The sequence below is a fragment of the Cherax quadricarinatus genome, chromosome 54 (assembly GCF_038502225.1).
Source record: "Cherax quadricarinatus isolate ZL_2023a chromosome 54, ASM3850222v1, whole genome shotgun sequence".
In the NCBI taxonomy this organism is placed as follows: domain Eukaryota; kingdom Metazoa; phylum Arthropoda; class Malacostraca; order Decapoda; family Parastacidae; genus Cherax; species Cherax quadricarinatus.
The window spans coordinates 25,559,743-25,809,409 of NC_091345.1; the positions used below are offsets into that span (position 1 = coordinate 25,559,743).

The 249,667-nt window shown below is 42.7% G+C and overlaps 1 protein-coding gene across 1 annotated transcript; it reads left to right on the top strand.

Moving 5' to 3' along the window:
* Nucleotides 1–15,818: 15,818 nt before the first annotated feature.
* LOC128699067 (hemicentin-1-like) lies at nt 15,819–191,633 on the top strand. Its single transcript, XM_070096530.1, has 9 exons — nt 15,819–16,100; nt 36,908–37,045; nt 44,152–44,338; nt 45,799–45,932; nt 78,599–78,676; nt 93,799–93,928; nt 152,361–152,464; nt 172,090–172,285; nt 191,146–191,633. The coding sequence occupies exons 1-9, from the start codon at nt 15,819–15,821 to the stop codon at nt 191,304–191,306; spliced, it is 1,410 nt and encodes a 469-aa protein (XP_069952631.1). The 3' UTR covers nt 191,307–191,633.
* The last annotated feature ends 58,034 nt before the right edge of the window (nt 191,634–249,667 follow it).

Genomic DNA, 249,667 nt, shown 5'->3' on the forward strand with positions numbered 1-249,667 from the left:
CAAGGGGCAACCCTGTCGCAAACCCATCCCCATCTGCACTGGCAACCCTAACTTCCCATTAACCTGAACCCTGACCGTTGCAGGCGTATACAAAGTAGTCGCCCAGCGCACAATCTCATCACCAAAACCCTGTTTTTTTAAAATACACCACAACATATGTCTATCTACACTGTCATAAGCCTGCTTCCAATCAATCCCCAAGATCCCCCCCCATTGTCTACCCTCCACAAAATCCTTAATTCTTCCATGCCCCTCATGCATACTTCGACCTGGAATCCCACACTGTCCTCTATGTAGGACTCGGTCAAGCACCTTTTTCATACGGTTACCTAAAACCTTCGCAAAAACTTTATAATCTGCACACATGAGGGAGATCGCCCTAAAATCACCCAAGGTCTTCCCCCCCCCCTCCCTTATAGACCAAAACTACTACCCCCGTGCCCTGCGATTCCCCCAACACTCCCCTTTCCTTCATACAGTTAAACAACCGGACCAGACATTCCTTCATACAATCCCAATGTGTAATATAGAAATCATTAGGAATTCCATCAATGCCCGGCGCTTTTCCCCTACTCAAGCCCATTATCGCCTCCTCCACCTCCTCCTCACTGATCCTACCCTCTATTACCACACTCTCCTCCTCCCCTAAAATACCTCGAATTCCTTCTCCCAGAATCTCTCCCTCCCTCTCTCCTCCCTCCCTCTGCTTAAAATTCTCCCTAAACCAATAATCAGCATAATTGCTCATTCCATCGGTGGTACTAAGTACCTGCCCCACCCTATATCCCCCCACCCCTTTACACACCTCTAATCCCATAATCGTGGTCATCTGTTGCCTATTCCTAAATCTCCTCAAAACACATCCTGACGGTTTGTCACCCCATAGAACCTCCTCTAAACCTTCCCTCACACGTATCGCATCAAAACGAGAATTTTGTATATCCCTCAATCTTCCCCTTAAAACCTCTATTTCTCCATGTCTAGCCCCCCCTCCCCCTTCATAACAATCATTTAGCTGCCCCTCTAAATATTTCTGTAAACCATACCTCCACCTCGCCTCATCCCTTCCTCTATGCTGGTAATACTCCCTAATCTGCAATTTAGCGTGCTTCTCCCACCATTCCAAGACATCCTCCTCTTCGTTGCGAGCCTCCCATAGTTGCTTCCACCATTCCCTAAAAAACAACCCCTCCCCCTCTCCCTGAAGTAGCCTCACATTCATTTTCCAATAACCCACATACCTACGAACCATCCCTTCCCATGCCATCTCTGCCAAAACGGCACGATGGTCCGAAAAACCTAAATCTATCGTCATTACACGTTCTACTGTTATATCTCGAGTTATATATATACGATCCAACCTGGCAGCATAACCCGTCCGCATAAACGTGTGCTCTACTTTCCACCCATCGCCCCTGACTATGTCATAAACCCCTGCATCCCTCAACAAATCCCTCAATACCCCAAGCACACACCCTGCCCCTCTCGGTCCCACATCCTTATTCCTGATTACACAATTCCAATCCCCACCTATTATAGAAACCATTGGTAAACCCCGCATGTAGAAAATCAAAACCTCCCTTACAAAATTCACCTTTACCCGTATGTTACTATCTGCCGGCATATATATCCCCAGAAAACATACTCTAATCTCGCCCCATATCCCTTCCACCCTCACCACCCTCCCCTCCCCTCCCTCTTCCCACTTGAGCATGTGGAATGGGCTGGACTCCCTCACTGCCACTGCCACCCCACCCTTTAATTTCCCTGAACTACCAACATACATCCTAAAACCGTTCAGCCTCAACTCTCTGCCATACTTGAAATTGTGTTCTTGAATAAAACACACATCAATGTTAAAACGCCGCAAAACATCCTCCAACCATACTCGTTTACCGTCAGCTCTAAGGCCATTCACGTTTATCGTTAGACACTTAAAGATTCAGAAAGGGTGGCTTTCCTCTATGTCTCTGTGTCCTGTCTGTTCCACTTTTTGCTGCTTCTGTCTTTTCTCGTGCACTCTTTCCCGCCTGTACCCCTTCCCCCCCCTGTGCACTACCCCGCCCTTTCTTAATCACTCCTGCCCACGTCTTCTTCCCTGTACGCTGAGCTGGTGTTATAACCTCCTCATCTGACGAGCCTCCAGCCCTCTTTCTAGATGTGCCCTCAATTTCCATATCAGTATTTCCATTGCCCTTGTGCACCTCAGCTTCCACCTGTAGCAACTGCAACATGCCAGGCTCTGACCCCAGAGGCTCTGGAATCTGCTCAATCAAGTCCTTCTCAACCGTCAGAATTCTCCTGTCTGTAGCTGGGTTCTCCTCTGCAGGCACGTCCAGGAAAGACTTAATCATCTCCTGTAGGGGCGTAGATAACTCCTGTGGATCACCGGTCTCTCTCACCCCCACAGGCTGCTGCTCAACTCCCGGGCCCGTTTGCGGGGGAGTATCCGAAGCCACTGGTAGTGTCACACAATTCTCTAACACGCCCTCCACTTCGTCCGCCCAATTACCTTTGCCTGCTGCACTCAAATTCTTCGGCAGAGGTTCCGCCTGAGACTCCGTGGCTACTTGCCGCTCCCAAGGCCGCGGCGCTGCTGCTCTACCACATCCGGCCGCCATGTGGTCAAAAGCGCCGCACAGGCGACACGTCTTTCGTTGTCCCGCGTAGGTCACGTACAGCTGTGTCCTAAAATCCTCCAGGACAACATACGATGGAATAGGTCTTCTTAAAGACATCTTGACGGTGTAAGATCCAGCCGGCAACCCTTCATAGATTCCCTCCGTCCATCGAACTAAAGTTATATCATGCACCTCACCATATCTTTGAAATGTCTCTCTGATATCTACATCGTCTGCCTCGAAAGGAACGTTGCGGATCCTCACCCAGGTGTAGTATTTTGAGGCATCCCGCAGGCGTACCTCCAGACCAGATGATACGGTGATGTTCTTCTCCTGGTACTGAGTCACCGTCCTTTCATATGCCTCCACTGTGTAGAACTTTATGAAGATTCGTGATGATCCATTAAGTGCTATTCCGTGTAAGTCTTCAACTTCAATGCCAAACGTGTCCCGTATAATCGTTGGTAATAAAACAGAGGCATTCGTAGGGTAAATTGCCCCTTTAACAAGGTCAACACACACGGTGTTGCTCCTCCTGCGGTAGCTGGCAGCCATCTTGGTGAAAACAGGAAGTTGCGCACCAGAGAAAGCAAGAGCTGTTTGCGCAGTGCGTCCACTCAGCCCGAAAGCGAAGAGGACAATGAGCATATTTTAAGTTGCTCCACAACTGACCACCCATACCTTTCTCCCAAACCCCTCCCCCCCACCCACGTACCCACCTCCAATAATTTTGATTTTGCTCTGTTGACACACATACTAGTTGCTGCCCCAAAAAATTCAACAACCCTGCCTACGATCTGCAAGTCTTCCTCCCCTTTTAACAAAATCGTGGTGTCATCCACGCTATACAGAAGAGAAATGGCGCGAGAGGATTCCCTTGCTGGACACCCTCTGATGTGATTTTATGCTCCCCAAACAGGAGCATTGATTCCTTGCTATATCCAGCTGAAATAAAAGGGAAGAGATCAGGGGAATGTTTTTGTACAGCTGCTAATACCATGTCTCTTTATAGGAGATTAAATTCATCTCACACTATGTAAAAATGCAATGCATATAAAAGGCCCAAAAATCTGGAATTCGTTACCTGTGAATATAAAAGAAATACTGTCTGTTTATCAATTCAAGACTCTTCTTAAAAACCACTTACTCAACCACAACTAAATAAATACTGATTAACTGTATCTCATAAATGTATAACCTGAGACCCTATCAAACTTTTTTTTTTGTTCTTTTCTTTTTTTTTTTGTAATTACATTACCTAATTGAATACTCCATTCTCTTGAAAGCACAGTAACTCTTGAAATGACGATATGACCTGTTTCTGCACTACAAATCATGGATTTTACTCGATTTGACTAGATTTATATTAGAATTTTTTTTATATTTTATTTAAAAATATACAGTATACATGTATGTCACACATAATTGACGTAATCACAATACATGAAACCACTTATAAGAAAACAACATCCTTATAACTAACGGATGAGAACCTACCCCTGAACATACGTAACAAAATTGCTACTAGCCAATCCTGACATTTCTATTCATATCTTGTATGAAAACTGTATATACAAAAGTTTTTATATAAACTAATGCTTTGGCCTCTTAATTTACATTGTAATATTAGCATTTTATGTACCTAAACATTCTGTAGTTATTCATCCCCTAATTTTGTATGTTTTATTTAGAGCACACAGTATACAATATACATGTATATCATACATGATTGACTTAAATCACAAAACATGAAGCCATTTATAAGAAATACACCATCCTTATAACTAAACGATTTACTACCCACACCTGAACATACGTAACAAAAATGCTACAAAACTTGCATGTATAAACTCTGTATATATAACTGTAAACCATGAAAAACTTGCATCAAGAATATAGCACTTAACAGAAAAACAGTACCAGGGTTGTGACCTAAATTAATATAAACTTTAAAGGAAACAAACCCAAACATATATAAATTTTTACATAAAACAAAAATGACATATAACAATAAGTTGATATATGCCTCCTCTCACCACACAAAGGGTACACAGTATGAACAGTTTGAAAAATAACCCCTTAATCCGTATGTGTGTATATAATCCTACCTCATGAACCTCCAATCAGAGATGAGCACTTAATAGGGCAACGTTCAATGCCGTCTCCTATAACACAAAACATTCTATTACACCCCCCCCCCTCTTCCCCCTCATTTAGGCAACCACCACTGTCTCTCGGCAGTATACATTACCCTGTCCCTCAGTCTCCCAGCTGTATATGAGCATATAAGCCTGTCACATCGCAACAGTATCTCAATCAAAACAAACCACACCCAAGCGTTCTTACTGCATACATGCGTACAATACCTCTAAACAATAATATATGCCTCAACCCTCTTACATAGGTGTGATGGTAAGTGACCAAGCATAGCAAGGCGTTATATACACAGAGGGTAATACAGTCATCATTCCGTGAGACAAGCATGCAAAAATATAAACCTAAAATCCCCACTATCAAACTGGATCACACACTTAATCCAGCTAGCATCACACGTACACTGTGTATGTTAGGCCCATACTGGAGTATGCAGCACCAGTCTGGAACCCACACCTGGTCAAGCACGTCAAGAAGCTAGAGAAAGTGCAAAGGTTTGCAACAAGGCTAGTCCCAGAGCTCAAGGGAATGTCGTACGAGGAAAGGTTAAGGGAAATCGGACTGACGACACTGGAGGACAGAAGGGTCAGGGGAGACATGATAACGACATACAAGATACTGCGGGGAATAGACAAGGTGGACAGAGATAGGATGTTCCAGAGAGGGGACACAGGGACAAGGGGTCACAACTGGAAGCTGAAGACTCAGACGAGTCACAGGGACGTTAGGAAGTATTTCTTCAGTCATAGAGTTGTCAGCAAGTGGAATAGCCTAGCAAGTGAAGTAGTGGAGGCAGGAACCATACATAGTTTTAAGAAGAGGTATGACAAAGCTCAGGAAGCAGAGAGAGGACCCAGTAGCGATCAGTGAAGAGGCGGGGCCAGGAGCTGAGTCTCGACCCCTGCAACCACAATTAGGTGAGTACAATTAAGTGAGTACACACACTCCCGACGGCTAGCCCATTGGAACCCCTGATGACATTCTCAATCCTTGCCCCAGCCATGACAACCCCCCCCCCCCTCACTACAAAGCGAGTAAGTTCCCAATAGTTAAACCACGATAACCTACGGGGAAGGCTCCCTCCCACCACGATCCATATATTTCCCTATTCCTGCAAACCTTAAATATAAAAAGTAGCTGCCATTACCTGTTTCCTCGCAACCCAATCCCCATTCCCACGCATACCCCACGACATGTACACAAAATCTACCATTAAATATGCCAATGCTCGTTGTGTACTCTCTGGCACCCCTCCCACATCCAAAACGAGCGCTCTCAACACCGGTATGCCCCCCCCCCTCCCACTAGCTTCACTATCCTACTCATCCAATCCCTAACATTCCCCAAACATTCGCAAAAATACACCGCATGATATGCCATATCCTCGCCACCACACACTCCACACTCACTCTCCTCTACTATTCGCCTTGCCTGCAGGACCCCTCCTGATGGCAAAATGCTATGCAGAAAACGGAACATAACCTCCCGCACCCGAGGTCTGAGCTTCAACTTACGAAAACGACACCAAATATCTCCCCATCCATAGATGGGGGCATATTCCCTCCACCGGCACCACCACCCGGCTCCCAATTACTCTCGCCAAAACCCCTATGCGAATCTTGCCAGGCTCCCATAGGACCATGAGGGTATGCAGCACCTCCTCACATTCCCTCAACTCTGCACCCACATACCACCTCTGCACTCCCTCATACAGAAGCTTTAACCCCCCCACACCCGACTCGTACATACTCCCTTCGTAAGAAAACACATTTTACCCAACGCCGTAGATCCAATAACCCTAACCCCCCCCTGACGTACTGGCAGCATTACCACCTCTCTCCTCAGCCAATCACACCCAGAACCCCATATAAACCTAAACACCTGCTTTAAGATTCTCATAATTCCTTGTCCCGTTAAGAGGTAAACTGCTGCCATGTGCCAAACTTTACTGTATAGTAACGTGTTTGCCACGATGGCCCTCTGCAACAATGTCAAATGATATGGGCGCAAACTCCCCAATCTATGCTGCACCCGTTCCACAATACACTCTGAGTTCACCTCTCTCGACCGCACTTGATTCTCCATAAACACTATTCCACATATCTTTAAGCTATCCACCACCCTCCACTCCCCACCAGCATCCCAATCCCCCTGCCAGTTCCAATATCCCAACTTTAATAAGCAAGATTTCTCCACATTAACCCTCATCCCCGTAGCCTCCCCAAATGTACGAATGACCTCTCCCACCTCTCTCAAACTATTTCCCTCCCTCACAAGTACCGTCGTGTCGTCGACGTATCCTACGATCCCTGGGCCACACCCCACCTCCCCTGTCCCCACCCCCCCCCACAGATACGTGCCTCAATGAGTCTGTAAAATGGGTCTTGAACACAGGCAAACAGGATTTGAGATAGTGGACATCCTTGCCTGAGGCCCCGCCCCATACACACTGTTTGAGGGAAAAGTTCAATAGATAGGAGTAGCGAGGGAGTATATAGCCAGGGTCGGATTAAGAAGTCTCCAGGCCCTAGGCTATTCAGATTGGCGGGGCCCCTTTGAGTTACGGGTAAGTGAAGCGACCCCTTCCAGCTTGGGGGTGGGGGGGGGTCGGTGTTAGCCTGTTTAAGGTCTAATTAAATACATTCTGGCTATTTAGATTAAATTTAATAGGGAAAGTACATCAAGACAACCAAAACCATTTACCAACAGCCATTATAACTATCTTGTTAAATCATGCATTTTAAAGAGAATAAACTCAAGACAACATAGTATTACTAGATTAGGCTAATAAAGTAGTGACATCATGTACCTATTATATTCAGCATAACCACTACAGCACTATTATTCCCTTTATATATCACTGACCATTATTGTTATCATTGCATCATGCATAAGACTATCAAATCATATAAACTCAAGAAAGTAAAGAATTGTTTATATTCTCAGGCACTTCTTAAATAAACTTTTTTCTGGATTTCGTATTGGCAAAATCATCAGTTATATTCTGAAAATCAATATTTCTTGTTAGATCGGACTCAATGGTCAACAAGGCTAGGTTACACAATTTGTCTTGGCTCATTTATTTTTGTTTTGATTAATTTTTAAAAATCAATTTTACTCTCCAAACACTTGAACTTTTTAGGTAGGGACCCCTTTGCACTTGCACAATGTGCACAGTCTTGGATGAGCCCCTGAACCCCTTGGACCGTGGGACCCCCAAATGCACGGGGCCCTAGGCAAATGCCTAGTTTGCCTATGCAGTAATCCGGCCCTGTATATAGTAACAATAGTTTCATTGCTGGTTACATGTTAAGGTAGGGTAAGTCAAGCTCCCGCTATTCCCACCTTTTTTCCCCCTCCCCGAAAGTGATAGTTTCATTGCCGGCTACTTGTTAAGGTAGGGTAAGTCAAGCTCCTGCTATTCTCGCCTTTTTTCCCCCACCCCGAAAGTGATGGTTTGACTGCTGGCTGCTTGTTAAGGTAGGGTCAGTCTACCTCCCGCTATCATTTCCCCTCCTTCTTCCTCCCCCCCGAAAGGTGACGTGTGGGGCTCCGGTCCAAACAGTAATCACTAGACTCACAGCTCCCAGCACTACTGTAAGTACATGCCTGCCTTGTATTCTAGTGGATTTATTGGTTGAATGCTTCAATTTTGACCAATAATAAACTTAGTCCTTTCAGTCTTGCTCTAAGTTGACTGTTGTAATAATCACCACATCTTTTAGGTATTGTACATATCATGGAGAGTGATTTCTTAAGCAGTGGGTAACCTGTCTATCTTTCCAGCTTGAATGACAGAGAGGGTCACCTGCCAATCAACGAGTAGAACTGATGGAGATGGACTAACGTCCTGAGACTTCCCCTTTTTGGATTTAATTACCTGTGCACCTATATGAAATTGCAGGACATAACCCCTCATCATTGCAGCGGTAAAGAACCTGCTTTCCTGTCATCGGGATATAATACTCACGGCTATACTGTGAAGAACGAACCGGTGGGTTGTAACCAACACCTGCGACCCCCCCCCCCATCATCAGCAACGGCTACGATTTCAACAACACAGTGTCACCAACACCAGACACCCAAGTTTTAAATTAGCGTTGACTTCAGTTATCATTTATATTTTTCATTTTTCATTTTCTTTAATGTAGGATTAATATTTCATATTTAAGTGTTTTATATTTTATATTTTCTATATAATAAAGTGTTTGTTTGTTATTATTTCTTTTTCTATTCATTAATTTTCCTGAGGAGGAGCCAGCCTTGGTAATACTGTCTGAAGTTATTACAGGGCTGAGTAAGCCTTCACACACTGCTTCTCCTATGTGACCATTAATTTGCACATGCACCCGCGCCCCTCGATACAATGTCTCCACCCATTCCACAACTTCTTCCACAAATCCCTGCTTTAGAAGGATCTTCCGCAATGCCTCCCATCCCACACGGTCATATGCTCCCTACCAATCCAATGCAAGTAAGCACCCCCCTTTCCCCCCAGACCCTCTACAAACCCCTTAAGACGTCTGTGGCTCTCAACCATAGATCTGCCAGGCAACCCATATTGCCCTCCAGATACGACACGCCCCACAACACATTTCAGGCGATTTCCCAGTATTTTAGCAAGCAATTTATAATCTACACAAAGTAAAGATATAGCCCAATAATCCTTGAGGGTATTCTGGACCTCTCCCTTTGGGACCAGAACAACCACTGCTGTGGCTTGTAACTCCCCCAACACCCCCTTCTCCTTCATGATATTCATCAACTCCACCAGGAATCCACGCATTAACTTCCAATTCTGCAGGTAAAATTCACAGGGTAATCCATCAATCCCCGGAGCCTTTCCTGTACGCATACTCACTAATGCCCGCCAAACCTCGCCCTCATCTATCTTCTCACCCAGCGCTACTTGATCACTACGCCTCAATGAACATGGCACTAGCTCGCAGACGCTTTGCAATGCTGCACCTCCCACTGCACTACGTCCCAAATACTGCTCATACCATGCATCCGCATAACCACTCATCCCCTCAGTCGCCCTCAACGCTTGCCCCTCACGATAACCCCCCACATCAGAGTGGACGATTAACCTACCAACCTCAGTGGCCGTCCAACATCGCTGCTGACCCCGTAAAACACACGCCGATGGTCGATCGCCCCATAACGCCTCCTCAACCCCCCCTGCACATGCACCACATTAAACCATTCATTTTGCAGCTCATGAATCTTTCCCTTCAACGTTTCTATCTCCTCCACAGGATATACTCCCCTGTGTCCACCTCTCCCATAGCAATCCCTCAACCTACCCTCTAGGTACTGAAGGAGCCCATATGATTGTTTCATTATGCGTTTCCCCTCCCTCACATAAAACTTACGTATTCGTCCCTTAGCCACCCCATCCCACCACCCCAGTAAATTCTCTATGCCCCACCTTTCCTCACTGAGTTCTGCCCACAACGTCTCAAATCTTCCCTGCCCCTCCTCATCACCCAGGATCCTCGTGTTTAGTTTCCAATAACTCTTACTGCTCCTGGCCAGCCCATCCCATCCCAGGTCTACCACAATTGACCTGTGATCAGAATATTCCACCTCCACTGTACGCAAGGACTCCACTCTTACCCACTTTGTGATGTACACCTGATCTAGCCTCGCCGCATATCCATGTCTAACAAAAGTGAGCTCCACCTCCCAAGCCCCACCCCCAAATACGTCATGTAGACACACATCTCAGATCACCTAGGATAGTTGAAAAATGCCCTTCCCCATGCAGCTCAACGTCTGCCCTGCGAATAACACAATTCCAATCCCCTCCCACAATAGCAACAGGTGGTAATGAACGGAAATAATAAACGAGCTCATCCCTTACAAAATCCGCTTTCAGACGTGCATCACTCTCTGCGGGTGCGTACACACACACTAACGCCACTCGCTCGCCCATCCACCATCCATCCACTCTGATAATACGCCCCTCGCCCCCCCTTCACTTCTACTAACCACAAATGGGCTCGCCTCCCAGAGTACGACTCCCACCCCTCCCTTCAAGCATCCCGTCTGCATCACAAAAGCCCTATATCCATTCACCTCCAATACACACCCTACCTTGATATTGTGCTCTTGCACAAATACAACATCCATTCTATGCCGGCACAAGAAACTTGCAAACCATGCATGCTTCACATCCTGACACAAACCATTAATGCTAACTGTCATACACCTTATGCCAGCAGTGTTTTCTTCCCCCTGTGCTTTGACACCTTCCTCACAATGCCACCATGTACTTTCGGACCTCCTTTATGCATGTCTCTACTGGCAGCCTTAACCCCTCCCCGGTCCAGCTCCGGGTCCAAAGTCCCCGAGGGACCACCACCATTCTCCTCCACCACCACCACCTTGACGGTCCTCTGTGCTGGAGTCAAGACATCTTCTGAATCCAATGTCACACCCTCACGCTTGCACGTGACTCCACCTGTTTCCATCCTCACCTCCTGTGATACCTCACGGTGAACCTCCACCTCCACCACATATCCAACCTTCCCACCATCTGGGCACATTGCCCCGTGAGACACTACCAAGTCGATGGGCTCATTTTGCTGTCCACACAGTTCTGCAGCATTCCTCACATCAGCCCTCGTCACCGACTCGCCCTCCCTATCGGATTGGGGAAACAGCGAGGTGAGCACAGTCTCTAGGACCTCGTTGATGGCTTCCTCTGCCGAACCATGCTGTCCCCCACCATCAGGCAAAATGGGTCCCACAGGGCCCCCAGCCACAGGGGCCAGCAGGTCCGCACCCACCACTGCCTCCACTTGCTCCACCTCCTCACTCCACAGACGACCAGGCTCATGGCCTTCCTGTAGCTCCAGAGCACGTCCATCTTGCCCAGATTCCCCTGCGGCAGTACATTCTAAACCATGAAGTCGAGTCTGTGGTTCACAATGTGCGGCAATGTGATCATAACCACCACAACGCCTGCAGGTTCTGCGTTGCCCAGCATAGGACACCATGAGCTGAGTCCTGAAGGCCTCCAATATAACATATGACGGTATGGGGTGCCGTATCGTCATTTTCAGTGAAAACGTGCCCTCTGGGTATCCCACGTATGCACCTTCTACTCACTTGCCGGGCTGTTCTAGGTGAACGGTCCTGTAGTCCTTGAAAACACTGCGTATGTCCGTTTCATCAGCCTCAAATGGTACATTTCACACTCTAACCCATGTATAATGTCTGGAGACTTCATGAAGGCGGACACTCACCAAAGAATTGACGTCCACTGGCACATCCTGGTATTTCTCTACCAGCCGCTCATAGACGCCGGTGTTCAACAACTTAACAAACACCCTGTATGCGCCATTAAGTGCTACACCATACAATTCTTCATCCTGTATACCATCGTATCCCGGATGATTAATGGCAACAGCACAGGAGCAGCTTGCGGTGAAATCGCCCCGCGAACCAGCTGGATACCCACGGTATTTACCCTCCTCCTTACACTCTGCGCCATATTGGAAAAAAACAGGAAGTCTTCCAATCGCCGAGAGAGGGCAGCAGGCGTACGTCTGCTCACACCAACAGACGAGCAGAGAATGTTTATATTAGAAATTGTGCTACAAATTTGTACAACTATAAAGCTTCTTATTTGAAATACTCATTTGTACTTCATGTTGTAATTTGTTTACTGTAATTTTTACCACTGAATATATCATTGCTTAGTTAATCTTAAGCTAATTTTAAGCCTGCCCACAATGATCTGCATACAAGGGACTTTTGGCATGTACACTCAACCACTGTATTTCTTTTGTACAACTATGTATCATGTGCAAATAATAATAAATAAATAAATAAATAAAATTCTTGATCTAATTTTACCACTGCATTGTCCTTAGGCAGGTTGTTGATATACGACCTTGCTGCATGAACCACTGCTTCACTTCCTTGAGACAGCCAAAAGCCAAGCTGGTTTGGTTGAAACATTTTGGCCGCCTGTGAATACTTTAGACAGCAGCTTTGGAAACGAGGTGGTGTAAAGTGTTACCCACTGCAATTGGCCTAATTCCTCCATCATTCGCGACCTAGCTGCCAGGGAGTGTGGACGTGCCTCGCACCTCTCTACTGACAGTCTAGCAAGCTATCCAGTGACGTCATGGCATTTAGCGTGAGGAGGCAGGTGAATACCGTTGGTATAGAGCTTATTCGGGGGGTGATTATGCCTGAGACTGCACAGGTATTGCTACCCAAGATTATCCGTGACACTTATGGTATTGAGGACAAGGATTTGTATGGTGTGACTTTAAATGGAGTCTACTAGATATTTGTGAAACTACTCAAGGGGCCAGTGTATGAGGAGCTGGTTGAGCAATTTCAAGATATCTGCGTAGATGTGTCCCCTGCAGTGCGTGTGCGTATGGTGGATGTCTCACGACAATACACGTGGTTACCCACGTGTATTGCGCAATGTGCCCTTCGAGCCAGCACAGTGGATCTCAGCTGTGTTTTCAGAAGATACGGAGTGGTACACATGGCAAAACAAGGTAAGTGGGTGGCTGGGGTGTATGCTGGTCTACCCGAAGGTACATTTACCCTTAAGATGTCTCTACGACAGGCCATACCGTCGTATGTGTACCTTCATGACTTCTGCACACAGGTCATGGTGTCGTATGCTGGACAACGACGGACATGCCGCCTCTGCGGCGAATATGATCATATGGTGGCAGTGTGTGGGCAGCAATGGCAGGCCAGGAGGCCGGCCGGTGGAGCAACAAATGACGATGGGCAGGTGGCTTCCATACATAGACGACAAGGAGATGGTGGGTGTGGTCGCCTTTGGAGTAAGGAGACTGAGGAGCCTGTGGTGGAGTCGAAATATGAGATGACGTCTCCCGAGTTGCCTACATTGCCGGTGTTACAGCAGGCTTTTGGGGAGGACCAGGTGACGGCAGAAGTGGAGGAGTTGGATGCGACATTAGCGTCGGTTTTGCATACCATGTTCTCATCTATGGATGTGGTCTCCCCGGAGCTCATGTCCATGGCGGTCGAGCAGCAACAGGAGGTGGTTGTTGGTGCTGGTGAGACTGGCGGGGACATGATGACTCCTGGTCAGAAGGCATCGACGAAGGTGGTGGTAGAGGTTCATCGTGTGGACAACCCGGTCACAAACATGGAGGAGGAAGCTGGGATGAGGAAGAGGGCGGCAGCAATGTTGGACTCCGACGACGTCCTGATGCCGGCTCAGTGTACCGGGAAGAAGGCATCGGTAGACGGGGGGGGGGGCAGTGTGCTAATGGAGGTGAGCAGCGACAGCAGGTGGTGCCAGGTGGCATGGGTGTCGTGCATGGAGAGCATGGCAAATGGGGTCCCCAGGGCCCAGGTGGGCATGCAATAGTAGTAGTGGGGCAGCGAGGGAGGAAACCTTAGCCAGGTGAGAGCGGGGTTTAGGTAGGGGCGGGACACGTCGTGGCAGGTGTGGTGAGGTCTGCTGCATGATGGCAGTGCCAGTTAATGGAGTGCGTGTCTTGGGGTGCCAGTTAGTGTGTGCCTTATGGGTGGGACATGTGCCCAGTGTTAGGATGAAAGTGGCTTGATATGTGTTGTTCAGATGTATCTGCAAATTGTGGAGCACGAGGTGTGTTAGGTCCTGTTAAGAGGTGTTGCTGCCTGTGCCTGTGTGCGCCAAAGGTATGCTGGTGTGGTTGAGGGTGGCGTGTGCTGCTGGTGTGTGTATGAATTTTGGACTATTATGTTACGTTGTATAATATTATGGGGTGGGGTCTGTGTGGTTTGAGTGTGGAAGGTAGTGTGGTAGTTGTGTGTTGTATGTAGTAGGGTTGCTTGGTGGAGGTTTGAGGAGCGTCTTTATGTTCTATAGAATATTGTCAAGTATTGTGTATGTATATTATTCCTGTGTATTCACACTGTATAAAAACAGTGTTAGTTGTGAGGGGCTGCTGTTATGTGGCTTCTTGTATGCACATGTACACAACCTTTGTAATAAGGCTGTGTCCCAATGTTCATTTTAGTATCCTTGTTATTACTTGAGGATGCTGCGAAATGGGCTATTTTATATACATGTACTGTATCAATGCGATAAGCTGTTGTATTCATTTTCTTTATTGTATTATTTGTATGTTTGGTTGAGAATAGGTTTGGGTGAGAAACGCAAGGGGAGGGGAGCGGCAAGGCTTCCCACAAGGTTGGGCTGGGGAGAATTTAGGAATAGGTGTCATTACCTACAGTGAATTCCTGATGTGTGGTAAATGTATTTCATGTTATGGTAATGTATTGATGTGATATATACCTAAACCAAGACTGTTGTTAATACATTGTTCAAGCAGTCTTGTGGTCGTGTAATACACTTTGTGGACTAGCATGAAAACTGTAATATTTATGTATATATGTCAACATGTCTAAGATTAATGCAGGTTGCTGTGGTAAACCTGTTTGATTTAGATTCGGAGGGGGATAAGGGGAGGGTGTTGGAAATTCACACAGGGTTGTGTGTGTGGTGAATTATTAGGTGTAGACTCATCATTCGCTGCCTGGATGAGGTAGAGTGCGGTAGTGCTTTGCACCCCTCTACTGTTTTCCCAGACGAGCTACTCAGTCAACAACATGGCGCCAGGTGTGCGCAGGAGAGTGAATACTGTGGGCATTGAACTCATTAGTGGGGCTTTAACGCCTACGTCAGTCGATGTGTTATTGCCCAAAATTATATGAGAGACATACGGCATCAGAGACAAGGATTTGTATGGAGTAGCACTGAATGGTGTTTATAGAATATTCGTGAAGGTGCTAACTGCTCAAGTATACGAGGCGTTGGTGGATCGTTACCAATATGTCAGCATTAACGTAACACCGGCAGTGAGGGTCAAGTTGACGGATGTATCACGACATTATTCGTGGGTCAAACTCCGCAACGTGCCTTTTGAGGCTGATGAAGTAGATATTCGAAATGTTTTCGAACGTTATGGAACTGTACATCTAGCCCAACCTGGCAAATGGGTAAAAGGAGCTTACACAGGATTTCCTGAGGGTTCTTTCAATCTCAAGATGACGCTAAGGCATCCTATACCCTCGTATGTATATCTCAAGGAGTTTAGAACTCAGGTAATGGTAGTGTATGTGGGTCAGAGGCGTACATGCCGACTGTGTGGCGAATATGACCATATGGTGGCAGACTGTGGCAAGCGGAATATGGCTCTTGGGCCGGCAAGGGGCGGAGCACCTATGCATGAGAAACCGATGCCTGAGGAAGAACAGGGGCAAGGTGGAGGGCGTGGTCGCATGTGGAGTGAAGAGGTGGTGGCTCCTCCTGTGGAATCGGAAGAAGTTGTGATCCATGAATCACCTGGCCCATCAACAGTACAGTTGTCAAGTGAGGAGGTGCAGGTGGGCGCAGCAGTGAAAGCTATTGAGGAGAAGTTGGAGACGGTGATACAGGCTATGTTACAGTCTAAGGAGGTGGAGAGTCACAGCGAGCAGGAACCTGGGATGAAAGCAGAAGGTGTGTGTGGGAGGGGCAAGAATCAGGTGGCACCTGTGATGGACAGTGCGAGTGTCATGGAAGGACATGGAGGCGGATTAAGGGTGGTAGAGGTGGAAGTTCATTGTGCTGGCTCCCAGGACTCAGATATGGAAACTGAGGGAGCTACAAGGAAAATGGCAGCAGCATCAGATTCGGACGATGTTCTGACGCCGGCGCAAAGGACAGGGAAAAAGACATGGGGTTATGGTACCCAGAGTGACTCTATGAGAGGGCCACAACAGAAGGGGGGGGGATGGTTGGGAAGGAGGGTGGAGTATGTGGCAAAGACAAAGCCCAGGGGAATGGTCTGAAAGGGAAGAGTCTTGACATGAGGCGGGGAGGGAAACCTTAAACCGGCCTCAGGTGTGTAACAATAAATATTAATGGTCCGTGTGATGATGTTAAACGTGAGTGCATCAGGATGTTTTTGAATAGGTACAAGGTTGATGTAGCTTTTGTGCAGGAGCACAATTTTAAGCTTGGTCGTGAATTAGTGGTGCCTGGGTATCAGGCTTATGTGTTGCTGTCTGAGCGTTTAAAAGGAGGAGTGGGTGCGTTGATCAGGGAGGCGAGCCCGTTTGTATTGCACAGGAAAGAGGGGGGAGGGGGGAGAGTATTACGTGTGGAAGGATGGTGGATGGGAGAGAGAGTGGCGTTTGTGTGTGTATGCCCCAGCAGAAAGTGACGTGAAAGTAGAGATGGATTTTGTGTGGGAGGAGCTTGTGTACTACCTACGCACATTACCGTCTGTGCGATTGTGGGGGGGGGGGGGAATTGGAATTGTGTAGTTAAGAGGGCAGACGTGGAACCCAGAGGAGCAGGATATTTTTCCTCAGTCTTGGGGGGCCTGCTTAGAGATCTTCAGTTATGTGATGCTTTCGGGGGAGGTCTGTGGGAGGTGGAACATACATTTATAAGATTGGGATATGCGGCTCGTTTGGACAGGTTATATTTATCTCAGAGGGTTTTGGAAGAGTCTTTTAAAACTATTGAGATGGTGTCTTCCGATCATAGGGCAGTATTAGTGGAGGTGGGGTGGGATGCTTTGGCTCATAGGCAGGGAAGTTTTTAGAAACTGAACACGATGGTTTTGGGGGATAGGGAGGGAGTGGAAGGTTTTGCAGTATTTTGGGAACAGCTCTGTGCAGACAGAAGGACTGAGGAGGATGTGGTAGGATGGTGGGATAGTGTGGCTAAGGTAAGAATACGTCAATTTTAAGTGAGGGAGGGCAAACGCATTAATCAATTGCGGTATCGTTTGTCAAATTATTTAGAATCTAGATTACAGGAATGTTACAAGGGGGGAAGGGTGTCCGGGATGTACCCAGTGGAGGATATACACATGTTGAAGGACAGGATAAGGGATTTGCAAGAAGAACGTTTTGCCGCGGTACGGGTACAGGCGGGGTTGGACGAAGTACTCAGAGGCGACAAGCCATCAGCTTGTGTGCTGCGAACGACTACAATACCGGGATTGCAAGTCATTTCTTCGGTGGGGGGTTTTAGAGAGGGTCAGGTATTACAGGAAACCACGGGGATGAGTGCATATGCAGATAGATGGTTAGAGGAATACGGGAAAAGTAGTGGGGTGGATGGCGAGGTTCTTGGGCAGGTATGTGAGTATGTGCCGTGTAAACTGGGTAGGAGTGATCGGGAGGCACTGGGTGGGGTCATTGAGGAGGAGGAAATATGGAGAGCCCTTATGGACATGAGGAAGGGAAAGGCACCTGGGATCGATGGCTTACCAAGCTAATTTTATGTACAGCACTAGGGTCTGCTTAGGGGTTTCCTAGTAGGGTTAATGAATGCCATGAAAGAAGGAGGTAAGATGGGAGAATTGCAGGCAACGGCGGTGGTGGTGTTGGTCCCGAAGGGTAAACAGCAGAGTACCCTTCAGGATTACCAAGCCATTTCACTGCTTTGTGCTGATTATAAATTGTTCGCGAAAATTCTTGGGAATTGGCTTAAATGTGTTGTGGGGAGGGTCGTGTTTGAGTCTCAGTTTGGGTTGCCTGGTAGGTCAATGGGTGAGGGCCACGGGATCATAAAGGGGTTCCTGGAGGACATGGAAAGGGGAAGAGGAGCGTTGGTGGCATTGGATTGGCAAGGGGCTTATGACAGGGTAGAAAGAAAGGCTTTGAGGGATATTCTCCTACGACAGGGGTTTGGCGAAGAAATAGGGGGTGGGTGGATACGTTGTACTCAAACGCGAAGGTAAGGGTGCAAATCAATGGTTGTGTGGGGGAGGGAGTCAACATGGAGTGGGGTCTTCGGCAGGGATGTCCATTATCACAACTATTGTTTGCATGTGTTCAGGATCCCTTTTATAGGATGGTGGAGGATCGCCTAAGGACAGGGATGGGATGGTGAGCAGATGCCTTGGCCTGGTTTGGTGGGCTATGTTGATGATACAACTATTTTGGTGAGTGAGGAGACACGGTTAGGACTTTTGGGGGAAGTTGTACACAATTTTGGGAGAGCTACTGGGATGAAGGTAAATCTGGAAAAGTCAATGATAATGGGGCTGGGAGAGTGGGCAGGGAGATTAGAATGGGGATGTGATGTTGTGCAGCGTATTGGTGTTCTGAAATACGTGTTTGGAGGTCCCTTGATGTTTCGCCCACGTATAACTTGTTGCAGTCATTACAAGGGATTATGTATACCCCTGCAGAGGATGGAGGGTTGTCCTGTCTACTACTGGTGATGTCCTTGATGGTCGTGGTTGTGGAGGTAGATACTTGGAATGATGTTTTGGCAAAGATGTTGGAAACATGTTTGGCAATGGAGTTGGTGGGAAGGACTATGTATCTCTTCTCGGCAGTGTCTTCTCTGGGTGTGTTGAAGATGTTTAATGCTCGCCGTCTGCAGTCTGCAACAAGTTATACGTGGGCGAAACATCAAGGGACCTCCAAACACGTATTTCAGAACACCAATACGCAAGCAGGTCTGACGACACAAGGAATGCCTGCGTACAACACCGTAATTCACACTACCACTTGATAAACTACAGAAACTCAAGACTTATCGCCACAGAAGACAACACTCAATACCGAAGAATCCTGGAATCATCACTTATTTCTATATCCGACAACTTCAACCAGAATAGTGGCTTCTATAACATAGCTGAACCACTTGCCAAGAAACTTCTTCATCGCTATCCCACATAAGAACACTGTAGAAGGTCTGCTCACAAACTTTTCCAATCTCCTTTCCAAGCTACCCAAGTTTTTATACTCTATAACCCCACTCGGTACATCATCAGATGCAGCATTCTTCACCTGACCTCAGCATTCTGAACCGGACTATAAATACTCGCGTTCCTTCCACCCCAGGTAGTTCTGTTTGTGACTTGAAAAAGCCCACTGTGTGGGCGAAACGTAGTCAATAAAGGATCACATTATACTGCATTTGTGTTTATATTTCCATCTACAACTCTGTTAGAAAACCAGTACTTACCTATGTCCTTTCTAAATCTAAATTTATCCAACTTAAATCCATCATTCCTGGTTCTTACCTGGTTCGACACCCTCAGTACTTTATTAATGTCTCCCTTGTTTATGCCCGTCATCCACTTATACACTTCAATGATATCTCCCCTCATTCTACGCCTCTCCAGAGAGTGGAGATTTAAGGCTTTAAGTCTATCTTCATACGGGAGGTTCCTTACACAGTAAATCATTTTAGTCATTCTTCTCTGTATGTTCTCTAATGAGTCTATGTCCATCCTGTAGTAAAGGGACCAAAACTGAGCAGCATAATCTAAATGAGGCCTCACTAGTGATGTATAGAACTGTAAAATAACTTTTGGTCTTCTGTTACTTATAATTCTTGAGATAAATCCAAGTAATCTGTTGGCCTTGTTGCGCACATTAAGGCACTGCTGTCTTGGCTTTAGATTTCTGCTTACCATGACTCCCAAGTCTTTTTCACATTCTGTATGACCAAGCTCTACTTCACCTAGATTATAGCTTCGAGGGTTATTTTCATTACCAAGGGCAAGTACCTTACACTTATCCACATTAAACTTCATCTGCCATTTTTCAGACCAAGTCATTAATTTGTTCAAATCGTCCTGGAGTTCATTAATAGAAGCAGAAGATACTTGAAGACGATGTAATCAGTCCATCACCCTTAAAGTTTTGAGGTGGTCAGTCCCTCAGTCTGGAGAAGAGCATTGTTCCATAGTATGAAACAATATGGAGATGAAGTGACAGGATGGAGCCTTATATAGCGCCAAGAGGTGAGACGTAGGTCACTAGAAGAGGTAAGAACTCAGATGTTGGGAGGTCAGGTCCCTCTCAAATCCAGCCGTTCTCACTAGTAGAGGTTGTCGAAGTTGATTGTAGGTCTGTACCAAGATACCCTTGTGTTGCAGTGTCTGACAGATTGAACATTAAAATGGTATAAAATACCGACAGGTTGTTAGGTAAGACACATATGCAACAGTTAGGTATCTTTATTTCGAAACGTTTCGCCTACACAGTAGGCTTCTTCAGTCGAGTACAGAAAAGTTGATAGAAGCAGAAGATACTTGAAGACGATGTAATCAGTCCATCACCCTTAAAGTTTTGAGGTGGTCAGTCCCTCAGTCTGGAGAAGAGCATTGTTCCATAGTATGAAACAATATGGAGATGAAGTATGTATGTATGTATAATGTTCGCCAAGACCGTAGTCCTGGCACGGGTCTCAATCTTGCGATGACCCGTCTCTGGCTCCCGAGGGAGAAAGGTTTCTACAATGATGCGACATATGCTGTTCAAGCACTCTTCTGGTCAGTTCAACTGGTGCATCTCATAAGCGACAACACCGTATGTACTCCTAACTGTGGACACTAGCGAGGAGGAGGATATGTCGTTATCACAGGTAACAGCTTGTCTGGTTCGTTGAATCCATGGTACACTAGTGTGGCCGCAGTCATCTCTGGGTCCTCTTCGGGAGGGAATATCACTCCTAGTTGCCTGCGGAGCGTCTCAGTAACTTCGCACTCCAGAAGATAGTGTGTTAGGGGCCGCTGGACAACGTGCTGACAGTACTGGCACATCTCCTCCTCAGCCTTGTCTACCATCATCTTGGCTGTGGGAAAGCCCAAACGAAGCCGATGGATGGCGGTACACTGCGCTCTGGACCAGGTTACAAAGCATGGCTTGCTTCTGCAGTGTTTTAAAAACTGAGGTTGGAGAGTTGAAGGAGGAGGTCTTGCTTCTCCAGGAGGAGATTAGGAGGCTGAAGGTCCACCTCAATGGGCCTGGGAGAGAGTGTGAGGTGGTTGGAGATGTGGGGAATGAGGCTTCTAGCAGTGAGGTGCAGTCTGTCTCTCACTGTGAGGAGGCTGTAGGTGGGGAGGTAGCAACGGCTACCAGCAGTGAGGTGCAGCCCAGCACCTGCTACAAGTGGCGAGTTGTTCACAGTAATGGGAGGCGCATCAGAGTAAGGAAAGTTAAGAGTGAAGATCTGAAGGTAGGAAATCGCTTCTCTGTTCTCCAGGATGAATGTACTTCAGTGGCCAGTGAAGGTAAGGGTACTACTGCCCCTGCTAATGAAGGTAAGCGCATTCTTGTGGTTGGTGACTCTCAGGTAAGATATGTTGACCGTGCTTTTTGTAATAGGAATAAGAAGATGAGAGATAGAGTGTGCTTCCCTGGAGCTGGTGTTGGGGACATTGTCAACAGGCTGGATAATATCATGTCAGGTAATGGAAACAAGCCCATTATCTGTCTCAGTGCTGGTGGAAATGATATTGGGAAGGGTAGGAGAGAAGAGCTGCTAGATAAGTACAGGTCAGCTATAGATTTCATTAAGTCTAAGGGAGGGATCCCAATCATATGTAGCATCTTGCCTAGAAGGGGAGTAGGAAATGAATGGTTGTCTAGGGCAATTGGTGTAAATTGCTGGCTAGACAGATACTGCAAGGAACTTGCAATCCCATTCATTGACAACTGGAACAACTTTTATGGCAAACATGATATGTATGCAAGGGATGGGGTACATCTCTATGGGGCAGGGGTGGTAGCACTTGCAGACTCGATTGAGAAGGCCATTGGTGAAATGCCTATGATTTTAAACTGATGGAAGATAGAGGTATGGGTGTGTGTGGGAAACAAGCAGGTTGCAACACTAGGGTTGGAAACAGTAAATGTATAAAAGGCATTCAGCATGAAGTTATAAATAAAGACAATAGAACAGGTCAGCAAACAAAGGGGGACAGCAGAGGGCAGCAAGGGACTAGCTCCCTTAAGGTTTACTATACTAATAGCAGGAGTGTTAGAAATAAGATAGATGAGCTAAGATTAATTGCAAGTGCAGGAAACATAGATATTATTGCTATAACAGAGACCTGGCTCAATCTGAAAGATAGAGAGATGCCCTCTGAATGTCACATACAAGGCTATAAATTATTCCACACTGACAGGGTCAACAGGAAAGGTGGTGGAGTAGCGATGTATGTCAGAGACAATTTAAATTGTTGTGTTAGACAAGACATTAAATTAGAAGCGTCAGCCACTGAATCTGTTTGGTTACAGCTTCTCGAGGGCCGAGAAAAACTAATTTTGGGTGTGATTTACAGGGCCCCAAATCTTGATAGGGAGTGCAGTAAACTTCTATGGGACGAAATTCGTAAGGCATCTACATACGAAAATGTTGTGCTAATGGGAGATTTCAACTATAGACAGATTGACTGGAGCAATTTGACAGGAAATTTAGAGTCGGGTGACTTTCTTGATACGATCCAGGATTGTTTTTTAAAACAGTTTGTGACAGAGCCAACTAGGGGAAATAACCTCCTTGACTTGGTTCTTGCCAGTAGGGAAACACTAATTAATAATCTTGAGGTTAATGATGAGCTTGGGGAGAGTGATCACAAATCACTCAGTTTTAACATATCATGGAATTCCCCTAATAATGGCAATCAAGTCTCCGTCCCTGACTTTCGCTTGGCTGATTTCATAGGACTGAAAAATTACTTAGGTGGGCTGAACTGGAATGACCTGACTAGGGGTCAGGTAGGTGGTGATGGTTGCCGATATGATGCTTTCCAGGGCATAGTTCTAGCTGCTCAGTCAAATTATGTTCCAAATAGGGAAATCAGATCAAACAAAAATGATCCTAAATGGATGAACAATAGATTAAAATATCTGATTGGTCAAAAGAGAGGCATATATAGGCAAATCAAAAGAGGAGAGGGGCAATTAAGAAATCGATATATTCAGTTAAAGAGAGAAATAAAAAAGGGAATTAGAAAAGCAAATAGAGATTATGAGGTTAAAGTTGCAAGAGAATCGAAGACTAACCCAAAAGGATTCTTTCAGGTATACAGAAGTAAGATCAGGGACAAGATAGGCCCACTCAAAAGTTCCTCGGGTCAGCTCACTGACAGTGATAAGGAAATGTGTAGAATTTTTAACACATACTTCCTCTCAGTTTTTACACAGGAGGATACCAGCGATATTCCAGTAATGATAAATTATGTAGAACAGGACGATAATAAACTGTGCACTATTAGGGTCACAAGTGACATGGTCCTTAGGCAAATAGATAAATTAAAACCTAACAAATCCCCAGGCCCTGATGAACTGTATGCAAGGGTTCTAAAGGAATGTAAAGAGGAGCTTAGCACACCTTTGGCTAATCTTTTCAACATATCACTACAAACTGGCATGGTGCCAGATAAGTGGAAAATGGCAAATGTGATACCTATTTTCAAAACAGGTGACAGGTCCTTAGCTTCGAACTATAGACCAATAAGCCTAACCTCCATAGTGGGAAAATTTATGGAATCAATAATTGCCGAGGCAGTTCGTAGCCACCTTGAAAAGCATAAATTAATCAACGAATCTCAGCATGGTTTTACAAAGGGGCGTTCCTGCCTTACGAATTTATTAACTTTTTTCACTAAGGTATTTGAGGAGGTAGATCATGGTAATGAATATGATATTGTGTATATGGACTTCAGTAAGGCTTTTGACAGGGTCCCACATCAGAGACTATTGAGGAAAATTAAAGCACATGGAATAGGAGGAGAAATTTTTTCCTGGATAGAGGCATGGTTGACAAATAGGCAGCAGAGAGTTTGCATAAATGGGGAGAAATCAGAGTGGGGAAGCGTCACGAGCGGTGTTCCACAGGGGTCAGTGTTGGGCCCCCTGCTGTTCACAATCTACATAAACGACATAGATGAGGGCATAAAGAGCGACATCGGCAAGTTTGCCGATGACACCAAAATAGGCCGTCGAATTCATTCTGACGAGGACATTCGAGCACTCCAGGAAGATTTGAATAGACTGATGCAGTGGTCGGAGAAGTGGCAGATGCAGTTTAATATAGACAAATGCAAAGTTCTAAATGTTGGACAGGACAATAACCATGCCACATATAAACTAAATAATGTAGATCTTAATATTACGGATTGCGAAAAAGATTTAGGAGTTCTGGTTAGCAGTAATCTGAAACCAAGACAACAGTGCATAAGTGTTCGCAATAAAGCTAATAGAATCCTTGGCTTCATATCAAGAAGCATAAATAATAGGAGTCCTCAGGTTGTTCTTCAACTCTATACATCCTTGGTTAGGCCTCATTTAGATTATGCTGCACAGTTTTGGTCACCGTATTACAGAATGGATATAAATTCTCTGGAAAATGTACAAAGGAGGATGACAAAGATGATCCCATGTATCAGAAACCTTCCCTATGAGGATAGACTAAGGGCCCTGAAACTGCACTCTCTAGAAAGACGTAGAATTAGGGGGGATATGATTGAGGTGTATAAGTGGAAGACAGGAATAAATAAAGGGGATGTAAATAGTGTGCTGAAAATATTTAGCCTAGACAGGACTCGCAGCAATGGTTTTAAGTTGGAAAAATTCAGATTCAGGAGGGATATAGGAAAGTACTGGTTTGGTAATAGAGTTGTGGATGAGTGGAACAAACTCCCAAGTACCGTTATAGAGGCCAGAACGTTGTGTAGCTTTAAAAATAGGTTGGATAATTACATGAGTAGATGTGGGTGGGTGTGAGTTAGACCTGATAGCTTGTGCTAACAGGTCGGTTGCCGTGTTCCTCCCTTAAGTCAATGTGACCTGACCTGACTAGGTTGGGTGCATTGGCTTAAGCCGGTAGGAGACTTGGACCTGCCTCGCATGGGCCAGTAGGCCTTCTGCAGTGTTCCTACATTCTTATGTTCTTATATGGAGGGGGTTCTCCCTGAGTCGCTGCTCGGTACCACTGTTGAGATGGGGTATCACCTAAGACCTCCCCCATAAGTTTCATGGCTCTGGCAGCCACCAGTTTGGTCTGTCGTAGGCTGATTGGGACAGTAATCCCAACATGTGGATAGTCTGTTGCTGCCTTGGCTGCATCATCTGCCGCCTCATTTCCACGGATGCCAGCATGGCTGGGGATCCAGTTCAATGTCGATCTGTTACCCTGAACTTCTAAGGCTGTCATTATGCTCAGGATCGATGTGATGAGGTGAACATTGTCCTGTGGTTGAGGATGGGAGAGGGCATTGATTGCAGAGGTGGAATAAACATGTATGACAGGTCGGAGTCGATGTCGTAGGGCATGTGACAATGCCTGCTGAATCGCCACCAACTCAGCTTGAAGGATCGTGCAGTGGTCAGGGAGTCGCCAGCCTTGTGTGTGACCATTGTGGTACAGTCCAGCTGCTGCTCTCTTCCTGTCAGGGTCGACAGAACCATCTGTGAAATACACTGCACATGTGCCTCCCTCTGCCAGTGCCATGCTTGTCTCAGCATGATTGCTGAGAGTGTCTTGACTGCAGAGACGCTTAGAGATGGGTAGCTGCATGATGCAAACATCGGCTGGATCTGAGCGCCAGGGAGGTGGTGGATGGTACCCAGCAACAGGAAGGTCACAACTCTTCTCAAGGAGTAGTTGTATAGGCAGCAGCTTCCGCCCAGCAGCACAAAACGAACGAATCCAGGAGTAGTCCGTGAAGAGTGTAGGATCTTGTGACATGGTTGTCAATATCCGTCTCCTTAGTGGGGTACCTTGCTGCCTGTGCAGAATCGTGGCCACTTTGCAGGCGTTTATGTATCTTACTCTGTCAGCCAAGGAAGGAAGCCGGGCCTCAGATCTGAGACATACTGTGTTGGTCCAGATGGGGGCCCCAAGCATAGTTCTTATCGCCTGATTTTGTACGACCTCCACTCTTTGCCTGCTCTGCGGGAAGAGATGAGCTAAAGCCGGTGCACCGTAGTCAATGAGCGAGCGTATAGCTTGTATATAGTACAAGCGAAGTACATCTTTGCTTGCCCCTGCACGGTGCCTCGTCATGGCTCTCATGGCGTTGAGTCTGAGTAGAGCACGTGACCTGACATACTCGGCCTGTTTCTGAAAGGTCAGCTTTTTATCAATGAAGATTCCCAAGTACAGGTAGGAGCCTGTCCACTCAAGTTCTATATCCTGAATACGTAATCTATTCACAGGATCTGGTCCCTTGAACATCATTGCAAGAGATTTCTCGGCCGAGATCTTGAGGCCTAGTTCCTTGCAAGACTGCGTAATTAGGTCCAAAGCTCTCTGAGCCTGTCGTTCTAAATTGTCTTTCCCATTCACTACGAGTGCAAGATCATCAGCATAGCTGACACAGGCCTGCCTGCCCCTAAGGTAGGACTCTATCCAGGCCAGGAGGCGTCCTTTGATTCCCTTCCGAGCTAGTATTGCCAGAATTGCTGTGGGGCTGGCTAGCTCAAATGCCTTTTCAAGGTCGAGGTAGACGACAATACTAGGTTTTTTGTTACTGTCAGCAATCTGGCTTAGTAGAGTGGTTATGCACTCTGCTGTACCCACTCCTTTGGTGAAGCCAAATATGTGATGATGAGAGGGTCCAAGTTTCCATAGGAGGCGGTTTAACACCATCCTCTCAGCAGTCTTGGCTAAGCAGCTGGTCAGCGATATGGGTCTCATACTGCCTGGGTCCTTGGGCTTTGGAATTGGTACGATTGTAGCTTTCTTCCAAGCTGCTGGGAGTGTCCTGGCCCTCCACGACTTGTTAATGACGTCTAGTATGGCCTCCCATCCACTCTGCCCAGCCCGTGCAATCATGGAGTACGTCACACCATCGATGCCCGGGGCAGTGTCACCTGTGTTCTTAATGGCACGTCGGAGTTCCAAGTCCGTGAGGTCTACATCAGTCACATCTTCCGACTCACATGCAGCTTGTATCGTTAGCTGGCGCTGTGGCAGAAGATCCGTCTGTATATTCCGGATTTCCTGTGGGAGCTGAGTGGAGGCTCCCCTGGAAGTGAAAAGCTCCACTAGTTTCTCTGCTTCCTGGGATGGGTTCGGGTGTGCTGGTGGCCTCGGCTTGCTCTTGCCAGTTGCTATGTTGAGCTTGCCCCATATCTCAGATAAGGTGGTGTGATGCCCGAATGTTGAGCACCACTCCAGCCATTTCTCAGTTTTTACTCTGAGAGAGATTCTGCGGGCATGCTGCACAATGGCTCTCAGAGTATTCCTGTTCTCTGCCGTAGGGTTACGCCTGTATAGCTTCCTAAAAGAGTTGATGCGGTGGTTCTGCTCCCGCACCTCGTCGTTGTAGAACCACCAGTCTCTTTTGTGAGTGCGTCCTGCAGACTTCTTTGGAATTGCGCACTCTGCTACCTGGATGAGAACAGTGATTAGCTCCTGTTCAGCCGTATCACAGTCTTCAGATAGAGAGTATGTGGACCACCAGTCATGAAGATAATCCTGGAACACCTTCCAGTTGGCCCTCTTTACGTCCCATCTAGGAGGCAGCACAACTGTGGGAGGCCTGTTGATGTTGAAGGTGGTGATCACTGCAAAGTGGTCACTGACAAGGTGAGGATGGGTTTCCCATGTGGCTCCTGCTGCAAGTTGTCTTGACCCAAAGGTAAGGTCGAGGCAGCCACCCAACAGGTGTGTGGGGTCTCCATTGTTTAGCAACTTTATCTCTGGAATATCGTGTAGGAGCATTGCTATGTGTCTGCCAGCAGCATTGGTTGCTGAGTGAGAGTGCAGCATTGGATGATGTGCGTTGAAATCTCCACCCACAATGATACACTCAGTACGTGCTAGTGCGAGGAGCTCTGCAATGTCGAGGGTGTGTCTTGGGTTCTTGTAGATGTTATAGATGGTAATGGGCGCCCCAGGTATGTGCACAAGGATGGCCTGTACCTCGACATCCTCCCCACAGTCCACAGGGTTGGCAATAACCTCGTGAGGTATTGTATTGGATACAAATACAGCTGTGCCTCTGCAGTGAATGCCCGGGTCCATGTGCCGAAAATACCCAGCAAAACCGGGTAGTCTTGGGCACATAGTCGGGACAGTCAGAGTTTCTTGTAGCAAGACGATGTCAACCCGATCCCGAATTACTGCCTCCAGCAAGAGGTGCTGCTTGCCCCTCAGGCCCTGAATGTTCCATTGTAGGACCTTGAGGGTGTGATTTGGTACCGAGGTTATTCCATCGCTGTTGTTTCCTGAGCTGGAGACTGAGTCCTGCCCGCTCTGAGAACCTGCAAATTCATGGCATCCACTGTCTCCTCTTCGGTCAGAAAGCACACTCTCAGGAGAGTACTGACCATCTGCCGGAATGCGCTCTGTTGTTCCGTGGAGTTGATTGTGTTGCAAATAAGATCCGTGAACACCTTGATGAGTGCTACGAGATCCTCCCTGGTGAGGGCCTGCTTTGGAGATGGGTTCGAAACAGTGGATATTATCTGGGCTGCTGTGGTCTGTAGGGACTGCTGAGGGTTGGATTTCTTTATTGTATGCACCGTGGTCTGTTGCTGTATACCAGGTTGAGTAGCCGGGATCTGCTGGTGAGGTGCCAGTTGAGTCTGCAAAGCGCCTGTGCCGGGTAAGGAGTGCCTGCGTTTTCGTGCTATGGTCGGTGGGGGCTCGTTTAGTGCAGCCTGCTGATCGCATTGACCCGATGCACCCTGTTGACGCCTCCTGTTCCTCTTGTTTCTGTTTCTTCGTTGAGGTAGGGGTGCAGGAGGTTCTTGACCTTGACGCCTGGTTGAGGCTTCTAGGGTTGGAAATTCCTGGGCATTGACTTGGTTTAGCTGCTGAGAGACCTGCGGTATGGCAGGGTTCTCTGCATCCATCGGTTGATGATCCGTCATAGCCTGTTGCCGAGTTTTTGGCGTCTTCCAGACTTCTTGAACTCTGGCGAGCCTCTCGGGGCATCAAGGATTCCAGGCATGGTGTTTCTGCCTGCAGTTCGGGCATTGTGGAGTGGGTGGCGATGCATTTTTCAGCTTGGTGATGCATTCCTCGGTAGGGTGGTGCTGGCTGCAGACACCGCAGATTACTCTGTTCGGACAGAGTGCACCCAGGTGTCCATAACGCTGACACTTGAAACAGCGAACTGGTTCTGCTGTGAAGGTCCTGACATCGTACCTGCCCCAAGAACCGAGGTCCAGCTGGGATGGCAGTGGTCCTACATGCTGAATGAGAACCTGTCGGGTTGGTGCGTTGCCTGCCGTCTTTGCCTTGAGACGTTGAGCTGACACCACACTGGGGTGAGCTGCTACTGCCTCGATGGGCATCATCAGCGGGTATCGCATCACTACACCCTTGGTGATCTTCTGCCGAGAGTCCAGTTCCTCCAGGGTGAATGAGCGATCTGTCTCCATGACTCTCTTCAAGGTGGTATACATTTCCTTGTTGAGAGGAGTCAATATTGGTTCTCCCCTCAAGTTGAACCATATCTTGAACTTCAGGTTGTGTCGTGATTCCAGGTATGAAACAACCCCATAGTGGGTTCTGTGGTCCCCATAAGACTTCACCTTGAATTTGCCAGGTCGGTTGAGCTGGTTTGCCTGCTCCTTGGACGGACGGTGCTTCTTCTTCTCCACAGTGTTCCATCCCTCTTGGTTTTCGGGGGTTGCGGTGTTTATTTCCGCACCTGTTTCTATTGTCGCTGGCTCCATGGTTGGGACTGTCAGATCTGCTACAATGTGAGCAGGATCTTCCTCTTCCTCTCGCAACTTCTTCGCTAGAATTTCGCCCCACATTTCCATGTGCCTATCTTGTGATAAGGTAGTGAACTCCGTGAACTGAGAGTGTGTCCTACAGTGATGGAGATGAAGTGACAGGATGGAGCCTTATATAGCGCCAAGAGGTGAGACGTAGGTCACTAGAAGAGGTAAGAACTCAGATGTTGGGAGGTCAGGTCGAAATAAAGATTCATAAGAACATAAGAACATAAGAAAGGAGGAACACTGCAGCAGGCCTGTTGGCCCATACTAGGCAGGTCCTTTACAATTCATCCCACTAACAAACATTTGACCAACCCAATTTTCAATGCCACCCAAGAAACAAGCTCCGATGTGCAAGTCCCACTCAAATCCAACCCCTCCCACTCATGCACTTATCCAACCTAAACTTGAAACTACCCAAAGTCCTAGCCTCAATAACCCAACTAGGTAGACTGTTCCACTCATCAACTACCCTATTTCCAAACCAATACTTTCCTATGTCCTTTCTAAATCTAAACTTATCTAATTTAAATCCATTACTGCGGGTTCTCTCTTGGAGAGATATCCTCAAGACCTTGTTAATATCCCCCTTATTAATACCTATCTTCCACTTATACACTTCGATCAGGTCTCCCCTCATTCTTCGTCTAACAAGTGAATGTAACTTAAGAGTCTTCAATCTTTCTTCATAAGGATGATTTCTAGTGCTATGTATTAATTTAGTCATCCTACGCTGAATGTTTTCTAACGAATTTATGTCCATTCTGTAATATGGAGACCAGAATTGAGCTGCATAATCTAGGTGAGGCCTTACTAATGATGTATAAAGCTGCAGTATGACCTCTGGACTTCTGTTGCTTACACTTCTTGATATAAATCCCAGTAATCTATTTGCCTTATTACGTACGCTTAGGCATTGCTGTCTTGGTTTAAGGTTGCTGCTTACCATAACCCCCAAGTCCTTTTCGCAATCTGTATGGCTAAGTTCTACATTATTTAACTTATAAGTGCTAGGGTTATGGACACTCCCGAGCTTCAGAACCTTGCATTTATCTACATTGAACTGCATCTGCCACTTTTCTGACCAAGAGTAGAGTTTGTCTAAATCCTCCTGAAGTTCCCTAACATCTACGTTTGAATCAATTATCCTACCTATCTTCGTGTCATCGGCGAATTTGCTCATATCACTAGTAATTCCTTCATCAAGATCATTGACATATATTATAAACAACAACGGGCCCAAGACTGATCCCTGAGGAACGCCACTTGTTACTGATCCCCACTCGGATTTAACCCCATTTATGGACACTCTCTGCTTCCTGTCTGTGAGCCATGATTCGATCCACGAGAGCACTCTTCCCCCAATGCCATGAGCTGCTACTTTCTTCAACAGTCTTTGTTGCGGAACTCTATCAAATGCCTTACTAAAATCTAAGTAAATAATATCAAATTCTTTATCGTGGTCAACAGCCTCAAAAGCTTTACTGAAGAAAGTTAATAAATTAGTTAGGCAAGACCGGCCTCTTGTGAATCCATGCTGAGTATCATTAATCAAGCTATGCTTATCGAGATGGCTTCTTATAATCTCAGCTATAATTGACTCTAGTAATTTGCCTACAATTGAGGTCAGGCTTATTGGGCGGTAATTTGACGGTAACGACTTGTCCCCTGTTTTAAAAATAGGAATTACATTAGCAATCTTCCACATATCAGACACTACACCTGTTTGAAGAGATAAATTAAAAATATTAGTTAATGGTTCACAGACTTCCATTTTGCATTCCTTTAGAACCCTTGAAAAAACCTCATCAGGACCCGGTGACTTATTTTGCTTCAGTTGGTCTATCTGCTTCACAACCATTTCACTAGTGACAGTGATGTTACATAATTTATCTTCTTCTGGCCCACTATAAAAATTAATTACCGGAATATTATTAGTGTCTTCCTGTGTAAAAACCGAGAGAAAATAATTATTTAAAATCGAGCACATTTCATTCTCTTTGGCAGTAAGATGCCCATAGTTATTTTTAAGGGGACCTATCTTATCTCTGACTTTTGTTCAATATACCTGGAAAAAACTTTTTGGGTTAGTTTTAGAATCCCTAGCAACTTTAATTTCATAGTCCCTTTTAGCTTTTCTTATCCCCTTTTTAATGTCCCTCTTAATGTCAATATACTGATTCATAAGATGACCCTCGCCTCTTTTGATACGCCTATAAATTCCTTTCTTATGCCCTAGTAGATATTTCAGCCTATTATTCATCCATTTTGGGTCATTTCTATTTGATCTAATTTCTTTATAAGGGATAAACGTTCTTTGAGCAGCATGTATTGTGTTCAGAAAACTGTCATATTGATAGCTCTCTTCGTTACCCCAGTCAACAGATGATAAGTGTTCTCTAAGCCCATCGTAATCTGCTAAGCGAAAATCTGGGAATGTTACTGAGTTATCCCTACTATCATGCTTCCATTCAATTCTAAATGTAATTGATTTGTGGTCGCTAGCACCCAGTTCCTCTGAAACTTCTAAATTATTAACAAGGGATTCATTGTTTGCCAGAACTAAGTCAAGCAGGTTATTACCCCTTATAGGTTCTGTCACAAACTGCTTCAAAAAACAATCCTGAACTACTTCTAAGAAGTCGTATGATTCTAAATTCCCAGTCAAGAAATTCCAATCAATATGACTAAAGTTAAAGTCTCCTAGAATTACTACATTATCGTGCCTTGTGGCCCTAACAATTTCCTCCCATAGTAGTCTCCCCTGGTCCCTATCTAAATTTGGGGGACAGTATATCACACCTAAAGTTAATTTTTCATGCCCCTCTGAAAATTCTATCCAAACAGACTCTGTATGTGTTACTTCAGACTTAATACCCGTTTTTATGCAACAGTTCAAGCGATCTCGGATATACAATGCCACCCCACCCCCCTTCCCGATACTTCTATCTACTTGGAACAATTTAATGGCAAATACATCTATGTTACCTGCACTAGCAACTAGTCTCAACTCGTCCATCTTATTCCTAGCACTGCGACTATTTGTGTAATAAATATTTAAAGACCTCCTCTCTCTTTACCCTTCCTGCTCCTTTCTGTTATTCCACTAAAGCTATTACTGTCCTTGTCAATTAGTGCCACTGGCTTTCCAATATCCACCTCATTTTGCCTATTACTAGTTCTCCTAGTACTCATATTACTACCCTGAGACTTCACAGTTTTCCCGCAAAAACCCATACCACTAACTATTCCTAGTTTAAAGACCTAACAGCTCCCTCCACTGCGTTGGCCAGTGCTCCCACCCCACACCTAGATAAGTGAACCCCATCCCTGGCATACATGTCATTTCTGCCATAGAAGAGGTCCCAGTTGTCAATGAATGTTACCGCATTTTCCTTACAGTATTTGTCCAGCAAGCAATTGACACCAATTGCTCTGGACAACCATTCATTTCCAACTCCTCTCCTTGGCAAAATGCCACAAATGACAGGTTTCCCACCCTTCCTCCTAATTATCTCTATTGCTGACCTATACCTGCTAATCAGGTCCTCACTCCTACGTCTGCCAACATCGTTGCCTCCAGCACTGAGACAGATAATAGGATTGCTCCCATTACCTCTCATGATGTCATCCAGACGGCTAACAATATCCTTCATCCCAGCCCCAGGAAAACACATTCTCTGCCTCCTACTCCTGTCCTTCAAGCAGAATGCCCTGTCCATGTACCTAATCTGGCTATCCCCAACAACAACAATGTTTTTACCTTCCTTGGCGTCGTCCGTCGTGATGCTCCGAGTAGTTGACTCACATTCGCCAGGTAGCATTACACCACTTGTAGAATTCGTCAAGACGTTCTCGATGGTCTTCGTTGGGGTTTCTAGGGATGTCTCACTCACGTCTGCCAATGCTTCTTTGGTGCTCGTTGTGGCATTCCCAGTAGAACACTCACATTCGTCGGGTAGCACCGACGTAGTCTTCTGGTTTCTCGTTGTTTCTGCCTCTCCAACCGTTTTCTTGATCTTCAGCTTGGTTCCATGTTGCCCGGCCACTGACCAAGCTCCCCTCTTAACCTGGGGACTCACAACAGGAGGATTACTACGAATCCTCTTGTTCTCCTCCGTTAATCGCCGTATCTCCATCTTAGCAACTCTGAGCTCTTCTCTCAGCTGCTGGTAAAGTTGCTCAAGAGAGGGCATCCTGGCCATCGAAATAAAGATACCTAACTGTTGCATATGTGTCTTACCCACTAGGCAGACTGTTCCATTCATCAACTACCCCTATTACCAATGTTCATTTACACATTTTATTAGTGCCCTAGAGTCCTTATGGAGGGGGATTCCCCTTCCAAATAACCTCTCTTCCCTCTCTCCTCCTCCCTGTCTTCCATTCATCAACAACAGCCTTCAATAAAGGTAACTGTCATGTTGAATGTTCATTCTTTTGTGCATGTAAATCTATCTTTTAGGTAAAAAAAAAATTGTTGTTGATACTTCTGGGTGTCTGGAACGAATTAATTGGATTTACATTATTTCTTATGGGGAAAATTGATTCGAAAATCGTCCATTTCGATAATAGTCCCACTTCCAGGAACGGATTATGGACGATTATTGAGGGACCACTGTATATATATATATATATATATATATATATATATATATATATATATATATATATATATATATATATATATATATATATATATATATATATATATATATATATATATATATATATATATATATTTGTATGTAATACTAGTTAAGCACGTGCTAGAAGGCACAGCGAGAGTATAGTCTTGTGGGAATGTGTGTTTCGTTTTGGTAAGTTTGTATGTGGCGTGTTAGATTTTTATAAGGAGTTTGGTGTTGTTATACTTACTAAAATCATGATGAACCATTTGGATAATACTTATTCATGTCCTAGTCTTGGGTTCTTTAAAATATTTACATAGCCTAGTATTGTACCGCTAATTTAGCATGTGGTATATTATCTTGCATTTTGAGCGTGAACTTCATGTTATGCAATGTTGTTTTGAAAGTTTGTATTTCATGGTTGATAAATTAGACACATGTGCAACTCTTGGGTATCTTTATTGAGGAAACGTTTCGCCACACAGTGGCTTCATCAGTCCATACAAAGGAGAATCTTGAAGAACAGGAGGAGAATGAGGTAATCAGTCCCTCAACCTTGATGTTATGTAAGACACATATGCAACAGTTAGGTATCTTTATTTCGAAACGTTTCGCCTACACAGTAGGCTTCTTCAGTCGAGTACAGAAAAGTTTATAGAAGCAGAAGATACTTGAAGACGATGTAATCAGTCCATCACCCTTAAAGTTTTGAGGTGGTCAGTCCCTCAGTCTGGAGAGAAGCATTGTTCCATAGTATGAAACAATATTGTTTCATACTATGGAACAATGCTTGGGAATTCTTCGCTTGCCTAATTCTTGGGCACGACCTACTTCAACATTGAACAAATGTTACACGACCTATGACTTCTGCACCTCTCCTGCCAACGGTTTATAAGCTCCTTCTCAGCACGTATGCCGCATTCTATTCAAGATTGATGGACTGACCACATCGACTCAAGGTTGAGGGACTGATTACCTCATTCTCCTCCTGTTCTTCAAGATTCTCCTTTGTATGGACTGATGAAGCCACTGTGTGGCGAAACGTTTCCTCAATATACCCAAGAGCTACACATGTGTCTAATTTATCAACATGTCGGTTCTCTGAACCATTCATCTATTTCATGGTTGTTAACATTAATAATTGATATTATATTGGTGGTGTATATTCTTCTACTTATTACGGTGTATGTGTATAGGAATGTATGTTTCATATCTGTTTTAGTTGTAAATTTATGTTTTTGTGTCTTGTTGTTCATGCACTACCAACTCTTGGTAAATACTCATTAAGGTTTTGATGAGGTCAGGGTATGACCATTAATTAGGATAATTAATGTATGTTATTTAGAATGGGGACTGTACATATGTTAAGGGGTGAGAAGTGTCAGCTGTGTTTCTGCACTGGCAATAATGATTATTGTAAAGGAGGGTTTGTAGGATGTGTTGTGGGTTATGTATATGGTTGTAATATGGCCATTATCTATGGTGTTTATTTTCTGTACTGGGATTGTGTACTAGAGTTTTTGTAATATCTAGTATGGTTTTTAATTTTATACTCTTATACATTATTGTATTTGTTCTATGTTTTAAATAAAAATATAAAAATTATTAGGCAATGGAAGGTTATTACATCTGTTGCCGGATAGGTCCTGTATTTTATTTATTTGCTATTATGTACTGTTTTAAATAAATTATAAAAGAAAAAATTCCTCCATCCTTCTTTTTAAGGGCACAGAGTGATGTTCCAAAAAAAGAAAGATTTAATTTCGTCAGGAATCAAACCAGCCAAGGAATTGTTGGTGAACCTTGTGATCTCTGAAATCAGTGTCTCTGTAATCTCCCCGATAACTGGATTAACCATTTCTTTTAAATGCTGTGGCCTTATTCCAGTGTAACCCCCAGCAGAGATGGATGGAAACGACATTATTGCTTTGTAAATGTCCAAGTCTTGCACAATCAATGGTTCCACAGTGGGGACAGAGGTGTTGGAACTGTTGGTGCCTCTGGTTTCCATGGCAGGGTGCTAAGTCCTTCAGCACTGTCAGCAGTCCTGGGGACACCTACATCTTCACTGGTGATAATTCTGATTGCCCCCACTGTGTTGTCCTCTTCAATTTTCTTGCTCACCTGGACTCTGATCTTTTTGCTGCCAGTGGAGTGAGTGGTGGTTCTGCCTCTCCTGTTTTTGTATTGATGGGGAAGGCGAATGTGGTTATCAGCTCTAAGAAAGTCTCTTAAGGATTAAAAGATCACTGTGGCTAGCCTCTTTCCCCTTTTTTCTGGCACAGCTAAGCATAAATTGCCAAAAAGTAGCAAGTTTTGCCATGCCTTGATGGTTGGTGGAGCATGTAAGATAGCGGAACCATCGTTTACGTTTTTTTAAGAGGTTTGCGAGTTTCCCAGCTGCGTGTGGATGGGCTGCTTTAGGAAAAAGTGCGAGTGTCCTTGTACTTGTTCCTTTAATTGCTTCCAAGATATTATCTGATGAGCTGAGATCTGTTGGAGTGGGTTCAGGTGCCTGAAGTGGTTCTTGGTTATAACTTTCCACAGGTGGACATCCTGAGCCAGGGCAGCTACCGTGTTTGTGGAGGAAACTATTAGAGTTCAGACAACGAAGCTGTAAACACGACCGACACTTGCCCCTTCTGGTATTGCCAGCCGTACCATTTCCATGGCTGCTCGCTTCCTCCTAATTGGCGTTCATCTCGCTATCTAGACTGTAGTAGTGGAGTACAACATGCTGAGTGGGTGTATGTATATATATATATATATATATATATATATATATATATATATATATATATATATATATATATATATATATATATATATATATATATATATATATATATATATATATATATATATATATATGTATGTATATGCGCAATAAGATCACAGTAAACAGGTGATATCAGAATATTCAAACAACCACTGTGAAAGAATAGTTAAATGCCAAGCATTTTCGTGACTTCTCACATTATCAAGAAACTATTGTTCCTTGATTATGTGAGAAGTCACGAATGAGCTTGATATTTCACTATTCTTTCACAGTGGTTGTTTTGCATATATATATATATATATATATATATATATATATATATATATATATATATATATATATATATATATATATATATATATATATATATATATATATACATATATATATATATATATATATATTATACACCTTCAGTTGTATACTTTTAAGATTAATTATATACGTATTATACGTGTTCGAATCTTGTATACATATCTGCTAACACAACATCAGTCATAATCTTCAAGATCGATCTCTGAAGATAGTAATAATAGAGTAACCTAAATACCACAGTACACGTTTTTCCATAAGATTGAATGTCTGTTTTAATCTTAACCTCACCCCAAAATTTTATTGTGTGAGAACGACTTCACTCTTAACATCTTATGCAAAAACGATGATGCTTACAGTACTTAAACAATATTTCCCAACATACTGCTGTATCTGCCTTGATGTTAAGTCCCTGTTACAAATGTATAGGTAATAGACCTCTTCAAAGGGGGCTCCTTGGCGTGGTGAAGAGGCTCTTGGCCTGAGGAATTAGACCTGTCGGTCTCCTTCCTCAGACCGAACCTAATTACCCCCCAATCCCCCCTTCCCTATCCCATCCTCCCCCTCCCCACCCCTCCCTTTTGCCCTTCCTCTTTTTGGTCTTTGGGATTTTTCCCACAGGTGCGCTAGTTCCCAGGTAGGGGAAAGGGTACCAGGGTCCATCCCATTCCGTTGAGGTTCTTGGCGGTGGCGTAGTTTGCCGTGGAATCTGGATCGCCTGTTGATGTCCCAATCCCTCTCCAGTATCCCGGAGAGTGGCTTTGGGTGTCTTTTGGGCGACGGTTGTATCTCTGGAAGCCACGTTTCAGATTCCGGGGGTGGTGGCTGAAGGAGGTATGCTTTGTGGCGGATATCCGGCTGCCCTCTCTTTTGTCCACCGAGGTAGCTCGGCAGATGTGAGGTTGCTATCCCGGATTGCTAGTTTACTGGCATGATGGGTAGGGTATGGCACGGGTTCCATGCTGCATCTGCGCTACTTGCGGTGCTGAGGTCCTCTTGGGCGCGGAGGGAGATTTCTGGCCCTTTCATTCCTCCTAGGAACTATCCCTCCCTGGTCCCCCCTTTTTTTATTCTTTTTTTTTTATTTTTATTTTCTTTTCTTCTTTCTTTTTTTTTCTTAAAAACAAAAAGAAAGAAGTAACCTAACCATGGCAGCCCCAGTCCATGAACCTGCTACCCCCGGGCCCTTTCTTGATACCGCACCCTGTTCTGACCCTGCCTCATCTTTGGACCACTCTTCGGACACTCCTCATGCCTCTGTACCTCTTGCTGGTGCTGTTTCCTCACCCGCTTCAGGTACTGAGGTCTCGACTGACTCCTTTGATTTATCTGACCTCCACTCTCCTTTGACTATGCTTCCGGCCTCTCCCTCTACGGCACGGCAATTTTCGAATCGCCGGCCCGTTCCGCGTCGGACCAATTCTGGTCCCACGCCTAAATGCCAATGACAGTTACCTGCTGATGATACTTCTCCACCTTCTCGTTCTTCTCAGAAAAGATCGACACGTGCTGCACTCCCTTTCCACACTCAGTTTCAGACTGCACGATGGACTAAATTCTTCACTTTACGACTGACTTCATCTACCACCTATCTTTCCGACCACAGTATTGGCAAGACACTCCTACGCCATGTTGGTAAAAATATTTCTTTTCATGCTCTTAAGAGCAGTACGTGCATCATCACTGTTCAGAATGCTACCCAAGCTCATGATCTTTCTCTTCTTTCCCATATAGATACTGTTCCTGTCACTATTGAAAAACATCATTCCCTCAATTCTTGTAGTGGTACCATCATTCTGCCCCATACCATAGTTCAACAAAATTTCCAGACATGTGGCAATGACATTCTTGAACAGCTGGAACTCCAAGATCTCCCAATCCTCAAGGTAGACACATATGTTCTTCCTGCCCGTGGGTGGAGACGATACCCTAGCAATGTGGCTCATTTAACTTTTGACAGCCGTGAACTCCCATCCTCAGTTTATGTGGCAAGACATCGGTTACAAGTTCGAAAGGTGATCCCTACACCGTAGCAGTGTAGAAATTGCTGGTGATTTGGCATCCAGCTAAATATTGCAGTTCCATAGCCGAATGCCCAGTCTGTGGTGCAATCGACCTCCCTCTTGCCTTAATTGTCATGAGGCTCACCCTTTGTACTCTCGCCGTTGCCAAGTCTACTTAAATGAGCGGGAAATCCGTTACCTCAAAGAGGCAGAAGGTCTCCCTTATGCCATGGCAGTTTCTCATCTCCGCCTCCGAGGGAGACTACCTCGTATTTTTTATTCCCGTGTTTCAAAACGTCCCCCCACTTCTGGGGTCCCATCTTCTGCAGCCTCCTCTGTGGTTACCTCTCCCATAGTCACTCCTGTATCTAATTCTTTTGCTGTCCTAGGCTCAGACGTCCCTACTTCAATGCCTCAGTCTGTTCACGCTTCTTCATGTTCTCCCTCACAAGCCTCAGTATCGACGAGACCTCGTACGACACCTCCTCCCAATCGCCCCTCTACTTCTCAGAAGTCAAAAAAGGTCCTTTAACCCCTCCTTCCCTACTTCCACCTCCTCATTTTACCTTCCCTGTCTCTGTACCGGGTTCTTTCCCTCTCACTGGCTCTGTTACAAGTGTAGAGGTTCACCCTCCTCCTCGTACTATACCTACCTCCCCTGTTCCCTCCCAGGTTTCTTCCTCTTCTGCCACCTCCCAGGTTTCTGCCTCTTCTGCCCCCTTCCATGCTTCTTCTCCAGTTCCCTCCACCCTTTCGCCCCCCCTACCTTGGTACAGTCCATTACCGTTCCAATCTTTACTCATCCTCCCCCTACCATCTCCAATATTGTCTCCCATACGACGTCTCTGAATTCCGAAACACTTGAAGCAATCTCTGAATATATTGCAGAGACCAAACCATCAATGGACACTGATCCACCCTCTGTTCCTTCTCTCTCCTCTAATCCATCTGCGCAACTCTTTTCTTCACAGCGCACCGTTCCTTCGCTGCTTGAACGTTTTCCGCTGCCTCCGCATGTGGACTTTTCTAACCCCTTTAGTCCGTAGGAACCCTTACCTGCGGATTTCAAGTGTCTTTATCATTGCCAATCATGGCCTATTTACAGTGGAATATACGCGGCCTCAGGGGTAATTGGGGTGAGCTTCAGATGTTACTCTCCCAATTTTCCCCTGTTGGTGTTTGCTTACAGGAACCAAAATTACACTCTGCTGTTATCTCTCCCATCTCAGGCTATAATTTATTGTATTCGTCAGATCCTTTTCCTGATGGGACCTTTAATGAAAGTGCCCGTCTTGTACGCACTGATATTCTGTACCATCTGCTATTTGTTCATACTTCTCTGCATTACACAGCAGCCCATATCCACTTGCATAGGTGGTATACGCTCTGTTCTTCATATCTCTCTCCTTCTCGGGCATTATCTATTCTGGATATTGACTTTCTTGTTTCGTCATTACTGCCACCAATTCTGTTACTTGGCGATTTTAATGTCAATCATTTCCTCTGGGGGGTCTCACTGTGATTCCCGTGGCATTCAGTTAGAGGCTTCTCTTGTCACCCACTCCCTCCATGTTTTAAATACAGGTACTCACACCCATTTTGATCCTCGGACTCACACTCTCTCTTGCATCGATCTCTCAGTCTGCTCTTCCTCCTCCACATTAGACTTCACTTGGTCTGTTCTCCCGGACTTTCATGACAGCGATCATTTCCCAATCATTCTTACTTCCCCTTCATATTCACCACCTCTTCGCATCCCACGCTGGAAATTTGATCAGGCAAATTGGAACCTTTACTCACACCTAACTGTTTTTAGAGAGGTTCCTTCTTCGTCCTCCATTGATGAGCTTTTACACCTCTTCTCGTCCTCCGTTTTAACCGCCGCTTCTAATTGTATACCCCAAACTTCGGGCAGGCATTCTCAGAAATGCGTGCCTTGGTGGTCTCCTGCTTGTGCTCGTGCAGTACGTTTGAAACGCGCTGCATGGGGCAGGTACTGGTACAATAGAACCACGGAGAGACTTCCTGATTTTAAGCAGAAGCGGGCGATCGCTCGCCATGTCATCTGTGATGCTAAACGCACTTGCTGGCGAGATTATGTCTCCACCATCACCTCTGCTTCCTCTATGAGTGCAGTCTGGAAAAAAGTACGAAAACTGAGTGGTAAATATTCTCCTGACCCGGCTCCTGTTCTGCGGGTTGACGGTGTTGATATAGCAAACCCACTAGATGTTGCCAATGAAATTGGCAATCATCTGGTCCGTATTTTTCAGGGACTCCATCTATGCCCCTCGTTTCTTTCCTCATAGTCTGCCAGAGAGTTAGCACCCTTGGTCTTTTCTTCTCTCAGAGAAGAACAGTATAATGTGCCTTTTACACTTTAAGAACTGGAGTCAACACTCTCAGCTTGCCAATCATCAGCAGCTGGGCCCAACGACATTCACATTCGTATGCTACAACATTTACATCAGTCAGCCCTTGCAGTCCTATTACGCCTTTACAATCTTATTTGGTCACAAGGAGTTCTTCCACAGCTGTGGAAATCTGCCATTGTTCTCCCTTTCCGCAAACCAGGCACTACGGAACATGAAGCCTCCCACTATCGTCCCATTGCTCTTACCAGTGCAGTTTGCAAAGTGATGGAACGCCTGGTAAATAGACGTTTAGTGTGGTATTTAGAGACACACAACAGTCTCTCCACTCGTCAATATGGCTTTCGTAAGGGACGTTCTAACATAGACCCCTTACTACACTTGGATACGTATGTTCATAATGCCTTTGCAAATAACCACTCAGTTATTGTCATATTTTTTTACCTTGAGAAGGCATATGACACAACGTGGAGGCATAATATTTTAGCCCAAGCCCACTCCTTAGGCCTTCGAGGCAATCTACCATCCTTCCTTAAGAACTTTTTAACTGACAGGCATTTCCGTGTTCGGGTTAATAATGTGCTCTCCCCGGACTTTATCCAAGCTGAAGATGTCCCCCAGGGATGTGTTCTGAGCACAACACTTTTTCTCCTTGCTATTAATGATTTGGCCTCTAGTCTTCCATCACATATTTGGTCATCACTCTATGTTGATGACTTCGCTATTGCCTGTGCAGGCGCTGACTGTCACCTCATTACAGTTTCTCTCCAGCATGCAGTTGACCGTGTTTCCAATTGGGCCACCGCACATGGGTTTAAATTTTCCAGCACTAAAACCCATCAAATTACTTTCACTAGACGCTCTGTCATCTCCGATCATCCTTTGTACCTCTATGGCTCCCGTATCCCTGAACGTGATATAGTCAAGTTTCTGGGCCTCCTCTTTGACCGTAGGTTATCCTGGAAACCTCACATTGCCTCTCTGAAGGCAACTTGTCACAGCCGGCTGAACCTTCTTAAAACCCTTGCTCATCTTTCATGGGGAGCTGATCGTCGTACCCTCCTTCGGCTACATTCCACCCTCATTTTATCGAAACTTGATTGTGGTGACCAGATCTACTCAGCGGCCTCTCCTGCTACTCTCTCTAGCCTTAACCCCATTCATCACCAAGGATTACGTTTATGCCTTGGTGCTTTTCGCTCTTCTCCTGTCGAGAGCCTCTATGCAGAAGCGAACGTTCCATCCTTATCCTATCGCCGTGATGCCCATTGCCTTCGCTGCTATGTACGCTCTCATGATCTCCGCAATCCTTCCATTTATAGAATGGTCACTGATATTAGTAGACATTCTTTATTTGTTCTCCGCCCCTGTTTACTCCGACCCTTCTCTCTTCGCCTTCATTCGCTCTTGTCTTCTCTTCAATTACCACCTTTCTATGTTCATGTAGCATCTCACTTTTCCCTACCTCCCTGGGAAGTTCCAGCTGTTCGAGTCTGTTCTTTCTCTCTCCCTTGCTCGAAAGCCCAACTGTCTATGGTCGCTTCCCGCTCTCTTTTTCTTGACCACTTCCACTCTCATTCTCATGCCATTGCTGTGTACACAGATGGCTCTAAGTCTTCTGACGGCGTAGGATCAGCAGCAGTGTTTCCGGACATCATCATACGAGGGCATTTACTATCTTCGGCTAGTATTTTTACTGCTGAATTGTATGCCATCCTTGCAGCACTTATCCGTATTGCATCTATGCCTGTGTCATCATTTGTGGTTGTCTCAGACTCCCTTATTGCTTTACAGGCTATACAGAAATTTGATACACCTCACCCCTTAGTCCTCCGTATCGAACTTTGGCTACGTCGCATCTTTACCAAGCATAAAGATATTGTTTTTTGTTGGGTCCCTGCTCATGTTGATCTACAGGGCAATGAACAGGCAGACACTGCTGCGCAGTCAGCAGTACATGACCTACCAATTTCATATAGAGGTATTCCATGTATGGACTATTTTGCTGCAATATCTTCCCACCTTCACACCCATTGGCAACAACGTGGGTCTACTATGCTTGGCAACAAACTTCAATCTATTAAACCGAGTATAGGTTACTGGCCGTCTTGTTATCACCAGTGTCGAGGTTGGGAGACTACTCTCTCCCGTCTTTGCATTGGCTGTACTTGTCTTACTCATGGATATCTCATGGAGAGGCACCCTGCTCCTCTCTGTGACAATTGCCAAGCTCCATTATCAGTCAGCCACATTCTGTTGGACTGCCCACTTTATCAACGAGCTCACAGAATTTACCTCCATCGTCGTCTTCGCTCCGCTGCTCTCTCTTTACCTTCCCTTCTCGCTGATGGACCCACCTTTCATCCGGACTCTCTCATTGACTTTTTGACAACAACTGACTTACTTCACAAATTCTGATACCTTCAGCCCTTTCTACTTCAATCTCTTGCTACCCTCTACCCCCGTACTATCCCCTGCCCCGCTGTTTTCTGCAACCTACTGATCATCCCTCCTCCCTTCTGCCACACAATAACCTCACTTCCTTCCCTACCCTGCAGCGCTGTATAGCCCTTGTGGCTTAGTGCTTCTTTTTGATTATAATAATAATAATAATAATAGGTAATAGAGACGATAGATATACGTATAGATGCTTAATTTAAATATAATGATCACATTCAAATTTTAAATAAACAACTTCATAAATTGTTATAATTAGCAACCACTCGTTCTGTACATTAATAAGTCTTAGTGGATGAGGGTTGCCATATTCACCTAGATGCCGGATTTGTCATGTAAGCTTCAGTCTTCGGACTATCCTTGCTCAGAGATTCTCTTATCGCGTCTTGGTGCATCTTTCTCCATCAGGTGAGATTATCTAGCTGGTAAATATTAATTCATTATACCTGTTGTTTTCAATAACAAAAATGGAAGTCGTGACACTCTTAATGCAAGATAAAGTAGAAAGTCTGTTTAGTGACTTCACACTATTATATATTTCACATTTTGCAGTTTATTACAGCAAAAGGTAATTCTAATCATGAAGTTAAGGTGTCATGCGAAAGATTTATTCCTATGAAATAAATTTCATCATGGGTCGAACAGCGCTTCAGGAATAGAAAGTAATTGGATCAGACCCGACTACTTCCTGTTTTCCAGGCACTGTTATGACCTTTAATGTTTAGCGCTTTTTCATACATATAAAAATATCCAAGTCATCCATAATGAGAGCTGTCTAAAAGGTATCACACACTCCTTTGATTCCTTAACAGTAAATATATTTTCTTCAAAACGTCTAAAAAATTAAGGTGCAAAACAAGTGCTGCTTATTATCTCACGTCTTATGTGACGATGTCGTGTTTGACATCTTACGAATAATTCCATAAGTGTTGTGAGCAACAGCACTGAGACACACTCTGAGGGCTCACTTTCTCTTCCGTACAGGCAACAAGAACAAGAAGGTGTCCGTTAGCTGGAACCCGCCTGAGTTTGACGAGAGGCTGCCGAGCAATATTACTGTGATGGAGGGGGAACCTGCTGCCTTGCCTTGCGTCGTCACCAAGCTCAAGGGCAGATCTGTACGTATTGCCTTTGTTAGATATTCAGATATTACACTCACTGTCGATAATCACCACGTTACACCGACTTTCACATATATATTTTTTACCTTGTTCAATTTACTGGCTACGATCTGTTATCCTAAAACGATTATTTCAAAGCCCACTAGTATAACACTAACACACAGGGAGATATTTAGTGCGGGGCGAACAGTGACAATGTTGGTAGTGTAATTTGCCAGAGCAGAATGCGAGCATGTATAGCAAGTGGAAATGATTATAATAGTAAGAACACTGGCAAGAAAATAAACAGAGTTTTATATACGTGCAGTTTTTGGTAACATGCTAACTGTTTACTTTCCTGCCTACCTACCTTTCATTGACCTCTTCGCTTTCGGGCCGGGAGGTTGTGCTGCACCTTAGCTCTTGCAGTCGTCACACACCCTTGGTGGAGCGCGGACATTGGCTGTTGTGCTTCTGTCTGTTGGTAGCACTGCGAGATTTTCTCAAGATGGCACAGGCTATCTGGAGACGTGTCAATACTGTGTGCATAGAAGTGCTGAAAGGTGCGGTGTATAACACAAATGCATCTGTTCTACTGCCTGCTATCTTACGAGATACATATGGAATCAACAATGAAGATCTGAATATTCGTGAAATTTGTGACGACTGTGACGTATGACAAAATGGTGGATCAGTACCAGGATGTGTGTATGACAGTTAACCCTGGTTTGGAAGTGAGGATGAGGGACGTGTCCAAGTACAGTGGACCCCCGGTATTCGATATTAATCCGTTCCTGAGAGCTCATCGAATACCGATAATATCGAAAACCGAATCAATTTTCCTCATAAGAAATAATGAATATCAAATTAATCCGTGCAAGACACCCAAAAGTATGAAAAAAAAAATTTACTACATGAAATATTAAGTTTAATGCAATAGAATAATTACAATAACAATAAAATAATTGACACTTACCTTTAATGAAGATCTGGTGATGATTGATGGGATGGAAGGAGGGGAGAGGTGTTAGCGTTTAGAAAGGGAATCCCCTTCCATTAGGACTTGAGGTAGCAAGTTCTTTTCCAGGGTTACTTCCTTTCTTCTTTTAATGCCACTAGGACCATCTTCAGAGTCACTGGACCTCTGTCGCACAACAAATCTGTCCATAGAGCTCTGTACCTCCCGTTCCTTTATGATTTGTCTAAAATGGGCCACAACATTGTCATTGTAATAGCTGTGTTAGGGTGATTTTCATCCATAAAGGTTTGCACTTCAACCCACTGTGCACACATTTCCTTAATTTTTGAAGTAGGCACAATGTATTCCACAACTGGTATAGGCTTCTCAGGGTTAGCCCCAAACCCTTCAAAATCTTTCTTAATTTCCATACTAATTCTCACCCTTTTTACCACAGGGTTGGCACTAGAAGCTTTCTTGGGGCCCATGGTGACTTATTTTGCAGAAACAAGCACCAAACACAGTGATAATATGGATAATATGGAATGTACCGAATGTATCCTTAGCCTGGAGTTTACCTGGAGAGAGTTTCGGGGGTCAACGCCCCCGCGGCCCGGTCTGTGACCAGGCCTCCTGGTGGATCAGCGCCTGATCAACCAGGCTGTTGCTGCTGGCTGCACGCAAACCAACGTACGAGCCACAGCCCGGCTGATCAGGAACTGACTTTAGGTGCTTGTCCAGTGCCAGCTTGAAGACTGCCAGGGGTCTGTTGGTAATCTCCCTTATGTGTGCTGGGAGGCAGTTGAACAGTCTCGGGCCCCTGACACTTATTGTATGGTCTCTTAACGTGCTAGTGACACCCCTGCTTTTCATTGGGGGGATGGTGCATCGTCTGCCAAGTCTTTTGCTTTCGTAGTGAGTGATTTTCGTGTGCAAGTTCGGTACTAGTCCCTCTAGGATTTTCCAGGTGTATATAATCATGTATCTCTCCCTCCTGCGTTCCAGGGAATACAGGTTTAGAAACCTCAAGCGCTCCCAATAATTGAGGTGTTTTATCTCCGTTATGCGCGCCGTGAAAGTTCTCTGTACATTTTCTAGGTCGGCAATTTCACCTGCCTTGAAAGGTGCTGTTAGAGTGCAGCAATATTCCAGCCTAGATAGAACAAGTGACCTGAAGAGTGTCATCATGGGCTTGGCCTCCCTAGTTTTGAAGGTTCTCATTATCCATCCTGTCATTTTTCTAGCAGATGCGATTGATACAATGTTATGGTCCTTGAAGGTGAGATCCTCCGACATAATCACTCCCAGGTCTTTGACGTTGGTGTTTCGCTCTATTTCGTGGCCAGAATTTGTTTTGTACTCTGATGAAGATTTAATTTCCTCATGTTTACCATATCTGAGTAATTGAAATTTCTCATCATTGAACTTCATATTGTTTTCTGCAGCCCACTGAAAGATTTGGTTGATGTCCGCCTGGAGCCTTGCAGTGTCTGCAATGGAAGACACTGTCATGCAGATTCGGGTGTCATCTGCAAAGGAAGACACGGTGCTGTGGCTGACATCCTTGTCTATGTCGGATATGAGGATGAGGAACAAGATGGGAGCTAGTACTGTGCCTTGTGGAACAGAGCTTTTCACCGTAGCTGCCTCGGACTTTACTCTGTTGACGACTACTCTCTGTGTTCTGTTAGTGAGGAAATTATAGATCCATCGACCGACTTTTCCTGTTATTCCTTTAGCGCGCATTTTGTGCGCTATTACGCCATGGTCACACTTGTCGAAGGCTTTTGCAAAGTCTGTATATATTACATCTGCATTCTTTTTGTCTTCTAGTGCATTTAGGACCTTGTCGTAGTGATCCAGTAGCTGAGACAGACAGGAGCGACCTGTTCTAAACCCATGTTGCCCTGGGTTGTGTAACTGATGGGTTTCTAGATGGGTGGTGATCTTGCTTCTTAGGACCCTTTCAAAGATTTTTATGATATGGGATGTTAGTGCTATTGGTCTGTAGTTCTTTGCTGTTGCTTTACTGCCCCCTTTGTGGAGTGGGGCTATGTCTGTTGTTTTTAGTAACTGAGGGACGACCCCCGTGTCCATGCTCCCTCTCCATAGGATGGAAAAGGCTCGTGATAGGGGCTTCTTGCAGTTCTTGATGAACACAGAGTTCCATGAGTCTGGCCCTGGGGCAGAGTGCATGGGCATGTCATTTATCGCCTGTTCGAAGTCATTTGGCGTCAGGATAACATCGGATAGGCTTGTGTTAATCAAATTTTGTGGCTCTCTCATAAAAAAATCATTTTGATCTTCGACTCTCAGTCTGGTTAGCGGCTTGCTAAAAACTGAGTCATATTGGGACTTGAGTAGCTCACTCATTTCCTTGCTGTCATCTGTGTAGGACCCATCTTGTTTAAGTAGGGGCCCAATACTGGGCGTTGTTCTCGATTTTGATTTGGCATAGGAGAAGAAATACTTTGGGTTTCTTTCGATTTCATTTATAGCTTTTAGTTCTTCCCGCGATTCCTGACTCCTAAAGGATTCTTTTAGCTTAAGTTCGATGCTTGCTATTTCTCTGACCAGTGTCTCCCTGCGCATTTCAGATAGATTGACCTCTTTTAGCCGCTCTGTTATTCTTTTCCGTCGCCTGTAAAGGGAGCGCCTGTCTCTTTCTATTTTACATCTACTCCTCCTTTTTCTTAGAGGAATAAGCCTTGTGCATACATCGAGTGCCACCGAGTTAATCTGTTCTAGGCATAAGTTTGGGTCTGTGTTGCTTAGTATATCTTCCCAGCTTATATCGGTTAGGACTTGGTTTACTTGGTCCCACTTTATGTTTTTGTTATTGAAGTTGAATTTGGTGAATGCTCCCTCGTGACTAGTCTCATTTTGTCGGTCTGGGGCTCCTCGCATACATGTCTGAACCTCAATTATGTTGTGATCTGAGTATATTGTTTTTGATATGGTGACATTTCTTATCAGATCATCATTGTTAGTGAATATGAGGTCTAGTGTATTCTCCAGTCTAGTAGGCTCTATTATTTGCTGGTTTAAATTGAATTTTGTGCAGAGATTTAAAAGCTCGTGTGAGTGTGAGTTTTCATCAGAGCTGCCTCCTGGTGTTATTACTGCAACAATATTATTTGCTATATTCCTCCATTTTAGGTGCCTTAAGTTGAAATCCCCCAGGAGCAAGATGTTGGGTGCAGGAGCTGGAAGATTTTCCAGACAGTGGTCAATTTTTAACAGCTGTTCCTGGAATTGCTGGGATGTTGCATCCGGAGGCTTGTAGACTACCACAATGACTAGGTTTTGGTTCTCGACCTTTACTGCTAAAACTTCCACTACGTCATTTGAGGCATTAAGCAGTTCTGTGCAAACAAGTGACTCTGCAATGTACAGGCCAACCCCCCCCCCCCTTTTGCCTGTTCACTCTGTCACATCTGTATAGGTTGTAACCTGGGATCCATATTTCATTGTCCAAGTGATCCTTTATGTGGGTCTCAGTGAAAGCCGCGAACATTGCCTTTGCCTCTGCAAGCAGTCCACGGATGAAAGGTATTTTGTTGTTTGTTGCTGGCTTTAGACCCTGTATATTTGCAAAGAAGAATGTTATCGGACTGGTGGTATTGTTGGTACTGGGGGGGGATTTTTTTTCCGGCATTAGTATCTGTATCTGTTGGTTTGGAGTGGAGGCCATCGACTGTGGTTCCACTCCAGGAATGACTGGATTTGGTGTACGATTTCTGCCATTTCCTGCCAGTTTTTTTTCCTTCCTGGCACTAAAAAACCTCTCCCTCTTGAGTGGCTGTGGCTACCCAGGTTTTCCCATGGCCTGGATGTTTTGTATCTTTTTGTCCCCTTTAGATGGTATGCCTGGCAATTTAAGTTATAGCACAGTCTTTCCTGTACTGAAGAGGTACACATTTCAGGGTGAAAAAGCTTACAGGAAGGGAGTTTGCATTAGATGTGCGCACACTGGCTGGCTTGTAAACACTGGCACACAAGGGGCAGTTCAGGCCACATGTGGACAGGTCTCGTATGAATCGTATCGAATACTGGGTTTTCAATCGAATACCGAGGAAAAATTTTTGCGATATAATGCATCGAATACCGGATTTATCGAATACCGATGCCATCGAATACCGGGGTCCACTGTACTATACTTGGGTAAAAATACGGAATGTCCCCTTTGAGGCGGATGAAGAAGACATTAAAGCGTCGTTTGAGGAATATGGAGTAATACATCAAGCTACGATTGGACGATGGTCAGATGGTATGTATGCGGGACTGTGTGAGGGATCTTTCACTCTCAAAATGTCCTTGTGACGATCCATACCTTTATTTGTGGCTTTGAGTGATTTTAAAACTCAGGTTTATGTCACATATGCCAGGCAAAGGAGAACCTGTCGATTGCGTGGTGCATTTGAACATGTGGCTGCACAGTGTCCACGACGCTCGTCGACCGGGACACAGGGAGCAGGGACAGGAGGGGAAAAGGAAAGAGAGGTGATGTCCCAGTCTACAGGAGAACATATTCGGGAATGTAGGTTGTAAAGTGAGATTGTGGATGACAGTCCAGAGGAGTGTGCTACGTTACCGGATGTAACACAGGACGTTGAAAAAATATGTATGGAGGAAGAGGTCGAACAAGTGGATTTGGGTAGTAAAGTGTCGGCTGCCATAAATAATGTTATAAAGGAATTTTTGGTTGATCACCATGAAGATAGTATGCTGAATATAGGCTTGCATGAGCAACATATGAATCAGGGAGGAGTACATGAGGGAGGCAATGTGAGTAGGAGGGATGGGCAAACACAAGGGCTCTGTGAAACTGTAGTTGAAATACACAAGGAAGGCAGTCCGAAAGAAATGATCACTGTTGCGGCTTCACGTAAGAGGGAGGCAGTTGCCTCGGACAGTGATGATATTCCTACGCTTGCACAACGTTCGGGTAAAAAACAAACAGTGGATGTGGCTAGGAAAGTCAGGGGGGGGAGGGGTAAGGGGAAGGAGAAAGACGTGGCTAGGATCAGGCATAGTGAAAAGAATACTGATCAAAATCGTAAAGAAACACATGGTAAGAGATCGATTGGTAAGCCCCCGTTAGCATTTTTAAGTGTTTAATGTTGAATATAAATGGTCTCAGGGCTGAAGTGAAAAGGAGGATGTTCAGTGCCTTTTTAAGGCAATATGGGGTTCATGTTATCCTTTTACAAGAACATAATTTTAAGTTTGGTCGGGATTTATTAGTTGACGGGTACAAAGTTTATGCTGGGTATACAGGTAAACTCAAGGGAGGTGCTGCAGTTTTAATAGTGGAGACCAGTCCATTTCAAATGTTACACTGGGAAGAAGGGGGATGGGAGACTAGTAAGGGTGGATGGTACATGGGGTGGAGTTTGTGTGTGTTTAGTAAGTGTTTATATGCCTGCTGATAGCAATAGGCATGTAAAGGAAGATTTTGTGAGGGACGTTCTTATTTATCATATGCGAGGGCTTCCTATATATACATTATTTGGGGGGGATTGGAATTGTGTAATCCGTAGGAAGGATGTGGAGCCTAGAGGAGCTGGGTGTGTGTGTTGGGGGTTCTACAGGATGCTTTAGGGGGAGCAGGCTTAGCGGATGTAGTGAGGGGTGAGGGGTGGAACGTGGAGCATACTTATGTAAGGAGAGGATACGCGGCACTATTAGACCGTATTTATGCTTCTCCCGGGTTACAGGTTGCTAATACAGAAACTATAAACGTTGTGTTTTCAGATCATAGAGGAGTGGTCGTGGATGTGGGATGGGGAGGTTTACCAAAGCGTTACATGAGTTATTGGAAACTTAATGTGAGATTGTTAGATGAGCAGGACGACGGTGTTAGTTTTGTTGAGTGGTGGACAAATGAGTGGACCAAGGGGAGAAAGGGAGGTGATATACTACGATGGTGGGAGGAATATGCTAATCTAGGAATCAAGAATTTTTATATGAGGAAAGGAAAGGAGGTAAGTCATTGGAAATATGGCTTACAGAGATATTTAGAAGGGCAGTTGAAACAGTGCTATGAAGGTTTCAGTGGGGTTTATCCAGTACAAGAGATTGAGGGCATCAAAGCGCAATTGATGGAAATGCAGAATGCAAGATTGATGGCGAGAGATTGAGAGGTGGATTGGAAGACGTTTTATGGGGAGATAAGTCATCTGCCTATGTATTGCGGCGTTAAAGACACGACAGAGGATAATAACTATGATGAAGTTGGACGTACATACTGATGTGGGAGGGTATACGATGGGATAGAGGTTAGTAACTACGGAAAGTATGAGTGTTTATTCTGATAAGTGGTTTGAGATATATATGAGAGGGGGAAACAGAAAGATAGGAGATCTGAAGATTTTAGAGAAGGGGATACAGAGAAACCTAGAGTCAGAAGAGAGAGCGATGATAGAAGGGCCTATAGATGAAGAGGAAGTGTGGACGGCTTTAAAAGGGATGAGTGTCAGGAAAGCACCTGGGATAGATGGAATCCCAAATGAATTTTATTTGAGCAACTGGGATGTCATGAAGGATTTCTTGGTGCAGTTGGTGAATGAGATGAAGGATATGGGAAGCATGAGTCTAACACAAAGGACAGGTGTAGTAGTTATGGTTCCAAAGGGGGAAGTACAGAATAACATCTTAGATTATAGAGGTTTATCATTAATGTGTGGGGATTATAAATGGTTTGCCAAGGTTTTAAATAATAGGTTGTGTAAAGTAATTGGGAAGGTTATAGATATGGGACAGATGGGTGTGCCAGGGCGAACAATGTTTAGTGGGCATGGGAGGATAAAGGATTATATAGAGGAGCGCAGGATGGACGGTGGAGGTGTTCTTGCTTTGGATTGGAAGGCGGCTTATGATTGTGTAGAGAGAGAGACATTATGGATGATTATGAGAAGGATGGGTTTCGGTGAGAAAATTGTGAAGTGGGCAGAAACTTTATATAGAGGTGCAGAAATACGAGTGCAAATAAATGGGTAGGGGGCTGAGGCAGGGATGCCCCATGTCTCAAATCCTATTTGCATGTCTGCAAGACCCATTATATAGGTTGATAAATGTAGGAGTAAGTGAGGGGGGGGTAAGACTTACCGGTGCTACGGGTATAGTTGGTTATGTTGATGACACGACGGTCTTAGTGGTGGGAGAGAAGGGGTTAAAGAATGTAATCAGAATTGTTGAAATATTTAGTGGAGCAACAGGTATGAGTGTTAATAATGAAAATTCGAAATTACTGGAGGTTGGGTCATGGGTGGGAGGGGAACTGGGAAATAAGTATGGATGGCAGGTTGTAGAGCAGATAAAAATTTGTGGAGTATTGTACAGAGGGGAAGCACAGGGGGCTAGAGAGGTAAATTCTAAAAGGGTAGTGCAACGGGTCTTGCTTAGGTTAGGGGGAATAAGAACGAGTGATTTGGCTATACAACAGAGAGTCATTGTGGTTAATACACTCATTTATCCTAAATTGTGGCACGTTGCTGTGGTGTACCCCTTGATGGCGAAAGATGAGCGGCAAGTGCAAAGGAAAGTACTGAATTTTATATGGGGGATATGGTTGCCATTGGCTGAGGCAAACGGTTGTAATGACACCGCTGGCGAAAGGGGGTTTAGGTTTAATTCCTTTGGGTCACAATTGGAAGTTGAAGACTCAGATGCGTCACAGAGATGTTAGGAAGTATTTCTTCAGTCACAAAGTTGTCAGGAAGTGAAATAGTTTGAGAAGTGAGGTGATGGAGGCAGGATCCATACATAGCCGGCCCTACGATCACTGGTAGCTGGCTGTCACAAACTCTGCTCCAGAGGGCATAGTAAGGACTATAAACACACACACACACACACACACACACACACACACACACACACACACACAGTACAGTGTTCAGGCTTGTTGAAGCTGAGTATTGGCATTATTAGTATAGCATTGGTTTTATTAGTATTAATAGTATTACTATTAGTACGTTGTTAGAATATTAAGACATACAAGGGTGAGGCGCAGACTATTCTGGGCACACGAGCATAAAACGGTGTCTCCAATAATAGTCTCCACCCCCCCCCCTTCAAGCTTTGCCCTAATCCCTTCTCTGGTACACAAGAGGCCCCCACCCCATCCACTCGCAACCCCGACCCACCTATCGACACTCTACTCTACCTCTCTCTCTCTCTCCCGCTTTTTTTTCACAGGGTTTCACAAGGTTAGGTTAAGGATCCCTAGCTTTATTGACAAGCTATTTACAGGTTAAGGATTTCTAACTTTATTGGCAAGCTAAGAGCTGTTACCTACATCAGCTCATTTGAAAGCATTTTTATTGTTATGAGACATACAAGTAGGGAACAGGATGAAATTGGAGCCATCTATGGGCCAGCATTTTCATTTGATCAACTGACTTTATCTCGTTGACATCATTATGCTGTACGAATGTGTTCCATACTCGAATCATCCTGAGGATAAATGATCTCAGAGTAAGTGATGTTCTGGAGAAGGGTACAGCCAGAGTGAAGTTGCTGCTTTCTGCCCGTCATGTGGTATAGAAGCTTGCTTCACACTGTCCTCGAAGTGGATCCAAGTGTGGTACTTTGACAATATTGGCCTTGTACATAACAGTAAGGCCACCCACATCCCTCCTGTGTTGAAGGCTCTCCTGAAATGACAGATCTATCCAGTGTTGAGAATTTTTGGCCTTACCTGCTGTGTTTATTATAACTATATATAATGAACACTTAGCTGATAAATGACAGCAAATCGTCTACACAGCCGCCCCTGCAGACGAGGTCTAGAAGCTGTCGAAACCATCACAACAGTGGGCTGTCAAGAGATACAATTTGTAAGTATAAATTACCCCTAGGGGGTGTTATGTCAGCATATTTCATTCGATGATGGCTGACGAAATACTTACTTGTTTGGACTCAAAAGTCCACACCTTACTGCCGATTATAGGTTGATTACAAACTCCTTGTGACTCAAGAATTGCGCAATCCCCCGATCTACAAGAAATTCGTAACATACCTTGCTCTTTGTAACGTGAGCTATGGTGTTCTCAACACCTTCGACAGATATCGGTGACTTGATAGAAGCTGAAGTGTCCTTGGATGTCCACGTCTTCCATTGTCTAGGAAACGCACACTGGTACACTATGTTCCACAAGATTTGTCTTTATTGTTCACAATGTATCACAAGAGAAGCTGATCACACTTCTCTTATGTTTATCGTGTTTTGTGAGACACTTTGTCCACACTAACGCACAGATCAGTGTTCTTTGTTGGTTATCCTGGCGTCAGTGTCACTCGTAGTAGAGTCAAAGATAGTCTGCCAGACGCTACAGCGCTCCATCCCATCACTGCCCCCAGCACAAAAAAAAAAACGCTGACCTAGTACCTTGCATCCTTGTCACCTCCTCGATGAAGCAAAGCAGAATGTTTGTTTCTTGCTGTCTTAATCATAGACAACAATGTACACTATTTTTACTATGGTAATAAAGTGGGAGCAGGATTTTCCTTAATTGTCCTGCTAAGTAAGAGATGTACTGTCTCTTATAAAAATACACGTTGCAACACCGCTGCAAGGAGCAGAGGTCATTTGACTACGTGGCATAGCATCTGTGATCAATTACTCACTCTAGCAGTAAACAAGACGCTCGCCCCTTCTGAGTGGCCCCTCAGGGCTGAGAGGCTTGGCCCCTCAGGGCTGAAAGGGCTGAAGGGGGCTGATACCCCCCTCCTGGAGAAAATTTCTCCACACTGGGGGGCGGCGGAGGTTCGCTGCAGGTGAACTATTCATCACTTAACATTAATTTAATTTTCTCACTCGCCACCACTGCTGCTTGTCTTTTCTGAACAGCTTTAGTCTGTGTGGTTTCTGGAGAATCACTAATTTTGTTTTCAACACTGTGTAATTCTAACGGCACTAGTTTATTTATTGTCCGCTTATTCACTACACCTTTGCTCAAAACATCAACTGTCCTGATGATTCCATTTGCATCAGGATATATGGTCACAATTTTTCCAAGTGGCCATTGGGACCTCGGACCATCATTGTCGATAATCACTATGTCACCAGGTCTTAAGGACTTATGATTTTCAGGAACACCAGCTCCATAGAAGTGTTCTCTCAATGAGGTGAGATAGTCTTCTCGCCAAATTTTCTCCCAACGTTCAATCACTTTATTAAGGTGTTTGAATTTACGTCTGAGTTGCTCAGGTTCGAAATAAGTAGGATCCTCTATGATTTCTTTATCATTCATGGGAGGAACAGGTTCGAGCCTTCTGCCATGGAGTAAATGAGATGGACTTAACACTTCTAAATTGTCCAGATCATCGGTAACATAAGTTAGAGGTCTGTTGTTGACTCTATTTTCTATTTCAGTCACAACTGTACGGAATTCTTCTAAGTCTATTCTCTGACGATGAAGAGTCTTCCTTAAACAACGTTTTACAATGCCGATCATTCTTTCATAAAATCCGCCGTGCCATGGAGATTTAGGAGGAATGTATCTCCAACGACATCTGCGTTGATTCAGCATCTGTTGTACTTCTGGTTGATCAAAGATCTTGCTTATATAAGCAGCACCAGCAACAAAGTTCGTTGCATTATCTGAAATCATCAGTCTGGGACATGCCCTTCTGGCTGCAAACCTTCTGAATAATTTGATAAAGGTTTCAGCAGACATGTCAGTGGCTACTTCTAGATGTACTGCTCTAGTTGTAGCACAAGTGAACAAACAGATGTACACCTTGATGGGAACTTTGTCAACTGTTTTGGTTAAAATTATTGGTCCAGTATAATCTACACCTGTCACCTCAAATGGAGTGATATGACAAACTCTTTCAGAGGGATATGGAGGTGGACCTGGATACTGACATACTCGCATATCGTAGTGACGACAAGTAATACAGTCCTTTATTTGTTTTTTCACACTTTGTCGACCTTGAGGTATCCAGTAGGATTGTCGTATATGACAAAGTGTGTCAGCTACCCCACCATGTAACACGTTACTGTGGGCGTTTTGCACAATCAGTTTTGTTAGCCAATGATTCTTGGGGATCAATATTGGATGTATGGCTTCTTTAGGTAGTGAAGAATTATGAATTCTTCCTCGACATCTTATAATCTTTTCTGAGTCGAGATAAAGTCCTAAAGAATTAATCATGACAGGTTTCTTTGGGGATTTATCTTGTGTTTCTAGAAATTTATATTCTGTAGAGAAAACATCTTTCTGTATTAGTTTCACCCAGTATTTAATGGGTTCAAGACATTCATAATCAGGTTTTATTCCTTTAATGAATTTAAAGACAAGAGCTGTAACTCTTAAGAGTTTACCCAAAGATGAGTAATTAGATCCATCAATGACTATTTCTGTTGTGTCTGCAGTATTTACACAACTTATTTCTGCTGTGTTCAAGCAGACTGTTTCTTCTGGCATAATGTGAGCTTTTTGCTGAGGCCAGTTATTTTCATTAGAGAGCCAGTTCGGTCCGTGGAGCCATAATTTATTATCCACAAATTTCTTGAGTGGGACACCACGTGACAACATGTCAGCTGGATTCTCTTGGGTAGAGACGTGAAGAAAGAGATAATCTCTCTGCATCTCTTTTATTTCTGCTACTCTGTTCTGTACATAGACCAACTTACTCTTATTATTTCTTAACCACTGGAGAACTGCCTCATTATCACTCCAGATCACGGTTTTCTCAATAGTGAGATGATCAAGTACTTTGTTGAGATAGACAGCTAATTTTGTACCTACATAGAGTGCTGTCAGTTCCAATTGTGGTACTGTTCTGACCTTCAAGGGTGCTACCCTGGCCTTTGAAGTAATTAGTGTACTTCCTTCAGCATTACTCATGTAAGCTACAGCGCCATAACCTCTGGTTGACGCATCACAGAACACATGTAATGTGTACTTGTTTCCCTCTTGACCTATTTGTCTGGGAAATTTAATTTGATGAAGTTGTTTAAACTCCTTGGATATTTCATCCCATGCTTGACTCATTTCTAGAGGCAAGTTCTCATCCCATCCAATTTTGAGTTTCCATGCATCTTGCATAAGCATTTTACCTTTTATGGTAATTGGTGAGACGAGTCCTAGAGGATCAAAACATTGTGATACCTCTGACAGTAAACTACGTTTAGTGAGTGTACTGCATGATTTATTGTTTATCTTTTTGAGACTCAAAGTATCTTCCTGTGTGTTCCAATTAAGTCCCAGCATATTGTTGCAATCAGGAATTTCAGTTTCAGGGAAATCTTCTTTGATAAGTTCCCTTAATTGCTTTGAATTTGTATTCCACATCCTTAGAGGCATATTTGCTTCTTTCATCTCCTTGTTAGCTTCTCTGTATAAGGATTTCAAATCCTCCTCTTTATTCACAGTACCTTGAAGATTGTCCACATAGAAACTTTTCTTTAAGACTTCTTTGAAGGGACTTTCAGATTTCTTCAAATGTGTATTTAGAGTAGCTTCTAGTAAGAATGGAGAGGATGTTGCACCAAATAATACTGATTTGAAACGATAAGTTTTCACAGGACTTTGAGGATCATGTGGATTTTCAGGCCACAAGAATCGAGTATAATCTCTATCTATTTCTTGTAGTCCTACTCTTAAGAAAGCTTTGGAAATATCAGCCGTGTAGGCATATGGGTTTGTGCGAAATTTCATAAGCACGTCTCCAAGCTTCTCAGTTAGTGAGGGTCCGGTCATCAGACAGTCATTAAGACTTGCTACATCTTTATTTGCACGTGCGCTGCAATTATATACAACACGTAGTGGAGTGGTTTCAGAATCTTTTCTGACTCCATGGTGCGGGAGATAATGAGCGTTTGTCTTCAACTTATCTTCGACTATTTCCTCAATGAATTTATTGTCCAACTGTTCTTGTATGATATTATCATAGACAGTCAGTAGCTCTGGATTCTTCCTGAGCTCATGTATTTGTGCTTTCATCTGTCCGAAAGCCATGCGATAATTGCTAGGCAGATGTGGTGGATTTAATTTCCATGGTAACCTAACCCAATACTGTCCATCTTTATATTTGACAGTGTCCAAATATTGGTTATAAGTCTGAGACTCTTGTGGGCTTGGTTTATTTACATCAATACCTATCGCATCTAAATCCCACAACTTATCAACTGGTTCATTCATTTCTTCCAGTAATGATAATTTTTGCTGTGGTACATGATCAGCGGTTATTCTCGTAACTAGTACATTTTCCACTGAATCAATATCAGCTTCTTTCCCACTTTGAGAGGGAATGGGACCACATATCATGTGGCCTCCTGCTGTTTTCAGCAAGTGAACATCATGTTTACTTACTATATTTTGCACAAAACAGTGATAATAATCACTTCCAATGATTAAATCAATTGGACTAATTGTGTCCGTCTGTATGTCAGGACAGGCTAACTTGACCTTAGCTGCTTTCAGTGCTGCAACTGTTTCTTTTAATCCCTGGATCTGCACAGACTTAGGCAAATCATCTACTACCACAGCTTCTACTGTCTTTTTCCTGTTTCCTAGACCAACAGTGATTTTGGCTAGGTCATATGTCTGTTTACCAGAATTGTGGAAAAAACCAGCTATATCTAACTGTATTTTGGCATAGGGTTGTTTATTCAGTTTCTGCAACACTGTTCTTCTTATGAAGGACCTTTGTGAGCCTTGATCAAATAGTGTTAGCACATTGGTTTTGTGTAATTTATTAGATAACTCAACTCGAGCTATCGGGAGAGCAGTTGCTTTAAACTTATCTCTCACATTTAATGCTGTTGCTTGTTGACTTCCTGATTCTGTGGAAGTCTGCTGCTGTTCAGCAAAAGTATTTGGGCATAATGCTGTATGATGCATACCCTTGCATTTAAAACACTTCTTCAGTGAGCATTTTCCTCCCTTGTGTTCACCTAAACACTTGATGCATCTTTTCAGCTGATGAACACGTTGTTTACGTGCCTCCATTGATGTGTATTGAATACAATACTGTGCCCAATGTGTTCCATCACAAAGTACACATTTTGGAGTACGTTTATGTGTGACAGTTTGTTTACTGTCTGTTGTATTCACAGCTTGATAAATGCCTATATGGGATTTCCCATTATGTGGTTTAGTGGGAGTAGTTATACTCTTTTTATACTGAGTTGAAGGTTTATTATCCACTGGATTTGTGGATTTTTCATCTTGTCTCGTTGCTTGCATGCATGAAACTATTGTTTGTAAACCATTGCTAATTTCCTCACAAGTGAAATAGCGTTTATTGAACATAATATTTAATCGTTCAATAGTTTGTGGTGACAACTTATCTTGTACAATACCACTGATAAACCAATCACATTGTCTTAGGTCATATTTAGCATCTAGAGATCTGAGACTATTGTCTAATGTGATTCTAAATGCCTGTAAGTCTGAATAACAATGTTTGGGTGGCTTCAAGCTTGATATTAAGACTGCATGTCTAACTCTAGCCTTGTCAGCATCGAAGTAATTGTCTGCTAAGACACGTAAGGCTATTTGATAATTACCTTTAACCACCGGAAATGACTTAATCAGTTCATAGGGTTCTCCCTTCACAAGACATTTAAGGTAATTGAACTTAGCAATCTCATCTATGTCAGTTCGTGAATTTACTATGGATTGAAAACCACTAATGAATTCTTCATAATTATGACCTTGGAAAATAGGTAATGACAATGTAGGTAAGCTTGGTAATGGGACACTTGTTGTTGTTACAGGTGTAACAGGTGTTTGACCACTAGTTATAGTAGGTCTCTGTGACAGAGTTTTACGGCAGATAGCCTGTACTCCTGTCCACCTTAATTGTTGATCACTAAAAGTATCCAAAACATTTTTAATTTCATCCTCAGATGGATCTGATTCAAGAAATTTATTTTCATAATGTGTATAGTCTGAATTAATTATTTCCATACGTTGTGTAAATAATCCAAACTTGACCTCAAGATCATCAAAATCTATGTTTGTATCTTGAGTTAATCCTAGACAGACTGAAATTAGATTTTCTAATTGTGTAATCTTAGTCTGTAAAGACTGAAACTGAGTTTTCAAACAAGCCATTTTAATGGTATACTGAAAATTCTAGCACCACACTTAGAGTGTTTATAAAACACTGTACTGCTATAGACAGCTGAGTTTTTGTTATGCTTAAGTCAGCAATAATCGAGTCAGACACTACTGACCCACTAAGCTTAACCTCAGGGTCAATGACCATGAAGGGTACACCGTACATGTGGCTGGTGTTTATGGCTTGTTTGCTGTGTCAGCCTGACCATGATGATTAATCGTAAATAACGATGTTATACACTTCATTCACTATACACTATAAATGTCACTGTATAACTGTAAATCACACGTGAATATTACTTACACATATATAAATTTCACTGTTAATATATATTTGAAAGCTTACACTTTATATATAAGTTCCTTTAATATAACAGGTAAATCTATAAGAAACAAACTTTAACACAATCTTGTCTCTTAATTTCTGTCTATAAACATTATAAACACTGTGTATATATACACTCAGACAAACAACATCACTTGGTGGTGTTGTATTAATCAGCGATTTCTCCAGATTGGAGCAGTTGATGGAGGGTGCAGGATACCATCCCCCGTCTTCTTGTTGGGTGAGTCACCCAGCTCCCGTTTTCGTTGGGTGAACGCTGGGTGAGCGCCCGTTTTCTTTTGGCTGCCCATTCTCTGTGATTGAGTCTGGAGGGACTCATTTATACTGATTTATATTGTAAAACACTAGTTTTACAGCTTTTTTCGAAGGACCTTGGCTCATAGGTTATTTGTACACTGTAGTACAACATATTTGGACCACAGTGTGGTCTTTATCCGGTTCGAAGGACCAAAACTCTGTTGAGAATTTTTGGCCTTACCTGCTGTGTTTATTATAACTATATATAATGAACACTTAGCTGATAAATGACAGCAAATCGTCTACACAGCCGCCCCTGCAGACGAGGTCTAGAAGCTGTCGAAACCATCACAACAGTGGGCTGTCAAGAGATACAATTTGTAAGTATAAATTACCCCTAGGGGGTGTTATGTCAGCATATTTCATTCGATGATGGCTGACGAAATACTTACTTGTTTGGACTCAAAAGTCCACACCTTACTGCCGATTATAGGTTGATTACAAACTCCTTGTGACTCAAGAATTGCGCAATCCCCCGATCTACAAGAAATTCGTAACATACCTTGCTCTTTGTAACGTGAGCTATGGTGTTCTCAACACCTTCGACAGATATCGGTGACTTGATAGAAGCTGAAGTGTCCTTGGATGTCCACGTCTTCCATTGTCTAGGAAACGCACACTGGTACACTATGTTCCACAAGATTTGTCTTTATTGTTCACAATGTATCACAAGAGAAGCTGATCACACTTCTCTCTTATGTTTATTGTGTTTTGTGAGACACTTTGTTCACACCAACGCACAGATCAGTATCTTTGCTAGTTATCCTGGCGTCAGTGTCACTCGTAGTAGAGTCAAAGATAGTCTGCCAGACGCTACAGCGCTCCATGCCGTCACTGCCCCCAGCATAAAAAAAAAAACGCTGACCTAGTACCTTGCATCCTTGTCACCTCCTCGATGAAGCAAAGCAGAATGTTTGTTTCTTGCTGTCTTAAGCATAGACAACAATGTACACTATTTTTACTATGGTAATAAAGTGGGAGCAGGATTTTCCTTAATTGTCCTGCTAAGTAAGAGATGTACTGTCTCTTATAAAAATACACGTTGCAACACCGCTGCAAGGAGCAGAGGTCATTTGACTACGTGGCATAGCATCTGTGATCAATTACTCACTCTAGCAGTAAACAAGACGCTCGCCCCCTTCTGAGTGGCCCCTCAGATACCCCCCTCCTGGAGAAAATTTCTCCACACCCCAATAGGGCTGGCCCCTCAGGGCTGAAAGGGGCTGAAGGGGGCTGATACCCCCCTCCTGGAGAAAATTTCTCCACAGGATGGTAACGATATATTGCCAGACTGTGATGATGGGAGATGGAGCCCAGCCTTGCCTTGTCCTAGCCTGTGTCAAACGCCGACTGAGGAGGAGGCAGAGGTATGAACATACACATGCGCATCCCGTGACGTCACACAGTCACTTGGCCTAAGGGGTCTTCTATATAAACACATGGATGATACTATAATGCTTAGCTAATCTATACAACACAGGGATCAGCAACTATGCTGACAGCTCGGTCATGTTACGTATGTCGTCTCGACATACACTACTATCTATAGGCTGAACAGGCAGGTGGTTCTGGGCTGATTCTATACCTGGAGTTTACCTGGAGAGAGTTCCGGGGGTCAACGCCCCCGCGGCCCGGTCTGTGACCAGGCCTCCTGGTGGATCAGAGCCTGATCAACCAGACTGTTGCTGCTGGCTGCACGCAAACCAACGTACGAGCCACAACCCGGCTGGTCAGGAACCGACTTTAGGTGTTTGTCCAGTGCCAGCTTGAAGACTGCCAGGGGTCTGTTGGTAATCCCCCTTATGTATGCTGGGAGGCAGTTGAACAGTCTTGGGCCCCTGACACTTATTGTATGGTCTCTTAACGTGCTAGTGACACCCCTGCTTTTCATTGGGGGGATGTTGCATCGTCTGCCAAGTCTTTTGCTTTCGTAGTGAGTGATTTTCGTGTGCAAGTTCGGTACTAGTCCCTCTAGGATTTTCCAGGTGTATATAATCATGTATCTCCCCCGCCTGCATTCCAGGGAATACAGGTTTAGGAACCTCAAGCGCTCCCAGTAATTGAGGTGTTTTATCTCCGTTATGCGCGCCGTGAGGGTTCTCTGTACATTTTCTAGGTCAGCAATTTCACCTGCCTTGAAAGGTGCTTTTAGTGTGCAGCAATATTCCAGCCTAGATAGAACAAGTGACCTGAAGAGTGTCATCATGGGCTTGGCCTCCCTAGTTTTGAAGGTTCTCATTATCCATCCTGTCATTTTTCTAGCAGATGCGATTGATACAATGTTATGGTCCTTGAAGGTGAGATCCTCCGACATGATCACTCCCAGGTCTTTGACGTTGGTGTTTCGCTCTATTTTGTGGCCAGAATTTGTTTTGTACTCTGATGAAGATTTAATTTTCTCGTGTTTACCATATCTGAGTAATTGAAATTTCTCATCGTTGAACTTCATATTGTTTTCTGCAGCCCACTGAAAGATTTGGTTGATGTCTGCCTGGAGCCTTGCAGTGTCTGCAATGGAAGACACTGTCATGCAGATTCGGGTGTCATCTGCAAAGGAAGACACGGTGCTGTGTCTGACATTCTTGTCTATGTCGGATATGAGGATGAGGAACAAGATGGGAGCGAGTACTGTGCCTTGTGGAACAGAGCTTTTCACCGTAGCTGCCTCGGACTTTACTCTGTTGACGACTACAATAGCAAACTATACAAACTATACAATAACAAATTCATATATAACTTAGAATTAATGGATGGTATCATAATGGATGTTAACAAAATGAGTTTTACATAATGGGTGTTAACGTAATCACTTTTAACGTAATGATTTTTAACGTAATGCATTACCAACTATAAGAACAAATCATTGTACGATATGAATGGAATTGATCGATCGATCTGTATTCATGCACTCTACGGATTCTGAGGAAGAATAAATATATATATACAAGGTGAAATTAACAGCAAAGGTATCTGGTGCACTCAGACTATTACTGTCAAATTCTCAGAATACGGAGGGAACGTGAATACGAAAAAAAAAAATTCTAAGAAAAAACTAATCAGTTAATAACAAACAGTTGACAATTTACTTCATCTCGGACATCTAGTTATACAGACTAAGTACATTTAAGCCCAATTCTGCGAGGGTGAGGTTTACATATGCAGAATGGTTATCATCTCTGGGAGGATCGAATTCCTCTGCAATGGCTAACACATGCCTTGACTGAGGGAGATCTGAACGAGTATCTACAAAAGATACTTGTGGGTTTCTCATTACTTGTCGAGTACGAAAGGAGTAACGACATTCAGGTTGATTATCTGACTGAGTATCTGAGGTAGAGGGTACAGAGTCAAGAGGATTTTCAGCATCTGTCACATTAGTCTGGGTAGCAATATCATCAACTTCGCATACTAATTTCATATGATCTAAATGCGATTCTTTGTACTTACCAGTACTAATTTCTCTAACCTTATGCTTATTACCAGAGATATGTTCTACAACTCGATAAGGTCCGACAAACTTTTGATCGAGCTTAGGCATTGTGGATGTTTTGTTGAAATTTGTCAGCATTACTCTCGAACCTACTTTGACTTTTGATGGCTTAGCACGGCTATTAGTTACTCTAGTAAATTCTGCTGTTGATTTGTGAAGTGTTTCACGGATTCTTCTAAAAACACTTTGAGCCATGCTGGTACGAGTTGCTACGAAATCATCAGGGTTGTAATTAGGTTTAGGAGTGGAATATAACAACACATAGGGTAAATGCTTGTCTACACCATACAATGCATAATGTGGAGTATCACCTATGGAAGCATTGTAAGCAGAATTTATGGCACATTGAACATCTGGTATGACTTCATCCCAAGTTTCACTATTGGGGTTGATAGTGGCTCTCAGGACATCAAGTACTTTCTTATTGGTTCGTTCGGCTAACCCATTGTTGGCAGGATGATGAGGAACAATGGTGGATTTAGAGATCTTGTATAAAGTACACAAATTTTCAAGAATCTCATTACAGAATTCACCTCCATTATCTGTTACTAAGGACTTCAGGGTGGTATGCCTGCAGATAATGCGTTCTTTAAACGCCTTAGCTACTGTCTCTGTAGTCTTATCTGCAATAGGAACTAATTCACAATATCTGGTGAAATGGTCTACCATAACACACAGATGTTTGTTGCCTTGGAGGGAACATTTAAAATTGGTTAACAAGTCAAGGGCAACTCTTTTCCATGGTTCGCTAGTGGTTGGGTACAGTTGGATTGGATTAGGGCCATTGACATTTCCTTTATGTTGCATACAAACACTACATTTCTTAACATACTCTGAAATGTCAGTTGCCATATGTGGCCAAAAGTATTTCATTCTGGCTTGTTTCACAGAACGATCCATACCAGGGTGTGCAACACCTGGTGCATCATGAACTAGCTGTAGAGCTACGTTCACTAGTGACTGTGGAATTACTAACTGGCACACTCTTCTGTTTGGAGTACCCAACTCGGCTGTTCGATACAGTAATTCTTGGCTCATTACAAAGTCACTAATGGGTGCTGGTGGCTTCACAGTAAGAATAAGATCTTCCTGGAGAAGGAATCGAATCACACCAGACCACATGGGATCTGTTCTTTGGGCATTTTTGACATCCTCGACAGTAAATGGAGGATCTGCAGTAACTACACTAACGTGTCGCAATAAAGCATCTGCGACTACATTTGACTTGCCAGGTAAATGTTCAAAAGTGGGATTGAACTCTTGGATAGTCAAAGTCCATCTGGCTAACCTTCCAGTAGGCTGTTTGTTCTGGAATAAAGGTATCAGTGGTGCATGGTCTGTCAAGACATGAACAGGGTACTGGTAAATAATATCTCAGAAGTGCTTTAAAGACCATACTATTGCTAAAGCTTCTTGCTCCATTACTGTATAATTACGTTCAGCCTTCGTAAGGACTCGGCTAGCAAATGCAACTGCGTTGTACTTGCCATCAGTCTTCTGAGCTAGTACGGCACCTATGCCAATTGAACTAGCATCAGTTGTCAGATAAAAGGGCTTAGAAAAATCTGGAAATTTCAAAATTGGAGCAGATGTTAGCTTTTCTTTTAGAGTTTGGAATGCTCTTTCTTGACGGAAGGTCCAAACGAAAGGAGCACCTTTCTTAAGCAATTCAGTTAGCGGAGCTGCTATTGAAGAAAAATTTGCAATGAAAGATCTGTAGAAACCTGCTAAGCCCACAAAGGATCTTACGGCATCAGCAGTTTTGGGAGTTGGAAAATTTAGTACTGCAGTTACTTTACTTTGATCAGTTGTAACCCCTCTAGGAGTGACTATGTGACCAAGAAACTTAATTTCTGATCTGAAAAATTGACATTTGAACAGTTTGATCTTTAAATTGGCTTCTTCAAGCTTGCCAAGTACTATATCAAGTCTTTTCAGATGTGTATCCACATCTTCGGACATGACGATTACGTCGTCTAAGTACACCATAAGTGCTTTACCTATAAGACCTCTAAAGATGTTGGTCATGAGTCTAGAGAACGTGATAGGTGAGGATCGTAATCCAAAAGCCATTCATAGGAAGTGATAATGACCTGTGGGAGTGGAGAATACAGTTAACTCTTGGCTGTCCTCGTGAAGAGGGACTTGCCAAAACCCTTGTAACAAGTCCAGGGTCGAGAAGACTTTGTCATCTCTGATATTGCATAAAAGGTCACCTAGTACAGGAAGTGGGAAGCGATCTGGAATAGTTTTCGCATTTAACTTCCTAAAGTCAATCACCAGGCGCCAAGTGCCGTCCTTCTTAGGCACTAGGATCAAGGGTGCATTCCAGGGTAAATTGCTATGTGCAATAACTCCATCATTGAGCATCTGATTGATCAGTTCTTCTGCAACAGCAACTTGGGAATGAGGCATTCTGTACACAGGTATATAAATAGGTCTAGTACCAGGTTAAAGTGGAATGCAATGGGACAATAAGTTCGTTATACCCATCTTCTCACCTGGTATGGCAATGGCTTTACGACGGGTGTTCAACAGCGTCAACAAGCACTGGACTTCGTCTGGGAAATCAGTGGGAGCTAAGTCTTTCTCCTCAACTGGTGGGATGGATTGATCCAGTGGAGTGGATGAGGTCTCCCCTGTTGAAATAGCACCAACCCACTGGTCAGGAAACACGTTATCCTGTACTTGAACAGGGTAAGGATAGTGAACTAGGTCACCGAGATTAGTATTTGCTCTGAGACGAACACTGTGACCCGAAGTGTTAGCAAGGAATAAATGGATCTTACTGTCTCTTACAACGTGTAAGGAATCACTGTCAACTAGGACGTTATCACCATCTGGAACATTACGAACAACAACAGACACTGTAGTGAGAGCACTAGCCGCAACAGAGACGTCTTTCTGCAGACGGCATGTGACATCAACAAGAGATGGCATTACTAGTTTCAAGTAATCGTTTTCTGACAAGGCGTCCCCTGTGGAGAAACTACTACTTGGACTAGCAGACATTGCAGGGATAGGCAGAGCACTCAAAGCAGTCTGAGCATCCTCGGACACTTGAGGCAATACACTATCTTGCATATCTGAAGGTGTAGGTGGAACACAGATGGCAGTGACAGTGCCTGACCACTTGGGTATGCTACTGGAGAATGCATTGGCTTGTAAGGACTTAATCCATACATCATAATCTGCAGCAGTATGACAGATTTCTGATCCAAGCTGGTAACCCCGAAATGGAACGATCAAGTCATCAATTTGGGCATGCCATCGGTACAGGTCGAGCACAATGCGTAAGTCTCGCATGGAAGCAAATCCCATTAGAAGGTCACCAGGGAAAGTAATCTGGTCGACAACAAGAAAAGCAGCAGTAAAGTCTCTTCCTTGGATAGTAAAGGTGAGCGAAGTCTGCCCTTGGACTCGCAGAAGAGAACCACCTACTCCACTAAGGGAGGTTACAGTAGTTGGTTCAACGAGGAGGACACGTCATAACTGCTTCTCTTTAAACAAGCTAGACCTAATGATATTAACTTGCGCACCAGAGTCCATGAACACATGAACGGGCGCATTATGGACAGAAGCTTGTACTAAAGGACCAATCATTTCGTTAGGAGTTATATGCAAACAGAAAGGTGGGTTGTCATCGGAGAAGGCATTTTCTACTTCATCCCCAAATTCCTCTACGTCAGAGACGTGTGAAGCAACATCAACAGCAGGGTTGTCAGTCTCAAGGCTGGCTAAGGCTTCATAGAAATTTTGAACTGGGATGATGTACTCGTTATCATCTACTGTCACGACTGGACGAGTAGACTGGGGTGCTCGGATTCCCCTGAATTGGAAGAATGAGCCTGGTTCTGATTAGTTTGTGAACCATGAAGACTGTTTCCTCTCCTGGCTCTGCAGTTGGAATGGCCATGGAAAGATCTAGAGTACTGCAGGTTGTAGAGAGCATTGCACTCAGATGTGTCATGTCCATGAATTCTATGATAACTACAGTAGGGAAGATCTGACTGGTACTCATCATCAGTACGATGCTTCTTAGGGTGACTATCATGACAATTAATAGCAATATGGCCACGGTAACCACAATTGTAGCAAGTTCTTTGACTGTGGGTACTGTACATACTACGGGTGCTATGGGAATGATGGCTCTTAACACTAGCTTTGGATGATGGACGCGAGTGATTAAGGTTGGGAGTTTTGGTAGTAGCACATACTAGAGGAGGTACAGGAGTAGACAAAGTGGTTGGCATAGACTTACGATAAGGGAAGGTTCCCTCGGGACACAAATTTCATACATGGATGAGAGCTGCAAGCAGTCCCATAGTAGCATCTAGCGGACTTGAATTGTACACATACATAGATGTCGGTGGCATTAGTTGTTTGATAACTCCGAATGTGGCTAATTTGGCAAACCCATCAAGAGCTGGTTTATCACTATCTTTAAGGTACTTGGAATTTTGACCTGCTTTAACGAATGAGGACATTAGGTTATTAAGACGAAGGGCAAACTCATCTAATGACTCTTCTGGTCTCGGAGCTGTGCAAACTAATTCTTTGAGAATGACAAATGGATCGGTTTCTCGCACCGGTTCAAGATAGTTGTGAATTAACTGTTCATAATCTTGCCACCTGGTTAGATCTTGGAAGTCCTTCATACGAATTAAGTTGAATATATGTGAGGCTGCTGGAGAACGGGCTAGACTCTCCTTCCCGATACTGATTAAACAACTCTCAGATGGAAGACCATCAACTGAAGCATCAGCTCTGGCTCAAACAGCTGTAAACCAACCTTCAAGGTTGTCTGGGTTACCATTGAACAATGGCATAGCATCATACGGATCACTACTAAAATTACACAGGCTAGAGTCTGAGTATGTCTATCGTTTGATAAGGAGTTACTCGAATTTTGGGCTGACGCATTAATAGTTGTACTAGCAGCATGTGCTGAGGCATCGCTTGAGAAAACTTGAGACATGTTTGCAAAATGTAAAACAAGAATTTAGAGAAACTAAAGAAAACGTAACTGAGGAACACACAACACAGTGAACTTAAATGGGAATGAAATGCTTAACTATTCTGCATAAGTAATTAAAAATTGACAGGTCACACAGTAAGCAAAGAACTCACACAAGAAAAATACGCAACTGAATGAACAACACTTTGAAAATCAAGAGAACTTATACTTTACTCAAATCTAATTTGCTCAACTTTTACTTTAAATTGAATGAATGGCACAGTGAGTTGTCTTTACTTTCAATGCAATAGGGAAACACACAATAAAATGATAAAATGGACTCAATAAAGCTTGTGCAAAAAATAAAACAAACTGGGACACAATTCACTGAAATAAAATAAAATGGAACAGAAAGAATAAAATATTATGCACAGAACAGAGCATATGAAACTGCACTGAAATAAACTGTAGCAATGTTGCAAATAACAATTGCTAATCAAAAAGTATTGCACAACACTGCATAAAATCTCTGCAAGAAAAACTTTAATGGCAAAACAATATTTGCACAAGAATTATTGCAAAATGAGTCAATGTGCAATAATAAAAAAATATTACACACACAAGAAAAGAAATATATCAAGGAATGAACTGGGGGAACACTTTGACTCTTAACTGCACTCAAGCAACACTTAACAAGCAAAAGAACAATTTACTCTAAAAGGAGAACTTAAAAATTGCACTAAGAGTGAATTTGTTCAATGAAACATGAAAAATAATAGGTGCTAAAAACACAGAACAAAAAAAGTTTGAACACTTACAGTGATGCAGAACACAACACATCAACATAAACACAATGCTAGAATTTTCTTGCAATGAAACTTGATGTGTGAAAAATTTTGATAATAATGATTTCTTGCTTGCACAAAATAATAGCACTATTGTCTGTGGAAATTAGACAAATTAGGCACTGGCTAAATGAAAGAATATGAACACAAGAATGTTCAACACACAGGGAACAAAACAAGAATATACAAATGCTGGGATGAAAAAATTATATATAACTGAGACAACACTGAGTTGTGATGCAGAATATAAGGTGAAAAATTACTGAAATACTTCACTGGAATACTGAGAACACTAGGTGATTCTGAAGTGTAAACACAAGTTATATACTGCTCATATGTTGCACACACAACAAAGGAAAAACACTAAGTACTTACTTCAAGTGTATAAAAAGACACACAACACAACAGACATAAGATAATGCACGAAAATTAACACTAAATTAAGGAGATTATCAAATTATTGCAAACAAACACTGAGTCTGATCAAGAGTCACTGAATGTCACTAAGAAAAAAATCACTGGAAACACAAAAAGAAATGTCTCAACACTCGCAAATGTCTCTATGAAAAATATTATTGCTGTAACGACTTGGTGTAGGATGAGGTAGATGGTGGAAGGTTGGAGGATTGTTTATGTCGTCTTGCTGCTGTCCTCTGCACACGTGATCGTAGAATTGCGCTTACATCGATGATAGACTTCACACAGGAGGCTTTTAATGGTGGCGCCACTGTCGACGACACACTCTAGCTCTTGACCCCCTATGTGGTCCTTAAAATATGGTGCTATAACCCTTAGTAGTGTATGAAACACTGGTAGAGGTTGGGTGAGTACCAAAACACAGTGGGAGTGGTTGGGTTAGTGGGTTAATGGCTGGGTGAGGCGTCTGAGGCTGCGTGGTGAATGGGTGGGTGGATTTGTGGGCATAACAGGGCTAAGACTGGGGGTGGTGAGACACACGTGGTCGTGGGCCTATGGGATGAACGGCGGAAGCCTCACTGAAGACACCCACACTGCCGCGAAGATAATTCTAAGCCGGCTGGCTTAAAATACACCCACGAAATACCACAACACCACAGGGATGAAAAACGCACTCAGAATGGCTTGGAGCTTGAATCACAAGCGATGAAGACTACTCACGTGGCTTACTTGAGTACTGGGGGTAAGACACCTGGGTTAGTTGCTAGCTGGCTTATCTTAACCCTTCACACTGAATGGCTTGATAACTTCTCATGATGAGCACAGCAGGGGTGGAAGCTGGCTTGGCAGGCAAAAGAACTGGATGGAGTAGACTAGGCTAGACTGGACTCGGTTGTTCTGACTCCCCCACCACAGACTGGAAGCTGGCTTATTTTGCAAACTCGGGTCAACCCCTCGGGAGTGATGCAAATAAGCAGATAAACACTAATACAAAGAGACTGACCAGTGAATGGTGTAGAAGCTGGTAGGAGCTTGGGTGGGAGGAACTGGGTGAGGTAGCTGGCTGGCATTAACCTTCTCGGCAGGCCTACTCACAAGATGGCAGCCGGCTCGGTCGAAATTTATCTCCAGAAATCGCTGTAATCGTCAGAATTACAGGCCCTCCGTTGCCACCATTTATCGTAGGGGTTCTTAAAAGGAGATATCGAGGGTTGAAGGTAGACACACTTGTTGGATGGTAACGATATATTGTCAGACTGTGATGATGGGAGATGGAGCCCAGCCTTGCCTTGTCCTAGCCTGTGTCAAATGCCGACTGAGGAGGAGGCAGAGGTACGAACGTACACATGCGCATCCCGTGACGTCACTCGGCCTAAGGGGTCTTCTATATAAACACATGGATGATACTATAATGCTCAGCTAATCTATACAACACAGGGATCAGCAACTATGCTGACACACCAAGTGCAAAGTCGTGAAGATTGAGGAAGGGCAAAGAAGACTACAGACGGAGTACAGTCTACGAGGGCCAGAGCCTACAAACCTCACTCAAGGAAAGGGATTTTGGTGCGAGTATAACACCAGGAACATCTCCTGAGGTGCACATCGACCAAATAACTGCTACAGCATACGGACGCCTGACAAACCTAAGAACAGCATTCCCACATCTAAATAAGGAGTCATTCAGGACCCTGTACACTGTGTATGTTAGGCCCACACTGGCATATGCAGAGCCAGTTTGGAACCTAGCCAAGCATGTAAGGAAACTAGAGAAAGTGCAGAGGCTTGCAACAAGACTGGTCCTGGAGCTAAGGGATATGTCCTACTAGGAGAGATTAAGGGAAATAGACCTGACGACACTGGAAGATAGGAGAGTTAGGGGGATATGATAATGACATAAAATACTGAGAGTTATAGACAATGTGGACAGAGACAGAATGTTCCAGAGATGGGACACAGCAACGAGGGGTCATAATTGGAAACTGAAGACTCGGATGAACCACACGGATGTTAGGAAGTATTTCTTGAGACACAGAGTTGTCAGGAAGTGGAATAGCCTGGGTAGTGACGTAGTGGAGGCAGGATCCATACATAGCTTTAAGAAAAGGTATGATAAAACTCACGGAGCGGGAAGAATGACCAGGTAGCGGTCAGGTGAAGAGGCGGGGCCAGGAGCTGTGAATCGACCCCCGGAACCACAACTAGGTGAGTACCACTTGGTGAGTACACACACACACACACAGTGAAGAAGCGGGGCCAAGAGCTATGACTCTACCCCTGCAACCACAATTAGGTTAGTACACACAAATTCACATACAATTTTGCATTCTCTTGTTAATCTTCGTGTAATATCCAACACTTAGCATTATTCTTTAAGATTAGAATACAGGTAAAAACGAAAGACGAAAATGATAACGATCTCTTATACCAGGATCATAGAGAGAGAAGAGAGGGAATGGAAGTAGTGTAAGGCAGTGCTTTTGTAATCATGGACGTGACAAGTTATAACCTTCTTGAAAGATTTAAAAAATTGTACATGAGTAAGACATCTTATATCTGATGTTTTTATAGAACTTGTGTATTCAATTAAGAGAGTGGGAAGAGGTAAACTGAATAGTGAGAAGTATGAGAAAGTAGTGAGGTGGATGAAGACAGAAGAAGAGGTGGAGGGTATTGTAAAAGAAATAGTGAAATAACGGTTGATGTTGATGTAGTAATATAAAATGTTTTTTCATAAGTATAATTATATACGAGCGTGGAAATAACTTGTGAAAATGGATGATGAAATAAATGATCCAAGTTCAGGTGACTATAGTTCTTATTTTAATTTGTGTCGAATTTTCATTCGTATTGCACTTTATTTTGTATTTAATCAATGAATGGTAGCTCATAGTTTTGGTGTTGGAGAACTCTTTGTATGAGAGATTTAATCTAATATGAGCGTGTATCAGAGTTGTGAGTGAAAAAATATTGGGAAATTTTGTGATTTGTCATTGGTTATTGATCTTTGGCAAACCATTTTGTGATGTACAAAACATCTTCTGAGTGAGGATGAGTAACAGAATTGTCAAAAAATAAAAAAAATTAATTGCAAAATAAATCTTTACCTGAATGATAAATCACATGAGAAAGAAAAAAAAGGCACAATACTGTGACTGGAACAATACACAAATAACCCGTATATAGAAAAGAGAAGCTTACGACGACGTTTTGGTTCATCTTGGACTATTTACATTTACAAAGTTACAAAGTGTGACTTTGTAAATGGTTCAAGACGGACCGATTTTGAGTCACGAATAAGAACTGTGGAATAACCAGATGGAAAACACACATGAAAACTTTATTAGTAAATTGTTTAATCGTCAATAACATCTGTGTATTTTGCATAGATGGTACAACACATAGTGATAGATATTACCTTCCACAGCATTTTTCACGAACATTGATCAGTTCATTAAGTACTTTCAGCCTAATTCGTAAGAAAGTAATTTGATGTAGAAAGCATCACGAGTGAATAATGAAACGTCTGAGGGAATTGAGAATAGATGGATTAATATTTTGGGGATAATTAAATCACTAGTGGATAAATATTTAATGTCTTTAGAACAGGTGCTATGTGTTCATCACTACTTTTTTGGGCTAATATAATTTTATTGAAAATGAATTTTGGTATTTTCTTCTAGTTCCAGGTTAGGAGATTCTTTACAAGTTTAAATACAAGCTAGTGAACCTCCCTTGAAGGAGATTTGAGACTTTTAAGTTATAATGAAATTCTTATGACGGGTGAAAACGTTTGTGCATTTGATACAAAGACTTGTGTGCGTATTGGAGAATGTTCGTCTGAAGTGCGTACTGGAGAATGTTCATCTGAAGTGCGTACTGGAGAATGTTCATCTGGAGTGCATACTGGAGAATGTTCATCTGGAGTTCGTACTGGAGAATGTTCATCTGGAGTGCGTACTGGAGAATGTTCATCTGAAGTGCGTACTGGAGAATGTTCATCTGGAGTGCATACTGGAGAATGTTCATCTGGAGTGCATACTGGAGAATGTTCATCTGGAGTGCATACTGGAGAATGTTCATCTGGAGTGCATACTGGAGAATGTTCATCTGGAGTGCGTACTGGAGAATGTTCATCTGGAGTGCGTACTGGAGAATGTTCATCTGGAGTGCATACTGGAGAATGTTCATCTGGAGTGCATACTGGAGAATGTTCATCTGGAGTGCGTACTGGAGAATGTTCATCTGAAGTGCATACTGGAGAATGTTGCAGAGATTCAGAGAAAGTCTTCAGAATAACTGCCACAGACAGCAATAAAGGTGACATGATGGAAATAAATGGTATAAAATACCGACACAATGGAAATATAAACACATATGCAGTATAATGTGATCCTTTATTGACAACGTTTCGCCCACACAGTGGACTTTTTCAAGTCACAAACAGAACTGTTCTGTTCTGTTTGTGACTTGAAAAAGCCCACTGTGTGGGCGAAACGTAGTCAATAAAGGATCACATTATACTGCATATGTGTTTATATTTCCAAAGGTGACATGAGCTGTAAAGATCTTCGATGAAGATTAATTGAAACAAAGAACATTTACTAAATGTAAATTAATGACTTATGGATCTATGATGATTTATTGAAACAAAAAAATTTACTAAATAAAAGATTAAGGATTTTTATTTAATTCTATCTTTGTAGAATGGAAAATTTTGTGTTTGATGTAGAAACAAAGTGTTCTATTAAAACTTATACGTGTTTTAAACACAAATTGTACTTGTATAGTGATATACATTTATTCTAGGATCTTGTTTATTTTTGGTTTCCTCATTCAAATGCTTAAGTTAAACTTCTAGTCATTTTCCTGGGAAAAATATAGATTACCAAGTGAAAAAGGGAATGTAAATGAAAAAGTTGTGAGAGTAACACAAGAAATCGAAAATTTTACGTAGATTCCCTCTGCAAAATTACCTTATATTGCAGTTCTTACATTTAATTCTACCTCTCGTAAATACCTCCTTTGACTTGGTTTTAATTCTATTCATTCAATGAAGGAATTAGCATCTAGGGGAAGTGAGTGATAATGTATGATTAATTTTAAAGGTATACCGCAGGAGAGGGAAATCTGGTGTATCAACACCCACACTTACCTTTATATTGTATGCTTTTGTGAAACATTGTTATTGCAGTTCTAATCTTGAATATAACATTGAGTGTAGGATATTTCCCGAGAATTAACCCAAGAATGAAAGTCGTTTGTTTTCGTGTGTGTGTAGTCTCCTATTCGTGGTTGCAGGGGTCGACTTACAGCTCCTGGCCTATCCAGGAGCTATGTGTGTGTGTGTTCGTGCTTTTACGAGAGGGATATATCCTCAGGCTAAGATTTAATGATCTTACATAGTTCTGGTGATGGAGGTGTGAAGATGTAAGCCTCAGATATGTTAGTAGTTTTTAGTTTAATATCTTTATTATGCACCTCATAGCCATCCTGTGGGAGGTAGTCAAAAGATTACAGAGGTACATAATGAGTCCAGAGACTGGACCTCAAAGTTTTGATAGATGAGCAAGTTACGAAGGTAATGAACTCACAATTTACTCAGATATGTAGTGAGTGAAGTGACGATGTGAAGAACATGATTCATCTTTTATGATTGCTTACCTTTGATATGTTTCACTATCGTACAATTACAGTCAAACTGAATATAGTCTTAACTAAGATTACAACAATATAAATATAGCAATAGAATTAGACAAGAGTCTAATACTGTTTCTTCATGTGTGCAGCATGGCGCTTATATACTGAAAATAGGGAAGAATGTTATGAATACACCATACCACGGGTTGAGTTAGAACCCGCGATAAAAGTCTCAAAACTCCAGACCGTCACGTTAGCCACTGGGCTAACGTGACGGAGTTTTGAGACTCTGATAGCTGGTTCCAACCCCACCCGTGGTATGGTTTGTTTACAATCGTGTCATTACGATTTCGTGAGTAATGTTAAGAATCGCTGGGTTAGTGTTCGACCCAAATTTTGTAGTCGTCCTGCGCAATAGCGCTGATGTTTAAGTTTAATAATAAATCAACTGTCATTATCCTATATCTAAAATAATTATCATATTTCAAAATATTTAATGCAGTTTCTATTCTTAAGGACATATTTATGTTTGAATCGACGATTGTTGTTGTATTACTTCGCAGTCTTCTAAAGAAATGATTATATAAAATATAATTCTATCCGATACGTAGTTATGTTACTGGCAATAAAACATAATTTTCACATTAATTTCAGGTATCGTGGATACGTCAGCGCGACCTGCACGTAATATCTGCGAACGAGCTGACCTTCACATCAGATGACAGGTTTAAGGTGATTATACATTCATTCATACATACATACATACATACATACATACATACATACATACATACATACATACATAAGAACATAAGAAAGAAGGAACACTGCAACAGGCCTACTGACCCATGCGGAGCAGGTCCATGTACCCCCCGGATAAGCCAAATGACCCCACCCCGGATTAACCCAATGACCCCCCCCCCCGGATTAGCCCAATGACCCACCCAGTCTGGTCACCTCTACTCAAGGATGGAGCACGACACCAGACCCAGCAGCACAAGCCAGTCAGGTCCAGCTCACACCCACCCACACCCACTCATGTATTTATCTAACCTATTTTTAAAACTACATAACGTTTTAGCCTGAATAACTGCACTCGGGAGTTTGTTCCACTCATCCACAACTCTATTACCAAACCAGTGCTTTCCTACATCCTTCCTGAATCTGAATTTTTCCAATTTGAAACTATTGCTGCGAGTCCTGTCTTGGCTGGAAATTTTCAGCACGCTATTTACATCCCCTTTATTTATTCCTGTTTTCCATTTATACACCTCGATCATATCCCCCCTAATTCTACGCCTTTCTAGAGAGTGCAGATTCAGGGCCCTCAGTCTATCCTCATAGGGAAGATTTCTGATACATGGGATCATCTTTGTCATCCTCCTCTGTACGTTTTCCAGAGCATTTATATCCATTCTGTAATACGGTGACCAGAACTGAGCAGCATAGTCTAAATGAGGCCTAACCAAGGATATATAGAGTTGAAGAACAACCTGAGGACTTCTATTATTTATACTTCTAGATATGAAGCCAAGAATTCTGTTAGCTTTATTGCGAACACTAATGCACTGTTGTCTTGGTTTTAGATTACTGCTAACCAGAACTCCTAAACCCTTTTCGTAATCAGTATTATTAAGATCTACATTATTTAGTTTATATGTGGCATGGTTATTTAACTGTCCAACATTTAGAACTTTGCATTTGTCAATATTAAACTGCATCTGCCACTTCTCCCACCATTGCATCAGTCTATTCAAATCATCCTGGAATGCTCTAGTGTCCTCATTAGAATGAATTGGACGGCCTATTTTGGTGTCATAAGCAAATTTGCTTATGTCGCTATTTATTCCCTCATCTATGTTGTTTATGTAAATTGTGAACAACACCGGGCCCAACACTGACCCCTGAGGAACACCGCTTGTGACGTGCCCCGTTCTGATTTCTTCCCATTTATGCAAAGTCTCTGCTGCCTATTTGTCAGCCATGCCTCTGCCCAGGAAAAAATTTCTCCTCCTATTCCGTGTGCCTTAAGTTTCCTCAATAGCCTCTAATGTGGAACTTTATCGAAAACCTTACTGAAGTCCACATACACAGTATCATATTCATTACCATGATCTGAACCGTATCAAGAAAGTCACTAGACTCAAGATTTCCTGTCATATTGTTCCAATCAATTTGTCTAAGGTTAAAATCTCCCATTATCACAACATTTTCATATCTAGATGCCTCATGAATTTCATCCCATAACAGCTTACTGCACTCCCTATTAATGTTTGGAGGCCTATAAATCACACCCAAAATTAATTTGTCACGTCCCTCGAGAAGCTGTAGCCAAACAGATTCTATCTAAGACAACAATTTAAATTTTCTCTGACATACATCGCCACTCCACCATCCTTCCTGCTGACCCTATCAGTGTGGAATAGTTTATAACGCTGTATGTTGCATACAGAACGCATTTCTCTATCTTTCAGGTTGAACCAGGTCTCTGTTATATCATATTATATTATTAACACACTGGCCGATTCCCACCAAGGCAGGGTGGCCCAAAAAAGAAAAACTTTCACCATCATTCACTCCATCACTGTCTTGCTAGAAGGGTGCTTTACATTACAGTTTTTAAACTGCAACATTAACACCCCTCCTTCAGAGTGCAGGCACTGTACTTTCCATCTCCAAGACTCAAGTCTGGCCTGCCGGTTTCCCTGAATCCCTTCATAAATGTTACTTTGCTCACACTCCAACAGCACATCAAGTATTAAAAACCATTTCTCTCCATTCACTCCTATCAAACACGCTCACGCATGCCCGCTGGAAGTCCAAGCCCCTCGCACACAAAACCTCCTTTACCCCCTCCCTCCAACCTTTCCTAGGCCGACCCCTACCCCGCCTTCCTTCCACTACAGACTGATACACTCTTGAAGTCATTCTGTTTCACTCCATTCTCTCTACATGTCCGAACCACCTCAACAACCCTTCCTCAGCCCTCTGGACAACAGTTTTGGTAATCCCGCACCTCCTCCTAACTTCCAAACTACGAATTCTCTGCATTATATTCACACCACACATTGCCCTCAGACATGACATCTCCACTGCCTCCAGCCTTCTCCTCGCTGCAACATTCATCACCCATGCTTCACACCCATATAAGAGCATTGGTAAAAATATACTGTCATACATTCCCCTCTTTGCCTTCAAGAACAAAGTTCTTTGTCTCCACAGACTCCTAAGTGCACCACTGTGAAGGCTTACTCAGCCCTGTAATAACTTCAGACAGTATTACCAGGGCTGGCTCCTCCTCAGGAAAATTTATGAATAGAAAAAGAAATAATAACAGACAAACATAAACACTTTATTATATAGAAAATATAAAATATAAAACACTTAAATATGAAATATTAATCCTACATTAAAGAAAATGAAAAATGAAAAATATAAATGATAACTGAATTCAACGCTAATTTAAAACTTGGGTGTCTGGTGTTGGTGACACTGTGTTGTTGAAATCGTAGCCGTTGCTGATTATAGGGGGATGGGGATCGCAGGTGTTGGTTACAACCCACCGGTTCGTTCTTCACAGTATAGCCGTGAGTATTATATCCCGATGACAGGAAAGCAGGTTCTTTACCGCTGCAATGATGAGGGGTTACGTCCTTCAATTTCATACAGGTGCACAGGTAATTAAATCCAAAAAGGGGAAGTCTCAGGACGCAAGTCCATCTCCATCAGTTCTACTCGTTGATTGGCAGGTGACCCTCTCTGTCATCCAAGCTGGAAAGATAGACAGGTTACCCACTGCTTAAGAAATCACTCTCCATGATAAGTACAATACCTAAAAGATGTGGTGATTATTACAACAGTCAACTTAGAGCAAGACTGAAAGGACTAAGTTTATTATTGGTCAAAAGTGAAGCTTTCAACCAATAAATCCACTAGAATACAAGGCAGGCATGTACTTACAGTAGTGCTGGGAGCTGTGAGTCTAGTGATTACTGTTTGGACCGGAGCCCCACACGTCACCTTTCGGGGGGGGGAAGAAGGAGGGGAAGGGATAGCGGGAGGTAGACTGACCCTACCTTAACAAGCAGCTGGCAGTCAAACTATCACTTTCGGGGTGGGGGAAAAAAGGCGAGAATAGCAGGAGCTTGACTTACCCTACCTTAACAAGTAGCCGGCAATGAAACTATCACTTTCGGGGAGGGGGAAAAAAGGTGGGAATGGCGGGAATCTTGACTTACCCTACCTTAACAAGTAGCCGGCAATGAAACTATTGTTACTATTTACTCCCTCGTTACTCCTATCTATTGAACTTTTCCCTCACACTCCCCCATACCAAGACTTATAGTCAAGGAGTATAAGAAGAATAGGCGAGGAAAAAGTTCTAACATATGGAAGTCGCGTAAGGCAAGAAATCTTCTACTGACTGTCACGACTTAACCAGTCAGAGAAATAATTGGATAAACCATTGATATACACAATATGGAACTTAAAAGCCTGGAGTGCCAATGTCCACCTCAAGAGGCGACTGTTGGTTCCCTTAAAAGTTTCTAGGTATATCAAAGGTTTGTGGTCCGCTTCTAAAATGAATTCTTTTCCCAGCAAATAAAATTTAAGTTTGGAGATACCAAACACAATGGCCAAACATTCCTTTTCTATGGTGGAGTATCTCGTTTCTGTGGGAAGGAGTTTCCGGCTTAGGAAGCATACAGGGAAGGGAGTACCATCATGGTATTGTAGTAACACCGCACCTAAGCCAGTATTGGAGGCATCAGTTCTTAAATAAAATGTTTTATTAATATCTGGAATCTTAAGTATAGGGTCTTTCGAGAAGATATTTCTAATCTCATTAAACTTTTCCCGAGCTACGTTGGAAAGTTCAAGAGGTTCCTTCACAGACTTTTTAAGGAAGTCGGATAAGATGCCTGTAAGATCAGTAAGGTTCGGGATAAACCATGCATAAAAATTTACAGAACCAAGAAAGCTATGCATGAGCTTCTTGATTTTGGGGAATTTAAATTCTAATAAAGCTTTGATCTTACTGGGGAGAGGCTGCAGAGAGTTATTAGAAAGTATCAGTCCAAGATATCTAATCTTGTTATACCCAAGGAAGCATTTCTTCGGCTTGGCAGTGAGGCCATGTGAGCGTAACCTACGCAAAACTGATGTTAATGTTTGGATATGTTCGTCCCACGTAGATGTCATTACGTAAATGTTATCAAAATAAACTGAAATATTTGGCATATTACCCAAGACCTTTCTCATCAGTCTAACGTAGGTAGCACAGGCAGTTACCAAACCGAAGGGCATAGTTCTATATTGCATCAGTCCTTGGTGTGTAGGAAAAGCGGTGTACTGCTTAGAAGGAGGATCTAACATTACTTGATGATATGCCTGCGCAATATCAATCTCTGAAAAGAAGGAAGAGTCATAAAATTTGTGTAGATTGCTATCTATTAAGGGCATAGGCTCAGCATCCCACCAAGTTATAGCATTAAAGCCTCTGAATTATATGAATTATCCTTCTTCTTAACCATGACTACTGGTGAACAATATGAAGATATTGAAGGTTCAATGATCTTTAGTTTTAATAATTTGTCTACCTCTCGGTCAAATGCATCCCTAAGGTGAACTGGAACTGGGTATAATTTTCGTTTGATAGGATTGTCCGTCACTAAGTCAATCTTATGGACTACCGTGGAGGTAACACCTGGAATATCAGTAAAGACGTCTGAAAAGTTACTCACACATTGAAGTAGTTCATGTCTCTTATGGTCATCCAAAGATTCATTAATATTAATGTTGGTTGCGCCCGAGTGGTCAAGAGTCACCAAGTCATGTAGTTCTTCATCATAGTCTAAGTTAGAGGTGTCAATTACGCACACCTTACATTCTTCAGTTGTCGTATCAAGTTCGTGTGGAAAAACTAAATCAAAGTTATTAAGGCAGTTAACCGAATTTCTTCGGTAATATTTCTTAAGGATGTTGATATGATAAAGCTTAGGTTTCCCCTTGACTTCTATGAGATAGTCAACTTTCCCACAAATTTTTAATACTTTATATGGACCTTTCCATGCTACTAATAATTTATTTGACTTGATAGGCAAAAGTACAAGAACTTCATCCCCTACTTTAAAACTTCTCCTCTGACTTTTGGAATCACAATAGGTTTTGTACTGGTCCATTGACAAGCTTAGGTTTTTCGAAACTATGTCAGAGGTCTCCTCAAGTTTGGATCTAAGGTCAAGGAGAAACTGGTAAGAAGACTGAACCTCAGCATTTGCCTCCTCATTAGTCCATAAGTCATGAAGGATGGACAATGGACCGCTGGCCTGTCTACCATAGAGAAGTTCAAAAGGTGAAAACCCCAAAGAGTCACTGGGAACTTCCCTCATGGCAAACAAAGCACAGGGTAGGTAACGATGCCACTCCTTAGGTTTAAAGGAGCAAAGTTTCCTTAAAATTGACTTTAGAATCGAATGCTGGCGCTCAATCCTCCCATTACAGCTGGGATGATAGGGTGTGGTGAAGAGAGGCTTCACTCCCAGAAGTTGGTAGAGATGTTGCATTAAGTCAGATGTGAATTGTGTCCCACGGTCAGACAAAATTTCTCTAGGCATGCCCACTCTGGAGAAGATGGACAAAAGGGCTTCAGCCACCTCTGTAGTGGTTATGGTCTTTAAGGGTATGGCTTCAGGGAAACTCGAAGCATAATCAACTAATGTTAATATATATCTATGTCCCCCAGATGAAAGTGGAGATAAAGGACCAACGATGTCAATAGCTACTCTTTCAAAGGGTACCGTAAAGACTGGCATTTTGACCATAGGTACTCGCCTGGTACCTCGGGAGGATGACAGTTGGCAAACTTTACACGATCTACAATAGGTAGTGACATCTGAGGACATTTTTGGCCAAAAATAGGTTTCCCTAATTTTATTTAAGGTTTTACGATGCGAGAAATGTCCGGCCACTGGCAGGTCATGAGCCATTTTAAGAACAGTCTCTCTGCATTGACTTGGAATAACTAAGATGGAATAGTCTATCTCATCTGAATTTAATTTGAATACTGACTTGTACAAGATACCTTTTATATATTCAAATTTATATGAAAAGTTTTTCCATTGGATAACTTGATTTTGTTTAGCGGCATTATGACAATTCTGAAGAGAAGGGCAATTACGTTGTAAATTGACAAAGGAGTCCTTCGATATATGTAAAGGCTTAAAGTCAGGGAAAATCAAAGGAGAAGCCTGGGCTTTGGTCTGAGCCCTAGTCAAGACATTTATGGTATCGGAGATGATATCTTCACTTTCATCTAACAAGTGAACCGGTGATCCTACTTCCTCGCTTTCGAGAGTAGCATCACTGGTTTTTAATCCCACATGAATCTCGTGAGACATTGTCTCATCTGAACTTTCGAGGGGCTTCTCTGACTCTACAGGAAGAGGATCTGAAAAGCTTATGTCCACCTTTGGTCATGAAAGGTCAACCTCAGAAGGAAGAATGGCACCTTTTACATTACCTATTAGTACGGAGCAAGAAGTGATGGGAGCTAGTACGGCTTCAGACCAACCTGTGAACCATTTAGACCTAATGTAACAACGAATCATGCCTTTGTTCGGCATATCAATCCCTCTCAGTACTTTATAAGTCGTTATCATGTGTTCCCTATCCCTCCTGTCGATTTTCCTAACCTTTCTTCGTAGGACATTTACCTTAGCTCTGGGACTAGTCTTGTTGCAAACCTTTCCTCTTTCCTTAATTTCTTTACGTGTTTGACCTGGTGTAGGTTCCAAACTGGTGCTACATACTCTAACATGGGTCTGACGTACACGGTGTACAGAGTCTTGAACGATTCCTTACTAAGGCATCGGAATGCTAATCTTAGGTTTGCCAGATGTCCATATGCCACAGCAGTTATGTGGTTGATGTGCGTCTCAGGAGATGTGCTCGGTATTATACTCACCCCAAGATCGTTTTCCTTGAGTGAGGTTTGCAGTCTTTGGCCACCTAGTCTATAGTCTGTTTATTGTCTTCTTAGCCCTTCTCAGATCTTCATGATTTTGGATTTGGCGAGGTTAAATTCGAGGAGCCAGTTGTTGGACCAGGCTTGTAGCCTGTCCAGATCCGCTGTAGTACTGCCTGATCTTCATCCAATTTAATTTTCCTCATTAGCTTCATGTCATCTGCAAACAGGGACACTTCTGAGACTATCCCTTCTGTCATGTCATTCATATATACCATAAACAGCACTAGTCCTATGACTGACCCCTGCAGAACCCCGCTCATCACAGGCGCCCACTCTAACACCTCGTCAGACACCATGACTCGTTACCTCCCTGTCAGTTATTCTCTGATCCACTGCATGCCTGATCCTCTAGGTTTTGCACTATTCTCTTATAAGGAACTGTGTTGAAGGCCCTCTTGCAGTCCAAGAAAATGCAGTCTACCCACTTCTCTCTCTCGTGTCGTACTTCTGTTACCTTGTCAACAAGCTCCAGTAGGTTTGTGACACAGGATTTCCCTTCAATGAAACCGTGATGGTTGTCGTTTATTAGCTTGTTCCATTCTAGGTGCTCCACCACTTTCCGCCTGATAATCTTCTCCATGACTTTGCATACATGCCAGTGAGACTGGTCTATAGTTTAATGCCTCGTGTCTATCTCCTTTCTTAAAACTGGGAATACATTTCCCGTCTTCCATACCTCAGACAGTTTTCCAGTATCAATGAATGTGTTGAAGATTGTTGTTAGTGGCACACACAACGTCTCTCCTCCCTCTGTAAGGACCCATGGAGAGATGTTCGGTCCCACCGCCTTGGAAATATCAAGTACACTTAGCAGCTTCTTCACCTCCTCCTCGGTTGTGTGTATTTCATCCAGCACCTGTTGGTATATCCCTTGTTGGTGTACGCCCTTATTCTGACTTCCCGGAGTCCTTTCTGTCTCTACTGTAAATGTCGAGTTCCTCATATACCTCTTTGTCGTTTCTTGTGAGCTCCCCACCTTCCTTCTTCAACCTGATTACCTGGCCCCTGACTGTTGCTTTCCTCCTGGTGTGATATACAACATCTTTGGGTCAGACTTGACTTTCAGTGCTATGTCGTTTTCACACTGTCGCTGGGTTTCCCTCTTTATCTGTGCATACTCATTTCTGACTCTTTGACTAATTTCTTTATTTTCTTGGGTCCTTTGTCTTCAGTACTTTTTCCATTCTCTAGCACACTTAGTTTTTGCCCCCCTGCACCTATGGGTGAACCAAGGGCTCGTTCTGGTCTTCCCTTTATTTCTGTTGCCCTTGGGAAGAAACCTCTCCTCTGCCTCCTTCCATTTTGTTTTCACATAGTCAATCATTTCATTTACTGATTTTCCTACCAGTTCTCTTTCCCACTAAACCTCTTGCAGGAAGTTCCTTATGCCTGTGTAGTCCCCCCTTTTGTAGTTTGGCTTTTACCATCCTACTCCTGTTACCCTTTCCACTTGTAACTCTACAATGTATTCTAAGCTCAGAACCTCATGATCACTAGCTCCGAAGAGCCTTTCATATATGATATCCTCGATGTCCAAGCTACTCAGGGAGAATATGAGGACCAGTGTTGCTGGTTCATCTTCACCTCTCTCTCTGATAGTGTCTTTAAAATGTTGATGCATGAGGTTTTCCAGTACCACATCCATCATCTTGGTTCTCCATGTTTTGGAACCCCCCCCCCCATGTGGCTCCAGGTTTTCCCAGTCAATCTCCTTGTGACTGAAATCACCAATAACTAATAGCTTTGCTCTACCCATGTGAGCTCTTCTCACCATTTCAGCTAGTATGTCCACCATTGCTCTGTTGCTTTCTTCATAGTCTGTACTTGGCCTCCTGCAGTTCTATGGTGGGTTGTACATTACTGCAATTACCACCTTAGGTCCCTCAAACTTAATTGTTCCTACTGTGCAGTCTCTTTCGCCCGTTCTGCCTATTCCTTCCATTTCCTCAAATCCCTATTTGTTTTTTAATGAGCAGTGCAACTCAGCTACCCCTCTACTCCCTCTACCTTTCCTGAGGATCTCATATCTGGGTGGGAAGATTGTGTATGTTATCAACCTGGTAAGTTTCGTTTCTGTGAGTTCTATGATGTCTGGGGATGTCTCCTTTATTCTCTCATGCTACTCCTCACATTTATTTGTTATTCCATATGCATTCTTATACCATACCTTCAACTTGTCTTCTAAAACTGTGCTCTGGGGAGTACATTGGGGTTAGGGGAGCAGGATACATTGTAGGGAACTAGGGAAGGTTGCTCTGAGGGTGGGGCTTGTTATGAGGGGGTTGTTCCCATTACCTGACATAGTATTATCCAACCTGCTGACTATGTCGCCAACACCAGCTCCAGGAAGACACACTCTCTGTCTGAACTTTCTGTCTCTGTTACAAAATGCACGATCCATATATCTTACCTGAGAATCGCCTACTATTAAAATATTCTTACCTTGATTAGCAGTGGAATCAGTGGTACCTTCAACCTCACTAACCACTGAAGTACACTCGTCTTGGAGAACAGAGAATCGATTTCCTACCTTCACATTTTCTCTATTAACTCTCCTCATCTTCCTTCTTCCTGAACTGTGAACCACTTGCCACTTAAAGTGGCTGCCACTCTCAATGCTGGTGACCCTTCCTACCTTACACAATGGGTGTGCGGGATCACAAATGCCCCCAGCAGAGAGCAGCCTACAGCCTTCACAGGCAGATGACAGTTCCAATGGCAACCTCCTCACTTGCCATAACCTTCTGTTGGCATTCAAATCCACTGCTAGCAGTACACTATCCCACATCCCTAAAGCAGCTCGCCCATATGCAGCAGGGAAATTCACAGACCTTCTTAAGCAGGTGAATGGAGGTTCCACCAATTTAGAAGCCCGAGGCACCATCCAAGCATTGTGCAATCTACTCCTGTTTGGCAATGTCTGTCTTGCAGTTCCTGAGAGACGAGGCAAACTGCTAACCACGTCAGTTATCAAGGCAGTGCGCAACTACCCAAGAATGGATAATTATGTCCCTCTGCCCCATCATCACAGGAATCACAAAGGTAGACCCAAGAAAAGTCCCACTGAAAACGAGAAAATCTGCGCAGAGGTTAGCAAAAAAATCAAAGAAGGTAACACAGTGGGAGCAGTCCGAATAATTACAAGTGACGACACTGTAGCCCCCAAAGATGAGACTGCACCCCAAGCTCTAAGAGACAAGCATCCAACCAGGGACACCATAGCCATCAGCAACAACCCTGAGGAAGACCCCTTCACTGAACAATTAATTTTGCCAGAATCGGAAGTCTATAAGGCGATTGTGTCATTTCCAGCAGGATCTGCAGGAGGTTACACTGGAATTCGATCTCAGCACCTCAAAGAGATGGTAAATCCAGTACTCGGTGCATTCCCATCAATTCTTCTCACCGAATTAACAGCTTTCGTCAACAACTGCCTGGCTGGGCGAGTCCCAGAAGAAATTAAACCTTTCTTTTTTGGAGCCTCACTATGTGCGTTGAAGAAGAAGGATGGGGCAATCAGACCCATTGCGGTTGGAAACACTCTTCGCCATCTCGTTGCCAAAGCAGCAGTAAGAAACATTCGCCTAGAAGCTGCCACTTTACTCCAGCCACACCAACTGGGCTTTGGAGTCTCTCAAGGCAGTGAAGCTGCAGCTCATGCAGCAAGGGCCTACATCTGGGACCTACCAGAAGACAAGGCCATAGTCAAACTTGATTTTAGAAATGCCTTTAATAAGGTAAAGAGAGATGTTGTCTTGCCAGCTGTTCGGGATTGGTTCCCCAGTCTTTTTTCCTTCATTTCAGCTGGCTACAGCAAACCCTCAATTCTTTTGTTTGGAGAACATGAAATTCTCTCATCAGAAGGTGTTCAGCAGGATGACCCACTAGCTCCACTTCTCTTCTGCTTGGCAGTAAGAGAACTAACTTCCAGCCTATGCAGCGAGCTCAACATCTGGTACCTGGATGATGGCACTCTGGCAGGTACTGAAGAGTCCCTGGTAGGGGACCTACAACTGGTGAAAACACAGGGAGAAAACTTGGGACTCATCCTCAATCCCTCGAAGTGTGAAATCATCACGGCAAACCAGGAAATAATCAATACTGTGCGAAGAATCCTCTCAGAAGTCTCTACTACCACTCCGTCCAACAGTACCCTCTTGGGAGCACCGCTGGGTCACCAAGCCATCGACACAGTCTTCAAGGACAAATTGAATGACCTGATGAGAATGGAGGAGAGAATAAGCAATCTTGATGCCCATGATGCTCTGTATCTCCTCACAAGGTGCCTTACTATTCCAAGACTCACTTCCTGAGGTGTGCATCCTCTTTTGACAACCCAACACTCGACGAATATGACGCACACCTGAGGTCAACCTTTAAGAAGGCACTGAACCTGTCACTAGAGGATCAGCAATGGGATCAGGCAACCCTCCCAGTGCGACTGGGAGGTATAGGGGTGCGCAAAGCAATGCATGTTGCTTTACCTGCTTTTCTGTCTTTGTGTTTGGCTTCCAGTGCATTAGTCAAGAAGATTGTTCCCGAACGCTTGAGAGACGTGGTAGGAGCTCAAGACCCCAGGTTTATTGAAGCAGCAATTCGGAGGGACACCCTTACAGATTCCTCCAGTAGACCAGCTCCTCCCAAAGAACACAAACAGTCCCACTGGGACAAACTGATCATGGAAAAAATTGCCAACACAATGCTCCCCAACGCCTCAGGAAAGGACAAAGCTCGTCTCCTGGCAGTGAAGGCACCACACTCAGGAGATTCCCTGTTAGCTGTTCCATATTCCTCCTTGGGCACTCGACTAGACCCACAGGCCATTCGGATTGGTGTTGCTCTTCGCCTAGCCGCCCCCATCCTCACTGAACATAGGTGTATTTGCGGCAGGGCGACAGCTGATCAATTCGGACTTCATGGTCTCGTGTGTCACACAGCTGAAGAAAAGTATGTCAGCCATGAGGAGGTCAATGACATTATAAAGAGAAGCCTCGCCACAGCCCATTGCCCAGCTCAACGGGAACCCCAAGTGCAGAGGTCTGACGGAAGTCAAAAGCGTCCTGATGGAGCCACTATGCTACCTTGGAAGGATGCAAAAGCAGATTGCCTGGGACTACACCTGTGCTGCCACATTGGCAGACACCTACTTGCCATACTCCGTAGTGGAAGGGGGTGGAGCTGCCAGCCACAGGGAGACCCAGAATATCCGCAAATATGAAGACCTTCCCCCTTGCTATAACTTCATCCCAATAGGGTTGGAGACCCTTGGAGCATGGGGCAAGTGTGCTCTTAAGTTCCTCAAAGAGCTGGGTGAAAAGCTCATCATAGAAACCAAGGATCACAGGGCGACCAGCTTCCTCTTTCAAAGACTCAGTGTTGCAATCCAGAGAGGAAATGCCTGCAGCATTCTGGGCACGCGGCCCACTGCCGGGGAGCTGGACAAAGAATTCGAGATGTAGCTCTGAGTTACCTATGCTGTTTTACTTTCTATTGTATCTTTGTGAATGTTTTGTCAATGTATTTTGTCTTTAAATAAAATAAATATTAATTAAATATAGGGGGTGGTAGGAGAAAATTCTCAAACAGCTTCAGGGAGAACCTTGAGTTTTCCCTGAAGCAAGTTTATTCTTTTCTCTGAGGATGAGGGTCCCTAGAATAGTTCTAGAGGTATATATACATACATATATATATATATATATATATATATATATATATATATATATATATATATATATATATATATATATATATATATATATATATATATGCATATATATATATATATATATATATATATATATATATATATATATATATATATATATATATATATATATATATATAACTGGTCAGTTAGCAAGAACTCATTTAAAATTAAGTCCTTTCTAAAATTTTCTCTTATACGTTTAAAGATATATTTTTTTAATTAATGTTAATGTAAAAAAATTTAATTTTTCACCAAAGGAATCTTAGAAAACTTACCTAACCTTATTATAACAAGAACAATTTATTTTAGCCTAACCCAACTAAATATATTTTAGATTTGTTTACAATAATTTAAAACTAAACAAACACAGTGAAATATATTTTTTTCGTTATGTTCAGAATGATTTTGGCGAAATTATTGCATACACAAATTTTCACTTGTCCTATATGGCAAGAAGAGCATTGCTATTTAAGCCAAGATCGCAAGTTCTGCCTATTCGGCACGACATATATATATATATATATATATATATATATATATATATATATATATATATATATATATATATATATATATATATATATATATATATATATATATATATATATATACACATTTGACTGACTGCAGTCTTTCTCTTGAACTTCACCAACACATTAAAATTCACATTTTTTTCATTTAAGTAGACACTCGAGTCTCAGATTAAATACTTTCAAAAGGAAGCTTGAGTTAAGCTTAAAATATTTAAGACATTTGTGGTGTAATATTTTTGTTAGTAAACCATACCACGGGTGGGGTTAGAACCCTCGATCAAAGTGTCATAAAACTCTAGACGCAACGGTCTTGAGTTTTGTGACTCTGATCGCGGGTTCTAACCCCACCCGTGGTATGGTTTGTTTGCAATTGTGTCATTACGATTTCGTGAGTCATGTTTTCGTTAATATCGTAAGTATTGTTTCGTGAAAATGTTTAAATTTATGGCCATAAGACCGAATGATATAATATTTACATTTCCAGTTTAAAAAATTGTGTATTTAATATTTATTATTCTTATGCAAGGCATCAAAATAATTTTTTAATCAATATATTTGAAATGTATGAAGCAAATTTAAAAAAATCTGGTAATTCGTTGAAAGCATTCGTTGTCTTATAAAAAAAATAATTGCAAGACTAGAAATAATTATCTTACATAATTTATATTAACCTTGACAAATTTAAGACAGACTTGCTTATCTTTAAGTTGTCTCCTGTTGACAAATATCTCTTTATTTTATACAAAATCTGTGAGACCATAGTGTATAAAAATTAAGAAATAAAGAGTGAATGTTGTGAAACATACTGAAACACTTCTCAACACCGTTTTAAATTGAAGATTATATTTTTATTCTTTACATTCTTATAATACATTATAAGTGATATACCAGACGTTTATAACTAAATAATCAAATTAGCAAAACTTCCAAAAGTTATGTATTCTTGTTTGAGTTCAGATTACCAAGAACAACAAGTGTGTGACATAAAACAAAGGTGCAGCGAGGTTGGCTTACATCTAGAAACTGTTTAACGCTCTGAAAGGTAAATATGATAACCCACAAATTACTGATTCTAAAACTGTGATATCCCGTGTCAAGCTGCGATTAACATTCCCCATCTTTGCTTTATTATGATAAAAAATCTGATGTTTAAGGTCGATTTAAAGAGGCATTCTGAAGCAAGTGCAGTGATTCAGATGTAATAATGCCAACAGATGTCAGGAAAATTAAATGTTGCAAGAAAATGGTTAGCTCTGTATAGAACATTAAACAGAGCGACACGTTGTTCCAATAAACTTTCTTACTGCAATGTTCCATTTTTATTGTCACACGGAAAAAAAAACGCAGTGACTGAGATAGATAACCAGTTAATAGATATAATTTTTGAAATTTAAAAGAAATATATACACACACTGATACATGGGTAGAAACATTTCTCTCCAAATTCTTTCAATAAATCTTTATGGTATACTTTCCAAGCTTATCTGCTTAGCCGACCTTCCAAGGAAAGATTCCAAACTCGTCTGTCTGATTGGTCTGCCTGGTTCCCCTACGAGGAATCTTACCAGACGGTCGTCTCCTACAGGTGAACATCGAGAACAGCACGTCATTCACGCTGGAGATGGCAGCCGCTTTCCGAAACGATTCTGGAGTCTACGAATGCCAGGTGAACACTCGACCAAAGCTCTCCCGTGCTATCTACCTCACAGTGCAAGGTGAGTCTTGTATCCTACGTTTTCGTTGTGCAAGTTGGGTCCTGTGTCAAACAGTGTGAGTGGAAGAAGAGCACGGTAAGTCCCTTTTGTCCGAAGTGAGTTCTAATTGTCCAAGATGATCTATTACTGTTAAAATTGAGAACTCTCTGTTCAATGAGAGTCTTTAAATTTCAAGGTGAATTTTCGTTGAAAACGACACTGTATTGCAGGAGAAACATTTATTACTGCTACAGCATTTCTTCCATGGTTGAAATTAATCAGGTATTCCGAAAATTCAAAGATACACAACACACACACACACACACACACACACACACACAAACACACACACACACACACACACACACACACACACACACACACACACACACACACACACACACACACACACACATATATATATATATATATATATATATATATATATATATATATATATATATATATATATATATATGTGTGTGTGTGTGTGTGTGTGTGTGTGTATAGGTAGGTAGTAGGTTGGTAGACAGCAACCACCCAGGGAAGTACTACCGTCCTGCCAGATGACTGTGAAACAGAAACCTGTAACTGTTTTGCATGATGGTAGGATTGCTGGTTTCTTTTTCTGTCTCATAAACACGCTAGATAACAGGGATATCTTGCTACTCCTACTTACACTTTGGTCACACTTCACAGACACGCACATGCATATATATATATACATACATCTAGGTTTTTTCTCCTTTTTCTAAATATCTCTTGTTCTTCTTTATTTCTTCTATTGTCCATGGGGAAGTGGAAAAGAATCTTTCCTCCGTAAGCCATGCGTGTCGTATGAGGCGACTAAAATGCCGGGAGCAATGGGCTAGTAACCCCCTTCTCCTGTAAACACTTACTAAAAAAGAGAAGAAGAAAAACTTTATAAAACTGGGATGCTTAAATGTGCGTGGATGTAGTGCGGATGACAAGAAACAGATGATTGCTGATGTTATGAATGAAAAGAAGTTGGATGTCCTGGCCCTAAGCGAAACAAAGCTGAAGGGGGTAGGAGAGTTTCAGTGGGGGGAAATAAATGGGATTAAATCTGGAGTATCTGAGAGAGTTAGAGCAAAGGAAGGGGTAGCAGTAATGTTAAATGATCAGTTATGGAAGGAGAAAAGAGAATATGAATGTGTAAATTCAAGAATTATGTGGATTAAAGTAAAGGTTGGATGCGAGAAGTGGGTCATAATAAGCGTGTATGCACCTGGAGAAGAGAGGAATGCAGAGGAGAGAGAGAGATTTTGGGAGATGTTAAGTGAATGTATAGGAGCCTTTGAACCAAGTGAGAGAGTAATTGTGGTAGGGGACCTGAATGCTAAAGTAGGAGAAACTTTTAGAGAGGGTGTGGTAGGTAAGTTTGGCGTGCCAGGTGTAAATGATAATGGGAACCCTTTGATTGAACTTTGTATAGAAAGGGGTTTAGTTATAGGTAATACATATTTTAAGAAAAAGAGGATAAATAAGTATACAAGATATGATGTAGGGCGAAATGACAGTAGTTTGTTGGATTATGTATTGGTAGATAAAAGACTGTTGAGTAGACTTCAGGATGTACATGTTTATAGAGGGGCCACAGATATATCAGATCACTTTCTAGTTGTAGCTACACTGAGAGTAAAAGGTAGATGGGATACAAGGAGAATAGAAGCATCAGGGAAGAGAGAGGTGAAGGTTTATAAACTAAAAGAGGAGGCAGTTAGGGTAAGATATAAACAGCTATTGGAGGATAGATGGGCTAATGAGAGCATAGGCAATGGGGTCGAAGAGGTATGGGGTAAGTTTAAAAATGTAGTGTTAGAGTGTTCAGCAGAAGTTTGTGGTTACAGGAAAGTGGGTGCGGGAGGGAAGAGGAGCGATTGGTGGAATGATGATGTAAAGAGAGTAGTAAGGGAGAAAAAGTTAGCATATGAGAAGTTTTTACAAAGTAGAAGTGATGCAAGGAGGGAAGAGTATATGGAGAAAAAGAGAGAGGTTAAGAGAGTGGTGAAGCAATGTAAAAAGAGAGCAAATGAGAGAGTGGGTGAGATGTTATCAACAAATTTTGTTGAAAATAAGAAAAAGTTTTGGAGTGAGATTAACAAGTTAAGAAAGCCTAGAGAACAAATGGATTTGTCAGTTAAAAATAGGAGAGGAGAGTTATTAAATGGAGAGTTAGAGGTATTTAAGAAGATGGAGGGAATATTTTGAGGAATTGTTAAATGTTGATGAAGATAGGGAAGCTGTGATTTCGTGTATAGGGCAAGGAGGAATAACATCTTGTAGGAGTGAGGAAGAGCCAGTTGTGAGTGTGGGGGAAGTTCGTGAGGCAGTAGGTAAAATGAAAGGGGGTAAGGCAGCCGGGATTGATGGGATAAAGATAGAAATGTTAAAAGCAGGTGGGGATATAGTTTTGGAGTGGTTGGTGCAATTATTTAATAAATGTATGGAAGAGGGTAAGGTACCTAGGGATTGGCAGAGAGCATGCATAGTTCCTTTGTATAAAGGCAAAGGGGATAAAAGAGAGTGCAAAAATTATAGGGGGATAAGTCTGCTGAGTATACCTGGTAAAGTGTATGGTAGAGTTATTATTGAAAGAATTAAGAGTAAGACGGAGAATAGGATAGCAGATGAACAAGGAGGCTTTAGGAAAGGTAGGGGGTGTGTGGACCAGGTGTTTACAGTGAAACATAAGTGAACAGTATTTAGATAAGGCTAAAGAGGTCTTTGTGGCATTTATGGATTTGGAAAAGGCGTATGACAGGGTGGATAGGGGGGCAATGTGGCAGATGTTGCAAGTGTATGGTGTAGGAGGTAGGTTACTGAAAGCAGTGAAGAGTTTTTACGAGGATAGTGAGGCTCAAGTTAGAGTATGTAGGAAAGAGGGAAATTATTTCCCAGTAAAAGTAGGCCTTAGACAAGGATGTGTGATGTCACCGTGGTTGTTTAATATATTTATAGATGGGGTTGTAAGAGAAGTAAATGCGAGGGTCTTGACAAGAGGCGTGGAGTTAAAAGATAAAGAATCACACACAAAGTGGGAGTTGTCACAGCTGCTCTTTGCTGATGACACTGTGCTCTTGGGAGATTCTGAAGAGAAGTTGCAGAGATTGGTGGATGAATTTGGTAGGGTGTGCAAAAGAAGAAAATTAAAGGTGAATACAGGAAAGAGTAAGGTTATGAGGATAACAAAAAGATTAGGTGATGAAAGATTGAATATCAGATTGGAGGGAGAGAGTATGGAGGAGGTGAATGTATTCAGATATTTGGGAGTGGACGTGTCAGCGGATGAGTCTATGAAAGATGAGGTGAATCATAGAATTGATGAGGGAAAAAGAGTGAGTGGTGCACTTAGGAGTCTGTGGAGACAAAGAACTTTGTCCTTGGAGGCAAAGAGGGGAATGTATGAGAGTATAGTTTTACCAACGCTCTTATATGGGTGTGAAGCATGGGTGATGAATGTTGCAGCGAGGAGAAGGCTGGAGCCAGTGGAGATGTCATGTCTGAGGGCAATGTGTGGTGTGAATATAATGCAGAGAATTCGTAGTTTGGAAGTTAGGAGGAGGTGCGGGATTACCAAAACTGTTGTCCAGAGGGCTGAGGAAGGGTTGTTGAGGTGGTTCGGACATGTAGAGAGAATGGAACGAAACAGAATGACTTCAAGAGTGTATCAGTCTGTAGTGGAAGGAAGGCGGGGTAGGGGTCGGCCTAGGAAAGGTTGGAGAGAGGGGGTAAAGGAGGTTTTGTGTGCGAGGGGCTTGGACTTCCAGCAGGTATGCATGAGCGTGTTTGATAGGAGTGAATGGAGACAAATGGTTTTTAATACTTGACGTGCTGTTGGAGTGTGAGCAAAGTAACATTTATGAAGGGGTTCAGGGAAACCGGCAGGCCGGACTTGAGTCCTGGAGATGGGAAGTACAGTGCCTGCACTCTGAAGGAGGGGTGTTAATGTTGCAGTTTAAAAACTGTAGTGTAAAGCACCCTTCTGGCAAGACAATGATGGAGTGAATGATGGTGAAAGTTTTTCTTTTTCGGGCCACCCTGCCTTGGTGGGAATCGGCCAGTGTGATAATAAAAAAAAATTATATATATAATAATAATAATAATAATAATAATCCGGCTATTTCCCACCGAGACAGTGTGACCCAAAAAGAAGAAACAAGTATTTCTTCTTATAACATTTAGTAATTTACTAGCACCTTGCTCCTGGCATTTTAGTCGCGTCTTACGACACTCACGGCGGAGGACGATTTTTTCTCCACTTCCCATCGCCATATATACCGAGAAGTTTACTTTGATCACTAAATTTGCTTCTAACAACTTGAACATTAAAATGGTATAAAATACCGACAGATTGTTAGGTAGCAGTGTCTGACAGAATGAACATTAAAATGGTATAAAATACCTAACAATCTGTCGGTATTTTATACCATTTTAATGTTCATTCTGTTCTAACAACTTGTTTCTACTCGTCTGTAAATGGAAGTTGTCCCACAGTTAATCTCAGGAATTAACTCATTTTAAAAATGTTTAGTTTCAATTATCTTTATCACTTTGCTATTACCTGAAAATATAATTTTCAAAATTTTAACAGCCCACCATTTCTCCAAGATTTTTCCAACAAAAAAATTAATTTCTTCACTCACTGATCACTTTTGTCAAATGTTTTGATCATTTAATTGGAATCTTAATCAGGTTTATATTATTAGATTTTCTCTCACTCTTGCTTATTAAATTATTATTATCATTATTATTATTTATTTTTCATTATTTTATTTTTATTAACATTTTTATTGTTTCATATTTTGTATTAGTATTATTTTTATTAATATATTTGTAATTTTTATTATAGTTATTATTATTATTATTATTATTATTATTATTATTATTATTATTATTTGAATTTTTACAATACACATAAAAAATTCGGTAAACCAGTAGGGCTCACCAACGGCTTGTGAATAATAGACAATCAGGTTTGACACCAGGAAGGGAATGGTTATTCCAGTTCTTTGAATCAATAACTTCTCCAACTTTAAGCTCTCCTCCTCTTCCTCTTCCTCTTCCTCCTCCTCCTCTTCCTCCTCCTCCTCCTCCTCCTCCTCCTCCTCCTCCTCCTCCTCTTCCTCCTCTTCCTCCTCTTCTTCCTCCTCCTGGGTCTGAGAAACCATAGTTCATCTTTGGAGTGCCTATACTGAAAGTGAAGAACTTTTCCTATCTGAGGATATTGGTCAATACATTCCCTTCCGTCTAGCTGCCAGCACCATGAAACTCTTCTTGCCTTGGTTACATTCTTTCCTCTCTTCCCTATCCGTATTTAGGTTATCTCTTCTCTTTTTTTACTTCTAGCTAAGGCTGTATCTCTTCCTTTTTCTTCTTATTGTATTTTAATTATCACTCAAGACATACAGGGGGTCTCTGTTATTGTATAAGTCCTGTGCTCATGTACCGCCTTACAGTTGTATTACTGTATCTTCAATCATGAAGTGTTTCTAAACTCCACTGTACCAATTAATTGTTCTTATATACAGAAACCGTACATAGGAGACTGAAATTGATGACGGCGTCTTGATCCGACTTGGACTGGTGGCTTGGTGGCTAAAGTTCTCGCTTCACACACGGAGGGCCCAGGTTCGATTCCCGGCGGAGTGGAAACATTTCGACGTGTTTCCTTACACCTGTTGTCATGCTCACCTAGCAGCATATAGGTACCTGGGTGTTAGTCGACTGGTGTGGGTCGCATCCTGGGGGACAAGATTGAGGACCCCAGTGGAAATAAGACAGACAGTCCTTCATGACGCACTGACTTTTCTGGGTTATTCTGGGTGGCTAACCCTCCGGGGTTAAAAGTCCGAAGAAAATCTTATCTTGTCACTTATATACAATGGGGAGGTGGGGAACGGGCGAGATAGAACGCGAAGAGTGATTATTAATATTGTAGTATTACTACTGGGAGTTAGTACTAGTAATTGTAGAAGTAGCGCAGCAGTGATATAAGTAGCAATAAGAAGATAATAGTGGTAGTGAAGAAAAGGGCAGAGTAGAGTGCTAACGTAAAAATAGTTGTATAGTAATAGAGGAGGTAATCTTAGAAACAAGAGAGCAGAGAAGCACTGCAGGAGAGCTACTGATCAACGGGAGTACGAAAAAATCCCTGTGGGACAAAACCCCAACAGGGCAGAACCCACCTAGGCAGAAGACACCGGCAGGCAATGAAAATATAATGATGATGAAGAGGTATACCTGGAGAATATCTGGAGGGTGTTCAGGGGTTAACGCCCCCGCGGCCCGGTCCATGACCAGGCTTTGCGGTGGATCAGGATTTGATTAACCAGCTGTTACTACTGGACGCACATAAACCGACATGCGAACCACAACCCAGCTGGTCAGGATTAACTTTAGGTGTCTGTCCAGCTCCGTCTATTGCTAATCCCCCATATGTATTCTAGTAGGCAGTTGAACAGTCTTGGGCCACTGACACTTATTGTGTTGTCTCGTGGCTCCCCTGCTTTTCACTGGGGGATGTTACACCGCCTGCCAAGTCTTTTGCTTTTGTAGGGAGTGATTTTTCCATGTACAGATTTGGGACTATTCCCTCTAGGATTTTCCAAGTGTATATTATATATAAGATAAACATTTTTATTAATCATTAAATTATAAAGAATTTAAAATACTCAAACATGAAATAGATCCTACTTTAAGCTAAAATGAAATATATGAATAATTAATTCAAAGCTAATATGTACACAGTGGCATAAATCTGTGCAGTGCCGATGTTCTGGGTAAGTAGCTGTGAACAGTTGTTGAATGCCGAGCCGGTGTTGATAATGGGGGGAGAGGGGTGGGGGGGGGCGGTTACAGATGACCGTGACTGTAGACAGAAGACAGTGTCTCCAACAGACTTATATATTTTGCTGAGGAGAGGTTGACTGATCTTGGGAACGCCATAACAGTTTTTTTTTTTTATTCCGGTACTTTATTACAACTGCCTCACAAACTTCAATCTTAATACATTCTAAATTTACCAGTTTTAACCTTCTTTATCGCATTATTTCTTTTATACTGACTGAATAACTGTTGACAGCAGAGTCAGCCAGGATGATAGCAGAGTTAGTAAGGCTGACAGCAGAGTTAGTTAGGCTGACAGCTGAGTCAGTCAGGCTGACAGCAGAGTCAGCCAGACCGACAGCAGAGTCAGCTAGAATGACAGGAGAGTCAGCCAGGCCGACAGCAGAGTCAGCCAGCATGAAAGCAGAGTCAGCCAGGCTGACAGCAGAGTTTTTTTATTTTATTTTATTGAGAGCATATCTTGTACTGACAGACATAATACATATATATAGTATAACACTGTAGAGAACAGTAAGTACATACATAATTATCACACACACACACGTTGTTGGACACAGGAGAAGCAACCCATCACAGACAAAACAAACAAGAAAGAGCATGAATCACACTATACATCACTTAAGCCACCTATCAGTATATACAGTGGTCCCTCGTTTTTCGTAATTAATCCGTTCCTGGAGGAGCTACTATAAACGAAATTTACGATTTGCGAATCAATTTTCCCCATAAGAAATAATGTAAATACAATTAATCCGTTTCTGACACTCAGAAGTATTAAAACAAAAAATTTTTTTACATGAAATATACATGAAATATACATGAAATCTACAATACAATGGTAAATGATGAATGAAACATTAACAGCATAACACTTACCTTTATTGGAGATTCTTCTTAGTGTATGGGAGACTGGAGGAGGAGAGAGATTGGATTGTTTACAGTTTGGAAGGGGAATCCCCTTCCAGCAACACCTCAGGTACCAATTGCTTCTCTGGGGTTGCTTCTCTTCTCTGTTTCTTAATGCCACTAGGACCACCTTGAGAGTCACTTTAGTCCTGTCTCGCAAAGTAACTGTGGAGAGAGCTCTGTTTCTGGCATCTCTTTAACACTTCCCTAAAATGGTACAAGACTTTGTCACTATACATATTTCTCACCTTCTTTACCACAGGCTTGGCACTAGGAGCTTTCTTTGGAGTCATGGTAGCTTATTTAGTACTTGCAAGCACTAAAATGAGTGGAATATTATGAAATATTTCGTAGGAGCACTTGAGGGGACCTTCACTCACTGGTAAACAATGCCAGACTTGCTGGGTAGGGAGGCCTCCCCGGCTCACACCGTGCGTAAGCGTCCTGGATGAACTACTATTTGCGAGTCAACCTATGAAAAGCGAGTCCATGTTTATACGAAAATACCCCTATGATTGGCGAAATTTACGATTGCCGAGAACTACGAAAAGCGAGGGACCACTGTATAAGAAAAACACTGGAAATTATCACCTCTCACTTCTACATAAGTGTAACTTACAGCTGACAAAAAACAAACATACTCATGTAGGTGTAAGTACAAAAAACATCACACATATATATTATTGTAAAAGAAACGCACATTCCTAATAAATACCCCTTTCTTGGGAGTAAGTCATGCAGAAGTATGTATATCCGCCTGAGGTACACACACCTCCACCTGAGGTACACACACCTCCGCCTGAGGTACACACACCTCCGCCTGAGGTACACACACCTCTGCCTGAGGTACACACACCTCTGCCTGAGGTACACACACCTCCGCCTGAGGTACACACACCTCCGCCTGAGGTACACACACCTCCACCAGATACACTGGCCACAATTACTAAATTATTATATCGTAGTACACATACATTGATATATCGTCATGTAAAGTAAAGGCCGTCAACAAAATCAAGTTCACAGCACTGGCTTCCATAACCTAATGCGAACACATAAATAAAAACTACTCTATCACGACCTATTCACTGCACTAAAGTCAATGTGCAAAACAAAGGTGTATATAAGAGACACTATCGAGTTGCAAATTCAGTTTGTCCGACACTCCTTACCCCCCTCTTCCCCCCCATTTGGGCAACCGCCCACTTTCTCTCGTCATTACACATGACCCTGTCACACATTCTTCTAGCCAAACATGAGCATATAACTTGTCACAGCGCGACAGTTTCACAATCACTACGAACCTCACCCAAGCATCCTTACAGCATACATGCATACATTACATCTAAAAAAATATATACCTCCATCCTCTAACATAGGTGTAATGGTAAGTGATCAAGCATATGCAAGGCTATATATACATAGAGAGTAATGCAGTCATCATCCCTTGGGACACGTACGCGAAAGCATAAACTGAAAACCCCCACAATCAAACTGGATCGCACTTTTAATCCACCTGTCATCACACTTACATCCTAACACCTACCAACCACACTGAACCATCCCTCGTTTACGTCTAAGCCATACGCCCATACCACACACACACACACACATACACACACTCCCGACGTCGAGCCCATTGGAACCCCAGATAACATCCTCAATCCTTGCCCCAGCCATGACAACCCCCCCCCCCACTACAAAGCTAGTAAGATCCCAACAGTTAAACTACGATAACCTGCGGGGAAGGCTCCCTTCCACCGTGATTCATATATTTCCCTATTCCTGCAAACCGTCCTAGAGAAAGTAGCTGCATTACCTGTGTCCACGCTAACCAATCCCCATTCCCACGCATACCCCACGGCACGTGTTGAGAAATGGTTTACCAGCTAAGTTTATAGTTTAAATATAGTGAATACTTAGCTGATAAAAGACAGCAAATCGTCTACACAGCCGCCCCTGCAGACAAGGTCTTGAATTGTTGTCTTCCACTTCTTAATGCACTGAAAAAGATTATATTATGTAAGAATAAATTACCCCTAGGGGGTGTTATATCAGCATATTTCATTCACTGATGGCTGACTTACGTACTTGTGTGGACTCAAAAGTTCGCACCTCACTGCCGACTATAGGTTGATTACAAACTCCTTGTGACTCAAGAACTGTGCAGTCCACAGTACTACAAGAAATCTATAACCCACCTTGCTCTTGTAGCATGAGCTATGGTGTTTTTCACACCTTAGACAGGTATCGGTGACTTGATAGAAGCTGAAGTGTCCTTGGATGTCCACATCTTCCATAGTCTAGGAATATGCACACTGGTACACTATGTTCCACAAGATTTGTCTTTATTGTTCACAATCTTATCACTAAAGAAGCTGATCACACTTCTCTGTAAGTGTTTATTGTGTTTTGTGAGACACTTTGTTCACACTAACGCATGGATCAATGTTCTTTGTAGGTTATCCTGGCGTCAGTGTGACTCTCAGTAGAGTCAAAAGTAATCTGAAGACGCCACAGCCTCCTACACCGTCACTACCAGTAGCACATAAAGGAAAAAGCTGACCTAGTACTTTTGCTTCCTTGCCACTTCCTCCATGAAGCAAAGTAGAATGCTTGAATCTTGCTGTCTTAAGCATAGACAACAGTGTACACTATCTTTACCATGGTAATAAAGTGGGAGCAGGATTTTCCTTAATTGTCCTGCTAAGGTAAGAGATGGACTGTCTTTTATTAAATTGCACTTTGCAACACTGGAGTCTTGCACAGAGCAGCGGTCGCTTGACCACGTCGCATACTGGTACTGCATCTGGGATCAATTACTTGCTGTAGCAGTAAACAAGATGATTGCCCTTCTGAGAGGGCTGGGCCTCTCAGGGCTGAAAGGGGCTGAACGGGGCTAAAGGGGGCTGAAGTGGGCTGAAAGGGGCTGAAGGAGGCTGAAGGGGGCTGATACCCCCCTCCTGGAGAAAATTTCTCCACACTGGGGGGCGGCGGAGGTTCGCTGCAGGTAAACTATTCATCACTTAACATTAATTTGATTTTCTCACTCGCCACCACTGCTGCTTGTCTTTTCTGAACAGCTTTAGTCTGTGTGGTTTCTGGAGAATCACTAATTTTATTTTCAACACTGTAATTCTAATGGCACCAGTTTATTTATTGTCCGCTTATTCACTACACCTTTGCTTAAAACATCAACTGTCCTGATGATTCCATTTGCATCAGGATATATGGTCACAATTTTTCCAAGTGGCCATTGAGACCTCGGACAATCATTGTCAATAATCACTCTGTCATCAGTTCTTAAGGACTTATGAATTTCTGGAACACCAGCTCCATAGAAGTGTTCTTTCTATAAGGTGAGATAGTCTTCTCGCCAAATTTTCTCCCAACGTTCAATCACTTTATTAAGGTGTTTGAATTACGTCTGAGTTGCTCAGGTTCGAAATAAGTAGAATTCTTCTGCCATGGAGTAAATGAGATGGACTTAACACTTCTAAATTGTCCAGATCATCGGTAACATTGGTTAGAGGTCTATTGTTGACTCTATTTTCTATTTCAGTCACAACTGTACAGAATTCTTCTAAGTCTATTTTCTGACGATGAAGAGTCTTCCTTAAACAACGTTTCACAATGCCGATCATTCGTTCATAAAATCCGCCGTGCCATGGAGATTTAGGAGGAATGTATCTCCAACGACAACTGCGTTGATTCAGCATCTGTTGTACTTCTGGTTGATCAAAGATCTTGCTTATATAGCAGCACCAGCAACAAAGTTCGTTGCATTATCTGAAATTATCAGCCTGGGACACGCCCTTCTGGCTACAAACCTTCTGAATAATTTGATAAAGGTTTCAGCAGACATGTTAGTGGCTAATTCTAGATGTACTGCTCTAGTCGTAGCACAAGTGAGCAAACAGATGTACACCTTGATGGGAACTTTGTCAACTGTTTTGGTTAAAATTATTGGTCCAGTGTAATCTACACCTGTCACCTCAAATGGAATGACATGACAAACTCTTTCAGAGGGATATGGAGGTGGACCTGGATACTGACATACTCGCATATCGTAGTGACGACAAGTAATACAGTCCCTTATTTGTTTTTTCACACTTTGTCGACCTTGAGGTATCCAGTAATATTGTCGTATACGGCAAAGTGTGTCAGCTACCCCACCATGTAACACGTTACTGTGGGCGTTTTGAACAATCAGTTTTGTTAGCCAATGATTCTTGGGGATCAATATTGGATGTATGGCTTCTTTAGATAGTGAAGAGTTATGAATTCTTCCTCGACATCTTATAATCTTTTCTGAGTCGAGATAAAGTCCTAAAGAATTAATCATGACAGGTTTCTTTGGGGATTTATCTTGTGTTTCCAGAAATTTATATTCTGTAGAGAAAACATCTTTCTGTATTAGTTTCACCCAGTATTTAATGGGTTCAAGATATTCATAATCAGGTTTTATTCCTTTAATGAATTTAAAGACAAGAGCTGTAACTCTTAAGAGTTTACCCAAAGATGAGTATGTAGATCCATCCATGAATATTTCTGTTGTGACTGCAGTATTTACACAACTTATTTCTGCGGTGTTCAAGCAAACTGTTTCTTCTGGCATAATGTGAGCTTTTTGCTGAGGCCAGTTATTTTCATTAGAGAGCCAGTTCGGTCCGTGGAGCCATAATTTATTATCCACAAATTTCTTGAGTGGGACACCACGTGACAACATGTCAGCTGGATTCTCTTGGGTAGAGACGTGGAGAAAGAGATAATCTCTCTGCATCTCTTTTATTTCTGCTACTCTGTTCTGTACATAGACCAACTTACTCTTAACCACTGGAGAACTGCTTCATTATCACTCCAGATCACTGTTTTCTCAATAATGAGATGATCAAGTACTTTGAGATAGCCAGCTAATTTTGTACCTACATAGAGTGCTGTCAGTTCCAATTGTGGTACTGTTCTGACCTTCAAGGGTGCGACCCAGACCTTTGAATTAGTGTACTTCCTTCAGCATTACTCATGTAAGCTACAGCGTCATAACCTCTGGTTGACGCATCACAGAACACATGTAATGCGTACTTGTTTCCCTCTTGACCTATTTGTCTGGGAAATTTAATTTGATGAAGTTGTTTAAACTCCTTGGATATTTCATCCCATGTTTGACTCATTTCTAGAGGCAACTTCTCATCCCATCCAATTTTGAGCTTCCATGCATCTTGCATAAGTATTTTACCTTTTATGGTAATTGGTGAGACGAGTCCTAGAGGATCAAAACATTGTGATACCTCTGACAGTAAACTACGTTTAGTGAGTGTACTGCATGATTTATTGTTTATCCTTTTGAGACTCAAAGTATCTTCCTGTGTGTTCCAATTAAGTCCCAGCATATTGTTGCAATCAGGAATTTCAGTTTCAGGGAAATCTTCTTTGATAAGTTCCCTTAATTGCATTGAATTTGTATTTCACATCCTTAGAGGCATATTTGCTTCTTTCATCTCCTTGTTAGCTTCTCTGTATAAGGATTTCAAATCCTCCTCTTTATTCACAGTACCTTGAAGATCATGTGGATTTTCAGGCCACAAGAATCGAGTATAATCTCTGTCTATTTCTTGTAGTCCTACTCTTAAGAAAGCTTTGGAAATATCAGCCGTGTAGGCATATGGGTTTGTGCGAAATTTCATAAGCACGTCTCCAAGCTTCTCAGTTAGTGAGGGTCCGGTCATCAGACAATCATTAAGACTTGCTACATCTTTATTTGCACGTGCACTGCAATTATATACAACACGCAGTGGAGTGGTTTCAGAATCTTTTCTGACTCCATGGTGAGGGAGATAATGAGCTTCTGTCTTCAACTTATCTTCGACTATTTCCTCAATGAATTTATTGTCCAACTGTTCTTGTATGATATTATCATAAACAGTCAGCAGCTCTGGATTCTTCCTGAGCTCATGTATTTGTGCTTTCATCTGTCCGAAAGCCATGCGATAATTGCCAGGCAGATGTGGTGGATTTAATTTCCATGGTAACCTAACCCAATACTGTCCATCTTTATATTTGACAGTGTCCAAATATTGGTTATAAGTCTGAGACTCTTGTGGGCTTGGTTTATTTACATCAATACCTATCGCATCTAAATCCCACAACTTATCAACTGGTTCATTCATTTCTTCCAGTAATGATAATTTTTGCTGTGGTACATGATCAGCGGTTATTCTCGTAACTAGTACATTTTCCACTGAATCAATATGAGCTTCTTTCCCACTTTGAGAGGGAATGGGACCACATATCATGTGGCCTCCTGCTGTTTTCAGCAAGTGAACATCATGTTTACTTACTATATTTTGCACAAAACAGTGATAATAATCACTTCCAATGATTAAATCAATTGGACTAATTGTGTCCGTCTGTATGTCAGGACAGGCTAACTTGACCTTAGCTGCTTTCAGTGCTGCAACTGTTTCTTTTAATCCCTGGATCTGCACAGACTTAGGCAAATCATCTACTACCACAGCTTCTACTGTCTTTTTCCTGTTTCCTAGACCAACAGTGATTCTGGCTAGGTCATATGTCTGTTTACCAGAATTGTGGAAAAACCAGCTATATCTAACTGTACTTTGGCATAGGGTTGTTTATTCATTTTCTGCAACACTGTTCTTCTTATGAAGGACCTTTGTGAGCCTTGATCAAATAATGTTACCACATTGGTTATGTGTAATTTATTAGATAACTCAACTCGAGCTATCGGGAGAGCAGTTGCTTTAAACTTATCTCTCACATTTAATGCTGTTGTTTGTTGGCTTCCTGATTCTGTGGAAGTTTTCTGCTGTTCAGCAAAAGTATTTGTGCATAATGCTGTATGGTGCATACCCTTGCATTTAAAACATTTCTTCAGTGAGCATTTTCCTCCCATGTGTTCACCTAAACACTTGATGCACCTTTTCAGCTGATGAACACGTTGTTTACGTGCCTCCATTGTTGTGTATTGACTACAATTCTGTGCCCAATGTGTTCCATCACAAAGTACACATTTTGGAATACGTTTATGTGTGACAGGTTGTTTACTGTTTGCTGTGTTCACAGCTTGATAAATGCCTATATGGGATTTCCCATTCTGTGGTTTAGTGGGAGTAGGTATACTCTTTTTATACTGAGTTGAAGGTTTGTTGTCCACGGGATTTGTGGATTTTTCATCTTGTCTCGTTGCTTGCATGCATGAAACTATTGTTTGTAAACCATTGCTAATTTCTTCACAAGTGAAATAGCGTTTATTGAACATAATATTTAATCGTTCAATAGTTTGTGGTGACAACTTATCCTGTACAATACCACTGATAAACCAATCACATTGTCTTAGGTCATATTTAGCATCTAGAGATCTGAGACTATTGTCTAATGTGATTCTAAATGCCTGTAAGTCTGAAAAACAATGTTTGGGTGGCTTCAAGCTTGATATTAAGACTGCATGTCTAACTCTGGCCTTGTCAGCATCAAAGTAATTGTCTGCTAAGACACGTAAGGCTATTTGATAATTGCCTTTAACCACCGGAAATGGCTTAATCAGTTCATAGGGTTCTCCCTTCACAAGACATTTAAGATAATTAAACTTAGCAATCTCATCTCTGTCAGTTCGTGAATTTACTATGGACTGAAAACCACTAATGAATTCTTCATAATTATGACCTTGGAAATTAGGTAATGACAAGGTAGGCAAACATGGTAATGGGACACTTGTTGTTGTTACATGTGTAACAGGTGTTTGACCACTAGTTACAGTAGGTCTCTGTGACAGAGTTTTGCCGTAAATTGCCTGTACTCCTGTCCACCTTAATTGTTGATTACTAAAAGTATCCAAAACATTTTTAATTTCATCCTCAGATGGATCTGGTTCAAGAAAATCCTTTTCATAATGTGTATAGTCTGAATTAATTATTTCCAGACGTTGTGTAAGTAATTCAAATTTTACCTCAAGATCATCAAAATCTATGTTTGTATCTTGAGTTAATCCTATACAGACTGAAATTAGATTATCTAATTGTGTAATCTTAGTCTGTAAAGACTGAAACTGAGTTTTCAAACAAGCCATTTTAATGGTATACTGAAAATTCTAGCACCACACTTAGAGTGTTAAAAAACACTGTACTGCTATAAACAGCTGAGTTTTTGTTATGCTTAAGTCAGCAATAATCGAGTCAGACACTACTGACCCACTAAGCTTAACCTCAGGGTCAATGACCATGAAGGGTGGCCCGGTGGCCTGGTGGCTAAAGCTCCCGCTACATACACGGAGGGCCCGGGTTCGATTCCCGGCGGGTGGAAACATTTCGACACATTTCCTTACACCTGTTGTCCTGTTCACCTAGCAGCAAATAGGTACCTGGGTGTGGGTCGCATCCTGGGGGACAAGATTAAGGACCCCAATGGAAATAAGTTAGACAGTCCTCGATGACGCACTGACTTTCTTGGGTTATCCTGGGTGGCTAACCCTCCGGGGTTAAAAATCCGAACGAAATCTTATCTTATCTTATCTTAAGGGTACACAGTACATATGGCTGGTGTTTATGGCTTGAGTTTTCTGTGTCAGCCTGACCACGATGATTAATCGTAAATAACGATGTTATACACTTCATTCACTATACACTATAAATGTCACTGTATAATTGTAAATCACACGTGAATATTACTTACACATATTTAAATGTCACTGTTAATATATATGAAAGCTTAAATTTTATATATAGTTTCCTTTAATAAAACAGTTATATCTATAAGAAACTTAAACACAATCTCATCTCTTAATCTCTGTCTATAAACATGATAAACACTATGTGTATATACATTCAGACAAATAGAACATCAGTTGGGTTGTTGCTGTAGTCAGGTTTTCTGAGAGCTGGAGCTGTAGATGCCGGGTACCATCACCCGTTTCCTTGTTGGGTGAGTCACCTAGCTCCCGTTTTCTTTGGGTGAATGCTGGGTGAGCGCCCGTTTTCTTTGGGCTGCCCATTCTCTGTGGCTGAGTCTGGAGGGACTCATTTATACTGATTATATTGTAAAACACTAGCTTTACAGCTTTTATCGAAGGACTTTCGCTCGTAGGTTATTTGTACACTGTAGTACAACATATTTGGACCACAGTGTGGCCTTTATCCGGTTCGAGCACGACCAAAATGGTCGAGGAATGGTTTACCAGCTAAGTTTATAGTTTAAATATAGTGAATACTTAGCTGATAAAAGACAGCAAATCGTCTACACAGCTGCCCCTGCAGACGAGGTCTTGAATTGTTGTCTTCCACTTCTTAATGCACTGAAAAAGATTATATTTTGTAAGAATAAATTACCCCTAGGGGGTGTTATGTTAGCAAATTTCATTCACTGATGGCTGACTTATGTACTTGTGTGGACTCAAAAGTCCGCACCTCACTGCCGACTATAGGTTGATTATAAACTCCTTGCAACTCAAGAACTGCACAGTCCCCCGTACTACAAGAAATCTATAACCCACCTTGCTCTTGTAGCATGAGCTATGGTGTTTTTCACACCTTAGACAGGTATCGGTGACTTGATAGAAGCTGAAGTGTCCTTGGATGTCCACGTCTTCTATAGTCTAGGAATACGCACACTGGTACACTATGTTCCACAAGATTTGTCTTTATTGTTCACAATCTTATCACTAAAGAAGCTGATCACACTTCTCTGTAAGTGTTTATTGTGTTTTGTGAGACACTTTGTTCACACTAACACACGGATCAATGTTCTTTGTTGGTTATCCTGGCATCAGTGTGACTCTCATTAGAGTCAAAAGTAATCTGAAGACTCCACAGCCTCCTACACCGTCACTACCCGTAGCACATAAAGGAAAAGCTGACCTAGTACTTTTGCTTCCTTGCCACTTCCTCCATGAAGCAAAGTAGAATGCTTGAATCTTGCTGTCTTAAGCATAGACAACAATGTACACTATCTTTACCATGGTAATAAAGTGGGAGCAGGATTTTCCTTAATTGTCCTGCTAAGGTAAGAGATGGACTGTCTTTTATTAAATTACACTTTGCAACACTGGAGTCTTGCACAGAGTGGTGGTTGCTTGACCACGTCACATACTGGTACTGCACCTGGGATCAATTACTTGCTGTAGCAGTAAACAAGATGCTTGCCCCTTCTGAGAGGGCTGGGCCCCTCAGGGCTGAAAGGGGCTGAAGGGGGCTAAAAGGGGCTGATACCCCACTCCTGGAGAAAATTTCTCCACAGCATGTACACAAAACCTACCATTAAATATGCCAATGCTCATTGTGTACTCTCTGGCACCCCTCCCACATCCAAAACGAGTACAGCACCGGTATGCTTCCCCCTCCAACTCGCCTCACTATCCTACCCATCCAATCCCAAACATTCCCCAAACATTCACAAAAATACACAGCATGATATGCCTTATACTCTCCACCACACACCCCACACCCACTCTCCTCCACTACTCATCTCGCTCATTGAACCACTCGTGAAGGCAAAATGCCATGCAGGAAACGGAACATAACCTCCCGCACCCGAGGCCTGAGCTTCAACTAACGAAAACGACACCTAATGTCTCCCCATCCATCGGCACCACCACCCGGCTCCCAATCACTCTCGCCAACACTCCCACACGGATCTTGCCAGGCTCCCATAGGACCATGAGGGTATGAAGCACCACCTCACATTCCCTCAACTCTGCACCAAAATGCCACCTCTTCACTCCCTCATACAGAAGCTTTAACCCCCACACCCCCCGATTCGTACATACTCCCTTCGTAAGTAAACACATTTTACACAACACCGCAGATCCAATAACCCTAAACCCCCTGATGTTCCGGCAGCATTACCACCTCCCTCCTCAGCCAATCACACCCAGAACCCCATATAAACTTAAACACCCTCTTTAAGATTCTCGTAATTCCTTGCCCCGTTATGGGGTAAACTGCTGCCACATGCCAAACCTTACTGTATAGTAACGCGTTTACCTTGATGGCCCTCTGCAACAATGTCAAACGGTATGGTAGCAAACTCCCCAATCTATGCTGCACCCATTCCACAATATGCTCAGAGTTCACCTCTCTTGACCGCACTTGATCCTCCATATACACTATTCCACATATCTTTTAGCTATCCACCACCCTCCACTCCACACCAGCAACCCAATCTCCCTGCCAGTTCCAATTTCCCAGCATTAATAAGCATGATTTCTCCACATTAACCCTCTTCCCCATAGCTGAACACAGGCAAACAGGATTTGGGAAAGTGGACATCCTTGCCTGAGGCCCCACCCCATACACACTGCATCCTCTATGCGACCATTGATTTGCACACACAAGCACGCCCCTCAATACAATGTCTCCACCCACTCTGCAACTTCCTCCCCAAATCCCTGCTTTAGAAGGATCTGCTGCAATGCCTCCCATTCCAGACGGTCATATGCTCCCTGCCAATCCAAAACAAGTAAGCCCCCCTTTTCCCCCAAACCCTCCACAAACCCCTCAAGACGTCCATGGCCCTCAACCATAGATCTGCCAGGCAACTTTTATTGCCCTCCCGATACGACACGCCCCACGATGCATTTCAGGCAATTTCCCAGTATTTTTGCAAGCAATTTATAATCCACGCATAGTAAAGATATTTCCCGATAATCCTTTAGGGTATTCTAGACCTCTCCCTTCAGGACCAGAACAACCACCACTGTGGCTTGTAACTCCCCCAACACCCCCTTCTCCTTCATGATATTCATTAACTCCACCAGGAATCCATGCATTAACTTCCAATTCTGCAGGTAAAATTCACAGGGCAATCCATCTATCCCCGGAGCCTTTTCTGTATGCATACTCACCAATGCCCGCCAAACCTCGCCCTCATCTATCTCCCCACCCAGCATTACTCGATCACTACACCCCAATGAACATGGCACTAGCTCGCAGACACTATGCAAAGCCTCAACTCCCACTGCACTACTCCCCAAATACTGCTCATACCATGCATCCGTATAACCACTCATCCCCTCTGTCATCTGCAACACTTGCCCCTCACGATAACCCCCCACCTCAGAGTGGACAACTAACACACCAACCTCAGTGGCATTTCGACGTGCTGCTGACCCCGTAAAACAAACGCCGATGGTCGATCGCCCCACAACACCTCCTCAGCCCCCACCCCCCTGCACATGCACCACATTAAAACGTTCATTTTGCAGCTCACAAATCCTTCCCTTAAGCGTTTCTATCTCCTCCACAGGATATACTCCCCTGTGTCCACTTCTTCCATAGCAATCCCTCAACCTACCCTCTAGGTACCAAAGGAGCCCATACCATTGTTGCATTATGCGTTTCCCCTCACTCACATAAAACTGACATATTCGTCCCTTAGCCACCCTGTCCCACCACCCCAGCAAATCTTTTACACCCCGCCTTTCCTCACTGAGCTCTGCCCACAATGTCTCAAATCCTCCCTGCCCCTCCTCATCACCCAGGATCCTCATATTTAGTTACCAATAGCTCTTACATCTCCTGGCCAGCCCATCCCACCCCAGGTCGATCATAACTGCCCTATGATCAGAATATTCCACCTCCACCATACGCAAGGACTCCACTCTTACCTGCTTCATGATGTACACCTGATCTATCCTCGCCACATATCCATGTCTAACAAAAGTGTGCTTCACCGCCCAAGCCCCACCCCCAAATACGTCACGTAGACACATCTCTTAGAAGATCACCTAGGATAGTTGAAAAATGCCCCACCCCCCATGGCTCAACGTCTGCCCTGTGAATAACGCAATTCCAATCCCCTCCCACGATAGCAACAGGTGGTAAAGAACGGAAATAATACACGAGCTCATCCCTCACGAAATTCACTTTCAGATGTGCATCACTCTCTGCAGGTGCATACACACACACACTAACACCACTCACTCGCCCATCAACCATCCATCCACTCTTATAATACGCCCCTCCCCCCCTTCACTTCTACTGACCACAAATGGGCTCGCCTCCCGGAGTAGGACTCCCACCCCTCCTTTCAAGTGACCCGTCTGCATCACAAAAGCCCTATGTGAAAATTTGTGTGGACTGCCTCCAAGTGAGTCGCCTACCCTGGCAAACTCTGTTGACACCAAGCTCTGAGGTGGGTACCTCAGCCTCACAAGTGGCTTATAGGACAGATTTTCACAAATGATTGGTATTGCAAGAAACCTCGCCTGCATGCACGTATAAAGGACTAACTTACTTGGTGTTGCAGCATATATCCTGATCTTCAACTTCCTAAGCCTAGCTTTAGCCCCCTTGGACTTCCCCTTGGGAACCACGTGCAACCGGGAGCATTAATTCCTGCAATATTCAATCGTTATTAGTGTCCTGCCTGCACCTCAGAAATTCCTATATCCAAGAGGGTATGTATCCCCTAGTATAACTATGCAGACTCAGACGCTAGCTTCAGACGACTCTGAGACGCTGGTACTTACTGGGCATACTCTCTCTGTAGCACGCCGAGCCCTCAGTTAACTCAACCCACAATCTCCTAAGTCACTGGCCAGATCCTACGGGAAAAGGTGAATATCTCGTCTTACTGTATGGGCTGATGGAGGAGATCATCTACGGTACATCGAGGTGTCTCTACCAGATTTCCCCAGGTCTCAGATGTGAAGACACGTGGGGGCGCCGCCTGATGTTCACGGCACGTCTTGTCCAGTCGAAGTCTATCGTAAGAAGGACGCTATTCTGTCTTTGTGACCTGCGCCCCGCCATTCAAGCTAGGGTTGCCAGTTCTCCCTAGCTAACTTATCCTAGTGTTTGCCTACATTATCGGCCTATTACTACCTATGTTAAGGTCTTAGGTCTACTCTATCATTATCTACAGATGCCTTAGTAAACCTAATATTAGTGTATTACCAGTAAACCTACCTACTCCTTCCCTGAAGAGTAAATCTATAAATTAAATAAGCTTACCAACCGCCAACCAGAGAATGCCTTGCTTGTTTGGGAGGGTTTAAGGGTCGTCCGGCTCAGACGGCCAGACGCCCATGCTGGATCTGAGCTGTGGAACCATTTGGACCAAATAAGTTTCCACATCCTCCCGCCGGCAAAGGTAGGCGCTAAGTCTAGATCAAGTCTGCCTCCCGCAGGCCCCCCCAGTGGGCCCTGGACTCGAGCGCCGTTCGACGGGTCGTCCGACCGCTCAGCTCGCTCAACCTCTGGTCTGATTTCTCATGTCCCGGTCCCACCGTGTGGACCTCGAGAGGCAAAAGCCTGTTGATGGGTCTTATAGTCTCGACACCGTTCATTCTCACTTTCACCATTCTCAACCGCCCAGCCTTGTCTGGGTGGGTTGACACTACCAGGCCAAGAGGCCAGTATGCCCTCGGCGCCTCGGATTCTACCAGCACCAGGTCCCCTTCACTTAGCATCATCTTATTCGCCTCGGGGTCGGCACCATAGAAATGTTCCCGCAAGGTTGTCAAGTAATCCCTGCGCCACACCTGGTTCCATTTGTCCAGGATGTTCACCAGTCTGTTGTGACTCCTGTGCAGTTCTTCATTGATGGGGGGACCATCTGGCCCATAATAATCCAGCTCCTTGGAAGACTGACTCAAAATTGCGGGGAAGGGCTCAATCCTTCTTCCAAACAGCATGTGATTGGGGGTGAGAGCTTCTTGCTCGTCAATCCCATTTTGTACGTAGGTCAGAGGCCTGTTATTAACTCTTGCCTCTATCTCAACTAACACTGTCCTCAGTTCTTCACAGCTCACCCTCCTGCCATGCAAGACCTTCCGGATGCACCTTTTGACTGTGCCCACCATGCGTTCATAGAATCCCCCTTGCCAGGGTGCCCTGGGAGCTATGAACCTCCACTCGCACTCTATTCTCTTCAGGTGTTCTCGTACTTCTCCGTTGTCCCTAAGATTCCTGAAAACTTTATCGGCCGCCCTAAAGCTTGTGCCATTGTCCGAGATAATCAATCGCGGGCACGAGAATCTGGCAGTAAACCTCCTGAACAACTTCACGAAAGTCTCTGTCGTCATATCTTCTGCCAACTCCAAATGCACCGCTCGAGTAGTGGCACAGGTAAACAGGCAGACATATACTTTCTGAGGGCCCTCCTTAACGTCTCCTGGGTTCTTCAATGTGATAGCCCCAGTATAGTCTATTCCTACAGTCTCAAAGGGCCTGTCACTATGTACCCGCTCCTGAGGCAGCGGTGGTGGACCTGGGTAGGGTAGGGTCCTCCCATCGTACCGCCGGCAGACCGTGCAACTCTTTAGCACCCTTTTGACGGCAGCTCGACCCTTCAGTACCCAGTAATTCTGACGTAGGCAGGTGAGGGTATCTCCAAACCCCCCATGTAAGGTCCTCTGATGGGCATCTTGTATCAATAGCTCTGTCGCCCATCCCTCCTTTCCCAGCAGCACGGGATGTTTGGCCCCATAGCTGAGCTCAGAGTTTTGTATTCTTCCCCTGCATCTTATTAGCCCCGCATGATCTAGGAACAATCCCAATGAGTGAACCAATTTGCTGTTCCCTGAGTCGTCATCGTTGGACACGCGTCCTGACGCCATAACCTGCTGCCGGGTCGCAAGTACTTCCAGCACTCCTGGAAACCTCCCCCTTTGGTACTGCCTTATCCAATATTCTCTGGGACCCACTAGAGACAACTGTCGACCCTGGCTTACCTTGTCATGCAGCTTCCTCACGAATCGAAATACCATTTCCGTGACTCCTATAAGTTTTCTCCACGAGGAGTAGCGCCTGGGGTCAAATAATTCAGTGTCGTGTTCCCCCGCAAAATGTACTATGCTGCTGATTGTCTCCACGAATTTCTGCTCCGGCCAGCAATCCCTTGCCGGTAACCAGTCTGGGCCTTTGAACCAAAGCTCGCTTTTACTCAACTTTCTGTGTGTCACCCCTCGGCTTATCAGGTCGGCTGGGTTTTGATCTGTAGGCACATACAGAATTGTTGACGTTGACTGTAGTTCCCGTATCTCCTTTACCCGATTCCTGACATAGGGGAGCTTAGACCTGTCATTCTGGACCCACTGTAAGGCCACCTCCGAGTCTGTCCATACATAGGTGTGTGTCACCCTCAGATTACTTAACACCTCCTCTACGTACTTACCCAGTCTTGCTCCCAGCAACATCGCCGTGAGCTCTAGCTTTGGGATCGAGCAATCCTTCAGGGGTGTCACCCGCGCACGACTGGTGACCAGATTGACTTGGTCCCCGGCCACCAAATACGCTACTGCCCCATAGGCCCTGGAGGAGGCATCACAAAAGACGTGCAAGTCATAATCCCGCCCGGTGCACCCGATGGACCTGGGGAATGTGAACTCGTGCAATTCCGCTAGGTCTTTGTTAACCAGATCCCACTCCTGGCAGACTGTTTCTGGCAGTGGGTCGTCCCAACCTAGGTTCAGCTCCCAGGTCTGTTGTACTAGCATCCTCCCTCGAATGGTGATGGGTGTCAACAAACCCAAAGGATCGAAGGCAGTCTGCACTTTGCTCAGCAAAGACCTCCTGGTCAGCTTCCCTTCCCCATCAGGCTTCCTCTTTAGCCTAAGTCTGTCTTCCTTGATTTCCCACTCCAATCCCAACACCGATGTTACCTCAGGCACTGAGTAGCCAGTATAGTCACGTTCCACCATGCCCCGCAACGTTGGATTGTTTGTCACCCATTCTCTCAATGGCATGTTAGCCGAGAGCATCTCCTGATTAGACTCTCGGTAAATATCCATCAACAGCCTTTCATCTGAGGTGGTACCCTGCATGTTGTCTACATAAAATAGGGTCTTCAGTAATTCTTTAAGCGGGCTGTTACAGTTCACAAGGTGGTAGTCTATGGTAGCCTGTAATAGGAATGGTGAACTAGTGGCACCAAACAACACTGCCCTGAATCTATAGGTATCATACCCTTGCTTGGGCACCTCCCTGTTAGCCAACCACAAGAACCTTGTGTAGTCCCTATCCTGTGGCTGCAACCCAATACGTAGGAAGGCTTTGCTAATGTCTGCCGCATAGGCGTACTGTTCCGTCCTGAATCTCAACAACACATCTGCTAATTTCTGCGTCAGGGAGGGCCCTGTGAGCAGACAGTCGTTCAACGATGGCTCTCGGGGACTCGCCTGCGAGCTGCAGTTGAAGACTACTCTGATGGGAGTGGTTACCGACTCCTTGGTGACTGCCATGTGTGGAAGATAATGGGTGTTTTCCCCAGGGCTGGCATTGGGCACTTTCTCGATGAACCCAAGGGCCAGCTGTTCCTTAATAATATCATCATATTTCCCCACCAGACCCTTCTTGGTCAGGCTGTTCACCAATGAATTCAACTGACCACGTGCCCTCTTGAAATTAGTGGGCAGCGTTGGGTGGCCCGGTTTCCATGGGAGTCGCACCCAATACTGCCCGTCCCTGAACTGCACATGGTTCAAGTAATCTCGATACGTCTCTTCGTGTTCGGGGGACGGCTGGTCACCTTTAATACCTACTACATCCAGGTCCCATAGTTTATGGACCGGCTCACTGTCGGATATGCCAACTTGCGCCTCTGACAGGCCTTCGTGCACACCAATCCGCATCACCAGTACAGCCTCAGTCGCTGTAATACCAGAGCCCTCCTTTCCCGGGGTCGCAGGGAAGTGAGCTGGTATTCTGCCTCCTACGATGTACCCCGCTGGAGTCCTGTACAGGCCCACACCCTCCTTGATAACCCTTCTCGTAGACACGAACTCGTCTAGGTAATCCCCTCCTACCAAGATGCCTACATTACTAACATTGTCTGTAGCAATGTCTGGTTCTGCTAGCTTCACACCCAACTCCCTCAAACGTTTGACTGTTGCAGCCAGTCCCCTAGTGGTAATGATATTGGGCAGCCTCTTCACCATCAAGGCTGAAATTTCCCGTCGATGCCCGGCTAACCTGACCGTCACATTGACTACTGGATAAGACCTGCGTGGGACTTCCCCACCAAACCCTTCCACCTTCATGTCAACTTTACCAACTGTCTCCAGCTTCAACCTAGTGGCTAGACTCTCCGCTATGAAGGATCTCTGTGCCCCACTGTCGAAGAACAAACGGGTTGTTTCAGACTTCTTCCCGTTCGCGACCACCGCCATTATGGTGGGCAAGGCCACCGAGCCTTGAAATTGCTCACCAGAACAAATTCTCGGTGCCGTACTCACCACACTCATCGTTACTTCTGACTTGTTCTTGCTCTCCGCCCTTTCTTGCGGTTTGCTCTCCTTAACTTGTGCTAATCCGGCATCATTAGGACACAGTGCACTGTGGTGCTTTCCCTTCCGGCAGCCCCGACACTCCCTGAGCATGGTGTTACAGTCCCTGGCAAAATGTTCTCCACAACACTTGAAACAAAGTCTCAACTCTCTTAGCCGTTGAACCCTTTGGTTATAGGTGGTGTAGCTTGAACACCCTGAACTAGCGTGTTCTTCATCACAAAACACGCACCGTCTCATACTGGCCGCTTTAGTGGCTTCTCCCTTGGCCCTGGGGGTGGAGGGTTCGCCCTGGGCATAATACATGCCTACTTTAGTGGGAGGTGGTTTAGGTCTATCTCTCGAATGTCTGGGGAAGTCGACCGACTTCTCCTTGGTAGGTAATTTCTCCCCCTGACCTACGCTCAGGTGAGATACGAGATCCCCTAACCCTTCAACAATTTGGTTTATCGTGAACCTATTCGTCCGATGTTTTAAGTGTAACTCATGCACTGTCGTGCTAGCCAGTTTCCTCTGAATCACCTGGCTAAGGATCCATTTTGAATCATTCTCATCATGCAAATCTCTGAAACTATTGGTCAAGCTCATAACCTCAATACGGAACTTCTCTAGACTTTGACGGTCATGTCGGCAAGCCTCTAGATCCAACAACCGATAAAGTATAGCTACCTTTATCTCCTCAGTGTTGCCAAACATGTCTTCTAATTGGTCTTTGGCATGTTGGTAATTAGTGTCAGTAATCGGGTAGTGCCGGACCAGATCTAAGGCTTTACCCTTGAGCTGCGACCGCAAATACTGCAACTTGACGGCATCTGACAAATCATTTCTGTCATCTATCTGGGCTCTAAACTGATCCCAGAAAGCAATGTACTCTGTTAAGGTTCCGTCAAACGTTGGTAAATTCAACTGGGGCAATCTGGGCAACACATTAACAGGCGTGCTGTTGTTCGTGTTCTTTGAAACATTTGCTGCCCCTGCTGTACCGGCCTTCAAAGTCTTTATTAACTAAACCATACCCCCGGCCGGGATTGAACCCGCGGTCATAGAGTCTCAAAACTCCAGCCCGTCGCGCTAGCCACTAGACCAGCTAGCCACAATAAGATTCATCCAACTAGGTATATTTCTACACCATAGGAAAGTTAGCACAGGCACCTCTGTGACCACAAATGCAAGTTTTTACAGACGAATCTCCAGCTAGCGTGGCCGTGACGAACTCTAGCTCAAGTCCCTTCACTGCCGTCAACATGACTTAAGAAATCGTAATGACACGATTGCAAATAAACCATACCCCCGGCCGGGATTGAACCCGCGGTCATAGAGTCTCAAAACTCCAGCCCGTCACGCTAGCCACTAGACCAGCTAGCCACAATAAGATTCATCCAACTAGGTATATTTCTACACCATAGGAAAGTTAGCACAGGCACCTCTGTGACCACAAATGCAAGTTTTTACAGACGAATCTCCAGCTAGCGTGGCCGTGACGAACTCTAGCTCAAGTCCCTTCACTGCCGTCAACATGACTTAAGAAATCGTAATGACACGATTGCAAATAAACCATACCCCCGGCCGGGATTGAACCCGCGGTCATAGAGTCTCAAAACTCCAGCCCGTCGTGCTAACTTTCCTATGGTGTAGAAATATACCTAGTTGGATGAATCTTATTGTGGCTAGCTGGTCTAGTGGCTAGCGCGACGGGCTGGAGTTTTGAGACTCTATGACCGCGGGTTCAATCCCGGCCGGGGGTATGGTTTATTTGCAATCGTGTCATTACGATTTCTTAAGTCATGTTGACGGCAGTGAAGGGACTTGAGCTAGAGTTCGTCACGGCCACGCTAGCTGGAGATTCGTCTGTAAAAACTTGCATTTGTGGTCACAGAGGTGCCTGTGCTAACTTTCCTATGGTGTAGAAATATACCTAGTTGGATGAATCTTATTGTGGCTAGCTGGTCTAGTGGCTAGCGCGACGGGCTGGAGTTTTGAGACTCTATGACCGTGGGTTCAATCCCGGCCGGGGGTATGGTTTATTTGCAATCGTGTCATTACGATTTCTTAAGTCATGTTGACGGCAGTGAAGGGACTTGAGCTAGAGTTCGTCACGGCCACGCTAGCTGGAGATTCGTCTGTAAAAACTTGCATTTGTGGTCACAGAGGTGCCTGTGCTAACTTTCCTATGGTGTAGAAATATACCTAGTTGGATGAATCTTATTGTGGCTAGCTGGTCTAGTGGCTAGCGCGACGGGCTGGAGTTTTGAGACTCTATGACCGCGGGTTCAATCCCGGCCGGGGGTATGGTTTATTTGCAATCGTGTCATTACGATTTCTTAAGTCATCTTTATTAACTGCCTGCAGAGTCTCATCTCTGCTTTACACTCTGCCCTTCGTTCGTCATAGTCTGTCCGTGCTACTTCGACCGTATATTCAGACTCACCTGTAGTATAGGCCTCTGTCTCATAAAGGATAAATGATCTCTCAAAGGCCTCCAGTCTTTGCTCCAAAGGTTTCAGGCAACTCTCTAGTGTATTGTGTAACTCTCTAGTTCCTCCCAGTCTACGTCCTGATCTTGCCTGGCCATACGACACTCCTCACATGCTTTGCTCAGGCGCCCCTTATAGGCTCCCATAGACCGCTTTAATTGACTTAGAGCTGGGACAGCTGGTACTGCATCTTCACCTACCATAGTTGCGGTTTAGTTAAGATCATGGTGCTAATTTGTATTTCAATTAGCCCACCCCACAGCACAAACGGTATTAGGTGAGAATGAACGAGTCTCAAGGCTTCTCAACAAGCTTAACAATTCCCTTTATTATATTGACTCTACTCTGAATCAAAAATGTACACTGTTAGCTCTCAAATCCCAATCAAAAATGTGTATCGATGTGAAAGCTTAATCTAGCACTCAACTGTACAATGCCAGCAAATAATTACAGGACTTAACCTAGTCTCAGGTGTAATTCACAAATCCCACATTAACATGAATCAAAGATGATGAAAATCACAATAAAGTGCAGTATACAAATTAAAATCACTTGGTTAACACTAAGTAAATTCAACAATTCAACTTGTGAAACAGTAAATAAATAATGTATGTAAATAGCTTGGCCTAACTGAGCCCAGCTTACTCTGTTTAGCGTGGATGGTTGGATAAGGTAAATCCTAACCTAGCTAGTGTGCTATAACTTAAACCTGGCTTTATAACTCCCTGTAAATAATAACTAGGTTAAATCTGTCCTAGCTACTATAACCTTTTGTAAATATTGCACAAGCCTAGCCTAACTGTGGCTACCTTGCAAATCCACTGTAAGTAATTAACACACAAGTCTCCTACTCTGGATTACTTGTAATCACTGTAAATAATTAAATTCACAAGCTTCTCTAGCCTACCTGGCCTGCCTGTAAATTACTGCAAATAACAACTTCTGTGTATAGTCAGCTTGGCCTAGCCTCTGAGTAACTTTGACCTAGGTGTGCTAACTTAAACCTAACTTTTTAAACTGGTTCCTAACTGTGGCCTAGCTATGATAGCTTAACCTAACTCTGTTAAACTGGTTCCTAACTGTGGCCTAGCTATGATAGCTTAACCTAACTGTGGCCTAGCTATGATAGCTTAACCTAACTCTGTAAAACTGGTTCCTAACTGTGGCCTAGCTATGATAGCTTAACCTAGCTATTCCACATCCGGTTTTCGAAGGACCACTTTTGTGAAAATTTGTGTGGACTGCCTCCAAGTGAGTCGCCTACCCTGGCAAACTCTGTTGACACCGAGCTCTGAGATGGGTACCTCAGCCTCACAAGTGGCTTATAGGACAGATTTTCACAAATGATTGGTATTGCAAGAAACCTCGCCTGCATGCACGTATAAAGGACTAACTTACTTGGTGTTACAGCATATATCCTGATCTTCAACTTCCTAAGCTTAGCTTTAGCCCCCTTGGACTTCCCCTTGGGAACCACGTGCAACCGGGAGCATTAATTCCTGCAATATTCAATCGTTATTAGTGTCCTGCCTGCACCTCAGAAATTCCTATATCCAAGAGGGTATGTATCCCCTAGTATAACTATGCAGACTCAGACGCTAGCTTCAGACGACTCTGAGACGCTGGTACTTACTGGGCATACTCTCTCTGTAGCACGCCGAGCCCTCAGTTAACTCAACCCACAATCTCCTAAGTCACTGGCCAGATCCTACGGGAAAAGGTGAATATCTCGTCTTACTGTATGGGCTGATGGAGGAGATCATCTACGGTACATCGAGGTGTCTCTACCAGATTTCCCCAGGTCTCAGATGTGAAGACACGTGGGGGCGCCGCCTGATGTTCACGGCACGTCTTGTCCAGTCGAAGTCTATCGTAAGAAGGACGCTATTCTGTCTTTGTGACCTGCGCCCCGCCATTCAAGCTAGGGCTGCCAGTTCTCCCTAGCTAACTTATCCTAGTGTTTGCCTACATTATCGGCCTATTACTACCTATGTTAAGGTCTTAGGTCTACTCTATCATTATCTACAGATGCCTTAGTAAACCTAATATTAGTGTATTACCAGTAAACCTACCTACTCCTTCCCTGAAGAGTAAATCTATAAATTAAATAAGCTTACCAACCGCCAACCAGAGAATGCCTTGCTTGTTTGGGAGGGTTTAAGGGTCGTCCGGCTCAGACGGCCAGACGGCCAGACGCCCATGCTGGATCTGAGCTGTGGAACCATTTGGACCAAATAAGTTTCCACACCCTATATCCATCCACCTCCAATACATGCCTCACCTTGATATTGTGCTCTTCCACAAATACAACATCCACTCTATGCCAGAACAAGAAACTTGCAAACTACGCATGCTTAACATCCTGACACAAACCATTAATGTTAAACATCATACACCTTAGGCCAGCGGTGGTTTCTTCTCCCTGTGCTTTGACACCTTCTTCACAACACCACCATGTCCTTTCCGACCTCCTTTATGCATGTATCTACTGGCAGCCCTTCCCGGTCCAGCTCCAGGTTCGAAGTCCCCGAGGGACCGCCACCATCTTCTTCCACCGCCACTACCTTGCCGGTCCTCTGTGCTGGGGTCAGGACATCATCCGAATCCAATGTCACAGCCTCACGCTTGCACGTGACTCCAGCCGCCTCCATCTCCACCTCCTGTGATACCTCACTGTGAACCTCCACCTCCACCACATGTCCAACCTTCCCACCATCTGGGCACATTGCCCCGTGAGACACCACTAAGTCAATGGGCTCATCTTGCTGCCCACACAGGTCTGCAGCATTCCTCACACCAACCCTCGTCGCCGAATCGCCCTCCCCATCTGACTGGGGAAACTGCAGGAGACAGGTCCTTAGCTTCGAACTATAGACCAATAAGCCTTTCCTCCATAGTGGGAAAATTTATGGAATCAATAATTGCCGAGGCAATTCATAACCATCTTGAAATGCACAAACTGATTAATGAATCTCAGTACGGTTTTACAAAGGGGCGTTCCTGCCTTACGAATTTACTAACTTTTTTCACTAAGGTGTTTGAAGAAGTAGATAATGGTAATGAATATGATATTGTGTATATGGACTTCAGAGAGGCTTTCGACAGAGTTCCACAGCAGAGGCTTTTGAAGAAACTTAAGTCACATGGAATTGGTGGAAGAATTTTTCTTGTGAAGAGGCATGGTTGACAAAAAGACAGCAGAGAGTTTGCATAAATGGGGAGAAATCAGAATGGGGACACGTCACAAGCGGTGTTCCACAGGGGTCAGTGTTGGGCCCCTTGTTGTTCACAATTTACATAAACAATATAGACGAAGGAATAAATAGTGACATAAACAAAATTGCTGGTGACACCAAAACAGGCCGTCCAATTCATTATAATGAGGACATTAGAGCACTCCAGGATGATTTGAATAGACTGATGCAGTGGTCGGAGAAGTGGCAGATGAAGTTTAATATAGACAAATGAAAAATTATAAATGTTGGAAAGGAAAATAGCCATGCCACATATAAACTAAATAATGTAGATTTTAATATTACTGATTGCGAAAAGGATTTAGAAGTTCTGGTTAGCAGTAACCTAAAACCAAGACAACAGTGCATAAGTGTTCACAATAAAGCTAACAGAATCCTTGGCTTCATATCAAGAAGTATAAATAAAAGAAGTCTTTAGGCTGTTCTTCAACTTTATGTATCCTTGGTTAGGCCTCATCTGGATTATGCTGCACAGTTCTGGTCACTGTATCACGGAATAATTATAAATGCACTGGAAAACTTACGGATGATGATGACAAAACTGATCCCTTGTATCAGAAATCTTCCCTATCAGGACAGACTGAGGGCCCTAAATCTGCACTCTTTAATGCAGTAGAATTAGGGGAGATATGATTCAGGTTCATCTGGAATGTAGAATTACGCGGCTAAATTAAACTGAGCATTGGAAAATGTTTCTTTAATGCTGGTACAAATATTATATATTTCTGTTCCAGCTTTGAGACATTATGGCTAGTCACGGCTTCAGTCGTTTTTGGCTTGGTGGAATTTCTCTCTCTCTTTTTTTTTTTTTTTTTTTTTTTACACAAGGTTTGACAAGGTTAAGGATCCCTAGCTTTATTGACAAGCTATTTACAGGTTAAGGATTCCTAACTTTATTGGCAAGCTAAGAGCTGTTACCTACATCAGCTCATTTGAAAGCATTTTTATTGTTATGAGACATACAAGTAAGGAGCAGGATGAAGTTGGAGCCATCTGTGGGCCAGCATTTTCATTTGATCAACTGACTTTATCTCGTTGACATCATTATGCTGTACGAATGTGTTCCATACTCGAGTCATCCTGGGTATGTATGATCTCAGATGGAGTGATGTTCTGGAGAAGGGTACAGCCAGAGTAAAGTTGCTGCTTTCTGCCCGTCTTGTGGCATAAAAGCTTGTTTCACGCTGTCCTCGAAGTGGACCCAAGTGTGGTATTTTGACAATATTGGCCTTGTACATAACAGTAAGGCCACCCACATCCCTCCTATGTTGAAGGCTCTGCTGAAATGACAGATCTATCCAGGATGGGTCCAGGCGAGAGATGAGACGTCTTGCTCTGTTCTCTACTCTGTCAAGCAGTCGCAGATGAGAGGGGGGGGGGCAGGCAAACCAAGAAAGTGGAGCATACTCAAGGTGTGAGCGTACTTGTGCCTCGTACAGGATCTTGCAACCCCTACTGTCAATCTCTCTCTCTCTCTCTCTCTCTCTCTCTCTCTCTCTCTCTCTCTCTCTCTCTCTCTCTCTCTCTCTCTCTCTCTCTCTTTCATTTTCGTTGTCATCAGGGTTTTACAAGATCAGGTTAAGGATTCCTAACTTTATTTACAATTTAAGAGCTGTTACCTACATCAGCTCATTTGAAAGTTTTTATTATTACGAAACATACAAATAAGGAACAGGATGAAGTTGGAGCTACCTGTGAGCCAGCAATTCCGTTTGATCAACCGACTTTATTTCACTGACATCATTATGCTGTACGAACATGTTCCAGACTCGAGTCATCCTGGAAATATATGATCTCAGATGAAGTTATGTTCTGGAGAAGGGTACAGCCTGAGTGAAGTTGCTGCTTGCTGCCCGTCTTGTTGTGTAGAAGGTCAATTCTCGCTATCCTCAGAGTGGAGCCAAGAGTGGTACTTAACAATATTGGCCTTGTACAGAACAGTAAGGCCGCCCATATCCCTCCTGGGTTGAAGGCTTTGCTGAAATGACAGATCTATCCAGGCTGAGTCAATGCAAGAGAAAACTGGTCTTCCTCTGTTCTCTATTCTGTCAAGAAGTTGCAGATGAGATGGTGGGCAGTTAGTCCATGAAAGTGGAGCATACTCAAGGTGTGAGCATACGTGTGCCCTATACAGTATCTTGCAACCTCTACTGTCGAGCAGATGCAAGATACGTCGAAATGCTGTAACCTTCCTGGCCGCTTTGTTTGCAACATTTATATTGCGGTTCCACATAGTCAGTTTGGAGTCAGATTTCAACCAAAGGATATCAACTTCTTCCCCAGGTACCAACACCCTCCCATTCATACTTACTACTGCACCGGCATTACCATCATGGTGCCTAAAGACCATCATTTGTGTTTTCTCAGGTGCAAATGTTACTTGCCATCTGTTTCCCCAAGCTGATGTAGCTGTTAACTGGTGATTGATATAGCTTAGAGCAGCTGGCATTTCTTCTCTTGAATAAGTGAATGCCAGTGTACATTCGTCTGCAAATGCATGGGATTCTGGGATGAGATGAAGATCATTGAAGTAGACATTCCATAACAATTATCCTAGAACGCTTCCTTGTGGAACACTTGCCCCAATTGGATGTCTTTCTGATTCCGTTCCATTGAGAACTACACTTAGAGATTTACCATAAAGGTAATCACTGAGGAGACATAGCGTAGAACCTGCAACTCATATTACTTGCAGTTTTGCTAAGAGGCCTTGGTGTCACACCCGATCGAAAGCACCAGCAATGTCCAGTGCTACCACACAGCTGACTTTGGATTTATCCAGTGACTGGTGCCATTTAGTGGAGAGGTTTAACAACAAACCAGCAGCAGAGTAACCTTTCCTGAAGCCATATTAATGGTCACAAAGTAGTGAGTGGTAGTCAAAAAACTCTCATTTGTCTTGAGATTATTGTCTTAAGGATCTTGCCAGTGATTGACAGGAGTGATACTTGTCTGTAGTTGCTGACTTCTGCTCTGCTCTTCTTTTTGTCAACAGAGACTACATTTGCCTCTTTCCATAGAGAAGGCCATTTACACTGTACTAGGCAGTGCTAAAAGATGCGAGTTAAAGATGCTGCTAGCTGGTCTGCACATCTCAGCAATCTTGGGCCCAACTTGTCTGGGCCCACAGCCTTTTCTTGGTCAAGCGATTTAAGAAGGAAATACACCCCCTCCTGCCTTATTGTCACCACTGACAGTTTTGACACAGTTCTTGCAGCTAGCTAAGGAGGGTCCCTTGCTGGATCAGGAATTTGCATTTTGGTGACAAAGTGTTTGGCAAAGAGGTCCGCTTTCTCTTGACTACTAGTAGAGGTGGTCCCATCCTGTCGATTTAGAGGTGGAATGAGTTCATCAGGCAGATAACCTTGTCTGTCTTCGACCAGAGACCACCAGGTCTTGGAGCCTACTCAACCTGATGTTAGCTTTCTTTTTGTGTTTACCTCCCATTTAGCGATGATCCACTTTTGAACTTCACCCATATGCCTACAGGTTTGTCTTTGCAAGTTCCTGTTACATGTGGCAGGATGTCTCTTATACCTTCGTCATGCCTTGTACTTAGCGGTAGCAGTCTCTCTACACCGGAAGCCAAACAAAGGCTGATTTGTAGCCTTCATCACAAATTGCCTGTGAGGAATGTGTTCTCGTTGTAGATTAACGGTGTGTCCAGTGAAGGCTTTTACTTGGTTGTCAACATCCCCTTGGAGAAGAGCATTCCAATCGGTGGTGGCGAGCTCAGAGCAAAACGTTGTCCAATTACCTCTTTCCCTTAGCCAGGTTGTGCTTGTGGACTCCTCACCTTGTTCTTTTGGGATCTTAAGTGTCGTAAAAACAGCCTTGTGGTCAGATGATCCAACGTAGCCGAGGGGTTGACAAGTGACTATACCTTCTGCTAGATCGCTCACTACAGGGTCAAGGGAGGAGCCAGAGACATGAGTAGGAAAATCAACAAAGTTCCTCATATCAAATACCGCAAGAAAGTCATCAAAGTCCCTTTTTATAAGATTTTGGTTAAGGTCACCAACAATTATGATATATTGACAGTTGTGTTGTAGCAGAAGGGAGTCCACATTTTCCATTAGAAAGTTGATGGGGTCTGCATGTTGCCACTGAGGTCTGTACATTGCACATGCTAGTACAGAGGTACTAGTGTTTATGCATAGCTTGAAGAACATCATTTCAAGATGAGTCGAGATGGCAACATCAATGTACTGGGCATGTACACTTTTAGAGAAGCACACAGCAACACCTCCTCCTTGCCCTTGCCTGTCCCTTCTCATCCATGAGGTGTAGCCAACAATTCTTGCATAATTTTCTGGAGTCCTGTCGTCCAAAAATGTTTCAACAACAGCTATCATGTCGGGAAGTCTAGTGTTCACAAAACTGTGTGTGAGCTCTCCTCTAATGTTGACCGACAGGATGCTGATAGACTGGCTCCTCATGATGTATTCAGCTTGAGATGGTGGGTGTGTAAGGTGTGTAAGGTGCCTGCTCTTGAGAGGGGTAGGGCACCGAGGAAGCTGCACGGATGTAGGTCTGTTTTCTTGTATAAGGCACAATACCACCTGCTGGGCTGAGATAGGAGTAGCTGAGTGGGTGACGTGTGAGTGTGTTCACCAATTCAGAGATCTTGTTGGTTTGTTCCGAGAACAGGTCTCTAAACAGGTGGTCCTGTCTGTCAAGTTAATTTTTCTTCCTACACTGGTCCTCCTGATGTCCTTTCTTGTGGCAGTAATTGCACCTGGTATCTCGCAGACAGTTGTTATTGGTGTACCCCCTCCGGTGACAGCGAGAGCACTGCCTAGGTGCCTGGGAGGGTGGACTCCTATTTGTTGCACCTCCTGTGTTTCGTTGTTGATTTGTCAGCTGGTTCTGCCGCTGGGACTGTGTTGGTGGAAGGTGAGACAGCTAATGTCTTCCTCCTCCATGTCCTCCTCCACGTTTTCTACCACGTCTTCTACCACGCCCCTGTACAGTTCTGACAGATGTGTCCCTGCTGTTCGTATTTTGGCGCAGCAGGTGTTCAGGTGCAGTGATAGTTCCCTGGTTATTAACTGCACCAGTCTCTGATGGAGAAAATCCTGACTCAATACTTGCCGATGAAGCACTGATGCCATATTTTGGAACAGTGTCGGCAGGTGTGCTGACAGGTGTAGGATCAGAGATAGTATGGGCACTGTCTAGTGTACTGGCAGGTGCTGAAGCAGAGATGTCAGGTGTAGGAGAATTAACAGATTCAAGGCTTGCTTCGTTGCAGGAAAGAGGATCTGTTCCCATTTGAGCTCTATCTAACTGGGAAGCCTTATTTACGACAGAATTCCACCAGTTATTTATCTCTGAGTTAAGCTCAGTGTGGGACTTCCAGTCTTTGTCAATAGTGTCACCAACAGCTGAGCAGCTTATGTCACTTGATGTAGGCTTCACTGGCCTTCTAAAATAGCTTGAAGGGTATCTAATGATTTGGGAAGCTCATGAAGTGCTTCCCTTTGATGGATTATCTTAGATGCGACTTTACAACACAGCCAATGAGGGCAGTCTTGATCTTTGGAGAGGAGTCCCTGAGGTAGTACTTCTGAACCTTCATTCTGTAGTTCCAAGCATGTTTCTACATATACCACAGGATTATGGATATCCTTCAATTTTCTGAAATTTTTAACCTGGCTGCAACAAAATTCTTCTTCTGGAATGCAATCTGTGTGGTAGTAGTTGAATCAAGTAGGTTTCTCTCTCTCTCTCTCTCTCTCTCTCTCTCTCTCTCTCTCTCTCTCTCTCTCTCTCTCTCTCTCTCTCTCTCTCTCTCTCTCTCCTTCTCTCTCTCTCTCTCTCTCTCTTTCTCTCTCTCTCTCTCTCTCTCTCTCTCTCTCTCTCTCTCTCTCTCTCTCTCTCTCTCTCTCTCTCTCTCTCTCTCTCTCTCTCTCTCTCTCTCTCTGTCTCTCTCTCAAAGAGGTGGGGGATAGCGTGGTTTGTGCCTAGGACAGGGATCATTTCTCTCTTTTCTCCTCTCCAGAGAATAAATGTCAAGAGCTTTGAGGTGTTCCCATTAGTAATATCTTTTCCACCTTTGTTATCTACTCCTTAAGAGTAGCTGTTATTTCCTAATAATAATCGAAATGTTAGAGCATAAGTGATTTGAGAAACATTACCGTGTCACCACTGGAATTATTGTTTTTTAAAGTTTTCATCATCCACCCAGTCATTTTTCTGTCATTCTCTGCATATGCCCTATTGTGTTTTCTAAATTATAGGTTATCTGTCCTTATTATATTGAAGCCTTTTTCATTTTCCTATCGTTCTGTGATATTATCCAATATATTAGGTATTACTGATTCTCTTTGAGTCCTTCATTCTGTCCATATCTGAACAATTGGAATTTGTCTCCGGTAAACATCAGGTTACTTTCTATTGCTTACTGGAAGACTTATTTCATATCTCCTGGAAAATTTTTTGTCTTCTACCAAAATGACTTTGAAGCTAATTTTGGTGTTGTCCACAAAGGATGATACGATGCTGTGTCTTGTGTTGTCTTAGCTATGTCTGCCATGAAGAAGAGTAACAGCAGTCGCTAGCGTTTTTTTAAATCTTTCTGCTTCGAAGAAGAGGAAAGGCAATGATGCCAAAACTTTTGGTACTCAACATTTCACTCTGCTGAAGCTCAGTTGTTCACTACTACTCACTCTTTTCTATTTTTGAAAAATACTGAATATCATTTTCTTACTTTTCCTAATATACCTATTGACCTAATTTAATGTCCTCTCACTCCACGATTGTATTTACCTTAAGGAAGTCCGTGTAGACCACATCTGCGATTTCATTTTCTTTCAAATCATGATCTTCCATTCTTCAAGTTTCTTGAGTTGCGTAGGTCATGCTTTCCCATTATTATTGCTGTTATAATAATAATAATAATAATAATAATAATAATATTATTATTATTATTATTATTATTATTATTATTATTATTATTATTATTATTATTATTATTATTATTATTAATATTATTATTATTATTTTATTTTATTATTATTATTATTATTATTATTATTATTATTATTATTATTATTATTATTATTATTATTATTATTATTATTATTAAAATCAAAACTAAGTGCTAAACCCGCTAGGGCCATTTTGTCATGTAGGGGGGTGATGATTAGGGGAATATGGGGGTAAGCGGGGGGAGTCAGTAGGTAGCGGACAGGCGAGGTGGTAGGAGTGAGGTAGGTAGATAATGTAAGGTCACTGGTGACTACAACTTCACCTCTCATTACTCTACCCACCACACTACACTCCCTCTCACTACATGAAATAAAATAATGAATAAAATAGAATAACGGGGACCGTGAATATTACTATTCTACTCAAACACAGTTTATTATTAAGTCCTTGTACAATAATATATTTGGGAACAGGAGTACATCATTGGTTTAGATAAATGGGATGGTATGTATAAGCAGTGAGACAGGGAACACAATCAACTTGACCAAAATGAATATAACTTACAATATAGCACAGAGGACAGTTCACTACAGGAACTAAGCCCCAGGTCCCAAGACCTACACAGCACGAGTACTGCGCCAAGCCAGTACTCTGCCCATTGCCTCCAACAGTCTCCTCCAGAGACTTCAGCAGCCTTCTCCCGAGCCCTGCACCCCAGCAGCAGCTCCGCTCGAAGTCTCTGCTCAGGAGCTCTGCACCCCAGCAGCAGCTCCACATGAATCTCCTGATCATGCTTTTCCTTGGGCTTCTATGGTGGTCCAAGCACCCTCCACAACCACGTGTACGACCTGACGCCTAGGTCTGATGCCATCAAGAACAAAAGACCTCAGACGTGGGTGTGGCTGACAGACGTTTGTCAAGGCAAGGTGTGACCATATAATTGGTTAAATTAGGTCTCCCCAGAGACCTCACAAGCCCAGTTGAACTACATCACATCCCCCTTTCTCCCCCAATTTAAAATATCTGAGAACTAGGACAATTTGTCCTAGTTATTAGACTATTTTAATCCTAACCCCTTAATTCTATTACAATACAAAGACAAAATTATACATAATACAAAATTATTCAATTACATATATTTCCCTCAACCTCCTCAACTACCACAAGGCAGTATAATCAGTACACCTGGCAGTTGGCCAGCATAATAGTCGCTCTCTGGTGCAAAGCCTCCTTACCCGTCATTTCTCCTTAAACCTAAATATCGGGCTCTAGTGCCTTCCCTACTTCTACTAGAAATGCACTAGCCAATGCTAGTCACCCTCGCACGTTAACCATTGGGCCAAACCTCTCTAGGCTTCTATGGCATGGAAAACTGCTCCAACGGGTTGCATTCTTTCAAGTAACTGCAACTGAACCACTTCACGACCACCAAGGTCGCATTTTCGGCACACTTCGCATGCACACTACAACATCTGAAAATCGAGACAGGGCAGGCATCGCAGCTAAGACCCTCCATTATCCTATGCCACTACTAGGATTCACTGGCCTCATAAAACAAGGCGGCCATAATCACTGGACCGTATTCAAGGTCACCTTATTTCACACAGGTAACATTAACACTTCTGGCAAGTCAAAGTAGGCTGGGGACATCTCACACTCTCAATTGTCTCTCATGGCTGGCAGGGCATCCCTGCATACCGGTCGTACAAGTCGACCAGCAAGGCAGGATACGCCTCCATACCGCCCTTGAAAGCAGGCTGGTCCCAACAGCTGGAGTCCATCTCCGCGGCTCACTTCCTTCCACATCTCCGAGGATGGCAACTCCTTCATAGTAGATTCTCCTGTCCTGGCACATCACCTCTCATTACTCTACCCACCACACTACACTCCCTCTCACTACATGAAATAAAATAATGAATAAAATAGCAAATAACGGGGACCGTGAATATTACTATTCTACTCAAACACAGTTTATTATTAAGTCCTTGTACAATAATATATTCGGGAACAGGAGTACATCATTGGTTTAGATAAATGGGATGGTATGTATAAGCAGTGAGACAGGGAACACAATCAACTTGACCAAAATGAATATAACTTACAATATAGCACAGAGGACAGTTCACTACAGGAACTAAGCCCCAGGTCCCAAGACCTACACAGCACGAGTACTGCACCAAGCCAGTACTCTGCCCACTGCCTCCAACAGTCTCCTCCAGAGACTTCAGCAGCCTTCTCCCGAGCCCTGCACCCCAGCAGCAGCTCCGCTCGAAGTCTCTGCTCAGGAGCTCTGCACCCCAGCAGCAGCTCCGCACGAATCTCCTGATCATGCTCTTCCTTGGGCTTTTATGGTGGTCCAAGCACCCTCCACAACCACGTGTACGACCTGACGCCTAGGTCTGATGCTGTCAAGAACAAAAGACCTCAGACGTGGGCGTGGCTGACAGACGTTTGCCAAGGCAAGGTGTGACCATATAATTGGTTAAATTAGGTCTCCCCAGAGACCTCACAAGCCCAGCTGAACTACATCACAATTTAGCCCTGCAGGTTAGGATGTGCTAAAAGTGTAATATGCAAGATCAGAGACCAGCGAGACTGAAGAGTGCACCAGAGACAGAGTAAGGGCGGTGAGGAGTTATAAATCTGTCGCTGACAAAAAAAAGTCAAAAAGGAAATCTTTGTCAAAAGTGAGTGGCTGTCAGCGAGGAGGTCAGATAAAGTAAGGGCGTTAGAGTGATTATCATGCCGAAGCGAGTACGTACATACTCGCTGGTAGACAAGACAGTCTATAGCAAACTGAAAATTCTCATTGAGTGGGGCTGGGCACTTCTCCATGAGATACCCATGAGTGAGACGTGTGTCCAATTCGGGGAAGGGGGAGTGTAGTCTCCCAAACACGACATTGATGATAAAACGTAGATTAGAAACCTAAGCAATGTTTGAGAGAATGTAATTTGTTATGAATCAACTCAGTACATCGTTGCTACCAATGGTTCTGAAGGTCTCTAGAAGTGTCTAAGAATGGAATACCTCTATATGAAACGAGGAAATCATGAACAGATGACCGTGCAGCAGAGTCCGCCTACTCATTGCCCTGGACATCTACATACATGTCCAGAAAGCGATCTCTTTGTTTTACTAAAAATTCGGCGCAACCAAAGTTATATACGAAGAACTAGAGGATGAGGAGAATCAAACTCTATGATAGCCCTCGAAACACTAAAGGAATCTGAATCTGTTACGAATGTTGAGGAAGACAGGAAAGTAGTATATATAACAGAGAAGAGAACTGCATATAGCTCAGCTGTGAAAATGCTAGATGAGTCCAATAAATGACCTCATAAACACTGTCCGGAAACACTGCTGCAATCCCGCACACTCAGAGGATTTAGAACCATCAATGTAAACTGCAACGACACGATAAGGAGATAAGAAGTGGCTAAGAAAAAGGGAGAGAGAAGCTACTGTGGATAACTGAGCCTTCTCACATTGCAGTGGAGAGGAATTGACACGAATCCTTGGAATTTCCCAAGGGGGAAGAGAAAGGTAAGATGCTGGCTGAGCATATAAAGGGGGTAAATGAAGAGAAATCAAGAGAATATGAAGAGAAAAGGGTCGGGGTAAACAGGGGCAGCGAGCAAATAAAGGACCTCTACTAACGTCCGTTACCATCTTTTACGTTGAAGGCTAATGAAGGTTATGAGAGCGGACAAAATATCGAAGACAATGAACATCACAGCGATCGAGCAAAGATGGAACATTCGCTTCTGACCGTAGGCTCTCGTGCCCTACCTTACCTTTCATCCCAGTAAAATGGCAATCCAGAATAGCAACCTCTTATCCACCTAGCTACCTCGGCAGACAAAAGAGAGGGTGATCGGAAGTCTGCCACATCCCAGAACCTACGGGAGCGATGCACCCGTCATCCCAAGGACACCGAAAACTGCCCTCCAAGACTCCTGGAGTTTTACCTGGAGAGAGTTCCGGGGGTCAACGCCCCCGCGGCCCGGTCTGTGACCAGGCCTCCTGGTGGATCAGAGCCTGATCAACCAGGCTGTTGCTGCTGGCTGCACGCAAACCAACGTACGAGCCACAGCCCGGCTGATCAGGAACTGACTTTAGGTTCTTGTCCAGTGCCAGCTTGAAGACTGCCAGGGGTCTGTTGGTAATCCCCCTTATGTGTGCTGGGAGGCAGTTGAACAGTCTCGGGCCCCTGACACTTATTGTATAGTCTCTTAACGTGCTAGTGACACCCCTGCTTTTCATTGGGGGGATGGTGCATCGTCTGCCAAGTCTTTTGCTTTCGTAGTGAGTGATTTTCGTGTGCAAGTTCGGTACTAGTCCCTCTAGGATTTTCCAGGTGTATATAATCATGTATCTCTCCCTCCTGCGTTCCAGGGAATACAGGTTTAGGAACCTCAAGCGCTCCCAATAATTGAGGTGTTTTATCTCCGTTATGCGCGCCGTGAAAGTTCTCTGTACATTTTCTAGGTCGGCAATTTCACCTGCCTTGAAAGGTGCTGTTAGTGTGCAGCAATATTCCAGCCTAGATAGAACAAGTGACCTGAAGAGTGTCATCATGGGCTTGGCCTCCCTAGTTTTGAAGGTTCTCATTATCCATCCTGTCATTTTTCTAGCAGATGCGATTGATACAATGTTATGGTCCTTGAAGGTGAGATCCTCCGACATGATCACTCCCAGGGGGTGGATCAGCACATCCCCAGATGATTCAGATTTCATGGCTAACAACATTACCACCGAGGGCCTCAACGGAATGAGCAGATAACAATAACCTTTCCCCAACCTAGGAGCTAGAATTCCGGAGGGGAAATCCCCAAATGCCGAAAGCAGGAGAGGAAGGAGAGAGAGGGGGATGGAGAAAAGAGGTGGGATGGGGAAGGGGGGACGGGAATGATAGGGGCAGGAAAGGGGGGAGCGGGTGGCAGTTAGGTATGGTTTGAGGAAGAAGACTAAAAGGTCCAGGTCCTCAAACCAAGAACCTCTTCACCAAGGCCTGGAAACTCTCATGACCTAAACCCAATTGAGAATCTATTAGCACTAACCAAACACAAGATTGTAAAACAGGACTGCAGGTGAGGACGTTAGTGTACTCTCCTTGGATTGAACCAAGATGCCCTCCATCGAGCAACTTTACCAGCAGCTTAAGGAAGAATTGAGGGTAGCAAAGATGGAGATATGGCGATTGACTGAGGAGAACAAGAGGATTCGTAGCAGTCCCCCTGTTCTGAGTCCTCAGGTCAAGAAGGGAAACTGGACAGTGGCTGGACAGCATGGAACGAAGTTAACGATCAAGAAGACGAATGGAAAGGTAGAAACGATGAAGAAGAAAGAGACTGCTGTGGAAACTGTTGTGGAAACATCTAATGCATTCTCTGTGCTACCCGATGAATGTGAGTCGACTACTGGAAACGTCACGACGAACGACACAAGGAAGGTAAGAATATTGTTGTTGGGGATAGCCAGGTTAGGTACATGGATAGGGCGTTCTGCTTGAAGGACAGGAGTAGGAGACAGAGGGTTTGCTTTCCTGGAGCTGGGATGGAGGATATTGTTAGCCGGCTTGACAACATCATGAATGGTAATGGGATCAATCCTATTATCTGCCTCAGTGCTGGAGGTAACGATGTAGGTAAGCATAGAAGTGAGGATTTAGTTAGAAGGTTCAGGACAGCAATAGACATAATTAGGAAGATGGGGGCACCCTGTTATATGTGGCATTTTGCCAAGAAGGAGTGTTGGAAATGAATGGTTTTCCAGAGCTATTGGTATTAATTGTTGGCTGGATAAACACTGTAAGGGTAATACAATACCATTCATTGACAACTGGGACAACTTCCGAAATTACATGTATGCCAGGGATGGGGTTCACTTATCCAGGGCAAGTGTGGGCTTTCTTGCTAGCTCAGTTGAGGTTGTTGTTAGGGCTTTAAACTAGGATTGGTTAGAGGTATGGGTTTAGAAATGATAAATAATGAGTATGGATATATTGCCTTATGCTCTGATATTAAGAATCTTAATAGTAACTGTCATGGAGTAACTCTGGGCAGTGATGATTTCAGAAATTGTGCAAAAACAAAGATAAATAGGAAAAATGTGCAGAAGAAAAAACATATGACGGTATTTTATGCTAACAGTCGAAGTACAAGAAATAAGATTAATGAACTACATTTGGTAGCGTGTGCTGGGAATTTTTATGTTATTGCATTAACTGAAACCTGGTATGATTTAAAGAGTCGGGATATGATTGCCAAGTGTAATATTCAAGGGTTTAAGCTCTTCCATGTGGATAGATGTAATGGGAAAGGGGGAGGAGCTGCATTATATGTTCGAGAAAATATTAATTGTTGCATAAAAACAGATATAAAAATAGATGGAACAGTAACAGAATCTGTTTGGGTAGAGTTTGTAGAAGGTCAAGAAAAACTAATTCTAGGTGTAATATATCGACCTCCAGGCTTGGATCACGATAGAGGGAGACTTCTTTGGGACGAAATTGTTAGGGCTTCTAGACACAATAACATAATGATAGTAGGGGACTTTAACTTTAGCCAAATTGACTGGAATTCTTTGACCGGTAATCTAGAGTCCAGTGACTTTATGGAAACAGTTCAGGACTGTTTTCTGAAGCAGTGTGTAACAGAGCCTACCAGGGGTAATAATTTGCTTGACCTAGTCTTGTCAAATAAGGAAACACTCGAAAATAATCTGGAGATCACTGAAGAGCTTGGCACAAATGATCACAAATCCATCACTTTTAGCATTAACTGGGAATACAAGAATAATGATAATACAGTAAAGAATCCCTGATTTTCGTTCTGCCGATTATAGTGGACTTAGGGAACACCTGTCAGCTCTCTATTTCAACACTATAACTCACCTGGCCCTATTACAGGCTCTGATCACATCCCAGTCATTTTACACATCTCCAACCCTATCCTCATCCCAGATGCACCTTCCTTCTACAAGAACGCTGACTGGGATGCTTTCAAACAACACATAGACAATACTAATCTCACCTATGACTACAACAACAAACCTATCTCTGACATCGATACTCAACTTGATCTCATCCAGGACACCATTACACAAGCAGCGAACACCGCAATACCAAAGAAAACTCACACCACTCGTTATTCCTTCAAACCGTCACTCAGAACAAGAAGACTAATTATCTGCTACCACAACCGCTTCCTCTATAACACACATAGATTTAATCGAATCCGATTAGATCTTACTTACCTTAGAAACATTTTACACAGCCAAGACCAAGACCACAACAATCACTGGTCACAACTCATACAACAAGCGGACAAACAGCGTATTAAAAACACTAAAGCCTTGTGGAACTTTATCAAGAAAATCAGAGGCACAACTCCCACCAACAAATTCAAACACATCACCCACAACAACATACACATATGTAAAGTAAAAGGACACAAGTGTGACATTTTATTGTGGCAACGTTTCGCTCTCCAGGAGGTTTATCAAGCCATTACAAACAATACATGTATGTATGTATAATGTTCGCCAAGACCGAAGTCCTGGCACGGGTCTCAATCTTGCGATGACCCGTCTCTGACTCCCGAGGGAGAAAGGTTTCTACAAAGATGCGACGTATGCTGCTCAAACACTCTTCTGGTCAGTTCAACTGGTGCATCTCATAAGCGACAAGACCATATGTACTCCTAACTATGGACACTAGCGAGGAGGAGGATATGTCGTTATCACAGGTAACAGCTTGTCTGGTTCGTTGACTCCATGGTACACTAGTGTGGCCGCAGTCATCTCTGGGTCCTCTTCGGGAGGGAATATCACTCCTAGTTGCCTGCGGAGTGTCTCAGTAACTTCGCACTCCAGAAGATAGTGTGTTAGGGGCCGCTGGACAACGTGCTGACAGTACTGGCACATCTCCTCCTCAGCCTTGTCTACCATCATCTTGTCTGTGGGAAAGCCCAAACGAAGCCGATGGATGCCGGTACACTGCGCTCTGGACCAGCTTCTATCATATGGAGGGTGTTCTCCCTGAGTCGCTGCTCGGTACCACTGTTGAGATGGGGTATCACCTAAGACCTCCCCCATAAGTTTCATGGCTCTGGCAGCCACCAGTTTGGTCTGTCATAGGCTGATTGGGACAGTAATCCCAACATGTGGATAATCTGTTGCTGCCTTGGCTGCATCATCTGCCGCCTCATTTCCCCGGATGCCAGCATGGCTGGGGATCCAGTTCAATGTCGATCTGTTACCCTGAACTTCTAAGGCTGTCATTATGCTCAGGATCGATGTGATGAGGTGAACATTGTCCTGTGGTTGAGGATGGGAGAGGGCATTGATTGCAGAGGTGGAATAAACATGTATGACAGGTCGGAGTCGATGTCGTAGGGCATGTGACAATGCCTGCTGAATCGCCACCAGCTCAGCTTGAAGGATCGTGCAGTGGTCAGGGAGTCGCCAGCCTTGTGTGTGACCATTGTGGTACAGTCCAGCTGCTGCTCTCTTCCTGTCAGGGTCGACAGAACCATCTGTGAAATACACTGCACATGTGCCTCCCTCTGCCAGTGCCATGCTTGTCTCAGCATGATTGCTGAGGGTGTCTTGACTGCAGAGACGCTTAGAGATGGGTAGCTGCATGATGCAAACATCGGCTGGATCTGGGCGCCAGGGAGGTGGTGGATGGTACCCAGCAACAGGAAGGTCACAACTCTTCTCAAGGAGTAGTTGTATAGGCAGCAGCTTCGGCCCAGCAGCACAAAACGAACGAATCCAGGAGTAGTCCGTGAAGAGTGTGGGATACTGTGCCATGGTTGTCAATATCCATCTTCTTAGTGGGGTACCTTGCTGCCGGTGCAGAATCGTGGCCACTTTGCAGGCGTTTATGTATCTTACTCTGTCAGCCAAGGAAGGAAGCCGAGCCTCAGATCTGATACATACTGTGTTGGTCCAGATGGGGGCCCCAAGCATAGTTCTTATCGCCTGATTTTGTACGACCTCCACCCTTTGCCTGCTCCGCGGGAAGAGATGAGCTAACGCCGGTGCACCATAGTCAATGAGCGAGCGTATAGCTTGTATATAGTACAAGCAAAGTACATCTTTGCTTGCCCCTGCATGGTGCCTCGTCATGGCTCTCATGGCGTTGAGTCTGAGTAGAGCACGTGACCTGACATACTCGGCCTGTTTCTGAAAGGTCAGCTTTTTATCAATGAAGATTCCCAAGTACAGGTAGGAGCCTGTCCACTCAAGTTCTATATCCTGAATACGTAATCTATTCACAGGATCTGGTCCCTTGAACATCATTGCAAGAGATTTCTCGGCCGAGATCTTGAGGCCTAGTTCCTTGCAAGACTGCGTAATTAGGTCCAAAGCTCTCTGAGCCTGTCGTTCTAAATTGCCTTTCCCATTCACTACGAGTGCAAGATCATCAGCATAGCTGAGGAGCTTTGTACCACTATCAAAGGGAAGGCTCACAAGTTCCTGCATAAGGATGTTAAACAGGGTAGGACTGAGCACACCTCCTTGTGGCGTACCATTTTCCAGGGATTTAAAGGAAGAGTAGTGTCCCTGAAAGCTGACACAGGCCTGCCTGCCCCGAAGGTAGGACTCTATCTAGGCCAGGAGGCGTCCTTTGATTCCCTTCCGAGCTAGTATTGCCAGAATTGCTGTGGGGCTGGCTAGCTCAAATGCCTTTTCAAGGTCGAGGTATACGACAATACTAGGTTTTTTGTTACTATCAGCAATCTGGCTTAGTAGAGTGGTTATGCACTCTGCTGTACCCACTCCTTTGGTGAAGCCAAATATGTGATGATGAGAGGGTCCAAGTTTCCATAGGAGGTGGTTTAACACCATCCTCTCAGCAGTCTTGGCTAAGCAGTTGGTCAGTGATATGGGTCTCATACTGCCTGGGTCCTTGAGCTTTGGAATTGGTACCATGGTAGCTTTCTTCCAAGCTGCTGGGAGTGTCCTGGCCCTCCACGACTTGTTAATGACTTCTAGTATGGCCTCCCATCCACTCTGCCCAGCCCGTGCAATCATGGAGTATGTAACACCATCGATGCTCGGGGCAGTGTCACCTGTGTTCTTAATGGCACGTCGGAGTTCCAAGTCCGTGAGGTCTTCATCAGTCACATCTTCCGACTCACATGCAGCGTGTATCGTTAGCTGGCGCTGTGGCAGAAGATCTGTCTGTATATTCCGGATGTCCTGTGGGAGCTGAGTGGAGGCTCCCCTGGAAGTGAAAAGCTCCACTAGTTTCTCAGCTTCCTGGGTTCGGGTGTGCTGGTGGCCTCGGCTTGCTCTTGCCAATTGCTATGTTGAGCTTGCCCCATATCTCAGATAAAGTGGTGTGATGCCCGAATGTTGAGCACCACTCCAGCCATTTCTCAGTTTTTACTCTGAGAGAGACTCTGCGGGCATGCTGCACAATGGCTCTCAGAGTATTCCTGTTCTCTGCCGTAGGGTTACGCCTGTATAGCTTCCTAAAAGAGTTGATGCGGTGGTTCTGCTCCCGCACCTCGTCGTTGCAGAACCACCAGTCACTTTTGTGAGTGCGTCCTGCGTACTTCTTTGGAATTGCGCGCTCTGCTGCCTGGGTGAGAACAGTGATTAGCTCCTGTTCAGCCGTATCACAGTCTTCAGATAGAGAGTATGTGGACCACCAGTCATGAAGATAATCCTGGAACACCTTCCAGTTGGCCCTCTTTACGTCCCATCTAGGAGGCAGCACAACTGTGGGAGGCCTGTTGATGTTGAAGGTGATGATCACTGCAAAGTGGTCACTGACAAGGTGAGGATGAGTTTCCCATGTGGGTCCTGCTGCGAGTTGTCTTGACCCGAAGGTAAGGTCGAGGCAGCAACCCAACAGGTGTGTGGGGTCTCCATTGTTTAGCAACTTTACCTCTGGAATATTGTGTAGGAGCATTGCTATGTGTCTGCCAGCAGCATTGGTTGCTGAGTGAAAGTGCAGCATTGGGTGATGTGCGTTGAAATCTCCACCCACAATAATACACTCAGTGCGTGCTAGTGCGAGGAGCTCTGCGATGTCGAGGGTGTGTCTTGGGTTCTTGTAGATGTTATAGATGGTAATGGGCGCCCCAGGTATGTGTGCAAGGATGGCCTGTACCTCGACATCCTCCCCACAGTCCACATGGTTGGCTATAACCTCGTGAGGTATTGTATTGGATACAAATACAGCTGTGCCTCTGCAGTGAACGCCCGGGTCCATGTGCCGAAAATACCCAGCAAAACTGGGTAGTCTTGGGCACATAGTCGGGACAGTCAGAGTTTCTTGTAGCAAGACGATGTCAACCCGATCCCGAATTAATGCTTCCAGCAAGAGATGCTGTTTGCCCCTCAGGCCCTGAAAGTTCCATTGTAGGACCTTGAGGGTGTGATTTGGTACCGAGGTTATTCCATCACTGTTGTTTCCTGAGCTGGAGACTGAGTCCTGCCCGCTCTGAGAACCTGCAAATTCATGGCATCCACTGTCTCCTCTTCGGTCAGAAAGCACACTCTCAGGAGCGTATTGACCATCTGCCGGAATGCGCTCTGTTGTTCCGTGGAGTTGATTGTGTTGCAAATAAGATCCGTGAACACCTTGATGAGTGCTACGAGATCCTCCCTGGTGAGGGCCTGTTTTGGGGTTCGGCTCGAAACAGTGGATATTATCTGGGCTGTTGTGGTCTGTAGGGACTGCTGAGGGTTGGATTTCTTTATTGTATGCATCATGGTCTGTTGCTGTATACCAGGTTGGGTAGCCGGGATCTGCTGGTGAGGTGCCAGTTGAGTCTGCAGAGTGCCTGTGCCGGGTAAGGAGTGCCTGCGTTGTCGTGCTATGGCCGGTGGGGGCTCGTTTAGTGCCGCCTGCTGATTGCATTGACCAGATGCACCCTGTTGACGCCTCCTGTTCCTCTTGTTTCTGTTTCTTCGTTGAGGTAGGGGTGCAGGAAGTTCTTGACCTTGACGCCTGGTTGAGGCTTCGAGGGTTGGGAATTCCTGGGCATTGACTTGGGTTAGCTGCTGAGAGATCTGCGGTATGGCAGGGTTCTCTGCACCCATCGTTTGCTGAGACTGACGATCCGTCGTAGCCTGTTGCCGAGATTTTGGCGTCTTCCAGACTTCTTGAATTCTGGCGAGCCTCTCGGGGCATCGAGGATTTCAGGCATGGTGTTTCTGCCTGCAGTTCGGGCATTGTGGAGTGGGTGGCGATGCATTTTTCAGCTTGGTGATGCATTCCTCGGTAGGGTGCTGCTGGCTGCAGACACCGCAGATTACTCTGTTCGGACAGAGTGCACCCAGGTGTCCATAATGCTGACACTTGAAACAGCGTACTGGTTCTGCTGTGAAGGTCCTGACATCGTACCTGCCCCAAGAACCGAGGTCCAGCTGGGATGGCAGTGGTCCTACATGCTGAATGAGGACCTGTCGGGTTGGTGCATTGCCTGCTGTCTTTGCCTTGAGACGTTGAGCTGACACCACACTGGGGTGAGCTGCTACTGCCTCGATGGGCATCATCAGCGGGTATCGCATCACTACACCCTTGGTGATTTTCTGCCGAGAGTCCAGTTCCTCCAGGGTGAATGAGCGATCTGTCTCCATGACTCTCTTCAAGGTGGTATACATTTCCTTGTTGAGAGGAGTCAATATTGGTTCTCCCCTCAAGTTGAACCATATCTTGAACTTCAGGTTGTGTCGTGATTCCAGGTATGAAACAACGCCGTAGTGGGTTCTGTGGTCCCCGTAAGACTTCACCTTGAATTTGACAGGTCGGTTGAGCTGGTTTGCCTGCTCCTTGGACGGACGGCGCTCCTTCTTGTTGTCCACAGTGTTCCATCCCTCCTGGTTTTCGGCGGGTGGGGTGTTTATTTCCTCCCCTGTTTCTATTGTCGCTGGTTCCATGGTTGGGACTGTCAGATCTGCTACAATGTGAGCAGGATCTTCCTCTTCCTCTCGCAACTTCTTCGCAAAAAATTTCGCCCCGTATTTCCGAATCTGAGTCCTCCGTCGTGTTCATGGAGCATCGTGGCCTCTTCTTTTCGGCAGAAGCCATGTGCCTATCTTGTGATAAGGTAGTGAACTCCGTGAACTGAGTGTGTGTCAGCTGAGTGGTTGTAGAGATTCTGCAAGCAGAAATGATGACCGCAAAAACGCATGTGTTCAACATAGAGACGATGTTGGCCCCCTCATGAAATTCAATGAAGCTAAACTAGTTATTAAAGAAGACGACTTAAGACGGAGAAAATGCATTATAGCTGCACTAATTTCTGTCAGTAACACTATAAAGCAAAAATCCGGTAGTTACAGTATTTCAAAAATACTAAGCAAGAGGATATTACCCATCCTGGGAACTGGTGTTACTTGATGCCAGCAGGTCCCTCTCTAGCCTCACCTCCTTAGTTCCGTTACTACTACTACTACTACTACTACCACCTCTACCCACGCGTCACCTCACCTAACTCCTGCCACTATATATATATATATTTTCTTAGTTTTCTCTGTATTAGGACTGAAGAAGCCACTCGTGGCGAAACGTTTCCTTTAATAAATGTCCTGAACTGTACATAAGTGAGAACATTAAAATGGTAAAATGTACATAAGTGTCTTTTTCCACATACCCAGATGTTGCACATGTGTCTTAATTTCATCTTGTCGGTATTATATGCCATTCTTGCACATCACAGGAGACTCTTGAAAAAAGTGGCAGCTCATGGTATAGGAGGTAAAGTTCTAGCATGGACTGAGGCATGGCTTACCAATAGAAAGCAGAGAGTTGCCATTAATGGGGTGAAATCTGAATGGGGAATAGTCACTAGTGGCGTTCCACAAGGATCAGTTTTAGGCCCTCTCTTGTTCATAATTTACATTAATGACCTTGATGAAGGGATTACGAGTGACATGAGTACATTTGCTGATGATACAAAGATAGGCCGTATAATTCACTCTGAGGAGGATAGCAATGAACTCCAGGAGGATTTGGACAAATTAATGTCCTGGTCTGAAAAGTGGCAGATGAAGTTCAATGTCGATAAGTGTAAGGTACTAGCCCTTGGTAATGAAAATAACCCTCGAAGCTATAATCTAGGTGAAGTAGAGCTTGATCATACAGAATGTGAAAAGGACTTGAGAGTCATGGTGAGCAGAAATCTAAAGCCAAGACAGCAGTGCCTTAGTGTGCGCAACAAGGCCAACAGATTACTTGGATTTATACACAAATAACCCGCACATAAAAGAGAGAAGCTTACGACGACGTTTCGGTTCGACTTGGACCATTGACAAAGTCACACTAACAGAGGTACGAACGAACGAACGAAAGTTCAGGTGGTAAGATCCCAAATGGGATGAGCGGTGAAGACGGGACAGACGAAGAATAGTGCTGGAGGGGAGTGTTCTTAGTCGTAGAAAATGAGCCCAGCAGCGAAGGCGATCGTGGGACAGATATTGAGAAGAGAAATTCAGGCTCTTCTGTTAGGACTCCAGTGGGGTGAGCGAGGAGGAAGGGACATGCGACGTCTAGGGCTAGAGAGGAGTGTAGAACTGGGCCATGTCTTTACCCAAAAATGCTAAGGCAAACGTGGGTCAGAGAATGGTACCTGTCATAGAAGGTACCTGTCAGCGGATCCAAGGTTATTTGTAAGTAGGGTTAGGAGCAGTATCATGCAAGGAGTAGAAAAGGTTGTGTTGGTTTGTGGGTCTGCGAATGTCTTCGTCAAGGAGAGAGGTCCAGTAGTCATGTCGTGTCTCAAGTTTGTCTATCTGTCTGTCACTGAGCCTCTTCCAGTACAGATTCAGCGCAGGGATGTCTAACTGGGCATGGAGAGACTCGCTTGTGGCGAACTCCTCCCATCTGACATCAAGCACCCAGCGCAGCGCCTTGTTCTGGACACGCTGCAGTTTAAGTAAGTTTGTTTTTGCTGCAAGAGAGAGGGCTAGAGGAGAGTAAGTTATCAGAGGACGTATTAGGGATTTGTAGAGGTGTAGTTTGGTGCGTTGAGAGGCATGTTTCAGCTTGTAGAGGCCCGCAAGGGCCTTACTAGCTATTGCATGCCTTGAGTGAATGTGTCCGTGTAAACGAAGAAGGTAGTCAAGATTAACGCCAAGGACAGTGACAGATTGTGTGATAGGGAAGTAAGTGCGGGTGTCAGCTGTTCTGAGTTCGACAGGTAATGGAGGATCACGTTTCCTGTAGTTAAAACCTGTAATGCTGGAGTTAGCTGCATTGGTTTTGATCCTCCATTTTTGTTCCCAGATGGCTATCCTGTCGACCTCATTTTGTGTTTTGTGTGTGAGTGTATCTATACTGGCATGAGTGATAAGTTGTGTAATGTCGTCTGCATAGGCTAGTGTGATGGAGTTGTGGTATACAGGTGTTGGAACGTCATTAGTGTATAAAATGTAGAGGGTAGGGGAGAGGACAGATCCCTGGGGTACTCCGGCTTTTAGTGTGAAGTAGTCAGAGTAACAGCCTTGGAATTTGATTCTCATGGTACGGCCGTCTAGGAAGTTGCAGAGGAGTTTACGAGTAGTGAGAGGCAGGTTGAAGTTAGTGCAGAGTTTGTACTTGAGCCCTTCGTGCCAGACAGTGTCAAAGGCCTTTTCAACGTCTTTTGCAACCAGGGCTGTCCTGTTTCTTTGTTTTGTGTTGATGTGGATGTAGTTGAGAATGATGTTAATGGCATCCTGTGTGGATCTGTGTGTTCTGAAGCCAAACTGGCCATCAGAAAGTAGAGAATTGTGTTCCAGGTATCTGCGAAGGCGATGATTGATGAGTTTTTCAAAGAGTTTTCCTAAAGTTTCGAGGAGGCTGATAGGGCGATAGTTTCTAGGGTCAGAGTGGTCTTTATTGGGTTTAGGAAGGAGGATAGCAGTAGCAGCTTTGAAGAGGGAAGGGAAGTATCCAGAGGCAAGGGAGGCATTGAGGAGGTTTGTGTAGGCAGTAATGATAGAGTCAGGAAGGTGTTTCAGGATAATATGGTTTAGGCCAGAAGCACCAGGAGCCTTGGGAGGAAGGTGTCTGAGGAGAGTTTTAATGTCTGTGTTGGTGAAAGGAGTGTCGAGTTCTTGGGAGGAGGTAAGAGAGTCTAGATGTATGTGGCTGTCTGGTGTTGTTTCTTGTGTGTGTGCAGTGTTCCAGTGTTCTATGTTCTGATTTTCGAAAGAGAAACACGTAAAGCCAACACATAGTTCAACAAGGTCGATGAAATCGCTGGCTGGAATGGGAAGATCAAGTGAATCGTCAATTTTCCTGCGCAAGAGATCGATGGCTTGTGTAGTAGGTACTTTGGTGAATAGGGAAGTCACGTCAAGGCTGGAAAGTTTCTTGTTCCTGATGTTGATGTTGCGAATGCGATTGAGAAGATCACCCACATCGCAACATCAACATCAGGAACAAGAAACTTTCCAGCCTTGACGTGACTTCCCTATTCACCAAAGTACCTACTACACAAGCCATCGATCTCTTGCGCAGGAAAATTGACGATTCACTTGATCTTCCCATTCCAGCCAGCGATTTCATCGACCTTGTTGAACTATGTGTTGGCTTTACGTGTTTCTCTTTCGAAAATCACCTCTTTCAGCAGACTTTTGGACTACCCATGGGTTCGCCACTCAGTGCGGTCCTGGCGAACCTATACATGGAACATCTAGAAGCCGAACGTTTCTCCACCATTATTCCTTCGTCTGTCACCTGGCTCCGTTATGTTGACGACATTCTCCTCATAACTCCTAAATGCTTCAACGTTCAAGCTCTCCAAGACAAGCTCAACCAGGTCGAGCCTTCAATCCAGTTCACACTTGAAGAAGAAGTCGACAACACTCTTCCTTTCCTTGATGTTCTGCTCTGCAAAGCTGACCACGAACTTCGTTTTAAAGTCTATCGAAAACCCACCAACCAAAACGATCTTCTCCACTTCTACTCTCACCACGACACCAAAACCAAACGTGGTGTAGTTATAGGCTTCTTCCTGCGTGCACTCAGAATCTGCAGCAATGAGTTCCTTGAGGAAGAATGCACTATAATTGAACAAGTATTTTCTAAACTCCACTATCCTCGTCACTTCATCAGAGACTGCAGACGGCGGGCATTAAACATCTTCAACACACCCAGAGAAGACACTGCCGAGAAGAGATACATAGTCCTCCCCACCAACTCCATTGCCAAACATGTTTCCAACATCTTTTCCAATACATCATTCCAAGTATCTACCTCCACAACCACGACCATCAAGGACATCACCAGTAGTAGACAGGACAAGCCTCCATCCTCTGCAGGGGTATACATAATCCCTTGTAATGACTGCAACAAATTATATGTGGGCGAAACATCAAGAGACCTCCAAACACGTATTTCAGAACACCAATATGCAAGCAGGACTGACGATACAAGGAATGCCTGTGTACAACATCGCAATTCACACAACCATTTATTTAACTACAGAAACTCAAGACTTATCGCCACAGAAGACAACACTCAATACCGAAGAATCCTGGAATCATCGCTTATCTCTATAACCAACAATTTCAACCAGAACAACGGCTTCTATAACATAGCTGAACCACTCGCCAAGAAACTTCTTCATCGCTATCCCACATAAGAACATAAAACACTACAGAAGGTCTACTCACAACTTGTCTAATACCCCTGCCAAGCTACCCAAGACTCTATAACCCCACCCGGTAGATCATCAGACGCAGCATTCTCCACCTGACCTCAACATTCTGAACATGACTGTAAATACTCCCGTACCTTCCACCCCAGGTAGATCTGTGTGTGACTTGAAAAAGCCCACTGTGTGGGTGAAACGTTGTCAATAAAGGATCACATTATACTGCATATGTGTTTATATTTCCATTGTGTCGGTATTTTATACCATTTATTTCCAATCTGATTAATGATACTCAGCATGGATTTAAGAGAGGCCGTTCTTGTCTAACTAATTTATTAACTTTCTTCAGTAAAGCTTTTGAGGCTGTTGATCACGATAAAGAATTTGATATTATTTACTTAGATTTTAGTAAGGCTTTTGATAGAGTTCTGCACCAAAGACTGTTAAAGAAAGTGGCAGCTCATAGCATTCAGTGAAAAGTGCTCTCATGGATCGAGTCATGGCTCACAGACAGGAAGCAGAGAGTGTCCATAAATGGGGTTAAATCCGAGTGGGGATCTGTAACAAGTGGCGTTCCACAGGGATCAGTCTTGGGCCCGGTGTTGTTTATAATATATATCAATGACCTTGATGAGGGTATTACTAGTGATATGAGCAAATTCGCCGATGACACAAAGATAGGTAGGATAATTGATTCAAACGTAGATGTTAGGGAACTTCAGGAGGATTTAGACAATCTCTATTCTTGGTCAGAAAAGTGGCAGATGCAGTTCAATGTAGATAAATGCAAGGTTCTGAAGCTCAGGGGTGTCCATAATGTAGAACTTAGCCATACAGATTGCGAAAAGGACTTGGTGGTTATGGTGAGCAGCAACCTTAAACCAAGACAGCAGTGCCTAAGCGTACGTAATAAAGCAAATAGATTATTGGGATTTATATCAAGAAGTGTAAGCAACAGAAGTCCAGAGGTCATACTGCAGCTTTATACATCATTAGTAAGGCCTCACCTAGATTATGCAGCTCAGTTCTGGTCTCCATATTACTATGGACATAAATTTGTTAGAAAACATTCAGCGTAGAATGACTAAATTAATACATAGCATTAGAAATCTTCCTTATGAAGAAAGATTGAAGACTCTTAAGTTACATTCACTTGTTAGACGAAGAATGAGGGGAGACCTGATCGAAGTGTATAAGTGGAAGATGGGTATTAATAAAGGGGATATTAATAAGGTCTCGAGGATATCAAAACTGAACGTGGTGTAATTATAGGCTTCTTCCTGCGCGCACTCAGAATCTGCAGCAATGAGTTACTCGAGGAAGAATGCACTGTAATTGAACAAGTATTTTCTAAACTCCACTATCCTCGTCACTTTATCAGAGACTGCAGACGACGGGCATTAAACATCTTCAACACACCCAGAAGAGATACACAGTCCTCCCCACCAACTCCATTGCCAAACACATTTCCAACATCTTTTCCATTACCTCATTCCAAGTATCTACCTCCACAGCCACGACCATCAAGGACATTACCAGTAATAGACAGGACAAGCTTCCATCCTCTGCAGGGGTATACATAATCCCTTGTAATGACTGCAGCAAATATATGTGGGCGAAACATCAAGAGACCTCCAAACACGTATTTCAGAACACCAATACGCAAGCAGGTCTAACGATACAAGGAATGCCTGTGTACAACACCGTAATTCACACAACCATTTAATAAACTACCGAAACTCAAGACTTATCGCCAGAGAAGACAACATATATATATATATATATATATATATATATATACATATATATATATATATATATATATATATATATATATATATATATATATATATATATATATATATATATATATATTTTTATTTATTTATTTACTTATTTATTTATTTATACATAGTTTGTCACGGCTTGATAAAGCTCCTGAAAAACGATAGGTTGCCCCCCCCCAAAAAAATGTCTCATTAGTGGCTCATGTTTCCTTTTAACTAACATTATTATTATTATTAGTAGTAGCAGTATTATGATTATTATTATTTTTGTTATTGTTTTTAGTATTATTGTTGTTGTTGTTATTATTATTATTATTATTATTATTATTATTATTATTGATGTTATTATTATTACCATTATTAATCTGTCCCGATGCAGTTGCAGCAGCTAGCATCGCAGGCCCCAGCGAGCTCTTCATCAAGAGTGGCTCCACCCTTGTGCTGAGCTGCATCGCCCTCCTCCACCCTGACGCCGTCAGCAAGGTGAGTGTGCACCCTTGTATTGGATACAAATACAGCTGTGCCTCTGCAGTGAACGCCCGCGTCCATGTGCCGAAAATACCCAGCAAAACCGGGTAGTCTTGGGCACAGAGTCGGGACAGTCAGAGTTTCTTGTAGCAAGACGATGTCAACCCGATCCCGAATTACTGCCTCCAGCAAGAGGTGCTGTTTGCCCCTCAGGCCCTGAATGTTCCACTGTAGGACCTTGAGGGTGTGATTTGGTACCGAGGTTATTCCATCGCTGTTGTTTCCTGAGCTGGAGACTGAGTCCTGCCCGCTCTGAGAACCTGCAAATTCATGGCATCCACTGTCTCCTCCTCGGTCAGTAAGCACACTCTCAGGAGCATACTGACCATCTGCCGGAATGCGCTCTGTTGTTCCGTGGAGTTGATTGTGTTGCAAATAAGATCCGTGAACACCCTGATGAGTGCTACCAGATCCTCCCTGGTGAGGGCCTGCTTTGGCGTTGGGTTCGAAACAGTGGATATTACCTGGGCTGTTGTGGTCTGTAGGGACTGCTGAGGGTTGGATTTCTTTATTGTATGCACCGTGGTCTGTTGTTGTATACCAGGTTGGGTAGCCGGGATCTGCTGGTGAGGTGCCAGTTGAGCCTGCAAAGCGGCTGTGCCGGGTAAGGAGTGCCTGCGTTGTCGTGCTATGGCCGGTGGGGGCTCGTTTAGTGCCGCCTGCTGATCGTGTTGACGAGATGTTCCCTGTTGACGCCACCTATTCCTCTTGTTTCTGTTTCTTCGTTGAGGTAGGGGTGCAGGAGGTTCTTGACCATGACGCCTGGTTGAGGCTTCGAGGGTTGGGAATTCCTGGGCATTGAGTTGGGTTAGCTGATGAGAGATCTGCGGTGTGGCATTGTTCTCTGTACCCATCGTCTGCTGAGGGTGATGATCTGTCGTAGCCTGCTGCCGAGTTTTTGGCGTCTTCCAGACTCCTTGAATTCTGGCGAGCCTCTCGGGACATCGAGGATTCCAGGCATGGTGTTTCAGACTGCAGTTTGGGCATTGTGGAGTGGGTGGAGATGCACTTTTCAGCTTGGTGATGCATTCCTCGGTAGGGTGGCGCTGGCTGCAGACACCGCAGATTACTCTGTTCGGATAGAGTGCACCCAGGTGTCCGTAACGGTGACACTTGAAACAGCGAACTGGTTCTGCCGTGAAGGTCCTGACATCGTACCTGCCCCAAGAACCGAGGTCCAGCTGGGATGGCAGTGGTCCTATATACTGTATGAGAACCTGTCGGGTTGGTGCATTGCCTGCTGTCTTTGCCTTGAGACGTTGAGCTGACACCACACTGGGTTGAGCTGCTACTGCCTCGATGGGCATCATCAGCGGGTATCGCATCACTACTCCCTTGGTGATCTTCTGCTGAGAGTCCAGTTCCTCCAGGGTGAATGAGCGATCTGCCTCCATGACTCTCTTCAAGGTGGTATACATTTCCTTGTTGAGAGGAGTCAATATTGGTTCTTCCCTCAAGTTGAACCATATCTTGAACTTCAGGTTGTGTCGTGATTCCAGGTATGAAACAACGCCGTAGTGGGTTCTGTGGTCCCCGTAAGACTTAACCTTGAATTTGCCAATTCGGTTGATGGATGGATGGATCACTGTGGACAACAGTGATCCATCCATGAAGGATGGATCACTGTTGTTCACAGTGATCCATCCATCTTATTTCTCGGGGGGTGGGGTGTTTATTTCCTCCCCTGTTTTCGTATTCACTGGCTCCATGGTTGGAGCTGTCAGATTTGCTATAATGTAAACAGGATCTCCCTCTTCCTCTGATGACACGGAGTGGTCTAGCAACTTCTTCGCTAGAATTGCTCCCCACATTTCCAAATCCGAGTCCTCCGTCGTGTTCGTTGAGCATCGTGGCCTCTTCTTTTCGGCAGAAGCCATGTGCCTATCTAGTGATAAGGTAGTGTACTCCGTGAACTGAGTGTGTGTAACTCTCTGAATGTGTCGGAGATCTCGTTGGATTCAGCTGAAAGGTACACGAGTATTTATAGGATGGAGTCAGGTGGAGAATGTTGATTAGGATGGATCTGAACCTGCATGTGACAATCATCCGAGTAGGGTAATAGAGGCTTTATTGATTAAATGGTTGTGTGAATTTCGGTGTTAAACAGGCATTCCTTGGATCGTCAGATCTGCCTGCGTACTAGTGTTCTGAAATACATCTTTGGATGTCTCTGGACGTTTAGTTCACGTATATTTTTTTAATTATTCTCAGTTTCTAGTTTCCGCCCTTTTGAGGCAGGAAGATGTAATTTCATTCAGGTGAATCTTATTTGGTATGTTGAATTGGAGTTCCACACTCCTCATTCGTATCATGCCTGCTTTTTCCATCACTCATTCCATTTCCTGGCTCTGTATGACTTATGTAAGTTTAATGCTTTCCATGAATATAAAAATAGTAATTATCTTTTCCAATCTTGAGATAACGAACTGTGATCGTATGTAAGTCAGCGAATGTTTTCACTCTTCGTGAACTAAATTTATACAAAAGAAATTAATCTTTTATTCTTAATAAATATTCTTAATAAATATTCACATGCTGAAACTCGCTGCTGCTTTCCAGGAATATTACATTATCTGTTTTCAATCCTATCTTTTGACCTTTACCCGAGGATCAGGTAATATAGTTACGTGCTTGCAACAAGCTGGCATCTCATAGTTCTTATAGAGATCGAGTCTCAGCTCCAACACGAACCAAGCTGTGCTCTCATAGATGTATTTGTGGAGTCGACATTCTTGTTTTGCAACAAGTTCTAATCTTAGAGTAGTGTTTCTGGACTCGAGATTCTCGTCATGTAACAAGTTGTTATCTTAAAGTAATTATGTGTGAAGTCGACATTCTCGTCTTGCAAGAAGTTATTTTCTTAGAGTAGTGTTTGAGGAGTCGACATTCTCGTCTTGCAAGAAATTGTTATCTTAGAGTAGTGTTTATGGAGACTTGCAGCAAGTTGTTATCTTAGATTAGTGTTTGTGGATTCGAGATTTTCGTCTTGCAACAAGTTGTTATCTTAAAGTAATGTTGATGGGAGATCAAACCTTAGCGTTTACTTAGCAGTTCACTATTTTATTAGTGTCTAGAAAACTGGGACAAACACTTTTACGTTTGTTGTGATGCATATGTTTTATTTCACTGTTTCCTCATTCATCTTGAGTGTGTGTGTGTGTGTGTGTGTGTGTGTGTGTGTGTGTGTGTGTGTGTGTGTGTGTGTGTGTGTGTGTGTGTACTCATCTAATTCACCTAATTGTGGTTGCAAAGATCGAGACTCAGCTCCTGGCCCTGCCTCTTCACTGATCGTACTAGATCTTCTCTCTCCCTGCTCCATGAGCATTACAATACCTCGTCTTAAAATTATGTAAAGTTCCTGCCTCCACTACCTCACTTGCTAGACTATTCCGCTTCCTAACAACTGATGACGTAGTCGTCATACATAGGCCGTCTATCACTATTTTGATGTTTATAAACATATATGCTCCTACATCCCGCGTCCCTCAAGTGATTTCACTTTTCACTTATGATAGACTACACTTCACATTCGGTGTTACACTTTATATGTATGTCACACAACTGTTGTGACGTCACTGCTTCAGCAGGCCTACTGCCACCTTCCCTTGTTATATATTTTATTTTTCCTTTCTACTTTTGCTTGTTAACTTTTTCACTCTCACTGTATGCTGCCTCACATTTCACTTGTTATTCAATCTCTCGAAATTCTTGAACACCCGCTTCTACACTCACTTGGATCTTTGTATATTTGAATCTGTGTGGCATCAGGAGCCTACTAGCCCCCTAACGGTTTGGCACTTTGAAATATTAATGATTTCAGGCTTCCTTTCGACTTTTTTTTAACTAATACCTTTGGTTATCACTCGTAGTATTGTTCACTGACGTTGTCACTACCACTGATTACTGTTAGCAGTTACTGCACGCCTGAAAAACACTAAAGTTCTCGGAGCCTTGTGCCCCCACGTCTGCTGACTGACTGTGTGTGTGTGTGTGTGTTTGTTTGTGTGTGTGTGTGTATGTGTGTGCGTGTGTATGTGTGTGTGTGTGTGTGTGTGTGTGTGTGTGTGTGTGTGTGTGCGTGAGTGTGTGTGTGTGTGTGTGTGTGTGTGTGTGTGTGTGTGTGTGTGTGTGTATATGCATGTGTATATGTGTGTGTGTGTTTGTGTGTGTGTGCGTGTGTGCGTGTGTGTGTGTGTGTGTGTGTGTGCGTGTGTGTGTGTGTGTGTTTGTGTGTATGTGTGTACTCACCTAGTTGTACTCACCTAGTTGAGGTTGCAGGGGTCGAGTCCAAGCTCCTGGCCCCACCTCTTCACTGGTCGTTACTAGGTCACTCTCCCTGAACCGTGAGATTTATCATACCTCTGCTTAAAGCTATGTATGGATCCTGCCTCCACTACATCGCTTCCCAAACTATTCCACTTCCTGACTACTCTGTGGCTGAAGAAGTAATTCCTAACACCCCTGTGATTCATCTGTGTCTTCAACTTCCAACTCCCTTGTTCCTGTATCCCATCTCTGGAACATCCTGTCTTTGTCAACCTTGTCAATTCCTCTCAGTATTTTGTGTCATTATCATGTCCCCCCTATCTCTCCTGTCCTCCAGTGTCGTCAGGTTGATTTCCCTTAACCTCTCCTCGTAGGACATACCCTTAGCTCTGGAACTAGTCTTGTTGCAAACCTTTGCACTTTCTCTAGTTTCTTTACGTGCTTGGCTAGGTGTGGGTTCCAAATTGGTGCCGCATACTCCAATATGGGCCTAAAGTACACGGTGTACAGGGTCCTGAACGATTCCTTATTAAGATGTCGGAATGCTGTTCTGAGGTTTGCTAGGCGCCCATATGCTGCAGCAGTTATTTGGTTGATGTGCGCTTCAGGAGATTTGCCTGGTGTTATACTCACCCCAAGATCTATTTCCTTGAGTGAGGTTTGTAGTCACTGGCCCCCTAGACTGTATTCTGTCCGTGGTGTTCTTTGCCCTTCCTCAATCTTCATGACTTTGCACTTGGTGGGGTTGAACTCCAGGAGCCAATTGCTGGACCAGGTCTGCAGCCTGGTCTTCGATCGAATGAATTCTTCTCATCAACTTCACATCATCTGCAAACAAGGACACTTCGGAGTCTATTCCTTCCGTCATGTCCTTCACAAATACAAGAAACAGCACTGGTCCTAGGACTGACCCCTGTGGGACCCCGCTGGTTACAGGTGCCCATTGTACCGCCTTCCCTGTTATCCTTGCTTGGTCCTCCAGTTTTTGCACTAATCCTTTGTGTGGAACTGTGTCAAATGCCTTCTTGCAGTCCAAGAGAATGCAATCCACCCACCCCTCTCTCTCTTGTCTTACTGCTGTCACCATGTCATAGAACTCCAGTAGGTTTGTGACACAGGAATTCCCATCCCTGAAACCATGTTGGCTGCTGTTGATGAGATCATTCTTTTCTAGGTGTTCCACCACTCTTCTCCTGATAATCTTCTCCATGACTTTGCATACTATACATGTCAGTGACACTGGTCTGTAGCTTAATGCTTCATGTCTGTCTCCTTTTTTAAAGATTGGGACTACATTTGCTGTCTTCCATGCCTCAGGCAACCTCCCTGTTTTGATAGATGTATTGAATATTATTGATAGGGGTACACATAGCGCCTCTGCTCCCTCTCTCAGGGCCCATGGAGAGATGTTATCCGGCTCCATTGCCTTTGAGGTATCTAGCTCACTCAGAAGCCTCTTCACTTCTTCCTCGGTTGTGTGTACTGTGTCCAGCACTTGGTGGTGTACCCCACCTCTCCGTCTTTCTGGAGCCCCATCTGTCTTCTCTGTGAACACTTCTTTGAATCTCTTGTTGAGTTCCTCACATACTTCATGGTCATTTCTTGTTGTCTCTCCTCCTTCCTTCCTTAGCCTGATTACCTGGTCCTTGACTGTTGTTTTCCTCCTGATGTGGTTGTATAACAGCTTCGGGTCAGATTTGGCTTTCCCTGCTATATCGTTTTCATATTGTCGTTGGGCCTCCCTTCTTACCTGTGCATATTCATTTCTGGCTCTAAGACAGCTCTCCTTATTCTCCTGGGTCCTTTGTCTTCTATATTTTGCCTCCCTGCACCTTTGGGTGAACCATGGGCTCATCCTGGCTTTTTCATTATTCCTGTTACCCTTGCGTATAAACCTCTCCTCAGCCTCCTTGCACATGGTTGTTACATATTCCATCACCTCATTAACTGGCTTCCCTGCCAGTTCTCTGTCCCACTGAACCCCATTCATGAAGTTCCTCATTCCAATATAGTCCCCTTTCTTGCAGTTTGGCTTCATTTGCCCTGGCCATCCTGCTTCCCCCTCCACTTGTAGCTCTACTGTGTATTCGAAGCTTAAAACCACATGATCGCTGGCCCCAAGGGGTCTTTCGTATGTGATGTCCTCAATATCTGCACTACTCAAGGTGAATACTAGGTCCATTCTTGCTGGTTCATCTTCTCCTCTCTCTCTTTTGTAGTGTCCCTTACATGTTGGTACACAAAGTTTTCTAGTACCACCTCTATCATCTTATCCCTCCATGTATCTTGGCCCCCATGTGGCTCCAAGTTCTCCCAATCGATTTCCTTGTGGTTAAAGTCACCCATGATCAGGAGCTTTGCCCTGCATGCATGAGCTCTTCTGGCCACTGCAGCCAGTGTGTCAACCATCACTCTATTGCTCTCATCATACTCTTGCCTTGGCCTCCTGCTGTTCTGTGGTGGGTTATACATCACTGCAATTACCACTTTAGGACCTCCAGAGTGAAGCGTTCCTGCTGTGCAATTGCTTGCTTCTCCGCTGTCTTCTCTCTCTAGCTCATCAAAATTCCGTCAGTTTTTGATCAGCAGTGCCACTCCTCCATCCCCACTGTTCCCTCTGTCTTTCCTCAGGATCTGGTATCCCGTTGGAAAGATGGCATCTGTTATCATACCTGTAAGCTTGGTTTCTGTGAGAGCTATGATGTTCGGTGATGCCTCTTTGACTCTTTCGTGCCACTCCTCCCACTTATTTGTTATTCCATCAGCGTTTGTGTACCATACCTTCAGTTTCTTCTCCAACACTGTGGTTTGGGGGGCTTGTGAGGGTGGGAGACCTGGTAGCATACTGTGGGATTCTATAGCTGGGTGTTGGGTGGAAGCTGTGAGTATGGAATGTAGATTGTAATGTTGGGATGGTGTGATATGTTGTGGGGTTCTGAGGATGGTTCTGTGTGTGCTTGCCCTTGCTGCTCTGTCCTGCTCTGATTGACCTCTGCTGGTTCCTTCCGTGTCTCCTTTCCTATCTCCTTTCGCTTTTTTGTCCTCTCCCTCAGCTGCTGTCGTTCTGTTTGTGTTCTGTCTCTGTCTAGGAACACCCTCTTGTACTCTTCTGAGTACTTCAACCAAGATTTCCCTTGGAGGATTCTGTTCTGCACTGTTTCTGTCCTGAGAATCAGTCGTTTTCTCCCCTTCAAGTACCCCCCTATTCTCTGAAAATTTACAATCTTGTCCATGTCTTCTTCACCTATTTCTGAGATGATGTTCTCAATCTCCTTTCTTTCTACCTGCCGTCTTTCAGTGTGTGTCCTTTCCTCTCTCTCCTGAAGCCCATGGATAAACACTGATTTCGTCCTTTCCTCCTCCCATTGCCTCTCCCTCTGTGACTCTGGTTCTTGTCTGTACATGGTCATTTTTCTCCTTTGTTTTTTCCAGTGGCTCTTGGTAGCATGGATGTGCCTCTGCATTTGACCTATCACCCTCTCTATCTACACCCAGCTGCTTTCTCCTTTGAATCCTTGGCCCTTCTTGGCAGGCTGATATGACCTTAGCATAATTCATATCTCCTTCCTTCCTGTTCGGCGTCTCAGCTTCATATACTGTGTCCAATGACCCACCCAGTCTGGTCATCCCCACTCAAGGATGCAGCACTGTACCAGACCCAGCAGCACAAGCTAGTCAGGTCCAACTCACACCCACCCACACCCACTCATGTATTTATCTAACCTATTTTTAAAACTACACAACGTTTTAGTCTCAATAACTGTACTTGGGAGCTTGTTCCACTCATCCAAAACTCTATTACCAAACTAGTGCTTTCCTATATCCTTCCTAAATCTGAATTTTTCCAACTTGAAACCAATGCTGTGAGTCCTGTCTTGGCTGGAAATTTTCAGCACACTATTTACATCCCCTTTATTTATTCCTGCTTTCCATTTATACACCTCGATCATATCTCCCCTAATTCTACGCCTTTCGAGAGAGTGCAGATTCAGGGCCCTCAATCTATCCTCATAGGGAAGATTTCTGATACATGGAATCATCTTTGTCATCCTCCTTTGTACGTTTTCCAGAGCATTTATATCCATTCTGTAATACGGTGACCAGAACTGAGCAGCATAGTCTAAATGAGGCCTAACCAAGGATATATAGAGCTGAAGAACAACCTGAGGACTTCTATTATTTATACTTCTAGATATGAAGCCAAGAATTCTGTTAGCTTTATTGCTAATGCACTGTTGCACTGTTGCCTTGGTTTTAGGTTACTGCTAACCAGAACTCCTAAATCCTTTTCGCAATCGGTAGTATTAAGATCTACATTATTTAGTTTATATGTGGCATGGTTATTTAACTGTCCAACATTTCGAACTTTGCATTTGTCAATATTAAACTGCATCTGCCACTTCTCCGACCATTGCATTAGTCTATTCAAATCATCCTGGAGTGCTCTAATGTCCTCATTAGAATGAATTGGACTGCCTATTTTGGTGTCATCAGCAAATTTGCTTATGTTGCTATTTATTCCCTCATCTTTGTCGTTTATGTAAATTGTGAACAACAACGGGCCCAACACTGACCCCTGAGGAACACCGCTTGTGACGCTGCCCCCATTCGGATTTCTCCCCATTTATGCAAACTCTCTGCTGTCTATTTGTTAGCCATGCCTCTACCCAGGAAAAAAATTCTCCTCCTATTCCGTGTGCCCTAAGTTTCCTCAATAGCCTCTGGTGTTTAACTCTATCGAAAGCCTTACTGAAGTCCATTTACACAATATCATATTCATTACCATGATCTACCTCCTCAAACACCTTAGTGAAAAAAGTTAGTAAATTCGTAAGACAGGAACGCCCCTTTGTAAAACCGTGATGAGTATCATTAATCAATCTGTGCCTGTCAAGATGGCTACGAATTGCTTCAGCAATTATTGATTCCATAAATTTTCCCACTATGGAGGTAAGGCTTATTGGTCTATAGTTCGAAGCAAAGGGCCTGTCACCTGCCTTGTAAATAGGTATTACATTTGCCATTTTCCACTTATCAGGCACTATGCCAGTTTGTAGTGATATGTTAAAAAGATTAGCCAAAGGTATGCTAAGTTTCTCTTTACATTCCTTTAACACCCTTGCAAACAGTTCATCAGGACCTGGGGATTTGTTAGGTTTTAGTTTCTCTATTTGTCTGAGGATCATGTCACTAGTTACAGCAATTGTACATAGTTTATTATCATCCTGTTCTACTTAATCTATTATTTCAGGAATATCGCTAGTATTTTCGTGGGAGAAAAATGAGAGGAAGTAGGTATTTAGAATTTCACACATATCCTTATCACTGTCATTGATATGTCCAGAGTTACTCTTAAGTGGGCCAATCTTGTCCCTAATCTTACTTCTGTATACCTAAAATAACCCTTTTGGGTTAGTCCTTGAATCCCTTGCGACCTTAGCCTCATAATCCCTTTTTGCTTTTCTTATTCCTTTCTTTATTTCTCTCTTTAATTGAATATATTGATTTCTTAACTGCCCATCCCCTCTTTTGATACGAAAGGTAGAAGGAGAGAGGGGGGAGAGGATCCCTAGCTTTATTGACAAGCTATTTACAGGTTAAGGATTCCTAACTCTATTGGCAAGCTAAGAGCTGTTACCTACATCAGCTCATTTGAAAGCATTTTTATTGTTATGATACATACAAGTAGGGAACAGGATGAAGTTGGAGCCATCTGTGGGCCAGCATTTTCATTTGATCAACTGACTTTATCTCGTTGACATCATTATGCTGTACGAATGTGTTCCATACTCGAGTCATCCTGGGTATATATGATCTCAGATGGAGTGATGTGCTGTACCCTTCTCCAGAACATCACTCCATCTGAGATCATATATACCCAGGATGACTCGAGTATGGAACACATTCGTACAGCATAATGATGTCAACGAGATAAAGTCAGTTGATCAAATGAAAATGCTGGCCCACAGATGGCTCCAACTTCATCCTGTTCCCTACTTGTATATCTCATAACAATAAAAATGCTTTCAAATGAGCTGATGTAGGTAACAGTTCTTAGCTTGCCAATAAAGTTAGGAATCCTTAACCTGTAAATAGCTTGTCAATAAAGCTAGAGATCCTTAACCTTGTCAAACCCTGTGTAAAAAAAAGAAGAGAGGGGGAGAGAGGGAAAAGAGGAGGCAAAGAGAGGGGAGAGGGGGAGAGACAGGGGAGAGGGGGAGAGAGGGGGAGATGGAAGAGAGGGGAGGGGGAGAGAGAGGGGAGGGGAGAGAGAGGGGAGAGAGAGATGGGAAATGGGAGAGGGGAGAGATAATGAGAGGGGGAGAGATGTTAGAGGCGGAGAAATGTTAGAGAGGGAGAGATGTTAGAGGGGAGGGATGTTTGAGGGGAGAGATGGGAGAGGGGAGAGAGAGATATGAGATAGGTAAAGAGAAATAGGTAGAGAGAGATAGGTAGAGAGAGAGATAGGTAGAGAGATAGGTAGTGAGAGAGAGAGAGATAGGTAGTTATAGAGAGAGATAGGGAGATGGAGAGAGATAGGTAGAGAGAGAGAGTTAGGTAGAGAGAGTTAGGTAGAGAGAGAGATAGGTATTGAGAGAGAGAGATAGGTATTGAGAGAGAGAGAGAGAGAGAGAGAGAGAGAGAAAGAGAGGGGGATAGCGGATAGTGAAATGTTAGAGTGAGGGTTATCAGGTCAGTTTACAGGAAGGTGTGAAATTCTGTATATGTGTGTGTGTGTGTGTGTGTGTACTACAGCTTTTACAAGTGCCTGACCGCTTGTTCTTGTGTGTGTGTGTGTGTGTGTGTGTGTGTGTGTGTGTGTGTGTGTGTGTGTGTGTGTGTGTGTTTGTGTGTGTGTGTGTGTGTGTGTGTGTGTGTGCATGTGTGTGTGTGTGTGTGTGTGTGTGTTTGTGTGTGTGTGTGTGTGTGTGTGTGGGCGCATGTGTGTGTGTGTGTGTGTGTGTGTGTGTGTGTGTGTGTGTGTGTGTGTGTGTGTGTGTGTGTGTGTGTGTGTGTTTGTGTGTGTGTGTGTGTGTGTGTGTGTGTGTGCATGTGTGTGTGTGTGTGTGTGTGTGTGTGTGTGTGTGTGTGTGTGTGTGTGTGTGTTTGTGTGTGTGTGTGTGTGTGTGTGTGTGTGTGTGTGCATGTGTGTGTGTGTGTGTGTACTACAGCTTTTACAAGTGCCTGACCGCTTGTTCTTGTGTGTGTGTGTGTGTGTGTGTGTGTGTGTGTGTGTGTGTGTGTGTGTGTGTGTGTGTGTGTGTGTGTGTTTGTGTGTGTGTGTGTGTGTGTGTGTGTGTGTGCATGTGTGTGTGTGTGCCTCCACTTCTAAGTATTCATACTGCTAATAAATACCAGTAGTAATACCAGTAATTCTAAAACTTACCAATGGTAATTCTAACACTTATCAATTCTACTTATAAAATGCAGAAAGTAGCTAGGTTGTAAAATTTAGCTTGTCTCAACTTCAACAAGTGTCTGACGTTATCCCTCGCTAGACCACTTTACTCCTCACACTCTCCTCAATCCTATCTTCACATTATCTACGCTATTTCTACTCTAATTCTGGTAATAGCTTGCAGGAGTGAGTGACCAGTATCTAACAGTGGTGCAGAGACCAAAATCTGACAACATGCAACCTCAATAGGTGAGCAATACTTGCGAGGTTGCCAGATGCTGATGACATAGTCGTCGTACATAGGCCTTCTATCACTATTTTGAAAATCCTTCACCCGTGATGTTTATAACCATATATCCTCATACATCCTGTGTTCCTCAAGTGATTTCACTTTTCACTTATGATAGAATACACTTCACATTGCAGTGGTTACACTTTATATGTATAATGGCACCCAACTGTTGTGACATCACTGCTGCAGCAGGCCTACCCCTGCTGCCTTCTCTTGTAATATATTTTATTTTTCCTTTCCCTTTTGCTTATTAACTTTTTCACTCTCACTGTATGCTGCCTCACATTTCACTTGTTAACCAATCTCTCGGAATTCTTGAACACCCGCTTCCACACTCACTTGGATCTTTGTATATTTGAATGTGTGTGGCATCAGGAGCCTACTAGCCCCCTAACGGTTTGGTACTTTGAAATATTAATGATTTCAGGCTTTCTCTCGACTTCTTATAACTAATAACTTTGGTTATCACTCGTAGTATTGTTCACTGATGTTGTCACTACCACTGATTACTGCTAGCATTTACTGCGCACCTTAAAAACACTAAGGTTCTCGGAGCCATGTGTGTGAATGTGTGTGTGTTTGTGTGTGTGTGTGTGTGTGTGTGTGTGTGTGTGTGTGTGTGTGTGTGTGTGTGTGTGCATGTGTGTGTGAGTGTGTGCAGGCATGCACACGTGTGTGCACGTGTGTGTGTGTGTGTGTGTGTGTGTGTTTGTGTGTACTCACCTAGTTGTACTCACCTAGTTGAGGTTGCAGTTGCCGAGTCCAAGCTCCTGGCCCTGCCTCTTCACTGGTCGCTACTAGGTCACTCTCCCTGAACCATTAGCTTTATCATACCTCTGCTTAAAGCTATGTATGGATCCTGCCTCCATTACATCGCTTCCCAAACTATTCCACTTCTGTAGACAGCCTGTACTGTCTGCACAGACAGCTTATGGTGTCTGCCAGCTTAGTTCATATTTTGCGCCACTCAGGTGCTGCCCTCTGGGCCTGCCCAGGTCTGTGGGATGCTGGGCCCACACTCTCTCACACAGCAGGCTGGCAGGAAGACACAAGGCCTACTAGTAGCTCTCTCTCGTGGGATGGCCTTCCTGGGCCATGGGCACAACACACAAACCTGTGTACCCACCACGACATTACAAATAAACAAGAAGCCTCCGAAGACGTTCATAATACACACCCCGCTTTCAGTTCACCAAATAATCATGTTATAATTGGTGGGAAGCAGTGATTGCAGCAGTTGTGTTTGCCCGGAGAGAGGAAGGAAGAGGGATGAAGTCATCTTCACTTTATCACCCTATACAAGAAGCATCTGTCTCTCAACGAGTTATCCTGATGTTGTGTCTGCACGTTTGAGCATCCAGACACAGGTACAAGTAGGATCTAGCCGAAATTTGCCGAATTTCTTCGAGAATTGTAAGTGGCATCCTAGTGACCCCACGCTACAGCGTCCCACGCTGTTTCTCAAGTCACGTGTTCAGCGTCACTTGTATGTTCTGCTGTTGTTGTTCAGCTCAGCACAGCTACTTCAGCAAGCCACGTGCATCAGCAAGCCACGTGGATCAGCAAGCCATGTGGATCGGCATGCCATGTAGCTCACTCGAAGCCATGTGGATCAGCAAGCCACGTGGATCAGCAAGCCATGTGGATCAGCAAGCCATGTGGATCAGCAAGCCATGTGGATCAGCAAGCCATGTGGATCAGCATGCCACGTAGATCACGACACCACATGGATCCCGACGCCACGTTGGGTGTGGGGTATGTCACATGGATCTACAAGCCACGTGGGTTACCAAGCCAGATGTCCCAGGCCTCATGCTGTGGTCTGCTGCCCGCATCACATTGACGTCACCAACGATGCTGCCCGACTTCATGACGTCACGATGTCTGCTGATGTCACAGTGCTGCTGACGTCATCTCATGACATCACACCTGACATCACATGATGTCACATTGAGTGTTTCAGTAAATATTTCAGTACTGTCGAGAAAATTGAGAGAAGATATATGTCATGTGTTAAATAATTCCTCTCATTCAGTGTTCTCACATGTTAGTATATAGCTTAGTGTCAGGTTTGTGCACAGAAAAGCATCTTTTGCTAGTTTAAGCCATGTTGTACCGCATGTACCACGGGTGTGTGTAAAGCTTTCTATGAGTCCAGTGTCAGACCTTGTGTAGCACCACTGTGCTAAGTCACCCAGTGTGACCAGTGCATTTGACAGCTGTTATCAGTCAGCCCCTGAGCATATGAGCCCCCTTGTACAAAAAGGTCTTATGCTCGTCACTCATAGATGTTCTGCAGAATCGTACCTGCTACGATTCCCATCGAGATTTGTTTCACTTCACCTCCAGACCTTCAGAATGCAGTTATATGTAGAGAAACAAGTCGGGGGATGCTTAGACTAACCTCTGCTATAACTCCAACTGCCGAGAGAATGACACTCGTCAAGCCGCAGTTAGCCCTGTCAGCAGGTGCTGTGTCAGCCTCATGTCACAAGCTTCAGTGAGCAGCCTGCACAAAGATGATGTCACTTTGACTGCTAGCTCGCTCACTGCAGTCTGGTGTATGATGTTACAACTCCCAGATGTTTCGCCCAGCCATCTCTGCCATGACTCGCTCCACAACTCACTCCACGCTCGCCGGCAGTGACAGCCCAGTGACAGTACCAGTCGAGAAGTGTCCTCCTGAGTCGCTTGCCAGAAGTCCTGCCCAGTTGCCGAGTTTTGTCGATGCCTCACTCGAGGGCACCAGCATGTCATGCCCCAGGTTGAGTGAAACCTGTAGCGACTCCTACGATGACTGCTTCACCATTCCAGAGGAGACCGTACCCTGTTACGTCACAGCTCAGCTGCAGCAATGTCTCCTGTGTTGCAGTATCTGTCCAGACGCAGGAAGGTGTGCAGTGATGCCCTTCGATGCTCACTGCCTATGACCACGATGTTTAGCACACCTCACATGTTTTTTTCTTCCCTCCCTGTAGGAAGTTTTTTTTTTCCATGTCCATATGTATATACATGATTTTATTTTGTGTTCTGTGCCCTGTTCCTACGAGAGAGAGACCGAGTTTTTTTTACCACTAGTCATGGTCGGGACGACCATATGGCAGGTGGCCGAGCGTATGTAGACAGCCTGTACTGTCTGCACAGACAGCCCATGCTGTCTGCCAGCTTAGTTCATATTTTGCACCACTCAGGTGCTGCCCTCTGTGCCTGTCCAGGTCTGTGGGAAGCTGGTCCCACACACTCGGACTCTCACAGCGGCCTGGCAGCAAGACAGAAGGCCTACTAGCTCTCTCTCGTGGGATGGCCCTCCTGGGCCATGGGTACAACCACGACTTTTCAATAAAGAAAGAAGCCTCCGAAGACGTCTATCATTCACACACCCGCTTTCATCATACCAAATAATCCGTTATTCTTCCTGACTACTCTGTGGCTGAAGAAATACTTCCTAACATCCCTGTGATTCATCTATGTGTGTGTGTGTGTGTGTGTGTGTGTGTGTGTGTGTGTGTGTGTGTGTGTGTGTGTGTACTCACCTAATCGTGGTTGCAGGGGTCCAGACTCAGCTCAGTGTGTGTGTGTGTGTGTTCTCACCTATTTGTACTCACCTATTTGTGGTTGCAGAGGTCGAGTTATAGCTCCTGGCCCCGCCACTTCACTGATTGCTACCGGGTCCTCTCTCTCCCTGCTCCATGAACTTTATCAAACCTCGTGTTTAAACTATGTATTATTCCCGCCTCCACTACATCACTTTCTAGGCTATTCCACTGCATGACAGCTCTATGACTGAAGTAATACTTCATAACATCTCTTTGACTCATCTGAGTCTTCAGCTTCCAATTGTGACATCTTGTTTCTGTGTCCCACCTCTGGAACATCCTGTCTTTGTGTATTCCTTGTCTATTCTGCACAGTATTTTATATGTCCTTATCATGTCTCCCCTGACCCTCCTGTCCTCCAGTGTTGTCAGGCCAATTTCCCTTAAGCTTTCTTCGTAGGACAATCCCCTTAGCTCTGGGACCATTCTTGTTGCAAACCTTTGCACTTTCTCTAATTTATTGACGTGCTTGACCAGGTGTGTATTCCAAACTTGTGCTGCATGTTCCAGTATGGGCCTGACGTAAATGGTGTACAGAGTCTTGAACGATTCTTTACTGAGGTATCGGAATGCTATACTTGGGTTTGCCAGATGCCCCTATGCTGCAGCAGTTGATGTGCTCGGTATTATACTCACCCCAAGATCTTTTTCCTTGCGTGAGGTTTGCAGTCTTTGGCCACCTAGACTATACTGTGTCTTTGGTCTTCTTTGCCCTTCCCAGATCTTCATGACTTTGCATTTGGCAGGGTTAAATTCAAGGGGCCAGTTGCTGGACCTGGCTTGTAGCCTGTCCAGGTCTCTTTGTAGTCCTGCCTGATCCTCGACCGATTTGATTCTCCTCATTAACTTCACATCATCTGCAAACAAGGACACTTCTGAGTCTATCCCTTCTGTTATGTCATTCACATATACCAAAAACAGGACAGGTCCTAGGACTGACCCTGTGGAACCCCGCTTGTCACAGGCGCCCACTCTGACACCTCGTCACGTACCATGACTCGTTGTTGCCTCCCTGTCAGGTATTCTCTGATCCATTGTGGTGCCTTTCCTATTATGTGTGCCTGATCCTCTATCTTTTGCAGTAACCTCTTTTGAGGAACTGTGTCGAAGGCCTTCGTGCAGTCCAAAAATATGCAGTCTATCCACCCATCTTTCTCTTGTCTTATTTCTGTCACCTTGTCATAAAACTCCAATAGGTTTGTGACACAGGATTTTCCTTCCCTGATTGTGCGGATTGTTGATTATACACTTGTTTCTTTCCAGGTGCTCCACCACTCTCCTCCTGATGATCTTCTCCATGTCTTTGCATACTATACACGTTAGTGACACAGGTCTGTAGTTTAATGCCTCGTATCTGTCTCCTTTTTTAAAACTTGGGACTACATTTGCTGTCTTCCATACCTCAGGGAGTTGCCCAGTTTCAGTGGATGTGTTGAAGCTCTTTGTTAGTGGCACACACAGCATCTCTGCTCCCTCTCTAAGGACTCACAGAGAGATGTTGTCTGGTCCCACCGCCTTTGAGGTATCAAGTTCACATAGCAGCTTCTTCACCTCCTCCCCGATTATGTGTACCTCATCCAGCACTTGTTGGTGTACCTCCCTGTTCTTATTTCCTGGAGTCCTACCGGTTTCCACTGTAAATACTATGAACTCTCCCTCATCCTTCCTCAGTCTGATTACCCGGTCCTTGACTGTTGTTTTCCTCCTGATGTGGCTATACAACAGCTTCGGGTCAAACTTAACTTTCGATACTATGTCATTTTCATATTGTCGCTGAGCCTCCCTTCTTATCTATGCATATTCGTTCCTGGCTCTTCGGCTGATCTCTTTATTTTCCTGGGTCCTTTGTCTTCTATACCTTTCCCATTCTCTAGTACACCTAATTTTAGCCTCCCTACACCTTTGGGTAAACCAAGAATTTGTTCTGGTCTTCCCATTATTTCTGTTTCCCTTGGGAACAAACCTCTCCTGTGCCTCCTTGCATTTTGTTGTCACATAGTCCATCATTTCTTTTACTGGTTTTCCTGCCAGTTCTCTCCTCCACTGAACGTCTTGCAGGAAGTTCCTCATGCCTGTGTAGTCACACCTTTTGTAGTTTGGTTTCTCCCATCCAGTTCTTGCTACTCTCTCTACTTGTAGCTCAACTATGTAGTCAAAGCACAGAACCACATGATCACTAGCTCCTAGGGGCCTTTCATACATGATATCCTCGATGCCCGAACTACTCAAGGTGAACACAAGGTCCAGCCTTGCTGGATCATCCTCACCTCTCTCTGTGGTAGTGTCTTTAACATGTGGATGCATGAGGTTTTCCAGTACCACATCCATCATCTTGGCTCTCTATGTTTTGAGACCCCCATTGGGCTCCAGGTTTTCCCAGTCAATCTCCTTGTGATTGAAATCACCCATAACTAGTAACTTTGCTCCCCCATGTGAGCTCCTCTGGCTACCTTGGCTAGTGTGTCGACCATTGCTCTGTTGCTCTCGTCATATTCTTCTCTTGGCCTCCTGCAGTTCTGTGGTGGGTTGTACATTACTGCAATTACAACCCTATGCCATCCATTCCTTCTATTTTCTCAAATCATAACCAGTTTTTAAAGAGCAGTACAACTCCTCCTCCCCCTCTCCTCCCTCTATCTTTCCTGAGGATTTGATATCTGGGTGGAAAGATTGCATCTGTTATCATCCTGGTGAGTTTTGTTTCTGTGAGTGCTATTATGTCTGGGAATCTCTCCTTGATTCTTTCATGCCACTACTCACACTTATTTGTTATTCCATCTGTATTTGTATACCACACCTTCCACTTTTCTAAAACTGTGGTCTGGGAGCTACATTGGGGTTGGGGAAGTGGGAGACCTGATAAGGAACTATTGGTGGTTGCTGTGGGGGTAGAGTTTGTAATGAGGTGGGTGGGGGCATTGGATATGTGATGTGTATTTTGGGTTAGAATGTTTGGTTGCACTGGGGTTGTCCTGGTTGGGGGGCTTCTGTAGGTGGTTGTGAGGAAGGCTGTCTTTGATCCCCTTCCTGAGTCTGAGTTCTGTTTATCTCCACCTTCACCTCTCTCCTCCTTTTTTCTTTGTACCATCTCTCTCAGTTTCTGCATTTCTTCTTGTGTTCTGTCGTAGTCGAGATACACCTTCCAGCATGCTGGCATGCCCCTTAGTCTTGCTTTCTCCTGCAGGATCCTGTTCTGAGTCAATTCTGCCTTGAAAGTCACTTTCACTGGCTGGGTTCTTCTTGCAAACCCCTCTATTCTTCGAAAATTTGCCAGCTGGGTCATGTCATCTTCTCCTGTTGCTTTTAGTATGCTTTCAATCGCATTTTTCTCCCCTTGTTTTCTTGCTCCGTAAGTTTTCCTTCAACGTCCTAGAGCCCATGAACAAAGACTGACCTCTCTCTTTCATTCACCCACTGCATATCCTTATGTATCCACTGATTCGATTTAGTTTCCTCCATTGCAGCTTTCCTTTCTTCAGTTTCTTCACTATCTATTGTCCTTGGGCCCAGTGGCCTGTCAATTTCCCTTCTCGGCTTTCCCTGGGCTCTGCTGTTGTCTGTTAGGGCCTCCACAAATAGCTTAGTTCTTTCAGTTTCTTCAGTTCCCTCGATGGCTCCTAGTGTGTGTGTTTGTGTGTGTGTGTGTGTGTGTGTGTGTGTGTGTGTGTGTGTGTGTGTGTGTGTGTGTGTGTGTGTGTGTGTGTGTGTGTGTGTGTGTGTGTGTGTGTGTGCGTGTGTGTGTGTGTTTGTGTGTGTGTGTGTGTGTGTGTGTGTGTGTGTGTGTGTGTATGCGTGAGTGTGTACTCACCTAAGTGTGGTTTCAGGGGTTGATTCATAGTTCCCTTGTGTGTACTCACCTAGTTGTGGTTGTGTGTGTGTGTGTCTGTCTCTCTGTCTACCTGTTTGTGCGTGAGTGTGTGTTTTTTGTCAGTGTATTTGCACAATCATGTGCTTATTGTGAGTGAGCACTTGAGTCGAATACACTTTTAAAACTGCAGTTTTATTTCTCTCATCCCTATAACGGTCAGGTGGACTGGCTACACAACCTTACCAAACTCTCCGTAGCGGGTCCACGAGGCGGTGTAAGCGTCCACACGGAGAAAGCTGGTCAGCTGCTCTCCTCCAAGCTGTCTGTGGTGAAGGTAGCAGCCAGCGACGCCGGCAACTATACTTGCCATCCAGATTCTGTAGAACCAGCCTCCGCCACCGTATTCATTGTTGACGGTTAGTTGTATACATACTTGCACAGTCATCATTCCTATACATACAAGAACTCTTGTAAAATAATACACATGGATTAGGGTTATCTTTATTTTTAGATTGTAGATTTTTCTACAGAGCTCCATACGCATGAGTTTCATATTACAAAGAAATATTTAAGGCAAAATTGTTTTGTAATCCAAATAAATTTAATGGCTGCTACCAACCACACTTGTTCAAATCGTTAGGGAAAAGAACTGGCTCTTGTATACATATTTCCTCTAGCTGAGAAAATTGACTATTAGTAATGTGAACATTATAATTATTGTATGACAACTGAATATTTATATATAATAAAAAAATCAAAATAAGCCACTGATTGAAAATAGTTCTCTTCTGTGAATCAAGGAAAGAAGCACAATGATCACTAATATGAAGGATATACTTTTTACAATGGTTTCAGTATTATTTTCTTTTATCTGTGCTGCATCAGTCTTTTCGCTATGTCGCTCAACACCTTCATTCCTCGGTTGTGATGAATGGTTTGAAAAACCGACAAGTTGAAGATTGAGACATGCAGCATATGGGATTGATGGACTGAACACATCAACTCCAGGCCGAGGGACTGATTACCTCATACTACTCCTCTCCTTACGCCTTCCTCTTTGTATTGGGCTGATGAAGCCACTGTGTGGCGAAACGTTTCCTGAATAAAGATTCCCATATGCTGCATAAGTGTCTCAATCTTCACCTTCATTCCTCGCTAGGAAGCCCTGAATGAAGCCAAAGATGCCGAAGAAGTCATCTTATCTTATCTGCTACACAAAATAAAATAATGGAAATGGTGCTCTACTTGATTGTGTTTAAGTCGACCACTTTAGAGACATTTATCAATGTCTTCCTTCATCCTTTCCACCATCCCCTTCTTATCTTAACTATGCTCCGAGTCGTCAAAAAAGAGAACCAGCTCGTCGTTTAAATTTCTTCATAGTGGCTTCTGCGAGAGTTACGATCTCATAAGCCAGAATTTTTTTTTTTTCATAAAGTTGAGGTCAAACTCAGAGACAAAGTGCGGATCAAATGCTCAGAATCAAAACTTAAGTAAAATTTTGCAAATAAAAAATTGATAATCAGCAGTCTAGTCTCTTCAAACTTTGACAACTTGATTTAAGCTCTGAACATTTACACTTTCAATGAGTATATATCTTTTTGGCAATCTTCGAGCGCGGTACAGTCTTCCAAGACGTTGGAACTATGATGCCAGACACCAACCAGGAAGATGACTGTGATTTCCAATATCTTTTAACAATGGTTTAACAGTTGAAATCGCTCCATCGGAGTTACCAGATTTTCTGTATTAAAACATGTAAATTTATAATGAATCACAAGCCCAAAAAGGATGCTTTTGTTACTCTCTAGACCACGGGACTGCATAACTATAGCAGATATCCTTAACATCGTGGACAGATTACCTCGAAGAATGCCAGGAATCCTTGAACCAAGATCTTCATGAATCGAAGATGTCGTCATGTCACGTAGAATCAACAGGAGTGATTTCAAGTGTTGCACATTTATTGGAAGATACTGGAGATCACAATCATCTTCCTGAGTGATGTCTTAATTCTTTGCTTTCGTGGATAACATTTTTTGTCTCCAGAGACTCCTCGTCTTTCATAGACCCATCTACTGTCTAGTCCACTCGCAAATATCTGAACACATTCACTTCCTCCATACACGTATATTCCGTGTGAACTGGGGTAGTCCACTCGCAAATATCTGAACACATTCACTTCCTCCATACACGTATATTCCGTGTGAACTGGGGCAACAAGACACAGAACCACTGCAATACGGAGGGTCTTAGGGTCGAGGCCCATTCCCATTGCTGATATAGGAACTGTTTGGAGGCAGTCCCTGGAGTGATGTGCACTCACAGCCTGAAGACGAGCGGTCTCCCTGTCTGATGTTACAGCTCTGAGCATCTTGGCAAGCACCTTTTCAGCGATTGGGCCATCCCAGCTTGACTCTTCGTGAGCCAGTGCTGCACTAGGGTTTGGTGCTGGAGCAGCAAGAGTCTCCCATTCACTTATGGCACTGGCATAGTTAGGGTTCTGTATTCCTGCTGAGTCACTGAGGTTATCAGGAAGAATTTGTCTTATTAACTCGTTTGATGCTATGGAAGAGGATAGGAAAGCTGGTAGAGGAATCTGGGAGGATCTGCGTACTCCCAGCCCCCCAAGCCTGACCAGAAGTGAGGCTTGCAACCACTGTCCATCTTCAAGGGAAAGATTCAATACACTCTCTAGCATGGTCTTAAGGAGAGTGTCATATTCCTTGAGTTTCGGACTGCTGAAGGCTGGGGAGCATCTCAGAAAGTAAGTTTTGGGATTGACAGGCACCTGGTGAGTAGGTAGAAGACATCATGTGTATCAATGTCTTTCATCCTGCCTTCCATCGTCCGGAGGTCTGAGACTTTTTTTTCTAGGATCAGATCGATGGCATTGGACCCAAGAAGAGCACCAAGAAGAGTGCTATTGGCTGGATCAATGGCTCGTGCTCCTGGTAAAACAGCACAAATATTCTGGATCATCTGTCGATTGGTAGAAACTATTTCACATGATGGGGTTTAAAGATAGGTCCAGGCTTTCTCCCATGTCTTTAATTTTTCTAATGTCCTCTAGGAGAGATTCTGTTGTGCCAGCTAGGGTACCATCATCCAAGAACCAGATATTGAGCTCACTCGAGAGTGCTTCTGTGACTTCCTTGATGACCAAACAGAATAGAAAGGGGGCAAGAGGGTCTCACTGTTGCACACCCTCACATGAGTCAGTTTCATGGTCCCCAGACAATAGATTGGAAGTCACACTATAACACGAGTCTATGAAGAGATAGAGGGAAGGGAAGTTTCTATAAACTGCATGGAGAGCAGCATCCCTTCTGACTGAGTTGAAGCATTGGCAAAGTCCAATTTGATCAAAGCTTTTTCATCGGACATGTTGATATATACTCGTGCTGCATGGGCAACTGCTTCACAGCCTTGTTGAACACCAAAACCGAGCTGAGTTGGTTTCAGCATTGCAGCAGATTCTTGACTCACCTTTCTTACTGAAACCTTGGCGACTAGACGCCGAAGGGTGTTGCCCACTGCACTGGGCCTGATTCCTCCATCCTTTTTCTGGAGGGCATACAATGAGACACCAAAGAAAAGGGATCTGATGGCCTCTGGGACACTGCCAGCCAGGCACAGGTTGGAAAATTTGGTGAGTTCAGACAGCAACCTCTCTGAAACTTCACCAAGTGCTGACTGAGTATTTGATTTATGTGTTGAGGCCTTAAACCGGTGAAACCTCCTGCTGAGCCCTGTGGAAATGACATAGCAGCTTTATACACATCAGCATCTTGTAAGGTTAGATGTTCTTCGCCTGCTGCAATGTCAGGGAGGTCAATGTTGGTACTGGGAGCCCTGGGTGGATGTTTGCCCTTCAGAGCTTGCGCAGTACTGACATCCTTAGGAGCGATGGTATCCTCACTGGTTATAAGCCTCAGTTCTCCAATAGTACTACCCTCTTCTATTTTTTTTTTTTTTTTGCTAATTTGGGCTCTGATTTTTGAGGCGTCAGGTGTCCTGTTGTTGGCATTTGCCCGGCAGGTGTTCATCGCTCTAGGGAGGAGACAGACGAGGTTGTCATCCCTCGGGAATGCATTTATTGCCCTTATAACATGTGTTGCTAGTGATTTGTCCCTCCTTGGTGGGACAGCCAAACAGGCATTGCCAAAAAGCAGCAGGTTGTGCCAGGATCTGTTGTTTGAAGGAGCATCGTTGACTTTCTTCAGAAGGTCAGTGAATTTGCTAGCGGCCTGAGGACGAGCTGCTTTGGGGATGTGTGTCAGACTCCTGGTGGATGTTTATTTGATTGCAGATTTGAGGTCCTCTGTAGAGGTGAAGTCACGGTAGCTGTCAGTGCTGTCTGCTGGGAGAGGCTGTTGGCTGCTCTCATTTGGAGTTCTCCTGGAGCCTAGACATCCATTGTGTGCATAGATGTTGCCAGTTGTGGGATTGAGTGCACATTCCCTGTGGCACACCTGGCAGATGCCTCATGAGCGACGGCTTTGGCTCTGTCGTGAAGATTCCTGGGAACCTGGGACTTCTTGTGACATTGGCAATATAAACACAAATGCAGTATAATGTGATCCTTTATTGACTACGTTTCGCCCACACAGTGGGCTTTTTCAAGTCACAAACAGAACTACCTGGGGTGACTTGAAAAAGCCCACTGTGTGGGCGAAACGTAGTCAATAAAGGATCACATTATACTGCATTTGTGTTTATATTGCCATTGTGTCGGTATTTTATACCATTTATTTCCTTCTTGTGACATTGCTGACATCGTGGGGGTGGGAGGGCGCCAGTTGTGGGGTAACGGGTAAAGGACAGCATGGATGCATGGGGGATGAGGGTGGATTATTATTATTATTATTATAATCAAAAAGAAGCGCTAGGATGAGGGTGGAGGATTAGCGAGCGGCAGAGCTAGTAATTGGTGGGGCATTAAACGGCAACACCCTTGGTCAGGAAGTCAGTGGGCCTAGGCTGGGATGAGGGATGGGGAACAGGGATGGGGGGGGCGGAGGGAGTGGCCCTGTATGTTCGCTAAAGATGCACATCACTGACTAACTTTTGCTAATTGTAATACACTTATTATTCCATTTATAAAAAGCCCTCGCCATTTGGCACACTAATCACCATGCTCTCACTATTAACCGAGGTGTTCTTCTGTTCAGCATCCAATGACGGTCTCGTGGGCGACCACTTCCTCCCCTAACCCGGCCGGACGCAGAGGTAAACAGAACCTCCTCCACACCACCACCACCACTACTCCTGAAATCCCAGCATGCGTGCACTTTCACTGATACAGAAGCAACGGTGTAATGCAGAGGATTGTCACAACTCTGTAATCTCCGGTGGATACTCACGATGATGTTTGCCGAAACTGGCCCATGTAAACCGTGTTGGTTCTAGGTTTACACACAAAATATATGGAGCACCACAAACTGCATGCGCATTTACATATATATATATATATATATATATATATATATATATATATATATATATATATATATATATATATATATATATATATATATATATATATATATATATATATACATATATATATATATATATATATATATATATATATATATATATATATATATATATATATATATATATATATATATATATATATATATATATATATATATATATATATATATATATATATGTATATATATATATATATATATATATATATATATATATATATATATATATATATATATATATATATATATATATATATATATATAATGATGGGCAAGTTCTTCATATTTTCTAGACTTTTGGGATTCCCTGAAGCTGGCAGCTGCTCCTCCTTCCTCCCTGGTGTATTGTAGATAAGTATCAGCCAAGAGAGATGCACATATTTAGTCCCACACCACCTGCTTGCCGCCTGTCGAGGCTTGAAGGATGATACCATCTGGACGCTTTTGGCTGCCATCAGATCTGCATAGTTGGAGTGGCTCTCTTATCGCTGGGTATCCGGCTGTTGTGAGGCTTCTCTTAATAATGTTATTAACCTCTTCATGTCTCTCAATCTTTCCCTCGGACGTACGGCACACAAGACCATGGTACCCCAATCGGTCTGCTGCTTCACTGCCACAAATACATCTGTGTTCGGCGAGAATAGGGGCGGCAAGTCGACGGGAAACACCAATGCGGATGGTCTGTGGATCGAGGCGTGTGCCAAGGCTGGAGTTGGGAACAGCCAACAGAAAGTCCCTTGCATGAGGAGCTCTCACTGCCATAAGGTGGGCTCCATTTTTCCTGGACACACTCTGAAGCATTGTTCAGGCTATGTTCTCAACTATTGGGCCATCCCAATGTGACTGTTGTAGTTGTCTGTGGGAGCAGGTCTAGTTTCAGAGCCCATTAGATTATCCCAGATCATGGCACCGTCAACGAACTTTTGGTCATGGACTCCATTTTTGTCCCTAAGATGTTCAGGGAGAATCGCTGCTACAAGTCCACTGGATGCAACGCATGAGGACAGGAAAGCAGGTAGTGTAATCTGTGATGACTTACGGACACCAATGCCTCCTAGTCTGACTGGAAGCGTAGCTTGGTCCCACGTCCCATCTTCTAGAGTAAGGTTTAGTACTTTCGTAAAAATCTGCCTCATGATACTGTCATATTCGTGCAGTATAGGGTTATCATATGAAGGTGCACATCTTAGGAAATATGTTATATATATATATATATATATATATATAAATATATATATATATATATATATATATATATATATATATATATATATATATATATATATATGCAATAAGATCAAAGTAAACAGGTGATTTCGGAATATGCAAAACAACCACTCTGAAAAAATAGAGAAATTCCAAGCGCTTTCGTGACTACTCACATTATCAAGGAACTATGAAAGTAAAGCATACAAGGAAGCTATATAAGGGGTCAGGCCAGCACCTCACTATCAGATCCCACAACGGTTAAACACCTGACGCGCGCCGACCCAACTTGGATAGGTCCTTTGCACAACTCACCCCACAAACTGTTCTACCCAAGAAAATTTAAAAATTATTTGTCCAGTGTATTATTAAATTCTTCCCAAATTCTATTAATTATAAATGGATCTAATTTATATAAACCAAAGGAAATATTCATATTATTGTCAAAACTGCTTTTTATGAAACAAGATTCAATTATATTCCTGTCGACCATGGACTTGCTTGATACTACTTTCTCAACTTTTTGAAAATCAATTGGATGGTTAAAATCTCTTACATGAATAAATAGAGCATTGGAATCTTGTCCAGTTCTAATGCTATATTTATGTTGTTTTAATCTTAGTTCGAGATTTTTACCAGTTTGACCGTAATAAACTTTATCGCAAATTTTACAAGGAATCTTATAGACACATCCATCAGCATTTTGGGGGGAATTCTTTATCAAAAGTTTTTTTACTGTATCAAGATTTTTGAATACAACTTTAATATTAAAAGTCTTAAGAAGAGAAGGCATATCAACCAAGTTTTCATGGTAAGGGAGAACCAACATATTTTTAGTTGAATAAGGCTGGTTGTCCCTTTTTGGATTGTAAAAAGTATTTCTAGCAACTTTAAAAGATTTATCAATTACATTTCTTGGGTATTTTAAATCATTACCTATTTCATAAATTTTGGATATTTCCTCATCTATGAACTCAGGACTACAAATTCGTAAAGCTCTCAGAAACATTGATGAGAAAACAGACAGTTTGACTCTATCTTGATGCGAGGAATAATAGTGGACATAGGAACAGTTATTTGTAGGTTTTCTGTAAATTTTAAATTTGAATTCATTATTACTCTTAATAATTAAAACATCTAGAAAAGGCAATGAGTTATTTTCTTCAAACTCAACAGTAAAATTTATAGAATGGGCTAAGCTATTTAATTTTCCAAGGAAATGGTGTATATCTACATTTTTGGGCATAAGACACAAAATATCATCAACATATCTTAACCATTTAGCTCTGTTAGGGAGGATTGTGTTAAGTAACCTTGTTTCAAAAAATTCCATGTTTAGGTTACTAAGAAGAGGTGAAAGAGGATTTCCCATTGCCATACCAAACTTCTGAGTGTAAAATTTATCATTAAATACAAATTTTCCATCAACAATGCAAAGTTTAATAAGTTTAATGATAGTAGGAACTGGCAATGGTAAATCATAGTTAACGAGTTCTTCAGATAAGAAACTTAATAAATCATCAACAGGAACTTTCGTAAACAAGGAAGTAACATCAAAACTAACCATGTTAAAATCATTTAAGTCAGTCAAGGAGCTTAATTTATAAACCAAGTCTATGTTGTTTTTAACATTAAAGTTAGAAATTTTGCCAACAATAGGGCTCAAAATATCAACAAGCCATTTGGATAATTTATATGAAACTGACCCTATGGAGCTAATAATTGGTCTGACTGGATTCCCTGGTTTGTGTGTTTTTATTAGTCCATACATGTAAGGCAAAGATGGATTAGTGGAAGTAAATTGTTTGACTAATTCATCTTTGCCTTTCAGTAGAAGTTTTATTGTTTTATTGAAATTGCTGTTAACGGTTTCTAGGGGATTTTTCCTAAGTTTAGAATAGGTTTCAGTATCATCTAAGAGATTATTCATTTTTTCTTGGTAATCATTTTCTTTCATAATTACTATTGCATTTATTTTGTCTGCTTTAGTAAGGCGCAAATTTTTATTGTTATTAAGTGTATCATAAGACTTAAAGAATCTTTGAGGGCAATTGGGAATGTTTGGTTTTAACATAGAGCTATATACCATTCCTTTACTAATATTAATTTCATCAGAGGATAAATCAGAAAATTTTTCAAAGTTACAAAAGGCTTTTGCAATTTCAACATTATTAAGTTTTTTTGAAGTTGCAAAACTTAGGCCAAAACCTAGAGCAGCAGTTGTATGTTTGTCTAAAATTTCATCTGATAAGTTAATTACAAAATTGTTATTAGCATGCTTTGTCCAATCACTATTTTCAATTAAAATGTCTAATTTTCTTTGTAGTTTGCTCTTCTACTGAAAGGCAAAGATGAATTAGTCAAACAATTTACTTCCACTAATCCATCTTTGCCTTACATGTATGGACTAATAAAAACACACAAACCAGGGAATCCAGTCAGACCAATTATTAGCTCCATAGGGTCAGTTTCATATAAATTATCCAAATGGCTTGTTGATATTTTGAGCACTATTGTTGGCAAAATTTCTAACTTTAATGTTAAAAACAACATAGACTTGGTTGATAAATTAAGCTCCTTGACAGACTTAAATGATTTTAACATGGTTAGTTTTCATGCTACTTCCTTGTTTACGAAAGTTCCTGTTGATGATTTATTAAGTTTCTTATCTGAAGAACTCGTTAACTCTGATTTACCATTGCAAGTTCCTACTATCATTAAACTTATTAAACTTTGCATTGTTGATGCAAAATTTGTATTTAATGATAAATTTTACACTCAGAAGTTTGGTATGGCAATGGGAAATCCTCTTTCACCTGTTCTTAGTAACCTATACATAGAATTTTTTGAAACAAGGTTACTTAACACAATCCTCCCTAACAGAGCTAAATGGTTAAGATATGTTGATGATATTTTGTGTCTTATGCCCAAAAATGTAGATATACACCATTTCCTTGGAAAATTAAATAGCTTAGCCCATTCTATAAACTTTACTGTTGAGTTTGAAGAAAATAACTCATTGCCTTTTCTAGATGTTTTAATTATTAAGGGTAATAATGAATTCAAATTTAAAATTTGCAGAAAACCTACAAATAACTGTTCCTATGTCCACTATTATTCCTCGCATCAAGATAGAGTCAAACTGTCTGTTTTTTCATCAATGTTTCTGAGAGCTTTACGAATTTGTAGTCCTGAGTTCATAGATGAGGAAATATCCAAAATTTATGAAATAGGTAATGATTTAAAATACCCAAGAAATGTAATTGATAAATCTTTTAAAGTTGCTAGAAATACTTTTTACAATCCAAAAAGGGACAACCAGCCTTATTCAACTAAAAATATGTTGGTTCTCCCTTACCATGAAAACTTGGTTGATATGCCTTCTCTTCTTAAGACTTTTAATATTAAAGTTGTATTCAAAAATCTTGATACAGTAAAAAAACTTTTGATAAAGAATTCCCCCCAAAATGCTGATGGATGTGTCTATAAGATTCCTTGTAAAATTTGCGATAAAGTTTATTACGATCAAACTGGTAAAAATCTCGAACTAAGATTAAAACAACATAAATATAGCATTAGAACTGGACAAGATTCCAATGCTCTATTTATTCATGTAAGAGATTTTAACCATCCAATTGATTTTCAAAAAGTTGAGAAAGTAGTATCAAGCAAGTCCATGGTCGACAGGAATATAATTGAATCTTGTTTCATAAAAAGCAGTTTTGACAATAATATGAATATTTCCTTTGGTTTATATAAATTAGATCCATTTATAATTAATAGAATTTGGGAAGAATTTAATAATACACTGGACAAATAATTTTTAAATTTTCTTGGGTAGAATAGTTTGTGGGGTGAGTTGTGCAAAGGACCTATCCAAGTTGGGTCGGCGCGCGTCAGGTGTTTAACCGTTGTGGGATCTGATAGTGAGGTGCTGGCCTGACCCCTTATATAGCTTCCTTGTATGCTTTACTTTCATAGTTCCTTGATAATGTGAGTAGTCACGAAAGCGCTTGGAATTTCTCTATTTTTTCAGAGTGGTTGTTTTGCATATATATATATATATATATCTATATATATATATATATATAGATATACATATATATATATATATATATATATATATATATATATATATATATATATATATATATATATATATATATATATATATATATATCAATACCAACACTGCAACTAGCCGAGGACTCGAACTCATGTCGTTTTGGCCCGCCTCATGGGTTCGAATCCTCGGCTAGTCTCAGTGCTGTTATTGATTAAATACCATATATATATATAAATGTATATATATATATATATATATATATATATATATATATATATATATATATATATATATATATATATATATATATATATATATATATATATATATATATATATATATATATATATATATATATATATATATATATATATATATATATATATATATATATATATATATATATATATATATATATATATATATATATATATATATATATATATATATATATATATATATATATATATATATATATATATATATATAGGATGGGGTCCACCTCTGGTGTAAATTGTGGGACCCATAGCCTCGGAGAAGTGGATAAAAAGGCTTCAAGGAAGAATATTTGGATTTCTTCCTGAAGCCATTTGAATATTCCACTTCCCCTACCACCCCATCTTTTAAACTATTTTTTTTTACCAATAGGAATATTTTATTACATAATATGGCACAGAAGATTTAAGAGATACATTGTTGATATAAAGGTGGCATATATATATATATATATATATATATATATATATATATATATATATATATATATATATATATATATATATATATATATATATATATATATATATACATGTTGTTACGTGTGTATCACCGATTATAAGGCGAAAATCTCATCCAGCTCCTCAGAGCTGGGGCGTGTGCCCAAAATGCAGCATGCATTACCCCTTTGAACAGCCGCGCTGAGCCGCTGGAACAGAAAACTAGCTGCCCTGGGATCCCTAGTTACCCTGATGAGTCTTTTTCCCAGCTCCTTAAGGAAATTAGATGCACTCTTTCCCCATGAGCCAAGGGTCTCTGAGCCTATGGGAACAAACATATAATGATGGGCAAGTTCTCCATATTTTCTAGACTTTTGGGACTCCCTAAAGCTGGCAGCTGCCCCTCCTTCCTCCCTGGTGTATTGGAGATAGGTATCAGCCAAGGTAGATGCACATGTATAGTCCCACACCACCTGCTTCCCATCTGTCCAGGCTTGAAGGGTGATACCATCTGGACGCTTCTGGCTGCCATCAGATCTGCATAGTTGGGGTGGCTCCCTTACTGCTGGGCATCCAGCTGTTGTGAGGCTCCTCTTGATAATGTTATTAACCTCCTCATGTCTTGCAATCTTTCCCTCGGATTTACGGCACACAAGACCATGGTACCCGAATCGGTCTGCTGCTTCACTGCCACAAATACACCTGTGTTCGGCGAGAATAGGGGCGGCAAGTCGAAGGGCAACACCGATGCGGATGGTCTGTGGGTCGAGGCGTGTGCCAAGGCTGGAGTTGGGAACAGCCAACAGAAAGTCCCCAGCATGAGGGGCTCTCACTGCCAGCAGGCGGGCTCTATCCTTCCCTGACACACTCTGAAGCATCGTTGAGGCTATATTTTCCACTATTGGACCATCCCAGTGCGATTGTTTGTAGTTGTTGGGGGGAGCAGGTCTGGTTTCTGAGCCCGTTAGATTATCCCAGATCATTGCTCCGTCAATGAATTTTGGTCCTGGGCTCCAATCTTGTTCCTAAGATGTTCAGGGAGAATCGCTGCTACAAGCTCTCTGGATGCAATACACGAGGACAGAAAAGCAGGTAACGCAATCTGTGATGACTTGCGGACACCAATGCCTCCTAGTCTGACTGGAAGTGTAGCTTGGTTCCACTGCCCGTCTTCTAGAGTAAGGTTAAGTACTTTCGTAAAAATCTGCCTCAGAATACTGTCATATTCGTGCAGTATAGGGTTATCATATGAAGGTGCACATCTTAGGAAATATGTCAACCTGGGCAGACTCAAGCACTTTGTGAGAAGGTACAAGGCATCGTGGGTGTCCAGATTGCCTATTCGTTGTTCCATTCTCCTTAACTCTTCCAATTTCTTCCTGAGAATTGTGTCAATGGCATTGCTTCCCAGAGGTGCTCCTAGCAAGACACTATTTGTGGGGGCAATGACTGCTGCTCCTGGTAGTTTTGATCTCACTGCATTTATCACTTGTTGACTGACTGAGATGATTTCACATTTGGATGGATTCAGGATGAGACCCATTTCCTGTCCCCGTGTCATTACCTGTGTAAGGTCATGTAGGAGGGACTCCTTTGTACCTGCTAGTGTGCCATCATCTAGGAACCAGATGTTTAGCTCGCTGGTCAGTCTGACTGTGATTTCCCTAACTGCAATACAGAAGAGAAATGGTGCAAGAGGATCTCCTTGTTGGACACCCTCTGATGATGTGATTTCATGCTCTCCAAAGAGAAGCATTGATTCCTTGCTATACCCAGCTGAAACAAAAGGGAAGAGACCAGGGAAATGTTCTTGTACTGCTGCTAATACCACGTCTCTTTTCAGGAGATTGAACGCATTCTTGAAATCTAATTTTACCACTGCATTGTCCTCAGGCAGGTTGTTGATATATGCCCTTGTTGCATGAACCGCTGCTTCACTTCCTTGAGAGACCCCAAAGCCAAGCTGGTTTGGTTGAAGCATCATGGCTGCCTGTGCACGAATACTTCGGACAGCAGCTTTGGATACGAGGCGGCGTAACGTGTTGCCTACTGCAATTGGCCGAATTCCTCCATCCTTCTTTTTAAGTGCACAAAGTGTTGCACCAAAAAAGAAAGGTCTAATTTCATCAGGAATCAGACCAGCCAAGGAATTGTTGACGAACCTTGTGATCTCTGAAAGCAGTGTCTCTGCAATTTCCCCAATAACTGGATTAACCATTTCCTTTAAATGCTGTGGCCTTATTCCAGTGTAACCCCCAGCAGAGCCAGATGGGAACGACATTATTGCTTTGTAAATGTCTGAGTCTTCCACAATCAATGGTTCCATAGTGGGGACAGAGGTGTTGGAACTGTTGGTGCCACTGGTTTCCCTGGCAGGGTGCTTTCCTCTAAGTGCTTCAGCCGTGTCAGCATCCCTGGGAGCAACTGTATCTTCACTGGTAATAATTCTGATTGCCCCCACTGTGTTGCCCTCTTCAATTTTCTTGCTCACCTGGACTCTGACTTTTTCACTGTCAGTAGAGTGAGTGGGGGTTCTGCCTCTCCCTTTTTTGTGTTGACGGGGAAGGTGAATGAGGTTATCAACTCTAGGAAAATCTCTTAAGGATTTAATTATCATTGAGGCTAGCCTCTTTCCCCTTCTTTCCGGCACAGCTAAGCAGACATTGCCAAAAAGTAGCAAGTTGTGCCATGCCTTGATGGTTGGTGGAGCATTTAAGATAGTGGAACCATCGTTTACTTTTTTCAGGAGGTCTGTAAGTTTCCCAGCTGCGTGTGGACGGGCTGCTTTGGGAATATGTGTGAGTGTCCTCGTACCTGTTGCTTTGATTGCTTCCAAGAGATTGTCTGATGAGATAAAATCTGTTGGAGTGGGTTCAGGTGCCTGAGGTGGCTCTGGATCATCACTTTCCACAGGAGGACATCCTGAACCAGGGCAACTACCGTGTTTGCGGAGGAAACCATTAGAGTTGAGACAACGAAGCTGTAAGCATGACCGACACTTGCCTCTCCTAGTATTGCCAGCCGTGCCATTTCCCTGGCTGCTTGCTTCCTCCTGGTTGGCATCCATCTGCTAGACTAGACAATAGGAGTGGAATATGACATGCTGGGTGGGTATGGTGCGTGGAAGGTAGTGAACTTGACCGTGGTGGCCTGGTGGAGTTTGAGGGGCCGGGAGGGGAAGGGGAAAACTTCCCTTGGGAATTAGGTGGGGGAGGCGCAGGTTGAGTGGGGTTATCCCGGGGAGTACAATACACATGGACTTGCACACTATATATTGTTCACACTGTCTTACAATACACATAACTTTATTTGTTTCCTATGTACACTATGAACAATGTTGGTATGGGCACTGCTGAACCAATGTGGTCACTCACCATCTAGTTACACATCCCACCTCTTCCACCCACCCCCGTGACGTGGGGGTGGATGCACTGACTGGTCACTCCCTCGTTAACATTAATTTCACATTGTTTTTCCATAACATAAGCCTTTAAAAAGTCCATGCATCGACACAATCATTTCCACGTTAACTGGAAGCATGGTGCATGGTGCTGGATATAGATGTTTTTATAAGAGCTTTTCGAGGTTTGTATGTACGATAATCTTGGCCGGTACTCATAAACAGTGTAGGCCTTGTACTCCCCCACACCTCCACTGGCCGTCTTCCTCACTACCACCACCACCACTCACCAACATTCACAAACTGCACAACATTTCCACAATTTACCTTGAAACGGTGCTTTGAAATGTCTTCTCGCTTCACTGGAATCTTCCCAGAGTATTCACAATAGGTCCTGTTGAGTCTTAACCTGGTCAGCCTCGTTGATCCGGACTTATAATTGAAAATCCCGCAGCTAGCCCGCCACACGTCTTGCCAGCGCATATATAGTATATACAATAAGATCACAGCAAACAGGTGATTTCAGAATATACAAAACAACCACTCAGAAAGAATAGAGAAATTCCAAGCGCTTTCGTGACTACTCACATTATCAAGGAACTATGAAAGTAAAGCATCCAAGGAAGGTATATAAGGGGGTCTGGCCAACACCTCACTATCAGATCCCACAACAGTTAAACACCTGACGCGCGCTGGCCCAACTGGACAGGTCCTTTGCGCAACCACCAACAAACTATTCTACCCAAGAAATTTTTTAAAATTATTATTTGTCCAGTGTATTATTAAATTCTTCCCAAATTCTATTAATTATTAATGGATCTAATTTATATAAACCAAAGGAAATATTCATATTATTGTCAAAACTGCTTTTTATGAAACAAGATTCAATTAAATTCCTGTCGACCATGGACTTGCTTGATACTACTTTCTCAACTTTTTGAAAATTAATTGGATGGTTAAAATCTCTTACATGAATTAATAGAGCATTGGAATCTTGTCCAGTTCTAATGCTATATTTATGTTGTTTTAATCTTGGTTCGAGATTTTTACCAGTTTGACCGTAATAAACTTTATCGCAAATTTTACAAGGAATCTTATAGACACATCCATCAGCATTTTGGGGGGAATTCTTTATCAAAAGTTTTTTTTACTGTATCAAGATTTTTGAATACAACTTTAATATTAAAAGTCTTAAGAAGAGAAGGCATATCAACCAAGTTTTCATGGTAAGGGAGAACCAACATATTTTTAGTTGAATAAGGCTGGTTGTCCCTTTTTGGATTGTAAAAAGTATTTCTAGCAACTTTAAAAGATTTATCAATTACATTTCTTGGGTATTTTAAATCATTACCTATTTCATAAATTTTGGATATTTCCTCATCTATGAACTCAGGACTACAAATTCGTAAAGCTCTCAAAAACATTGATGAGAAAACAGACAGTTTGACTCTATCTTGATACGAAGAATAATAGTGGACATAGGAACAGTTATTTGTAGGTTTTCTGTAAATTTTAAATTTGAATTCATTATTACCCTTAATAATTAAAAATTAGATACATATACATATATATATATATATATATATATATATATATATATATATATATATATATATATATATATATATATATATATATATATGTATGTATCTAGGTAATAGGTTGGTAAACAGCAACCGCCCAGGGAGGTACTACCGTCCTGCCAAGTGAGTGTAAAACGAAAGCCTGTAATTGTTTCACATGATGGTTGGATTGCTGGTGTCCTTTTTTCTGTCTCATGAACCTGCAAGATTTCAGGTACGTTTTGCTACATCTACTTACACTTAGGTCACACTGCACATACATGTACAAGCACATATATACACACCCCTCTGGGTTTTCTTCCATTTTCTTTCTAGTTCTTATTCTTGTTTATTTCCTCTTATCTCCATGGAAAAGTGGAACAGAATTCTTCCTCCGTAAATCATGCGTGTTGTAAGAGGCGACTAAAATGCCGGGAGCAAGGGGCTATAACCTCTTCTCCTGTATATATTACTAAATGCAAAAGGAGAAACTTTCGTTTTTCCTTTTGGGCCACCCCACCTCGGTGGGATATGGCCGGTGTGTTGAAAGAAGACTAGGCTGAACTCCCATTTTCAAAAGGTTCTTTTACAGTGTGTTTCACGATATCTTATGAAACTATGGCTTGTACTATTGTTCCATTAACGACTCATATTAACGCAGTCATGACTTACACTATCATGGTCCACAATTGCTTTCACTAACATGCCTAACACTACCTTATTCAGTAATATCTAATGTGAACATTCCTAAACTATGTCCCATGTAAGGTAATGCTAAAAGTTTTACATGACTACGAGAGAAGACCAAAATGCTTTGAGCCTGTCACTGAATGGAATCCTAACACTTTTGATGGCTTGAAGTTAGTCATTCTTGCATGATCATCGTGTAGCAAGACCAGTCTCCGCCATATTCTAAACTCAAGAGTTGGGTTTTAGAATTCCGTCGTAGCAGGAAATCTGTTAAAGACGATACTGTGTGGCAGGCCTTCGACCTCAATAAATCAGGAAAAACCATTGAGGGCCACGCACCGAATAGTGATGGAAGATCGAATAGAGACGTTGTATCAGGAAAATGATAATTAAGACACTTGGGCATCATTTGGGAATCTTTATTCTCTATCCAGTGGCTTCTTCAGCCTAATACAGAGAAGAACAGTGGAAAATGGGGAGTAGTTTGAGATAATCAGTCCTTCAGCCTTGGATCGATGTGTTCAGTCCATCAGTCTTGATAAAAGTAAAGCATATCCTCTTATATACCGCAGACAGAAAAAGTGAAGCCATGGTAAATAGAATCATTAGTGGAAAAACGCACTAATGGAAATAAGTCATTCCTCTACGTCAGATACAGCAACATCTTGAGATCAAGAAGCAGGGAATTCTTTAGAATTTGCTAAAACTTTAGGCATGACTTATTAGCATCAATGGGGTTTTCCCACTGATGACTCCTCCTATCACTGCTGCACCTTATCTGTTTGCAGAATGTAAACCCCCTTCTATGCAGAAATGCTGTACTTTTATCAAGATTGATGAATTGAATACATCTACCGAAGGCAGAAGGACTGATTACCTCAAACTCCTCATTTTCCACTGTACTGGACTGAAGAAGCCTCTGGGTGGCAAAACGTTTCCGGAATGAAGATTACGAAATGTTGCCCAAGTGTCTCAATTATCAATTTGTCGGTTTTCCAGATTATTTATACAAATTGCTTCACATGGTAGACACTCTGGAAATTAGTTATGGTTTAGTTAAATCCAATCTCCTTAAACATTTTACTCTGAACAAAGTCTGTGCTCGTCGAGTACCGGGAATGTTGACAGCCGATACGAAAATGATTCAGGTTTTCTTTAAACCTTGAGCTTATGAATAAGGACTGGGAAAAATTTAAGCAGCGGTTTGTAACCGGGGATGAAAAACTGATTCATCACTATGACCTTGAATCCAAGTAACAGTGAAAACAAAGGAAACATACAAATTCTCGGACACCAAACAAATTCGAAGTTTCCCAATGCCAGCAAAACCCTGCGCACAATTTTCTATTATGCCGAAGGATTGATCCAAATTGACTTTGTCTTACAAGGTCCACATTACAGGTGAATATTTCGCTGATATGTTTAAGCGTTTGTGTGAGTCAGTCCGTGAAAAACGGGTAGGGAAGTTGTCCACCACTCCTATACCCCCTGCTGCTTCACGTTGATGATTCTGCTACTACGTTGCGAAATGCAAAGGCATCTTCGCGAGACTCATCTATTCTCCGGTCCTGGCCCCAAGCGACTTCCACCTGCTTCCGAAACTGAAGGGCCACTTCTGTGGGGCAGGATACCAGGATGACAATGACCTTAAGTCTGCTACAAACAGTAGTTTAAGAAACAATAGTAAACCACCCCTTTTCGAGCTACAGGGAAATACTTTGTGAACGTTTTAAAAAGTGTAAAGTTTTTCATGTGACTATTTTGAAATATAAATTTATATCAGTTTTACTGCCATTTCCTTAATATGTTAGGCTCAGAATTTTTTGATCTTCCTGCGTACGTCTCACGATGGCTAATACTGCCATTCCCAACATCATAATGCCCCAATATGAATAATTCCACCATGCCTTGCACTACCCTATCTCATTATAGTTACTATCACCTTGCCTAACATAATTATGCCCCATAGGAGTATTAGGCATGTCAACATGCCTACTACGACTGTCATACTATAGCACTGCCAAAATGCATGACATTAAAATGTCCCATGGTAAATAATACCACCATGCTTAATACTACCATGTTAAACCATAGGTTATGACAACATGACTAACGCTGATGTGTCTCCTCTACAGAGGAGTTCCCCGCAGCGATGCACCACGACAACGGAGCCAGCAGTAGGCAGCCACTGGGGACTCTGGCTAACGTGGCTGTGAACATCAACCTTGCTCTCCTGGCTTCTGCTAATCAAATTTCTGCTTTTTCCTATAACTGTTTGTTTTATTCTCTCTTATAACTAGACCTGAAAATAGTATATATTTTTATGACATTCAAATATTTAATGTATATACTTGAGAAAAATGATTGAATCGTAATAAACAGTGTGAATATAAGTGAGTTCAAGTGTTTATATGTGTTTATATATGTAATAATATGTATATAACAAAATTTTAATCAACAAATAGCTTATTCAAGATATATAAAAGTCGCGCCGAATAAACCAAACTGGGGAGTCCAGCCTACAGAGCAGCAGTGTTTTTCTGTTGAATATACAGAATAAAAATTTGGTATTGCAAAAAAATACATATGTAACTGATTTTATGCATCAACAAGTGTGACAGAAGTGAAGGTTTATGAATTAGAGGAGGAGGCGGTTAGGGTAAGATGTAAACAACTATTGCAAGAAATATGGGCTAGTGTGAGTATAGGCAATGAAGTGGAAAAGGTATAGGGTTATTTGATAAAATAATATTGGAGTGTTCAGCAGAAGTTTGTGGTTACAGGAAAGTGGGTGCGAGAGGGAAGAAGAGCGATTAGTGGAATTATGAGGTGAAGACTAAGAGAGAAAAAGATGGAGGGAATATTTTGAGGAACTGTTAAATGTTGGTGAAGATAAGGAAGCTGCGATTTCGTGAACTGGGGAGGGAGGTATAACATCTTGTAGGAGTGAGGAAGAGCCAGTTGTAAGTATAGAAAAGTGCTTGAGGCAGTGGGTAGAATGAAAGTGGGTAAATAACCTGGGAGTGGTGGGATAAAGGCAGAAATGTTAAAAGCAGGCAGGAATAGTTTTGCAGTAGTTAGTATTTTTATTTAGTAAATGTATGGAAGAGGGTAAGGTGTCTAGGGAGTGGCAGATAGCATGCATAGTTCCTTTGTTTAAGGGCAAAGGGGACAAAAGAGAGTGTAAGAATTACAGTGTAATAAACCTGTCGAGTATACCTGGTAAAGTGTATGGAAGAGTTATTGTTGAAAGAAATACGAGTTAGACGGAGAGCAGGATCGTAGAGGAACAGAAAGGCATAAAGATGGGTAGGGGGGTGTGGACCAAGTGTTCACAGGGAAACATGTAGGTGAACAGTATTCAGATAAAGGTAAAGAAGTTTTTGTGACATTTATGGATATGGAAAAGGCTACTGAAAGCAGTGAAGAATTTTTACGAGGATAGTGAGGCTCAGGTTAAGGCTTGTAGGAGAGAGGGAGATTATTGTCCAGTAAAAGTAGGCCTTAAACAGGGACATGTGATGTCACCATGGTTGTTTAATATATTTATAGATAGGGTTGTTAGAGAATTGAATGCTCGGGTGTTGACAAGAGTTGGGTGATTAAAAGATAAAGAGTCTAGCACTCTATTTTTTTTTATATTTTCAACAAAATTTGTTGATAACATCTCACCCACTCTCTCATTTGCTCTCTTTTTATATTGCTTCAAAAGTCTCTTAACCTCTCTTTTTCTTTCCATATACTCCTCCCTCCTTGCATCTCTACTACTTTGTATAAACTTCTCATATGATAACTTTTTTCCCCTATTACTCTATATCATTCCACTAATCGCTCTTCTTCCCTCCCGCACCCACTTTCCTGTAACCACAAACTTCTGCTGAACACTCTAACTCTACATTCTTAAACCTGCCCCATACATCTTCGACCCCATTACCTACACTCTCACTAGCCCATCTACCCTCCAATAGTTGTTTATATCCTTCCCTAACTGCCTCCTTTAGTTTATAAACCTTCACCTCTCTCTTACTTGCTGTCTCTATTTTCCTTGTATCCCATCTACCTTTTACTCTCTGTAGCTACAACTAAAAAGTGATTTGATACATCTGTGGCCCATCCATAAACATGTACATCCTGAAGGCTACTGATCAGTCTTTCATCTACCAATACTTAGTCCAACAAACTGCTGTCATCACGTATATATATACATATATATATATATATATATATATATATATATATATATATATATATATATATATATATATATATATATATATATATATATATATATATATATATATATATATATATATATATACACACACATATATATATATATATATATATATATATATATATATATATATATATATATATATATATATATATATATATATATATATATATATATATATATATATATATATATATATATATATATATATATATATATATATATATATATATATATTGAGGGACCCATAGCCTCGGAAAAGTGGATAATAAGGCTTCAAGGAAGAATATTTGGATTTCTTCCTGAAGCCATTTGAATATACCACTTCTTCTACCACCCCATCTTTCTATTCTTTTTTACCAATAGGTATATTTTATTACATAATACAGTACAAAAGATTAAAGAGATACATTATTGATATAAAGATGGCATATACAGTACATAAGGTGTGAGAGATACATGTTTAATACATAATGTTAAATGTTTGTCACTGATTATAAAGTGTAAATCACATCCAGTTCCTCAGAGCTGGGGTGCGTGCCCAAAATACAGCAGGCATTACCCTTCTGAACAGCAGCACTGAGTAGCTGGAACAGAAAACTAGATGCCCGGGGATCCCTAGTTACATTGATCAGCCTCTTGCCTAGCTCCTTTAATGAACTTAGATGCATTCTTTTCCCATGAGCCAAGGGTCTCAGAGGCTATGGGAACGAGCATATAATGAAGGGCAAGTTTTCCGCATTTTCTAGACTTCTAGGACTCCCTGAAGCTGGCAGCTGCCCCTCCTTCCTCCCTGGTGTATTGGAGATAGGTATCAGCCAAGGTAGATGCACATGTGTAGTCCAACACCACCTGCTTGTCGTCTCTTCAGGCTTGAAGGGTGATACCATCTGGTCGCTTTTGGCTACCATCAGATCTGCATAGTTGGGGTGGCTTCCATACTGTTGCGCATCCGGCTGTTGTGAGGCACCTCTTGATATTGTTATTAATCTCCTCAAGTCTTGCAATCTTTCCCTCGGATGTACGGCACACAAAACCATGGTACCCGAATCGGTCTGCTGCTTCAGTGCCACAAATAGGGGCGGCAAGTCGAAGGGCAACACCAATGCGGATGGTCTATGGGTCGAGGCGTGTGCCAAGGCTGTAGTTGGAAACAGCCATCACCAAGTCCCCTGCATGATGAGCTCTCACTGCCAGGAGGCGGTTCAGGCTATGTTTTTCCACTATTGGGCCATCCCAGTGTGACTGTTTGTAGTTGTTCAGGGAAGCAGGTCTGGCTTCAGAGCCCGTTAGATTATCCCAGATCATTCAGAACTTTTCGTCCTGGACTCCAATCTTGACCCTAAGATGTTCAGGGAGAATCGCTGCTACAAGCCCTCTGGATGCAAAGCATGAAGACAGAAAAGCAGGTAGCGCAATCTATGATGACTTACGGACACCAATGGTTCTTAATATGACTGGAAGTGCAGCTTGGTCCCACTGCCTATCTTTTAGAGTAAGGTTAAGTACATTAGTAAAAATCTGCCTTAGGATGTTGTCATATTCAAGCAGTATAGGGTTATAATATGATGGTGCACATCTTAGGAAATATGTCAACCTGGGCAGACTTAAGCATTTTGTGAGAAGGTACAAGGCATCGTGGGTGTCAAGATTGCCTATTCGTTGCTCCATTCTCCTCAACTCCTCCAGTTTCTTCCTGAGAATTGTGTCAATGGCATCGCTTTCCAGAGGTGCTCGAAGCAAGGTACTATTTGTGGGGTTAATGACTGATGCTCCTGGTATTTCTGAGCTCACTGCATTTATCACTTGTTGATTGACTGAGATGATTTCACATTTTAATGGATTCAGGATGAAACCCATTTCCTGTCCCCGTGTCTTCACCTGTGTAAGATCGTCTAGAAGGCACTCTTTTGTACCTGCTATTGTGCCATCATCCAGGAACCAGATATTTAGCTTACTGGTCAGTCTGACTCTGATTTCCGTTAGAAATGGAGCAAGAGGATCCCCTTGCTGGACACCGTCTGATGATGTGATTTCATCCTCTCCAAACAGGAGCATTGATTCCTTGCTATATCCAGCTGAAACAAAGGGGAAGAGACCAGGGAAATGTTCTTGCACCCCTGCTAATACCACGTCTCTTTTCAAGAGAATAAAAGCATTCTTGAAATCTAATTTTACCACTGCATTGCCCTCAGGCAGATTGTTGATATACGCCCTTGATGGATAAACCGCTGCTTCACTTCCTTGAGAGACTCCAAAGCTAAGCTTGTTTGGTTGAAGCATCATGGCTGCCTCTGTGCGAATACTTCTGAGAGCAGATTTGGAAACGAGGCGGCGAAAAGTGTTGTCCACTGCAATTGGCCTCATTCCTCCATCCGTCTTTTTAAGGGCACAAAGTGATACACCAAAACAGAAAGGTTCAATTTCGTCAGGAATCAGACCTGCCAAGGAATTGTTAACAAATCTTGTGAGCATTGAAAGCAGTGTCGCTGTAATCTCCCCGATAACTGGATTAACCATTTACTTTAAATGCTGCGGCCTTATTCCAGTGTAACCCCCAGCAGAGCCGGACGGGAACGACATTATTGTTTTGTAAATGTCTGAGTTTTGCACAATATATATATATATATATATATATATATATATACATATATATATACATATATATATATATTATATACATTTATATATATATATATATATATACATATATGTATATATATATATATATATATATATATATATATATATATATATATATATATATATATATATATATATATATATATACATATATATATACATATATATATATATTATATACATTTATATATATATAAGAACATAAGAAAGAAGGAACACTCCAACAGGCCTACTGACCCATGCGGATCAGGTCCATATCCCCCCCGGATTAGACCAATGACCCCCCTGGATTAGCCCAATGACCCACCCAGTCTGGTCACCTCCACTTAAGGAAGGAACACTGCACCAAACCCAGCAGCACAAGCTAGTCAGGTCCAACTCACACCCACCCACACCCACTCATGTATTTATCTAACCTATTTTTAAAACTACACAACGTTTTAGCCTCAATAACTGTACTCGGGAGTTTGTTCCACTCATCCAAAACTCTATTATCAAACCAGTGCTTTCCTATATCCTTCCTGAATCTGAATTTTTCCAGCTTGAAACCATTGCTGCGAGTCCTGTCTTGGCTGGAAATTTTCAGCACGCTATTTACATCCTCTTTATTTATTCCTGTTTTCTATTTATACACCTCGATCATATCCCTTTCGAGAGAGTGCAGATTCAGGGCCCTCAGTCTATCCTCATAGGGAAGATTTCTGATACATGGGATCATCTTTGTCATCCTCCTTTGTACGTTTTCCAGAGCATTTATATCCATTCTGTAATACGGTGACCGGAACTGAGCAGCATAGTCTAAATGAGGCCTAACCAAGGATATATAGAGTTGAAGAACAACCTGAGGACTTCTGTTATTTATACTTCTAGACATGAAGCCAAGAATTCTGTTAGCTTTATTGCGAACACTAGATTAGTGCTAAATAGAACACTAGATTACTGCTAACCAGAATTCCTAAATCCTTTTTGCAATCAGTAGTATTAAGATCTACATTATTTAGTTTATATGTGACATGGTTATTTAACTGTCCAACATTTAGAACTTTGCATTTGTCAATATTAAACTGCATCTGCCACTTCTCCGACCATTGCATCAGTCTATTCAAATCATCCTGGAGTGCTCTAGTGTCCTCATTAGAATGAATTGGATGGCCTTTTTTGGTGTCATCAGCAAATTTGCTTGTGTCGCTGTTTATTCCCTCATCTGTGTCGTTTATGTAAACTGTGAACAACAACGGGCCCAACACTGACCCATGAGGAACACCGCTTATGACGTGCCCCAATTCTGATTTCTCCCCATTTATGCAAACTCTCTGCTGTCTATTTGTCAGCCATGCCTGTACCCATGAAAAATTTCTCCTCCTATTCCGTGTGCCTTAAGTTTCCTCAATAGCCTCTGGTGTGGAACTCTATCGAAAGCCTTACTGAAGTCCATATACACAATATCATATTCATTACCATGATCTACCTCCTCAAACACCTTAGTGAAACAAGTTAGTAAATTCGTAAGACAGGAACGCCCCTTTGTAAAACCGTGTTGGGATTCTTTAATCAATCTGTGCCTGTCAAGATGGCTACGAGTTGCTTCGGCAATTATTGATTCCATACATTTTCCTACTATGGAGGTAAGGCTTATTGGTCTATAGTTCGAAGCAAAGGACCTGTCACCTGCCTTGTAAATAGGTATTACATTTGCCATTTTCACCTTATCAGGCACTATGCCAGTTTTGTAGTGATATGTTAAAAAGATTAGCCAAAGGTATGCTAAGTTCCTCTTTACATTCCTTTAACACCTTTGCAAACAGTTCATCAGGGCCTGGGGATTTGTTAGGTTTTAGTTTCTCTATTTGTCTGAGGACCATGTCACTAGTTACCACAATCGTACATAGTTTATTATCATCCTGTTCTACATAATCTATTATTTCAGGAATATCGCTAGTATTTTCCTGGATGAAAACTGAGAGGAAGTAGGTATTGAGAATTTCACACATCCTTATCACTGTCATTGATCTGACCAGAGTTACTCATAAGTGGGCCAATCTTGTCCCTAATCTTACTTCTGTATACCTGAAATAACCCTTTTTGGTTAGCCTTTGAATCCCTTGTGACCTTAGCCTCATAATTCCTTTTTGCTTTTCTTATTCCTTTCTTCATTTCTCTCTTTAATTGAATATATTGATTTCTTAACTGCCCATCCCCTCTTCTGATACGCCTATATATGCCTCTCTTTTGACCATTGAGATGTTTTATTCTACTGTTCATTCATTTGGGATCACTTTTGTTAGATCTAATTTCCTTACTCGGAACAAAAGTTGTCTGGGCAGCTAGAACTATGCTCTGAGAAACGTCATATTGGCAACCAAGATCACCTACCTGACCCATAGTCAGGACATCCCAATTTAGGCCAATTTTTCAGTCCCATGAAGTCGGCCAAGCGAAAATCTGGGACAGAGATTTGATTGCAGTTATCTGGGTAATTCCATGATATATTGAAACTAAGTGATTTGTGATCACTTTCCCCAAGCTCATCATTAACCTCAAGATTTTTAATTAGTGAATCTTTTTGGCAAGAGCCAAGTCAAGCAGATTGTTTCCTTTAGCTGGTTCTGTCACAACCTGTTCTAAAAAGCAATCCTGAACCGTATCAAGAAAGTCACTAGACTCAAGATTTCCTGCCATATTGTTCCATTGAATTTGTCTAAAGTTAAAATCTCCCATTATCACAACATTTTCATATCTAGTTGCCTTATGAATTTCGTCCCATAACAGCTTACTGCCCTCCCTATCAAGGTTTGGGGCCTATAAATCACACCCAGAATTAATTTGTCACTTCCATCAAGGAACTGTAGCCAAACAGATTCTGTGTTCGATGTTTCTAATCTTATATCATGTCTAAGACAGCAATTAAAATTTTCTCTGACTTACATCGCCACACCACCACCCTTCCTGTTTACACCATCAGTGTGGAATAGTTTATAACCCTGTATGCTGCATTCAGAAGGCATTTCTCTATCTTTCAGGTTGAACCATGTCTCTGTTTTACCAATAATGTCTATATTACCTACACTTGCAAGTAATCTTAGCTCATCGAACCTTATTTCTTAGACTCCTACTATTTGTATAGTAAACCGTAAGGGAGCTAGTCACTCGTTGCCCTCTGCTGTCTCTCTTTGTTTGTTGATCAATTGATTTGCCATTACTAGCAACTTTATTTTGAATATTGTCTTTTAAACATATCCCTGAGGTATCCCGGTAATAACTGCTGTTTTTAACCCTAATGCTGCAGCCTGATTGTTTCCCACAAACACTCATACCTCTATAATCTATCAGTTTAAATTCCTAGACAAGTTATCAATTACCCTCTCAATTGAATTGGCTAATGCAACCACTCCATCCGCAGAGAGATGAACCCCATATATATATATATATATATATATATATATATATATATATATATATATATATATATATATATATATATATATATATATATATATATATATATATATATATATATATATTTATATATATATATATATATATATATATATATATATATATATATATATATATATATATATATAACAAAAAAGGCACAATACCGTGACTGGAACGATACACAAATAACCCGCACATAAAAGAGAGAAGCTTACGACGACGTTTGGATCCGACTTGGACCATTGACAAAGTCACACTAACCAGAAGTGGAGCAGGACGGCTATATATAGGCAGGAAGAGGTGGTGGTAGTAGTAGTAGTAGTAGTAGTAGTAGTAGTAGTAGTAGTAGTAGTAGTAGTAGTAGAAGAATGGTATATAATACCGACAAGATGAAATTAAGACACATGCATGTGTCTGTATAAATATATATATATATATATATATATATATATATATATATATATATATATATATATATATATATATATATATATATATATATATATATATATATATATATATATATATATATATATGGGGGGGAGCTCTGAACCAAGTGAAAGAGAAAACATAGCAGGGAACCTAAATGTCAAAATGCGAAAAACGATTTTTGAAGGCGTGATAGGTGTTTGGGGTGCTAGGTGTAAATGGTGATTGGGGCCTTTGATTAAAATTTGTATAGAAAGAGTATGGTTATAGGTAATACACGTTTTAGAGAAAAAAAAGATAAATAAGTATACAATATGATATAAAGCGTAATGACAGATGATTGGTAGTTTGTTTATCTATGAACTGGTGAATGAACGGTTGATGGGTAGACTTCAGGATGAGCATATTTTCAGATGGGCAACAGATATGTCAGATCATTTTTTGTTGTAGCTACTGTGTGAGTAAAAGATGGATGGGGTACAAGGAAACTGGTATCAGAAAGTAAGAGAGAGATGAAAGTATATAAACTAAAGGAGGAGGAGACAGTTAGGGTTAGGGTAAGCTATTAGCAAATATTGGTAGAAAGATGGGCGAGTGAGAGTATTTGCAATGAGAACCAAAAGGCAAAATACAATGACTGGAAGAATACACAAATAACCAGCACACAGGAGAGAGGAGCTTACGACGACGTTTCGGTCCGACTTGGACTATTTACAAAGTGACTTTGTAAATGGTCCAAGTCGGACTGATACGTCGTCGTAAGCTTCTCTCTCCTTTGTGCTGGTTATTTGTGTATACGCATTGAGGTTGAAGAGGTCTGAGGAAGAATTAAAAATGCAGTGCTAGTGTTCTGGAGAAGTTTATGGATTAAGGAGGGTGGGTGAAGAGGAGCAATTAGTGGAATGATGAGGTAAAGTGTAGTAACAGAGAAAAAGCTAGCGTATGAGAGGTTTTTACATAGTGGAAGTGATACAAGAGGAAAGGAGTATATTGAGAGGAAAAGAAAGATTAAAAGTGGTGAAGGAATGTAAAAGAGAGAGTGGGAGAGATGCTATGAAATTTTTTTACCGAGAATAAGGAAAAGTTTGGAGTAAGATTAATAAGTTGAGAGAGCCTAGGGAACGAATGGACTTGACAATTAAAAATATGAAGAGTTAGAGGTAAAGGGAAGCTGGATGGAATATTCTGAGGGACTGTTAAATGTTTGATGAAGATAGGGAAGCAGTGATTTCGTGCATTGGGCAGGGAGGTATAAAATTTTGCAGGAGCGAGGAAGAACCAGATATGTGTGTGAGGGAAATTTGTGTGGTTGTGGGTAGTGTGAAAGGGGGTGAAGCGGCTGGGATTGATGGAATCAAGACACAAATATGAAAAAGAGGTAGGGATAAAGTTTTGAATTGGATGGAGCTTTTATTAAAGACGGAAAGAAGGAAAGACGCCTATGAATTAGCAGAGAGCATGCATAGTTCCTTTGTATAAAGACAAAATTGACGACAAAAGAGCAATAATTATAGAGGAATAAGCTTGTTGAGTATACCTGGTAAGGAGTATTGTAGAGTTTTCATTTAAAGAATTAAGAGTAAGACGTAGAGCAGGAACGCAGACAAACAAGGAGGCTTTAGGAAGGGTAGAGGATGTATAGACCAAGTGTTTACGGTGAAGCATAAAAGTGAACATTTAGATATAGGTAAAAAGGTTTTTGTTGCATTCATGGATCTGGAAAAGGCTTATGATTTGGTGGACAGTGGAACAATGTGGCAGATGTTGGAAATGTATGGAATAGGTTGTAGATTACTGGAAACAGCTGAGAGTTTTCTCGAGGATGGTTAGGCTTAGGCTAGAGTTTGTAGGAGAGAGAGAGATTATTTCCCAGTATAAGTAGGCCTTAGACAAGGATAAGTGATGTAACCATGTTTGTCTAATGTATTTATAGATGGGGTTGTAAGACAAGTGAATGCTCAGGTGTTGGCAAGAGATGTGGGATTTATTACAGTTGCTCTTTCATGATGACACTGTGCTTTTGGGAAATTCTGAAGGGAAGTTGCAGAGATTGGTGGACGAGTTTGGGAGGGTATGTAAAAGAAGGAAATTAAAAGTGAACTTAGGAAAGAGAAAAGTGATAAGGATAACAAAAAAAATTATGGAATGAAATATTTCAAACCATACCACGGGTGGGGAGAGAACCCGCGATCAGAGTCTCAAAACTCCAGACTGTCGCGTTAGCCACTGGACCAGCCAGCCACAATAAGATTCGTCGAACTAGGTATATTTCTGCACCATAGGAAGGTTAGCATAGGCACCACTGTAACGCGACACTCTCTGATCGTGGGTTTTATCCCCACCCGTGGTATGGTTTGTTTGCAATCGTGCCATTACGATTTCGTGAGTCAGAAATATTTCATATCAAACTGAAGGAAGAGAGTATGAAGGAAGTGAATGTGTTCAGATGTTTGGTGGATGGGTCTATGAAGGACGAGGTGAATCATAGAATTGATGATGCGGAGAAAAAGTGAGTGGTGCACTGAGGAGTCTGGAGACAAAGAACGTTATCCATAGAAGCATAGAGGGAATGTATGAGAGTATAGTGGTACCAACGCTCTTATATGGGTGTTAAGCATGAGTGGTGAACGTCTTGCAACAAGAAGACGGCTGGAGGCAGTGTAAATGTCGCATCTGAGGGCTATGTGTGGTGTGAATATTATGCAGAGAATCCGTAGCTTGAAGATTAGGAGGAGGACCGGGTTTGTAAAAGTATTGTCCAGAGTGCTGAGGAGGAGTTTGTGAGCTGATTCGGACATTTAGAGAGCATGGGACAAAATAGAATGACTTGGAGGGTCTTATAAAACTGTATTGGAGGGATGGTGGAGTAGGGATCGTCCTAGTAAAAGGTGGAGGGAGGGCAAGCTTGCGTCAGCGTGTTAGATAGGAGTGGGTAAAGGCAAATAATTTTTATGACATGACCTGCTGTTGGAGTGTGAGCAAGGCAACATTTATGAAGAAATTCAGGGAAACCAGTTAGCCGGACATGAGTCGTGGAGGTGGGAAGTACAGTGCTTGCACTCGGAAGGATAGGTGGATATATGATGCAGTTTTTGAACTGTAGAAATTTCCCTGACGAGACAGTGATGGAGTGATGATGAAAGTGTTTCTTCTGTTTCGGGCCACCCTGCCTTGCTGGAAAGCGGCTGATGTATTATTAATAATAATAATAATAATAATAATAATAATAATAATAATAATAATAATAATAATAATAATAATAATAATAATAATAACATATGTATATACAAATGTAGATAGGTGTGTCAAAGTAAACATTATTATTCAGAGGAAAAAGATATGTAGTAGGTCACGTGAAGATTCCCTCATGTTACAGGAGCTACTTGATGTTAAGAGTCGGATGTGTCTTTGTTTAATTTTTATTTTTAAATGAATTTAGAGATCACCTCTGATTTCCATTGCCTCTTGGAAATATTTAAGTTGGTTAAAATTTTATTAAAGACTGATTTTATAATTTATTTTAAACGCATCATACTCAAGGTACATGGTAAATGCTTTATCGTAGATCGTCTTGTAGTTCAAAGCTTTTAACTGTTGAACCTGGGTATTGTTTTCCTGGCCATAAATGACAGTCCTTTTATGCTTTATTACCCAAGCTATGGCCTGAAAACTTAAGTTATAACAATGATTTTGAGATACACATGTTTCTGGCTTCTGTTTGGTTGTGGTTCTAAGAGATGAAGTTACCAAGCTGAGATAAATTATCACTTCACTAGTGATGTTTTAGTACCTTTCTATGGTACCTTAACTTACGGTAGATTATTTTAAGATGGCAGTTCCTGATTATTTATAGTAGTCTATTGTTTTGGGTGAAGTCTGAACGAATGAATTAGTTCTAGTATCCTAACAAGGAGAATTGTTTTTTTTTTAATTTACTTATCAGTATAATTTGTATGTTGTGTACATGCTCAGAGATCTTAGCAAAGGGCTAGATATAATATTACTTTTATATGATAATATAACATCTTAATTTACTACAAGTACATGTACAAGGTATACAGTCCTAGCTGACATCAATGACATACTACTATATAGAAAGCCACTTGTTATGCTGAGCATTTCGGGCAAATTAGGTCAGTGTCCCAGGATGCGACTCACACCAGTCCACTAACACCCAGGTACCCATTTTACTGATGGGTGAACATAGACAACCGGTGTAAAGAAACACGCCCAATGTTTCTACCCTCGCTGGGGATCGAACGCAGATCCTCGCCGTATGAAGCGAGCGCTTTAGAGATCGAGTTTGTAGATTTTCTATATACACTTAATGAAATCAAGTTGGTTCATTTTAATGATAGAAACGTCCATGTTAAGTAATTGGGTATGTTCTTAACATTCTTAAACTTGATGTACAGTAAAGTTGGTTCAGTTTGTTTAAAGACAGCAACTCCCCTTTCACTTTATTATATTCACAATACTGAAAAATGATGGCTAGTAATGACATATGGAAAAAGAATTAAACTCAAAATTCCGTCTCTGGAATAAACAGCGTCTCACTGGCAACCTGGACATGACAATTTGAAATCATGCTAGTCTATCTTTGACTATTATCAACACTTGAAAATGATCTCTAACGGCTCGAAACGTAGACCAAATTCCACTTTTTTTTGTACATTAGTTGTCAAATGAATGTAAAGGTAATCGTCCCAATTTCACCACGACACCCAAATTGATGTCAAGTTCGCTGAACATTAAAGTGTCTTAAAATAGTGTTAACAGCACTGTAAATGTTCAGAGAAGTTCATAGTTACAGTTAAAACATGACGGAAGCGTTGAATTAACACTTGGGAATATTTATATGAAGGCTTTTCACCATCCAGTAGCTTTATCAATTCAATATAGAGGTGATATATGGAGACACAAGTTGAGGTAATGAGTCCCTTAACCTTGCTGAACTATACCCAAAGGAAGGTGGAAGATAAGATAACTAGCCCCACAGCCAGTGCTCAGTATCATAGTCTCCATGGATCAAGACTAAGGTACCGAACACAGGCAGCAAGACTGAGGGACTGGTTACCTCAACGTCTGTGCTCATATATTACCCCAGTGTGGAACTGATAAAGCCAGGTGTTGCACATGTGACCAATTCCTCAGAGGGGGCTCTCATTATAAGGAATTAAAGTTACCCTCACCTTTCCTAGATCATAGGTCATTACGTTTTGTTTACAAGGAGCTGTACAACCCTTAAGGATTTAGCGGCTCAATGTGAGTATTTAATATTATTTCTTTTCGTGTGAACAACATTCCATCAATGCCCCTTGTCTGTTTTTTCCCCTAGAGATATCTTGATTAACAAATAAAAAGCATTAATAAATGCATTAGTATTATTATCCTTGGATTTACGGGTGTGACTGAATATAACAATTGTCTTATAGATATACTCGTGAGGCTGAAAGTTGTCATCATCCCATAGATATACAGATGTGACTGAACGTTACTGTTATTCCAGATGAATACTCATGTGGTAGATCATATCCGATATATTGGTGTGGGTAAACATTCAAGAATATGTAACAGCTATGTATCCCTACGGTTCAGCATAGCACTACTGGAGGCTACGGGCCACAATACCCTTCAAGATGCCTTCCTTGATGCCGTGGAATTGCTTTTTCTCCATTAAATTGCAACTGTGTGCCTCTTCCTTGGATGAACCCTAATTACTTCCCAATTTAGAGACACTGGGTGACTAGTACATAATTAGTGCTTTACAACAATTTTTATAATAAAACGTTATTAATAATAAGGATATTGTTAAAATATTACTACTACTCCGTGAGGCAGGCTAAAGCAGCATGGGTTCGACTCCTTGGCTAGTTGCAGTGTTGTTATTGATCAGTACCACTTGTTGGTGGGCACAATAATATAAAATACTGCTCGTTGTACTAGTACACCAAACAGGGAGTAGAATGAAATTAGCCTAGAGTCATCCACACCATCGTATGTCCTTTGGGTAGCAAGCACAACATCCAGTTCTGCTGGATGCGCTACTCTTAAGGATTGTGTGGTCCCGTGGATTAAGGCATCACACCATAAGGCAGGCCAAAGCAGCATGGGTTCGACTCCTTGGCTAGTGGCAGTTTTGTTATTGATCAATACAACTTGTTCGTGTATAAACTAAGGGAGGAGGAAGTTCGGGTGAGATATAAGCGACTATTGGCAGAAAGGTGGGCTAGTGCAAAGATGAGTAGTGGGGGGGTTGAAGAGGGTTGGAATAGTTTTAAAAATGCAGTTTTAGAATGTGGGGCAGAAGTTTGTGGTTATAGGAGGGTGGGGGCAGGAGGAAAGAGGAGTGATTGGTGGAATGATGAAGTAAAGGGTGTGATAAAAGAGAAAAAGGTAGCTTATGAGAGGTTTTTACAAAGCAGAAGTGTTATAAGAAGAGCAGAGTATATGGAGAGTAAAAGAAAGGTAAAGAGAGTGGTGAGAGAGTGCAAAAGGAGAGCAGATGATAGAGTGGGAGAGGCACTGTCAAGAAATTTTAATGAAAATAAGAAAAAATTTTGGAGTGAGTTAAACAAGTTAAGAAAGCATAGGGAAAATATGGATTTGTCAGTTAAAAACAGAGTAGGGGAGTTAGTAGATGGGGAGATGGAGGTATTGGGTAGATGGCGAGAATATTTTGAGGAACTTTTAAATGTTAAGGAAGAAACAGAGGCAGTAATTTCATGCACTGGTCAGGGAGGTATACCATCTTTTAGGAGTGAAGAAGAGCAGAATGTAAGTGTGGGGGAGGTACGTGAGGCATTACATAAAATGAAAGGGGGTAAAGCAGCTGGAACTGATGGGATCATGACAGAAATGTTAAAAGCAGGGGGGGATATAGTGTTGGAGTGGTTGGTACTTTTGTTTAATAAATGTATGAAAGAGGGGAAGGTACCTAGGGATTGGCAGAGAGCATGTATAGTCCCTTTATATAAAGGGAAAGGAGACAAAAGAGACTGTAAAAATTATAGAGGAATAAGCTTACTGAGTATACCAGGAAAAGTGTACGGTAGGGTTATAATTGAAAGAATTAGAGGTAAGACAGAATGTAGGATTGCGGATGAGCAAGGAGGTTTTAGAGTGGGTAGGGGATGTGTAGATCAGGTGTTTACATTGAAGCATATATGTGAACAGTATTTAGATAAAGATAGGGAAGTTTTTATTGCATTTATGGATTTAGAAAAGGCATATGATAGAGTGGATAGAGGAGCAATGTGGCAGATGTTGCAAGTATATGGAATAGGTGGTAAGTTATTAAATGCTGTAAAGAGTTTTTATGAGGATAGTGAGGCTCAGGTTAGGGTGTGTAGAAGAGAGGGAGACTACTTCCCGGTAAAAGTAGGTCTTAGACAGGGATGTGTAATGTCACCATGGTTGTTTAATATATTTATAGATGGGGTTGTTAAGGAAGTAAATGCTAGGGTGTTTGGGAGAGGGGTGGGATTAAATTATGGGGAATCAAATTCAAAATGGGAATTGACACAGTTACTTTTTACTGATGATACTGTGCTTATGGGAGATTCTAAAGAAAAATTGCAAAGGTTAGTGGATGAGTTTGGGAATGTGTGTAAAGGTAGAAAGTTGAAAGTGAACATAGAAAAGAGTAAGGTGATGAGGGTGTCAAATGATTTAGATAAAGAAAAATTGGATATCAAATTGGGGAGGAGGAGTATGGAAGAAGTGAATGTTTTCAGATACTTGGGAGTTGACGTGTCGGCGGATGGATTTATGAAGGATGAGGTTAATCATAGAATTGATGAGGGAAAAAAGGTGAGTGGTGCGTTGAGGTATATGTGGAGTCAAAAAACGTTATCTATGGAGACAAAGAAGGGAATGTATGAAAGTATAGTAGTACCAACACTCTTATATGGGTGTGAAGCTTGGGTGGTAAATGCAGCAGCGAGGAGACGGTTGGAGGCAGTGGAGATGTCCTGTTTAAGGGCAATGTGTGGTGTAAATATTATGCAGAAAATTCGGAGTGTGGAAATTAGGAGAAGGTGTGGAGTTAATAAAAGTATTAGTCAGAGGGCAGAAGAGGGGTTGTTGAGGTGGTTTGGTCATTTAGAGAGAATGGATCAAAGTAGAATAACATGGAAAGCATATAAATCTATAGGGGAAGGAAGGCGGGGTAGGGGTCGTCCTCGAAAGGGTTGGAGAGAGGGGGTAAAGGAGGTTTTGTGGGTAAGGGGCTTGGACTTCCAGCAAGCGTGCGTGAGCGTGTTAGATAGGAGTGAATGGAGACGAATGGTACTTGGGACCTGACGATCTGTTGGAGTGTGAGCAGGGTAATATTTAGTGAAGGGATTCAGGGAAACCGGTTATTTTCATATAGTCGGACTTGAGTCCTGGAAATGGGAAGTACAATGCCTGCACTTTAAAGGAGGGGTTTGGGATATTGGCAGTTTGGAGGGATATGTTGTGTATCTTTATATGTGTATGCTTCTAGACTGTTGTATTCTGAGCACTTCTGCAAAAACAGTGATAATGTGCGAGTGTGGTGAAAGTGTTGAATGATGATGAAAGTATTTTCTTTTTGGGGATTTTCTTTCTTTTTTGGGTCACCCTGCCTCGGTGGGAGATGGCCAGCTTGTTGAAAAAAAAAAAAAAAAAAAAAAAAAAAAAAAAAAAAAAAAAAATATATATATATATATATATATATATATATATATATATATATATATATATATATATATATATATATATATATATATATATATATATATATATATATATATATAGGTAGTAGGTTGGTAGACAGCAACCACCCAGGGAGGTACTACCGTCCTGCCAAGTGAGTGTAAAACGAAAGCCTGTAATTGTTTTACATGATGGTAGGATTGCTGGTGTCTTTTGTCTGTCTCATAAATATGCAAGATTACAGGCATGTCTTGCTACTTCTACTTACACTTAGGTCACACTACACATACATGTACACGTTTATTTATACACACTCATCGGAGTTTTCTTTGATTTTATCTTAATAGTTCTTGGTCTTATTACTTTTCCTTTTATATCCATGGGGAAGTGGAATAAGAATCTTTCCTCCGTAAAAGTCAACTAAAATGCCGGGAACAATGGGCTAGTAACCCCTTTTCCTGTAAAAATTACTAAAAAGAATAAGAAGAAGAAAATTGTCAAAGTGGGAAGTCTGAATGTGCGTGGATGTTGTGCAAATGATAAGAAAGAGATGATTGTGGATGTTATGAATGAGAAGAAACTGGATGTCCTGGCTTTAAGTGAAACAAAGCTGAAGGGGGTGGGAGAGTTTCAATGGAGAGGAATAAATGGGATTAGGTCAGGGGTTTCAAATAGAGTTAGAGCTAAAGAAGGAGTAGCAATAATGTTGAAGGATAAGCTATGGCAGGAAAAGAGGGACTACAAATGTATAAATTCAAGGATTATGTGGAGTAAAATAAAGATTGGATGTGAAAAGTGGGTTATAGTAAGTGTGTATGCACCTGGAGAAGAGAGAAGTGTAGAGGAGAGAGAGAGATTCTGGGAAATGTTGAGTGAATGCGTGGGGAGTTTTGAATCAAGTGTGAGAGTAATGGTGGTTGGCGATTTTAATGCTAAAGTGGGTAAAAATGTTATGGAGGGAGTAGTAGGTAAATTTGGGGTGCCAGGGATAAATGTAAATGGGGAGCCTTTAATTGAGCTATGTGTAGAAAGAAATTTGTTAATAAGTAATACATATTTTATGAAAAAGAGGATAAATAAATATACAAGGTATGATGTAACACGTAATGAAAGTAGTTTGTTAGATAATGTATTGGTGGATAAAAGGTTGATGGGTAGGCTCCAGGACGTACATGTTTATAGAGGGGCAACTGATATCGGATCATTATTTAGTTGTAGCTACAGTTAGAGTAAGAGGTAGATGGGAAAAGAGGAAGGTGGCAACAACAAGTAAGAGGGAGGTGAAAGTGTATAAACTAAGGGAGGAGGAAGTTCGGGTGAGATATAAGCGACTATTGGCAGAAAGGTGGGCTAGTGCAAAGATGAGTAGTGGGGGGGTTGAAGAGGGTTGCAATAGTTTTAAAAATGCAGTATTAGAATGTGGGGCAGAAATTTGTGGTTATAGGAGGGTGGGGGCAGGAGGAAAGAGGAGTGACTGGTGGAATGATGAAGTAAAGGGTGTGATAAAAGAGAAAAAGTTAGCTTATGAGAGGTTTTTACAAAGCAGAAGTGTTATAAGAAGAGCAGAGCATATGGAGAGTAAAAGAAAGGTGAAGAGAGTGGTGAGAGAGTGCAAAAGGAGAGCAGATGATAGAGTGGGAGAGGCACTGTCAAGAAATTTTAATGAAAATAAGAAAAATTTTTGGAGTGAGTTAAACAAGTTAAGAAAGCCTAGGGAAAGTATGGATTTGTCAGTTAAAAACAGAGTAGGGGAATTAGTAGATGGGGAAAGGGAGGTATTAGGTAGATGGCGAGAATATTTTGAGGAACTTTTAAATGTTGAGGAAGAAAGGGAGGCGGTAATTTCATGCACTGGCCAGGGAGGTATACCATCTTTTAGGAGTGAAGAAGAGCAGAATGTAAGTGTGGTGGAGATACATGAGGCATTACGTAGAATCAAAGGGGGTAAAGCAGCTGGAACTGATGGGATCATGACAGAAATGTTAAAAGCAGGGGGGAACATAGTGTTGGAGTGGTTGGTACTTTTGTTAAATAAATGTATGAAAGAGGGGAAGGTACCTAGGGATTGGCGGAGAGCATGTATAGTCCCTTTATATAAAGGGAAAGGGGACAAAAGAGATTGTAAAAATTATAGAGGAATAAGTTTACTGAGTGTACCAGGAAAAGTATACGGTAGGGTTATAATTGAAAGAATTAGAGGTAAGACAGAATGTAGGATTGTGGATGAGCAAGGAGGTTTCAGAGTGGGTAGGGGATGTGTAGATCAAGTGTTTACGTTGAAGCATATATGTGAACTGTATTTAGATAAAGGTAGGGAAGTTTTTATTGCATTTATGGATTTAGAAAAGGCATATGTTAGAGTGGATAGAGGAGCAATGTGGCAGATGTTGCAAGTATATGGAATAGGTGGTAAGTTACTAAATGCTGTTAAGAGTTTTTATGAGGATAGTGAGGCTCAGGTTAGGGTGTGTAGAAGAGAGGGAAAATACTTCCCGGTAAAAGTAGGTCTTAGACAGTGATGTGTAATGTCACCATGGTTGTTTAATATACTTATAGATGGGGTTGTAAAAGAAGTAAATGCTAGGGTGTTCAGGAGAGGGGTGGGGTTAAATTATGGGGAATCAAATTCAAAATGGGAATTGACACAGTTACTTTTTGCTGATGATACTGTGCTTATAGGAGATTCTAAAGAAAAATTGCAAAGGTTAGTGGATGAGTTTGAGAATGTGTGTAAAGGTAGAAAGTTGAAAGTGAACATAGAAAAGAGTAAAGTGATGAGGGCATCAAATGATTTAGATAAAGAAAAATTGGATATCAAATTGGGGAGGAGGAGTATGAAAGAAGTGAATGTTTTCAGAAACTTGGGAGTTGACGTGTTGGCGGATGGATTTATGAAGGATGAGGTTAATCATAGAATTGAAGAGGGAAAAAAGGTGAGTGGTGCGTTGAGGTATATGTGGAGTCAAAAAACGTTATCTATGGAGGCAAAGAAGGGAATGTATGAAAGTATAGCAGTACCAACACTCTTATATGGATGTGAAGCTTGGGTGGTAAATGCAGCAGCGAGGAGACGGTTGGAGGCAGTGGAGATGTCCTGTCTAAGGGCAATGTGTGGTGTAAATATTATGCAGAAAATTCGGAGTGTGGAAATTAGGAGAAGGTGTGGAGTTAATAAAAGCATTAGTCAGAGGGCAGAAGAGGGGTTGTTGAGGTGGATTGGTCAATTAGAGAGAATGGATCAAAGTAGAATGACATGGAAAGCATATAAATCTATAGGGGAAGGAAGGAGGGGTAGGGGTCGTCCTCGAAAGGGTTGGAAAGAGGGGGTAAAGGAGGTTTTGTGGGCGAGGGGCTTGGACTTCCAGCAAGCGTGCATGAGCGTGTTAGATAGGAGTGAATGGAGACGAATGATACTTGGGACCTGACGATCTGTTGGAGTGTGAGCAGGGTAATATTTAGTGAAGGGATTCAGGGAAACCGGTTATTTTCATATAGTCGGACTTGAGTCCTGGAAATGGGAAGTACAATGCCTGCAGTTTAAAGGAGGGGTTTGGGATATTGGCAGTTTGGAGGGATATGTTGTGTATCTTTATACGTATATGCTTATAAACTGTTGTATTCTGAGCACCTCTGCAAAAACAGTGATAATGTGTGAGTGTGGTGAAAGTGTTGAATGATGATGAAAGCATTTTCTTTTTGGGGATTTTCTTTCATTTTTGGGTCACCCTGCCTCGGTGGGAGACGGCCGACTTGTTGAAATATATATATATATATATATATATATATATATATATATATATATATATATATATATATATATATATATATATATATATATATAAACACTGATCTCTGGCTGAAGGAGACTCGAACCTACGAACCTTGGAACAAGGTACGCAGTGCTTTATCAATCTACCCACACTGGACCAATACCTTGGCGTCCAGCTTGCGCTAAACTTTGATCCAAGGCAGCCAGCTTTCAGGGAGAAGGCTTACAGCTTTTCATCTCATCCCCTGCATGCATCAGCCTTACTAGAGATATTAACAATATTGATTGGTAAAGCACTGCGTACCTTGTTCCAAGGTTCGTAGGTTCGAGTCTCCTTCAGCCAGAGATCAGTGTTTGTGTATATTTCGCCTGCTCTTGCGAATTCCTTGCATTGTTAATATCTCTTGTAAGGCTGCTGCATGCAGGGGATGAGAAGAAAAGCTGTAAGCCTTCTCCCTGAAAGCTGGCTGCCTTGGATCAAAGTCTAGCTCAAGCTGGACTCCAAGGCATTGTCCAGTGTCGGTAGATTGGTAAAGCACTGCATACCTTGCTCCAAGGTTCGTAGGTTCGAGTCTCCTTCAGCCAGAGATCAGTGTTTTTATATATATATATATATATATATATATATATATATATATATATATATATATATATATATATATATATATATATATATATGTCGTGCCGAATAGGCAGAACTTGCGATCTTGGCTTAAATAGCAACGCTTATCTTGCCATATAGGACAAGTGAAAATTTGTGTATGCAATAATTTCGCCAAAATCATTCTGAACCTAACGAAAAAAATATATTTCACTGTGTTTGTTTAGTATTAAATTATTGTAAACAAATCTAAAATATATTTAGTTGGGTTAGGCTAAAATAAATTATTCTTGTTATAATAAGGTTAGGTAAGTTTTCTAAGTTCCTTTTGGTGCAAAATTATAATTTTTTACATCAACATTAATGAAAAAAAATATATCTTTAAACGTATAAGAGAAAATTTTAGAAAGGACTTAATTTTAAATGAGTTCTTGCTAATTGACCAGTTTTACATATTCGGCATGACATATATATACATTATATATATATATATATATATTATATATATATATATATATATATATATATATTATATATATACATATATATATATATATATATATATATATATATATATATATATATATATATATATATATATATATATATATATATATATATAAAATACAGGAAGTTACTAAATGCTGTAAAGAGTTTTTATGAGGATAGTGAGGCTCAGGTCAGGGTGTGTAGAAGAGAGGGAGACTACTTCCCGGTAAAAGTAGGTCTTAGACAGGGATGTGCAATGTCACCATGGTTGTTTAATATATTTATAGATGGGGTTGTAAAAGAGGTAAATGCTAGGGTGTTCGGGAGAGGAGTGGGATTAAATTGTGGGGAATTAAATACAAAATGGGAAGTGACACAGTTACTTTTTGCTGATGATACTGTGCTTATGGGAGATTCATAAGAAAAATTGCAAAGGTTAGTGGACGAATTTGGGAGTGTGTGTAAAGGTAGAAAGTTGAAAGTGAACATAGAAAAGAGTAAGGTGATGAGAGTATCAAATGATTTAGATAAAGAAAAATTGGATATCAAATTGGGGAGGCGGAGTATGGAAGAAGTGAGCGTTTTCAGATATATGGGGGTTGACGTGTCAACGGATGGATTTATGAAAAATGAGGTTAATCATAGAATTGATGAAGGAAAAAAGGTGAGTGGCGCATTGAGGAATATGTGGATACAAAAAAATGTTATCTATGGAGGCAAAGAAAGGAATGTATGAAAGTATGGTAGTACCAGCACTCTTATATGGGTGTGAAGCTTGGGTTGTAAATGCTGCAGCGAGGAGGCGGTTCGAGGCAGTGGAGATGTCCTGTCTAAGAGCAATGCGTGGTGTAAATATTATGCAGAAAATTCTGAGTGTGGAAATTAGGAGGTGTGGAGTTAATAAAAGTATTAGTCAGAGGGCTGAAGAGGGTTTGTTGAGGTGGTTTCGTCATTTAGAGAGAATTGATCAAAGTAGAATGACATGGAGAGCGTATAAATTTGTAGGTGAAGGAAGGCGGGGTAGGGGTCGTCCTCGAAAAGGTTGGAGGGAGGGGGTAAAGGTGTTGTGGGCGAGGGGTTTGGACTTCCAGCAAGCGTGCGTGAGCGTGTTAGATAGGAGTGAATGGAGACAAATGGTATTTGGGACCTGACGATCTGTTGGAGTGTGAGCAGGGTAATATTTAGTGAAGGGATTCAGGGAAACCGGTTATTTTATATAACCGGACTTGAGTCCTGGAAATGGGACAACGAGGGGTTTGGGATATTGGCAGTTTGGAGAGATATACTGTGTATTTTTATACGTATATACTTCTAAACTGTTGTATTCTGGGCACCTCTGCAAAAACAGTGATTATGTGTGAGTGAGGTGAAAGTGTTGAATGATGATGAAAGTATTTTCTTTTTGGGGATCTTCTTTCTCTTTGGATCACCCTGCCTCGGTGGGAGACGGCCGACTTGTTGAAAAAAAAATTATATATATATATATATATATATATATATATATATATATATATATATATATATATATATATATATATATATATATATATATATATATATATATATATATAATATATATATATAATATATATATATATATATATATATATATATATATATATATATATATATATATATATATATATATATATATATATATATAATATATATATATATGTATATATATATATGTATGTATATATATATGTCGTGCCGAATATGTAAAACTGGTCAATTAGCAAGAACTCATTTAAAATTAAGTCCTTTCTGAAATTTTCTCTTATACGTTTCAAGATATATTTTTTCATTAATGTTAATGTAAAAAATTTTAATTTTGCACCGAAAGAATCTTAGAAAACTTACCTAACCTTATTATAACAAGAACAATTTATTTTAGCCTAACCCAACTAAATATATTTTAGATTTGTTTACTGTAATTTAATACTAAACAAACACAGTGAAACATATTTTTTTCGTTAGGTTCAGAATGATTTTGGCGAAATTATTGCATACACAAATTTTCACTTGTCCTATATGGCAAGATGAGCGTTGCTATTTAAGCCAAGATCGCAAGTTCTGCCTATTCGGCACGACATATATATATAAACACTGATCTCTGGCTGAAGGAGGCTCGAACCTACGAACCTTAGGACAAGGTACTCAGTGCTTTACCAATCTACCCACACTGGACAATATCTTGGCGTATAGCTTGCGCTACATCTTTGATCCAAGGCAGCCAGCTTTCAGGGAGAAGGCATACAGCTTTTCATCTCATCCCCTGCATGCATCAGCCTTACTAGAGATTTGAACAATGCAAGGAATTCGCGAGAGCAGGCGAAATATACACAAACACTGATCTCTGGCTGAAGGCGACTCGAACCTACGAACCTTAGGACAAGGTACGCAGTGCTTTACCAATCTACCCACACTGGACAATACCTTGGCGTGTAGCTTTCGCCACACGTTTGATCCAAGGCAGCCAGCTTTCAGGGAGAAGGGGATGAGATGAAAAGCTGTAAGCCTTCTCCCTGAAAGCTGGCTGCCTTGGATCAAACGTGTAGCGCAAGCTACATGCCAAGGTATTGTCCAGTGTGGGTAGATTGGTAAAGCACTGCGTACCTTGTCCTAAGGTTCGTAGGTTCGAGTCTCCTTCAGCCAGAGATCAGTGTTTGTGTATATTTCGCCTGCTCTCGCGAATTCCTTGCATATATATATATATATATATATATATATATATATATATTCTTTCAACTCACCAGCCATATCCCACCGAGGCGGGGTGGCCCAAAAGGACAAACGAAAGTTTCTCCTTTTAAATTTAATAATATATACAGGAGAAAGGGTTACTAGTCCCTTTCTCCCGGCATTTTAGTCGCCTCTTACAACACACATGGCTTACGGAGGAAGAATACTGTTCCACTTCCCCGTGGAGATAAGAGGAAATAAACAAGAACAAGAACTAGAAAGAAAATGGAAGAAAACCCAGAGAGGTATGTATGTATATATGTGCTTGTACATGTATGTGTAATGTGATCTAAGTGTAAGCAGAAGTAGCAAGACGTACTTGAAACCTTGCATGTTTATGAGACAGAAAAATGGACACCAGCAATACTACCATCATGTAAATCTATTACAGGCTTTCGTTTTACACTCACTTGGCAGGACGGTAGTACCTCCCTGGGTGGTTGTTGTCTACCAGCCTACTACCTTATATATATATATATATATATATATATATATATATATATATATATATATATATATATATATATATATGTATATATATACATATTATATTTATATATATATATATATATATATATATATATATATATATATATATATATATATATATATATATATATATATATATATATATATAAGTATATAGTATGTGTGTGTGTCTGTGTCTGTGTGTGTGTGTGTGTGTGTGTGTGTGTGGTGTGTGTGTGTGTGTGTGTGTGTGTGTGTGTGTGTGTGTGTGTGTGTGTGTGTTGGCGCCGATTCTAGTACCCTATTTCTGCGAGAGAAAGAAACACAAAATTTTATACAGTCACGTTCCCGGGTTGGGACGACCAAGAGTAATGTGCCCGAGTGATGTAAGCCCTGATGGATTTTATATTTCACGCTTTGCTATTAGGGTGGGAATAAGCCTACCTTCAGTGCACAACACCTTGAGTTGCTGTCGCTTACATAGCAGACGGCCTTTTCAAGAAGTGCCTCCTCTCACTCTTCTACCAAGCTGGTTCCTGGTATGGCAGCCTGTACTCACTGCCTGTATCATAGTACCCAAATAAACCAAAGGCTAGCTTCCAAAGAGACATCATTTACACTCTCACCAGTATAACCACTTTATTGTGATAAATAGTTCAGAAAACCGACAAGTTGAAGAGTGAGACACTTATGCAACATATGGGCGAAACGTTCCCTTAATAAAGATTTCCATATGTTGCATAAGTGTCTCAGTCTTTATTTTATTGATATACAGCAACTTTGCCTGATCTACAAACCAGCTGAAAAAAATTATTTCTTCAAATTTAACAATTCATACTAATTATCCCAAAATTCGTGAGTACCCTCGCTGGTTGAGCTGAAGAGGCAGGTGGTGACAAGAGATGTAATCTAATTCAGTTGCTGTATACAGCAGTCGAGCTCATTAGCCAGAACTGGGAGAGTCCCATCCCAGTCCCCTAATATACAACTCTCCCTTTCCCCCACCACCCTCCTCTCCGGCTCTTCTCGTCCTGCCATTCCATCTTTTCCATCCTTCCTGCCCCCGCTCAATACCTCTCCAAATTGCAGGAGCTGATTAACACATATGATGTAGCCGAAGGCTGAATAGAATTTTTTTCATTTGCATAATAATTAGGAGTGTGCTCAACATGCAATAGGAAGAAAAATTTGAAAGACGATTAAACCTTATAAAATATTTATTGTAAATTCAAAAATTTAATGTTGGTTCCTATCAATGATAATAATAATAATAATAATAATAATAATAATAATAATAATAATAATTATAATAATAATAATAATCGTTATTATAATTATTACTATTTGCAGTAGTACTAGTAGTAGTAGTAGGAGTAGTAGTAGTAGTAGTAGTAGTAGTAGTAGAACTAGTAGTAGTAGTAGTAGAAGTAGTAGTAGTAGTAGTAGGAGTAGGTGTAGTAGTAGTGGTAGTAGTAGTAGTGGTGGTGGTGGTGGTGTGGAAGGTGAGTGGTAGTGGCGTTGGTGAGTGGTGGTGGTGGTGGTGGTGGTGGGATTGAGTGGTGGTGGGATTGCCAGTGGTGGTGGTGGTAGTGGTGGTGGTCGGTGGTGGTGGTGAGTGGTGGTGGTGGTAGTGGCAGTGGTAGTGGTAGTAGCGGTGGTGGTGGTGGTGGTGGTGGTAGTGAGTGGGGTGTGATGGTGGTAGTGGTAGGTAGAGATTAGTGGTAGTGGTGGTAGAGATGAAGTAGTAGTAGTGGTGGGAGTAGCAGTAGTGAGTAGTGGTAGTGAGTGGTGGTGGTGGTGGTAGTGAGTGGTAGTGGTAGGAATTGGGAATGGGATTAGTGAGTGGTGGTGGTAATGGTGGTGGGATTAGCGGTGGTGTTAGTGAGTGGTGGTGTGAGTGAGATGGGGTGTGGTGGTGGTGGTGGTGGTGAGTGGTGGTGATTGGTAGTGGGGTGGTAGTGGTGGGATTGGTGGTGGGTAGTAGTAGTAGGAGTAGGTGTAGTAGTAGTAGGAGTAGTAGTAGTGGGAGTAGTAGTAGTAGTAGTAGTAGTAGTAGTAGGAGTAGTAGTAGTGGTAGTAGTAATAGGAGTAGGTGTAGTAGTAGTGGTAGTAGTAGTAGTAGGAGTAGGTGTAGTAGTAGTGGTGGTAGTAGTAGTAGTAGCAGGAGTAGGTGTAGTAGTAGTGGTAGTAGTAGTAGTAGTAGGAGTAGGTGTAGTAGTAGTGATGGTAGTAGTAGTAGTAGGAGTAGGTGTAGTAGTAGTGGTGGTAGTAGTAGTAGTAGTAGTAGGTGTAGTAGTAGTGGTAGTAGTAGTAGTAGTAGGAGTAGGTGTAGTAGTAGTGGCAGTAGTAGTAGTAGGAGTAAGTGTAGTAGTAGTGGTAGTAGTAGTAGTAGGAGTAGGTGTAGTAGTAGTGGTAGTAGTAGTAGTAGGAGTAGGTGTAGTAGTGGTGGTAGTAGTAGTAGGAGTAGGTGTAGTAGTAGTGGTAGTAGTAGTAGTAGGAGTAGGTGTAGTAGTAGTGGTTGTAGTAGTAGTAGTAGGAGGAGGTGTAGTAGTAGTGGTGGTAGTAGTAGTAGTAGGAGTAGGTATCATGTGGGAGTTCGAACACGTGGATTGGGTAAAAATACTCACGTAGGCTGGAAGTACGTATATTGTAACTGAAAAATGTGGAAGGGCGCCACAGCCGATCCTGCCTGTCTCGCTCACTCTCGTATAACTGACTGGCCGCCCACAGTGCGCCACAGAGACAAATCGTGGTCGTCAACCATCTCAGCGATCACCAAGGACCAATTATAAACCTCGTAGTATTCATAGTACATTCAGTAACTATAGTCGGCGGACTTGTTACAACTGTGGTTTCCGTGGCCATATTGCAATTAATTGATAGTTACCCTAAGAGACGTCGTACTGATGATGAGTACCCAGATCTTCCCTACTGTACTTATCATAGAATACATGGACATGACACATCTGAGTGCAATGCTCTCTATAACCTTCAGTACTCTAGGTCTTTCCGTGGCCGTTCCAACCGCAGAACCCGTAGAGGAAACAGACGTCGTGGTTCTCAAACTAACCAGAACCAGGCTCATTCTTCCAATTCGGGGGAATTCGAGCGCCCCAGTCAAACCGTCCCATGGTGACAGTAGGTGATAATGAGTACACCATCCCCGTTCACAATTCCTTTGAAGCCTTAAGCAGTCTCGAGAATGACAATCCTGCTGATGATGTTGCTTCACATGTCTCTGACATAGATGATTTTGGGGATGAAGTGGAACAAGTCTTTTCTGATGACAATCCACCTTTTTGTTTGCACATAACTTCCAATGCAACCATAGGCCCTATAGTGCAAGCATCTGTTCATAATGCGCCCGTTCATTTGTTCATGGACTCTGGTGCGCAATTCAATATTATTAGGTCTAGTTTGTTTAAGGATAAGCAGTTACGACATGTCCTTCTCGTAGAACCGACTCATGTGTCCTCCCTTAGTGGAGTAGCTGGTTCTCACCTGCGTGTCCGAGGTCAGACTTCCCTAACCTTTTCTATTCAAGGTAGAGACTTCACTGCTTCCTTCCTTGTTGTCGACCAGATTACTTTCCCTGGTGACCTTCTGCTGGGCTTTGCTTCCATGCGAGACTTACGCATTGTGCTCGACCCTTATCGATGGCATGCCCAAATTGATGACTTGATCGTTCCATTCTGGGGTTACCAGCTTGGATCCGAGATCTGCCATACTGCCGCAGAGTATGACACTCGAATTAAGTCCTTACAGGCCAGTGCATTTTCCAGTAGCGTACCCAAGCGGTCAGGCACTGATGATCCTGTCACTTCTGTCTGCGTTCCTGCAACTTCAGACTTGCAAGATAGTGTCCAGTTACCTCAAGTGTCCGAGGACGCTCTGACTACCTTGAGTGCTGAGCCTATCCCTGCAATGTCTGCTAGTTCAAGTAGTAGTTTCTCCACAGGGGACGCCTTGTCGGAAAACAATTACTTGCAACTAGTAATGCCATCTCTTGTTGATGTCACATGCCGTCTGCAGAAAGACGTTTCTGCCGCAGCTAGTGCCCTCACTAGAGTGTCTGTAGTTGTTCCTAGTGTTCCAGATGGTGATAACGTCCTAGTTGACAGTGATTCTTGCAAAGTAAAAGGCCTATTTGTTGAACCATCCTTACATGTTGTAAGAGATAGTAAGATCCATTTCTTCCTAGCCAACACTTCTGGTCACAGTGTTCGCCTCAGAGCAAATACCAATCTTGTTGACCTTGTTCACTATCCTTACCCTGTTCAGGTAGAGGATGAGTTGTCACCTGACCAGTGGGTCGGTGCTATTTCTGCCGGGGAGATCTCATCCACTTCACTGGATCAATCTGTTCCACCAGTTGAGGAGAAAGACTTAGCTCCCACTGACTTCCCAGATGAAGTCAAGCGTTTGTTGACTCTGTTGAGCAAACGTCGTAAAGCCATTGCCTTACCAGGTGAGAAGATGGGTATAATGAACTTATTGTCCCATCGTATTCCACTTGAACCTGGTACTAGACCTATCTACATACCTGCGTACAGAATGCCTCATTCACAAGTTGCTGTCGCAGAAGAATTGATCAATCAAATGCTTGATGATGGAGTTATAGCACCTAGCAATTCACCTTGGAATGCACCCTTGATACTAGTACCTAAGAAGGATGGTACTTGGCGCCCAGTAATTGACTTTAGGAAGTTAAACGCGAAAACCATTCCAGATCGCTTCCCACTTCCTGTACTGGGTGATCTTTTACGTAACATCGGAGATAAAGTCTTTTCAACCCTGGATTTGTTACAAGGGTTTTGGCAAGTCCCTCTTCACGAGGACAGCCAAGAGCTAACTGCATTCTCCACTCCTACAGGTCATTATCAAGGCAGCCAGCTTTCAGGGAGAAGGCTTACAGCTTTTCATCTCATCCCCTGCATGCATCAGCCTTACTAGAGATATTAACAATATTGATTGGTAAAGCACTGCGTACCTTGTTCCAAGGTTCGTAGGTTCGAGTCTCCTTCAGCCAGAGATCAGTGTTTGTGTATATTTCGCCTGCTCTTGCGAATTCCTTGCATTGTTAATATCTCTTGTAAGGCTGCTGCATGCAGGGGATGAGAAGAAAAGCTGTAAGCCTTCTCCCTGAAAGCTGGCTGCCTTGGATCAAAGTCTAGCTCAAGCTGGACTCCAAGGCATTGTCCAGTGTCGGTAGATTGGTAAAGCACTGCATACCTTGCTCCAAGGTTCGTAGGTTCGAGTCTCCTTCAGCCAGAGATCAGTGTTTTTATATATATATATATATATATATATATATATATATATATATATATATATAAAGATATATATATATATATATATATATAAAGATATATATATATGTCGTGCCGAATAGGCAGAACTTGCGATCTTGGCTTAAATAGCAACGCTTATCTTGCCATATAGGACAAGTGAAAATTTGTGTATGCAATAATTTCGCCAAAATCATTCTGAACCTAACGAAAAAAATATATTTCACTGTGTTTGTTTAGTATTAAATTATTGTAAACAAATCTAAAATATATTTAGTTGGGTTAGGCTAAAATAAATTATTCTTGTTATAATAAGGTTAGGTAAGTTTTCTAAGTTCCTTTTGGTGCAAAATTATAATTTTTTACATCAACATTAATGAAAAAAAATATATCTTTAAACGCATAAGAGAAAATTTTAGAAAGGACTTAATTTCAAATGAGTTCTTGCTAATTGACCAGTTTTACATATTCGGCACGACATATATATACATTATATATATATATATATATATATATATATATATATATATATATATATATATATATATATATATATATACATATATATATATATATATATATATATATATATATATATATATATATATATATATATATATATATATATATATATAAAATACAGGAAGTTACTAAATGCTGTAAAGAGTTTTTATGAGGATAGTGAGGCTCAGGTCAGGGTGTGTAGAAGAGAGGGAGACTACTTCCCGGTAAAAGTAGGTCTTAGACAGGGATGTGCAATGTCACCATGGTTGTTTAATATATTTATAGATGGGGTTGTAAAAGAGGTAAATGCTAGGGTGTTCGGGAGAGGAGTGGGATTAAATTGTGGGGAATTAAATACAAAATGGGAAGTGACACAGTTACTTTTTGCTGATGATACTGTGCTTATGGGAGATTCATAAGAAAAATTGCAAAGGTTAGTGGACGAATTTGGGAGTGTGTGTAAAGGTAGAAAGTTGAAAGTGAACATAGAAAAGAGTAAGGTGATGAGAGTATCAAATGATTTAGATAAAGAAAAATTGGATATCAAATTGGGGAGGCGGAGTATGGAAGAAGTGAGCGTTTTCAGATATATGGGGGTTGACGTGTCAACGGATGGATTTATGAAAAATGAGGTTAATCATAGAATTGATGAAGGAAAAAAGGTGAGTGGCGCATTGAGGAATATGTGGATACAAAAAAATGTTATCTATGGAGGCAAAGAAAGGAATGTATGAAAGTATGGTAGTACCAGCACTCTTATATGGGTGTGAAGCTTGGGTTGTAAATGCTGCAGCGAGGAGGCGGTTCGAGGCAGTGGAGATGTCCTGTCTAAGAGCAATGCGTGGTGTAAATATTATGCAGAAAATTCTGAGTGTGGAAATTAGGAGGTGTGGAGTTAATAAAAGTATTAGTCAGAGGGCTGAAGAGGGTTTGTTGAGGTGGTTTCGTCATTTAGAGAGAATTGATCAAAGTAGAATGACATGGAGAGCGTATAAATTTGTAGGTGAAGGAAGGCGGGGTAGGGGTCGTCCTCGAAAAGGTTGGAGGGAGGGGGTAAAGGTGTTGTGGGCGAGGGGTTTGGACTTCCAGCAAGCGTGCGTGAGCGTGTTAGATAGGAGTGAATGGAGACAAATGGTATTTGGGACCTGACGATCTGTTGGAGTGTGAGCAGGGTAATATTTAGTGAAGGGATTCAGGGAAACCGGTTATTTTATATAACCGGACTTGAGTCCTGGAAATGGGACAACGAGGGGTTTGGGATATTGGCAGTTTGGAGAGATATACTGTGTATTTTTATACGTATATACTTCTAAACTGTTGTATTCTGGGCACCTCTGCAAAAACAGTGATTATGTGTGAGTGAGGTGAAAGTGTTGAATGATGATGAAAGTATTTTCTTTTTGGGGATCTTCTTTCTCTTTGGATCACCCTGCCTCGGTGGGAGACGGCCGACTTGTTGAAAAAAAAATTATATATATATATATATATATATATATATATATATATATATATATATATATATATATATATATATATATATATATATATATATATATATATATATATATATATATATATATATATATATATATATATATATATATATATATATATATATATATATATATATATATATATATATAATATATATATATGTATATATATATATGTATGTATATATATATGTCGTGCCGAATATGTAAAACTGGTCAATTAGCAAGAACTCATTTAAAATTAAGTCCTTTCTGAAATTTTCTCTTATACGTTTCAAGATATATTTTTTCATTAATGTTAATGTAAAAAATTTTAATTTTGCACCGAAAGAATCTTAGAAAACTTACCTAACCTTATTATAACAAGAACAATTTATTTTAGCCTAACCCAACTAAATATATTTTAGATTTGTTTACTGTAATTTAATACTAAACAAACACAGTGAAACATATTTTTTTCGTTAGGTTCAGAATGATTTTGGCGAAATTATTGCATACACAAATTTTCACTTGTCCTATATGGCAAGATGAGCGTTGCTATTTAAGCCAAGATCGCAAGTTCTGCCTATTCGGCACGACATATATATATAAACACTGATCTCTGGCTGAAGGAGGCTCGAACCTACGAACCTTAGGACAAGGTACTCAGTGCTTTACCAATCTACCCACACTGGACAATATCTTGGCGTATAGCTTGCGCTACATCTTTGATCCAAGGCAGCCAGCTTTCAGGGAGAAGGCATACAGCTTTTCATCTCATCCCCTGCATGCATCAGCCTTACTAGAGATTTGAACAATGCAAGGAATTCGCGAGAGCAGGCGAAATATACACAAACACTGATCTCTGGCTGAAGGCGACTCGAACCTACGAACCTTAGGACAAGGTACGCAGTGCTTTACCAATCTACCCACACTGGACAATACCTTGGCGTGTAGCTTTCGCCACACGTTTGATCCAAGGCAGCCAGCTTTCAGGGAGAAGGGGATGAGATGAAAAGCTGTAAGCCTTCTCCCTGAAAGCTGGCTGCCTTGGATCAAACGTGTAGCGCAAGCTACATGCCAAGGTATTGTCCAGTGTGGGTAGATTGGTAAAGCACTGCGTACCTTGTCCTAAGGTTCGTAGGTTCGAGTCTCCTTCAGCCAGAGATCAGTGTTTGTGTATATTTCGCCTGCTCTCGCGAATTCCTTGCATATATATATATATATATATATATATATATATATATATATATATATATATATATATATATATATATATATATATATATATATATATATTCTTTCAACTCACCAGCCATATCCCACCGAGGCGGGGTGGCCCAAAAGGACAAACGAAAGTTTCTCCTTTTAAATTTAATAATATATACAGGAGAAAGGGTTACTAGTCCCTTTCTCCCGGCATTTTAGTCGCCTCTTACAACACACATGGCTTACGGAGGAAGAATACTGTTCCACTTCCCCGTGGAGATAAGAGGAAATAAACAAGAACAAGAACTAGAAAGAAAATGGAAGAAAACCCAGAGAGGTATGTATGTATATATGTGCTTGTACATGTATGTGTAATGTGATCTAAGTGTAAGCAGAAGTAGCAAGACGTACTTGAAACCTTGCATGTTTATGAGACAGAAAAATGGACACCAGCAATACTACCATCATGTAAATCTATTACAGGCTTTCGTTTTACACTCACTTGGCAGGACGGTAGTACCTCCCTGGGTGGTTGTTGTCTACCAGCCTACTACCTTATATATATATATATATATATATATATATATATATATATATATATATATATATATATATATATATATATATATATGTATATATATACATATTATATATATATATATATATATATATATATATATATATATATATATATATATATAAGTATATAGTATGTGTGTGTGTCTGTGTCTGTGTGTGTGTGTGTGTGTGTGTGTGTGTGTGTGTGTGTGTGTGTGTGTGTGTGTGTGTGTGTGTGTGTGTGTGTGTGTGTGTGTTGGCGCCGATTCTAGTACCCTATTTCTGCGAGAGAAAGAAACACAAAATTTTATACAGTCACGTTCCCGGGTTGGGACGACCAAGAGTAATGTGCCCGAGTGATGTAAGCCCTGATGGATTTTATATTTCACGCTTTGCTATTAGGGTGGGAATAAGCCTACCTTCAGTGCACAACACCTTGAGTTGCTGTCGCTTACATAGCAGACGGCCTTTTCAAGAAGTGCCTCCTCTCACTCTTCTACCAAGCTGGTTCCTGGTATGGCAGCCTGTACTCACTGCCTGTATCATAGTACCCAAATAAACCAAAGGCTAGCTTCCAAAGAGACATCATTTACACTCTCACCAGTATAACCACTTTATTGTGATAAATAGTTCAGAAAACCGACAAGTTGAAGAGTGAGACACTTATGCAACATATGGGCGAAACGTTCCCTTAATAAAGATTTCCATATGTTGCATAAGTGTCTCAGTCTTTATTTTATTGATATACAGCAACTTTGCCTGATCTACAAACCAGCTGAAAAAAATTATTTCTTCAAATTTAACAATTCATACTAATTATCCCAAAATTCGTGAGTACCCTCGCTGGTTGAGCTGAAGAGGCAGGTGGTGACAAGAGATGTAATCTAATTCAGTTGCTGTATACAGCAGTCGAGCTCATTAGCCAGAACTGGGAGAGTCCCATCCCAGTCCCCTAATATACAACTCTCCCTTTCCCCCACCACCCTCCTCTCCGGCTCTTCTCGTCCTGCCATTCCATCTTTTCCATCCTTCCTGCCCCCGCTCAATACCTCTCCAAATTGCAGGAGCTGATTAACACATATGATGTAGCCGAAGGCTGAATAGAATTTTTTTCATTTGCATAATAATTAGGAGTGTGCTCAACATGCAATAGGAAGAAAAATTTGAAAGACGATTAAACCTTATAAAATATTTATTGTAAATTCAAAAATTTAATGTTGGTTCCTATCAATGATAATAATAATAATAATAATAATAATAATAATAATAATAATAATAATAATTATAATAATAATAATAATCGTTATTATAATTATTACTATTTGCAGTAGTACTAGTAGTAGTAGTAGGAGTAGTAGTAGTAGTAGTAGTAGTAGTAGTAGAACTAGTAGTAGTAGTAGTAGAAGTAGTAGTAGTAGTTGAGTAGTGGTGGTGGTGGGGTGGTGGTGGTAGGGGTGTGGTGGTGGTGGTAGGGTGGTGGTGGTGGTGGGATGGGTGGTGGTGTTGGTGGTGAGTGGTGGTGGTGGTGGTGGCGGTGGTGAGTGGTGGTGGTGGTGGTGTGGTGGTGGTGGTGGGATTGGTGGTGGTGGGATGTGGTGGTGGTGGTGGTGGTGGTGGTGGTTGGTGGTGGTGGTGGTGGTGGTGGTGGTGGTGGCGGTGGTGGTGAGTGGTAGCGGTGGTGGTGGTGGTGGTGGTGATGGTGGTGGGAGGTGGCAGTGGTGAGCCCAGTGGTGGTAGTGGGGTGGTGGTGAGTGGTGGGGTGGTGGTGGTGTGGGGTGGCAGTGTGGTGGTAGTGGTGGTGGTGGTGGTGGTAGTGGTAGTGGTAGTAGGGTGGGAATGGGATTAGTGGTGGTGGTGGTAATGGTGGTGGGATGGCAGTGGTATTAGTGGTGTGGTGGTGGTGGTGGTGAGTGGGGTGGGTAGTAGTAGTAGTGGTAGTAGTAGTAGTAGTAGTAGTAGTAGGTGTAGTAGTAGTGGTAGTAGTAGTAGGAGTAGGTGTAGTAGAAGGGGTAGTAGTAGGAGTAGTAGTAGTAGTAGTAGTAGTAGGAGTAGGTGTAGTAGTAGAGGTAGTAATAGTAGTAGGAGTAGTAGTAGTGGTAGTAGTAGTAGTAGGAGTAGTAGTAGTAATAATAGTAGTAGTAATAGTAGTAGTAGTAGTAGTAGTAGTTGTAGTGGTAGTAGTAGTAGAAGTAGTAATAGTAGGAGTAGTAGTGGTAGTAGTAGTTGTAGTAGTAGTAGTAGTAGTAGTAGTGGTAGTAGTAGTAGTAGTAGTAGTAGTGGTAGTAGTAGTAGGAGTAGGTGTAGTAGTGGCAGTAGTAGTAGTAGGAGTAGGTGTAGTAGTAGTGGTAGTAGCAGTAGTAGGAGTAGGTGTAGCAGTAGTGGTAGTAGTAGTAGGAGTAGGTGTAGTAGTAGTGGTAGTAGTAGTAGTAGGAGTATGTGTAGTAGTAGTGGTAGTAGTAGTAGTAGTAGGAGTAGGTGTAGTAGTAGTAGTAGTAGTAGGAGTAGGTGTAGTAGTAGTGGTAGTAGTAGTAGTAGGAGTAGGTGTAGTAGTAGTGGTGGTAGTAGTAGTAGTAGCAGGAGTAGGTGTAGTAGTAGTGGTAGTAGTAGTAGTAGTAGGAGTAGGTGTAGTAGTAGTGATGGTAGTAGTAGTAGTAGGAGTAGGTGTAGTAGTAGTGGTGGTAGTAGTAGTAGTAGTAGTAGGTGTAGTAGTAGTGGTAGTAGTAGTAGTAGTAGGAGTAGGTGTAGTAGTAGTAGTAGTAGTAGAACTAGTAGTAGTAGTAGTAGAAGTAGTAGTAGTAGTAGTAGGAGTAGGTGTAGTAGTAGTGGTAGTAGTAGTAGTAGGAGTAGTAGTAGTGGTAGTAGTAGTATAGGAGAAGAAGTAGTAGTAGTGGTAGTAGTAGTAGTAGTAGTAGTAGTAGGTGTAGTAGTAGTAGGAGGAGGTGTAGTAGTAGTGGTGGTAGTAGTAGTAGTAGGAGTAGGTATCATGTGGGAGTTCGAACACGTGGATTGGGTAAAAATACTCACGTAGGCTGGAAGTACGTATATTGTAACTGAAAAATGTGGAAGGGCGCCACAGCCGATCCTGCCTGTCTCGCTCACTCTCGTATAACTGACTGGCCGCCCACAGTGCGCCACAGAGACAAATCGTGGTCGTCAACCATCTCAGCGATCACCAAGGACCAATTATAAACCTCGTAGTATTCATAGTACATTCAGTAACTATAGTCGGCGGACTTGTTACAACTGTGGTTTCCGTGGCCATATTGCAATTAATTGATAGTTACCCTAAGAGATGTCATACTGATGATGAGTACCCAGATCTTCCCTACTGTACTTATCATAGAATACATGGACATGACACATCTGAGTGCAATGCTCTCTATAACCTTCAGTACTCTAGGTCTTTCCGTGGCCGTTCCAACCGCAGAACCCGTAGAGGAAACAGACGTCGTGGTTCTCAAACTAACCAGAACCAGGCTCATTCTTCCAATTCGGGGGAATTCGAGCGCCCCAGTCAAACCGTCCCATGGTGACAGTAGGTGATAATGAGTACACCATCCCCGTTCACAATTCCTTTGAAGCCTTAAGCAGTCTCGAGAATGACAATCCTGCTGATGATGTTGCTTCACATGTATTACAACCTAGGATTTCAAATGGCCTGTTATCCCAGGTGTAATGGGAGCAAATAAACACAGTAGAAAAAGTTTAGACTTATATTATCCTTCACCAATTATAACAGCAATATGTACACTATGTACAGTGATAAATATAGTGCACTCCACGGTAAGCAAGGCAGAAATAGAAGCCACAAGATAGCAGACCGTGCTTCAACCAGCTCTAGAGTGGGAATGACAAGGGCAGACAGGAGAGCGGTATCCACATAACCTCTGCGATTGTCAATCCCACCTTCTTATTGGCTAGAACCTGGTCACTAGTTGAACGATGGGGCCCCATCATCAACTCTTAGCAACCTGGTTCGCTGGTTGGGGGAGATAGCCTGTAAATGAGGGTGTGTCCATGCGCCGAATAAAGGTTACGTACTCTTTGCATGCCACACCCCCACCCCCGAGAAGGCTCAGGATTAGGCTGCCACCTCCCAGTGGTAACCGTGCCGCCATGGCACAAAATAATGGGACCGCCTATCCTCTCCACCATCCAACTCTTAGATAGAGCTCAGCTTTCCTAGTGCCTGAAAGCCAAACCCTAAACTCAGAGTGAGACAGCAGTCAGATAAGCCAACATAGGTCCAAGATACAAGCGGACGGTAGCCCGTATCCCCTCACTAAAAAAAAACCCCACATCAGGGGATAAAAAAAAGAGCTTGAAAGGGGGGTTACCACAAATACATCCTAACCTAAATAAAATATTAAACTAGACTCTTGACAAAGAGTCTGCCAACACATTTTCTTTGCCGGCAATATATTTAATAAAAATATTGTAGGGCTGCAGCCTGAGAGTCCAACGCATAAGCCTTGTGTTGTGATTCTTCATGGCTTGGAGATAGACTAACGGGTTGTGATCACTGTAGACTGTGACCACCTGCGATGTTTGGCCCACATAAACATCGAAATGCTCCAAAGCCATTACCAGCGCGAGGGCTTCTTTTTCAATGGTAGAGTAAGCTCTCTGATGTGGCTGGAACTTGGCTGAAAAGTATGCGATTGGCTGCAGCTCCTTGTTCCCGATTTGTAATAGTACCGCCCCAACCCCAGACTCACAAGCATCAACCTGTAATGAAAAAGGTTTGGAGAAGTCTGGAGACAAGAGAATGGGTGCAGAGCACAATAATCTTTTTGCTTTATTAAAAGCAGTGTTACAATCTGACGTCCAATTAAAGGGAACTTTATGACTGGTAAGAGAGGTAAGAGGGGCTACAATATCTGAGAAATTCTTACAGAATCTTCTGTAAAATCCTATCATGCCTAGGAAACGTTGAAGAGATTTCCTATCATGAGGAACTGGATATTCTTTAATCGAAAGAACTTTAGCAAGTTTAGGTGCAACTTTACCACTACCTACTTCATGGCCTAGAAAAGTGACAGTGGCCTGGCCAAAGGAAGATTTAGACAAATTAACTGTTAATTGGGAATTCTTAAAGGTCTCAAACAGAGCTTTAAGTCTAAGTAGGTGTTGATCCCAAGTATCAGACACCACAACAATATCATCTAGGTATGCTGCCGTGCCTTCAAGTCCTTTAATAGCCTGATGGACGAGTTTCTGGAATGAAGAGGGGGAATTTTTCATTCCGAAGGGGGTAACTGTATACTGATAATGACCTCCTGGAATCACGAAGGCAGAGATTTCCTTCGCCTTATCTGTCAAAGGTACCTGATAGTAACCTTTAAGGAGATCTAATTTGGACACAAAAGTAGCCTTACCCACAAAGTCAATTACGTCATCCAGACGAGGAAGAGGGTAAGCATCTGTAATTGTGACCTCGTTCACTTTACGGTAGTCTGTGCACATACGAAACCCTCCATCAGCCTTTTTTACTAGGATGCACGGTGAAGCCCATGGACTAGACGACTCCTCCACTAAACCATGTTCTAACAAGAAGTCTACTTCCTGCTGAAGTAACCTTTGCTTTTCAGGATTAGCTCTGTAGGGGGAGAGTTTAATTGGTTTAGATTTTCCCACATCTACATCATGGTAACCTAACGTACATTTTTTCGGCACATCCGAAAAAATATTAGGATATGACTGTAGAAGCTCAGTTAAATTGGTTGCTTGTATTTCAGATAATCCATCCATTAACGGGCTAGGATCCTTGAGGAGGACAGAATTTGAAAGTTTAGTATTAATTTCAGAGATAGAGTGCAAAGAGTCAGAGTCGTCCTCAGAGGTAGAGGACAGAGTCATTACTGGGACTTTATCTGGTGTATGAAAGGCCTTGATTTGATTTATGTGGTAAGTTTTTGTTTTTGAGGTCTTATCAATGGGAGCTACCACATAATTTAAATCAGATAATCTACTTACTATCTGCATAGGTCCCGTAAATCTAGCTTTCAAGGTGTGGCCAGGTATAGGTTCCTGCACCAACACCTTGTCTCCTGGATGGAAGGAGCGGAATTGTGCACTTCTGTCATACCTCTGTTTCATCTTACTTTGAGCTGTCTTTAGCTTAGCCGTGGCTAACTCACGTGCCACCTGCAACCTTGAAGACGGGTTGTAGAGTGCTGAGCTTACGTCTTCTCCCATCCATCCTTCTTTGAGCACCCGAAGAGGACCTCGTACATTGTGCCCAAAGATCAGCTCAAACGGACTATACCCTGTAGACTCTTGCACCGTCTCTCGTACTGAGAACAGCAACAATGGTAGAGATTCATCCCAATCTGTCGGAAAGTGCATGCAAAAACTTCTCATCATTGTTTTTAATGTTTGGTGGAATCTTTCCAAGGCGCCTTGGGACTGAGGGTGATAGGCAGTGGATAAGTTGTGAATTATCCCTAACCTAGTTAATACTTCCCTAAATGCTTTGGCAGTGAAGTTAGTACCTTGATCACTTTGTATAGTTTTAGGAATGCCAAAACAAGAAATGAATTTTGTTAAAGCTTTGAGAATAGCTTTAGTATTGATACTACGCATTGGGATCGCTTCAGGATATCTGGTTACTTTATCCATAATTGTAAATAAATACTGATTTCCAGACTTTGACTTAGGTAGTGGACCTACACAATCTATAATTAAATCTGCAAAAGGTTCTCCATCAGCAGGTATGGGTTGGAGAGGTGCAGGTTTAATAGAATGTCCAGGTTTTCCAACTTGCTGACATTCTCGGCAACACCTAATATGATTCTTCACATCTTTCTTTAATGTTGGCCAATAAAATTCTTTTGTGATTCTATACAAGGTTTTTGTAATTCCTAAGTGACCTCCTGATGACGTATTATGAGCTATATTTAATATCTGAGGTCTATACTTGGTTGGAACCACTAACCTGTCGTATAATTGCCGGCCCTCTGTCTCCTTACCAGTCTCAGTGCATACCAAATAATCATTTTTAACTTCATACTTGACTGGATGACCCAAAGAGGATTTACCCATGGCTGCCTCAAAAGCGAATTTTAACGAAGGGTCCTTACGTTGTTCCTCCCGGAAGGACAGTCCCTCGGGCATGGAAACAGAGACATCTGGCAATCCTGCAACCTGGGAATAGGAAGGCTTGATCGGGGTCTGTTCACTTGATTTACGAGACTCCGGCCGGTGTGTCTCATAAAACAACGTGGCTATTCCGAGATCGGAGTCGTCCAAGGATAGGTCAACATTCTCCCCAGACAGCCCTTGGGATGTTGCCCGAGTTATGGCCAACACTGGAGAAGCATTAATCATTATAGGTTCAGGACACGAACTAACAGTAGTAATGTTATTACCCAGTAATAACATGGCATTTTTCATGGGAAATCCTTTTGAGATACCTACAGTCAAGTACCCAGTGTAATATTTGCACTGTACATAAATTTTATGCAAAGGAACAGAATATATAGTTCCTCCATAGGCTTCCAATAAAACTGATGAATTCAAGGAAGTATTCTCTGAAAGGGGTAATATTCCTTCTCTGACAAGTGAGCAATATGCTCCAGTATCTCTAAAGGTATTTACTTTAGTTGGTTCTGAGTTTTCCTGAAGGGAAATAAGACTTTCGCAATAATAAGGGGCCATACCTTTTTCTACTTCTCTAGGGGACATGTTACTAGGGATATTAGAGATTTTCCCGATGGGTTGAGGTTTTTGGGGGCAGTTGGAACTGATATGACCTACTTTATTACACCTGAAGCAGACGACAGGCTTGCCCTTTACTCCCTGATGACGTTGCAAGTGGTGTCGTTCTGGCTGGTGCCTCTCTGGATATTGTTGTCGAGATGCTCCATAAGTAGTTTGCCTCTCCGCAGGGGGACCATATGTTGAGAAGCGTGGCTCACCAGGTGACTTGGTTGGATGTCGTAGACGCTCTCCCTCCGGCTGGCACTTCATTCTCCAATGTTGTCGATCTCTGCTCACGCCAGACTGTTGAAAAGAGAGACGGGACCGCTCGGACAAGGAGCGGTTCGTTTCGAAGGTATCAGCCAACCTGGCCGCCTCCAATGCAGTGGTTAAGTCACGATCCTGCAGAAAGACACGAACCTCTGGTCCCACAGACTCCAGCAGGTTATCAATCAGAATAAGCTGCACCAGCTCCTCAAAGTTAGAGACACCACTCGCTTTATACCAGCTGGTAAAAGCTTTGGTTTGCTGTCTCACAAAGTCCACCAGGGATTGACCAAGCTGCCGCCTGTTCAATTTGAAGGTCTTACGATATTTAGCTGGGATACATGTATATGCTCCCAACACTGTGGTCTTCACTACTTGATAATCAGAGAATTCAGCGTCAGTTAATACCGACGTAAATTCCTGTGCCTTACCCAATAATGCTGTATGAACCAACGCTGCCCAGTGCTGTTCCGGCCACCTCAAGGCTCGAGCCTGATTTTCGAAGCTTTCGAAAAATTGCTCTGGTTCGGCCTCATTGAAGCGGGGAACAAGCTGTACTGCTTTTTGTAAACTGAAATCGTTTACAGAATGCGAAAACTGCCTCCTTTCTCTTTCCCTATCAAATTCTTCCCTTGCGAATGCTCTCTGTTCCCTAGTTTGCTCAAGATTGATTTTTGCCAGCTGAAGTGCCAACGACGCTGATTCACCCTGAGACAACCCAGCTGCACTATACTGACCATTTTGCTCCGTAGGTGTATCATCTTCCTCCTGCGAGAACATAGTAGTTTTTTCCCTAGCTCCCGTAAAGGGAGGAGTTTGATGTGCCATCTCTTCTTCAATAAGTATGTCAGCAATAAGTGAACGCAGTTGCGCAGCTGTGAGAGTGCGTTTATAGGGAATGCCAATGGAACGAGCAATTTGCCAACAACGCTGTAGGGACAATTTAGGTAGGTTATGCAAAGTATATGCCGACACCAGGCGTCTGACTCGTCTAGGTGGCATAAGTTATTCGCTATGCACAGTATGAATACCCCAACGTAACACGTTAATTTGCAGAACACGCTTAGCTATGCACAGTACGATTGCAGAATACGCATACAAGCAAAGCCGACTGCACACAAGATTGACCGTAGCGAAGCGAGCACACTGAACAAGCTAGTAGCGAGCTGTTGAACGATCACACAGTAGCAAGGCTGATCATAAGCAACTGACACGCAAAATTTGTAAAGCGAAGCGAAACAGCAAGCTACACAATGTTCCTGCTACAAGCTTCACCCTAAGCTCAACCGTTTCTCTAAGTCCAGCTCTCGGACAGGCTACCCATATTACAACCTAGGATTTCAAATGGCCTGTTATCCCAGGTGTAATGGGAGCAAATAAACACAGTAGAAAAAGTTTAGACTTATATTATCCTTCACCAATTATAACAGCAATATGTACACTATGTACAGTGATAAATATAGTGCACTCCACGGTAAGCAAGGCAGAAATAGAAGCCACAAGATAGCAGACCGTGCTTCAACCAGCTCTAGAGTGGGAATGACAAGGGCAGACAGGAGAGCGGTATCCACATAACCTCTGCGATTGTCAATCCCACCTTCTTATTGGCTAGAACCTGGTCACTAGTTGAACGATGGGGCCCCATCATCAACTCTTAGCAACCTGGTTCGCTGGTTGGGGGAGATAGCCTGTAAATGAGGGTGTGTCCATGCGCCGAATAAAGGTTACGTACTCTTTGCATGCCACAACATGTCTCTGACATAGATGATTTTGGGGATGAAGTGGAACAAGTCTTTTCTGATGACAATCCACCTTTTTGTTTGCACATAACTTCCAATGCAACCATAGGCCCTATAGTGCAAGCATCTGTTCATAATGCGCCCGTTCATTTGTTCATGGACTCTGGTGCGCAATTCAATATTATTAGGTCTAGTTTGTTTAAGGATAAGCAGTTACGACATGTCCTTCTCGTAGAACCGACTCATGTGTCCTCCCTTAGTGGAGTAGCTGGTTCTCACCTGCGTGTCCGAGGTCAGACTTCCCTAACCTTTTCTATTCAAGGTAGAGACTTCACTGCTTCCTTCCTTGTTGTCGACCAGATTACTTTCCCTGGTGACCTTCTGCTGGGCTTTGCTTCCATGCGAGACTTACGCATTGTGCTCGACCCTTATCGATGGCATGCCCAAATTGATGACTTGATCGTTCCATTCTGGGGTTACCAGCTTGGATCCGAGATCTGCCATACTGCCGCAGAGTATGACACTCGAATTAAGTCCTTACAGGCCAGTGCATTTTCCAGTAGCGTACCCAAGCGGTCAGGCACTGATGATCCTGTCACTTCTGTCTGCGTTCCTGCAACTTCAGACTTGCAAGATAGTGTCCAGTTACCTCAAGTGTCCGAGGACGCTCTGACTACCTTGAGTGCTGAGCCTATCCCTGCAATGTCTGCTAGTTCAAGTAGTAGTTTCTCCACAGGGGACGCCTTGTCGGAAAACAATTACTTGCAACTAGTAATGCCATCTCTTGTTGATGTCACATGCCGTCTGCAGAAAGACGTTTCTGCCGCAGCTAGTGCCCTCACTAGAGTGTCTGTAGTTGTTCCTAGTGTTCCAGATGGTGATAACGTCCTAGTTGACAGTGATTCTTGCAAAGTAAAAGGCCTATTTGTTGAACCATCCTTACATGTTGTAAGAGATAGTAAGATCCATTTCTTCCTAGCCAACACTTCTGGTCACAGTGTTCGCCTCAGAGCAAATACCAATCTTGTTGACCTTGTTCACTATCCTTACCCTGTTCAGGTAGAGGATGAGTTGTCACCTGACCAGTGGGTCGGTGCTATTTCTGCCGGGGAGATCTCATCCACTTCACTGGATCAATCTGTTCCACCAGTTGAGGAGAAAGACTTAGCTCCCACTGACTTCCCAGATGAAGTCAAGCGTTTGTTGACTCTGTTGAGCAAACGTCGTAAAGCCATTGCCTTACCAGGTGAGAAGATGGGTATAATGAACTTATTGTCCCATCGTATTCCACTTGAACCTGGTACTAGACCTATCTACATACCTGCGTACAGAATGCCTCATTCACAAGTTGCTGTCGCAGAAGAATTGATCAATCAAATGCTTGATGATGGAGTTATAGCACCTAGCAATTCACCTTGGAATGCACCCTTGATACTAGTACCTAAGAAGGATGGTACTTGGCGCCCAGTAATTGACTTTAGGAAGTTAAACGCGAAAACCATTCCAGATCGCTTCCCACTTCCTGTACTGGGTGATCTTTTACGTAACATCGGAGATAAAGTCTTTTCAACCCTGGATTTGTTACAAGGGTTTTGGCAAGTCCCTCTTCACGAGGACAGCCAAGAGCTAACTGCATTCTCCACTCCTACAGGTCATTATCACTTCCTCCGTATGGCGTTTGGATTACGATCTTCCCCTATCACGTTCTCAAGGCTCATGACTAATATCTTTAGAGGTCTCATAGGTAATGCACTTATGGTGTACTTAGATGACGTAATCGTCATGTCTAAAGACGTGGATACACACTTGAAAAGACTTGATGTAGTACTTGGTAAGCTTGAAGAAGCCAATTTAAAGATCAAACTGTCTAAATGTCAATTTTTCAGATCAGAAATTAAGTTTCTTGGTCACGTAGTCACTCCTAGAGGGGTTACGACTGACCAAAGTAAAGTAACTGCAGTACTAAATTTTCCAACACCCAAAACTGCTGATGCCGTAAGATCCTTTGTGGGCTTAGCAGGTTTTTATAGATCTTTCATTGCCAATTTTTCTTCCATAGCTGCTCCTCTAACTGAGTTGCTTAAGAAAGATGCTCCTTTTGTTTGGACCTTCCGTCAAGAAAGAGCATTCCAAACTCTAAAAGAAAAGCTAACATCTGCTCCAATTTTGAAATTTCCAGATTTTTCTAAGCCCTTCTATCTGACAACTGATGCTAGTTCAATTGGCATAGGTGCCGTACTAGCTCAGAAGACCGATGGCAAGTACAACGCAGTTGCATTTGCTAGCCGAGTCCTTACGAAGGCTGAACGTAATTATACAGTGACTGAGCAAGAAGCTTTAGCAATAGTATGGTCTTTAAAGCACTTCTGAGACATTATTTATCAGTACTCTGTTCATGTCTTGACAGACCATGCTCCACTGATACCTTTATTCCAGAACAAACAACCTACTGGAAGGTTAGCCAGATGGACCTTGACTATCCAAGAGTTCAATCCCACCGCTGCCACCATTTATCATGTGGGAGTTCGAACACGTGGATTGGGTAAAAATACTCACATAGGCTGGAAGTACGTATATTGTAACTGAAGTATGTGGAAGGGCACCACAGCCGATCCTGCCTCTCTCGCTCACTCTCGTATAACTGACTGGCCGCCCACAGTACCCATATGTGAGGGGGTCTTTGAATACTGCTGTGGTCAGCACAATATGAATAGACAGTGACTCAGGCAGAGACGGTTGGTAGTGAGTCAACTACTGGTACACTGGTTACTGGTAACTGGTTACTACTACTGAGATAGGTGTAGTAGTAGTGGTGGTAGTAGTAGTAGCAGTAGGAGTAGGTGTAGTAGTAGTGGTAGTAGTAGTAGTAGGAGTAAGTGTAGTAGTGGTAGTAGTAGTGGTAGTAGTAGTAGTAGGAGTAGGTGTAGTAGTAGCAGCAGTAGTAGTAGTAGGAGTAGGTGTAGTAGTAGTAGTAGTAGTAGGAGTAGGTGTAGTAGTAGTGGTAGTAGTAGTAGGAGGAGTAGGTGTAGTAGTAGTGGTAGTAGTAGTAATACTGTCATCATCTTCATCGGCATTATTATTATTGTTATTATTATTATCAATATTTGTGTACATTATTTACTTTCATCTCTATGCTGGTTACTAAATGATAATCCACTGATGGTGTACAGAAAACATGCTGCTTCAGTGACCCTTATAAAGTTCACAGGCTTTTAATGTAATAATTCAACCAACCAACGTAGCCCGAAATGACAAGATATAGTGTATATAACAATATTCGTGGCATAAACCTCGGTAATAAATTCTTACTCGTAGTAAATATTCGTACCATATGCCAATATTCAATAAGGTACAAGGTCCTATATTTCTTACAAAATTCGACTTGCGCGTCACTACAACATACATGAACGATACTTAAATCAATACTTAAAGGGTATGTCAGTTCCCCTCTCTTCTAGTAATATCTTAATTTACCCCTGTAATCTAACTTCTCCATAAATACTATCGCATTTACTTTGTCTGCTTTCGTAAGGTAAAGTCCAGTATCTCTCTTTAATTCATGGCATAACTTAACAAATTTTTGAGGACAATAATGTCTTCAACACAATCCTACCAAACCATCCCAACACTCCAAGCTTAATATATTCCTCCCACACTCCACTACTTCTCGTCTACAATACTTGTACTACACGAAAATACTTCACATGCAACAATATTCTACATTATCCGCCACCACTTAACATCCACACAATAACCAACAGTATTCGCACTGCACGAAAATATTCCATTTCCTAATGTATATTACAAATGCGCAATTCAGACTCAGAAAACTCCTTACCTACAATATTCTACATCATCATACAATATCCTCCAATACCCTTATAATCCACCGATCACTATTATAAAAAACCTGCGTCCTTCAATAGTTACCTAACAAGACATATAGTTAGGACTCTGCAGCTGTATCTCTGTATAAGAGGACCATTCACATCACAATGGCTCCACCGCGTTAGGCTGCCAACAATATTTTCTGCGTAAAATATTTTTTTTAATAAATTCTGAATCCATTTCAAAAGTTATTTATTTTATATTTTGCGGGGAGGATTTTGGTGCAATGCTTCAGTTGAGAGACCTTTCAGAAGTTAAATGACGGAAGTACTATTGAAGCAGATTACACACACACACACACACACACACACACACACACACACACACACACACACACATACACACACACACACACACAGGGACAAGGGGTCACAACTGGAAGCTGAAGACTCAGACGAGTCACAGGGACGTTAGGAAGTATTTCTTCAGTCATAGAGTTGTCAGCAAGTGGAATAGCCTAGCAAGTGAAGTAGTGGAGGCAGGAACCATACATAGTTTTAAGAAGAGGTATGACAAAGCTCAGGAAGCAGAGAGAGAGAGGATCCAGTAGCGATCAGTGAAGAGGCGGGGCCAGGAGCTGAGTCTCGACCCCTGCAACCACAATTAGGTGAGTACACACACACACACACACACACACACACACACACACACACACACACACACATAGTATGCAGCACCAGTTCGGAACCCGCACCGGGTCAAGCACGTTAAGAAATTAGAGAAAGTGCAAAGGATTGCGACAAGGTTAGTTCCAGAGCTAAGGGAAATGTCCTACGAAGAAAGGTTAAGGGAACCCGGCCTGACGACACTGGGGACAGGAGGGTTAGGGGAGACATGATAACGACATACAAAATACCACGTGGGATAGACAAGGTGGACAGAAACAAGATGTTCCAGAGAGGGGACACAGAAACGATGGGTCACCCTTGGAAGCTGAAGATTCAGATGAGTCACAGGAATGTTAGGAAGTATTTCTTCAGTCATAGAGTGGTCAGGAAGTTTAACAGTCTGGCGAGTGATGTAGTGGAGGCAGGAACCATACATAGCTTTAAGACGAGGTATGAAAGATCTCAGGGAGCAGGGAGAGAGAGGACCTAGTAGCATTCAGTGAAGAAACTGGGCCAGGAGCTGAGTCTCGATCCCTGCAACCACAATTAGGTGAGTACACACTCACACACATACATAGTAATTTTCAATGAAAAATCAGCTTGAACCAAGATCCTGCAGGAGAAAGCATGACTGAGGGACAAACCAGAGTACCAGAGATGTACCTCGATCGTGACAGAACACAAGAAGAAAGGATGATACTGAAAGATAGGGTACAAAGACGAAAGGAGGAGTGAGAGGCAATGATGAAGATGAGCAGGACCCAGGCCCAGGAGGAAGGGCAAACACATCCCCCAGAAACACCCGCAGAAGGACTCCAACTGCGACAACCCCAACACAACTGAACAATCTAAACCAAAACCCACATACTGTTCCCTCTGCCCCCATCCCCCACATCACAATCCTCACCCCTACAGCTGCCCCCTTTGGGCACTCTGCCCCACCCCCTCATCACAAACCCCACAGCCCCCCATAGACCCCCTCCAGGGCTCCCACTCCCCCAATCCCAATATTCTCCCAGGTGAAGGTTTGGTACACGAATGCTGACAGAATAATAAATAATATAAGGAGTGGCATGAAAAAATCAATGAGAAGTCCCCAGACATCATAGCAGTCAAAGAAACAAAACTCACTGAGACAAACCATACCACGGGCATGGATAGAACCCGCGATCAGAGAGTCTCAAAATTCCAGACCATCACGGGGTCTATCCCCGCCCGTGGTATGGTTTGTTTTCAATGGTGTCATTACGATTTCATGACTCACTGAGACAATAATAGACGCAGTCTTCCCACCGGGATATCAGATCCTGAGGAAAGATAGAAGGAGTAAAGGGGGAGGAGGGGTTGCAATGCTCATAAAAAACCGATGGGGATTTGGGGAAATGGAAGGAATGGACATGATTGGAGAAAGGGGATACATAGTAGGTACAATTCAGTCTAGGGAGCATAAGGTAGTCATTGCAGTGACATATAACCCACCACAGAATTGCAGGAGGCCAAGAGAGGAATACGAAGAGAACAACAGAGCGATGGTAGACACACTGGCTGAGATCTCACTCGAGCTGAGCAAAGTTACTGGTTAAGGCCATTTCAACCACAGGGAGATCGATTGGGAAAACCTGGAGCCACATGCGGGTCCCGAAACATGGAGAGTCGATGTGGTCAGTCCATCAAGATTGATGGACTGACCACATCGACTCAAGGTTGAGGGACTGATTACCTCATTCTCCTCCTGTTCTTCAAGATTCTCCTTTGTATGGACTGACGAAGCCACTGTGTGGCGAAACGTCTCCTCAATAAAGATATCCAAGAGTTGCACATGTGTATAATTTATCAACATGTCGGTTCTCTGAACCATTCATCTACATCAACATGTCAGGGACACTACCAGAGAGAGAGGGGAGGACGAATCAGCAAGACTGGGCCTTGTGTTCACCCTGAGCAATTCAGACATTGAGGACATCACATATGAGAGACCCCTTATAGCTAGTGATCACGTGGTTCTGAGTTTTGATTATAAAGTAGAGTTGCAAGTGGAGAGGGTAACAGGAGTTGAATGGGAAAAGCCAAACTATAAAAGGGGTGACTACACAGGTATGAGGAACTTCCTGCAAGAGGATCAGTGGGACAGAGAACTGGTACGAAAGTCAGTAAACGAAATAATTGAATTTGTAACAATAAAATGCAAGGAGGCAGAGGAAAGGTTTGTTCCCTTGGGCAACAAAAATAATGGGAACACCAAAGCGAGTCCTTGGTTTACCCGAAGGTGTAGGGATGCAAAAACTAAGTACACAGAGAATGGAAAAGGTACAGGAGGCAAAGGATCCACGAAAAAAAAAAGGAGATTAGTCAAAGAGTCAGAAACGAGTAAGCACAGATAAGGAGGGAACCCCAGCGATAGTACGAAAACGACATAGCATCGAAAGTCAAGTCTGACCCAAAACTGCTGTATAGCCACATTAGGAGGCAGACAACAGTCAAAGACCAGGTTATCACGTTGAGGAAGGAAGGTGAGGAACTCACAAGTAACGATCAAGAGGTATGTGATTTGGGACTGCTTGATTTAGTTCTGAAAATGAAGAGGCCCATGTACGGAGGAACTTGTGAGTGTGCCTTCCAGGAGCTGGTGTTGGTGACATAGTCAACAGGCTGGATAATATTATGTCAGGTAATGGGAACAAGCCCATTATCTGTCTTAGTGCTGGGGGTAATGACATTGGAGACAGGAGCAGGAGACAGGAGCTGCTGGATAAGTAAATGTCAGCCATAGAGGTAGTCAGGTCTAAAGGAGGGATCCCAGTCATATGTATCATCTTGCCTAGAAAGGGAGTGGGCAATGAACGGATGTCTAGGGCAATTGGTATAAATTGCTGGCTAGACAGGTACTGCAAGGAACTTGCAATCACATTCATTGATAACTGGGACAAATTCTTTGGCAAACGTGATATGTATGCAAGGGATGGGGTTCATCTCTCTGGGGATGGAGGGGTTGCATTAGCCAATTCGATTGAGAGGGTAATTGATGACTTGTCTAGGAATTTAAACCGATAGATTATAGAGGTATGAGTGTTTGTGGGAAACAATCAGGCTGCAGTATTAGGGTTAAAAACAGCAGTTATTACCGGGATATCTCAGGGATATGTTTAAAAGACGATATTCAAAATAAAGTTGCTAGTAATGGCAAATCAATTGATCAACAAACAAAGAGAGATAGCAGGGGGCAACGAGTGACTAGCTCCATTAAGGTTTACTATACAAATAGTAGGAGTCTGAGAAATAAGATAGATAGAGACCTGGTTCAAGCTGAATGATAGAGAAATGCCTTCTGAATGCAACATACAGGGTTATAAACTATTCCACACTAATAGGGTCAACAGGAAGGGTGGTGGAGTGGCGATGTAGGTCAGAGAAAATTTAAATTGCTGTCTTAGACATGATATAAGATTAGAAACATCGAACACAGAATCTGTTTGGCTACAGTTTCTCGAGGGACGTGACAAATTAATTTTGGGTGTGATTTATAGGCACCCAAACCTTGATAGGGAGTGCAGTAAGCTGTTATGGGACAAAATTAATAAGGCATCTAGATATGAAAATGTTGTGATAATGGGGGATTTTAACTTTAGACAAACTGATTGAAACAATATGACAGGAAATCTTGAGTCTAGTGACTTTCTTGATACGGTTCAGGATTGCTTTTTAGAACAGGTTGTGACAGAACCAACTAAAGGAAACAATCTGCTTGACTTGGTTCTTGCCAACGAAGAGTCACTAATTAATAATCTTGAGGTTAATGATGAGCTTGGGGAAAGTCACCACAAATCACTTAGTTTCAATATATCATGGAATTACCCAGGTAACTGCAATGAAAACACTGTCCCAGATTTTCGCTTGGCCGACTTCATGGGACTGAAAAATTACCTGGGTGGGCTAAATTGGGATGTCCTGACTATGGGTCAGGTAGGTGATCTGGGTTGCCAATATGAAGTTTTTCAGAGCATAGTTCTAGCTGCCCAGACAACTTTTGTTCCGAGTAGGGAAATTAGATCTAACAAAAATGATTCCAAATGAATGATCAATAGATCAAAACTTCTTATTGGTCAAAAGACAGGCATACATAGGCGTATCAAAAGAGCAGATGGGCAGTTAAGAAATCAATATATTCAATTAAAGAGAGGAATAAAGAAAGGAATAAGAAAAGCAAAATGGGATTATGAGGCTAAGGTCGCAAGGGATTCAAAGACTAACCCAAAAGGGTTCTTTCAGGTATACAAAAGTAAGATTAGGGACAAGATTGGCCCACTTAAGAGTAACTCTGGTCAGATCACTGACAGTGATAGGGATGTGTGTGAAATTCTCAATACCTACTTCCTCTCAGTTTTCACCCAGGAAAATACTAGCGATATTCCTGAAACAATAGATTATGTAGAACAGGACAATAATAAACCATTCACGATTGCTGTAACTAGTGACATGGTCCTCAGACAAATAGAGAAACTGAAACCTAACAAATCCCCAGGCCCTGATGAACTGTTTGCAAGGGTGTTAAAGGAATGTAAAGAGGAACTTAGCATACCTTTGGCTAATCTTTTTAACATATCACTGCAAACTGGCATAGTGCCTGATAAGTGGAAAATGGCCAATGTAATATCAATTTACAAGGCAGGTGACAGGTCCTTGGCTTCGAACTATAGACCAATAAGCCTTACCTCCATAGTGGGAAAATTTATGGAATCAATAATTGCCGAAGCTATTATTAGCCATCTTGAGAGGCACAGATTGATTAATGAATCTCAACACGGTTTTACAAATGGGCATTCCTGTCTTACAAATTTACTAACATTTTTCACTAAGGTGTTTGAGGAGGTAGATCATGGTAATGAATCTGATATTGTGTATATGGACTTCAGTAAGGCTTTCGATAGAGTTCCACATAAGAGGCTATTGAGGAAACAAGGCACACGGAATAGGAGGAGAATTTTTTTCCTGGGTAGAGGCATGGCTGACAAATAGGCAGCAGAGAGTTTGCATAAATGGAGAGAAATCCGAATGGGGGCACGTCACAAGCGGTGTTCCTCAGGGGTCAGTGTGGGGCCCGTTGTTGTTCACAATTTACATAAACGACAAAGATGCGGGAATAAATAGCGACATAAGCAAATTTGCTGATGACACCAAAATAGGCCGTCCAATTCATTCTAATGAGGACACTAGAGCACTCCAGGATGATTTGAATAGACTGATGCAATGGTCGGAGAAGTGGAAGATGCAGTTTAATATAGACAAATGCAAAGTTCTAAATGTTGGACAGGAAAATAATTATGCGACATATAAACTAAATAATGTAGATCTCATTATGCACTGTGTGCTGCAGGATTTTTTTTTATACTGTGCACACTGACCACATAGACCCATTCTTTCATATGGAGGCCTACCAGCCTTTTCCCGCGAGATTTGATGGCGCTAGAATTCATGCGTACTAGTACGTCAAAAACCCCTGCGCGTAAGACGTACTAGTACGTCCGAAACCCTCAAAGGGTTAAGAAGGTTCACCCGGCTATGACAAGTTGCCTTCAAAGAGGTAATGTGAGGTTTCCAGGATAACCTATGGTCAAACAGAAGGCCTAGAAACTTGACTATCACTTTCTGGGACATGTGAGCCATAGAGGTACAATTGATGATCAGAGACGACAGAACGTCTAGTGAAAGTAATTTGGCGAGTTTTAGTACTGGAAAATTTAAACCCGTGTGGTGGCCCAATTGGAAACATGGTTGACCACATGGTGGAGAGAAACTGCAATGAGGTGACAGTGCCAGCACAAGCTATAGTGAAGTCATCAACACAGAGTGATGACCAAATATTGGATGGAAGAACAGAGGCCAAATCATTTATAGCAAGGAGAAAAATTGTGCTCAGAACACATCCCTGGGTAACATCTTCAGCTTGGACAAAGTCTGGGGAAAGCATATTATTAACCCGAACACAGAAATGTGTCTCAGTTAAGTTCTTAAGGAAGGATGGTAGATTGCCTCGGAGGCCTAAGGAGTGGGTTTAGGCCAAAATGTTATATCATATGACTTCTCAAGGTCAAAAAATATGACAATAACTGAGTGGTTATTCACAAAGGCATTACGAACATATGTATCCAAGTGTAGTAAGGGGTCAATGGCAGAACGGCCCTTACGAAAGCCATACGTATTGACTAGTGGAGAGACTGTTGTCTCTCTAAATACCACATCAGACGTCGATTTACCAGACTTTCCATCACCTTGCTAACCACACTGGTAAGAGCAATGGGACAATAGTGCAAGGCATTGTCTCCCGTAGTACACCTGGTTTGCGGAAAGGGAGAACAATGGCAGATTTCCACAGCTAGGGAAGAACTCCTTGTGACCAAATAAGATCAAAGAGGCATAAGAAGACTGCAAGGGCCAACTGATGTAAATGTTGTAACATCTGAATACGAATGCCGTCAGGCCCAGCTGCCGACGATTGGCAAGCTGAGTGTGTTGCCTCCAGTTCCAGAAGTATAAAAGGCACATTGTAAGATTCTTCTTTGAGAGAAGAAAAGGCTAAGGTAGACTTTGAGGAAAGAAACGAGGGGCATAAATGGAGCCCAAGAAAATACAGACCAGATTACCAATTTCAGTGGCAACATCAAGAGGGTTTGCTACATCAACACCGGCAACCCGCAGAACAGGAGCCGGGTCAGGAGAGTATTTACCACTCGGTTTCCATACTTTTTTTCCAGACTGCACTCAAAGAGGAAGCAGAGGTGATGGTGGAAACAACCTCGCCAGCAAGTGCGTTTAGTGTAACGGATGACACAGAGAGAGACACTCACTTCTGCTTAAAATCAAGAAGTCTTTGTATGTAGTTCTATTGTACCGGTACCTGCCCCACGCAGCGCATTTCAAATGTACTGCCCGAGCATAAGCAGACCACCAAGGCAGGCACTTCTGAGAATGCCTGCCCATGGTTTGGGGTATAGCATGATAAGCTGCGGTTAAAACAGAGGTCAAGAAGAGGTGTAAAAGCTCATCAATGGAAGATGATGAAGGAACCTCAGTAAAACCAGTTAGCTGCCAGTAAGGGTCCCAATTTACTCGATCAAATTGCCAGCGTGGGCTACAGAGGTGGTGAATATGAAGAAGTAAGAATGACTGGAAAATGATCATGTTCATGTAAGTCCAGAAGGACAGACCAAGTGAAGTCTAGTGCAGTAAAGGAAGAGCAGACAGGTCGAGGCAAGAGAGAGAATGAGTACGAGGATCATAATAGGTGGGAGAACCCGTATTTAAAGAATACCCCCCCCCCCCCGAGGAAATGGTGGGCATTAAAATCGCCAAGTAACAGAAGTGGTGGCGGTAAGGAAGAAACCAGAAATGCAACATCAGGGATAGATAAGGCCTGAAAAGGAGACAGATACAAAGATCAGACTGTATACCACTTATTCAAGTAAATACAGGCTGCAATGTAATGTAGCAAAGTATGAACAAAGAATAAACTGTATGGAATACTGGTGCATATAAGAATTGCACTTTTCATTAAAGGTGCCAGGGGGACAAGGAGCCAATGAATATAAGAAGTCATAGCCCGAGATGGGATGGATAACAGCGGAGCATAATTAGGGTTCCTGTAAACAAACACAAACAGGGGAAAACTGGGAAAGCAACACTTGGAGCTCATCCCAGTTACCTTTGAGGCCGCAGATATTCCACTGTAAATAAGCCATGATTTGTGAAAAGAAAGACAAGAAATCTGAAGGTAGAGGTATCTACGGACTAGTCGAGTTAGAAAAGTCCACATGTGGAGGTAGTGGAAGACTCGAGCAGCGAAGGATTAGGACACTGCGAAGAAAGGGGTTGTGCAGACGGAGAAGAGCGAAGAGGAGGAACAGGTGGTGGATCGGTATCCATCAATGATCTAGTCTCCTCAATTTATTTTGAGATAGCTTCAAGTGTTTCTGAGGACAAGGACATTGTATGTGGTACAATACTGGAGAGGGAAGAAGGAGGGCGAGTAAAGATCGGGGAAACAATGGACCATACCAAAGTAGGGGGGGACGAAAGGGTAGAGGGAACTAGAGAAATTTGGGAGGGGACATCTGGAGACGAAGCAACCTGCGAAGGGGCAGAAGAGGAAGAAACTTGGGAGGGGACAGGGGAAGAAGGTACTATACGAGGAGAATGAACCTCCACTCTTAACAGAGCCAGGAAGAGGTGAAGAACCGGGTACAGAAACTAAGAAGGAAAAATGAGCAGGTTGCAGAAGGGAAGGAGGGGTGAAAGGAGATTTTAACAATGGACTTTGGAGAGGGGCAATGGGGAGGTGGTGTACGATGTCTCGTAGACACAAACTTGTGAGTGAGAAGAGGAAGAGGTGAGAATAGAAAGAGGCGCCATGGTAGGGACCTCGGAGCCCAGGACAGCAAAAGAATTAGAGACGGGTGACCAAAGAGGCTGCAGAAGTTGGGACCCCAGAGGGGGTAAGTTTATTAACTCGAGTATAAGAAATGTGGAGGCGTAGATGAGAGACTGCTATAGTATATGGGAGGCCTTCTGCCTCTGAGAATGGATTTCATGCTCATTTTAGTAAACTTGGCACTGGCGAGAGTAAGACGGGTGAGGCTCACGGCAATTAAGGGAAGAGGGAGGGAGACTACAAGATGTATTGGTATGGTCATCAGCACCACAGACTGAGCATTCGGCGACGGACCTACAGCATTTTGCTGGATGACCAAAACACGAGCAATTTCTACACTGTTGCGGTGTAGAGATCGCCTTTCAAACTTGTAAATGGTGTCCAGCTATATATACAGAAGACGGAAGCTCATGGCAGTCAAAAGTTAAGCAAGCTACATTGTATGGGTATCTGGAGAAATTTTCTCCAGAAGGGGGATATCAGCCCCCTTCAGCCCTGAGGGCCCAGCCCTCTCAGAAGGGGCAAGCATCTTGTTTACTTTCACATCAAGGAATTACAAGCAGATGTTTAACCAACGTGTATCAGTTATAGGTCATGTGACTTCTTTGCAAGGAACCAGTGCTGCAACCAATTTGAGTTAACGAGTGAGATTAATCTCTGTACCACAACAGGAAAGGTACAGGGAAACTTCTACCTCACATTATTCACGTGGGACATAATGAGCTCTCAGTGATTGAGATCAAGAAATCAAGCATTTGTGTTGCAAACTGTTGCAGTTTGGCAAGGAAGGCAGATCTTCTTGCATCAGCGAGTCCTTTATACAAGGGCAAGTCAGGCCAGTGGGGCGCGCTGCAGGGAAGATTTCTTTTAGACTTCGGAGCAACGTGTGTCACACTGTAATAACAGACTATAGTGATCACGCATTTTTCTGCATAAAAGAATCTCAAAGGACATTGCAGACACTTACAGAGAAGTGACAACAGCTTCTTTAGTGATATGACTGTGAATAATAAATAACATTTGATGAACAGTGTGTAACAACATGAATGGATATCCACCGCACAGCCGACCTACTCCTATCATGTACTACATCAGACACACCTGGGTATTTTCAGCTGACCCGAAGTTGCATCCGATCAAAGCAGACGTGTTCTTTGAAGAATATCGCACTACACTCCATCAGGATCACAACACTTCACACACTGTTCATCAAGTATTGTTTATTATTCAGTCATATCACTAAAGAAGCTGTTGTCACTTCTCAGTGTCTGCTGTGTCCTTTGAGATTCTTTTAGACTTCATCAAAGCAACTCGTGCGTCACACCGTAATAACAAAGACTATAGTGATCGCTCATTTTTGTGCATGAAGGCCTTAGGGAAGAATCCAAAAGGCCTAAAATAGGAAGGGAATAAGGGAGGGATGGGGAGAAGGAAAGGAAAAAAGGGAGGATGGGATAGGGAAGGGGGGATTGGGAGGTAATTAAGTTCAGCCTGAGGAAGGAAACT

What these genes read in the sequence shown, in the direction of transcription:
- LOC128699067 (XM_070096530.1), top strand. Translation starts at nt 15,819, where the DNA reads ATGACGCTAAGGCATCCTATACCCTCGTATGTATATCTCAAGGAGTTT. An exon ending in ATCTTTTTGCTGCCAGTGGA is followed by an intron (nt 37,046 to 44,151) that starts GTGAGTGGTGGT and finishes ATTGCTTTACAG; the next exon opens with GCTATACAGAAATTTGATAC. An exon ending in CATCAGATGACAGGTTTAAG is followed by an intron (nt 78,677 to 93,798) that starts GTGATTATACAT and finishes CGTCTCCTACAG; the next exon opens with GTGAACATCGAGAACAGCAC.